Source organism: Malaclemys terrapin, chromosome 2 (assembly GCF_027887155.1).
Source record: "Malaclemys terrapin pileata isolate rMalTer1 chromosome 2, rMalTer1.hap1, whole genome shotgun sequence".
Classification (NCBI taxonomy): domain Eukaryota; kingdom Metazoa; phylum Chordata; order Testudines; family Emydidae; genus Malaclemys; species Malaclemys terrapin.
Genome location: NC_071506.1, coordinates 22,409,492 through 22,697,849, shown reverse-complemented (window position 1 = coordinate 22,697,849; position 288,358 = coordinate 22,409,492). Strand labels below are relative to the sequence as shown.

The window sequence follows — 288,358 nt, the reverse complement described above, 5'->3', positions numbered from 1 at the left end:
TAGGAGGTGCTTCACCCCCTCCCACATTCCCATCCTGCACTGGCAGGAAACTCCCCACCCCAGGGCCTCCCTCTCCAGCAGTGGTGGGTTCCCTCCCATGTCCTCTGTAGCCCATGTCCTCCAGTGTCCTTGCTGATTCCTGGTGGTCACCTTCATGGGCTACCCCAGGGCTTCACCAACCATGGTGAGTGCACTGCAGCAGCTCAGGGTCTCTCCCTGATCCAGAGTAGCTGGTACTATATGGCTGAGAGACTAGGGAATGGGTGCTGCTCCTGAAGTATGGGGAGATTGAAGAACTAGAAGACTAGTAACCCCATTGATTCCAACCCCATTGATTCCCATGAGACCTGGATTCTCCCTCCTCCCGAACTCTCTGTGATCCGGCAGCTGGGGATCCAGAGGGCCAGCACTGAACTGGTGTACATCTCACACAGGCAGGGCGGTGCCAACGTCCCTCAAATGGGTGATCTGTGCAACACTGCCATCATCACTCACGCCTTCCGCCTTCTGACATGCCCGGATGCCACAGCGAGGAACATCGCAGAGTGTTCTTCAGGATACCATCAAGCAGCAAAGCAAAAGGACCCCCTCCAACCAAGATGTCACCCCCTACCTGAGTAGCTTGCTGGAAGGCGAATTTGGAAGAAGGGGGGAGACTTTGCATCGCTCTGGACTTGTGCCCACAATGCTATACGACTACTGGAGAAGTATATCAGCTGCTACTGGACATGGTGCGAGGAACGCCAGGAGATGGGAGTCCTGGTGCCACAGGTGAAGAACACGGAGCACACCATCATCACTCCAAGAGCCAGAAACAAGCTGGAGAGGACCCTGAAGCAGAGGCGGCTCTAGGCACCAGCAAAGCACGTACGTGCTTGGGGCAGCCCATTTGCAGGGGCAGCAGGAATCCAGCATGAGAGCTGAGAACCAACAGGTGACCCTGGGAGCTGTAGTTCCTTGGTTAGCTCCCTGCCTATAGAGCCAGCCCTGGAGCAGGGAAAGAACTACATTTCCCAGCATTCCCTTGGCCACTACCAACAGGAAAGAGGGGGAGGGAGTGAGGTAGCTGAGACCTCATGCTGCAGTGAATGGAGAGCTGCACTATGAGTAGGGATACCATATTTTAACATTCAAAAAATAGGACACTCCACAGGAAGGGAGGGTAGCCCCACCCTGCCCCCATCCACTCCCTCCAACTGCCCCCCACAGAAACCCCAACCCATCCAACCCCGCCTGCTCCCTGTCCCCTGATCATCCCCTCCCAGGACCCCTGCCCCTAACTGCCCCCCAGGACCCCACCCCCTATCTAAGCCTCCCTTCTCCTTGTCCCCAGCTGCCCCTTCCTGAGACCTCCCCCCCGCAACTTCCTCCCAGGACCCCACCCCCTACCTGTCCCCTGACAAACTCCCGGGACTCCTATGCCTATCCAACCGCTGCCTGTCCCCTGCCTGCCCCACCCCAACCCCTGACCCATCTAACTCCCACTTCTCCCTGCCCCTGACTGCCCCCCCCCCCGAACCTCCGCCCCATCCAACCCTCCTGCCCCCTTACCGTGCCACTCAGACCAGCGTGTCTGGCTCCACGCAGCACCAGACACACTGCTGCATACATGCTGCTGTGCTCCCCCCGCAGAGCCACAGCCCTCTCTCCCCCCCCCACCCCAGCACCTGCCTTCCAGATTTGAACACCTCAAAATTCAGGAGTGCTCAAGCTCAGTTTGGGCAGCTGTTACTTCATTTCTCCCAAATCAAATATACTGATCCACTGTAACTTGCTGTAGAAAAAGTAGGATAAAATTGAGCAAGAAATGCTTCCCAGTGGTTATTAGAACTGGAATTGCTATTTTCAACAGCCATTGCCTTTTTTGTTTGTTTGTTTGTTTGTTTGTTTAAAAGGAAGACAGTGATATTGCATTGGCAAATTCCCCATAGAAAGAAAGAATGGAACAAAAGAATAATAAAGACACCTCAACTTTTCTTCATTTATGTAGGACAGTCTTATAATATGCATCCAGATATCCTCCAATCACACAAGCTGAAAATTGTTCCACTTTACTGCAGTTCTGTAACCATATGGGAACCAATCCTGTCTGTGTTCTGTGCACATCTAAAATTCCTGCTGAATGACCTGCCGTGGGAGCGAGTTACCAGTGACCCAGGGCTGCGGCGGAAGGAGGGTGCAGGTTGGGGGGGAGAGAGCCCAGGGCTGGGGCAGGGGGGGATGGGTGGGGGGGGAAGAGCCCAGGGCTGGGGCAGCAGGGGGGTCCAGCGAGGAGCCCAGGGCTGGGACAGGGGGCAGCCAAAAATTTTTTTTGCTTGGGGCGGCAAAAAACCCAAAGCAGGCCCTGCCCAGAAGGATGCCATCCACTGCCAATACGTGGAAAACCTGAAACGGAACCCACCAGGGCAAGGCCGTTGAGATTATGTGCAAGTGGGACACCAGCAATCACTTCCTTCCCAGGGGCAGCTTCACCCGATTTGCTGACTGGAGGTTCATCCACCAGGTTTGACTCAACTGCGTCCTGCTGAACGGAGCCATCCGCCACAGGAATCAGGACAAGCGATGCAGGAAGTGCGGCTATTGGTGCACAACTGCTTGGAAAATCATACTCAAAGAACAGTTATTAATGTTCACAGTCAAGTTAAAAGGGCAAATGGAGTGAGGTCCCACCGGGATCTGTCCTGAGTCCAGTGCTATTCAATATCTGCATAAATTATTTGGATAGTGGCATAGAGAATACGCTTATCAAGTTTGCAAACAATACCACGCTGGGAGGGGTTGCAAGCACTTCCGGGGACAGGATTAGAATTCAAAATTGGACAAACTGAAGAAATGGCCTGAAATAAATAGGATGAAATTAAGTCAGGACAAATGCAAAGTACTACACTTAGGAAGGAACAATCAGTTGCACATATACAAAATGGAAAATGACTGCCTAGGAAGGAGTACTGCAGAAAAGAGTTATAGTGGATCTCAAATTAAATATGAGTCAACAGTGTAACACTGTTGCAAAAAAGTGAATATCATTCTGGGATGTATTAGCAGGAGTGTTGTAAGCAAGACACGAGAATTTTTCCACTCTACTCAGCACTGATAAAGCTCAGCTGGAATACTGTTTCCAATTATGGGCAAGGAAAAATGTGGACAAATTAGAAAAAGTCTAGAGGAGAACAACAACAATGATTAAAGGTCTAGAAAACATGACCTATGAGAAACGATTGAAAAAACTGGGTTTGTTTAGTCTGGGAAAAAAGAAGATTGAGGGGGGACATGATAACAGTCTTCAAGAATGTAAAAGGTTGTCATAAAGAGGAGGGTGATAAATTGTTCTCCTTAACCATTGAGGACAGGACAAAAAGTAATGGGCTTAAATTGCAGCAAGGGAGATTTAGGTTAGACTCTTCCTAACTTTAATGGTAGTTAAGCATTGGATCAAATTACCCATGGAGGTTGTGGAATTTCCATCACTGGTGGTTTTTAAGAACGGGTTAGACAAACCCACCCAGGGATAGTCTAGAAAATACTTAGTCCTGTCTCAGTGCCAGGGACTGCAATAAATGCCCTATCAAAGTGCCTTCCAGGCCTGCATTTCTATAATTCTGTGACTCTTCTCACTATATAATTACATACAAAAAACTGTGTAAGTAATTTCTTGTGTTTTTGTAAAAACAGATATTCCATCCTATGGAACCATATTGGGTCACTAGCAGGCCTGGAACCTTCAGATCTACTGCAGAGACCTCTACCACTGCAGCTAACTGGTAGGAGAAGGCCATTGTCCTCTAGGTGGACCAGTGACGATAAGACACACTCTACCAGTGCTTTTCACAGATGTTTGCTGACAGCAAAGGAATATTGAGACTCATGAATAAGGCTAAGATTTTATCACAATTATTTTTAGTAAAAGTCGCGAACAGGTCATGGGCAATAATTCAGGGAGCCGCTGACCAGTCTGCTACTTTTCTAAAAATAACTGGGGGGCAGAGCTAGGTAGGCGGGGGGAATGGAGTCCCATGGCACAGGGCACAACCCCGGCTCCAGCAGCCGCAGAGGGGAGGGCGCAGTGACAGGAAGCGCAAAACCACCATTCTGGAGCTGGCTGCAGCTGCGGGAAGGGATGTGCGGCCCCGACTGCAGCCCCCACCAAGCCCCGGCTGCAGCGGGAGGGGAGGCACACAGCCCCCAGTGCAGCCATGAGGGACATGGGTGTGGGGCCCCAGCTGCAGCCGCTGGCAAAAGCCATGGGGCTGGGGTAGACGGCCCCATCTGTAGCCTCCGCTGAGCCTGGGATGCTGCAGGGCTGGGGCACGTGGCCCCTGCTGCAGCCTGGGATGCTAGAGCTTCTCAACAAAAAGTTGTAAGAATTTTTTAACATAGGCAAAACAATTTATCTTTCTCTGAACTCAGCCTCCAACATGGCTAAACTGTTTTTGCTGAATCTTTCCAAGGCAGACCCTACAGCACGGAAGATTTCAGACCAAACCGTTTAAGTTTAGCAAAGTTATAAGCACAGGTCCTTATAACAGAAAGTGTTTGGCAACTTTAACTATAGACATTGCTACCAGCTCCACCTATAATATATTCAGCTTAGTTTACAGTGCACAAAGCACTTAGCAGAGATCCTAAGAGTTTTCACTGTTTGCATTGATGTTCGCCATGAAAATTGCGATGATTCATCTATGAATAAAAACCATCTAGCCCAAGCAATTCTGGCATTACACATAAAACTTCCCTTTCCTCCCACATGTTAACATGACGATTCTTGGGTAACTAGACCTGAGAAGCTAAATTCACTGTATAAATAATTCAGTATCAAAACCACTGGTGGGAAATCTGGAAAGTCACCATCTGACCTACCATATGTGGTTACTATGGAAATAGCTCTCTCCTTTAACTTAATGTACTCGGGAGTGGGAACAGTTTCCTTATGATTCACATGAATCTCTGGCATGTGCTTCACTGCTAAGTGCCAGAGAAAATCTGCATTAGTTGCAGTGATACAATAATATCCTTGACTGGATTACAGAGTTGGGAATTGGCATGACTCAGATCTGAATTAAACAGAGTGAGTTTAGAATATCTGTCAGTAAAAACAAATCAGACGGTTACTTGGCACCCAGTACTAGCAACTGGTCATGTTAAATGCTCATAACTTTAGTCCCAGAACAGTCATAATGCTACATTCACATTAAATAAATACAGCTTCAGTTCCAGCCCAGACAAGATTCACTTTGACCTACTTGTGAGACATGTTTCTGTTTAGAATTTTCTTTTTAAACAAAGTATGGCTAGTGGGTTGAGTGTGATCAAAAAGAATAAACCCCAGCCTTCGGAATCAAGAAATCCTGAATTCTAATCCTGTCTCTGCTAATGACTCACTGTATGGCCTGCCTCCTGCAAATCACTTCACCTGTCGATCTTATTTACTACATCCATAAAATAGGGATGATAATACTCACCTGCCTGCATCACAATGATTTGAAGAAGAAAAGGGCTGATAGGAGGTCAGATATAATGGTGATAGAAATAGTATAAGAATCAGGATAGAACAAAATGTTCACTACTATTATTAGTCTGAGAGGTTTTTCTGAAGTCTACACTTTAGGAAATGTGTTAGATTTTTTTCCACAGATTAACCTAAGTAGCGAAATATATTTTTTTAAAAAGTTTGCACTATCTTTATGGTAACAAATCACAGGTCTGACTCAGCAAAAAGCATTATCTCATAGCTGTGCAGAAACTGTAAGTACTTTTCAGTGTATCAAACCATAAAAAAAGGTTATTTATACATTGACAATAATAATCAGCTTACATCCCAAAGGACAAACCACAGACTAATTCTGTAGCTTCCATAGGCACAATTGTCCTGAAGTTGATTGAGAACCAAATGAGTCAATAGGAATTATGCAGAAAGAGCAGTTGCAGATTGCACCTCATATTTATAAGTATTCATTTCACCCACCACAAAAATGCTGCCACCTCAGTGATGAAATGCAGCAGTTGTTTAGCAGTACATATTACCAGTGGTAGTAGCAAAGGGCAGCTACAATATTTTATGGTATTTATTAGGTTTTATAATTTTTTACAGAACAACTACAAGTTATTAACATTGGAGAGTTATCGTTTTAATTCTATAATTAAATGCAGAGTTAACATTTACAACCCTAGTGATTTTTTTTTTCAATTTACATATGCCAGTGTTGGCTCTGGCCTTTTAAAGAACATGACAAATTCTAGACATGCCCTGCGTGATGGAAAGCTTAAACTACACTGTAATGTTTAGCCATTAGGTGGCACTGTCTGAAGAACACGGATGCACATCTTTGCTGAGTGCTGGAGACAATCTACATTCTTTCTTACAATAAAGTTGTTGTTGTGCCTAGCATCCATTTTGCCTCTGTCTCTGTGTGACTGACCTGATGTGGTGTCAGAAGAAAAAAACACAGAAATTGCAGAATTTCATCAAAATGGCAAAGTTTCATGCCTCAGAGAGCTTCAGTTTGGCAGACCATCAAACTGGCTTAATTGGAAAGAGCGGTTTGCACATTTTCATATTGCAACTAAATAAGGTTGCCAGACATCCAGTTTTCGACTGGAACACCCGTTAAAAGTTCGGTTTCAAACCTTATAGAAGAAGTTTGCAATCACTTGTATGTATATGATCTATTAATCATTTACAACTCTTTTCTTCTTTTCTTTTATTCATAAACCTTTCGTTTTTAGTTACTAAAGGATTGGCATCAGCATGATTATTGGGTGAGATCTGAGTTATATATTGACCTAGCTAGTTGGCTGGTTCCTATAACAGATTAAATTGGTTTTCAGTAACCACTCATCATAAAGTCTAGTGTCTGGGTGGTGAGCCAAGGGCTGGGATGCCTAAGGAACCTGCATTTTTGCCTTCTTGTTAACCAGTGTGGTGAGACAGAAGTTCACTTTTGTTACTGGCTTGGTATAAACTACTGATAGAATAACCAGTTTGGGTGAGTCTGCCCTATTTCTCAGTAGTCTATCCTGAATTTGGTAGCCTCGGCTGTGACCCACTGAGGCACGGTGACATGACAAAACCCTTAATGAAGTTCTTAGCTGTATCAGTGAGTCTGGACTCAAATGTATTTTTTGCTTATACCAAATTAAATTTTTGGAACAGATAATAAGCAAAGATGGAATTAGTCAAAGCCCTGAGAAAATAAAAGCAATTAGAGAAGTGAATGCAGCAACAAATGTACCGGAACTGAGACTCATACTGGGGATGGTAAATTGTCTTGGCCAATATTTGCAAGACCTTTTTACTGTGACAAAACCACTGAATGAACTATGAAGTTCAATACATCCCGGCTATGGGGGCCAGATCAGGAGATTGCCTTCAAAAGGATAAAAGAAATCATTTCAACTACTCCAGATTCAAAGTTTTACGATGTGAACAAACTCACAATGGTCAGGCTAACGCAAGTAGCTATGGCCTTGGTGGTGTACTGTTGCAGCTACATGGACGTGAGTAGAAGCCAATTGCATTCTGCTCTTATACACTTACAGAAGCAGAAGATGGCATGTGCAGATTGAAAAGGAATGCCTGGCAAGCGTATGGACATATGAGAACTTCTATAGATATCTGTGTGGGTTGGGTTTTTTTAAACTGAGAATTGACCATAAACATCTTGTAACCCGTATCAAATGAAAAGACCTGGATCAAGCTGCGCCAAGATGCTGATGTCTTTTCACTAGGTTCATGCTATTTAATCCAATATCCGAATATGTTCCTGGTAAAAATCGTGTAATAGCAGACACACTGTCACGGAGCCCAGCATGGCAGTGAAACACCTGTGGGCCAGAAGAATATGTAAAGGTTACAAGGATGCTGTGGAAGCTTACAGACTAGTGTCAGGTAGGAGACGATACCTGCTACAAAAAGCAAACTTGGCAGATAAGCAACTTCAAGAACTTGTTAGTTATATTCGGCCCTGATGGCCCAAGTATCTAAAGAATAATATGGCTGTGGCAAGAGACCACTTTGATATACACAGATATTTAAGTGAGTCAAGTGGACCAGCGATTAATGTACTTTGATTAAATACTTTGATAGGAGAAATTTTAGATCTTATAAGGACTAACTAAATACCGAGAATGTGCCAATCAGTTGGTATGGTGGCCTGGAATCAGCAAAGACATGAAGAATAAAGTATCCTCATGTAAACATTGCAGAACTAACAGACCAGCACAATACAAAGAGCCTCTAATAACCACCTCTACCAGACAGACCCTAGAAAAAGCTAGCAGCTGACTTCAGAGAATTCAGAGGACATCATAACCCAGTGACAGTGGATTATTTTTCTAGATATATTGAAAATAGTATATTTGAACAATATAAAATGTTGCAGTGTTATCAAGAAATTAAAGAACTCATTTACCCATATTGGTGTTCCAGAACTATTGACAGACAATGAGCCACAATTGACCGCAGTTGAATTGAAGTAATTCCAAACAAATATATGATTTTGAACACATCACTAGCAGTCCATGTTACTCACAAGCAAATAGAGAGGCAAGTAGAAAGATCCATTCCTTGCTTTTCTGAGCTACGTATCAACACTGATAACAGCAACTGGATATAGTCTAGGGGTACGTCTATACTTACCCCCAGGTCCGGCGGTAAGCAATCGATCTTCTGGGATCGATCCCAGAAATGCTCGCCGTCGACGCCGGTACTGCTGCTCCGCAAGAGGAGTACGCGGAGTCGACGGGGGAGCCTGCCTGCCGCGTGTGGACCCGCGGTAAGTTCGAACTAAGATAGTTCGACTTCAGCTACATGAATAACGTAGCTGAAGTTGCGTATCTTAGTTCGAAGTGGGGGGTTAGTGTGGACCAGCCCTAGCTCTAGCGCAACTCCTGATGGGAAGACAACTCAGAACTACTATTCTGACTTGGGTTCTTTTCCTGTCTCCAGAGTGCCCGGGCATAAAGAGAGTAGCCAAATCAGATAAAAAGGCAAATAGAACTTACACACACTTTTACAACAGACATCACTCAGTTAGAGAATTGCCTGATCTGGAATCTGGTGACCATGTTTGCGTCAAACTGGATGGAGAAAACATATGAAGCTCCAGCTGTTGTAAAGAAAAAGAATGCATCACCCAGATCGTACATTGAGACAGTGGAGTTGAAAAGAAACTGTCAACATGTTCAGTTCATTCCAAAGAATGAACAATCAATGGAGCAAACTCTACAAATAGCAGCTGCAGAACCAGAAGAAGAAGGTTCATCTATTCCAAATGTCCCAGAGACAGCCGTTGCAAATAAAAGACAGGCTAGTCACCAATTTGTTACTTGTTCTGGCTGTGTAGTTAATAAAACAGTATGCTTTAGGGATGAGTAACAGATGGGCACATGTTGAGATTTAAAGTTACTTTGAAAATATATATATAATCTTTAAATTGTTAAAATGTAGAAGAAGAAAGATTAAAAGGGGGAGATGTGGTGCAAAGCTTAAACTGAATGATAACATTTGGTCACTAGGTGGCACTGTGTGAAAAATACTGCAGCACATCCTTGCCCAGCACTGGAGACAATCCAAGTTCTTTTTTTCATAATAAAGTTGCTGTTGTGGTTAGTGTCCCTTTTGCCTCTGTCTCTGTGTGACTAACCTGACACCCAGAGCCTTAAAAACTACCAAGGAAAGAGGTGAACGTCCTTTTACTTTAGTTATTTACATTTGAACGGGGCAGGGAGAGGAAAAGCCCTACAGAAGGGCTGTGACCTCCAAGAGGTTAATGACCGGGTGTCACAAACACTTTTGTTGCTAAAAGGGAGAGGGGTCCCAGCTGCATTGGAGAGAGAATATGGTGAGTCTCACTGTGGAAGAGGTTAAACTGCACCATAATTATACTGTATATAAAACCCTACTGTAAATTGGTAGGACCAGGGCAGTCAGGAAGTGGACGGAGGGAGCCTTTTTCCACAACTTGACAAATTAGGCATCAAATATCAGTTTGCCTGGTGGGCTTGGAGAATGGATTTGCTTATGGCAGGAGAGATCTCCAGCTCAATTCCTGAGGGAGCCCCTTGTAAGAGGTATGAAAAATATGGGATTGCTCACTCGCTTTTTTTTTTTTTTTTTTTGCCATGTTCATGGATCCATTGCTTATTTTGTGTGTGAACATTTCTATGAACTGACTTTCACTCATGAACAAAACAAGCCACCAAAGTAATCAGAAAATGTGTTTCATTTCACAATGAAATTCATTTCAGGATAGAAATGGAAATACCATGTGATGGCAAGTAGCCAATCGTAATACACTACAACATCACTCTCTCAGCCTTGTCCATTTCACGAGCTGTCTTTGCCACACTTGTTTTTAAGCTATAGAAAGAGTTTTTGTTTTGGACACAAAGAGCTTGCAAATTGGCTCTGCATCTTAGTTGATGGTGCTCAAAACGGCAGATAATTTACATGGCAAAGATGATACATTAGATCATCTGATACAGAAGAGAAGTCATTCGGGCTCATCTTCTGGGGCATTTTAGCTCCTAATTCCCATTTAAATCAATGGGAGTTAGACACACACATCCCTTTATGGATCTGGGCCTAGTTGCCTTCAAAGCAAGCTGATGCTGCCCTAAAAAGAACAATCTTTTGTATCGTTGTGCTAGTTATTGTCATCAAAGGCCTCTCTTGCCTCCTGGGCTGAGCTGTTCTGCAGCTCTGCTCTACTCTATTGTTTGAAGTAAGAGCAGCTATGTGACGGTCTTGCTATTAGAGCTCTATTTATTTTGTTTGAAGCTAGGATGAGTTTCAGTTGCTGAGGAGAATTTTATGGGGTTTGAATGAACTCTGTGAAAAATTCAGCAGTGAAAATTGGGCAAATCTTAGAAATTTCCTTTGAACCCCAAAGTAAAACCCAGGGGGTATGAATCAAGGTAAACTGAGACAACAAATCCCCTTCATACTGAAAGAGCTACAGGGAGAATTCAGTTTAACATTTACAAACAATAAACTGAGCATCCGCATAAGGGCCAATGTAAAAGCTCTCTGAAGTCACTGGTGTGACTCTGGATTTATAGCAGTTTGAGAGCAGAATTTGGCCCATTATGTGCAGTATGGTCAACATTTTACATGATACTTTCTCTTGAGCTGACCTGCAAACTGCACATTTTTTTAAACCTATTAAATTTACCACATCCAGTTCCACCTACAATCCCTTTAATGCTCTTTGTAAGCCCCTAGTACCTCAGGCATTAGGCTATTCACTCTAGCAATTCCTGACTTGTGTTCCCTCCTTGCTATCCTGCTTTTTCTCAGGCACACAGCAATAATACAGATTTTAATACCATCAATGTTGTACATAAAACAGGATGCAAAAGCCAAATTTCTCCCGCATTAACATCCATGGAACCCCAGTGAATTTAATAAGTAACTTCGGGCAAATAATTCAACTGTCAAAGTAACAACATATCATCTGATACAGAAGAGAAGTTAGGCCATTATGTCTGGTCACACTGATGTCCATTAATACTGTAACAGGGTGGCTGGGGGGGGTCTGGGTCTAGCTGGCCATGGCTACTAAAGAAGGTATACCTGTGTGAGAGAAACTGATTCCCTATAAAGGGCAGCAGTGGCTGCAGTGAGTGGGGAATGCTCAGGGGGAGGGATAGCTCAGTGTTTTGAGCATTGGTCTGCTAAACCCAGGGTTGTAAATTCAATCCTTGAGGGGGCCATTGAGGGAACTGGGGTAAAAATCTGTCTGGGGATTGGTCCTGCTTTGAGCAGGGGGTGGACTAGATGATCTCCTGAGGTCTCTTCCCAGGGCTGGCTCTAGGCATCAGCAAAACAAGCAAGGGGAACATTTCTAGGGGTGGCATTCTGGCGCCAGCCATCATAGACACCGACTCTGTGGCATGGAAAAAAAGTGCCCCCGCTGCCCCAGCTCGCCTCCGCCTGCTCCCCTGAGTGCGCCACCGCCGCTCCGCTTCTCCCCCCGCCCTCCCAGGCTTGCCAGGCACAAAACAGCTGTTTCGCGCAGCAAGGCTGGGAGGGAGGAGAAGCCAAGTGGCGGGACGCTTGGGGGAGGCGGAGGTAAGCTGGAGTGGGGAGCAGTTCCTCTACTCCCCCCGTTACTTCCTGCGCCCCCCCGGTTACTTCCTGCGCCCCCCACCTTAGCTCACCTCCGCTCCGCCTGCTCCCCTGAACACGCCGCTGCTCCGCTTCTCCCCCATCCCTCACCTGAGAAGGAGGGGGAGAAGTGGAGCGGTGGCGTGCCTGGGCAGCAGGTGGAGTGGAGGTGAGCTAGGGTGGGAGGTCACGGGGCGGGCCGCAGGAAGCAATGCGGGGAGGGAAATGCGGCACCCCCGGGGAGGAGGCAGGGCTGGGGATTTGGGGAAGGGGTTCGGAAGGGGTGGAGTTGGGGCGGGGCTGGGGGGGGGCATGAAAAAAAAGGGGGGTGGCCAAAAATTTTTTGCTTAGGGCAGCAAAAATCCTAGAGCCGGCCCTGTCTCTTCCAACAATGATATTCTAGGAAACAAGATCCTGAGAAGCAGTAGCTGACTGGAAGAAGCAGGGAGCAAGACTGGCTTTTGCACAGACTTTAAACTGCACCCCAGCTTTGGAAGAGAGGGTTGGGAAGCCCTCCCTAAGGGGAGAGAGACACTGAACTGGGAATGGGTTTAGGGGACCAGTATATACTTGAGGACTGAATAACTTGGACCCAGGTGGGAAATGGTTTGATCCTCTCTTTGGATATGGCTACTCTTGGCGCTGGGGTGTGATTCCCAGCTCGTGTAGATATATTCACACTAGATCTCATTGAACTAGCATGCTAAAAATAGTAGTGTAGCCGCAGCACCAGAGGCAGTGGCGTGAACTAGCCGCCCTGAATACAAACATGCCTGGACCCCATGAGTACCTACTCGGGGTGGCAAGCCCATGCTGCTACTCATTGCTGCCCATGCTACCACTGTGCTACTGTTTTTAGCATGTTAGCTCAATCAGCGCTAATGTGAGTATGTCCACTTGAGCTGGGAATCACACCCCCAGCCCGAGTGCAGACATAGCCTATGAGATCACTGGACTACTAGTCAAGAGACGTGGGTGTTGTTCCCAACTCTGCCTCTGACCTGCTTTGGAAACTTAGGCAAAAAAGATGTAAAGTGACATGCCTGTTTCTCCTCCCATCCTTTGTCTGACTTGTCTATTGAGACTGCAATCTCTTCAGGGCAAGAACTGTCTTTTATTATATGTTTGTTTGGGCCTAGCAAAATGGGGCCTCAATCTTGATCATTACTTTTAATTACTTAATAATAATAATCAACCTCCGTGCCTCAGTTTACCCATCTCCAAAATGGGAATAATACCACTTTGGGGTTGTTGTGAGGCTTCAATAACTAATGCTTGGGGTCTTTGATGAAAAGATGCTATAGAAGAAGAGCGTATTTTTTTCCTGAATTCAGAATTTTTCCCTTTAAGCCAAATAGAGTCATAGTGGAGATTAAAAACCGCACTGTGAGTTCCCTGCAGAGCGTGCTCCCAACCTTAGATCTGCATTAGAAAGAGCATGAGAGATTTACGCCAGATTACCTACTGCTGCAGCACTGTGTTAAACGAACTGTGTTTTGCAAACTCAGGCAAACAGAGTTTTACAATATCAGCTAAATCAGGCTCAGCAAAACGCACAGGCAGGCTACTTATGAAGGAAAAGTTCCATAATATGAACTGGGGGAGGGTTGGAGGTCCCCTGCTAATGGTGGAGGGAGGAAGGGGAAGCACTGAGGGTGGCATGGGGAGGTACTGAGACTTGGCAGGGGCTGGGAAGGAGAGTCCTGGGGGTTCCTACCTGCCCCCAGGCCCTTTGGTTCTCACTTTCTGCTCCCCAGACTATCCCAGGTGGTGTAGCTGCCACTCTAGCCCCTCTGGGTCCCACTCTTGCCTCTGCTCATCCCCTGGGTGTGCACAAATTTATGTGGGGGCAGAGCCCCCCACTGTATTTCCACCCCCTTATCTCCAGTTCCACCGCCCCTGCGAAGAGCAGGGCTACATTGTACTTTGTCCCATCTCAGCATCTTGATTTCCTTTTCTAAACACTCAAAACAAAACACCATTGTGTTTCTGCCATTGAGCATCTGAACCCCCCACCACTCATTGATATAATAAATAATAAAATACAAATAATAATAATAATTAATACCATCTAACAATCAAGGACTTGGAGGACAGGGCAGAACTACATTGCCCCAGCAGGAGCTCTGAAAGGCAATATGTCTCAGAAAGGCACAATGAGCTAAATTCACAAGAGTAGGTGATTTTGCCTAATGGGATTCATGACCCCCAGGCTCACGGTTAGGTGCCTAAAAAAGGGATTCACAAATACCAGCATGCTGAGTGGGGAGTTGCCCTAAGTTAGCCAATAGAAAATGTTGAGGAAAGGGTGTGACCTAAGACCTACCCTTCAATGGGACTTCTGAATCCCCCATGCCATGGGCTCAGGGGTATTCAGAAGTGCATGTCTCTCAGGCACCCCGCTGAAGCTGTCCCACTACATATAACTGTAAGCAGAGTCAGGATGAGCTCTACCCTGACATCTGGTGGTGAATTATGGCGAGTGTGGAAAAGAACTCCAGGGGCTGATCTTGTTTGCATAGGCACACCCACTCGCCTGGCAGGAAACAACAGCAACTCAAAGTGGTTACTTTGGCTGGTGTGGGATCCCCAGTTTCTCTGTTATTGGGGCAGGAAGAATAAAGTTTTGTTACCCTGATTCTGTGAATCAAGGCCAGTGGAACTGGTGTATGACAGAAGGACTGAGTGAGTCATTCACCATTACCTAAGTAGCATTTGCTTGTCAAGGGGCATGGGTTACAAAACCCAGTGAATTGAGAGAGGATAGGGACAGGTATTGGTGTTTTAACCCCCCCCCCCCCCGTCCCCAAGGGGGTTAAAACACCAATTGCACTACCTCCTCTCTCCACTGTTGAATGTCAGAGCTAACTTTGATTCCCTTAGGAGTCTAGTTACAGACTGCTGAGCTGAGTTCACTTTGGGCCGATAGTGCACCAGCACTGGGGCTCCCCTACTACTAGCTGAAATCACTAAGAGCTGAAATCACAAAAGAGCTCAAGCTATTTAAGAGCTGAGATCACTGAGGCTGCTAAGCTAACTTAGCTTAGCAGGGGGTGAGCAGAGCGGAGTGGCTGGAGGAGCAGCTAGCAGAGCCTTGTGGGAGCGGCCCAAGGGACGGCTGGAGCGGAGCGGCTCACAGGTCGGTGAGCGGAGCGGCTGGAGGAGCAGCTAGCAGAGCCTTGTGGGAGCGGCCCAAGGGACGGCTGGAGCGGAGCGGAGCGGAGCGGAGCAGCTGCCAGAGCAGTTTGTGGGACTGCGGGTGGAGTGGAGCAGTTCGTGGTGAAGGCTGCAGTGGAACCCCACGGAGAAGCAGCCGGTTGGCCTCGGATCACGTAAGGTGCCCCTTAACACCCTGCTCACCCCCCCCCTTTGAACTCTGGGGCTGCACTGATCATGGACAGAGACTTTGGGGGGTTGTCGGACTTTTGGGACTTTTGTGATTCTTGGGTTGCTGGACCCAAGAGACTTTGGGATTGGTGGACTTTTGGGACTTTGGTGATTCTTGGGTCGCTGCTTTCAAGAACCAACGGGAGAGGACACGGCCCAATTTGCTGGGGTGGGTCTTCGCTCATGGTTTGGTCTAAAAACTCTAGTTGTGGTGTTTTTCCATTTAATGCTGATGTTGTTTACCTCATGTTATTAAACACTTTCTGTTACACTCAGACTCCGTGCTTGCGAGAGGGGAAGTATTGCCTCTTAGAGGTGCCCTGGGGGTGGTATGTAATTGTCCCAGGTCACTGGGTGGGGGCTCGAGCCGGTTTTGCATTGCATTATTGAAACGGAACCCCTAGATACAGAACCCGGCCCTTGTTGCTGCCAACTTAGATGGGCAGAAGGGTTACATAACTATTCAAATACTCATAGGGCAAGAGTGTCTCAATGGTTTGGGCATTCACGTTGGCAACAGAAAACCTATGTTCTAGTCCCCATGCACTAATGAATAGTTTGTTACATAGCGGAACAGCTTTTCAACAGAAGAAGCCAGTGGTTAGGGTGCTTACCTAGAAGGTTGGTCACCTAGCTTCAAGTCCCTGCTCCTCAGTGTGACGGCTGAGCATATGTCTACATTTTGACTAGGAGCTGTAAATTCCAACATGAGGAGATATCCATTAACTAGTGTGCTAAAAATAGCAGTATAGCCATGGGAGGGGCTAGCTGCCCTGAATACAGTCCTGTCTCTGTAAGATCTGAGGCCTTTTTCTGCCATAAGCAGTAGGAACTACAGTAGGATAGCAGCAGCTTTAAGGAAGAACCAGAATCACATCCTCACATTCCATCTAAATTGCATCAAAACAATGTAACATCGCGCTGTTAAGAAGACGCTCCTGTCCTAATAGTACCTACCATCACCAGATAAAGAAACAGCTTTTAAGATCTTTATTGTTTTGCCTTTATGGTCTCTACTTCTCCATTGTTTATCTGTGTGGTTTCTGTCTGATTCTTTGATTGTTTCTGTCTGTTGCATAACTAATTTTGCAAGATTTAAATCCACTAAAGTGGGGGGGTATGATTGGTTAAAGAATTGTTTCGTAATAGGCTAGGATTGGTTAAAATACTGTGTTGTAGTACTGTAGTTTAAAATTATTGGTTAAGGCATAGCTAAATAGGACCCAAGTTTTAACGACATAAACTGGGGTCCAAAAGGAAGCTCTTTGGAACCTAACTCCAGGACACAGTCCAAGATCAGGGCTGTCAGACCTCAACACCCTGTCAACCATACCGTGCAGAAACTGGAGCTCCAGACGATCTAATCTTGACTGGTGATCAAGAAAAGTTCATCTGCTTTATTGGGAATGGTGAGCATTGTATGCTTAGCGTGTGTATTCTATTTTGGTAACTGTTAATAAATGTAAGTTAAGGATATTACTGTGTAAGGCTCTTTCATTGCCAAAAGACCCCGCAAACCCACAGAAGATTACACCCTGAGTCCTAGGAACTGGGTAAGGATGGGTACTTAAATTAACTAGGTTACACCCTGAGCCCTAGGAAGTGGGAAAGGGTGGGGGTGCCAAAATTAACTGGATTATACCTTTTAACCCATGGAACGGTAAAGATGGGGTGTCCTAGAGTGTGCGGGTAACCTCTGAGATGCTAGGCACATAGTTGGGCAGCTAGCCACTTGCGGCTACACTCCCATTTTGAGGGCACTAGCTCAGAGCTAGCGTGGGTATGTCTCCTCAAGCTGGAATTTATACCTCCAGCTCAAAGTGTAGATGTGCCCTTGGGTGACTATATGCACACCCAGCCACTGAAATTTAGGCACCTCCGGGGCTTCAACAGTGGAAACTTAGGTGCCTAGAGACCTTAGGCAGCAGCTGAATAGTGGCTTTGTGAATGCCAGTGGCACCAAAATGTTGGACTTAAGCACCTAAAGTGGCAGTTAGGCAGCTAAGACCCCCTTGTGAATCTAGGCCCGTGACCTCCCGTTGCTCCCAAACATGCCACCCATCTACTGTTATTTCCATTAATTGGTGAATAACAACCACAGGAGCACAAGTGAGGCTGCCCTGAAATTGTGACTGCATAGAGAGAGCTGGGGTATGAGAAGGGAGCTGTTTGCATGCAGGGGCCAGCAGCTACCTGATGCTGAAATGAGAAGCTATGCAAATGCAGGAGATGCCTGATAATATCTTCCTAATCCAGACAAATATATTATTAAATTGCTGTTCTGGCTTATTCAGCCACTACAGTTATATATGTATTGTCTTTGGATTTGTTGCTTTTAAACTTTATTATAAGGCATCTAACCACGTATAGAAAGAAAAACAGAAGACAATCCAGCAAACTGCATCATTATTACATTACTTAGTCAATGGGAGTATTTCCACTAACTAATGGGGATTGGATCAGGCCCCAAGTCTCTTCTGCTTTTCTAGGAGTATGCATATTGTATTCTTGGCTGTACCTGTCTGAGGGCCGCAGGCCTCCTGGAACTCTGTATAGACTTCATGCCTTGTGTGTCCTCAAATATTGCTGTTGTAGTGCTTAGGCTGTACGCATTGCATTTTCTGTGGTAGGCAGTCTGTCTCGGAGCATTGTAGGTTGGAGGGCTTGGTCTACCAAACTGGCAGACCTCTTGTAATTCAATAATAAGCCGCTCTGTCACTGCCTTACCTCAGAATCAAAGACTGTTACACTGACCCTCCTTACATCCTCCAACTTTCATATGAGAGCAGTTGTCCTTTTAATGATGAAAATAATGGATGATCCCTAAATGGGCAGAGAATCTCAATCTGTTCACATCTGATTAATATTATCTGACCTGTTCCAATCTGAGCTACAGTGAAGAGATATGCTCCATATATAGAGCTATCCTTTTTAACGTAATAGCACATAGAGGTCTCTAGCCTGCTTCAGATGTTTGTAATGTAAATGACAGTCCTGGGTGTTTTTGATCTACCTTTTATGGTCATCTTGTCATTATATGAAATCATTCTTGGGAAAGAATTTTGTAGTTTTATCAGATATTTTCTGGAAACTGAACTTTCTATGCCCTTTCTGGTATCCACATGTTTTGAAAGGTTGCTTGCTTTTTTGTATAATTGGTCTGTAGAAGAAGCTTGAGATTTGTGATCCACTCTAACCCCCAGATCCTTTTCAGCAGTACTACCACTGGGCTAGTTATTTGCCATTTTGTATTTGTGCATTTGATTTTTCCTTCCTAAAAGCAGTACTTTGCACTTGTCTTTATTTAAATTCATCTTCTCGATTTCAGACCAATTCTCCAATTTGGCAAGGTCCTTTTGAATTCTACTCCTGTCTTCCAAAGTCCTTACAACTACTGTTCGTTTGGTGTCATCGCTAATTAGAAAAGTATACTCTCCAGTCGATTATCCAAGTCATGAATGAAAATATTGACTAGTCCTGGACTGAGGACTGACCCCTGTGAGACCCCACTAGATATGTCCTCCCAGTTTGTCACTGATAGCCATTTGTGAACCATTGACAAATTCTCTTTGAGGATGATTTCTCAAACAGTTGTGAACCCACCTTATAGTAATTTATTTAGACCATATTTCCCTAGTTTGCTTATGAGAATGTAATGTGTCAAGAACCTTACTAAAATAAAAATATATCAGGTCTAATGCTTCTAACCTATCCACTAGGCCTGTAACCTGTCAAAAAAAGGAAATTAGGTTGATTTGGCATGATTTGTTCTTGACAAATCCATGCTGGCTATTCTTTATAACTCTATTATCCTCCAGGTGCTTACAAGTTGATTGTTTAATCATTTATTCCAGTATCTTTCCGGGTATGGAAGTTAGGCCGACTGGTCTACAATTCCCTGGGGACTCTTTGTTCCCCTTGTTAAAGATAGGTACTATGTTTGCCCCCTCCAGTCCTCTGGGATCTCACCCATCCTCCAAGAATTCTCAAAGAGAATTGCTAATGGTTCCAAGATTTCTTCAGCTAGTTCCTTAAGTTACCCTAGGATGAATTTCATCAGGCCCTGTCCATTTGAATACATTTAACTTACCTAAATATTCTTTAACCTGTTCTTTCCCTATTTTGGCTTGCATTCCTTCCCCCTTGTTAATATTGATTTTGTTGAATATCTGGTCACTATTAACATTTGTAGTGAAGATTGAAGCAAAATAGGCACTAAACACCTCTGCCTTCTTGATATCATCAGCTCTCCTTCCCCACTAGGCAGAGGACCTACACTTTCCTTCCTTCCTTTCCAATATTGAGTTGCAAGCTCATTTGTGGGTGCCATCCAATAAATAATCATAATAATTTTCAGAATTGTACACAGTTATCAAGATTTGGGCATGCAGTAACTAACTCCACATCTAAATTACACATACACCATATGCAATTATGAAAATCTGGCACTAGGGTACAGAATTGAGCATCTTTATTAAGGGTTCACGGTTTTGGTACTGTAAATGTTCTCTCAAGATTATAGTGACAGAGAAATGTCAACTTTGATAACTATTTCACTGCTGATAATTTTAGAAGAGGGTTGCAATGGGTGAGTGGATTTCCTGCTAGCTGATCTTGCTGATGGGTCAAACACTGGCAGGGCCAACACCGTGGTACTTTATGTGGGAGCAGTGATCCAATCAGGCCACAATTCATAAGTCAGGGGCTGTTCGAGAAAACCTACTGCCCAAGACATAAGTTCAATGTCCAGTCCACCTGCTACCTCCTAGAATGGAGTGAGTGGCATTGCAACCTGGTGCACAGGATTGCAGCACTCCTCAGGTTTGTCTCAACCACCCCTGCTGCCTTAGACAAAATCTACCACTCTAGGCAATTGCTTAATTTGCCTGTAGCTAGAGTAGCCCCTGCCCAAAGTCCCACTCCAATCTCCTCTTGATACAACCCAGGTACCCTTAATGGGTAGTGAATAAGAGGGGCTCCCTAGAATTGAGGTGGCTGGCAGTCTGGGTACCTACTTAAGCCAAAAACAAGGAGTCCAGTGGCACCTTAAAGACTAACAGATTTATTTGGACATAAGCTTTTGTGGGTAAAAAACCACTTCTTCGGATGCATGGAGTGAAAATTACAGATGCAGGCATTATAATGACACATGAAGAGAAGGGAGTTACCTCACAAGTGGAGAACCACACTGGCAGAGTTGGGCCAGCAATGAGTACGTTTGAAAATCCCACCCTAGCAGTCTAGAGGAACATATAGTCCAAAAGAGAGTTTACAATCTAATCTAGAGTTTATTATAAGTGTTAGGAAAAGATTCTCAAACTAAAGATTCTCAAAACTGTGGCACAACCATAATAGTGACTACCATATGTTTACAGCTGAAAATGGTGCTAGTTGTGCGGATAGACGCAAAGTGAAATCCCACAGTGCAGTCCTTCTGCTAGAAACATGTTTTATACTGATATATGTTTAAGATACACATGAAAGCAAATGAAAGATCCTCTTCAAAATCGTATTTCAATAAGGAGATCCAAAGTTAACCAGAAGGCTCAGAAGGAAACACACAGATATGATTCTTTACTATATCAAGAAATTTAACAGATGGGAAATTAAAATCACTACAAAGAGAGTAACATCAGTGAATCTCAAGAGAAGGTTATACTGAAGGTTTGAACAACAACTAAGGGCTGGTCTACACTGGGGGTGGGGGGATCGATCCAAGATACTCAACTTCAGCTACACGAATAGAGTAGCTGAAGTCGAAGTATCTTGGATCGAATTACCTGGGGTCCAGATGGCGCGGGATCGATGGCCGCGGCTACCCCGTCGACTGCGCTACCGCCGCTCACTCTGGTGGAGTTCCGGAGTCGACAATGAGCGCGTTCGAGGATCGATATATCGCTTCTTAACGAGACGTGATATATCGATCCCGGATAAATCGATTGCTATCCGCTGATACGGCGGGTAGTGAAGACGTACCCTAAGAGGAAGAATCTCATGAAAGATACTGGAGCCAGAATTTTCCCAGATCTTAGACAGTAAACAGGCAGCACTCATGCAAAAAGCAAATTCATCAGAATCTGCAAAACATCTAAAGTAGTAGAGATACATCATACACAAAGACTTTTAAAACAAAAAAGGACAAAGGCTTCATAGCCCAATGAAATAAGTGAAATCACTGACTTAACAGGCTCTGGATCAAGCCCAGGCCAAAACTATATATGGTAGGAAACAATCCTGCATTGGTAGGAAGATGGCCCTATTAGATGACATATTAGGTCTTTTCCATCTGTAGCTTGTAGAGATTATAATGAAGAAGGAAATTATCTGCTAGGAGAAAATTAATGTATTAGTAAGTACATCAGTATGAATGGAAAATTATAGGGCATTTATCAGCCAGAGACAAAAAATGGATAGAGGAGGAATATTTAAGGAATGTTACATTTTTATGAAGCAAATCCCAAGTTTCTCTGAAGATTGGAGAGTTTCAAGGAAACAGAGACAGCAGAAAAAAGATCGTCCAGTGACTTAGCAAGAACTGTTGATTATTTCAGATTTATGCTGGAGCAGCCAAATCATTCCTAAAGAAGTGTGTTAGTTTGGGCCATCCAAATATAGTAATACCGAGTATATTCAAACAAGAAAGTTGCTGTCTTTCAAAATCTTCTGCAGGTGTTACAACAGAAATGGACAAGTAGCCAGGGAACTAGTTCAAGTTGCATTTGCCAATAGGTTCTAGTTTATTAGTTTGGCTTTTGCCAATAATACTTCAGGACACTTTACCATATTTAGTGACTATCCTGGGCCCAATAGTAGGTTTACAAAAAATTCCTTGGCAGGCTGACCTCAATGGGATTTCTCACCCGCACAATGTGCAATGTTTGCAGGATTGGGACTTCAGCTTTTAGGCTCCCTGGGGAAGGAACCATATCTTTGTACATTACTTGCACAATTCATATATTCCAAGGCCAGAAGGGACTACTGTGATCATCTAATCTGACCACCTGAATAACACAGACCATAGAACTTCCCCCAAAATAATTCCTAGAGCAGATCTTTTAGACAAAACAGCCAATCTTGATATAAAAATTGTCAACAATGGAGAATCCACCATGACCCTTGGTAAATTGTGCCAGTGGCAAAATTGTGCTTCTATCCTGATTAGGGCCTTTTGAGCCTACTGTAATAAGTGACAGATTAAAAAGAAAGAAAGAAAGAAAGAAAGAAAGAAAGAAAGAAAGAAAGAAAGAAAGAAAGAAAGAAAGAAAGAAAGAAAGGTGTGGAACTAAGAGGGGGACCCTCCAGAACTAAAACATTGATCTCTTTAATTTGACAGGCTGTTCACTCCCATTATAGAGGTCCTACTGAATCCAAGATGTCTGCCAAGAGTGCTGCCACACCAAACAAGAACCTTTCTCACTTTCTCCTGGTAGCCAAGGGAATCACCAGTGCCATCAAAGAAGACAACCAGAGCAAGCTGAGGAAGAGCTGGAAACAAAAGACGGAAAGTACTGAACCCAGCTGGCTCATTCTCTCCAATTCCAGATGTAAACCATAGCTGGCAGGGCCCTGCAAGCTGAGAGGCAAATAGGAGGCACGGAGGAGAGAACCACCAGTTTGGACACAGTGAGGAGGGGAATTGCGATCAGTGTCGGTCCACCTACCCACTAGGGGGCGGTGGGGAGCTACGACGTCACTGGCCGGCCTGGGTCATGCCTCTGCCACTGGGGAATTAGCGGCGGGAAGGATACCAGCCAGTGTCTGTAGCGCGCTCCTCAGGCAGGGGAGCGCCGGCAAAGGTCAATAGCACGTCACTCAGGCAGGGGAGCGCCGGCAAAGGTCAATAGTGCGCCCCTCAGGCAGGGGAGCGCTGGCAAAGGTCAATAGTGCGCCTCTCAGGCAGGGGAGCGCCGGCAAAAGTCAGTAGCGTGCCCCTCAGGCAGGGGAGTGCCAGCAAACGTCAATAGCGTGCCCCCCAGGCAGGGGAGCGCTGGCAAAGGTCCCGGCATGGGTTGGCCGGGTAGGGGAACGCAGGCCCACCCTACACCACTGCATTCCAGCCCAGGACCCTGACAGTGGCAGAACGAGGGTTCCGCCACTGGGTCAGCAGGGTCCTCCCACTACATAGACTCACCACTGTGCAGCTCTGTCCCTGGGCTACTTCCTACCCGATTGCTCATCCGAATCCCTCTGGTTCCGCCAGTGCATCGGGTATTCCGCTGTTGGCAGCTCCAGCTCCCGCTCGGGCTCAGGCTTCTCCAGCTCTTCCCGGTACTCGGCTGCTGGCAGCTCCAGCTCCCCCTCCGGCTCTTCCAGTCCCTCTGGGTACTCGGCAGCGGGCAGTCCTGGCAGCCCCAGTCCTTCCTCCAGGTGAGGTTCCCACTGGTCCAGGACCTCCCCTGGCGTGGCAGCAGGGTCTGAAGGGAGCAGCCCGCGGTCTGCGTCTGCCTCCCTCCCTGGTGCTGCCCTGACTGAGCTAAGGGGCCCCGCCCTTTATACTTCCTGTTCCACCCTTCCCCTTCCGGGGGGGTGGAGCAAGCTTGGCCTGGCCCCGCCCACTCCGGCTGAGAGAGCGGCCCTTTACTCTCAGGTTCGGAGGGCAGCCACCCTGGCTCCCTACAGGAATAATCAAATGCTTTAATCCTGAAGGAGAAAAGAAAGAGGGTCTGGAAAAAGATTGAGAAGAAATAATGTCAGAGTTGTGGGCCTGCCAGAGGGTACTGTATTGAGTCTACCCAGAATGAGGACCAGTTCCTCAGTTATGCCATGATCTTGCACCCTAAGTCAATGGAAGTTTTTCCATTTGAATGCTAGCAGGATCCAGCCCCTTACGATAGCTCCACTGCGGTCAATGATTTCAATGCAGAGGTCAAGGAGCTTGTGAATTTCCCTTGGACCAACTGTAAGCATGTTTTCCTTGCCCCAAAAGTTTCCTGACAAACAAAGTGTTCTTGGGAATCCAAGAGTTTTCTTGTGCTGAGTGGTGGCAAATTCCCCCACTATTGGGCTCGTCTCCCTGGGCGATGGATATCAGTAGGGTTTGTGTGTTGTTTTGTTTTTCAGAAAATACTCAGGGCCAGATCTTCAGCTGGTGTAAATCAGCATTGCTCTATTGACTTCAGTTCTCTCAGGAGGATTCGCAAGAACACTTAATTTTTTTTTTTATCAACTTAAGCCTTTAGGACAAAAATATTCTTAAAATTAGCCAGGGAAAAATCCTGATTCCCTCCAGCTCTGTATACCTTTGTTCTGTCCTTGATTTCAGCCCTGGAAATCCAAGAAACATCAATCAGAACTACTTGAAAGTCCAGAGAAACAATAAAATACAACAAAACATTCCATGTTACATCCAGCACCACTCAGGACTGAATTAAATAGGAAAGTGGAATTTTTACAAAACCCTGAGGAAGCTTTAAATTTTGTAGCATGTGAGTAAAGCAGAGAACAACCTGTCTCCTGCTGCAGAGACACACAAGCAACTATAAACAGCTACAGAAAATCTGAGAATTATGATCCACTGTTTAAATTAAATTTGTTGGAAGGCATTTTTTGCAACTCCCAAAATGCTCCCTGTATTATTTTATTATATCACCTAAATAAGATTTGAAATGTATACTGGGAACCATGTATCTAAGCTTCCATATTGTTTGTAACCCAGAAAGGGGGTTTATAAATGGCAAATACCTGGAGGGGAAATATTTTAGTTGGGTCATTATACTTTAATATAAAAGCTAATATTGGTTCTGATTTCTTTTAGCCTTGGTAGTTTAGGCCTCGATCCTGTTATTCAATCCAGGCATGTCCCATTAGAATCAGTGGGGTTCCACACAGCCCAGGGGCCTGCTTATACAAATCAGATTATACAACTGAGGCCTTTATAGGTCAAGGTCTCAATCCTTGCCAACACTTATGCACATACTTAACTTTAAGCATGGAAGTAGTTCTACTGAAATCAATAGGCCTACTCACATTCTTATGGTTAATAAGCAATATGTACAAGTGTTTGCAGAATTGGGGTCTAAATTCCCAAAACAAAAACATCATCAAGATGGAGTTAAGATTACTAAGGCCTTGGCTACACTTACAGCTGTACAGCGCTGTGGTGTGGCCACATTTGCAACATTTGCAGCTGTGTTGGGAGTGGTGCATTATGGGCAGCTATCCCAGCATGCATGTGGCTGCAATGTGCTTTTCAAAACGGGGGGGGGGGTGGATTGTGACAGGGAGTGTTGGGGGAGAGAGAGTGCTTTTTGGAGCATGTCAGCTCTCTATTTTGCAAGTTCCGAACTCCCGGCCCCCTGCTCATTCATTTACTCCTCAAAGCAAGCTGCAAACTGTTTGCTTTTCTCTGTGGTACGAGCTTTGAAATCGGCACTTCCGCATTCCTGCAGCTGGTCACAACAATGGAGAGGATTGGCCACTTGACAAGGTGATTAGTACAGCGCTGCAAGCGTTTACACTCACACCCGTGAGTCGTAGCCACTCGGCTGCAGCTGTTTTTCCTCTCGGAGATGTGGAGTACCTGCAGCAGTATACCCAGGGAGATACAGCGCTGTAAGTGCACTGCCAGTGTGGACGGGGAGTGAGTTACAGCGCTGGGGGAGGCTTTACAGCACTGTAACTTGCAAGTGTAGCCAAGGTCTTATATGTAATTTAAGGGGAAAATAGATTCAAAGAACGCTGAAGAGAAAAATTAAGCCAATACTGCCACCCCAGGAAATATTACGCTCCTGTAAATCTTTTTTTTTTTTTAAATCCAGCAGTGGAATTAATAGAAATGCGGAGTTAAGGTCAATTATTATTATTAAACATTTATAATACAGTAGCACCTAGAAGCCAACCACATTAGTTTCCCCATCTGTAAAATGGGACTAATGATGCTGACCTCCTTTGTAAAGTGCTTTGAGAATTACTGATGAAAAGCACTTATAAGAACTAGATATTATAATTGTGCTGGGTGCTGGTACTAACATATAGTAATGACAGTCCACGACCCAAAGAGACATCCAAATGCTCTTCACTCCACAGCCTTTGCATCATCCAGTATTAATGTAATGTTAGGACTCCTTTAAACATTGATGTTTTTACTTATGTTATAAAAGGTCTCAGAATAAATTGATCAGATGAAATTTACTAAAGATGTTGATTAGGTGGTTTCTATTTGATAGCTTAAAATTAATGTCAGTAGTGCTTAATTTATAAGGTTAATCTATATGACTGTGCATTACATCACAGTTTATATATGCATTCCATTGTTGCCAACTCTTGTGCTTTCATTGTGAGTCTCATGGTATTGGTGTTGTTACTTCAATGGAGCTCGATCAATTTACACCAGCCGAGGATCTGGCCCATCATCCATAAGGATGCTCTGTGTCAGGGGATACCTAGAAGGGTTCACTGAGGCAAGCATTAGGTTCCATAGCTAGTTGTTGTGAATTAAATCCAGATGGTGTGTTGGTCCTTATTATCTTGATTGTGCCAGGCAACCAAACAGAATATATTTTGTAAAACATCAAAGCCACCTTACCTTTGCTATAAATAAACTTAAAAATACATTCATGGGATGTAGGGGGACTCAGCCATCCAAAAAAATCAGAGAATTGCTAGATTGGATCAGACCCAAGGTCTATCTAGTCCAGGTCCTGTCTCTGACAATGGCCGGTACCAGATGCTTCAGAGGAAGGAGTAAGAACCCCACACTAGGCAGATGTGGGATAATCTGCCTCCCATATCAGGCCTCCTCCTGATCTCTAATAATTAGACATGTTAGAGATTACTTTAAGATCTGAAGCATAAAATTTAATATGAACATATAGTGTGAGTCTGACAAATGAATGTCCCTTTAACACATCACTACCCTCTCTCTCCCTTACATCCAACTCACAGTTGGCTGTCCATAGTTAATGAAGACCTGGAATTCAGAGGTGTATTCACGGAGATTCATCTCTGACCCTTGCGGGAGGCGTCCAGCAATGTCTCTGCTGCTGCCACTGCACCTGGCTCACAGCTACTGCTGTTTCTCTGCCATTGCTGCCTCTCTGTTGCTGTTGCTTCTCTGCTGCCAGTCACGGCTGACATTGCTTTTCTGCCGCTGATCTCGGCTGCTGCCCCTAGCCAGCACTGCTTGCTGCTCTTGGGACATCACAGTCTGAGGTTCCACCACTTGACCCAGCAGGTAGTGGGGAACCTCACAGCCATTGCAGTCTCTGCATTGTCTGTCACTCTCTCCACACAATATCTAAGGTATAGCGTCTAGATCTGTTCAGCAGTTATGCCAGTTCTAAGAATCACCAACCAGAAACATGGACTGTCAAGTGAGTCTAATCAGCTCTGCTATTCAACACTGGAGACAGGCAGGTCAAATGGTATCTAGGACTCTATGGACAGCATCCACACCACCAGCTAGGAATACCTATCCCCACCCATTCTCATCTTCACTGGGATTTAGCATCCCTGCCTCCTGCTTAGCAAGTGAAGTTCAGTTTGGGTGGCCCCCCCTCCATCAGGGCATGCTAGGCACAGTTCTGCTGCCCTTTACTCATACAATAAGGATAACAACATTTCATTACCCCTGACCATTGACTACTAGAGTGATTTGTAACCCAAAACCAGACAAAACTGATCATTCTGGCAAAACAACTCCATCTGCTGTGCACATAGGCAGGACGGGCGCGTCTATGCAAACACAATATGCTCCTGAAGTCTTTCCTCCAGCTCATCACTAGATGTCCAGGGAGATCTCGTTCAGACCCTGCTTACAGCTAGAATTAAAGAGATGTAGGTAGGCTCAAAATATCATATCACTCCTCTTTGACCTCCAAAGGAAGAGGCACTTGAATCCTAGTTTATAGAAGTGCTGTATTCCATTGTATCCAAGCTAGGGTCCTGATCCTGAAAAGACTTATTTCCATGCTTAACTTTATAATTTGTGTGCTAGCTCCATTGAAGTCAATAGCAGTTTTCTATTGGCTTCAAAGGAGCCAGAATTTCACCCTGTGAGTAGTCCCATTGAAGTAAACCAATTGAAGGCAATGGGACTACTCAAAACATCTAAAGCTAAGCACATGAGTAAATCTTTGCAGGATGAGGCCCTTGGAAAGTTCCTAAGGGAAGATAGATGTTGTTCTTGCAAGCTGTTTTAACTCCAAAAAGTTAATTTTAGAAATTTACAATTTACAATTTTAACAGTGCAAATTCAAAATTCTTCCAGGACATTGCAGTCATATGTCTTCCAGAAAGAATATTTCAATAATCCTGGGTGGTGAGTATAACACAGTAATAGACCAACATCTTAACAAGGAACATAATTGTTCAGACTTTTCTACAGTTCATAGTTCTTATTGCAGGATATGTTTCCTCTCTCATCTCTTCACTGGTGATTCCTGCTTGGTGTGAACCACATTCCAGTAGTCTTATATGGTAGATTCTAAATATCTCTTTTGATAGAGTAGAAATTCTACTTAATAGAGACTTCAATGGCCAATTTCAGGACTGAAAACGTTAATTCAGTAAATTCAGACATTAAATTTTGTGAAACATTCAAGGTTACAGTCAGGACAAGTGTATAAAATATTTTTCTCGGAGGACCGGGGGAGAAGGAAAGAGTCTGGGATTATTAGATTCCTTAACCAAAAAAATAGATTAGAGAATGAACATAAAGAAGACCCAGAGAATTACACTTTTATCAATGCCAATATAAATACAATGAATATCTAGCCAATCAAATTGAATATATGCTTGGTAGTGGAACAAGCCAGTAATAACATCTCATCACTAATTCAGCAAGATGGGAGTGTTACTCTTGAACTGAAATCTATAAATAAACAGTTTTAAGATATTTAATCAAACCTAATATTCCAGGGATAGAATTTTCATGCCTAATTCCCTTGAGAGTTTTGGAAAATTACACCCTTGATCTATTTATTAATGTGAGGAAGGATTTCAAGAAAAGGGATTCTTCAGTAATAAAAACTGTCACAAAAATATAGTGTGTAACTATTTTTGTACTTCTCTTGGTTACTTGCATAACTGCAATGCTAGCTATTTTATTTAGATGTATATCTGGGGGCTCAAAATATAATCAAAAGAGGAGGGATGAATTTGTAGTTGCTTGAATATCATGAACAATGCCAATTTGTAGAGCTTTGAGAGCACAAAAAAACATAGTAAGAATTTTCCAATCAAGGAAAATGCAGATACACTCATACCTCCAAAGTAAGTCAGTAGTGGTCAATTCACTCCAAACTTGGAACCAAATAGCCCTTTTGATCCCACCTTGCATGCCAGTTAATAGTCCACAAATGTATTTCCATTGTGATGTCTACATGGTTAGCAAAATTCCTCTTTATAATAGAAAGGCTATTACATTCTTACCACTTCTCTGATACTCCAACAGAAAAATTGAACTTATTTATTTTTATTAACCTGGTTAGAGTGCACCAAAGCCACATCATTAGCAACAAGTGAGCTCACAGTCTCCAGGGTAATTGTTTGTTAATTTTGTTTACTAGGGGGAGGGACGGAGAAGATTTATTCTGCACTACTTCATTTCCAGGAAGTCAGAAACATTTCAATCCACACGTATACAAACTGTGGATAGCTAGAATTATTCATGTCATGATAAAAGTTTGCCAAACAGAATATAAGATGCTAAACGTAGCAAGATCCAAAACACATTAAAGGCAATGAATCCACCTCTTTATCACTCACCTTGTAACGAGTAAACACCATTGTATGGCAAGTCAATGAATCATACATATATGGACTGTCCATAGGCTAAATAATCTAATCAAAACAATGCAAAAACAGCATTTATTAACAATTTACTGATCCAAACCTACTTTCATCACAACGGGATCAGAACCTCCACCAGGATCAGATAGGATGTCTTTAAAGCAACCAGCAGAGGTAGTTGTCTATTCTACCTCCATTAATAAGCCCTGCAGCAGCATCTAAATATAGTTCAACCTGCTATTAGAACATCAGGAATTAGAATAATACATATATAATAAAGCCCCAGAAAATGCATCAGGGCTCAAAACTGCTGAATGGGAACATCATATTCTAGAAACCCACATTTCTTGAATGCTTCTTCCTTTTAACCCAAAGCCACGAAGAGAATAGGGAGATTGAAACTGGAATAAGCTACATGCTTTCTCTTAGACAAAAAGACTACAAATACAATTTACTTCATAACTCCAGCAGCCAAAGGTAGTAAGATGCAATGTGAGCCATTGCATAAGAAAATGGACTGAGTCAGGAGACCTGGATTCCATTCTCAGCTCTGCCAGTGACCATGGACAAGTCACTTAAACTCTCTGCCTCTATTGCATGAACCTTCCTCCATGCCTCCCAATAGGGCAGAATTTATGCCCATAATTCCAGCCCTTGTGCCCAAGTGCTTTAGACCAGTGGTTCTGACCCAAGGGTACATGTAACCTTGGGGGTACACAGAGGTCTTCAACTCATCTAGAAAAACAACAAGGAGTCTGGTGGCACCTTAAAGACTAACAGATTTATTTGGGCATAAGCTTTTGTGGGTAAAAAAACTCACTTCTTCAGATGCACCGGACTCCTTGTTGTTTTTGTGGATACAGACTAACATGGCTACCCCCTAATACGTAACTCATCTAGATACTTCCCTGGTTTTACAACAGGTTACATAAAAAGCAATAGCAAAGTCAGTACAAACTATAATTTCATACAGACAATGACTTGTTTCTAGTGTGCTGTGAACTGTACACTGAAATGTAGGTACAATATTTATATTACAAATGATCTATTTTATAATTCTGTGGTTAAAATGAGAAAGTAAACAATTGTTCAGTAAATGACACTTTTGTATTTTGATGTCTGATTTTGTAAGCAAGTAATTTTTAAGTGAGGTGACACTTGCGGGTTCACAAGACAAATCAGACTCCTGAAAGGGGTGGTGGCGGGGCAACGACTCACCAGCATGGTGCCTCCTGCTGGTTGTCCAGGGAATTAGTTCTTTTCCAGCTCCGGAGCACCCTCTGCCAGCTGATGTCTCGCCTGCTGCTGGCCCCCGTGTCCGTCCAAGACCCTGGTGCCCTTTGCCCAGGGGTTCTGCCCACCACAGTACCCCCTCTCTCTGGGTCTCCCCTCTCAGGGGAACCCCCAACCCCCTATCCCCACTTTGTCTCAGTGGCTACTGCCAGTCTCCATCTAGCCCCCGCTCACTGGGGCAAACGGCAGTCTATAAACCACTCATCATCGGCAAGGGGGGTTGGACCAGCTGCCTCTGCCTTTTCCTGGGCTGCCCCTCTGCAGCCGTAGTACCCTTTTGTGGGCCCTTACCTTGACCTGCAGCCTGGGGCTTTGCTAGGCTGGAGCTCCCCATCTCCCTCTGTCCTTCCCCAGCACTGCTGCACCCTAGGTACCCTCCTCAGCTTCCCAGGCAGCCAGGTCCAACTCTCGCTATGGAGCTAGAGAAGTGTGTCTGTCTCTGGCCCTCAGTCCTCTTATAGGACCAGCTGTGGCCTGATTAGGGCACGGCCCCACCTATGGCTGCTTCCCCCAATCAGCCTAGCATTTCTCTGCCACTACAGCCCTCTCCCAGGGCTGTTTTAAGCCCTTCAGGGCAGAAGCGGGGTGACTACCCCGCTACAGGGGTACAGCAGTCTGGAAAGGGTGAGAGCCACTGCTTTAGCCAAAGGAGGTGCCACAGGAAGGCTCCAATGGCAGGAGAACCTGGGGAATTAGTAGGGTATGTTAAGAGAAACTGTAATGTCCAAAAGAATCAAAGAGGTGCCACAGGAAGGCTCCAATGGCAGGAGAACCTGGGGAATTAGTAGGGTATGTTAAGAGAAACTGTAATGTCCAAAAGAAAAATTGTAAGAAATAAGCAAGCCAGAATTTAATCCACTCTTTTCACTGAAGTCACACAAGGGGTGGATTTGTCCCAACTGGGGTGAACTATCATTAAATGACACATTGTATATTTAAAAAGTAGAGTTCGGAGAACCAAGAATATTACTTGTTGAAACAAGGACTAAGCAGAAGGGAAATACTTATTACTAGTTTCTCCTGCCATGGAGAATGGGGTGATTCTTTTCTCTCAGTTTCAAATTAAATTATTGAATTATTAAAGTTCAAGACACTTTGGCTGCAGCCATGACTAGGGCAACCAGACAGCAAGTGTGAAAAATTGGGACGGGGGTGGGGAGTAATAGGAGCCAATATAAGAAAAAGACCCAAAAATCGTGACTGTCCCTATAAAATCGGAACATCTGGTCACCCTAGCCATGACTGATATTTTTCCGCTATACCAGTGAGAACAATTTGCTGTATATCTATTCTCTAAGTAAATTATTGTGGAAAAAATAAAAGCAAAGCTAGCATATGTTAGTCATCCTGCCCCTTATAACACTTTTTTGTTTTTAGCAACCGACAAAACAGCTGTTCTGGCATCAGTGATAAAAATCCTACAAGCTTGAAATATGTCAGGAACCCAGCCTTTCCCTGAATTTGGACCTAGTGATGGTTTGGAGTGATATCTTTAGGTGGGAAAGAGTTTTTACATTTAAACGTGACACAAGCCAATTGGCTCAGGAAAAGAAGAATTAAATGATGCTTTTGCCCATTTCACGGTTTTTAGAGCGCTCAGAGAATTGTACTTCCTCCTTTTTCCCTCTCCCTAAGTGAAGTATCTCCAGTTACATATTAGAGCACAGCCTTCTCATGTAATCGCAATCCTGTCTGCAGTAAGGCTCATTTCAGAGGAAAGTTCCCCTGTTCCTGAAAACAAGAGCCAATCCTCTGCTGAGTTTAAAACCATTTGCTTTGCAACTCAGGCTGTTCTTTGCTGGTATGTTCTCTTTGTATTTACAACCTGGGTTTGAGATTAGGAGTAAGTGCAAAGTGACATATACAGTGGGTTAAAAATTCAGCAGTATCCCTCCTGGTATTTTTGTAGACACACAGATTTTAAGGTGAGCAGGGCCTATTGAGATCTGACCTCCTGCATAACACAGGCCATAAAATTTTACCCAGTAATTCCTGCATCAAAACCAATAACCTGTGGCTGAACTTGTTGGTTGACATAGTTTTCTTCCGAGCCTTGGACCAGAAGAGATCACTGGAGCACAATTGCTAAGGAACAGAAAGCAGTGCATTTTTCATGTTGACTACTTGTACAAGAAAGTAAATGAAAGCGAGGTGAAGAGCATGGGAGCATGACTAGAACATAAAGGGACACATTTTAAAAGAACAGCACTTAAGCTGTGATCCATGAAATGCACACACACATTAAGTACGCAAACCTTGCATTTGCAAATTCAGTATCTGTTGGTGCAATAACTGTCTGGACATTTTATGCACAGGTGATTCATACAGCAGAATGTGCAGCTTTAGCAGTAGTAAAGAGGGCAGTGATTTGAGTCCACACATTTTTAATCAAGAACTTACACTAAGGAGCCATATTCTGCTCATGCATCCACAGTGAAATGTGCAGGTCTTTGGGAGAGCAAAATAGGGTTACATTAGACAGGGTAGAATTTAGCCAAGTATTATCTCAGCTGTCTCATGTTAATCTTTCAGCAACTTGCTGGAGCTCAATCTTGGAAAATGTTAAGTACTCCCTAGCCCTGAGCCTACAGAGCTATTAAGCATTCGCTTAACTTTAAGAACATGATTAATTCCAGTGTTTTCAAGTTAAGCACATGCTTAAGTGCTTTGTTGAATATGGGCCGGAGTGCTCAGCACCTTGCCGGATGAGCTCCTAGTGATTAATAGCAGTCAGGTATGTAGCACTATCCAACCAAATCAACCTTGTATACCCTAAATCATATGTTCAACTCAGTCAATTTAAAAATCCATAGATCAAATGTTGCCCGCCGATATGTAGATGAAGCGAGCAATGTGTGTTGTGCACGTTTCAGAGAGCAGAGGTTCATTTCAAGGTTTAGGATAACACACCCGTCAACTTTGCAGAAAGAAGTCCAGGATGGTTTATAGCCTCCACAAGGAGGGCCTGGAAAGATGATGTCAGGTGGTGATTCAGCCACTGGGAGAGGTGGGACATGCCCCATTCTGAAAGATGAGAAAATATAAGCAGAATAAAACAAACGCCCCACGCCCCAATTCCAAGAACTATTTACAGCTGTCAGTCACTTATCCATATGATGCAAGATCCATGATGGGCAGCAGCTCTCAGACTGTGAAGTGAATATTCCACAAGAGGGCTCCAAAACAGCAGCAGCAGGAGCACCTTAGGGAGGCCCCTCTGAAGGCTTCCTTGAACAGCTCAGCAGCCCCAGCAGAGAAGAGACACTTTCAACGGTGTGCTTCCCTGCTGAGGAAATATTCATCTACAGGGAGTGCTATTGTCCCTCCAAACATTTGGACTTAGAACTATCCCTGGAGTGTTCTTCTTCCTCATACACTCCTTTGGACCTATGACAGTCACGGTGTGCCCAGAATCACACCTGACAGAAATCAATGATAACCAATTTCATTGAGTGTGATGGTTCTGTATTTTTATGTCAAAATCCTGAGAGGTGCTTATCTGACCCTGTATAAATAACTTCCCATGCAGGAGAGAAGATAAAGAACATTCTCAGGGTGGTAAATCATTAAACTCATGGCTAAATGTGTCAGTTTCAAGGACACTTCATCCCTGAGGTTAGACGGTGTTTTAAGAGAAGAATCTGAGCCATCCAGACTGGTTGGGTGGAGAGGCGTGTGATGCCCTACACAAAAGTTAATCTGAGATCAGACTTGAAAACCAGCTGATCAGAGAAGTCTATACCTTTGGCAGGGCCAGTACAAGGATGTTTCGTGCCCTAGGTGAAATTTCCACCTTGCGCCCTCCCTCCTCCCCGAGCCCTGCAGAAGCTCCCCGCCCCCCCTCCGCCCTGAGGCTCCCCCCCCCCGCGGCAGCTCCCCATCCCCCCTCCGCCCTGAGGCACCCCCCCCCCATGGCAGTTCCCCACCTTCCCGGCCCGGGGAGCCATGCGGCAGCTCCCCACCCCAGCTCACCTCTGCTCCACCCCCTCCCCGAGCCCTGCGGCAGCTCCCCACCCCCCACTCCCCACCCCTCCACCCTGAGGCACCTCCCCCATGACAGCTCCCCACCCTCCTCCGCCCTGAGGCGCCTCCCCCCATGGCAGCTCCCTGCCCCCGCCCAGGGAGCCGTGCGGCAGCTCCCCACCCCAGCTCACCTCTGCTCTGCCTCCTCCCCAAGCACGCTGTCGCTGCTCCACTTCTCCCGCCTCTCAGGCTTGCATCACCAATCAGCTGTTTGGCGCCGCAAGCCTGGGAGGGAGAAAAGCAGAGCGGGGAGGAGGCGCAGCAGAGGTGAGCTGGGGCGGGGAGTTCCCCTGCATGCCACCCCCCCCTTACTTGCTGCAGGTGGCCTTCCCCGTGCCCTCCTGCCCCAGCTCCCTCCGCCTAAATGCTGGCGGCGACCGGGGCAGCCAAAGATCCGGCCGCCGCGGTCGCCGCCAAAGAAAATGCTGCCCCCCAAATCCTAGCACCCTAGGCGACCACCTAGGTTGCCTAATAGGTTGCACCAGCCCTGACCTTTGGTTAACACAGGACAGTGTCACAAAACCACAGGGCGGGAGCGGAGAGAGCAAGAGGTACTCCCAATGCTGAGGTGGAATGCTGACCAAGTAGAATGCCAGGACAGCAATTTCCAGATATTCCAGACCGGTAGGTATCATTAATGTTTGTAACCATAAGATTTTATTTCTAACAAACTGGACTCTTGCTGAGCTCCTGCTTTCAGGTAAATTTATTCTCTTGTAACGGTTGGGGTATTTTTACATTTCTCTCTATTTTCTCATATACAGGGCTTTATTTCAAATAATCTTTATTTAAAATGTATCTGATTTGCTAGTTCTATTGCAGTAGTGCATAGATGCCCTGACTGAATTGGGATCCCATTGTATGGGCAATGTACAGACACATCATAAAAGAATTTACAATCCAAACAGACAAAAGGCAGTACACAGGAAGTGTTCTTATCTCCATTTTACAGGTAGGGAAATGAGGCACAGAGATGGAGTGACTTGCCCAGCATCACATAGGAAGTCTGTGACAGAGCCAGATCTCCAGAGTCTTAGTCCACTGTTTTAACTAATATAGTCATGAGCACAACCACTCTCTCCAGTGCCAATTCTGAGCAGCTGCCTGCAGGCTCAGTTGTATGATCCTCTGCTGAGCAGCACAGAGTGAGCTACATGCAGTGCCTATCAGGCTACACAATGCATGAGGCTTAGAAGTAACATAGATCATGGGTGTTGGGGATACTTGTCATGGAGTAAGGGGAAGGGGGCTCTTCTTGGCAAAAGGGGGAAGCAGCCAACTGCATCTTCTTCAGCTTCATCAGCTAGATCTCCCACTCACCCTCCAAAATACCTTTAAATGAAGGGGATCAACATATTTAGGAGAGCTAGTGCATGAAACACTGAATGGCCAGGTATCATCCCAGTGAGCTGAGACGCGCAAATTAAAAGAGTCAATGGCACATGCTAAATGCTGCCAGAGGCAGCAACAACTCAAGTTCTGAGGTTTGTTTTCAGTTCTTTCCCCAAACTCTGATCCATATGTTGACACATTTTTCCAGCCTCTGCAATGTGATTCATGAGGCATGTTGCCTGACAACGCGCAAAGTGTGCCCATATGAGGTCTCAAAAATGCATTTGAGAATGCTAGCATAACTTTGCAGTAAGGCGGGCTCTACCCCCATAGGCAGAATGAGGCCAACATCCTTATCCTATGTGTTTCTGTCCATCTCCTTGTGAGCATGTGGGGCCATCCCTATGCTCAGGAGGAAAGTGGAGGCAAGTTAGAAAGCCAGCACATAGGGCATTCCATATCTTCTGCTTCCCATGGAGCTGTGATCTACATGGGTTCTAACCATAGTACTATGTAGGGGGGTTCAAGTGTCCTCGGGGAAGGAAAAGGGCAGTTGGATTCCCAAATATACAGTCCAATCAAACTCCCTTCCACCTGGGGTCACAGGTCAGAGACTGCAATAGGATGGAAGATTCCATCCCTGGAGTTCCACAGTATACCTAGGGGTGAGGAGGACTTGCCCTCCAGATCTTCTTTAACATTCTTAGCCAGCACCACGTATTCTGCTGATGGCTGAAAACTACTTACAGTTGTCCTTTGATATCTTCTGGTCTGTGCTGTGCACTGAGATCCCACTTAGATTTCCAGGTCCAAGATATAAAGATCAACGCGATATAAACAGCATCATTTACCCAGAAACATAATTGCAACCTCTCAATTGATTTTATGACAAATAAGATATACAATAAAACTGAAGCAGGCTATTAATGAGAATCATTACCAGTAAAAACTTGTGTAACTCTGCAAATAAAGATGAGTGATCGTTATGAGTATATGAACTGATGTGCAAATACTATATGATGTTTATTTCAGGTGCTTTTCCTAATGTTTGAAGTTTTGGATACATATATTTTAACCTAAATATTACAGCATTTAACCACACAATTATTTCATCTCAAGTGTCATCATTTATCCTTTTATGTTATGTATTAATACTTTATGTTCTTGCCAGACCACAACAGGTTTGACATGTAAGTAAAGGAGAAAATGTTAGGCTTGATTGTGCTTAGCTCTGCATAGGATTTGTGGATAGTGTCCTTTCCTTGCACCAAGGACTGAAGCCAGACACAATTTGAAGCTTATGCTCTCAGACTGAAATTTACTTCTATGCAGAGGGCCAGTGTGTAAGTGGGAGAAAGTGACCAAAGCCCACCAGTAAGTCAACAACATGGAGACCTGGGAGAAGGTTCAGAATTGGGGGGAGCATGGGCTGTTATAGCAGGGATAAAGGAGAGACAAGACAGAACTGGGGAGGGGGGAGTCAAATCAGTATCTTAGATGTCTGTATGCTAATGCGAGAAGTATGGGGAATAAGCAGGAAGAACTCAAAATGCTAGTAAATAAACACAACTATGACTTAGTTGGCATCACAGAGACCTGGTGGGATAATATGCATGACTGGAATATTGATATAGAAGGGTGCAGCTTGCTCAGGAAGGACAGGCAGGGGAAAAAGGGAGGAGGTGTTGCCTTATATATTAAAAATGTATACACTTGGACTGAGGTTGAGATGGAAATAGGAGACAGACTTGTTGAAAGTCTCTGGGTAAGGATAAAAGGAGTAAAAAACAAGGGTGATGTCATGGTAGGGGTCTACTACAGACCACCTAACCAGGAAGAAGAGGTGGATGAGGCTTTTTTTAAACAACAAAATCATCCAAAGCACAGGACTTCAGCTACTCAGACATCTGTTCGAAAAATAACACAGTAGGGCACAGATTATTCAACAAGTTCTTGGAACGTATTGGAGACAATTTTTTTATTTCAGAACATGGAGAAAGCTACTAAGGGAGAGGCTGTTCTAGATTTGATTTTGACAAATAGGGAGGAAGTGGTTGAGAATTTGAAAGTGGAAGGCAGCTAGGGTGAAAGTGATCATGAAATGATAGAGTTCAGGATTCTAAGGAATGGTAGGAGGGAGAACAGCAATATAAAGATAATGGATTTCAAGAAGGCGACTTTAGCAAACTCAGGGAGCTGGTGTATAAGATCCCATTGGAAGCAAGTCTAAGGGGAAAAACAATTGAGCCAGCTGGCAGTTTTTCGAACAGACATTATTAAGGGCACAAGAGCAAACTACCCCACAGCATAGGAAAGATAGGAAGTATGGCAAGAGATCACCCTGGCTTAATCAAGAGATCTTCGATGATCTAAACGTTAAAAAAAAAGAGTCCTACAAAAAGTGGAAACTAGGTCAAATTACAAAGGATGAATATAAACAAATAATACAAAAATGTAGGGACAAAATTAGAAAGGCCAAGGCACAAAACAAGATCAAACTAGCTAGAGACATAAAGGGTAACAAGAAAATAGTCTACAAATACATTAAAAGCAAGAGGAAAACCAAGGACAGGGTAGGCCTGTTACTCAATGAGGGGGAAAACAATAACAGAAAATGTGGAAATGGCAGAGGTACTTAATGACTTCTTTGTTTCGGTTTTCATCAAGAAGGTTGGTGGTGATTGGACGTCCAATATAGTGAATACCAGTGAAAATGGGATAGGATCAGAAGAGGCTAAAATAGGAAAAGAACAAGTTAAAAATTACTTAGAAAATTTGATGTCTTCAAGTCACCAGGGCCTGATGAAATGCATCCTAGAATACTCAAGGACCTGACTGAGGAGATATCTGAGCCATTAGTGATTATCTTTGAAAAGTCATGGAAGACGGGAGAGATTCCAGAAGACTGGAAAGGGGCAAATATATAGTGCCCATCTATAAAAACGGGAAATAAGGACAACCCAGGGAATTACAGACCAGTCAGCCTAACTTCAGTAATCAGAAAGATAATGGAGCAAATAATTAAGCAATCAATTTTCAAACATCTAGAAGATAATAAGGTGATAAGTAACAGTCAGCATGGATTTGTCAAAAATAAATTGTGTCAAACCAACCTTTTAGCTTTCTTTGACAGGATAACAAGCCTTGTGGATGGGGGGGAAGCGGTAGACGTGCTATATCTTGACTTTAGTAAAGCTTTTGATACTGTCTCGCATGACCTTCTCATAAACAAACTAGGGAAATGCAACCTAGATGGAGCTACTATAAGATGGGTGCAAAACTGGTTAGAAAACCGTTCCCAGAGAGTAGTTATCAGTGGTTCACAGTCATGCTGGAAGGACATAATGAGTGGGGTCCTACAGGGATCAATTCTGGGTCCGGTTCTATTCAATATCTTCATCAATGATTTAGATAATGGGATAGAGAGCACACTTATAAAATTTGTGGACAATACCAAGCTGGGAGAGGTTGCAAGTGCTTTGGAGGATAGGATTAAAATTCAAAATGATCTGGACAAAATTGAGAAATGGTCTGAAGTAAATAGGATTAAATTCAATCATGATAAATGCAAAGTACTCCATTTAGGAAGGAACAGCTAGTTGCGCACATACAAAATGGTAAATGACTGCCTAGGAAGGAGTACTGCAGAAAGGGATCTGGGGGTCATAGTGGATCACTATGAGTCAACAGTGTAATGTTGTTGCAAAAAACGCGAACATCATTCTGGGATGTATTAGCAGGAGTGTTATAAGCAAGACATGAGAAGTAATTCTTCCGCCCTACTCTGCGCTGATTAGGCCTCAACTGGAGTATTGTATCCAGTTCTGGATGCCACACTTCAGGAAGGATGTGGACAAATTGGAGAGAGTCCAGAGAAGAACAACAAAAATGATTAAAGGTCTAAAAACATGACCTATGAGGGAAGATTGGAAAAATTGGGTTTGTTTAGTCTGGAAAAGAGAGGACTGAGGGGGACATGATAACAGTTTTCAAGTATGTAAAAGGTTGTTACAAGGAGGAGGAAGAAAAATTGTTTTTCTTAACCTCTGAAGATAGGACAAGAAGCAATGGGCTTAAATTGCAGCAAGGGAGGTTAAGGTTAGACATTAGGAAAAACTTCCTAACTGTCAGGGTGGTTAAGCACTGGAATAAATTGCCTAGGGAGGTTGTGGAATCTCCATCATTGGAGATTTTTAAGAGCAGGTTAGACAAACGCCTGTCAGGAATGATCTAGATAATACTTATTCCTGCCGTGAGTGCAGGGGACTGGACTAGATGACCTCTCAAGGTCCCTTCCAATCCTATGATTCTATGATTCTACATGGATTGCTCCTCTGGACAGGTCTGGACAGTGGCCACCTGGGCCAGAAGGAAAGGACCAGCCAAAACGGTAATTCATGTGCAGGTTAACGGGGTGGCCGCGCTGATATTGATAGGCTCCAGGTGTAGCCAGACTATGGTCTGAGAGCAACTAGCTGGGCCAGGAAATAACCTAGATACCATCTATCTACAGTGTGTCCATGGAGATATACACCCGTACCCCACAAGGGAAGTGCAACTCATGATAAGTGACCACTTGAGGACAGTATGGGTCAGGGTTGCTCTTGCTCTTACCTGGTGATTTTGTGTTGAGACCTGGAATGTTTTAGGGAGATTATAAAATCCTCAGGTAATGACTGTGATGGGTTAGACCGCCCCATTCTGGGATGCTACCTGATGTACTGGGGTTTCACTGAGCCCCTCCTGCTCCACCAGCCTGTATTCCTTCTCCCTGTTTTGCTGACTGTAGCGGGGTGGTTACCCGCTCCTGCCCTTCAGGGCTTAAAACAGCCCAAGAGAGGGCTGTGGCTGGGGCAAGAAGTCTGGGCTGTTTGGGGGAAAGTAGGCTCAGCTGAGGCCATGCCCCAATCAGGTCCAGCTGGCCCCAATAAGAGGCAGTGAGCCAGGAGCCCAGTCAAGTCAGTCTCTCTCCGCATTCAGAGAGAGAAGAGCCTGGCTGCAGGGAGCTTAACTAAGGGCCTAGAGTGGAGCAGGGCTGGGGAAAGACAGAGGAGCTGCGGGGGCTCCGGCCTAGGAAAGCCCCAGCCCTGCAGGCCTGGTAAGGTCTATTAGGTACTGGGTTGCAGGGGGCAGCCCCTGGGTAGGCAGAGGCAGCACCCAGAGAAAGGGGCACTGGGGTCCTGGGAGGGACATGGGGCCAGCGGTAAGGTGGATCACCGACCTGCAGAGGGTGCTCCAGATGCTGGAAGAGCTAATTCCCATGGATGACCAGCAGGAGGCGCTGCAGGGGTGAGTCAGCACCGCTACACTGACCTAGGCTCTCCAGCCTCTTGCAGCACACACACACAGGTAGGGCCACACCCAGCTGCAGACACAGACTGAAGTCAGCTCTGTGTGAGAGGATTCACCCAGTGCTCACATGCACGCCACTCGGTTTGGGGAACCTCTCAAACGGGGGGCTAGGGGCAAACTGCTTCTTTTTGCCTTCCCCCTCCCCGCACAGCCCTGCTGCCTATGACAGAGCCACTGTTCATCCTGTCTTCAGATGCAGAATGGCTCACCCGAAACTCTAGTAGTTCACAGTATTTGGACCATTCAGTTGCAGTCATTCAGCTGCTATCTATGGCTGAGAAAAAACAAATGAGTTCAGCAAAATGGTAGTTGGCAATGGCATGGGGGGGCCTATGATATTAAATGGACATTTTAGTTCCCAGGGCAGAGAGTCTGGAGTGGGGTGGGGAGGGTTCAGATGTTTGCTTTTTGTATCTGATTTGTCTAGGGTGACCAGATGTCCCAATTTTATAGGGACAGTCCTGATTTTTGGGTCTTTTTCTTATATAGGCTCCTATTACCCTCCACCCTGTCCCGATTTTTCACATTTGCTGTCTGTTCACCCTAGATTTGTCCCCGTTGTGACTGTTATTTTTGGTTATTGTTCTGGAATTTTATTTAATCAGAAAGAGAGACAGTTTCAGCTGCTGGCACATGGGCTACATAAGTGGCTGACCTGGCTTAGGTGCCTAACTCCAGGAGAGGGTCCACAGCTGAGGATCCCAACTGGAGGGACGTGCCTAGTCTGACCCATCAGGTCAGTCATTTAGGAACCTAAGCCCCACTTCTCTCCATGCCCTCTCCCCACCCCTTTCCTTGGCATTTCACACCTGGGTACCTTAGGCCACTCCCTGCTCAGCTGGATGGCTTCTGAAAATCCTGGTCTTAGGCTCTTAACTATCTCCATGCACTCTGCAGGGAACTGAGGTGGCACAGAGCCACCTAACTCGGGGCTGAAAATTCCACTAGGCAGTGGCCACCTAGGGGTTAGCGTTTCTCCACCCAGCCAAGCAACACCTAAATCCCTTTAAAGATATGACTCTTAGGAGCCTAAATCCTGTTGACTGTCACTGAGACTTAGGTTCCTAAGTGCCTAAGTCACTTTTGCAAACAGAATGTAGGCTCCTACATCACCTAGGTGCATTTGAAAATGTGATGTTTTGTGGTGTCTGCTGGCAGGTTTCCAAACAAAAAAAAGTGCTGACGTCTGTCAATAAAAAAAAAAGGTAAATTAACAATCCCTTTAAAGATATTAAATGTCCAAAAAACAGAACCATTTGCCCAAAGTGGGAATTAAACTCCCCATTATCTGGTGTATTAATCCCTACAGCTAGTGCCATAGCATAATTGCGCTAGCATTTCAGCACACAATCTGAGTACCAATCCCAAGAGACCAACAGTCTGTGCTTGCTTTCTGTTTATTATTCAACAGGAATGCATGGTGCCTTTGCAGACAAGTAAAAATATAGGTCCCTGCTCCAAGGCACTCACAGCCTTAGGGCCCAATCCTGCAAGACCAAAGCGTGAGACATTCTCATTGGCGTCTTCTGAAATCAATGGGAGTTCTGTGTGCAGAGAGATTGCAGGATTGGGCCATGATTAAAAATATCACAAGGGAGGACAAAGATAAATGGGAGAAGGTGAGCAGGGGAAGAGCCCGTGTTGGAATCAAGGTTCTGTTCTGCATATGTAGATGCAACCTCCTTCCTTTATCCCCACAATACTGGCACCAAGCCCTTGCATCACTGGAGTACTGAGCTTTTAGTGACTCCTTCTTTAATGTCTGCCTGTGTTTCCCAGTCAGCTTCTGAGAGACTTCCTATCAAGGAGCCCTAGTTTCTATCTATTCCTCTCACAGTGAATTCCTGATTCACTCTGCCTCCTTGGGCAAGTCACTTACATTCTCCCACCTCAGTTTCTCCATCTGTAAAATAGGGATAATGATACTTACCCACCTTCCCAAGGCACTTGGAGAGCTATGGCACTTTGTCATACAGGCATGCTACTCAAATAGAATGGGGAAGGGCAAGTTTGTCTACTAGCCCCCACATACGAGGGATGGGAGTCCCATTAAAATATTTTTTGGATGCTGCATCAGGATTAGGTTTCCACGGGAGTGAAGCCAGAAGAAGTTCTATACAGGCTGTACAGCCAGACCCACTAAAACACAGTGTTCTTCTTTGTGCATTACTGAGTATGCAGTGAACTCATTTATTTAAGGCAACAAGCTCAGATATTTAATTACAGTGATGCTATTCACAATGCCACAGTGAAGCATCTGTTAGTATTTTCAGAATAATGTCTATTTCTGTTCTACAAGAAAATGGTCTGGGCTGACTTTAGGGTGACCACCTTTTCAAAGGGCGAAAGTGGGACACATGCAGTGGGACACACACCTGCTCCCTCTGTGGCTCTGCCCCCCTGCTCCTTCTCTTCCCCCTGAGGCCCCACCCCCTGCTCCTTCTCTTCCCCCTGAGGTTCTGCCCCTGCCCAAGCTAGGAGTCAGAGCCAGACCATGGTAAGAGCTGCCCAGGCTGCTGTGGGGAGCCCCGGACCCTCCACCTGCCCTGGGCGGGGGACTGGGGTGCCCAAGAGCAGCCCCTGGCCCATGTCCCCACCGCCCAGGATAGCTGGAGGTGATGGTTTCCTTCCCACCCTCTGACCCTGAAGTGTTCACTTCCATCTTGGAATATCTATTTGGTGTATATATAAACCTAAATTGCACAATATGGCCGACAAGTTAACAAGAATTGCTATTGTCAACCATGACAAATGTGAGCCAAAGAAATGCTGTCAGGAGTGCAAAAAGAGCTATCCTGTGGAAAACTATGCTTAGAAGTCCCACCACAGAGCAAAATACAGTAGAACCTCAGAGTTACAAACACCAGAGTTACAAACTGACTGGTCAACCACACCTCATTTGGAACCTGAAGTACACATCAGGTAGCAGCAGAGACAAAAAAAATGCAAAGACAGTACAGTACTGAGTTAAATATAAATGACTAAGAATATAAAGAGAAAGTTTTAAAAAAAGTTTGACAAGGTAAGGAAACTTTCTGTACTTGTTTAAATTAAGATGATTAAAAGCAACATTTTTCTTCTGCATAGTAAATTTTCAAAGCTATATTAAGTCAATGCTCAGTTGTAAACTTTGGAAAGAACAACCATAATGTTTTGTTCAGAGTTCCAAACATTTCAGAGTTATGAACAACCTCTAGTCTCAAGGTGTTCGTAACTCTGAGGTTCTACTGTAGCATGGATTTCTGAAACACTCGGTATTGGTTGCAGTATTGCATTAAGCATCTACAAGCCCCAGTCAGGGCTCAAGAGCAGATTGTGCTGGGTGTGTATATATATATATATATATATATTAAAAGATCCAGACGTATGACATACATCCCCCCAAAATACATAAAACACCTGAACAAGTAGCATGGAAAGTGTCAAGTAAAATGATGACATTTTCACAAAACTGTGAGCACATGGAAATGGATTTGTAATTCACAAATTCACAAAGGTCTTCAACCTTAACTATATAATTTGCTATCAAGTCAACATTATAACACAGAAATTCCAAGGAGACATAAAACAAACTTGACAGCTACCAATTAGCACAACCATTAACTGCACAGTTCAAGAAAATAGGTCTTCAGCATAATGATCCTCAACATTACTGTGCCAATAAATAACTCCCTCTCTAAATTAGTTGGGTCACCCACACCAATCCTCTATGCTGCTGTTTGAAGTTTCCTGGCTGTTTCCCAATTCTAAAGAATGTCTCTTCTGGCAATCACATTGGTTTAATTTTTTTTAAATTAAAAAAAAAATCTCATGAGTTTACTAGCGTCCAAGAGGCTCTCAAGCTCACCAGTCACAAACTGAAAAGGAAGTCCTGCTTTGCTAGTGGGTGCTGTGTTGAGGCCAGATCCTGCCCTGTTGAGGTTAAGGGGAGCTTTGGCATGGGCTCCACTGGGCCGCTGGCCATTACAATGCTGTTCTACCCTGAGCATTGACTTGTAAAAACTGGCATCGGGGGGCTCCACATTCATTTTGTCACAAGGACGGCTGGATTAAATGTGCCCAGTTTCCATGTAAAATCACTTCTGTGGGGCGGCTACCATAGGCAGGGAGATAATCAGCAGCAGGCTCCATTTAAGCTCCAACCAAGGCCTGCCAAGGAGGAGAGAACACCCTGTGTGGACAGAGCAATGGGGAATCACACAGGGGGAGGGCAAGAGGAAGGGAGAATTTTATAGTGAGGGGAAAAGGAACAGTGTCAAAGGGAGGGAATGAGGACAAATCAGGGAAAGACTAAAAGAGCTTGAGAGTGATGGGGGCAGAGAGAATGTACATCACAAAGATGCCAGTAGAGAGAACAGACCATCTGACCACTCCCAATCACACCAGGTGAAAATAACTGGTCCCTGAGCTTCTCACCTAGAAAGTAGTGGTGTGCTATGGGCTGTTAGGGGAAGGTTATCCCACAGGGTAGCACCATGGGGCTATTGACAGCTACCATACATTTGGATAAGAATCCGTGGACTCATTTCCAGGGGTGCCACCTACCTGCAGCTGCCATTGGCTTTAAAAGGAGCTGTAGGTGCGTAGCACCCCTGAAAATTAGGCTACCGAATTTTAAGATTCTTATTTAAACTCTAAACATTTGGGGTGCTCTCTTGACTAGGTTCATATGTATTTTTGCAACAGTGTGAACATGCATCATGCACTGAAGCAAGGCCAATGCAATATCTGGTTAAGAGATGTAAGATGAATGCTTAGTTTTGTAGAAAAGAAACTCTTTAATGGGAACAGCCAGATTCTGTAGCATTTTTGAGACCATGCAGGGCAAGCTATTCCTATTTTTTTCTTAAAGCCTATCAAAAATTACAGTAATCAGAATGAGCACACAGCTGTCCAGCAGCTCCCAAGCCCGCCCGCCCCTCGGGTTCATTTGGGAAACAGCCCCTAAAAAACATTTACAAAATGCTGGCAACTATGTATCAACTCCTTCCCAAAAGGCCTAATGGTCTTTTATTATCCAAATAGCTCAGATGGTTTGGAAAATGCACATCTGTCCAGAACAGCAGAGTGGGGAACAGGGAAAGAGGAAGACACAGAGCTTCTGATACTTGCCTTGTAAATGACATTAAAAAGCAGAGAGGAAAGAAAGAGCTTTAGCTTTTCTGGTTTCCTCTCTTGCCCTTGGTTCCTGAAGCCCAAATGGACCTGGGAGGGTCAAGGTTCTTATAAAGCAATTGAACCCACATCAAATTAACCAGCACGCTCTGAAGGAGCAGCCCTATGGGACACCGTCTCCCTGAATCCCACCAGTGACCCCTGCGTCAGGCTTTGAATTAAAACAGCCATGACATCCATTTGCGGCACAAATTAACCTGGTGGTGTCCCTTTAAATGGTGATTTTAAAAAAAATCTGATATCAGAGCTGTTTCTTGCAAAGGTTAATCACTAAGAGTACGTGTTATGGCTGCCCATAATTATTCTTACTCTTTCCACCTCCGGCCAGCGGGAAAATAGCAGCATGCTTTCCTTTGCCTTTTCTGCTCTGGCAGCAAAGAACATTGAAGGTGTTACTCTTCACTATTTGCTAATTCTGCCAGTTGAACAAGGCAAGACACTGGCCTAGAGAAAATTGGCAGGAGAAGATGCTTTTGAGGTGAACAGAGGATTCCTAGTCTTAGGGACTACTCTTAGTTCCTTTGTACTCAGGGATTTAAGAAACAACCAGGGGTGTGATATTTGGAGGCAAACCCAGCATTTCCATTCACAAACAGCAACCAAATCCTGCTAGTCAGGATGAAATTTATTTTAGATTAAAAGAACAAAACAAGAAAGAACAAAAGTAAGGTGTTCATAAGAGAGCACCAGGTCTGCACGTCTCCTCTGGAAACACAAAATGGCAGAGCCCACTGCAGCAGGGGGTGGTCTTCCAGTTTTTAGAGTCCAATACAGAGAAACATATCAACATAAGCTGAATCCATCAAAGTGACCTTCTGCAACAAAAGAAAGAGTTTTTGAGATACTGAAGATAAATGTTGCATACAACCCAATGGGCTTTAATGTAAAATTCAGGGATTGTTCTGTTAGGAAGAATTGACTATTCAAACTGGAAAACTCCATGAAATGAATGTGAAAGTTGAAGCCAGGACAGTCAAGCCTAGATCCTCAAAAGTATTTAGGCTCCTAATTTCCATTAATTTCAGTGGAAGTTAGGAGCTTAAATACCTTTGAGGATGTGGGCCTCAGAAATAAAGTTGCTTCTCTCTCTGCCCACAAACTTGGGTTGTGTTTCTCCCCTGATATATAGCTATGATAAAAGTCTTTGATTAAATGGTCACATTATTTCTAGGTGGGGGCCAACAGTACACACCACTGAACTAATATTTATTTTTGCATGCACTAATCAGAATAAAGTAGAGAAATGATTCATGCACTAATTGTCTCTCTTTTGTTGTGTTTGATGATGGCCTTCATTAAAAGTTCGAGCTTAGCGCCCCAGCCATAGAACAGGTATGGTAGCACTGCAAACTTCCCCACGTCACTCTGCTGCTGGAGGACAGCTCCTCTCTACCTCCGGGGTAGTAGCTTTGCAAGAGAAACACCCGTCTAATGGGATCTGGACTGAGTCACCCAACTCGTGTCACATAGACAACCAAACAGCTGTTACACTGTGTCTGACTGGGACTGGATTTGAATGTATAGCCTAGATAGACGGCTCTTTAGCCCATTAACAATTCCAGATTCATCCAGCCATACCACATATTACACACAAGCTGTATACTACTAGATTATACAGGTAAATTGGCCTTAGGAAATTCCCTGTCAGGTTGTACTACTGTGACCTTAACATTGCCATTTTATTACTTTTGAGCGTTTACATTCATAACACTACTAACATAAGGTTAGCATTTTAATTATGTGCCTGGAGTGATATCCTGCCCAACTGAAGTCAATGGGAGTTTTGCCACTGATTTCACTGGGGACAGGATTTCACTGACACGGTGTGTGACACTGCAATCAGGACAGCATACCCAAGCTAGCTTTTATTGAGCTCGCTCACTAAAAGTAGCGGCAAAGCCACATCAGCAAAGGCAGTGGCATGGGCTAGCAGTCCAAGTACAAACCATCAAGCAATTATCTTTGTCATCAGATCACTTCTTGGCTTCATCATCTTTGCTCTCATTCCTCTCAGATTCTTTGCCGCGGTCAGTTCGTGGTCTGCTGATCCTACAGAGTGCTTGATTTTTGAAAAAAATCTCAAAAGTTTAGATGGGGTGCGGAAGCTCCCTGAACACTTCTATCCTGGAAGAACCACTTAACTGCTCTAATCTTGTTCTTTTTTTACTTTGACTATGCTGAGGTGAGGGTAAGTGAGAATCCTGCCCACCTCTTGCATTTCTGCCTTGCCTTTTTTTCTCTAGTCTGAACTTTACAATAAGCTTATCTCAAATTTGGGGGCCACACAGTCATACATTGACAATATTATGTGATCATATATTGAAAGATCCCAGGCAGTCCATTTTTCAGTAGGATTTCCTGGGACCTCCCTGTCAGACTTGCCATAAACGTTAATAGCAACAGCCGGGCAAATTTCATTAACACCAAGCTGATGATTTGTACCCGTTCTATGTTACCTTTAGAGTGCTAGGAATTTAGCCACTAACATTAAGCAGAGCTGCTACCAGACACTATGCAGTTCTTCAGATTAGAATCATTAGTTTGGGAAAGGGAAAGGGAAGGAGGGGCAGATAGCCTTTTCCAGAATGCTCTCCTTAGGTAGCTGGCCATTTAAATCTGGGAGCAACAGCTCCAGCCCTAATGAGACCAGTTGGTAACTAGCTCCCTCACTTTCTCTTTCAGCCAGTAAGTGTTTTTGTTCTTGCTAGATTTTTTTTTTTTCTGTATTTCCTGTTCTCTCATTTTTAAACTGAGGTACAAATTCTGTAAGCATAAAGGGGAGTCAATTTTATTAACTTGCTATGCTGCCAATTACATTTTAAAGTTGAAATCTAACAAACTCGATCTTCCAGTGTGATAAATTTTGGAACAGAGTTTAATTAGGATAGCACCATTTTTATTGAGTCCAAGGAGCATTAGCTATTTCTATTTGACCATAAAATATCCTGAGATGATTATAGGCAAAGCCTCATATTGGTATATTTGTATCTCTCTTTTATTGTCTTCTGTTAAAGTACTATATTTCTGCCAAAATCTGGCTCCTTTTTTATATCTCGGCTCTCTTTGCTGGAACATCTTCCCACTAGTATAATAAATGGAAGGGAGCAGAATGAAGGATGCCCAATCTCTGACTTTCCCAACTTTGGTGATCTTGATAGAGACATGTTATTAATGTAATATCTTTCAGTGACTGCTTTCCCTTTTAGTGAGCCTTTCATTAGATGATCTCAATATGTTCTACACATAGTAAAACTCACAACAGCCTTGTGAGGCAAAAAATATACAAAAATCAATTCAGCCACCTCTGAAATACACACACTCATTTCTATGGTGCAATGTAGTTTTTGTTTAACATTGCACAGGAAGATTATACAACGGTCTAGAACAGAAAGTAGAGAGTATGGTATCAGATGGAAACTGCTGGGGGAATGCAGGTAGGCAGAAAGAAATAATGTGATAGAATTTGCTTAGAACATCAGAGTAAACCACCCTACTTTTATGGAAAGCACTATTGGCTCTTTAAGGACCACAGCTAGTTTTTACATCTCATCTAAAAGACAGCACCCTTCCCACAATACTGGGGAAATGAGTCAGTTCTGGCTCAGAGGACCATCTCCTGAATCATCACTACCACTTCCAACAGGATCTCGGTGTTCTAGGAAGACTCCCTTCTAAACAGCAAGCTATGCTACTAAAAAAAGATTCATCTTGTGGTTAAGGGACCAGCCTAGGAGAGAGAAGATCAAGGTTTGATACTTAGCTCTGCTGTGTGACCATGGGCACATCATTTAAATTCTATCTGCCTCCATTCCTTACTGTAAAATGTGGATAGTAATACTTCCTTTGTCTTGTCTGTTTAGATAGCACCTGCCCTGGAGAGCCTGCAATTTCCTACTATGTGTATGAACAGTGCCCAGCACGATGGGCTGATCTTAGTGATGGCTATTGTGATACAAATAATATTACCTCTGCTTAGCTAGTGATATTTGACAGGCTCACAGATCAAGATGGACTGGCTGCATTAGGAAGCTTTGCATTCCAATCATGTTATTGCTAAAATCTGTTGTCTTTATAGTAGTTTTACCATTAACTTCAATAAGAGCAGGAACAGGCACTCACGACCCAGAAGAGACAGATGAGACAATCCACCCCACTACCCTATTTTAAATTTTACAGTACTCACAAATATTACTGCAGACTGATAGAAGCTTTTTGTTAGCGGCAGTTTGCCAGTCCTTCTCTGATGCCTCCTGCTAGGTAGGCTAATCTCTGGAACTCTGAGGGATGCAGCCCAAATCCTTAGCAACATTAAATTTCATTCAGTTAAGTTCATTGGAGGAAAGTTTCTGCTGTCTGTTACCCTGCCTTAGGTTTCATGCTATTCTACAACAAGGCCATGCATGCAGCCTTAGGTGTGCAAGACTGATGTAAAGAGATTCAAATTCAGAAACTGCAGCTAGGCTAGAACTGCACAATTATCAATCAGGCAATAACACCGTTTCTTCAAAGGCAAGTTATTAAATATACATAGGAGGGAAAAGGTTGGGGAAGATCACTTTGATTTAGTGTGGCTAGCTAGAGAACTGTGGTATCAACAGATGGGAAAACCCTCACTAAAGCCAGCCACACAGTTCATGTGTATAAGAAGTAATAAAAGTATCTGAAAGTGGACAGCTAAAAATAACAGTAACAGCAAGTGGGGAACAGCAAGTGTGTCACTAGAGAGAAAAGTGCACCGGGATGAGTATCTTTATTTAGCTGAGTAACTCTGCTAGGAACCCAAAGGTCCCTACCTGCTTTGCATTAAGTAGAATGGATCTGCAGCCTTCTGCATTTCTGAGGCAACGTGCAATGGTCTATCTTAAAATGGTCTCCACTTAGGTTGCCTGTGGTCTCTAGACCTCCCCAAACGCCATCTCCATGTGCTCCAAGACAGCACCAATATAGCTCTGTGGGTTTGGACTCTATCTCCTGCTACTAAGCCACTTCTGTAATAACCACAAAAATGGAACACACCTTTGTAAAGAGTGTCTCTGAATCAGTTCAGGAGGAATAGCATGTGTAACATACTGGATGAGAGCATCTTTCCCACTAGTGGCTGATCCGCACACAAGATTAAAAACCTGCTACTGCTACCAGCTGAAGGAGTTTCTCCTTTGTATGTAATGTATTTGCAGTGTGCTTGTTAGAATATTTGATATTGTCCTCTGGGGCAGGCCCATTGAGAGAAGGGAAATGTTAGCACTGTCAGCTAAAAGAGCTTTCCTTTATCTCAAGTGCACTGAAGGCCCAGCATTGTAGGCCTCAGCTCTCTGTGTGTGATTTATATAAGACTAATGCTTGTTTGCCACACATTAATTTGTAATTATAAATGAAGCAAGTTCAAGGAAAATGCTATTAGAGAATGTTTTGTTTCCAGAACTGTTCAAAAATAACCAAAGGGATGGTAATATGCTTTCACCATACTGCAGTCAGATCTAGTTATAGCCCCATCAAATTATCCAGCCACATTTAATAATTCTTCCCACTTATATAATGCCATTTGTCCAAGGATCTCAAAGTGCTTCATAAGCATTAATTAAGCTTCACATTATCTTTGATAGAACTAATATATATGTTTTACTGATGGGTAAACTGAGGTACAGACCTCACTGAGGTAAATACCTACCCATGGCTAACCAGTGAGTCAGTAGCAGTGGTGAATAGAACTCAGAACCCTAACTCCTCCTACCCTATTCCAGCCACTAGACCACAATGCTTCACTAAAGGATTTGCACTGCATATCTAACATATAGTAGTGGAAACCATTCTTAAGGTATGTGTCCATTTTCTCCTCTATTGGGACTTACTGGCATCCCACGAATTTCTCAGATAATGTTAGGGGAGATGGTCCCCTTGTTTATGTTTCTGTTATATAAGGAGGTGGTTTTGGAATCAGCGAAGTTTCTTGTGGTATCCAAATAGTTGTATATTTTAGTGGGGACAAAGCACTAAATCGATGGTACACCCACATCTCGAATACTGCGTACAGATATGGTCTCATCTAAAAAAAGATATACTGGCACTAGAAAAGGTTCAGAAAAGGGCAACTAAAATGATTAGGGGTTTGGAACGGGTCCCATATGAGGAGAGATTAAAGAGACTATGACTCTTCAGCTTGGAAAAGTTGAGACTAAGGGGGGATATGATAGAGGTATATAAAATCATGAGTGATGTGGAGAAAGTGGATAAGGAAAAGTTATTTACTTATTCCCATAATACAAGAACTAGGGGTCACCAAATGAAAATAATAGGTAGCAGGTTTAAAACAAATACAAGGAAGTTCTTCTTCACGTAGCGCACAGTCAACTTGTGGAACTCCTTACCTGAGGAAGTTGTGAAGGCTAGGACTATAACAGCGTTTAAAAGAGAACTGGATAAATTCATGGTGGTTAAGTCCATTAATGGCTATTAGCCAAGATGGGTAAGGAATGGTGTCCCTAGCCTCTGTTTGTCAGAGGATGGAGATGGATGGCAGGAGAGAGATCAATTGATCATTGCCTGTTGGTCCACTCCCTCTGGGGCACCTGGCATTGGCCACTGTCGGTAGACAGGATACTGGGCTAGATGGACCTTTGGTCTGACCCGGTACAGCCGTTCTTATGTTCTAGCAGTCAGTGAAATTATTTCTTTACTGAAGCAAACGTCCATAAATGCACAGCGCCACAGCTCATATTTTTCCTCTCCCAAACAACTTTTCCAAGCTCCTTCTAGTGCTCTCATGCATATATTGCATCTACTGAGACCATGTCTACACTACAAACTTTGGTTGGCGCAAATTACATTGGCATAAAATTGCCACAGTTAGTATATTGCTTGTGCAATTGCTTGGCTCCTTGTGATAGCAGTGCACATACTCACCAGGAGTGCATGTATCGATACAGAGAGCAGTGCACCATGGCTAGGTATCCCAGTGTGCAACCAACCACCATCCAGCACACTGTCTTTTGGGAAGTTTTGGTAATGCATGATGGGGCCAAAATGAGTCACGCAGGGGTGATTAGGAGCAATGGGTCACATCCCTTTGTGCAACTGTCTCCATCCCATCTCTAACCCATAATTTCAAATCTTTTCTCAATTTCCAGCAAACCCACACAGGCCTTGTCACTGTCCACTATCTCTGACAGAACCATAGAGCCTGCACAGCTCTGCACTGTTGTCATAAGCATTGCAAGCACATGATGCACCATCCTCCAGTATTTGCAGAGCCACAAGAAGGGCCAAATCAGTGGGGAACATGATGATTTCTTGGAGGACAAATTGCTGTGGGACATAGCGAGAACCATTTCAAGGTTGTTGGTGGAGTTCACAGAGCAGATGCAGATGGTGGAGCACCCTTCTGGGCCTGAGAAATGAGCACTGATTCATGGGATCACATTGTAATGCAGGCTTGGGATGGCAAGCTGTGGCTGCAGAGCTTTCAGATGGGAGAGGTCACATTCCTGGATCCGTGTGCTGAGCTCACCCCAGCCCTCCAGAGCAGGGACACCAAAAGCTGCACTGGCAGAGGAGAAGCAAGTACTGATCGTGCTGTGGACACTTGCAATGTCAGATTGCTACCGGCAGTGGGAAATCATTTTGGAATTGGAAAAACCGCTGTGGGGGCTGTTATCTTGGAAACGTTCAGGGCTATTAATCGTCTCCTGCTACACAGGACTGTGACTCTCAGAAATGTGCAGGACATAGTGGAAGCATTTGCAGCAATGGGGTTCCCAAACTGCAGTGTAACAATAGGTGGCACACATATCCCTATTTTGGCACCAGATCACCTTATCAAAGCGGACATCAACAGAAAGGGCTACTTCTCTATGGTTATGCAAGTGTTGGTGGATCACTGGGGATGCATCAATGCGGGCTGGTCAGGGAAGGTGCATGACGCTCGTATTTTGAAAAACACTGGACTGTTCAGAAAGTTACAAGCAGGGACTTTCTTTCCTGACCAGCGGACTACGAGTGGTGATGTTGCAATGTCAATCGTGATCCTGGGGGATCCAGGGACCCTTTGCTCATGAAGCCATACACCAGTCACCTCAGCAGTACCAAGAAAAGGTTCAATTACCAGCTCAGCAGGGGCAGAATGACAGTTCAATGTGCTTTTGGTAGATTGAAGAGGTGTTGGCATTGTCTGCTCACAAGATTGGATCTCAGTGAGAAAATATCCCAATGGTTATAGTTACCTTCTGTGTCCTGCACAATATCTGTGAAGCAAAGGGGGGAAACTTGCTGCCATAGTGGAGGGAGGACGTGGAGTGGCTGTCTGCTGAGTTTAAACAGCCAGACACAAGGGCTGTTAGAGGAGCTCCGGGAGGCTGTGAAAGAGCACTTTAGCAGTGAGCCACAGTAATGCATTGGGTAGTACTGGGTGTTACCTGGCCCTGTTGTTTTGGGGCCTGTTAGGAATTGTGTGGTGCTCAATGTATGTGCACAAATATAACACTGTCAAAGCACTTATTAATTTTGTGGTGCTTGCTGTACATTTATGATTATTACACTATTTGTCACTGATCCTATGAGTTGTTGCACTGTACTGTAACAAGTAATTGGTTGCTTTCAGAACTGCTAGGCACTCTGCAGCATATGTTGTGAACTAATAAAGATGAATTATGTTCCAAATAATATCATTTTATTCTGTAACAAAATCAACGAAAAGAAAAATCCATGCAATTGTAAAGCAAATGCATTAAAAACTTAATACATTAATAGAATAGAACTTATGAAGGGGGAAGAACATTCATGTCCATTTTAGCTACACATACACTGACCTGTGAAATGCCCAGTTGGTGTATGTGAAGCTGTGGTTGTCTGTAATGTCTCCCCAGGTGGCAGTGCCATCCCTAGGGGGTGCGGGGCCCGGAACATAGGTGCCAAGTTTCTATCTGCCAGGGGTGCTCCCAGGCCCCACCCCGCCTCTTCCCCACCCAGTTCTGCCTCCAGCACACTGCGCCCTCGCGCCTCTCCCCTCCCCCACAGCACCTCCAGATGCCGCAAAACAGCTGATTGGCGGTAGGTGCTGGGAGGGAGGGAAGAAGGGAGGGGGAGGCGCTGATTGGAGGGACCCACCGATGGGCAGGAGGCACTGGGAGGAGGGGGAAGGGGAGGTTAGTAGGGGGGCTCATCCCCACCTCCTCATGAAGCACGGGGCCCCTCAAAGTGCAGGGCCTGGGGCAGTCTCCCCGAATGGCTGTACCCTAGGGACGGCTCTGCCAGGTGGAGTAGTAAGGGTGGGGCAGTAGCCTCTTGTGCCACATGGAATATTTAAGACAGGGTTTAGGGAGATACTGCAAGGGAGTTCTTGATAGACTGCTGAGGGGGGTGAGCCTGGGAGTGCTGAACCTGTAGTCACCAGAGTCTGTAGCATCTGTGTTTGCTGCCGGAGACAGGGCCGGCTCCAGGCACCAGCTTCTCAAGCAGGTGCTTGGGGCGGCCGCTCTGGAGAGGGGCGGCATGTCCAGGTATTCGGCGGCAATTCGGCAGACGGTCCCTCACTCCGCCTGGGAGTGAAGGACCTCCCGCCGAATTGCCGCCGCAGATCACGATTGTCTTTTATTATCCAAATAGCTCAGATGGTTCGGAAAATGCACATCTGTCCAGAACAGCAGAGAGGGGAACAGGGAAAGAGGAAGACACAGAGCTTCTGACACTTGCCTTGTAAATGACATTAAAAAGCAGAGAGGAAAGAAAGAGCTTTAGCTTTTCTGGTTTCCGCTCTTGCCCTTGGTTCCTGAAGCCCAAATGGACCTGGGAAGGTCAAGATTCTTATAAAGCAATTGAACCCACATCAAATTAACCAGCACACTCTGAAGGAGCAGCCCTATTGGACACCGTCTCCCTGAATCCTCCTGGGAGCAGCGGCCCCACGTTATGCTCCTTTCACTGCTGCAGTTCCCAGGAGAACCCTGCGGTTCTGCGGATACCAATTTATATCCGCGGATATCTGCATCCATGGATCTAGATTTGTACCCACACAGGACTCTACCCATGAGTCCTGCTTCCTTCCCCGGAGCCCCCTTCCTCTCCTCCCATTGCCCCAAATCCCCAAGCTCCCTTTGCTCACCCCAGGCAGCGGCATTCAGGCTGGCTAGTCCAGGCATGTACCTGAGCAGCTGCTGGCCAAGGAAGGACAAAACTCCTTCCCCACGGCCCCTCTGGCAGGCAGCTGGGCTGACAGCCCAGTCTCGCTTCCTTGCTCTAGGTGCCACCTAGTTGGGATCAGCAGGATTTCTAGCTGCTGGTGCCTTTCCCAGGCACGTCTCTGCAGCTGCACTCTCTACTTCTGTGTGGCAGAAATCTGGGAGGAGGGGGATGTGCCCCTTTGTGTCCCCCACACAAACACACATGTCGCCTATGCATGGTGTGATGCAGCACTGGCTTACAGGTTCTCACAGAACATGTCATCCTGAGTCCTCTTCTTTCTCTTCCTAATGTGGCTCAGGTGTTCCGTCGGCGTGGAGGGAGAGACGCTGAAGGCTGCAATAGTACCATTGATGGTACCATTGTCAGTACAGTCACAAAGGAAAGCATAACTTAAGATTCAGAACTCCTGTCCCTTGCGCCACTAAAGTTTTAAACAAGACCTGCCTTTTGACACTTCTGCTTTGGAATGCTTGTGCTCGTCCCCACTCACAGCGCCAGCCATGGTGAGTATGGGCCACCGGGGTGAGGGAAATGAGGATGGAATTGCTCAGTTGCATGAAACTATGAGTATAGAGCACTGGATACCGGCACTGTTTTCCACAGGCGGTGGTGATTTTAGCTGATACCTCACTTCTGAGGGTAACAAAGGCAGAGAGAGCACAGCTGCTGCTGGCATCCAGAAGCCTCACGGGCCTGTATGCTGCTAGCCTGTGTACGGAAATTGTGCCTGCCAAAGTTATTGCTGACTGGCATAGGAAATGTCCTACAGTGGTGGAAGAAATAAGGCAGCCATCCCTAGAAACCTTTGGCAGAGGACTGTAGAATACCTTCCTGGAAGTTTCACCAAAATCTATCAAGAGGATTCAAGGGACATCCCTCTGTACATAGACAAACTGCTCCAAATGCCCCCCCTTACCTAACTTCACAGGGCAAAGGAAAGCAGATAACAACTCTGCCTTGCTTTGTTGTACCACTACTTCTTCTAGTGCAAGTAAATTAATGAAAAGTCCATCACTGTGTGCTGTTAAGTTGGGGGTGCTATCACTGTAATGGGAAATAAATTTACACGCTTACCTGATGATCCTTCCCCTGCATCGGGCTTATGTGTGCTCAACTGCTGCGACGGATTGGAGTGTGGTGGGGTTTCAAACAGGTCTTGCTGCATAGTTGGACCCCCTAGCTGCTAGTGCCTTTCCCAGGCATGTCTCTGCAGCTGCACTCTCTACTTCAGTGTGGCAGAAATCTGGGGGGATTGCTACATAGTTGGACCCCCTGATCACATGTCCTCCATCCTCCTCCACCTTGTGCTCACTGTTCATGCCAGGAATCTCTGGCTTGGGCTCCTCAGAGGTATCGACAGCGGTCTAATGGATGGTGGTGGGTCTCCGCCAAGTATAGCATGCAGCTCTTTATAAAAGCAGAAGGTCTGTGGCTCGGCACCAGGTCGACTGTTGGCCTCCCTGGCCTTCTGGTATGCCTGCCACAGCTGCTTGGCTTTCACCCAGCACTGCTGCTGGTCTGTGTCATACCCCTTCTCCCACATCCCCCATGCAATCTGCCCATAGATGTCAACGTTTCTATGTCTGGTCCGTAGCTGTATTTGCACAGCCTCTTCTCCCCACAGGCCCAGGAGATCCAATATCTCCTGTCTACACCAAGCTGGAGCACTTCTGGAGCATGTAGCCAACATGGTCAGCTAGGTCAGTGCACACAACGAGAGAGAAAGGCTAGGTGTGCTCACCAAACTGGGCAAACAGGAAAAGGCATTTCAAAAATTCATGGGGCTTTAAAAGGGAGGGGAGGTCCGCTGGTCTATGTGACCTTTGGGCAGTGGAGTTCACAATTGTGAACAGAGAGGCCAGTGGCAGGCATTGTGGGACAGCTGCTGGAGGACTGTTAGGGTTGACATCGGTCAGTGTCTACACTCGCACTGCGTCAACCTCAGTACATTGACCATGGCTCAATGCCACTCAAGGAGGTCAATGTAAAAGGGCGCTTACGTTGGTGGGAGACAAATTTAACTGTAGAAACGTGCACAACTAGTTTGATGCAAGGCGGCTTATGTTAACCTAACTTTGTAGTGTAGACCAGGCCTAACTCTAACTCTATTTACTTAACATTAGATGCTACACAAATGTTGGCAGCATGATGTTAAATTTAATTTGTGTCTTAGTTATGTAAATTCGCCCAGCAGTCAAGGCAACAAATACATGTTTTTGTGCATCAAATTATATATACACACTGTATCATGTTTTTCCCCAAACACTCTGGGAGTTCGGGAAAATCAACATTTTGCAAGTAGCACTTGAGCCAAGCTTAACTGTGTGGGAAAATGTCACCATAAAGTTGTCACTGAATAAGTTGACATTTAAGGTGATTCCTGTGACAAAACATTTTGTTCTGAAAAAGCTGCATTTTTTCCAGGGTTTATCAGGATCTGACAAATATTCCTCCTCAGTTTTAGTGATACATCAACTATGAGAGAACTTGATTTTTAAAACTAATACTAGCACAAGGGATATTACTAACAAAGCCTTCCCACCAGAATAAAATCATGGAGTTACTGCAGCCTGTAGGGAAGATATACGCACTGTGGATTCAGGTTGGGTCTCATCATCATTGTCTACTTCTTCTAGCTTTAGTCCCATCTATATGGGGTCAGTTCTTTGAGTCCTTCCCCATTCCAGTCTATCTTGAAGCACTTCCTCAGAAACTCTACAGCTATTCAAATCCTTTTGTACAACATATATACATCTAGATTTGCATCTTCCAACACTTCTCTTACCCTCCACTTCTAAATTCCTATATATTCTTCCAATCTTCCAAACCATCTAAGCCTGGAGCCTCTCAGCTTTTCTATAACTGGAATCACCTTTCACACTTCCCCTAACACTTCATTCCTAACAGGGTCCATCTTTGTAACTCCAGACATCCAAGGTTGGGTCTCTCACCGAACATGTGAAATGTACTATAGTTGAGGAATACTGAGGAATAAAGATTCCAATTATTTTAATGAGCACCATAATATTTCTCCTATTTAAAAAGGGGGGAACTTCGTATAGAAGCTCTTTTCTGAGGATGAAGGGAGGTTTCTATTATCACATCTAAAACAGAGAAAACTGGAAGGAATTCCACTTCAACTTTAGGCCCTGATCCTACAAATACAGTGTAGTGCTTAGAACAGTGAGTAGTCCCACTGAGATCAATGGCAGCTCACTGAGATGAAGGATGGACTTGTGGCTAAGGCACTACGAAGTGACTCAGGAGATCTAGCATTAATACCCAGCTCCATCACATTTTTCATTTGTGATCTTGGAAAAATCAAATGGCCCCAGTCTTGCAATGGCATTTGCATGCACAGACCCCTGCTTGGTGCTCCAATTAAATCAGGGTAGCTCCAGTCAGGGACAGGAATTCACCAATGCAATGTCATTGCAGGATCAGAGCCATAATCTCTCTGCTTCAGTTCCCTATCTGTAAAATGGGATAACCATATTTGCCTGCTACACAGGGATGTTGTGAATAAAGTGAGGCAAAGTTTTTTTGATAAATAGTTTATTCACCAAAAACCAGTTTCGGGTTGACAAAAACTATTTGGTGAATATTTTTAGAAGAACAAAGTGTGAGGGGGGAATCCTGAAAAAGTCAAAAGATTTTGTTGAATATATTTGAAATGTTTAGCCTTTTCATTTCATTTCAAAATGTTTTTTTTAATTTAGCTGGATTTATTATTAAAGGGATAAAAAATACCCAAAAACAAATTGAAAAAAAAAAGGCCAAAAAATCATTTCTGATTGAACAAAGCATTTTGTTTCACCCAAAATACACTTTTTCAGTTTTCCATATTGGTGAGAAAAACAAAATTTCTGTTTCGGGTTGAGCTGAAATTATTTTCTTTCCTCTGTTGGGGTTTTTTGTTTGTTTTTTGTATAGCCACCAAACTGAAAAATCAATTATTCTCTCAGCTCTAGGTGTGAGGCTTATTCCGTTAATGTTGGAAAACACTTTGAGATCCTTGCATGGAAGGCACTATAAAAGCACTGATTATTATATTTTTTTTCATTTAGTATACACCAGCCAGGGATCAGTAAACTAATTACATCCACTTATTGAAAAGAGAGTATATTGGTAACACTAAAGCTGCTCAGGATAAACATTCTTATATCTTCCTGCTGTTAACCTGCATTGACATAAGTGTTTAATATAACATTTGACCTATCTCTCTTGAATTTTTCTAGATTACAATTGGGCCATTTGCACTTCAATAGTTCAGGAGCTGAGCTTTATTTTCAGGGGGGTCGGAACATAACTAAGCAGTAAAAATTTCCTTGAGGCTGAAACTTGGCATAAAAAGGCTGAGCCGAGCAGCATTTTTAATGCCAATTTTGGAGAGAGAAAATGATTCCATTGTTTTTGTAATTTTTGTTTTTTGAGTCTTAATACTTGAGGTTGTGTCTCCAAAATGGCTTCCATTAAACAGGGCCAGCTCTAGGTTTTTTGCCGCCCCAAGCAAAAAAAATGTTGGCTGCCCCCCACCCCAGCCCTGGGTTCTCAACCCCCCCCCCCCCCCCCACCAGTGCCCTCCCCCACCCGCACCTCCTGCTGCCCCAGCCCTGGGCTCTCTCCCCCCCACACACACACACCCTGCCACCCCAGCGCTGGGCTCTTCCCCCCCCCCGCCGCACCCACTGCCGCCCCAGCCCTGCAAGTACATACTATGTAAGTACCTTTCTGTATGCAAGTAGTCTCAGGGAATTAAAGTTACTCATATGAGTATGTATTTGCAGTGTCGGAGCCTGGTTTGTAACTTACAGTCTGATTCAAAGTCCATTGAAATCAGTGAAAAGACTCCTATTGATTTCAGTCTTTAGTGACAGCCAATGGATAGCATTTGATGTGATGGCAGTTAGATAGCCCATGTGAAATTAATTTGGTCATTTCAGTCCAGCTGTCCACAAAACATCACCACAATTTTCACCCTCACCGGCAATCTGAGCTGAGCGGCTGCAGATTGAATGGGCTTGAAAACTGGGCCACTCGCCCCCTAGTGGTGGTCTCTCTGGCAAGGGTTGAAACATAGTGATGGAGTAGCATGGGGAAAATGTGCGTTGCCACTGCCCACACAGTATCTGTTTCTGTGGATAAAAAGAGGATTTGGGGTCTCCAGGGCTGACAAACAGGAACAAAAGTCCCCCCCAAAAATGCAAAGAATTTTGAAAAATAGTTTGTACTACAAATAATGTAAAAATCCAAGCAGTGAGGACTTTTCCATTAAAGCAAAAGAGAAATGTATGTGCTGTGGGTGAAATTCACCCCTGTGCAGAGGTTCAGCATAAGGCTTTAGTCCTTCTTCACAGAAGTGGATTTCCCCCCATCTGTAGCTAAGTTCCTATTACTATAGAGACTGTTCTTTTATTCTTCATCCCGACACAGCCTTGCCTGCCGGAGCCTTCAGTGAGGTCATAAGTCTCAGTTGATCACATCACATATGTTGCCATGGAAATGATTTTAAAGTCACAAATTGTGTGCATTATGATTTCACAGCAGATGGGCTGTGAGGGAGGAAGTCCTCATTTCATTTTTTTTTTTAATTGCTTTGGTAACTAGCAAGCACGATAAGAAAAATTATGACAATCTCATCAAAGATTAATGGATTCATCTCTCTCTGATCTGCTGAAAGTCCAAGAGGAGGAATACTGAGCAGAGGCTGCTTCCATGAGCCCACTCAGCACTTTGGTCCTCTGACTGGCTGGAAAATCCTTTAATCTGCCTGACTTCAGGAAACCAAGAGCAGTGGTGTGGAATTCAAACTTCCCTGCATCTCAAAGAACCCTTCAGTTAGCTGGTCTATGAAAAGGCCTAGCAGGAGGTGGTAGACGGTAGGAGTGCAGAAAGCATGTGGCTTTGTTAAAAGACACCGCACAGTGAAAGAGGGAGATTTGGACTCCTGAATTAGGAAGCCTACTTGGAGATCTATCAGAGGTACTTATATGGCTCCCATTACCGTAATGTCCGAGCCCCTCACAATCTTTTAAATGTATTTATCCTCACAACATGCCTGTGTGGTAGGGAAGTGCTATTATCCCCATTTTACAGCTGGGAACAGAGGCACAGAGAGACTGCCATACAGGAAACTGGCGGTGGAGCAGAGAATTGAACCCAGATCTCCAGGCTAGTGCCCTATACACTAGATCCCTTAGCCCCAATAGAAGAGATGTCTCTAAGCTAGACATTTGGGTGCTGATTCTCAGAACTGCTGAGCATCCACAGCTCCCGGGGACCTCACCTGGTGTTGTCGGTGCTCTGCATCTCCTTTGATTTCCAGAAGGTTTGCAGCTGGGAGGCGGGAGAAGAGTCACCAGAGAATATGCTCTTCCATAGCAGAACAGCTCAGCAATCTCAAGGCAGAATTCTGAAGCTAAATATCTCTCTTCTGTGCCTGCAGCATTCAGCATTTCAGTGGCCTCAGGTTGAGTCCGATGTATTTTCCTGATAGCAGAGTGAAATGCTGCATGTTCTACTTTGTTCAATGACTAGCTCTTGATCGCTATAGGAAGAAACCAGATGGTTCCCACGATAAGTGATCAGCACTCCTGGAGTTTGTGAAACAGAAAAAGGCAGATGCCAGTGTGCCTTTTGCCAGGACCCATCTTAAGCACAGGCAATACAAGCAAATACTTGGAGGGGTTGCACTTTGGGGATTCTCTCACTCTAGACTCAGCAACTAATCTTCCCAGTCAGCCATAGGACCAGAGGGGGAACACATCTTGCCTCTAGATCTTCTCCATCAGCATAGGGCCCTGAAAATCATAAGGTCAGTCCTACCCAAAATTTGATCCAATTAGACTGCTGTGCTTTTCTGTACATTTATTTTAATATCTAATTTTTCAGATAATGCATCAGATCAGCCTCTCTCTGCTCTTCCTGTGCTTGTGATTTATACAACTGAATGAGTAAGAAAACATATTTAACAGATCACAAACCAAAATGCCCTGGTATGTAGGAGACTTTCATTGGGTCATTTCTTTGAAGAAGAAGAAAGAAAAAAAAAAGTGTGAGGTTGCGGTTTGTTTTTTTGGTTTTTTGGGAGGGCGGATTGGACAAACTGATCACTGATATAGAGCCTTGTTTCTCCACCATTTGTTTGCACCATGTGTCCTGACCTTCAGCCAAACACCACTTCCTGCCATTAGCACAGAGATCAAGATCTCTGCAAAAGAAAACAGTACCAGCTTTTGTGTTTAAACAATGTATTACAGGTACCTTAGTTTCCACTGACATAGTACAAGGCCCAATCCACCCCTTAAGTTGTAATAAAATCACCATTCAATTCAATGGAAGATCCATAAATGAATCCATAGCAGAACTAGGGGGCAAAGGGGACAATGATCATAGCGAAATTACCTATTAGGGACCTAACCTAACTCCCACTGAAGTCAATTGAAAGACTCCCATTGATTTCAATAGGAGCTGGATCTGATCCTACAGTATCAATTCCACTGTCTTGCAAATCTCCTAGTGTCAAGTAACTTTGGTCCAAAATATCAGGTCTCTTTAATGGACATTGGAAGGTTTTACAACTCTCAATATTAAAGCTGGGCAAATAACAAAAACAAAAAAAAAACCCCTTTTAAATCTTTTAAAGGGAAAAATATCACAAAATTCAATAAGAATATTAATCCTATAATATTTTACCATCTATACCTAATCAAAACACATTTTTTTCAATTTTTAAAAAATAAATGGAAACAGGTTTTTATTAGATTTCACTGCGGTGTTGGCAACCCAAACATTACAGCATGTGAAAATCTGAAAGCAAAACTCACTAGAAACAAAAGTCAGACTACCTAGTATATTTTCCTTACCCAAGCAGATCAAATTGCAGCATGCAAAGAGCATGAACAGTGAAACATACATTGGAACTGTACTCTTATAAACAAAGGGATAATGAATAGTGATAAGCTTTATTTTGTCTTCAATCTATAAAATGTTTATCAACCCCTTTGATCCCAAATACAAAAAGATGTATACATGTGATCTAAGCCAAAAGGCTGAGAAGAAGACAACATCTTTTAGCCCCAAAGACTGAAGTCCCAGTCCTGAAAGGCGCTATCCATGGGCAGACCACTTTAGGCTATCCTCTGCACTGTCTAGAGGCAGGGGGAAGCCTCTCCCAGCTGGATATGAGGCTTTTCAGCCGCCTTTATGCTGCTCAGGCCCTTTTACTCAACATAAAGGGGTTGGAGAGAGGGTGAGGATCTCGCCCTTAGTGTCACTATGCATGAAATTCATAACATAAGGCATAAGTGGGACTTAAGTAGTGCCTAGGTCTTTTGCAGCAGCTCTACATGCATCCGAAGAAGTGGGCTGTAGTCCACGAAAGCTTATGCTCTAATAAATTTGTTAGTCTCTAAGGTGCCACAAGGACTCCTGTTCTTTCTGCCTAGGAGATCATTTAAACCTGTGTGTGAACCTCCTGCTATGATCAACAGGAGTTCCTCTACTTATTATAGTCTTTATATGGTCTTAAAGACTGACCTTTCTTCAAAAGAAATATAAACAGCATGTGGATCGCTGCCTCAGTGAGGGCAGCAAAACTTAAGTCATATGCTGACTTTTTTTGTATTTTAAGCTATGGTCAGGATTCCCCTACCATGGTTATGCAAAATATAGTCATGTGTGGAGTTGAACTGAAGCATTTCTGTGCAAACCACGTGTCTCCTTCAATACAGAACAGACTTCCTAGTCATTTCTCTACTAGACCTACCCTGTTTCCCCGAAAATAAGACAGTGTCTTATATTAATTTTTGCTCCCAAAGATGCGCTAGGTCTTATTTTCAGGGGATGTCTTATTTTTCAGAAACGAAAAATGCCTTATTATCGGTGGATGCCTTATTATCGGGGAGGTCTTATTATCGGGGGGATGCCTTATATTACAACGAGAGGCAAAACTGTAAGTAGGCCTTATTTTCGGAGGATGTCTTATTTTCGGGGAAACAGGGTAATTCTGATCGGTGTTCTATGAAGAATAAATAATCACTGAATGAAACTGAAAGGTCCAAAGATGGTCTACAATACGTGACACCAAAGAATGGAATATACCCTCATCATATCCAATTCCTGGCCATAAGCAAAAAAATCCAAATAATTCAGCAAGTAGGATGGTGTCACTTTACAGGAGGGCTGGCAGTTTTAGGTGTGGAGCTCAAATCATCATATTAACTAGACATGCTGATCATAAGAAAATAAGAGGGCATAATATTTAAAACAAGAGGGATCTCTCCTCTCACTGTCCTGGGAAGCAGTGCATGTGTGTTTTGTGCTATGTAATCAACGTGGCTTGTGTTTTGTTATCCATTGAGAACCAGGTCCCACACAATAGAATGTTGCAACTTACCCTTTCACACAATATATAGGCAATTCCCACTCTGTTTCGTTGTCATCAATCCATTAAACACAGTTTTAAAGTTGTATTAATTATAACTGATTATTATCTACTGAAAGTTAAGAAGAGTATTCATATATCTATCATAAATACATATATATATTAATGGATACATATGGAGGAGTTAGGCCACTGATTGGGTTTATAAACCAAAGTCATGAATCAACATGATATCCAAAGGCAAAATAGAGCTTGTGGGGATGAGTGAATTAATTGAAATGTGCAAAATCGTGTGACCAGACTGACAATGACAGAAGTTGTGCATTTGCTGAGTATTAGCAATACCCATTATTCCAGCAGGAGATTGAAATAAATTTCTTGAGAGCAGTTTGCTCCCAATTTGTTCATTTCAAATGTCAGGAAACAAATAATTTTTGCATAAGACCAAATTCTCCAATTTTTGATCGAAGTATGGCTCATTTATGTGATAGAAGATCACTAACCTTTTTTGATACAATACATATTTTTTGAGAACAAACAAATCCCAACAGATAGTTTACTGCAGAAGTCACGGTTGGCACAAGTTATACCGTCTTTGCTATATGACTTTAAGGACCCAAGGGTAGAATCAGCCCTTTAAATGTCTAGGATACATTTTAGGCTTGATTTTAATTTACATCTATGTCTATTTACACTTTGTAAAGGCGACTTAAAAAGGATACAAATGACATTTATGCCCATCCACAGATTCTTTTGCACTGCCAGAGCCATTTAAAGGGGCTGTAATGTAAATGAAAATCAGAACATTTCGAAAGTAGATGGATTTTTTACCTTCTTTTTGTTCATCTGCTCCTTTTTGAAACACAAACACACAGCTGCACCAAAACATTGTGGCTTTTGTTTCTTTTCATTTTACAAATCATGGACATGAAGGCAGTCATCAGAGATGGTTTAAAAAAAATTTGTTTGAAAGTTCATTCCTTTTTCAGAAATCTAAAAATTCAGAGCTGGCTCTGTAGCTAGTCAACCTGGCCCTCCCTAGGACCATCCCACCCCCAATTTGCAAATATTGAGTTGAATTTTTTTTTAATAAATCAAAAAATTGTCAATAAGAACGTTTCACCAAAAATAAATCAAAATTTGGAAACTTTCAGTTGGAATCTTTTGTGCCTTCAATATAAGTGGAGAGTGTGTATGTCTATCCATCCCTATTACCTAAATCTAGAGCACGAAAAGGTAAGCACAAACCTCAGTTGGAACCATAGAAGAGAAAGGCAGAAATCAATTTTGGTATCAAATCACTCACAGATATTAAGCTTAATCAGGCAGTCAAAAACACACCTACTCAGTTGAGAGTGCCCCTGTAAAGAAGTCTTTTGACATTGCTTTGACAAATTTACCTTCTTAGATGATTATTCACAGTTACAATAACGTGGTGCTTTTCTTCAAACATTCGAATACAAGCATCTTGCAATCCCCCGTTCTAGACAGAAAAAAAAAAAAGTTCAACAAACAAGGTTGTACAGTTGGTTTCAAAGGTACAAGCTGGGCTCTAATTATGCACCCCACAATACTATTAAGGTGAAGCCAATTTGAAAACTTCAGGGGTGGTTCTAAAACCAAGTATAGATTCCAGGTTTTTGGAGAGTTCTATATACACAATTAAAATATTAATTTAGAATAGATAACATGCCCCTGCCATTCAGATGATAACATGCTTCTCACAAGTCATATTAGCCTGTGGTTGCTATAAATGGCTGGTATTTTGAACTCAGATGCAATCAGTAAATATGAATTTTAAATGAATTTAAGTAAATCGAAAATAGTGTGCAACCTATCTCACTACATCCTTGTAGTTTAAAGCCAAAAAGACATTAAATCTTAATTTTAAATGGTGAAAGGATCCCTCTGTTTATAGTAGATGAATGGGAATTTCGGGCATTAACCGAGAAACAGTATTTTCCAGGAAATAATAAACAAGAGTGATCTGAAATATTAAAAAAAAAATACAAAGGGTTAAAAAAGCTACATTAGAAGTAGAGCATGAAAAAAAAAACCCTCCTACCTCCCCAGGTAGCCTGACCTGATTCTAAAAGAGCTAGTTATTATAAGGAAGACAGTTTCATCAATGCCCTTACAATGTAAACAATGATTGGAACTTTGTTTTCAGCTGGTACACAAGATGCAGATAGTCACAGCCCGAAAAGGCCAGGACTGTCATTCCTGCCTCATCCCAGATCTGTTTTGTTTCACTAACAGACAAAATTCAGGCAGATCTGAACACTGTGTGAATGATGAGCACAGGCTGTTTAGCATGCTGCCTCCTTTCTGCAATGCTGCCGCCCCTTTCCTTATTCTCACCGGCTTCTCTGGCTGCTACACGTGGTCGGGATCAACAGTTTGCCGAGCTCATCAGTGACACCTTGAACTTTTAGAGAAGATGGGTCTCGCATGGGGATTTTCGGACACTGTCGGTTTCACCGGGTCCCCCACCTTCAAACCTCACTAGAGGAGAGCGCCCCGAAGGCGGCTGGGTAAAACATGGATCCTGCCAATTCTTTGTACCCAAGACCTCAAATTGTACCATCATAATAGAGACCGAATCGAGCCGCTCCTGCTGCTCCCCAAAACACCCGGCCCCGATGCACTCCTCCAACAGTGCTGTTAAACGCTGGATCGTGCCAATTTTGGCTTTGACCCCCAATTTATAATGCCTAAAGAAAGAGCAAAACACCACCCGCCATGCATCCTGGAACAAGAGGGCGGTAATAGCAGGTCAATTCCGCCCCCGAGACTGAATCCTTACCGTTTTTGGCCCCAAGCTGCAAAATGCCAGTCTGCCTGAACTACGTGTAGACGGGAAAATGGGTGTGATGTATGCAGCCAAATATCAGCTGGATCCAGCAAGATACAGGTGTCAAATTAGTGTTTGCATCTCTCTGTTAGGAGGATGGGCTGGGACCAGGGGGGTACTCGGGGGAGACAGGTAGAATCATGGCTTATTCTGTGTTCTGATAGTAGCGTTTGTGGGTCTGTGGCCAAAAAACCATGCCAGATCTGAGGTGCGGTTCATCCTCGGCTGGATAGTCAAGGTACAGCAGGAACCGCTATTGCTTGCTTGCTCTTTGGGCGGTCGCATTTGGGGGGACTAGGACCAAACACTGACAGTGCCCGGTCCTAGGCCCACATCTGCCTATTTATGCCGCTGGCGCTGTGGGATGCATTGGGATCCAGGTGGGTTTTTTGTTTTTTGTTTTTTTTTTTTTTTGTGTAAGAGGAGCGTCTACACTTGTTCTTTAGCGTTACCATTTGGAGGGTGTGGGGCCAAAAGTGAGTAGGATCCAGGTGCCAGAATCGGAGTTGGGGCGGGGGCAGTTGCGTGGGAATGTGTTGGAGGGGCTGGGATATTTTCGAGGGAGGGGGGGAGACAGTGGTAGTGGTTAGGCGTGTTTTCTATTTCGGTGGGAGAATTTGGGGTCTTGGGAACAACGTTAGCAGGATCGAGGTAGATGCAGGTTTTGGCATATCCAATGATCTCTCTCCTGGCCCTGCCAACTCCTAGTTAAATAATAATAGAAAAAAACTGAAGGTAGCGATAGACGTTTAAGTTACCCAAAAGAGAGAGAACCCCTCCCCCACCACACACATGTGGATAGATCGCAGAGGGGGAGCAATTTTTTTTTTATAATCAGACTCTTAAAGGCGCCTGGGTCAATTCAGTTTCTAACTTTCTCCCAAATAAAGGGACCCCGGTGGAAGAGCCGCTGGTGGTATCGTATGCAAATACGCATGCTGACGTCAGAGATCATGTGGGTTTTGGCGTAGATCCCCACTGATCGAAGGATTTTTTTTTTAAATATTTTATTTTTTTGCTAGTGTTTGTGCTGTTGGGGGGGGAGGGGGGTTTGCCCAGGCTCCCCAGCCGGCTCCCACGTTCCCCAGCGTGGCGAAAGGCAGAGCCCTTCCACTGGGGGAAAGTTCGTGCCGCCGCCTCCTAAAGCCCTGGGCGCAGGTAAGAAACTCCCTCCCCCCTTTCCCTTCCTTTGCACTCACTCCTTTGCAAAACCCCCGACCCGCCAGGGGAAGCGCCGAGGGCTCCCTCGAACCCCTGAACCTCGCTGACCACATGCACTTGCGAGCGCTCCTGCCCCTCGCCAGAGCAGGCGATCGCCAGCCACTCAGACCCAACTTTTCCTCCCCGGCTAGCGCCTTTCGAAACGGGCTCGTGAATGGAACTTCAGCTGGGGAAGGGGGCTGGGGGGGGAGGAGGGAAATTGCAGAAGGGAGAGAAGAAGCTGGAGGCGGGGGGAAATCGGATTTTGTTTAAACGCATCCGCCCCCTCCCCCATGCAAGTTTGGGTGAATGGGGCAGAGAAGAGGAGGAGGAGGAGGAGGAAGGAAAAAAAACATGTCTACGTTTCGCTGTGTCTGTCGACATCAGCAACACAAAATATGGCGTCCGCTTTCGACAGGGCGTTACGTAGAGGCGAGCAGGGCGATTTTTTTATTGCCTTCTTTTAAAAGCTCCCTCTGGTTTAAAGCCAAATAAATCCGCGGAGCTGGGTGCCCAACTGGGGGGGGGGGGGCAGGTCCCCTGGCTCCCGCTGGAACGCGTGGCATTTGCACCGCTCGCCGCCCCACTCCTCTGAGTTGGCAGAGATGGGGGGTGTTATTCTTTCCCTGTGACGATTTGTCCTTAATGTGGTGGCAGGCACCATGACGCGCTGGGGTGCAGCCCCTTTAACAGCTCCTGGTAACTGCAGATAAGAGGTGAGAGAGAGAGGCAGCAGCTGAGATATTGTGTTACAATCATGAGCTCGAGTGTGTTTCTACACCCGGCCCTGAGGTGGGTAGAGGTTGACACCCCCACCCCACCCCACCCCACTACCCCCAAATAAAACTTGCCACGACACTGATCATTCTCCAAACGGAGTTGCTCTCTCTTCTTAGTGCATCCATCTTTCCTCCTTTTAAAAAAAAAAAGTCTCTCTCAGTGGCTGGTGCTTTAAACCATCCCATCAGAGGTTAATCCTCGGTGGTGGTGGTGGTGGTGGTTTCAGTTTTTTGGTTGCAACTTGCTTTTCAAAGACAACGTTAGTAATCCGAGATCTTAGTTAAACTTGTTTCTTGGCTTCTTCTGTCCACTTTTGGGAAGAGTATTCCAGATTCCTGGCAAAGTTTTTGATTTTTCTAAAGCATCACATCGGTGATTTTTGTTCTTTTCTGTCTTGGCTGAGACTAGGAGAAAAGAGACGGATTCCCCCCCGTTGATAGGAATAAAACTTGGTTCTCAGGAAGTGAAGTTGTGATTTGCTGAGGAGTTCCACCTGATTGATTGACTTCAAAGACATGTGGGGGTCTCTGCCCTCAACTGTTTCCTGATTGCCTTTTGTTTGCTTTTACTGTGGGAATCCAGCCTTCTGCAAAGCCAGCTTTTTAAAGGGACATTGTACATTTTTCCCCACCTGGGGCTTCTCTGGTAACTTTTTTGAATGAAAGTTCCTGATCTTGTCAATGCAGATGTTGTTTGCAAACGTTTGGAGTTGTAGAGGAAAGAAGGAGGCCTGCCAAAACAGAAAACCAAACAAAACAAAACTTCTGTGTTAAAATTTTAAGTATAAAGGGGTGGGGTGGGGGAGCTAAGCAGGAGGTATTCAATCAAAAGGTAACTACATTTAAAAGATCTCTGTGTTTCATCATCTCATTACATTTATGTCCAAAATAGCACAAAGCATCAAATGACTACCAAGAAGAATATACATCTTGTAAAATGGCATATTTAACATCACCAGGGTGTTATGAAGCCCTCACAAGTACTTGGGCACCAGTGAAATACTACTTTTCTTTTTTTATATAATCTAAGAATACAAGCAAACATAGTGTGATTCCTTCCCCCTGCTGTCATTTGACTGTGCAGCTATCAGGGCCCAGTTGAGGAAGATACTTTAGCAAGTGCTTAACTTCAAGAACATGAAGCCTCAACTAAATACTTTCCTGAATCAGGGCTTAACACATTAAAAATGACAACTACCTGAACTCCCTTTTTAAAAAGAAATATTCTGGTTGTGTAAGCACTCTCTGATCTATGTTTCATTTTTCAGTTTACGTATAAGTAGTTTGCCTCTGCCCTGTTAATGCTCTGCCTTTATTTGTTACTCTCAGTGCTATGGGTTAGCCTCAGGTATGAGGCACTAACAGTAAAACCACTTAAATTCCTAACTTTAACTATGTATTAATTTCCCCATCAAAGAAAGCAAATATACTTCACAGTATGATAGTTGAAAATTTAAATGCTAAGAAGCCTTTTAAAGTTTTAACACTAGCCTTTATTCTCATTCTACACCCTTTAACCTATTCATTCTTTCCCAAACCTCTACCATATATGGGTGGAAGATTTCACTTGTCATCCCCTCTCTCTGTACCCCTTATGGTCCCAATCTAGGAAAGCACTTAAGCACATGCTTAAATTTGAGCATGTTTATAGTCCAATTGACATCAATATGACTACTCGTGCCTAAAATTAAAACTAAGTTCCAACTTGCTCCTCCACATAAAGAGCAGAAACTCTCAGGTTTTATCCAGTAGCTCATTCTTGGATAAATAATTCCTCTCAAGTTCCAAAAGTCCTCTTCTCCAAGTTACGATAAATATATGATTTCTAATGAGCGTATATCAAATTAATATGTTGGCCCTAGAACTAGATGTTAGTACCATCACGTCAGTTTGTTCTTTTTGCTGGTGAAACTTTATATGAAAAGACTGCTCTTGAGCGTAATAAAGGTATCTTTTTTTTTTTTTTTTTTTTTTTTTTTTTTTCTGAATCCCCAAAGTATCTGATTGCTGTTGACCAGGCCTGGGTCTGCTTGTCCCTGTGCAGAATGTTGATTTTAATGCCAGAAATGACATCACAGTATTTGCATGTATCATGACTTCACTTTTTACTCCCCCTGTTCTTGGATTGTCTCGCAGAGTATCTTAGCTGCAGCACAGTTAATGTTTTGGGTCTGTTTGTGGTGTGGTTTGTTTTTTGTTTTTATCTGGCCCAAATTACTGTTCAGCATGTCCACTGAGTTTGAGGAATAAAAACGGCTACTGACAGTAAATAAAATATGTTGGGTATAATTTACAGCAGTATTGAGCAGGATCGCTGTAAAACCAGATCCCTTCAGAATAAAGGGGATGTCTTGTAGATAATAGGAAAATTAAGTTTAACTTTTCAATGAAAACAGTGATCTATAGATTTTTGGCTTTAAAAAGGAATTTCTTCCATGCTTCAACATTACTTGACTAATGGTGTTATGCCCTAATTTGTGAACCTGTCTGGTGGTAGCATATGTACACTTTTTAAAATAAGTAATAAAACAAAACACAAGAATAACACATAAGGTTTGAATTTAAACCCACCAAAGTAACTCACTGCGTGGTGTGCAGGTATGTTTATGGGTGTCACATCAGCTGTAATTCATATTTATTTTGTTGGTTTATTTTATAAACCATATAAAAATATATCATTCTGAAATTTATTACACATTTGCTTGTTACACAGCGCATATTTGTTTTGGTGCTAAAATACACTTAAGCTGCAAAGACCCTCTTGACTCCCAGATCTGCACTGAAAATATTCTTCATGTGCAACAGCTTTTATGGATATAGTATTCTATTTCCACAGGTCTTAATATGTAGCAAAGCCTGGCTGAAATGAAGAGGGTGTTTGCACCATTCAAGAGAGAGCAGTCTCAACACTACTAACCTCAGTCATTCAAAAATCATCAATCCAGCCCCAAAACATCATGACATTGACTTAAAAATCATGAGATTTTTAAGAACAATATATTTTTGGTTCTTTATACATACCTTGTCATTTTTGAGCCTCTACGGTTCATGTTTTCAAGCTATTCTCTACAGCCACGAGGATTAGAAACTTTCTTTATGTGGAAGCTGAGATTTACGTCTCAGGATTTTATCACTAGTCTCAGTATATGACAATACTTGATTCCGGGCCTGGCCTACACTAAAAGTTAGGTCAGTCCAGCTACATCACTCATGGGTGTGAAAAATCCACACCCCTGAGCAATGAAGTTAAGCCAATCTAACTCCTGGGTAGACAGCGCTAGATTGATGGAAAAATTCTTCTGTCAACCCAGCTACTGCTTTTTGGTGAGATAGATTACTTATACTGATGGAAGAACACTGAAATGCTGCCTCAGTTGTGTGTGCTGCTGTAGCATTTCAAGCATAGACAAGCCATGAGTGCTGTAGTATTGCAGAGAAAGACCCTGTGTAGTATGATTTCATACATTCAGTGTTGGAGAGGCCAGGTAAAGTAGGCACAAGACTACAGCCCAAATTTGTGGAGGCAAGGGGGGAACAATTTTGTTTTGCTTTATTGCCAATGCAGATTTGCACACAAACTGAAAGCACTTCACTCACTTGAGTGAGTGGCTTTGCAGCCTGGCACGCGAGGCCATGGTGCTACTCTCTAAAGTGAATAAAGTTGTTTCAGTTCTTGTGCAAAGCTATACCAGTGGAGGAGTAGGCACAGTCCTCGTGCACAGCTGAGTTTCAGTTGACCAATCCAAACAGAGCCAAGGATAGAAGAGGCATTGGATAAATAACCCACTTCTTTCTCCAGCAAGGTAGGGGCCTAGAAGTGCACGTTTGCCTAGGGCCCAGTAATGGATTAATCTGGCCTTGGGAGAAGACCCTAGATGGGATTGTATATATGTATTCTTGTCAGTGGATTGAGTGAGAAATGCAAAAGCTAAACTGAATGACGTTTGTCACCTTTACAGCCAACAACAGGACACTAATATCATAAGAATAAACTTGACAGAATTCAATTTCTGTTTTATTAATCTTTTTGACTGATAATGTCAATGTTTATTTGTAAGCATTTTTTCTATTTTTATCTATTTAAATTTTCATGGTTGCACAAAATTATGAGTTTTAAGTATTTTTTTTGCTGATTTAAATTTTCACAGTTGCAGGAAATTTGGGGCATGTCAGACAATAATTTATTTAATGAAGTAGCTGTTAAGATTCAAAAAGTTAAAGCTGTATAACCATTAAAACACAAAGTGTCAACTTCGCGCCAAAACATACTAGAGCTTGAATTACGGATAAGTACTTCGTAAGTTCTCAGGCAGCAGTTTTCATAATTCACCCATCTATAAATTTCTATTATTGATGGAAATATTTTTTCATCAACGTGTGTGTACAGTCAAATCGAATCAACATTTACCATAAAAATACTTACCGATTAAAAATTCGAATCTTTCCAACCCTACATAAGAAGTACCTTTGAGGACATGCATTCTAATAGACGAATATATGCATTACAATGTTAAACACACTGCAACCAATGGAGAAAGGATCTTGATATTCACTCATGTGAGGCCACATCTCTGCTTTATGAAATTAAGGTGTTGAGCCAGGATAGACCTATGCTACTGCTGCCATTCAGCCATCCAGGAGCCAGTGGGGATTTTCATGTTTGGCAATGGGAATACGGTGGCAAGGAATGTTGAGGAGGGGACTGGAAGCAAATTGTGAGGCAGCAGATCTATGTATTGTGTACAGTTAAAAACAGCGCACTGGGTGAAATTCAGTTGAGGGCCTGCTGAAAGATCTATGCCTCACATACATCCTGGGGTAAGAGCGTGGATGGTAAATAGAGAACCTCCTTCACACAAATGTGTTTCACCCTGTTAAAAGTACAAGGCTATGGAACCAGAGTTCTGATGACTACATACCCCATGAGAATTCCTTGATTGAATTCTAGCCCCATAATTGGGATGAATGTGTGTTTATTTTCCAGACCTTTGTTTAGAAAGACCTTGGTTAATATTCCACATGTATTTTTGGCTCTCTTGCTCCCCTCTCTCCATAGTGGAATGTTCCACCAGAGGAAAATGGAACAACCAGGCCACCCAGTCAGGCTTCTCTGATGGTGTGAAAGCTGCACGAGCTGATACTCTTATTAAAAAGAGAGCATCGGAACACTGGAGAGCCCTGTGTGTTGAGCAGCTGCCGGGAAGGTACTGTTTGTAAGCCAAATAGCATGGTTGCTGGTGTGCGTGTGATAGGAGCGGTTTGGGCAAGAGAACAGTTGAAATGAAACCGGTGCTCTGCCAAATTGCTCATGATCCCACAGTTGTGAGAATGCAACTGTGCTCTCTCAAGAGTGGGTATTCAAAGGAGAGACTGAGTACAGTTTGATATAGGATCCTGTTGTTCATAGATATGGAAGAAAAGACATCCGAAGGCCAGGTCTACAGTAGGAGCACTTTGCCAGTATAGACATACTGGTGCGCTACACTGTGGGGCACTGCTGACACCAGCAAAACTGCACTCTTGCTGGCATAGCGTATTCCAGCCCCGTCAGTGAAATAAGCTACATCTGCAAAAGAGCAGTTTTGCTGGTGCAACTGCATTTGCATTAGGGGCTTTTGCTGGCACAGCTACGTCAGTCACAAATCACACCTCATCATACCCCTGACCAACATGACTATGCCAGCAAAAATTTGTAGTGAAGACCTAGCCTAAGACATTCCAGTGCAGAGCTGTTTGCTACAGCTGTTGCTGAGACATTTCTTGGTCTCTTCAGATCAAGACTGGGTGCCTTTCTGGAAGTTATGGTTTAGCCAAACACAAGTTGTTGTGCTCAATATAGAGTGGGTGAAATTTAATGGCTTCTGATATACAGGAGAGCAGATTCAGCAATTCTCAAACTGTGGGTCGGAACCTCAAAGTGTGTCGCGATCCCATTTTACTGAGGTCGCCAGGGCTGGCTTAGAGTTGTTGGGCTGAAGCTCGAGCCCCACTGCTTGGGGCAGAAGTCCAAGGGCTTCAACCCTAGGTGGCAGGGCTAGGTTACAGGCCCCCGGCCTGGGGCTAAAGCCCTTGGGCTTTGGCTTTGCTCAGGCTTTAGTCCCCCCTTTCTGGTGTCATGTAGTAATTTTTATTGTCAGAAGGGGGTCATGGTGCTATGAAGTTTGAGAGCCCCTGGATTAGATGATCTACTGGTCCCATCTAGCCTTAAACTCTATGAATCTAAGAATTTCCCAGTGGTTTGTCCAGGCTAGTTTTAAATTTCTCAGGGCTCTGCTTGGGTGGCTGTTCCACACCCTAATATATCTTTCTTGCTGCCAGGAAATTTTTCTGATATTTGGGCTCAGTTTTCCTTTCTTAATTTGGACCCATTAGTCCTAGTTTTCCTCCCTTTGCCATCCTAAATAATTTCTCAGTTTATTATTTGCACCCTCCAGTTAATTGTAGATTTCAGATCCTCTTTTAGTTGTCTGTTGTTTTAACCAACTATTTGTTAGTAAATGCTGAAACTGTTTTTACTCATTTGGGCTTTGAACAGTAAAACAGATTCTGAGAGCTTTTCTGACCTGCCTAAGCGAATGATCAGAAATAAGGACGCTTAAGGTTACTTTACACTGCTTTTTAGGAGTTAGTTAACCTACTGTCTAGACTGGTGTAGGGAAGATGAAAGAAATAGCTTTTGGTACATCTCTTATGACAGAAGTTGTCATGTGAAAAATGTGATTCCTGCCTTTTTAAACAGAATCTTTGTATTTAACACACACACATAAAAGAAAAGAGCTAGCAGTTAACTCTGTAGACAGCATGGAAGGGTTTGATACAAGGCTGAAGAAAAAAGCCCATGGACCTTTTGACCTAGGTGTTCTTTTCCCCTGCTCTCCGAGCTTTCTGGAATTTTTTCCCCCCTCCTCATCTCTAAACTTATATCTCATGCTTGTTAGTTTCAGTTACATAATGTTACACTTCAGTAAGATGTTAGAAGCTGGAGATTCTTGCACCTTTAAGGAAGGGGAATATATATATATATATTTTTTTTAAAAGCCAAAGAGTAGAAAGTTTCATCTCACTTTTGAGGTAACATGTGTTCTGTATTTCAAAGACTCCATGGTTAGAAGCTGTAAGGACTAATCCTGCAAGGTTTTGAACACCTTCAGCTTCCATTGAGCATCTCTCAGGTACAAGCCCTGGCTCACTGAAGGCAGGCGATTATCTCTCACTAAACAAAGTCTGAATAGTTCACCTGCAATGTTGTTTGACATGATATTTTTTCACCACCAAAGCAGAACTGTGTTGTTGAATTCCTCCTGCCACTAGCTGTAAGTTACTGCAGAGAATTTTTCTCATCTCTTGTCTCTACAGATATGCTGAGAATGCATCTATGGTGCAAATTTTATTGCTAATGTTCTTCCACATGTTGATATGGCTTCCCTGAAACTTACGAAATATCAAGTTATCATAGAGAGAAGGGATTCTGATCTTGGTTAAAGTAAACACGCTGCGTTTCTCCAAAAAAAATCTCAATTCACTCTTTTGGAGCAGAGTGACACTAGGTCAAATCTAATTTGTTTCCTGTAATTCAGAAGAAAGGATGTTGTTTTAAATAGTTGGCTCCCTTCCATTGAAAGCTTTTGATAGTAGCAGACTGCTATAAAGGATACACCCCCTTGCTGATTGTCATCACCTTCAGTCTTCGTGCTGTGGATGTCTTGCAGCAGGCTGACTAACAGCCACCCATGTCCTGGGTCAAATGTAGTCATTGATGCTGTACTGCTTGGTTCATGCTCTTACTGATGATGGGCCTAGGCCACACTAACCATTAGGATCCATTCTAGTATGCTACGTTTATGATGCTGCTATCTCCTAGCTCAGATCTAAAACAAAATAGGAAGGGATCACGATCTAGTGATCAAAGCACAGATTGGGAGTGGAATCTGGGTTTGGTTCCTGATCGCACATTCTTGCTGTGTAGCGCTGGGCAAGTATCCTAGGAACTGATTTCAGAAGTGCTGAGCACCGGAAACTCTAAGTGACAGTAAGGGGGGTGAAAGGAATGAACACCTTGGAAGATGAGGCCTTGGGCTTCTCTTTGTCTTCCCTTTTTATAAAATAGGGATGATCATACTTATCTCACTGGGGTGTTGTGAGGTTCATTCACTGTAACCTTACTTGGACATCTTCGGATGGAAGGTACTAGATATTGTCTACAGTGGGGAGCAGAGACATCTGTCACTTTGGAATAATCTGGATTCCCATGTAGATAATTCTCCTCAGTTTGCAAGAGGAGGCTAATGCCATTTGGGGAAGGACAGGATTGTGTTGTGACTCAGCACTGTCTAGATGTCATTATCCCCTAGCTCCATCTGATTTTGTTCTTGCAGATCCTCTGTGCGTAAACCTGGGATGTCAGCCTCATTTATGAACTGTTTGTCCTCTGTAAAGTTCATTGAGAAAGCAATCTTGAACGTCTACAGTATTCACGCCCTGGAACAGTACAGCCAGTCTGTTAGAGAAGAGACGTCCCATTGTCCCCACCCATTCCCTTGTTTTAAAGGATTCAATTGTTTTCTTCTTTTAGGAGTACAGGTGATCAAATGTTTTGGAAAAAAGCATACACTTTTCATACCAATAAACAGGTTTGAGGGAATCCTCCATCTAGTGGCACTATCCACCAGAGAAGCCTGAGAAAGTTTTTATCTTAAAACAATATTTTCCTGCCCACTCTGTCTAGCACAGCCTGGCTTACTGGAGGAACAGATTGTGAAATTTTTCTTAAAGGGGATTGTTTGGGATGGAGGTGAAGAAGGAGCAAATAAAGGAAGCTGTTTTCATAAGATGCCAAATTGGGAACAAAATATCTATGCAGACTTAAAAATTGCAAGTGCTCTTTACATTATCAAACTCAATATTTATTGGTAGCTCCACCTCCTTTACCTGCGGAGTCTGCAATTTCTTGCATTTGTCTTTGAAAACATGATCCCAGTTGCAGTTACCAGCAAAGGTGCATTATGGGATTGGCAGGCCATTGTGATCGCATTGTTTGGTGCAAGACAAGTGCAGATTCCAAACCCCCGATCTTAGAAGGTTAGGAAAATCCATCTACTCTTTAAACTCTTTTGCTTTCGAGCATACAGGTATTTGAAACTCCCTCAAATCCCCTTGTGTTCTGTTACTGTAGTAGGTCCTAGCCGGGGCTCGACCCTTCCGGACAGGAGGGGAGCCACACCGACTCACTACTGTGGGAACAAGCAGTCAGTTAGTCCCGAAACTCCGGCTCTTTAGTGCAGAGTCGGAGCAACCACAGTTAAAGCTCAGACCCTTGACTGCAGGGGCTGAGCGAGCAAATAGATCAGAGCCCAGGCCCTGGATCAGGGCGGGGCAAACACAGTTAGCTCAGGCCCTTGGTTGCAGGGGCTGAGCGAGCAGACAGTCAGAGCCCGGGCCCTGGATCAGGGCGGGGCAAACACAGTTAGCTCAGGCCCTTGGTTGCAGGGGCTGAGCGAGCAGACAGTTCAGAGCCCAGGCCCTGGATCAGGGCGGGGCAAACACAGTTAGCTCAGGCCCTTGTTTGCAGGGAGCTGAGCGAGTGAATAGTTCAAAGCCCAGGCCCTGGATCAGGGCGGGGCAAACACAGTTAGGCTCAGGCCCTTGTTTGCAGGGAGCTGAGCGAGTGAATAGTTCAAAGCCCAGGCCCTGGATCAGGGCGGGGCAAACACAGTTAGGCTCAGGCCCTTGTTGCAGGGGCTGAGCAAGCAAATAGTTCAAAGCCCAGGCCCTGGATCAGGGCGGGGCAAACACAGTTAGGCTCAGGCCCTTGTTGCAGGGGCTGAGCGAGCAAATAGTTCAAATAAGGTACGCCTAGGCTTCTGTAGCCGAGCGTTGGGTGAGGGGGAAGCCTGCCACCCGTGCGGAGGGTGGCAGGGGGGAACGCAGGCCCACCCACTCCACTGCGTTCCAGCCCGGGGCCCTAACAGCGGTTGCTGCCGCTGCTGGTCAGTGGGGTATCCAGACCGCAACACACTGACATAGGCTCACACTCAGTTGCAGCCGGACCGGGGTCGGCTACCCCCGGGCTACTTCCGTGATCCCCCTCAAAGCCTACCTCGTTCGTTGCGCCGGGATCGGGCCAGTCCACCTGCATGGGCTCCTCTCTGCCCGGGCTCGGCGGCAAGTCTGGTAGCTCTGCCGGGAAGTCCGGCCAATGGTCCTCAGGCGGCTCCTCTGGATAGCAGCAGGGGCGAAGGGGTTCGGGTCCAGTCTCACCCTCAGGGTTAGTGGGGTGCGGTTCCCAGGGATTCTCCCAGTAGCGGGCGTGAACGGGCTCCGGCGGCTCCTCCTCGTAGCGGGCCCGGGGTAGCTCAGGCCAGCTAGGGTCCAGGCCTCGGTCTTCGACGGTCTCCTGGCCGGGAGCTCCCGGCCGCACGTCTGCTCCCTCCGGTGGCTGGCCACCGACTGAGCTCTGGCGGCCGGCCTTTATACTTCCTGTCCCGCCCCTTGACTTCCGGGGGGCGGGGACAGGCGGTGGTGGTCCCACCCACTCTGGTGCCTGCACGTGGGCTCCCTCTTCCGGACAGGAGGGGAGCCACACCGACTCACTACAGTTACCCATTTGAGACCTTCGCCTTTCTCAAAAGTTATTTCATTTCAGAAACTTTTCATGCTTGCCATGTTGTAGAGATTTGCCTCTCGGGAGAGACTGACTGAAGCCTTGTGGTTGTCGACTAACTTGGAGAGTAGAATCTGCTCTTCAGGATGGTTGTCATCCCGCTCATTGGTGATAGTCCTTCTTTAGCTCCATTTTGATTGAGAGCACCCTTAATCCAGATGATCCAGCCAGATGTGAGAGTATTCATGGTATCTCCAAGTACGCAGAGAAGGAATGTCACAAGCTATCTTGTGCTAAACCGTACAAAAGATCTTCGCTCCATCCCGTCTCTTCTCAAATACCAGAAGATCACAGCACTGTCTTGTGCGTATAAATTAATCTCATGAAATCTGAACTTTTTCTTCTTCACTCTTGCATTTTTACAAGTGCACTGTCTCGTTATCGCTAAAGCTCTATGGGCAGGCAGCTAAATTTCCTCTTCTGGCATTGGAAGGATCAGAGGGTTGAGACTTGCCTGTAGGTCTTAGTTTCTTGACAGGCCTTTCTAGTATCCTTTCCATTTTCCCCCACTGCCACTGTTTTCTAGTGCTCTGTGTCATGGCAATGAGTTTGCTAGAGGGAGCTGCTCATGGGTGACGTGACATTGGTCTCCCTCCTCAGACTGAACACATTGCTCCATAGAGTCTCTTTTAGTCTGGGAAGGGAGGGACCAAGCTTAGCTCCCATTTCTGAAAATATGACCAATATTTGGGTGCCTAAACGGGAGCTGAGCTCTTTTGAAAATCTGGCCCTGATTGTGAGTATAGAATTCTTTTGTAAATTCTGGCTTTACTGACCACATTGTTGGGAAAACACCTGGCTCTCTCCAAAAGTGGTAGGGGTGTTTGCCACAGTGGCAGACTGTATAATGGGGTTGCCTGTGATGGTAGGGGCCCTCGAGCAGGGCTCAGCAGCCCTAAGGCTCATTTTTGGTTTTCGGCATATGTTCCTAAAAGCTAGGGTTGCCAATTTTGGTTGGATGTAGTCCTGGAGATTATCACATGATATAATCTTTAATTAAAGATTAATCTTTTTAATTCTTGGGGGCTCCAGGCCAAACCTGGAGGGGTGGCAACCCTACTAGAAGCCCATGCTTCAGGGTTACAGCCATCCACCTGCAGGGGTTAGGAAGAAATCCCCCCCCCCCCCCCCCCCAGGCACGCACACACACACAGTGCATTCTGGTTGCATCCGAAGAAGTGAGGTTTTTACTCACGAAAGCTTATGCCCAAATAAATCTGTTAGTCTTTAAGGTGCCACCAGACTCTTTAGTGCATTCTGGGTTTAGTTTGGTTTGTTTCTCCTTCCTTTGAAGCATCATGGCCACAGCTGGTGAAGGGACATTGGACAGGGTGAGCCAGGGCTCTGAGGTGGCACTGAGCCCTCCCTCTCTCTGATGCTTGCCTGGCTGGTTCTTGCTCACATACTCAGGGTCTAACTCATTGCCATATGTGGGGTCAGGAAGGAGTCTTTCCTCCAGGCTAGCTTAGCTGTGCCATTGGGGGCGGGGGTCACCTTCCTCAGCAGTGTGTGTGGATGCAGGTCACTTGCCAAAATTATCTGGCTATATCTCACTTAATCATTTCCCTGCCGTTGCAGGGGCCTCAGGCACAGGTGCACCTCGGTCCCTCCTATTCTCTCTGTGGCTCATAATAGTCTAGCCTCTTGTGGGCTGTCATACATTGGTCTACTTTCCATTGTTGGGTTTAATATGTGGGAGGTGTTAGTGGCTTGTGTGATACAGGAGGTCAGAATGGATGATCTGATGGTCCCTTCTGGCCTTGAACTCTGTGACACATCCGATTACAGTTTGGGTGACTAGCATTCTGCCTAAATTCACACTGCAGTTCCAGGCGGATATTTCACTTACTGTCCTAAACTTTTGCTGTGAGCTACTGAGTAGTTTTTACTTTCCATTTCAGAGATGAGTAAAGGTCTTTGTGAGGCAAAGGGTAAAAGAGCTTTGTGATCCTTTGGGGAGAAAAGGTGGTGTATAAGTGTAAGTCTATTTTTCAGTGAAGCTCTAGGTTTATGTGAGATAAATGCAGATCACAAATAAGATGACAAGTGGTATGTTTGTCTCAGGATTAGGGAGTTCGGGACTTCCTATATCTGCAGCTCTGTTATTGGAGTCCTGAATAAATTGTTCTCCTTCAAGTATGATGTGAAATGCTCGGTATGTCCAGGTTAAAGCCTTTTGCATGGTTCCCAAAGCCAAAATTGCTGTCTGACCGTGATGGACACGATAGGATACTGTCTTGAACCGGGTCTTCACTTTACTTTATGTACCTTTTAAAGCCTCTATTTATATGTACGCTCTAATCTGCTGCATCCCAATAGTCTCTCATCCCTTGGACAGGTTACATTTCTAAGCTAGGAGCATTCCGGTTGTAAAATCACATTTGACGGGTGCAAAACTAACGTCCCATCCAAGAACTGGACTTTGTTTCCTGACAACAAGGAATTAAAAAAAAAAAAAAAAAACCCCTATATATTTACCATTATTTGTGCCCACTTGTTCAAGCAAAGTCGAGTCCTAGAAGGCCAAATAAAATGGAAGTAATATCAGGGCTCCTCTCTATTGGAGTTCTGCAATTGGAATTCCAACAGCATTACCCAGATCCCCTCCAAAAATTGATGGATTCTGTACTGTTTTATTAAGTGGAATGTAATAGTTGCTTCTTCACTGAAAAGGTATATAATGTGACTAGTGTGTAGCCGCACCGCTGCTGTCTGGACTAAAAACCTTTGTGTCATAGGTACTATACTGCAAACAGATTCTCCTGTAAGCACAAGTGGTAGGAAGAATGTGATTTTTGGAGTAGGAAGATGAGGTGGGTTTTAGCCCTACTTTCTCCAAGGGTTTCATAGGAACCAGTAACAAATGTAAAGTGGTCATGGATGTTTTAGAATATCAATTTGTTAAAATACCTATATCCGATGCGTCCTTTACGCTCACAGATTGCCTGGTATCGGCAGTGCCTTGTGCTAGGTAAGATTTGGTCCCTCTGGTTCACATCTTTGTATCATGCTTTTTCTCAGTAATGAGGCGGTTTTGGAAATCAGTCTGGTTTTGTTAACACCATTGGAGATATGAATTCCACTTCTTTCCTCTCCTCTCCCTTCCCCCCTCGCCCCTCCTTTTTGGATCTCTAGATGGAGGCAGTTACCTCATGCTGTAATGTTATGCTGGCATCCCACTTGTTTCATGCAGCTAGGCACTGCAATAGCTTCCTTCTGGAAAACCTCCCCCACACTAGCTTTCTGGCATAGATCAGTTGGGAGACCATTCTTCTGCTTGAATCGGTTACAGCTGGCCTGCACAACAGAGCAAAGGGACTGTGCATTGACATGGTTCATTATTACTCTTTTTCAAAGTACAGACTACTCCTTCTGAAACATCACTTGCCTTTCAGTCTCACCAGTTGGGTCTCTTTTTGGTGGCAACTTGGTACATTTTTGGCTTGCCCGAGTGTCACTGGCGGTTTACTGTGTTTTAAAATCTGTAAGCAAAACAATACACGTACAAAGTACTGAAAAATCAGCAGTGTGCATGGTTAATAACCCACCCTTCCGGTCACTTACAAACCCCCTACCCCTAAATTCATATCTGCGAATCTCATTATGTTTGTTTATTTTAAAATAAAGCAGTTATATTAATACAGGAGGCCAGTTAAAATGCATCTGAAGTCAGTTAGGTCAGTGGTTCTCAACCAGGGTACACGTACCTCTGGGGGTACACAGAGGTCTTCCAGGGGGGTACATCGACTCATCTAGATATTTGCCTTGTTTTACAACAGGCTACATAAAAAGTACCAGCGAAGTCAGTACAATCTAAAATTCCATACAGACAATGACTTGTTTATATTGGTCTATGTACTATACACGGAAATGTAAGTACAATATAAAAAAATCGATTGTAATAGAAATAATGTAAAATGATAAAGTAAGCAATTTGTCAGTAACAGTGTGCTGTGACACTTTTTTGTATTTTTATGTCTGATTTTGTAAGCAAGTAGCTTTTAAGTGAGGTGAAGCTTGGGGGTAGGCAAGACAAATCAGACTCCTGAAAGGGGTACAATAGTCTGGAAAGGTTGAGAGCCATTGAGTTAGGTGACATTTTTGTTATTAAACTTCTCTGGCTGTTCTGTACCTCTAAACATCTCTTTTCAAAGATGTAAATATTGTTTTTTATTATTTTTTAAAAACCCACGTACATCTGGGGTTGACAATTTTTTTGTATGCAACGTTTCAGCCTAATGTGATTTAAACCGTTTTAAGGTATTAAAGTCTTTAAATGAAGGGTTATCATCAATTTAGGAGATTCCACACTTAAAATAAGAAAAATGTTACTTCCCATAGGTTTTAAAGGGAAGCTCTTGTGAATTTGTGGCTAATTATGCACTTTATTATTTGGTCTAAGTGATAAATAATTATTTGAGAACAAAAATTACTAGAAATTTACAATAATACATTCCTATTTTAAAGGGCTTTATACATCGAGGATTTAAAAAACCAAAACCAAAACACCTCTCTTCTGTACTGAAACTTGACAGGTAGCTTCTCATTGATGTGGAGGGAAGATGACTATTTTTGTTTAATACTAGAAAACAGCTAATTTTATAGCAGTGCTCATTCAGAGGAGCCCAAACTCTTACCTGAAAATGCTGTTTAGGGTATAATTATTTTTGGTGGGGGAGGGAAGAAAATATTCTTGCTCTGCCTTTTCAACATGCACATGCGGGTTCCTTAGTCCAAATCTTAATTAGTTTTGTTTGCAAAACACTGGGCCAAATGCTGCACTCGGTTGTACCAGAGAAACTCACTTTTGCACTGGTATAACAGAGACCAGAAGTTGGTCAATAGTTTTGCAAAGACAACTCTCTTTTTTACATTCTTCCCAATTAATCTAGAGCTCCTGAAAGGTTCTGAATTGATAGCCCTCCAAAGTGCTCTGTGTAGCTTCAGAACAGGTACAGCTCATGCAGCAACAATGAAAGCTTCCCCACGCTGCCCTGCGAACAACCTGGAAGGAACTTCTCCTAAGGGCAAGAATGCAGGTCAGTTTCATTGCCAATTCAGTTCTTGGCCTGTCTTTTGAGATGGCCCATTTTCACACCAGTTGTAGTTATTGGTATTAATGATGAACACCAGTGGTGCCAGGTCTGGAGCAAGCCCGATAGGGCAGCCCGCGTCCTTCCCTCCCCACTGAAGCACTGGCTGCCCCCATTCTTTCTCTCCCCCTGCTCCCTCCCCCTTCGTCCCCCCTCTTCCCTGCTAGCCGGGGCACGTCTGCTGTGCAGGGAGTCCCCCTCCACCATGACTCCGGCCGCGCAGGAGGTTTTTGTTTTTTTTCCCTGCTTTGCCACTCCAGCCGCGCCGCCGGTTGTTGTTTTTTTTTCTTGATTTCTGTTATTAAAACAAACCTGCAAATACACCTTTTGGCAGTCTGCTGTTAGTATATGGGGCCTGATTCCTCATTCCTTATTTGAGTAAAACATCCATTCAGAGAAAGGAGAGTTTTGCCCAAATAGGAAATGCTGAATCATAACCATCGTCCCGGTGGGTCTAATAGCTTCAGGTACTGAGCACCCTCAAATCCCTTGGACTTCAATGGAAATGAAGAGTGCTTAGTACTTTCCAGGGCCACTGCAAATGCACATGAATGTATAAACAAGGGAATATCAAGTAGGAGTAGGGCGGTGAGTATTACCTCTGCATACAGCACCAGGGAGACCAATCCTGTAATACTATGTCCAGTGCTAGTGTCCATTTTTTAAAAAGGATATTGGAAAAACTTGGAGAGGGTTGCAAGAATGATCCGTGGTCTGAAACAATCTAGTGGACAAAGATATAATAGGATCCAATGACTGGAAGCTGAAGTCAGAACATTTCAGACCAGAAATCAAGGCAAATTTTTACAAGTGAGGGCAACCAACAAGTAGATACCACCATGGGAATGGATTACAGATGTAGTAAAGCTTTTATCTCTTGGGGTTTTAAACCAAGAATGGATAACTTTAGAAGAGATGCTCTAATTCATTGATTCTCAACTTTTTCCATACCATGGCTCCCGTATAGCATCAGAAAAATCTTTCAGAACCCCCTTCCCATCTAGCCCTAAAGACGGAAGATGGTTGCAAGCCCTGAAACCTGTTTGAGACCTCACCAAGGGTTGCAACTCAGGCTGAGAACCCACACTCTAGTGCAACCACAAATTAGTGGGCTAAATGCTGGGTGAAATTCTATAGCTTGTACCCAGCAAATAAGTCTGACTAGGTAATCATAGTGGTCTCTTCTGGCATCAAACTCTACAACACTACAGCTAGTCAGATTTTTGTCTGGGGTAGTTGGGAAATGGTTGGGGGATGGGAGCTGAACACTCACCATGAAAGGTCCTTACTTTAAGGGTTAGATGAGGAAATAACTGCAGAAAAAGATATTTCAGTTGGCTCCTTTCTGCAGAGAGCGTCAAATTCAAAACCGGTGTAAACTGATGCAACTACTCTGGTCAGTTAGGGTTACCATACGTCCGGATTTTCCCGGACATGTCCGGCTTTTTGGGCTTCAAATCCCCGTCCGGGGGGAAATCCCAAAAAGGCGGACATGTCCGGGAAAATCGGGACATGCTGGGCCGGCGGTGCTGAGCCGGGGACCCGGGGGTGCTCGGCCGGGGGCCGGCCCGGGGCCAGCATCCCAGGGCCCGAGCCGACCCAGGCTGGAGACGCCGCGGGGGCCAGACTGGGCCGCGCCTCCTCCCCCCCCCCCTTACCTGCTTCAGGCTTCCCGCGAATCAAATGTTCGCGGGAAGCAGGGGAGCAGGGCCGGCTCCAGGCACCAGCTTCTCAAGCAGGTGCTTGGGGCGGCCGCTTGGGAGAGGGGCGGCAGGTCCAGGTATTCGGCAGCAATTCGGCGGACGGTCCCTCACTCCGGCTCGGAGCGAAGGACCTCCCGCCGAATTGCCGCCGCAGATTGCGATCGCGGCCGCGGCTTTTTTTTTTGGGGGGGGGGGGGGGTTTGGCTGCTTGGGGCGGCCAAAACCCTGGAGCCGGCCCTGCAGGGGAGGGGGCAGAGTTGGGGCGGGGACTTTGGGGAAGGGGTGGAGTGGGGGCGTGGGTGGTGCTGGGGGCGGGGGCGGGGCCCTGTGGAGTGTCCTCTTTTTGGACACTCAAAATATGGTAACCCTATAGTGAGTGGAACGACACCTGCCTACAGTCAGTCTGAATTTGGCTCATCCGTTGCAGCTCAGAACAAGTAAATAGCTAATGCTCCTAGAAGGCTCCGTCTAGGAGAGCTTTGCACAACTGAGAACTGTGGGATCTTACCATGTGTCTTGAGTAAATTGCACTTGTCATATTGCTTTGATAAGTAAGGAACAGCATTGATCTGCTCGGATGGGGTAACTGAGGAAGGACTCCTGCCATTCTTGCACTGTACTGAATGGGCAAGCATTTCTACTCTTGCTTCCCCTCGCTCCAGCCATAGCTGTCTCATCAACTATTAATGACCTGCTCATTAATGCTATAGAGGGCTAGGACCAAACTTGCAAGTTTTCTGGGCTCTTTCGCATAGTGAGCAAGTTATAAATATTTCAGGAAAGGGCAAGAGCAACAGCAGATAACATGCCTTCAAGTTTCATTTGGTATTATTATTAAAGAGCTCATGAATATGAACAAGGCAGTTTCTTTCTTCTCTCTTTCTGAAGTTGCACTGCACATCTCGCTGGAGGGTCAAACAGCCTGCCTACAATTGACAATTTTGAAGCACCAGCGAGTCAACGGGTCCCAAGCTGTATGTTTGTCATACGCTCCAAGCTAAGTTCTGTAACAAAGCAGATGCATAACCAAAGGAATGCAACCTACATACTTGTCCCCATCTTCCCACAAAGTTGCAGCTAATTTGTAAATGGTCTGCCGTTGCTGTAGGGTTTGCCTCTGATATCAATGTGAGTTTTAGACGTTAAACCAATTAAGCCTCACAACAACCTTATTAAGTTGAAAGTATTATTATCTCCCTTTTATGGGGAGATGGGGAAATTGAGGCACAAAGGTTAAACGGTTTGTCCAAGGCTGAGTTGCAGTAAGTCAGCCAGGGCTGCATGTGGTTTTTCTAAATTTTGCTCAGGCTTTCGATTAAATAGCATTCACCACTTCCTCTCGCCGGATTGATGCCTCCGGCTCCATGCTCTCTTTTCTGTCGTCCTGTTTTTATGAGTGGCTCTGGTGAGACATACAGATTGACACAGTAATCTCTCCATCTGCAGTTAATATCACCCTGCCATCATGATCTTTTATTAAGTTTGGTCACAGGGAAAACCTTTTGGTAAACAGTCTGACCACATGAACATACCTTTTCTATAATTACTCTTTATAATTCTCAAGTTCCATGTATTTTGCTGTTATATATTCGTTCTTGTCTCGTCTAGTCTGCCTCTCAATCTGTGTGCTCGGTTCCTTATATTCTCTCCTTTGTTTTCCTGTCTCCAAGCCATTTTTTTCCCACTCTGCATCCTTTTTCCACCAGCTCAAACACCTTCTCAGTTAACCATCGTGCAGTCCAACACTGACTTTCCTGAATGTGTTCTTTGGCAGTTTCAAGCATAATGGTTTTCAGTTTATTCCAGGTTTTGTTGGGGGTTGCTATCTTTTCACCTGTGCCAATGCTTTACATGCATTTTGGACAGAAGTTATATAAGTGCTATTGGGGACTTATTATAGGACGGTATTAGGGGTAGATAACATACCTGCAGAATTGTTAAACGCTGGAGAACCAAATGAAAGGAATTTTTCTGCCCTTACCGAAGAAGGGAGACATATAACGGTGTAGTAAATATCGTGCCATCTCCCAGATTATGCACACAAGCAAAATCCCTGTTCTTCATAATTCAGGATCACATGAAGCAAAGAATAGAAGCAGAACTACCACCACAGTAACCTGGTCTCAGAGAGGGCTGAGCCACATATGACCAAATCGCAAATATCCACTGAAAAATGCAGAGAGTACGATTGCCTATTGATCATGTGCTTCATTGACGACGACAAAAGCATTTGATATTGTCTGACACAACTGTCTTTGAAGGACACTGGCAGACATGGGGATTTCATACCAGCTCACTGAGCTCATTGCAAGTCTCTACCAACCACAGACCACAGTGCAAACAGCAGTAGGCCACAGAGAGTGGATTTCCATACGACCGGGTTTAAGACAAGGGTTTATTTTGCCCCTAAGCCTCTTTGCCATGTACACAGAATTTATTATGAGAAAAGTCTTGGACAGTTTTGAGGAAGTGGAAGGACTTGGATTTCCACTGGTGGATACCGCTTAACCAAGCTCAGACCTGCTGATGACACGATGCTCTTTGCTACAACCACCAATGCAGCACAACAAATGTTGGAGTCTGCAAAAACAGTTAACAAGGAATATGGACTATTCCTGAATGCGACAAATAAAATGCATACACATTAACACAACTAGCAAAAACAGGATGTAAGCAAACATCACAATGTAGTGGACAAGCTGCACAGGCAGTACATGGGTTTTTAATTTTCTGGGGTCATATGTTCAACCTAAGAGGCTAGGGATGATCTGCTTCGCTATAGCCTCCCTTAAGAAAGTATGGGGAAACTGTGGCATTTCAACATGTACGAAGGTGCAACTGGTGAAAAGCCTAATTTTTTCCATAGCAATTTATGGATGTGAATCATAAGACGTTAATGCGGGAGACAAGAAAAAAATTGAAGCCTTTGAAATGTGGTGCTGGCAAAGACTCTTGTGCATCTCCTGGATGGAAAAAAAGATTGTTAGAAGTATTACTGGATAGAAGCAAACACTGATGTCCAATGCAAATTTATGTACTTTGGCCACATTAGGCATAGAAATAGAAATCCCCTTGAGAAAGTTTATTATGGAAAGAATGATGGAGGGTCCTCCTCCTAGGAGATGACCAGTGAAAAGATGGATGGATGGTGTGTGACAGATCACTGGAAGGTTAGTTGCTGGGGCTTAAAGTTAGCGATGGATCGTGAAGGTTTCCAAAACTTCTGCTATGCTGTCACCAATATTCATACATGAGTAAATGGATTTACTGACTTCTGATTAAAATACTCTCTCTTTCATACTAAGCGTACATGTGTACCATGTCCAACAGCCCTCCAGCTACTGCACTTGGTATACGAATGAATTCTCTTGCTGGGATTCAGAGCTTTATGCCCCATGCTGACAGGTCATTCCTTTCTCTCCTCCCTTCTCTCACTACGTCTATCGTAGTAGGGTCTAAAAGAGATGCAACAAAAGGGTGAAAGGTTCTCAGCTGGAGTATTGTGTCCAGTTCTGGGCACCACATTTCAGGAAAGATGTGGAGAAATTGGAGAAAGTCCAGAGAAGAGCGTCAAAAATGATTAAAGGTCTAGAAAACATGACCTATGAGGGAAGATTGAAACAATTTCGGTTTGTTTAGTCTGGAAAAGAGAAGACTGAGGGGGGACATAACGGGTTGTTACAAGGAGGAGGGAGAAATATTATTGTTCTTAACCTCTGAGGATAGGACAAGAAGCAATGGGCTTAAATTACAGCAAGGGAGGTTTAGGTTGGACAATGGGGAAAACTTCCTGATTGTCGGGGTGGTTAAGCACTGGAATAAATTGCCTAGGGAGGTTGTGGAATCTCCATAATTGGAGATTTTTAAGAGCAGGTTAGACAAACACCTGTCAGGGATGGTCTAGATAATACTTAGTCCTGCCATGAGTCCAGGGGACTGAACTAAATGACCTCTCAAGGTCCGTTCCAGTCCTATGGTCCTATGAAGGCTGAAAAGACCTTCAGTCCCAGAGCTCCAAGTAGTCAGTCTGTTTCATGTTCCTTACAGTTTGACAATCATGTGATTTGTCATTAGTTTGATCATCATTGGAGTTTGCCCCTTCCCTGTGAAATGGGCAGGTAAGGGGTGTCCCTTAACCAGAGAACAACTAAAGATTGGCATGGATCTTGGCCATTCCCTCTCCCAACATAATAGTCCCATGCTGCCTTCTGTAGGCATTTATGTTGTTTGAAGGTTCATTGACTCCTGACTGGATATATTGGCTCAAGGAGCACACGTGCCTCAGTGAATAGCTGCTCCCCACCTCCAGCCCTCATTTTCAGAGTCCAAACTCTATGGATCTGTATCACCATAGCATGTAAGCATCTCACAACGTTTGATGGTTCCACCCTTAGGACACTCGTGTGAGGCAGGGAAATGTTATCCCTATTTTAGGAAAGGAGAAATTGAGGCGCAGAGCGATTAAGGCCCAGATCCTCAAAGGCATTTCGGCAACTAACTCTCATTGATTTCAATGGGAATTAGGCACCTAAATCACTTTGAGGATCTAGACCTAAGAGACTTTCCCATGCCATGCAGGAAGTCTGTGGCACAGGCAGGGAATGAATACACATCTCCTGAGTCTCAGTCCAGTGCCTTACCCACAAGCCAGTTCTCCCTCTTAGGCAGAGGAGCTTCCATTGAAAGAGAATGCCATGGATTTGCATAACCCTTCCCTGAGCTGTCTTCCAATTGTTTTGGCTTGTCTCCACTCTAAAAGCAGGAGGGACAATATTTTCCTCAGTCCGGAATTTGAAAATTAAGCTGTGCTCTTCCTGCCTGTTGCATCATCACCAGCAATGAACAGTCGGCAGTTGGGATTCAGTGGGCAATTTAGGTAGTGATGCGCCAAGGAAATTAGCATCCAGCTCTTTCCTACAGCTGGCTGCACGGGAGGGGGAAAAAGTTAAGGAAAAAAAGGGGGGAGGGAATTAGGGGGTCATTAAAGTAAGCAGATAACATGTCTTCCAGGGAGCAGGCATCTCAAGTAAGAATGAGCTCATTTTACCATAATCCCTTTGAGTATAGCTACACTTGAAAAAACAAGGTTATTCTGTATAAAGTGTATACGCCTCCTTTTCTGTGCAAATGCCTTCACCAGTGTAATAAGAGCTCTGTATTTTAAGCATGCAGAGTATATCACAAGTGGCCTGTCTTTAATGTTCTTCTTGCTGCTGGACTTGCTAATGGCACTGAAGTGGAGGACTCAGGCAACACAGAGACACATCAAAATGCTCTCTGCTTTTTGTCTCCTTTTTTACAGTGGTTTTTATCCAATTTCATGTCAAATTTCAAAGGATATTTGGTTTCCTTACTAGACTCATTAGTTCATTTTGTTTGAAGCTGGAGAGCAAAGTTGAAGTGGACTCAGGGTAGCCCATCCCTCAGTAAAGCAGGTGTCTAAGGGTTTATCTGCACTACAGAATTTTCTCCTGGTAGGACACTGTGGAGAGTTGAGTTAGCTAACGCTCTGGTGACCATGACATTTCAGTTAGTGTAGGACAAGAATAGGTCATGGTCGGTATCCTGTCAGCTACTCATGGCTAAATCTTTGTCCCAGTAAGATTTAGCAATGACCAGCTGACATGATGCTGAACATTTTTGTCCTTGTTCAACACTGCCTGCAAAGCCACGGTCAGCTTCATGTGAACTAAACTGACACTTCACAGTCATGTCCTAATTCAATAACATTTTGTCCTGAAGATAAGGCCTTAGGCTCTTGGGAATCGACTGATCTGGGAGCTGGGTCCAGAAGTCTGCGTTACCACCAAGCACTCTGAATATATTAAAGTGATTTACTGAAAAACTAGAGAACAAGTAGATGACTGGGCCATACAAGGATGCATATTGATCTTACTCTTAATCTACACTGGGGGGAGGGGGTGTTGAAGTAAGATACGCAACTTCAGCTACGGGAATACCGTAGCTGAACTCGACATGCCTTATTCCAATTTACCTCCCATCCTCACAGCACGGGATCGATGGCCGCAGCTCCCCCGTCGACTCTGCTACCGCCGCTCACTCCGGTGGAGTTCTGGAGTCGACGGGGAGCGCGTTTGGTGATCGATATATCGCGTCTTAATGAGACGCGATATATCGATCCCCAATAAATCGATCACTACCCGCCAATACGGCGGGTAGTCTGGACGTACCCTCAGAATGCCTCTAAAGTGGCAAAAATTGGATGCTTAATTCTTCATCTGTGCAACTACTCCAGAAGCCACAATAATAGAAGCTGTAGTGTAGCCAGAGCTGAAGCACTGTTTTACCGCTATGTCATCTAAGCTTGCTCTGAACAGGTGTAGACAGCATAGTGATAAATAATACATGAGCTTGTTTTGCACTACCCTTGCACCTCTCCTACCATTAGTGAAGAACAGTGGGTGCACCATGAGAGGTCTCTTGCTCCTTCAATGAATTTTAGTTCGAGTTTTAGATGCGGGCTGATGCAGGCACTCTGTGGGAAGCAAGATAGGAAGCCTGTATGAGTTAGAATATTTCAGTAAAGGTCCTAATTCTGGGTTTGATCCTGCTCCCACTGAAGCCAATAGCAAAAAGTACCATTGACTTCAGTGGGAGCAGGTTTGGTGGTGATGAAGATCTCCAGTAGGTAAGAATGTGACTGAGCCTACAGATTACCAAGAAAAAGTGGGAAATCCTCTGTAGAAAAGCAAAATTTGGTTCTCCTCCAACTATTGGTGACATAACTTGAACTAAAAGAAGAGCTGCTCCCAGCTAAAGTGATTGAAGATGCACCTTCTGTTTCCCACCAAACTGAGGGATACATTTCCAAGGAAGAACCTACATCAGTTGGGAAATATCCTCACAGGCCTGAACAGAATCCTAACTTCAACAGATTTACATGCATGACATTCTGAGCTGCTCTTACGATTGTTTCATCTCATTTTCTATTCTCCTTTGTTGCTATTACATTTTTGAAGTGTCTCGTCAAGATAAAAATGGTTGCCCGAATTTTCAAATGTAGGTGCCTAAAGTTGGGTAACTAAATCTGTCTTTAGGCACCTGAATGAGTGGCTTGAGCCCTTCTCGTTCAACGGGAGTTGTGGGTGCTCAGCACCTTTGTTAAAACAAGCCATTCATGTAGGTACCTAGATATGAATTTGGCTGCCTGACTTCAGGCAATCAAGTTTTAAAATTTCAGCTCATATTTTCATGTATTACTACAACTGCTGTTACTCATAATATATACACACACACACGCATACATATTGTCAGTCACCCTAGTATCCGGACAATTTGATATGATTTAGGGGCAAGTAACATTAACCAAGCACAATAAGAAGAGCAAATAAAAACTCACAGCAACACAATTTTAAAGAACAGAGCCTCAGTAACTGAGTCAGTGGGCTGTATGCCAGGGACTCCAGAAGCTGCAGTTAGTGAAAATCTTGGACAAAGCTCTCTTGCAGTGCATTCTAAATGTGGTCACCTGGGAATAGACCCTTCAATTTCAGTCATTCTTTGATTTGTATTAATCTCTGATCATTCACCATGGATGCTGTTTATTTCTTGCATTTCACTCCGATTGAGTGATGAAAAGTAGGCTCATTGCTTCCACTCTTGTCTAGTTGTGTTCGTTCTCTGGTGTTTAAGCACAAGCAAACTGTGGTTGTGCCAAAATGCCTGACACTATAGGGGAATATTTATGTGCCTTATAGCTTCTGTCGAGGGGCTGAATCCTTTCCCAAAATGTGTTAATTCAGGGTTTGTTTATTCATGAAAACTCTTCTACTAGGTTTTTGTAAAACTTTTTTATATTAGCATCCTCATCTTGGTGCTTCTGTTACAGCACTTGACATGCTCTTAGTGGGGTGTAATGTGAGGCTTTTGGGGGGCATGTAGAGAAAGGTTGAATTTTGTGAGAATATTCTGAAATAGTAGGTTGTAATTCAGACTGTAAAGCTAGACTAGATTTCTCCATTTCTTCTGAAAAAGCCTTAGTTTTATGTACAGTTAAAAATATTTTCAGACCCTTGTCAACAAGCAGAGGACAGTCATGAAAACTGCATATTAATGATGTGGCACCTCTTCTCTTGTGTCATTTTTTGATGTTCCCTAAGCATTCTGGAACAGGGCACTGCTGGCTACTGTTCTAGCTATGCATGATTTAATATTGTATAATGTTGCAAGATCCAAAAATAAAAAGTGAGAAAAATTGCAGACAGAGGAGGCAAAATGGAATTTTACCTCTCAGATCAACACAGTGGCTTCCCTCCCCCACCAATGCTGTTCTTCATAGAATATCAGGGTTGGAAGGGACCTCAGGAGGTCAAAGCAGGACCAATCCCCAGACAGATTTTTACCCCAGTTCCCCCCTCAAGGATTGAACTCACAACCCTGGGTTTAGCAGGCCAATGCCCAAACCACTGAGCTATCCCTTCCCCTCCTCTTAATATATGGAGCTATACCTATCTTACAGAACTTGAAGGGACCCTGAAAGGTCATTGAGTCCAGCACCCTGCCTTCACTACTGATTTTGCCCCCAATCGGCCCTGAAGGATATTGACATCTCCACCAAACTGTCATCTTCTACTCTGCTCTCCCAGCCCTGGATTTTAATCCTCTGTCTCCTTCCCTTTCTCACGTCTTTATGTTGCTATTAGAAGTCTCACAGATCAAATAAACAATTTAAGTTGTTCTTCTTCCCCCTCTGTCATTTTTAAAGTTCTCTGCTTCTTTCACTGGAACGTACAACCCAAGGTCATTCCATACACCCTCAATGAGCCACAGAAAAGGCATCTATCTATCTAGGTCAGTGGTTTTCAACCTTTTCTCATTTGTGGACCCCTAAACATTTTCAAATGGAGGTGCGGACCCCTTTGGAAAGTTTAGACATTGCCTGCAGATCCCCAGGGGTCTGCAGACCACAGGTTGAAAACCACTGATCTGTGGTATTTATATGGTCCCAATCCTATATTAGCTGCACACCTCTCAGTCGTTAATGTATTTATGTTCACAACACCTGTGAGGCAGCAAAGTGCTATTTGTTACAGCCCTCTGTACATGTTACATATGGGCAACTGAGGCACAGGCTTAGTTACTTGCCCAGGGTCACCCAAGAAGTATGTGGCAGAACAGGAAATTGAAACCTTATCTCCCACAACCCAGTTTAGCCTCCTAGCCACTGGACCATCCTTCCTGTCTGGTGAGCACATGCCCTCTTTCCTAATCTGTCTTCTCAACCCTGGGACCCTCATGCAGTCCCAAAATGCACTGGGTTCCAGAAAGTTCCCAGAGCTCAGTGGAGCTAATGTTTCAATGCCACAAATGGGAATATGCAGAGGCCATCTTGGACTAGGATGTTTTTCATCAACCAGCATGGCAGTAAGTTTTGTTTACAACATTGCTTAACCCCTTTGGTAAAACTAGTGCATTCATTCAGGCCATTGCAATTGCAAAATTAAATATTGACTCCACTAAAAACCTGTTTAGATGTAATTATTTAAAAGAAAATGGAAGTCTCCTTACATTGAAGAATGACCTCAAACCCTAAACATATATGCTATAGTTATATTTATTATATATAGCTAAAGTATAAAATATTTTTGCTTTGTTGTTTTTTGGTTGGTTTTTTTTCCTCTCACAGACTAATTCAGAATGAGGAAGAGTCCAAAACTCACTCTACCAAGTTTGGGTATAAGGGTTTTCTCACACAGCAAAAAACTGGCATTTCCCCCTCACGCTCCGCTCTGAGTCCCTGCCACCATGAGAATTTGGCTAGAGCAGGGTCTCTTCCACATGCAGAAGCATCATGGATGATCCAGGCCGGATTTAGGGTCTGATATCCAGCAGTTGCATAAACTCTAAACCAATACTGTTTACAGCAGTGAAGAGCTGGATCCCTGGCTTTCCATGGCGTAAGCATTCGTGTTTGGCTTGCTCTGGCTTGTCACAGGATATCAGACCTGAACACGGCAATGTTCAGTTTATCATCTCCCCGCACACCATGTTGGAATTCTGACATTATTTCAGAAGCCACGAACTTAAGCTGCTGTAGCACTAGTAGCCAATGCCTGGACTCCAGCATTCAAAATCAAATGCTTCATTTTATTTTTTTTTTTCATTTTTTTTCCCAAGAAAAATACAAAACAAAGTACAACAAACAAAACCATGAACAAGAGATGTAAATGAATACACATTCTTATTACTGATATCAAGACAGAGGAATGCAAACATACAAGTCTGTGGCTTTACACTTTTGTCCCCAGGGTTGTGTTGTTTTGTTTTTAATTTTGGCCAGGGAAAGAGCCAATGCATGATAGTGTACTCAGGGGATCTTGTTACAAATGTCATCCAAACAATATATTGTTATAGCAATGCGATGTCATGTACTGGATGTGCTACATCATTAATGTATCCAGATGACTCCAAATGTAAGTGTATTCTTCCTACACCATTTTGTCACCAATATAGTTACCGTATTTCCTCCATCAGAATTGTACAACCAGGGGTCACCAATGAAATTAAAAGGCAGCAAGCTTAAAACAAACATAAGGAAGTACTTCTTCACACAACGCAAAGTCAACCTGTGGAACTCATTGCCAGGGGATGTTGTGAAGGCCAAAAGTATAAGTGGGTTAAAAAAAATTAGATAAGTTCATGGAGGATAGGGCTACTAATGGCCAAGATGGTCAGGGATGCAACCCCATGCTTTGGGTGTCCCTGAACCTCTGACTGCTAGATGCTGGGACAGGATGACAGGGAACAGATCACTCGATAATTACCCTTGTTCTGTTCACTCTGAAGTGTCTGGCACCAGCCACTGTTGGAAGACAGGTTTCAGAGTAGCAGCCGTGTTAGTCTGTATCCGCAAAAAGAACAGGAGTACTTGTGGCACCTTAGAGACTAACAAATTTATTAGAGCATAATAAATTAGAGCTTATGCTCTAATAAATTTGTTAGTCTCTAAGGTGCCACAAGTACTCCTGTTCTTTTTGTTGGAAGACAGAATACTGGGCTAGATGGCCAGTGTGGCCATTCTTATGTTAACCATTATGAATAAGCAAGAGTTGGTAATAAGCAGGTGCTACAGGTGCAAAAATCACATTTGGAAGACTTGCAAAGGGATTTCAGACCTGAAACAGGACAGCCGTTAGCATGTGCTTAAGAACCATTGAAGTCCATAAGATATAAGCACATGTTTAACTTTAGGCATGTGCTTAAGTACTGCACGGATTAAGGATGTTTTCCTGTATTGGGGCCTTAACAGCTCTCCCTAAACCAATGCTTTCAGGGCCAGCGATCTCTTTCCAAGCACTACAGAGATCAGAAAGAAGAGCAAATGACCCAGGATTCTTATGTCCTGAAGAGAGAAGCGTGACTTAAAGTGAGGAATAATCAGCAGGGGTTCATGTAAATATTTTCATGAAATATTATGTAACTCACCCATGCTTCTATTGCTAGCCTGGTCTACGCTACGGGGTTAGGTCGAATTTAGCTACGTTAGGTTGATTTAAAAATGAATGCGTCCACACAACCAACCCCGTTCCATCGACCTAAAGGGCTCTTAAAATCGACTTCGGTACTCCTTCCCAGAGAGGGGAGTAGTGCTAAAATCAACCTTGCTGGGTCAAATTTGGGGTAGTGCGGATGCAAATCGATGGTATTGGCCTCCAGGAGCTATCCCAGAGTGCTCCATTGTGACCACTCTGGACAGCACTTTGAACTCAGATGCACTAGCCAGGTACACAGGAAAAGCCCCAGGAACTTTTGAATTTCATTTCCTGTTTGGTCAGCATGGCAAACTCAGCAGCACAGGTGACCATGCAGTCCCCCCAGAATCGTAGAGCATAGAATATTTCTACGCTCCTCCTATCATCTCCGTCCCTGAGGTTATTGCAGATTAGAAGGCAAGGGGGGGAGGGAGGGGAACACCTGCGATGGCATGTTTTCCGGGCTCATGCAGTCCTCCTGCACTGATAGGGCACAGCTTAATGCATGGAGGCATTCAGTGGCAGAGGCGAAAGAATTAAGTGAGTGTGAAGAGTGGAGGCAGGACGTGATGCTGAGGCTAATGGGGGAGCAAACTGACATGATGAAGCATCTGTTGGGGAGCAAATGGACATGATGAAGTGTCTGCTGGAGCTGCAGGAAAGCCAACAAGAGCATAGACCCCCGCTGCATCCACTGTATAACCGCCTACCCTCCTCCCCAAGTTCCATAGCCTCCTCACCAAGACACCCAAAAACGTGGGGGGGGAGGGGCGTGGGCGATGACTCACTGGCACGGTGCCCCCTGCTGGTCGTCCTGGGAATTAGCTCTTCCAGCCCGGATCACCCTCTGCAGGCCAGTGTCTCACCTGCCGCTGGCCCCCGTGTCCCTCCCGGATCCCGGTGCCCCTCTATGTCAGGGTTCTGCCCCCAGCAGTAACCCACAATCTGGGTCCCCCCCCCCCCCCCCCGCCAGGGGAACCGCCAACCCTCTATCCCCATCTCACCTCAGTGGCTACTGCCAGTCCCCATCTAGCCCCCATTCCCTGGGGCGGACTGCAGTCTGTAAACCACTCCTCATCTGCAAGGGGGGTTAGAACCTGCTGCCTTTGCCTGTCTCTGGGCTGCCCATCTGCAGCCTCAGTACCTTTTTGTAGGCCTTTAACTAGTTTGATTTTTAGTGTGGCTACAATAAGCAATGTGGCCTTGTACTTCCCTCTTCCCCCACCCCACCCGGGCTACCTTGTCCATTCTCTCTTCTTCTTTTTTTTTTTTTTTTAATAAAGAAAGAATGCATGGTTTCAAGACAATAGTTACTTTATTTTGAAGGGGGGAGAGTGGTTGGCTTACAGGGAATTAAAATCAACAAAGGGGGCGAGTTTGCATCAAGGAGAAACACACAACTGTCACACCAAAGCCTGGCCAGTCATGAAACTGGTTTTCAAAGCCTCTCTGATGTGCAGCACGTCTTGCTGTGCTCTTCTAATCACCCTGGTGTCTGGCTGCTCAAAATCGGACACCAGGCGATTTGCCTCAATCTCCCACCCCGCCATAAACATCTCCCCCTTACTCTCACAGATATTATAGCACACACAGCAAGCAGCAATAACAATGGGAATGTTGGTTGCACTGAGGTCTGACCAACAGTGCCAACAAGTTTTTAAATGTCCAAAGGCACATTCTATGACCATTCTGCACTTGCTCAGCCGATAGTTGAACTGCTCCTTACTACTGTCCAGGCTTCATGAATGGATCCCCGAGCTCGTCGCTGGGGAGCAGGAAAGCAGAGCTGCAGGGGGAAGTGATGGAGCCATACACCATGCCCTGAAGGTTGCTAGGAGCCGGGCAGGGAAGACGTTCCCAGAACCCCCAGCCAAGCTACATGTCCGATGAGGACGGTTACCAGTCCTACTGCAACGTCTGCTGCCAGCAGCACCCAGGAGGATCAGTACGGATCCCCCGAGCTTGTTGCTGGGGAGCAGGAGAGCAGAGTTGCAGCGGAAGCGGTGGATGACGACGGTTAGCAGTCCTACTGCACCGTCTGCTGCGAAGGCAAGGAGCTGCTGCTGTGTAGCAATGCCAGCTGCTGCAGGTGCTTCTGTGTCAAATGCTTGGAGGTCTGGGTAGGGCAAGGTACCTTGGCCAAGGCAAAAGAGCAAGAGCCCTGGCGCTGTTACATGTGTCAACCACAGAAGTGCTATGGGGTGTTACAGGGCCGACCGGACTGGAATGTACGGCTGCAAGACTTCTTCACCAGCGACAAAGCACAGGAATATGATGCACCTAAAATCTAAAAAGGCCCGCACATTTCCCAGAGTCACTACCCTTGATAACAAAACGTCAATGATTGCATTGACTACTTGGATCACAGGAGCCCCCACAGTAGACTTGTCCACAACAGGAGCGGTGATGGTGAGCTGAGCGGGCTCCATGTTTGCCATGGTATGGCGTCTGCACGGGTAACCCAGGAAAAAAGGCGTGAAACAATTGTCTGCTGTTGCTTTCACATAGGGAGGGGCGACTGACGACATGTACCCAAAACCACCTGCGACAATGTTTTGCCCCATCAGGCATCGGGAGCTTAACCCAGTATTCCAATGGGCGGCGGAGACTGCGGGAACTGTGGGATAGCTATCCACAGTGCACTGCTCCGTAAGTCGATGTTCGCCACGGTAGTGAGGATGCACTCTGCTGACTTAATGTGCTTAGTGTGGACATACACAATCGACTGTATGAAATCAATTTCTAAAAATTTACTTCAATAAAATCGACCTAATATTGTAGTGTAGACATACCCTAAGACAAGACTTTTCAGCTCAGCTGCCTCTACATTCTCTCATTTTTCAGAGATTTCCATCCATCTGCAGTTCTTTTAAACAATAGCATTTTACTGGTTTTAGCTAGGCCCTGAAGTTAACACTACTGTGAGGCAGTGATATTTAGGGTGTAGAGGTTCACACATTTTTGCCATTTTTAGGGAGTGTAGTCTTGTGAGTAGGCTGTGGAGGAACAGAGGTTTGGGACTCCTGGGTCCTAATCCCAGCTACACCACTCACTTGCTACGTGTCCTGGGGACAAGTAACCTAATATCTCAGGGTATGTCAGTGCTAGAAATGCCACAGTGACACAGCTGAAGCACTGCAATGTAGACTCTGACTACAGCAACAGAAGGGGTTTTTCCATTGCTGTAGTAAATCCGCCTTTCTGAAAGCAGTTAGGGTTGCCACCTGTCTGGTTTTCACCCAGGCAGTCCAGGTTTTGACTTGTGTGTCCAGATGCCATTTGACAAGCCCTGATGTGTATTTTTTTTTTTATTGGGGGGAGAGGTGGAGCAGAGGTGGAGTCTTGAGGGAAAGAGGCAGAGAAGGGGGCACAGCCTTGGGTGTCCAGTTACCAGCCATTAGAAAAGTGGCAACCCTAGAGCCAGTACTTAGTCGATGGAAGAATTATTTCATTGACCTAACGGTGTCTACACCAGGGCCTAGGTTGACTTAACTGTGTCGCACAGGACATTAAACTTTTCACAACCCTGGCTGATGTAGTTAAGCCAACTTGACTTTATAGTGTTGACCAGGCCTCAGTGCCTCCATATGTGTCTACCTCAGAGGGTTTTCATGGAGATTGATTAATATTTGTGAAGCACTTTGAGATCAGAAATGTGCAAAGTGGTGTTATTCTTGATAGCTGAAGTTGTAACCTAGAGTGTTTTCTGAGAGGCCAGGTGAACAGCGTTTGGCAACAGTTGTTTAAATTGTAAAAGCTATTTTGGAAATGGAGGGATTATTCGTATTTAATTTCTTAAGCATCTGTCAACATGTCGTTGAGGTGCTTTAACGTGAATTAAAACCAAATAAATATACAACCTATCTACAGCTGCTAGATCCAGGACCTTTGCATCATGGAGGGTCAAGCTGGTAGCTTGCCAGGAGCTGCAGGGCTGGGATGGTTATTTTGCCAGATGCTGTATGGCTGCACTGATAATTTGCCAGATGCTGTGACGGGTTGGATCACAGAAACCCCCTTGGGAGCTGCCACCAGATGTGCAAAGACTACCCCTGCTCCTGTTTTCCCTGCCAGCTCAGGACTCCAGCACCCTGTCTTGCTGAGCCAGACACTCCTGTCTGGCTCCAGACACAGACCCAGGGTCTGAATCACTTGTCCCAAAGCTGCAAGTTTACCTGAAAACAGCTCGCAGTAGTGTGCTTGTCTTTAGCACTCAGATGCCCAACTCCCAATGGGGTCTAAACCCAGATAAATCCGTTTTACCCTGCATAAAGCTTATGCAGGGCAAACTCATAAATTGTTCGCCCTCTATAACACTGATAGAGAGATATGCACAGTTGTTTGCTCCCCCAGGTATTAATACATACTCTGAGTGAATTACTAAATAGAAAGTGATTTTATTAAATACAGACAGTAGGATTTAAGTGGTTCAAAGTAGTAACAGACAGAACAAAGTAAGTCACAAGCAAAATAAAATAAAATGCGCAAATCTATGCCTAATCAAACTGAATACAGATAATCTCACCCTCAGAGATGCTTCAGTAAGTTTTTCTCAGACTGGACACCTTCCAGGCCTGGGCACAATTCTTTCCCCTGGTGCAGCTCTTGTTGCAGCTCAGGTGATAGCTAGGGGATTCTTCATGATGGCTCCTCCCCCTCTCTCTTCTCTTCCCCCCTTTATATATCTTTTGCATAAGGTGGGAACTCTTTGTCTCTCTGGGTTTCCACCCCCCCTCACTGGAAAAGCACCAGGTTAAAGATGGATTCCAGTTCAGGTGACATGATCACATGTCACTGCAAGACTTCATTACTCACTTGCCAGCACACACATATACAGGAAGACTCACAGGTAAATACAGCCATCTGCAGACAATGGGAGTCATCAAGATTCCAAACCATCATTAATGGTCCACACTTTACACAATTACAATAGGCCCTCAGAGTTACATTTTATATTTCTAGTTTTAGATACAAGAGTGGTACATTTATACAAATCAGATGATCATACTCAGTAGATTATAAGCTTTGTAATGATACCTTACAAGAGACCTTTTGCATGAAGCATATCCCAGTTACGTTACATTCACTTATTACCGTATTTTCTCTAAAACCAGCTCAGTTACATTATATTGACTTATTATCAAGTTTTTATAAAACCATATAGACTGCACAACGTCACACCCTCCTCCTGAACTTACTGCCAGAGACTTGGACACTGACCATGGCGGAGGCAGTATACCTAAAATTCATTTTTGGGCTCCCCTATGGGGCAGACACTCCTGTGTCCCCCAAAAGGGAAAGAGACCCTGACCCAGCTGTAGGCTCACAGCTTCCAGCTATGAGGGACCTTTCACTGGCCAGCAAAATCCCCCCCCCTTTCACTCAGGTTGGGTTTGCTTCCAGCTAGAGTCCTTGGGGTTTGTTCCCACCGCAGCAGTCACCAGGACCCCAACTTCCAGCTCCAGGATACATGTCTCTGTGCACCTCTTCCACTCCATTACAGCCAGGTCATGCTTCTGGGTCTTAATTGCTTTGTCTCTTAAGTCCAGGCTGGTGGGCAGCCTTTTCTTTTTCCAGGTCAGGCTTTCCCCAGGCAAATTGTACATCAATTTCCATTTATCTTCCCTTGAGACCATCACTTGATGAGCTGGGATACCACAGAGAACACCCTCCTGCCAGAACAGGCACCCCTCCACTCCTGTCTTGCTAAATTAGACATCCCAGTCAGCTTCAGCACAGACAGAGGTTGGGCTACACCCATCTGCAGTTCACTGAAACTGAGATGCACTCAGCTCAGGGGCTTCTTAGTTAACAGAGACATTCCCAGTGCCCATTGTTCAGTCTTTCTGGGCAATTTGCAACTTGTGTAGTTTTAGCTTCTTTTGATCTTCATTCTTACTTATTTTGCTTCCTTTTCTGTCCCTACTTCCCTTTCCCGAAATAAGCAAACAGAAAATAACAAACCAGTAACCACTTTGTCTGTTTTCCAGCCACCACACTTAAAACTCACTTAAAATCACTACCAGTATCTCAAAGCAATCAGCTGTGCACAGATCCTGCTCGACTACGCCACTGTGACGGGTTGGATCACAGAAACCCCCTTGGGAGCTGCCACCAGATGTGCAAAGACTACCCCTGCTCCTGTTTTCCCTGCCAGCTCAGGACTCCAGCACCCTGTCTTGCTGAGCCAGACACTCCCGTTTGGCTCCAGACACAGACCCAGGGTCTGAATCACTTGTCCCAAAGCTGCAAGTTTACCTGAAAACAGCTCGCAGTAGTGTGCTTGTCTTTAGCACTCAGATGCCCAACTCCCAATGGGGTCTAAACCCAGATAAATCCGTTTTACCCTGCATAAAGCTTATGCAGGGCAAACTCATAAATTGTTCGCCCTCTATAACACTGATAGAGAGATATGCACAGTTGTTTGCTCCCCCAGGTATTAATACATACTCTGAGTGAATTACTAAATAGAAAGTGATTTTATTAAATACAGACAGTAGGATTTAAGTGGTTCAAAGTAGTAACAGACAGAACAAAGTAAGTCACAAGCAAAATAAAATAAAATGCGCAAATCTATGCCTAATCAAACTGAATACAGATAATCTCACCCTCAGAGATGCTTCAGTAAGTTTTTCTCAGACTGGACACCTTCCAGGCCTGGGCACAATTCTTTCCCCTGGTGTAGCTCTTGTTGCAGCTCAGGTGATAGCTAGGGGATTCTTCATGATGGCTCCTCCCCCTCTCTCTTCTCTTCCCCCCTTTATATATCTTTTGCATAAGGTGGGAACTCTTTGTCTCTCTGGGTTTCCACCCCCCCTCACTGGAAAAGCACCAGGTTAAAGATGGATTCCAGTTCAGGTGACATGATCACATGTCACTGCAAGACTTCATTACTCACTTGCCAGCACACACATATACAGGAAGACTCACAGGTAAATACAGCCATCTGCAGACAATGGGAGTCATCAAGATTCCAAACCATCATTAATGGTCCACACTTTACACAATTACAATAGGCCCTCAGAGTTACATTTTATATTTCTAGTTTTAGATACAAGAGTGGTACATTTATACAAATCAGATGATCATACTCAGTAGATTATAAGCTTTGTAATGATACCTTACAAGAGACCTTTTGCATGAAGCATATCCCAGTTACGTTACATTCACTTATTACCGTATTTTCTCTAAAACCAGCTCAGTTACATTATATTGACTTATTATCAAGTTTTTATAAAACCATATAGACTGCACAACGTCACAACAACCTATCTACAGCTGCTAGATCCAGGACCTTTGCATCATGGAGGGTCAAGCTGGTAGCTTGCCAGGAGCTGCAGGGCTGGGATGGTTATTTTGCCAGATGCTGTATGGCTGCACTGATAATTTGCCAGATGCCAGAAGGCTGTATCTAATTTGCACCTATATTTACATACATACTCTTATTAAAAATAAATGAACACCACCACGTCTGCCTGGGTAGATTAACAGAAAAGGCTGCTGCTTTTTTGCATTCACCAACAATAAAATCCTACCTTGACTTCACCCTACAATAAGAGCTTGAATCTGATGACACGGTGAGCTCTCAGGCTAGAGGCTCGAAACGTTAAAATGTAATTGTAGGTTCTGCAGCAAACAGTTGTGAAAAGTCTGAGGGCCAAACTTCGCCTTCATATCCCTGCATCACAGTGACCCCAGTGGGAGCTTCAAGCTTCTGACTAGTGGTAGAATTTGGTCCCCTGGATCTGCATATCTGGGCATTTTTGCACTCGTGATTTACCAGTGTCATTGCAAACTGTTCATGTTTTGAAGGCCTTTGTAACACCTCCCTAATAAGCATAATGGGGTAAGCCTTTGAGAACTGCAAAAATGTTGTATGGACAGTCTCCTCCACTAATAATAGCCCCTGGCACTGTTCATTATCCAAGCGCTACAGACATAGCTCCTTATGCTTCAGGTTTTCCATAGGGACAGGAGTGGAGTGCCTGAGGCCTGGTCTACACTGGGGGGGCGGTTGATCTAAGTTACGCAACTTCAGCTACGCGAATAACGTAGCTGAAGTCGACGTACTTAGATAGATTTACCATGGTGTCTTCACCACGGTGAGTCGACTGTTGCAGTCCCCCGTCGGCTCCGCCTGCGCCTCTCGTGGCAGTGGAGTACAGGAGTCAACAGGAGAGCGCTTGGGGATCGATCACTGTCCACCAATCCGGTGGGTAGTGTAGACATACCCTTAGATCTACTTACCACGGGTGTCTTCATTACGGTAAGTCGATGGCTGACGCTCCCCCGTCGACTCCACCTGCACCTCTCGCTCCGGTGGAGTAGCAGAGTTGATGGGAGAGCGCTCGGCGGTCGATTTATCGCGTCTAGACTAGACACGATAAATTGATACCCTCTCCCCCCCGCTGGATCGATCGCTGCCCGTCGATCCAGCGGGTAATGTAGACAAGCCCTGAGTGCAGCCCCATTGACTTCAATGTGCTGGACCTCTGCACTCGTGTGGAGTCCCATTGAACAGCTGGCAGGATTGGGGCCTTTCTTTGCACTGATGGCATAGCACCTTCCATCAGAGAATCTCAGAGCACTATCAAGCAAATCCTTGCAACACCCGTGTGTGGTAGGTAAGTCCCCAGGTTACAGGTGAGCGAACTGAGGTTCAAAGTGCAACTTGTCTAGGACCACAGATGGGAGCCATTGACAGAACTGGGACCAGAAAGCTGGAGATCCTGGTTCCTAGGCTTCTGCTTAGACCACCTATGCATTCACATGTCTGGTGGTCTACTATGCCAGTGTATGAAAGGATAACTCTGAATTATAAATAACCCCCAATCTGAATTAAACGTAATCTTCCACCGGTTCACAGTTTCCATGTGGACAGCGGGGAATGTCGGTATTACTGTACTATTCTCCAGTTAATGGGGAATATGTCATAGAACGTCACCAAAGAGACACACCAGATAGCAAAGTTATGACTGATATTTAATAAACACATGAAGGGCATGCCTAAGGGAGAGCTGTAACAACCCAGAAAGGATTTATAGGGTTGCTGAGCTTCATTTAAGGATGTTGCCCAATGGCAGGGCTCTGTATAAAATATTTCAAGCCTCCATCTTCCCCCTCCAAAATATTCTGTGCTTCGCTAGGCACATTCCCTGATGCCTTCTAAGTAAACTTGGCTCCATTCATTTCTATATCCAGGAGGAGGGAGTCAGTTCAATTTTAGTGTGTCATGTGTTAACTAATTTGTACAACAGTCCTATTAAGTAGTATAAACTGCTGTGTCTTGAACTTCCTATGAGAACAATGGCCAGATCCTATGCATTGAAGTCAGCGGTAAGTGTATGTGTATAATATATACAATCACAGAGGAGAACCTAGGCATTTAAATATGGAGATTCCGTCAGTCCTTCCAAAAGCTCGTGTGATCCTGGAGATAGGTGACGTGGTAGGAAGGAGAGCCTTGTGGCTGAGGCACAGGACTCAGATTCAGTTCTCAGCTCTGCAACAGACTTCCTCTGTGTCCCTGGGTAAGTCACTTAATCTCTCTGTGCCTCATCTATGAAATGGGGGTAATAATATTTTCCTACCTCACAGTGTAAAACTCATTAACATTTGTGAGGTGCTGTGCTGCTCAAAACACAGGTGACGGTTGCAGTATAAATAAAGGGGATGGGTGCCTGCTGGTCCCTCCGGCCACAGAGAGGAAGGAAGGCACAGAGGGGGGACAAGGCAGAGCTCACCTTTCCTAGATTAGCTCCTGGTGAAGCTTTTCCAGCCCAGATGGACCTGATCAAAGAAAGAAGCCAGAATGTGGAACATATTTATTTTGAAAATACGGTCTATTTCTGTATAAGCATCTTTCTAGGTAGATGGGTTTTCATTCAGCCAGCCAGTTAAGAAGGGTACTTTTGCTGATGCTTTGGGCCCATACTAGAATAATGACTATTTTAATTTGAACCCAAGAATCATGTTTTAAACACCACATTTTCCACAAGACCGTCATACAACATATCTTGCATGAGTAGAGAGAGCTAGAAAAGGAATTAAATGAGCAGCACAGTGTTTTCGAAAGGTTTCCTTTAAAATTACTAATGACTGTATAATTTTAAAATTCACTGCTAATGCCTTAAATTTACTAAACACTGTAAGCCAGCTTTTAATCCGCAGACATTGTAACAGTGTGCATATTTTAAGGATCTTCATATCCTTTTACTGTCTGAGAGATACCTGGAGACTTGGTAAAGAGAACTCTGGCCTAGTTTTTTCAGCATAGCTAGCAATTCATTTTCCTTTCTCTGTTTAATGTGATTCTATCCAATCTTGTTTTTCAAGGGACTTTCACTAAAGATCACAAAGCTTCGAGCAATCAGTTAACACACAGCATAAGACAGAAGTCAAAATATAGTACACCAGCAATCCTGCAATTAGTACAATGAAAACTCGATTTAAAACCTTCAATAAAGCATATAAGAGAGGCCATTCCAGAATTTGTAAAATGGCACAATAACTGGATCCCCAAGCCCATTATTAAGGAGGCATAGGCCCTGATTCAGGAAGACACTTAGGCACATGCTGTAGCAAGTGTCCTGACTTGGAGCTATAATTGGTTATAGTTTTCTGATTTACCGCTGGAAAATATGGAGGCGGGAAGGAGACTGAGATCCATGTGTATTGTAGGAGAGGAGTGTATTCTACTTCACCTAACAGCAACAAAGAGTCCCGTGGCACCTTATAGACTAACAGATGTATTGGAGCATACGCTTTCGTGGGTGAATACCCACTTCGTCAGACACATTTGTTAGTCTATAAGGTGCCACAGGATTCTTTGTTGCTGTTTACAGATCCAGACTAACACGGCTACCCCTCTGATACTTGATACTTCACCTAGCCAGTCAGAAATATCAAGGTAAACTTAAGCAAATTGTTACCTCATATATAGGGCTTGTTGGAGGAGAACTAAGAAGAAGAAATTACAAACTGTTTTGGATGGAGAATGAATGACTAATCTGTGGATTGTGAAGGAGATTCTCTGAGTGAGAGGAGATCTAGAGCTCTGCCTGCATGAAGGAAATTAGCTGTACCTAAATTGCTGTAGTTACACCAGTACAAGCCTCTCATGTGGACAATGCACCAGCCCAAAGCAGGGCTTACATCAGTGCAGCTGACTTCTACATGCTACCAGACTGTGTCATTAGGGCAAGCCTGGCTTTGAACCAGTACAATGCACTTACACTAGGGGGTTTGTAGGATGTAGCTACACTGGTGCAAATTTCTTTAATGTAGACAGGGCCTAAAATGGCAAAATCTTACCTTATCCTTCATCAAAGGGGTAGCCGTGTTAGTCTGGATCTGTAAAAGCAGCAAAGATTCCTGTGCCACAGGACTCTTTGCTGCTTTTACCTTATCCTTGTCATTTCTGTAGTACACAGTCATTAAACTAGTGGGTCCTGAGGGCTTAGGATTTTTTTGTGTTTTGGAACAGTTTTTTGGAAACTATTATTCACCTTCCTATTCTGGGCCCTCTGTTGGGGAAAAGGAAAAAACTGTAGCTCCTTGACATGGATTAGAGCCAGGATGACCCTCTGGGTCTGACTCTGCCAGTTTGAGCCCTGCAGTCAGGAAAGAGCTCAGCAGCATTAGGCAGTTTGCTCATGACCTTTGACCTTCAGGCATGTGCACACGCTGCTTCTGCTTGTGTGCTTATTCCCCTGTGAAGCGAGAGCCTTGCCAAAGTGCTAAACCAGCTTTCAGCAGAAGCGCACTTGTTAATCAGGCTCCTGGGCAGCATTTAGATCTTCCGGATGCTGCAACACCAACAAAATATGCAAGAGCATCTATCAGAATTAAAGGGACTGCATCCTGAAAAGCACTTGAGAGCCAGTTCATTAGCTCTTTGTTTTCATTGCGAGTTAATTAGTCTTCCCTGCCTCTTATAAATTCCTTTCAGCTGTCAGCTTGAGTTTCCCGTGCATTTTCTGAATTGCCACAGCTCCAAACTGTCCTTTCAGAGGTAGCGCCCCTTACAGCACATCTTCCCCACTTCTCTTCCTCGCATCCACAGGAGGTGGATGTGTCACATGAAGATCTTTGCAGCAGATCACTCCCAGAACAGAATCCAGCCTTTGTCTGCTGATATCTTATTATTTATTTTATTTATTTAATTACAATAGCATCTTGAAGACCCAGTCAGGGACCAGGGAGTCATTGTGTTGGCTGCTATACAAGCATAAAGAAAAAGACAGTTGCTGCACCAAATAATTTACCATCTTGGTTTCAACAAGGCACAACAAGTGGATGAAACCAACGGGTGCTGGGTGGCAGGGAAGTAGGGTGACCAATTAGAAAGTATGAAAAATTGGGATGGGGGTCGGAGGTAATAGATGCCTATATAAGAAAAGGTCCCTAATATTGGGACTATCCCTATAAAATTGGGTCATCTGATCACCCTTCAGGGAAGTGGAAGAAGGGGATAATAGTGACACAAGTGTATTTTTCACCATAAGCAGTCTCTGCTTATCATCTTCCTAGCCATTGTTAGCTGTCATTTGAAGGCCTCACAACAGAGGTGTAAAGGAGCGTTTCTTCAAAACAGAAGTAATGTGTTAAGAGTTTCTGGATAAAAGAATCAATCCAGACATGTAGTAAGTGTTTAACATTGTAATGAAAACCAAAAACCCTGCCTTTGATGAGGAATTACCCAGCAAGACTAAACTTTAGCTCAGGTGAATGTCAGACTTAAGTTCTAATGAACAGTGGGGAGGAGGGCGTTAACTAAAAAAAAAAAAAAAAAAAAAAGCTTTTTTAAAAATAATTAAAAAGTAAAGTGTTTGCAGAATCAGTAGAAACACTGACCCAGATAAAAGTGTGTGAAAATTGGTTTCATGCCCTAGAACTTTTTTCTGCATGCTTTTTAATGCAATGTATCTGATCCTCCAAAAAGAAGGTAACATATAGGATCTCAGCAGCTTTGAGGAGTCACATTGGAATGATAACAAGAGTTGGAGAAGGCGTGTGCACATGTACTTTTTGCACACATTAAATACACTAAAAAAGGAGAGATTAATGCCATTATCTTTCAAAATATGGGTGTACGTTGTATGCCATCTATTCTGAGAGATTTTAAATTGTGAAATGCCATCATCCTGAACAACTCTCCACAATGGAACATGGTTTTTAGGGAGAACAATAAAACCTGGTCTTTCACCCCCACTGTATTATAGTTCCATCCTGCTCCAGTTGAAATCAGTATCAAATGTATGTTTTAAATGGCAGCTGAATTCATTATGTCCTGGATTATTAGTCAGATGGGAAGCTGCAAACCAGCTATATCTGCTGCTGCAAACGTGACCCAACGTTTCTAGAGCACATGATTCTTCAAACTAATCTATCAAATAAAATTCATCTCCAAGCAAATTTATTTCGGCCTCTTTTACAGTAAGCACCTGATCCTGAATTCTTTGTGCTCCCCAAACTCCCATTAAAGTTCAGGGAGTGGGATGGAGTTTGATGTGAAATCACAAATAATTGTTACTATTGCTGTAATTGTGATAAAACCGAAGTGAAGGAGGCTGCAAAGGGAAAGTTCGTTCTATTTCTTTACATTCCCAGCTTTTAAAAACATTTAATATATAGATGGAAGGGAAAGAAGGACGCAAGATACTATAACTTAAAAGCCAGTCAATCAGTGCAGTACCTACCTCTGTAGCAGGCTGTGAGCTGGACATCTCCATGGTAGACCACAGAGCAGCCGCTCCCAGTAGCCTCTGCAGATTCAAGGCGAGGGTAGGATCAGAAGTGGATGCTCTAGTAGGAGACCTACTAGAGCTGTGAGATGATGTATAACCCCCATCCATCCCTGCCTAGTAAAGTCACCACTGTGGAGACCTTCCAGAGCCATGGACATTTGGCTGGATGTGCCCCCACACATCATCTTAACTATTTATATGTTTTATTCAGTCTGAAAAGTATTCCCCTTTGGCCTTTGTTTTGTGTCCAAGTAAATAATGACTTGAAAGGTAATGATAGCTCTTCACTCCTATGTACAAAATGTGAGGTTAGGGAGCTATCTAAGGCCTTGTCTACACTACCGTGCAGGTCGATCTAAGATGCGCAACTTCAGCTACATGAATAGCATAACTGAAGTCGACCTACTTAGATCTACTTACCATGGTGTCTTCACTGCAGTAAGTCGACAGCTGACGTTCTCTTGTTGAATCTGCTTACGCTTCTCATTCTGGTGGAGTAGCAGAGTCGACGGGAGAGCGCTCAGCGGTCGATTTATCGTGTCTATACTAGACACGATAAATTGAACCCCGCTGGAGCAATCGCTGCCCGTCGATCCAGCGGGCAGTGTAGACAAACCCTAAAAGTCCTCACGGTGGCCAGACTTATTTGTTAGTTGTTTCAGTGTTTGGGTTTTCTTTCATGATTTCACCCCTAGCTGAAAGCATATATAATAACATAGGCTGGTTTGATGGTTTCTGATAATGGGAGCACATGAAGCTAATTGCCGAGAGACTGTGAGTGACCATAAACCAGCATATAGTGGACTCCTGGCATCCTCTCCCACAATCTTTAATACCTCCCTGATGATTACTTTTAGCTGAAAATAGGTCACCTGGCCTGCTCTTATGGGCTGCTGTCCAGATTGCTCCTTGTTTAACATCATAATTGTAAATACATATATGCACTTATTGAAAATAAGAGGCCAGACAATGCCGAATGGCAGCCGCTCCAAATGAAACCCGAGTACAATTATCTGAAAAGGGAGTGAAGTGATTTCTTGTTTTATTGTTACATCCTGTGCTCATATTATTTCCTTTGCTGCTTTTGCACTGGCTGCTGCTGTGTTTGGCAGGAAATTGCAACTCTGATGCCTCCAGCTCAGTCAAAACCAGAAATAGTCCACACAGCCTGATAAGAGAAACCACATTTTTAATAACAAAATTTGGATGTACGCAGCCTGCTCAGTATTTTCTTTTCAGTTTTCTTTTTTTGGGTTTCAAATTAGGGAGAAAGGGAAGAAGGGGAACGCTTTTCTGTATGTAAGCAGAAAGAAGCATGGGCCAATGGTTGGGAAGCTGTCGGGACTTGGAAGATCTAATTTTAATTCCTTGCTCGGCCACAGACTTCCTGTGTGGCCTTGGGCAAGGCTCTTAGTCTCTCTGTGCCTCAATTTCCTCATCTGTTAAACAGATAATAGCACTGCCCTATCTGAAAAGGGTGTTGTGAGGATAAATACATTCAAGATTGTGAGGCGCTCAGATACTATAGTGATGGGAAATGTATAAGTCTTTACAATAGGTAGAAGTGTTGCTATCTGCAGCCAACACAAACTAGTCACAGAATTTACTGTTGATCATACATATTATGGTGTGACACCTATTCATTCTAATAAAAGTGAACTGATTCTAATTTAACCTATCTTCTTTCTAATTTGCCAAGCTCACTTTAACCAATAATTAGTTCAGGGCTTGATCTTTCAGGATTTGGATCAATCTATTTCTGTATTTTATTGCCTTAAGTTCTCTTTGAAATGTAGCCATGTTAGGTTTTACTCTCTGCCCTCCCTGTCACAAGCTGAATGATCTGTGGGGATTGGAAAGGGTGTGTGGTAACTGAGCTAAGCCTCCTATGCATTATGGCTGGTAATATCAATCCTACCTATTCCTTTGTGTATTTCTACCAAGCATATCACTGTGGCTCCCAGTCCTGCTCTAACATTGTTTAATACAGTGTTCAGAATTGAGTTGTAATTTAATTAGTTGGGGGGGAACATTCATAGCATGGTGGCTTGTTTGTTTTTTAAATCACTGTATGTGTGCTGGAGACAAAAACAGTCTTGCAACACTGCTACTGTAGCAACAACTATGATGGGAAACAGTTATCAATCATGGTTCTGGCAAAACAGTGTCTGAAACGGCTTTCCAATACATATATTACTAGCACAGGTTAAGTTACAGTGTAGCAAGCCCTCATTGTGTTGCATAGTGTGTAACTTTTTAAAGGGCGTCCATCTCGACTGTGTAGGAAGAGGTGATGTAAATATTTTGGATTATTCCTCTTTACATCTATTTCAAGCCAGATAAGTTAACGATGAACTTCCTATTGGTTGGCCAGAACCCATCAGAACAAACACCACTCTTTGGCTGAATTTTCTTATGTATTCAAACAGTCTCCTATTGTCTCTAAAATACTGACTGCCAATTTAAAATAGCAGGCAAAAGTGATATTTCTCAGCCATTCTGAATACACAGCACTTCTATTTGATGAAGAAATAAAGAAGCAAGAAGAAAAAATAAGGTAACGTGATTGTTTCATAGGTAACACATACAGCTAGAAGGTGTGATGAGAGAACTGCTGAAAAACATCTTTGAGCAAGGCTTTTCACTAGAAAAATTCTGACAAGATTTAAAGATGGGGATACTGAGGAATGGAGAGACTATGTGAACTGTCTAAATAAGTGTGTGAAGGAATAGCTCTCCAGGTGTGTACCTTTTTATTTTTTAACCCCCAGAAAGGCTTGGCTGCTATTGATTTTACATGGAAGGCACTCAGATACTACCGCGATGGGCAGCAATATAAAACCCTCACACAGATGCCCTAGACCATGATTTGTCTCTCTTTTGTGGGTCTTCAGATCACATGCACCATTGTGAAGTGTAGAAGCACTATGTGGTGAACTAATTTCTAGTGCCAGATGTTCAGGTAGCTGCTGTTCACCAGGTTTAGGTATATGGAGCATTACATCCTAGTGTTGCCCCCACTAAAATCTCCTTGGAAACATTCCAATGAGCAGCTAATTTTCAGGTTTTTTTTTTTCCTCTTTATATATAGCACTTTTCTCCCTGGCCTCCTCACCTGCTTCCAAGTATTTGGAAGTAACTGGCAGAATCTAGGAAATTTTTAAATAAAATGTTAGTCTGTTTTTTGTCTTGCTGTAATTTAAGACAGATTTGAATTCGGAAGGTAGGCCCAGATTGAAAAAGTTATTTAGGCTTCTAATTCCACTGAAATCAATAGAAGTTAGGAATGTAAATAGCTTTATGGATCTGGGCCAAAGAGAACTCTGAAATACAACCCATATTGTCATCCATCTTCAGTGTGGAGGTGGACAATACTTTGTCACTAGTATAACTTACCTTGGATGCTGGCTAATATAGCAGTGGCTGTCTGTGCAACATTATTAAGGAGTTACAGTCATTGACTTTGAGCTCATTGTGTGATTTTCCTAACACACCGGCATTTGAGGAAGTACAGTGTCTCAAAAAGCTCTCTGGTGTCCAGGGGAAGTGTGTACTTTACACCACCTCTTGGATGTGGTGTGCGTCCCCTTTTCCTCTAGATATGCCTGGCCAGGTCTACAAAATGATGCAAATGGGATGGGTGAGATGGGATCTGTCCTCTCCTGGGGTGTTAGTAAAGAACAGGTCCAGGGACAGAACACAGCATAGCCCTTGATGTTTCTAAGTTGTGGTTTTGTTTCTGTTTACTGTGGCATGCACCTCACAGTTCAAATGGATTTGATACATTTTCTTCTTGAGCTTCACCCCCTTAAATTAAAAGTGCTTCTGTCAAGGTTTCCAGGCCCCAGACTCCTCAGCATTAGAGTGTAATGTTTTTAAGGTGTATCAAATCCTTAGTCCTTCTCCTATTCTCTGTTTAAATAAATACTTGATGTTAATAGTCAAAAACCAACCACCACTTCAGATGAGCCGGGGGGGGGGGGGGGGGGGGGATTGTTAGATTCCCACGAGGGGCTATGCAGCAGCTATTAGCTAACAAAACAAGATTTCCCCAGTGCTGTGCTGACCTTGATCCGCAATGTCTGTGCACAAACCAAGATTTTAGACACAAGGTGCATGTAAGGTGAAACTGTTAAATGCAAACATTCATTTGAAAACCATGTACTTTTATTTTCTAGGTTATTCTTTGTTCAAAAGCCTTTTATTGAATTGTGTGTTTCTCTGGGGTCAGTGTAAAATGCCGGGGTCCCTTTAAGGAAATCATGGATTCCAACAACAGCTGCTATTAAATGAAAATAGCCATATCTATTTCAGCTCCGTTCAAAACACAAGAGAAAGCCAGTTAAATGGGATAAGGACAAGTCAGTGGGGATGGAAGGGCAGGGATTATTGTTTCCAAGAGGGTCTGACACATTGCATGTTTTGCAACATTGTAGGTGTTTGTAAAAGACTCCAAAATGTATCCTTTAACTTCGTTACTTTATATTTCACATTGATGTTTTTAATAAAAAATGTGTTCCCTGGCTTTATGGGTTTGTCTGGGAAACAAAGGGGAAGTGGATTCATTAATCCTCACAATATGCCTATTAGGTATGTAAGCATTATTTATCCACATCATAGAGATAGGTACAGGACTTGCCCAGGCTAACACAGAAAGTCTGTAGCAGAGCCAGAGATAGCACCCAGATCTTCTGATTCCAGTCTTGTGCTCAAACCATAAAGCCATACTTCTCTTATATGTGCTTTTTGTTATTGTAGCAATGTATCTTTAGTAAATTACACAAGGTTACTGACTAAAAAGGGTACTTGTATGAGATTTGCTAAATAATAGCTGATGAAGGAATGATTCTCTTGCAGCAAAGCTTGCCTAGTGCTTAAAGAAAAGAAGCTTAGAAACCCAAAATCTTATATGTTAAAACTGATGTCTGTCCTGCAAAACCAGGATCTACCAGGATGAACTTAATTTTCAGCATGTTGATACAGATTTCCAGAAAGTTTATAGCTTCTAATTATATCATAATAACAGCATATAATCTACAGAATGCAAACCATACATTTCCTATGCAGCTGTGAATATTGAATTCAATATCAAATAAATAATTCAAGTAAATAGGGCTGTAATTTTTATTATGGTAATTTTTAGGGAAATCCATGTATTAGGGTGAAAAATATCAGAACCCTTAGGGCTGTGGGTTAAATACTCAAAAGGTACGAGTCTTGGATTCTCATTTAAAGGGGTCACTTCAAGAATTGTGCCCATAATGCCCTTTTTGATGCTCTGCCTACCTGAGTGTTTCTTGTGTTTGAGTATTTTATGGGAGATAGTTGTAACATGGACCAGAGGGAGATCTTGGCTACCTTTGTGACAGGTTTGCAATTATCAGCACAGTTCACATTGGGTTGCAAGCTTAGTGCCAGCTGTGTCTTGCCCCCTCCACCATTCCCCCCTCCCCCCCGCGCGCACACACACACACACACACACACACACACATACACACACACACGATTCACTGGCATGGTTCAGAACTCCCATTCCCAAGAGCCCCACCATTCCAAGTAAGGGCTTGGTTAATTTTTAGTGCTTATGCTCCTGACAGAGCTAAAGTCCGAGAGATATTGTGATCCTGCAGCGAGAAAGCTCTATATAGGCAGTAAAATACACCAGCATTGGTGGGTAGAGAATCTGAGTTGAAACTTGGAAGGCCTGGGAAGGGTCACAAGTTCAGGCTAAAGCTTTGCCTCAAAATATTTGTCACCACAGCCTGGATGTAGTAAGTTTATCGCACTTCCTCTGATGTCTGTTCTTTCCTTTAGACAGACCTCTTCCACCCAGACAGGGAAAGGGCAGGGCAGTGCAAATGCTCTGATGAGAACATTTTCTTTGATGAGAGAAGCTGACTGCATAACATGTAGACAGAAGGATAATAACCAAATTGAGTAAGTCTCTCTTGCTCAAATGTGGAATATGTTGATTAGCTGGACAGAGAGCTTTCTTAACTATGAATCAGGACATTTATACTCCATGATCAAACAAGTATAGTAGAGCGCAGCGTCTTTTTAAAAAAGAGAGACGACTCATTTATTATGACTTGCCATTCCTCTTTTCAATAATAAGACTGAAATGTAGGCTTATTTTAGCTCAGGAGGGAAGCAGCACTTTATGATACTTATTTTTATATCTCTGTCGATAGGGGGAAAGTAACACGTACCAACTGCCTTCCCCACTCCCACTAGTGTTTTGCATTGTAGACAGCCTGGGGAATGCCGGAGCCAGAAGGTTTGTGTCTACTGTCCAAAGTACTGTGTTTAATAGGAAGCGCCAGAGAGTCCGAAGGCTGTTCTCTGCCAGCAGATGTTTTGCATTATCTGCTGCACACTGGTGCTTTCTGTGAACTTCACTAGGGCTTAAACGACCATGTTGGCATCTTCTGGGAAAATCTTTGCTTTAAGAGCAAGCGTAGCTAAAGAACGCAAACAGTTCAAGGACTCCCACTTCCATCATATACATTTCTTATACAAAACTGATAATTTTCTTAGATTCAGTGAATCTCAAAGGAATTTGTTTTTACCTGGCTATTAAAAGGTATAGTTATTTTCCCTCTCTTCCCCCCCCCCCCAAATCATCCCACAGAAACATCTGCTGTAGATCTGTGTTCCAGATCACCAAAGATCTCGACATCTTGGGGATCTGTTTCCTTCAGCTTGAACAATGAAATTCTCAGTGCCGTTATATTTGGGCTGCAAAAAAATGCATGGGAATGTTTGTGTTTATATAAACAGTTTCTAATAGGGTTTTTTTAGATCCTTAAACTATTTGTAATGGTGTAAGATTGTTGTCAAAACTTTTTTTTATAGCAATCTAAATGTTGCACTCAATTTGAGACCCCATTGAGGGAGGTAGGATGGACCATACAGTCTGGGATACAGAATGGGGCGTCATAGATTCCAGGCCAATAGGGACCACTGTGATCATCTAGGTTGACGTCCCATATAACACAGGCCAAAGAACTTCCCCAAAATAACGTGATGTGATGTGAGTTCTGTCAGTAACTTGGTGAGTTAATTTGGGCAAGGCTCAGAACCTTTCTGGTGCCTCAGTTTCCTCATCTGAAAAATGGGAATGATGATTACCTACCTTTCGTAAATATTCTGAGATGTCTGTATGAAATGCACTATTATACGTGGTTATTTATTACCTGCTGTAATTTCAGTAGTGCCAACCCCAACCGTTCAAAAATCAGGTCAGGTCCCCAAAAATCCTGAGATTGGCTTAAAAAACATGAGTTTTTTTATATATATATTAAATTTGGGACCTTTTTATTTGCCTTCTGGTTTCTTATCCTTTAGGTTGACCCTCAGGTTATGGTTTCAGTTTTTTCTCCACACCAGTGAGGAGCAGAAACGTATGTTTAGAGCTGAGAATATCACATAATCAGTGTAGGAGCAGGGGCTTTATGAAAAGCATCTAACATTGTAAGACTCTCCATAAAATCCTAAGCAGTAGCAACACTGTAAATTTTTATAATCCTTCCTTTAAAAACAGAGTGGAGATGGGGCTATCTCTGTTGCGGTCACAGTTCTCGTCACCTTCCAGGAAAATAGCTGTCTCCAGCGCTCGGCTCAGGAATGCCAACTGTTACTGTGATAGATTTGCCTGTAACTTACGACTACTCTGTGTGTTTGTTTGTAAGGGGGTTTACTGTATGAGAAGAAGGGGTTAATTCAAGACGAGGCTGGCTGCACATAGGCAGGAAAGAGTACAATGTCCTCAAATAGCCACTCATCTACCAGCGCTCTCAGGATGCTGCAAGAGCCATTGACTTTGAAGCTCCACCTCTGACACCCTGCTGAGCTCACCAGACTGGTTTTGGGCAGCAGGGCAAAAGGGGCCTGGGAAATTGAGAGCAAAGTGCTTTGGTTGGATTTAAAAGCCAGACCCTCAAGAACATGGTGAGGGAGAGTCAAGGGGAACAGACTGAGACCCAGGCTCCCTGAGGGTAGAAGTCTGGGGTAAGATAGGCCTGCCTAGGCTTCTAGGTAAGGTAGACATGCATGCAGACCCTTTGTTTTAAAAATCCTTTTCTCTTATGCTGTGCTTTGCTTCTACTTGTTTTAAGAAAGCTGTTTTGGGTCTTTGTAATCCAGTGGCCGCAGCTCCCGAAGGGAAGAACTACAGGTACTGAACCCAGCTGGCTTGAGCAAGATTGATACACAGGGGACTGTGACTGGCTGGGACCCAGTCTAAGGGAGAGAATTGCGGGATTCTGTCTGAAGGAAAGTAAAGGCATGAGGCCTGCCAGCTGAGGAGGTGCATTCAGAGAGACCAAAAGAGGAGTAAGAGGTGTAGCTATCCCTGTAACTATGACTGCAACTAAGGGTATGTCTACATTGCAATTAAAAACCCAGGGCTGGCCTGTGCCAGCTGACTCAGGCTCACAGACTCAAGCTGCAGGGCTGTTTAATAACAGTGTAGATGCTCCAGCTGCAGCTCAGGCTTTAGGACCCAGAAAGGTGTGGGCAGGCGGGGGGGGGGAGGAGGAAGGGGTGGCGGGAGAGGGCAAGCCCATGCCCAAGCCCAAGCCCAAATCAGCTGGCCCAGGCCTGGAATGGTCTAATTTCAGTGTACACACACTTGTATCACTTTTTAAAATTACAGTTCAGGGGAATTAGAGCTTCTTTGTGTTTTGAGGCTGAGCAAAGTAGGTGCCCTTTTCTTTTAATTATGTATAAATGTGTAACTTTTTCTACTCAAACTTCTTGAAAATGGTTTCCGTTGTATCTCACACCCCAATCTCACAGTTATTGGAATTGCTGTGATGTTCTTTCCAGAAATCAAGTTGTATCTTCTTTTGGGAAGAGCCAGAAAACATCTTCCTCACTTGCTGGAAAGGAGCAAAAGACTTATGGCTCCTCTCTTCCTATCCAATTACAGATTTTCCAACTTCCCATTCAGATGAATGACAAGACAGTCTGAAGTTTCTGTCCAAATCCTTCAGATTGAGTTAAAATTGCAGGTGGTTCTCTCTTTACTGACTGAAATGACAAATTTGCTTCAATCCCTTCTCTTAAACCATTCACTTAATCATGACATTTGCTGCCTATGTTCTTCTTGCTCTTACCACTCCCATGATTATTCATTACATCCTACTGCATTCCAAACCCAGCTTACTGTACAGGCTCAAGGGTTGTCTGTCTGTCTATCTCCCAGATACACACACCCCTTCTGAGTCACGCTGAGCTTTTATCATCATGGCTATTGCTACAGCTGCTGAAAACAGGACTTGCCCTCCCTACCCTATCTTCATTCTGGTAAGAAACGGAGATAGGTAAAGCAAACTGTAACATTTGGGGCACATCAGATGAGTCCTTCTGATGGGGAAAATGGTAGCAGGACTTCTGTCAGCAGGTGCCACTACTCTCTCCAGAATTCCACCACACCCTGGATGTGTGACCTTTTTGTCAAGGTGCCATCTCCCCATGGGCTAGCAGAGCAGATTGTGTTTTGGAGGAATGTGTCTATTGCTGGTGGACCTTTTGGGATTAGTTTCGGAATACACAATTAGCAGCAATGTTTTAGGATTCCAGAATGTATGATAGGTTTCCACTGTCTGCTGAGCTTAAGCAATAAGAAATTTTGTTCCAGACATCTCCCAGGTAAATAATGCTACCTCCATAGGAACTGAACTCCAAGCCTTCTGGTCTAGCACTCTGTAATGGTTAGCCAGAAAAAACTATTGTCACTCACCCTGCTCTGATTTTTGTTTTACTTGCTGGTCAGAGAACTGGGGCGGGTGTTTGCTTTTTCTCCCTTCCCTCTGATTAGTTAGGTTTTTATTCCCTCCCACCCCCTGTATGTGTCTGAAGTTCTGCCTGTCTTCAGTGCGGTTAAAAATACTAAAAATCCCATGATATAAGGGATACGTTACTGGTGAGTAGCATTTTCTCTTTTGTTTAAAATGAGAAATCTGGGTTTGGTCAAGCAGAAGGAAGGAGATGGAAGATTAAAAATGAAAGTTAAAGTGCTTTTATTTAAGAGATTTTGTACAGTGAGAAAATCCACTGTTGTGTGATTTTTGACATATCCTGTAAATCACAAAATAAGGTCCATATTGTGTTACTGAATAGGCTGAATAATAACCTGGCTGGAGATATAGACCACATGGATGTGTTTAACTGAGAAAAGGGACAACAAAATGGAGCTGTGGCACTATGCAAAACTCATTTATTGCTTCATTTGCTGTGCCACAGACAGATAAAATTTTGATTTTCATGTCATTGGAGATCTAAGTTCAGAATTCTTCTTTAGTGGAAAATCTGCATATTCTGAAGGGAAAAGGGAAAAAACGAATCTATCAGGATTCTGATGACATTTGTACCTAAGATGCCAATTGTAGCATCAAAATAGGCAACTGGTCTAGTTGTTCCTACTGCTCCCCAAAAAACAGCCCCAATGTGTCCCAGAGCAACAGCACCATTAAACCACAGGTCTGACACCTAAATCCTGCTGGATCTAGCCAAGTGTAGAGGACTGGGACAATGAAAAGTGCAAATACCAAGAGGGAAATTGGGGCCAAAAACTCAAGGATCCAGGGGTCGGATCCAGGCATTCACATGCTGTTTCTCCAGGATGGACTGGGATCCAGCTTTATTTTGGTGTAAGGGGAGTGCCTACACTTGCTCTCCGTTTAGGCAATACAATTTTGAAGGTGGAGAGCAAAATACTGGCTGGATCTAGGCGCCAGACCCAGGGTTTAGTGTGGCATTGTTCTGGGATACGTATGTGCTTGGTGGGGGGAGGGGCGAGTTTGCAGCAGTAAAAATAATTAGTTTGCTCTCTATTTTTATGTTATAATTTGTGGTCTTGGGCACTAACATGGGCAAGATCCAGGTAAACCTATTTTTTATCCACACCCGACAGTGATGCCTGTTATTACTTCCAAATGAGCAGGACTTCAAGTTGAAATACAATCCCATTTTATTTTGCCTCAATGGAAATAATCCCTTTGCAAGGATGGGTCACAGAGAGAGCAGAATGAGACCGCAAACTGAAACCATTTAGGGAAGAAAGTAGTAAGGACTATATTTTGCTAATGAGAGAGAGAGAGACCGATTCCAGCTGTGCTGAGAAAAGAAATGGTCACTAAAATAGCTAGTAGTCATTTAGGAATTGAAAAATGTAGGTATAGAGTAGCAATTCTGCAACAGAAAATCCTGTGTTTCAGTCATTTGTGAAATGTTAAAGTAAGCATAAAGAGGCAAATATTTTGGAAGAGAAGCTATTTTTTAAAGTGCAGTTATTGTTAGAAAAGTGACTCTGAGTTATTAGGGGATTTTTTATTCTCCTTGATAACTTCCATAGCACATATTCTCCAGTTGAATAAAAAATGTTTTTCTCTAAACTACTAGTGTTTCCAATGCCCTCTGAGCTCTGAGAACCTGCCTGTGTTCTTTCAGTCAGTAGCTAAGACTCTGCAGTCAGAACAGAGGCCATTCTGCTTCTGATGCATGAGCCGGACCAGAATCCAGCTCCTTTGCCCGCAGCCGTGTTGACCGTGCGGTGCCAGCAAGAGTAGAGCTTGTTTGTGTCAGTAAATTCAGCAGATATGACAGGGACAGTCACAGGGGATAAATGTATTAGGAAGATGCCATCTTTACCTAGTGTCTCTTTCGGAACATAACCATGGGTTAGAGGGCCACTTTAAAGTTGTTTGTTCACCTAGCTTGAAAAGTAACGTTAATTTGTTCTGAAAAGTCATTCGTACATTTGAACATTGGTTCTGAGGTGTTTTGTTGTTGTTGTTTGTTTGTTTGTTTTTCTCTTTAAGGAGATTTATAAAGCTCATATCCTGGAATTGCACCTTTCCTGTACAATAACAAACCACTTCTCCAAAGGTGCACTCCATGGCAGTTCTTCCCTCCCCAGCTGTCCCTTTAGACACACTTCTACTAAGCTGTCAGTATTGAAACTGGCAAGAATCCTGCTCTTCAGCATTTCTGGGGCCCCTCTTACGAATTCTAGTGTAACGCTAGCTTCAATAAGTGGAATAAACTGGCGCTGGTGCAGCTGGAAGATGGGGAGACTCTCTCGGACTTGCCTGCTCACTCTTCAAAGCTCGTCTGGTAGCTCAAGTTGAACAATGTCCGTCTTCTAAGTCAGACCAAAGTGAAGGGATGATTTTGAATGAGGAGGGCAGCCTGTATGTGCCACTAGTATATCACAGCAGTGTTGAGAGAGTGAAGAGTAAAACTGAGATAACAGACCACTTGGAAGCCACCCAGGTAATTGGTGTGCATTATTCTCATGAGGCTATAAAATTATTTGCGGTGTGATGTGGTCACTGTAAGCATAGTAAGAGCAGACTGTAAAATTCCCAGCTACCTGTCTCCTAATATACTGGCGCATTAAATCCTGTTGGACAGAAGTGTGAATGAAGAGAGTGATGCACTGGGGAATGCAAAATGTTTGTGGCAGAGTTCCGCTGACTGACTGAGGGAAATGATACTGCTCGAGAGGTGGGGGAGAGACTGGAGCTGGAAGATTTTGGTTTCTGCACCTTTGCTATCTGCATTTCCTTTCAGTAGTTTCCGGTAGTTACCAGTGCCTAAGGGCCAGATGGTTAGTTATTCAGAGATACATTTTAAGTGTAATTGTCATGTTCAACCTGGTGGGATTTTGAGGAGTCCAGGGGAAGGAAAATCCTTTAATATCCCTTCACCATTTTTTCTCTCTTTCAGTTCCCATGCCTCTCCTCATGGCTCCAGCATTTCTGCCGCCCCAAGCAAAAAAAAAAAAAAAAAATCTGCGATCGCCGGCGGCAATTGGGGAAAAAAAAAAAAAGCCGTGATTGGCGGCGGCAGTTCAGCAGCAGGTCCTTCACTCCTAGAGGGAGTGAGGGACCTGCTGCCCCCGAATTGCCACAGGTGCCGCCCCTCTCCCTTGGCCGCCCCAAGCACCTGCTTGTTAAGCTGGTGCCTGGAGCCGGCCCTGTCCTCATGACAAGCTTTCCCTAAGCCAAGGAGAGCTAGGTATTGCCTGTCTTTTTTCCCTTCCTTTCCTCCCTCAAGAGCTGTCAATATTGCCCCAGAGGTCACCCAGACAAGCTGCTTAAGAAAGATCTGAGGATCCATCCAGGAACTGAGCACAAAGCCATCACAGTGTTCCAGCATCTTGCCTGGTACAGGACTCAACAACCAAACTTGGGTCCTGTGTATTGAAGTGTGGACCTGGGGCAAAACTCAGAGTAAATCCTGTGTAAGGGAATGTGAATTACACATTGCTAAGTGGGTATGAATCTAACAATCTCGCTTAAGACTCACCTCTGAATTTGTTCCCAGATGTTTTCTGCATGTTCAGATAAATCAGATATTCACCCTGATTATAACAATGAGAAAATCCTCTTTCCGAGTTACCCAACCGCTGATGTTGTGCCCGAGAGGCCTAATCGCAGATACACCAGTGTAAATCAGGAGTCCATTGAAGTCCATGTATTGACTTTAGCCAACTTTTTTTGTGATATTCGGTTGACTTCATAGCGTGTGGTTTGTTTTAAATGCATGTTGGCCCTTCTAGTATCGGATTCAGGATGTAGTGATTTTGTGTATGATAGGGTTACCATACGTCCGGATTTTCCCGGACATGTCCGGCTTTTGGGGGCTCAAATCCCCGTCCGGGGGGAAATCCCCAAAAGCCGGGCATGTCCGGGAAAATCGGGAGGGCTCGGTGGTGCTCGGCCGGGCCGGCGGTGCGGGGCCGGGGGCATGGTGCCGGGCCGGGAACCAGGGTCACAGTGCCGGGCCGGGCGCGGGGCCGGAGGGAGAGCCGGGGGCGCGGTGCCGGGCCGGGAGCCAGTCAGCCGGGCCCGCGGGGAGCCGGGCCGGCGGGGAGCCAGTCAGCCGGGCCCGCGGGGAGCCGAGCCCGCGAGGAGCCGCACCGGCGGGGAGCCGATCAGCCGAGCCCGCGGGGAGCCACGCCGGCGGGGAGCCGGTCAGCCGGGGAGCCGGTCAGCCGGGCCGGCGGGGAGCCGGTCAGCCGGGCCGGCGGGGAGCCGGGCCCGCGGGGAGCCGATCAGCCGGGCCGGCGGGGAGCCGGGCCCGCAGGGAGCCCGGTCAGCCGGGGAGCCGGGCCCGTGGGGAGCCGGGGAGCTGGGGGGTGCGCCGGGCCGCCGGGGGCCGGCAGTGCTGGGCGGGCCGGGGGTGGTCGGCCGGGGGCCGGGGCCGGCACCCCAGAGCCCGAGCCGACCCAGGCTGGAGCCGCCGGGGGGCCAGCCTGGGCCGCGCCTCCTCCCCCCCCACATCCCCCTTACCTGCTTCAGGCTTCCCGCGAATTAAATGTTCGCGGGAAGCAGGGGAGGGGGCGGAGACTTTGGGGAGGGGGCGGGGTTGGGTGGGGGTGTGGGCGGGGCTGGGGGCGGGGCCGGGGGCCGTGGAGTGTCCTCCATTTGGAGGCACAGAATATGGTAACCCTAGTGTATGACACAAAATTCCTGATTATCTGTGGGTCATATAAAGGAGATGTTTTTTGCGGCTGACTGTTCACTAACTGAAAAGGTTTGGGGTGGTTTTGTATTCAGTCCTGAGTTTGCTAACCGTTTGTAACCATGTTAAAGACAAACAAAGCAAAGGAGAAACTTCACTGAGTGAGCACAATAATGACTGTGCAAAATGTGGCTGTGTGACAGCGATTTGCTGGGCTTTCCTCTCCTCTTTTATGTGAACTGAAAGATTCAACTCCAGCTGTGGAGTTTCTTGAAGGCTAAGATGTTCATTTGCACTTTCACCAGAAAGCCCACCTCTCTAAACATCATCAATTAATAGGCAGATATTCCCTGTGCTATATCAAACCATAATATAATAAAAAATAATATATGGAGATATACCTATCTCATAGAACTGGAAGGAACCCTGAAAGGTCATTGAGTCCAGTCCCCTGCCTTCACTAGCAGGACCAAGTACTGATTTTGCCCTAGATTCCCTAAGTGGCCCCCTCAAGGATTGAGCTCACAATCCTGGGTTTAGCAAGCCAATGCTCAAACCACTGAGCTATCCCTCCTGCCCCCCTTTGCCTGAGTAGTACTGGGGGGAGACTGTGTATTGAATTTCTTTAAAAAACGGAACACACCAATAGTACATAGGGGGGAGTGAGGGGAATCCTGTCTCCAGAGGGTCTGAGCTTAAATAAAGCTACCCTTTTTTGACCGCAGAACTTGAGGCCAGAGATCATAGTGACCAGAGATGGAAGGCACCTATTGGATCACACAGTTCTCGCCATGGCAGGATGAAGAGGAGACTTATTCCTTATTGCTATGAAATTACATTCGATCTCATACATGTCGGGGTCAGAGTTTCCAAAGCATTCACCATTGGCCTAGCTCTTCTCCCTTGACCGTTGTAAGGTTGGAATGCCTAACATAGTGAATGCTAATGGGAAGGGGGTAGGTTTAGCGGATAAAATAAAAAAAGAACAAGTTAAAAATCACTTAGAAAAGTTAGATGCCTGCAAGTCACCCGGGCCTGATGAAATGCATCCTAGAATACTCAAGGAGCTAATAGAGGAGGTATCTGAGCCTCTAGCTATTATCTTTGGAAAGTCATGGGAGACGGGAGAGATTCCAGAAGACTGGAAAAGGGCAAATATAGTGCCCATCTATAAAAAGGGAACTAAAAACAACCCAGGTAACTACAGACCAGTTAGTTTAACTTCTGTGCCAGGGAAGATAATGGAGCAAGTAATTAAGGAAATCGTCTGCCAACACTTGGAAGGTGGTAAGGTGATAGGGAATAGCCAGCATGGATTTGTGAAGAACAAATCATGTCAAACCAATCTGATAGCTTTCTTTGATAGGATAACGAGCCTTGTGGATAAGGGTGAAGCGGTGGATGTGGTATACCTAGACTTTAGTAAGGCATTTGATACGGTCTCGCATGATATTCTTATCGATAAACTAGGCAAATACAAATTAGATGGGGCTACTATAAGGTGGGTGCATAACTGGCTGGATAATCGTACTCAGAGAGTTGTTATTAATGGTTCCCAATCCTGCTGGAAAGGCGTAACGAGTGGGGTACCGCAGGGGTCTGTTTTGGGACCGGCTCTGTTCAATATCTTCATCAACGACTTAGATATTGGCATAGAAAGTACGCTTATTAAGTTTGCGGATGATACCAAACTGGGAGGGATTGCAACTACTTTGGAGGACAGGGTCATAATTCAAAATGATCTGGACAAATTGGAGAAATGGTCTGAGTTAAACAGGATGAAGTTTAACAAAGACAAATGCAAAGTGCTCCACTTAGGAAGGAAAAATCAATTTCACACATACAGAATGGGAAAAGACTGTCTAGGAAGGAGTACGGCAGAAAGGGATCTAGGGGTTATAGTGGACCACAAGCTAAATATGAGTCAACAGTGTGATGCTGTTGCAAACAAAGCAAACATGATTCTGGGATGCATTAACAGGTGTGTTGTGAGCAAGACACGAGAAGTCATTCTTCCGCTCTACTCTGCTCTGGTTAGGCCTCAGCTGGAGTATTGTGTCCAGTTCTGGGCGCCGCATTTTAAAAAAGATGTGGAGAAACTGGAAAGGGTCCAAAGAAGAGCAACAAGAATGATTAAAGGTCTTGAGAACATGACCTATGAAGGAAGGCTGAAAGAATTGGGTTTGTTTAGTTTGGAAAAGAGAAGACTGAGAGGGGACATGATAGCAGTTTTCAGGTATATAAAAGGGTGTCATAAGGAGGAGGGAGAGAACTTGTTCACCTTAGCCTCTAAGGATAGAACCAGAAACAATGGGTTTAAACTGCAGCAAGGGAGGTCGAGATTGGACATTAGGAAAAAGTTCCTAACTGTCAGGGTGGTTAAACACTGGAACAAATTGCCTAGGGAGGTTGTGGAATCTCCGTCTCTGGAGATATTTAAGGGTAGGTTAGATAAATGTCTACTAGGGATGGTCTAGGCAGTATTTGGTCCTGCCATGCGGGCAGGGGACTGGACTCGATGACCTCTCGAGGTCCCTTCCAGTCCTAGAATCTATGAATCTATGAATCTATGAATCTATAAGGCTGAAATCCACTATTCTGTTCTTTCTAGGTTTTGATACGGCACCCATCTCATTAGTATCTCAGGATCCTACCCAGTAGATCAGGGCCTGACAATTCCTTACAGTGCTTAAAAGAAAAGGAACCCAAAAAAAATCATTTTTTAAAAAAGTTTTTAACTGTTGAGGGGGGGAAGAGGCAGTTTTCATTGAGCAGGATGCCAGAAATTGCATCAATCCAAGAACTGCTTGTGGTTGTCATAGTCACAGCCTACAACACCCAAACAAAGCAGCAAGGAACCAAAGCTGGCATCTGAAAGCTGTTATATTAATCACATTCTTCTGGTTAATTACTAATTTATGTATTTATTTTCCATTTTTTAAAGAAGGCATGAAACCCCACAGCTTGGTATGGGTTTTTAAATAAAGCCTAAGTTTTCATCCTCCCCCAAAATTGAACATTATCATGGGACTGGAATTTCTGATTCAGTTAAGATTCCCTTCAGCAAGTTCTACTGGTATGACACATAGATCAAATCCTGACCAGTGAAGTCAGTGGTAACACTTCCATTGACTTTAATGGGGCCAGGATTTCCATGGAAGGTGATTCAAAGGTGATTGCCCAGTGGGCAGTCTTTCAAAGCTCATTGCACACATGATGATATCCGTGTGATAAATTGCACAGGGCTGTGATAAATAGATTTATTACAGGCCTATGTCTGTATTGCTTGCTTCCGAACCCATCTCCCAAGACTTATTCTAACATCCCAAGCCCCGGAGCAGCTTCAAACTCCACCATTTTTTTTCAATAAAACAACCTAAGCGAGAAAAGTTTTATCCTTTTACCCACAAATAAGGAATTTATGCCCCAAAATTTATCTGCACAATGCTCAGGATAAGTGAGATTCTGTCCTGAGCCAGGGACTGATTTTCCTCTCTATAAAATACCATAGCTGTAAAATCTGGTACCTGGGGATCCTGCAAAGCTAAAAATATGAGCTTTATGCAATTGGAAAGGTAAGGCTCAAATTCCTACCTTTCCAATGGAGCCCAATGCCTGGCAGGGGCTGAGATATCAAATTTAAAAGTGGTGACTTTTTTATGTATTAAAAAAAAAAAAAAAAGCTCTTCCAGGCTAGTTTTGAAAGGGTTTTGCACTTACCAGATTTAATTTTTTTCTCCCTCTGAGACCTGCACAGTTGGATTTACAGCAGTGGTTCTCAGACTGTGGGCTGTGACCCCAAATAGGGTTGCGCCATCAGCAGATGGGGTCACGGCAATCCCTAATGTGTGGAGGATTCCATTTTGCTCCACACAGCACGACCTCTCATGTATGGTGCATGCGAGGTCACCATGCATGGAGGACACCATTTTGCGCTATGAAGAGGCATCCCCTGCACAGCATGACCTCACCTGCACCATATGTACGAGATCATGCTGTGTGGAAGATGCTATTATGTAGGGCAAAATGGAGTCCTCCATGCATGTGACCTCGCACATGCAGTGCGGGTGAGGTCACACTGTGCAGAAGACGCCATTTTGCTCTACAGAATGGTGTCTTCCATGCTGCCTGGGTTCTGGGAGGCAATAATTCATTAAAATGGGGTCATGCCGACACAAAGTTTGGGAACCCCTGGATTATGGTAACTTCAGGCACCTGCTACAAGAAATAATCCTAATATTTTTTTTAGACTTTACTAAAATAGATTTTCTGTGACATATGGCACATAAATGGTACAACATACATGGTTATGTGGTGTGAGCTAAAGGTTTCATGAGCATTCGTTTAGAATAATCTGCATAGTTTATTCATGCCTTCATCACTTGTGAGTAAAGCAGCCATTCCAAACTTATGCCAGTAAAACCTCTATACCATCCCATTCCATTCGATGCACACTCCAAAAGCATTTTCTTCCCATGTTGGGGACAGACACTGAGTGCAACAGGCATTAGCCATAACAAAGAGGTCAGAGTCCAGAACCAAAGCGACCACAGATGATCACTGTGCTCAGGGACTATTGATTCAGCAACTGCTGTATTCTTATCAACTCTGTTGTTACTGTAAGACCTTCCAGGGGGCTCTCATTAAATAATAGCTAGTGGTTGATTAATATGCTGTGAGTCAGCAGCACAGTATTTTAGCTTTCTCTAGTTGCTATGGTAACATTATTTTAACAAATAGCTTTTTAATATTTAATGAAAACTATGCTTCTGGCAAGCTAGAGTAAGAACTACTACAATTACTACTACAAAGGGTTAGCAATGAAGAATATTTCAGAGCCACATTTTTTCCCCCGGAACTGTCAGCTCCCTAAAAATCACTGTAATTCATTAGTTGTAAGGAAATGTAAGCCTGTTCCCAAGACACAATGCTAATGTAATGCAAATCCGCAGTTACACTATGCAATTGAAGGTTGTCTCTTCTTTGGTGTATAATGTCAACTCACTACATAAGGACATATCAATATGATAGCATTTATTAAACATTTCTTTGTAGCTGGAATTCCTCTTTTTACCTGTACCTGCCTGATGAGCTCATTCTGATTTTGTTTGCTTCATGTTCCTTATGTGTCAGGTTGTATGCTTTTTTTCCCCCATCCGCTTTTACAGGAGGCAGTTGCTGTATCCAGATCAGACTCTGGAGTGAATCTTTTTTTAAGGTGAGCACCTGTGCTCCCTAATAAACCAAATATTCCACAGGGAGACAATAACAGAGAACCAAGTCCAAAAAATAATTAAAAGCCCTTTTTATGAATTACATTATTTTATATTTTTTATCATCTACATCAGGGATCAGCAACGTTTGGCACGCGGCCTATCAGGGAAATCCGCTGGCGGGCCAGGACGGTTTGTTTACTTGCAGCATCTGTAAGTTCAGCTGATCGTGGCTCCCACTGGCCGCAGTTTGCCATTCCAGGCCAATGGGGGCTGCGGGAAGCAGCGCAGGCTGAGGGATGTGCTGGCCGCCACTTCCCGCAGCCCCCATTGGCCTGGAATGGCAAACCGCGGCCAGTCGGAGCTGCGATCGGCCAATCCTGCGGACACTGCAGGTAAACAAACGGTCCTGGCCTGCCAGCGGATTTCCCTGATGGGCTACGTGCCAAAGGTTGCCGATCCCTGATCTACATAGTATCAAAAGTTGCTGGGCTTTTTATATAAGAAAGCTGCTCTGGAGAACTTTGTGTGTGTGTGTGTGTGTGTGTGTGTGTCACATAATATAATAAGCAAACATAACATGAGTAATTCTATATAATGTGAGTTTCATAGATAACATATTTATATTACATAATTTTATATCAAGCATATAACGTTATTTGGATGTCAATTAATTTTCTTTGTAAGGTGCTTTGACATCTTCAGAAGATTCCATTCTATTCTAGATATCTTAAGTAGTTCTCTGGTCCCCAGCACTGTTGTATCTGAGCATCTCAGTTTTATACATTTATCCTCGCCGTAAACCCCACGAGGTAGGGAAGTGCTGTTATCTGCATTTATCATTGGGGAACTGAGGCACAGAGAGAGAAACTGGCTGTAACGGAGCTGGGAATTGAGCCAAGTCTCAGGCTAGTGCCCTAACTGGCTATCAGAAAGTTTAGACTTGAAATTAGATGAAGGTTTCTAACCATCAGAGGAGTGAAGTTCTGGAACAGCCTTCCAAGGGGAGCAGTGGGGGCAAAAGATATATCTGGCTTCAAGACTAAGCTTGATAAGTTTATGGAGGGGATGATAGCCTAATTTTGGCAATTAATTTGTCTTTGACTTCTAGCGGTAAATATGCCCAATGGCTTGTTAGATGGGGTGGGATCTGAGTTACTACAGAGAATTCTTTCCTGGGTGCTGGCTGGTGAGTCTTGCCCACATGCTCAGGATTTAGCTGATCACCATATTTGGGGTCGGGAAGGAATTTTCCTCCAGGGCAGATTGGCAGAAGCCCTGGGGGGGTTTCGCCTTCCTCTGCAGCATGGGGCACGGGTCACTTGCTGGAAGAGTCACTGCACCTTGAAGTCTTTAAACCATGATTTGAGGACTTCAATGGCTCAGACACAGGTTTAATACAGGAGTGGGTGGGTGAGATTCTGTGGCCTGGATTGTGCAGGAGGTCAGACTAGATGATCATAATGGTCCCTTCTGACCTTAAAGTCTATGAATCTATGAAACCCTGGACCATTCTCCTCATTCTATATAGGTTTTTATACTCCCCTTGTCATCTTAGTATGTGAGCAACGTCCAAAGCAACTTGATTAACATCTGTCACATTCATAGATAAGTGTTATAGAAATGAAATAGCCCAGTGAGAGGCAAACATTATTAAACCCAGTGAGTTTCCATATGAGCAAAGCAAAGACGTTCAGACCTGCTGAAGACCTTCTAGAAAGTCAGTGACAGAACCAAGGCAAGAACTTAGGAATTCTGCATTTCCTGCTCTAGTCGTTAGACCACTGTCCTTCCCATTTATGCTAACTAATTATAAGATCATGTAAAATAATCAATGAGGGAAGAAAAATAGACTCTCATATTCTCTCTTATTTTATTTTTCTTTCCCCATTGATTATTTTAAGTGATCTTTTACTATGGACGAATTCTTCCATCGACCTAGCAATGTGTACATCGGGTTAGGAAGGTCTAACTATGTCGCTCAGGGTGTAGTCAGTATTTTTCACACACCTGAATGACGTAGCTGGATCAGCCTAACTTTTTAGTGTACACCTAGCCTAAGTTACTGGGGAAGTCTGCTCTAGAACAAAGGGTGTAGTACTGTCAAGAGAAACTGAGGCCTGGTCTACACTAAAAAGTAGTCAACCCAACTACGTCACTCAGGGAAGTGAAAAATCCACACCCCGAGCAACGTGGTTAAGGTGACCCAACCCCCTGTGTAGATGGAAGAATTCTTCTGTTGACTTAACTACTGCCTCTCGGGGAGATGGATTAACTACAGCCTCAGGAGAACCGCTCCCGGTGCTGTAGTGAGTGTCTGTGCTGAAGTACTACAGTGGTGCAGTTGTGCTGTGGTAGCTGTTGAAGTATAGGCAAGCCTAAGTACCCAAGATCAGAGTTCAGGATTCCGTTTCCCTGTAGCAGATGATGGTACCATGAGCACCCAACAGCAGGGCGCAGAATGCAGCTTGAAGCGTTGTTGTAGGTATTTGTGGTGATTGCTTACACTTTCCTCTCAAGCTTCTGACACAATCCACCGTTGGAGACAGGATAGAGCGCTAGGTGGAACATTATTGGTCGTTTTTGATTGGCAATGCCTGTGTTTCTACATCAGTTTCTCTTGGCTATTCAAGAATAGCTCATTCAGTGAGAATACTTAATGCATAATCTTCAGCAGCACTGGGAAAAGAGACCCACCCCAGAGAGCTGCTTCAATAACACCAGCAGCATGACAATGAAATGTTCCACAGGTAACCTTTGCTAGCACTATCCTCCCAGTGACTGCTCCTTCTGGGCATCAGCTAACATGAGTGTGGAAATCAGTCAGGGTTGGTTTTCTAGAGAATGGACTGCTTATGACTATGACTCCAGCCGTGCATTAGGGAAACGGAGTTCTGTCACACGCCCCTGTTGTGCGGCTCACGTGATTTGCATCATAATTAGTCCCAGGTGATGCAGCTATGAAACTCTGCATTGGTTAATTTGTATTTAGCACTGATTTTGCTTTTAAGCAAATCAGGCTAGTATTTTATAAATACACTGTGCACACACTAGGGTACAATAATAGTCTGAGATTTCTCAGTTTTTACTGTCAACATTAGTCATCACTCAGTCAGATCTAAACAAATCTGGCATGTTTTCATTTCTACACTGCCCAAAGTATAATCCTCCCACTGAAAAGTCTAAAACCAGTCTGCAACTCCATTCAGCACAGTCTGAATCCCAGTCAGCACTGCCATGTGTGAATTTAACCTAGTACCTTTTCACAGTACCACATTGCAGGTTTAAGAGGTTTATGTGTGTAGGAGGGAAGAGAAAATGCAGTGTTGAGAACCACTACAGTAAAAGTCATAAGATCCAGTATTACACGGAATTGTGCTGCATTTTTGCTGGCATTTTTCAAAATGTAATTGTGGGTGAGAAGAAGCATATATATATATATATTGCTGAAGGAGGAAGTGGATTTTTGGTTTTGTGCTAAACCATTTAATGGGTTTCTACTGTTAGTGCAACCTTTTTTTCCGGCAGTTTCTCTGGTGTGCCAAAGAGGCCGAAACATGAGACTGAGTCACCATGAATAAGCTTTCCCCTTCAGTACCAGTGGAGTGCCTCATATGGTGATGATAACACTCTTTCCATTCCACTAGTATCTCTGGAGGATTTTAAACAGAACCTACTAAAGTTAGAGTATTTTAAATCAGCATCCAAGAGTTTTAAAAGAGCTGGAGCTCACTGGACGGTTAATGTTGATTCTTCAATAAGTCTTGGAGCACTGGGGAAGTTCCAGAAGATTGGAAGAAAGCTAATGTGCCATTTTTTAAAAAAGGGTAAATTGGATAACCTGGGTAATTATAGGCTTGTCAAGCCTGCCATCGATCCCGGGCAAGATAATGGAGCATCTAAGACAGGACTCTATTAATAAAGAATTAAAGGAAGGTAATGTAATTAATGGCATGGATTTAAAACTAGCTAACTAATAGGTCTCAAAATGTAGTTGTAAAAGGGGAATCATCATCAAGCAGGTTTTCCATGGGGTCCCTCATTAATAGCCTTACGCTATTTAACATCCTCACTAATGACCTGGAAGAAAACATAAAATCCTCACTGATAAAGTTTGCAAATGACACAGAAATTGGGGGAGTGGCAAATAATGACGAGGACGAGGTAAATAATGATGCACTGATTTAGAGCGATCTGGATCGCTTGGTAAACGGTGCAAGCAAACAATATATGTTTGAGGGCATGTCCCCCCCTCTGGTTCTAGGCGGAGGCATGGCCAGGTGGCTCTGTGTGCTGCCTCATCCGCAGGTGCCACCCCTGCAGCTCCCATTGGCCGCAGTTCTCAGCCAATGGGAGCTGCAGGGGCGGCACTTGGGGCAAGGGCAGTGTGCAGAGCCGGAGGAGGGACATGCCGCTGCTTCTGGGAGCCACACGGAGCTGCGGCACATGCACGCGGAGCAGCCCCCGACACCATTTCCCAGCTGGAGAACAGGAGTGGGGCAAGCCCCAGACCCCACTCCCTGGCAGGAGCTCGAGGGCTGGATTAAATAGACTGGCAGGCCGGACGTGCCATAGTTTGCTCATCCCTGAACTAGATGATCACAATGGTGCCTTCTGGCCTTAGAATCTCTGAATCTGTGAAAGGGGGACAGCCTGTTTCCTATGTCTTGCAGTAATATGCATACGGTATTTGATCTTGCACCTGTTGAATTCAATGGAAAAATTCTAATTGACTTCCATGAGACAGGATCAGGCCCTTAGTGCTTGCTAGGTATGAAAAAACCATGCAAGTAGACAAATAGAGTGAATGCTCAGGTGGATGTATGCATGCAAAAAAAAAGTCATAACTGTGCATTCCCTTCATAAAGGCCTCAGCCCATATTGTAAAAGTAAAGAATCTCTGTAGCATTCTATAGCAATGGTCTGAAACACATGGCTGCTTACTGTGATGATTCTGCAGTGTTTTGGTCCACTGCTCTAGCATACTGGCATTTACTTTATTTAGAAAGGATTCAAAGCTATTTACTCCTCTTGTCTGTGCTGAAGTGTAAACTTCATGTATATGGTGAGAATCTGGAAGTATCTCTTTCAAGACCTTTCTGGTTGGGTAATTGTGACTAACCAAGGATTGCTTGCACTGGAATTGCACTGATGTACCTCCATAGGCTTCATTGGAGCTAGACCTGATTGACACAGTGAGATCAGCACTAGGCCGTGACTGGTGAGAGAGGTATAAAGCTGTCAAACTCTGCGATATTTAGCACTGTGGTGAGTTTTCCCAGGAGCTGTAATTTTGGATCTTAAAAAGCTCAATGGATTTTTTTCTTTTAAATGCTTACTTTAACACCCGACTGGATGCAGTGGCGCACACCTATTTGGGAGGCTGAGACTGGCAGGTCGCTTGAGCTCAGGGGTTCTGGCCTGCAGTGCGCTATACCGATCGGGTGTCCAGCACCACTGACAGCCTGGCCAGTGGGTAGTTTGAAGGACTGGCTAGAACAGGGGTGGCCAAACTATGGCCCATGGGCCTCATCCGGCCCTCAGGACCCTCCTGCCCGGCCCCCAAGCTCCTGGCCTGGGAGGCTACCCTGGCCCCTCCCCTGCTGTGCCCCCTACCCCCGCAGCCTCAGCTCGCTCGCTCCACCACTGGCACAATGCTCTGGGTGGCCGGGGCTGCAGAGCCCAGCCTGACCCAGTCTCTGTGCTGCGTGGTGGCGGTGGCAGCGTGGCCCAGCTCCAGCTGGGTGGCGCGGCTGTAGCCCGCCAGCGACTGGCACTCCAGGCAGCGTGGTAAGGGGGAACGGAGCGGGGCGGGGTTGGATAGAGGGCAGGGGAGTTCAGGGTGGTGGTCAGGGTGTGGGGGTGTGGATAGGGGTCGGGGGGGAGAATAGGGGGTTGAATGGGGGCAGGGGTCCCAGGGCGGCAGTCAGGAAGGAGCGGGGGTTGGATGGGGCAGCAGGGGGCAGTCGGGACAGGGAGAAGGGGTGGTTGGATGGGGCAGGGGGAGCTGTCAGGAATGAGAGGAGGGTGTGTGTGTGCGTGTGTGTGTTTTAGAGTCACTCCTAGTGGAGACATGGCAGCACAGTTTGAGAGATTACTTTAGTGAACATGTCCCACCAGAATGGAGAACAGATTCTGACACATCCTCAGGCCTTGGGCTGGCAACACAGAGAATGTGCTGAGCCCCCAAGAAGGCCTCCTACCCCTACTGTGCTAATGGCACAGCCATGCAGCTGAAGGAGTGGTAGACATAAGGGAGGAGAGAAAATGGAGTCAAATGGGAGCATTGCTGAACAGCTGTTGTTTTAGTAGCTACGGTATAGCCACCTATTTGGATTCCTTTCCTGTGCTAACTACAGCTAGTTTTAAAGGAGAGGACATCTCCAACGAGCTTTAAATGGCAGAGCGAATAGCAAATCTGTGATGACAATGGGCATATCAGGGATTTAAGATAGCTGCAGCATAAATAAACATTGAAATCTTGCCTATAAGGGGAGAGGATTTCTACATTCATTCATGAGTGGAGAGCACAGTATTACCTGTTGTGTTTGAAGGCAATGCAGCAATAGGTAGCGCTCAACCGGGGTAGCGAACCAGTTTAAAAATTCCAATGGCTTGATTCTCCTCACTGCACGGGCCCTTAAGGCGTCAGCTCTGTACCTTACAAGCACACCCCTCTTCCTTCTATTCCAGCAGGGTTTTCTTTGCCAGAGTTAGCTCGTGGGGCCTAGAGGCAATTGAGTTCCACAAGCAAGGTTCACTGCACTGCTTATCTGACAGGAGTGGCAGGGAGTTTCCTGCAAACTTGACTAGAGGCAGACTCCCTCTCTCTGTGCACAGTCTCTGTCAGTATTTATCAGCCACTCTTCAAGTCACCAGTTCAGGCCATGGCCTAGTTTGTGGATTACATTCTGCTTCATTACATATTGCTGCAGTAGCAGAATATGCTGCTGCACTCCTGGTCCTTTGAACTGCCCTTTCATGTTGCCTGTTCAGGATATTGTCACAGCCTAGATTCAGTGTTCATAACACTCCCAAATAAAAAGAATAAAAACTCAAATAGATTTAGCTGGTAAATTAGATCGTTAAAATGGAATCCCAAAGGGACCATCTTCAGCACCTCCCTTTTGTAACACAGCTTTTCTCTGCAGCTGATACAGAATTGTTTAGATCAAGCCGCTGAATATTTTTTTACAATATATAGAAACCATTTTATTACTTTATCTTTTAAAACACATTTTAATGCGGCATGAGGCAGTTTAAGATACTGTACCCCTTGCTTCTAAAAGACTTAAAGGAAACACTTCTATTATATCTTACTGTGTATTAATATGCGGGGCGGGGGGGGGGGGGGGGGTTTGCACAGTGCCCAATTGTGGTAACCTCTTCTCTCCTTCCAACTGAAATAAACGCCTGAGGCCTAAAAATACAGTTATGGTCCTGACATCAACATAACGGACTTTGGGCTGTGCTTTATGGCATGATGTTTAAGGGAAACGCGATGTGCAGTGGGCTATATTTTCATATCTCTTGTACTGGGATTTACACGTGCAATGTCTTGAGCACTGAGCTGATGCTGAATCAGCCATGCTCTCTCCTTTCAAAGCCCTCAGTGAAACAGGCACCTTCTATGAAGCTTTCAAACATCATTCTCTCTGTAAGTGATGATTTTAAAGTAAATCATTTTGACTCTTATCCAGTGCATTATGTTTATACTATATTGTCTGAGTCAGGCTCAGGGTCTGATCTTGTGAACACAACTGACTGTAACACTCATTACCATAAGCATTTGCAGGATCAGACCCTTTGACTGTAAGGTCTTGGGGTAGAGGCTGTGCCCTCTTCTCTACAGCCTGATTGCACTCAGTGAGCTCATGCATGCAGTTCTTTTACATGTAAAGGTCTAGAAAACAGGACCTATGAGGAAAGATTGAAAAAACTGGCTTTGTTTAGTCTGGAGAAGAGAAGACTGAGCCGGGGACATGATAACAGTTTTCAATACTTAAAAGGTTGCTTCAAGGAGGAGGAGGAAAATTGTTTTCATTAATCTCTGCGGATAGGACCAGAAGCAATGGGCTTAAATTGCAGCAAGGGAAGTTTAGGTTGGACATTAGGAAAAACTTCCTAACTGTCAGCGTAGTTAAGCACTGGAACAAATTGCCTGGGAAAGTTGTGGAATGTCTGTCATTGGAGGTTTTTAAGAACAGGTTAGACAAACACCTGCCAGGAATGCTTTAGTTATTACTCAGTCCTGCTTTGAGTGCAGGAGATTGGACTAAATGATCTATTGAGGTCTCTTCCAGTCCTACACTTCTATGATCCCCTACCCTACCTGACTTCTACCAAGATTTGTATTGGCGACATCTTCTAAATCCCTTTTGGTCTGTGGTGCTCGTAAGGAAATACTTTTTAAATTTAATTCCATAGATGGCTATCTCAGTAACTTTTATCAGAGTCCTTTTCCTTCCTTACTGCTCAGTCAGCAGATTTCCCTAGTTAAGAGGAGAAGGCTTACCACACCTTCACACCTGACAGAGCATCCTACTCCATAAAGGAAATGAAAGCACTAGATGACCTAAGTCAGTGATCCCATAACTGGGGGCATGCCCAAGGGGGATGTGGAGGAACATCCAAGGGGGCACAGCAGGACCCAAGCCAGCCCCCACGGGGCGGGGGGGGGGTGAAGGGAGCACCACCCAGCCCCATTCTGTCCCAGCTCTGCTCAAGCCCCTCCCCAGCCACAGTCCCTTCCTGTCCCCGGCTCAGCCTCTGTCCCCAGCTGTGGCTCCGGCCTTGGCTCCGGCCCTGAGCCAGCCCCGACTCCACTCCTGGCCGGGAGGTGGCGCGTACACATTCCATTACAGGTAAGGGTGGGCGCGACAGGAAAAGTTTGGGCACCTCTGACCTAGACTGTCTGTCTCACAGGAAGCCAGTGAAGCAGACTGGCAGGATTTTAGTTGTTGGGATAACAGGATCATGGAATTAGTTTTTACAACACCTTTCTTTTACTTTCCTGTTATTGCAAAGAAAGGTTTGCCAGTTTCTCTAAGCCCTTAACTTTAAGGGCAAGTATGGTACCATATACTAGTTTGCGCAGTTCTTCTCACCCCTCACTGAACTTCACCTTTCCCCTCATTTGCAAAGCCCCCAATTAACCACCCCCCTGGCGAGCACCCTCAACACCCCACACGGTGGCTGCTCTTTCCCTTAACTCCTCTGGCAAGTATCCCATTCTCCTTCTAGCTACCAACCCTTCCTTCTGCTCAATACAAGCACCTCATTCTAACATCCCTGTTCCTCACATACACTTCCTCTGTGGTGCCAAACTCTCCCGCAAGCACCAGGTCCTCAGGCCCTAAAATGAATCTGGTTTCCAGGTGACATCCACCTGGAAATTAGTGGTGTTCAAAGGGTTAAGTAACTAGCTTTTTTCTTAAGATGACATTTATGCTTTTTCAGCAAAGGAGCCATTCATGCTGTTAATGAGACTAATTCAGGTTTAAAAATTTTAAAATTTTAATAAAATTTTTAAATTTTATTAAAGCTAATGTTAAAATTATATAATACACAGGTTGAGAAAAGAGTGTCTGTACATTTGGGTGTATATAGTGCTTGGATTATCCACAAATACAAAGTTTGTTTTTAAAAGTCATATGGTATATACAGTATATGATCAGCAATAACCCAGATTTAGGTGAATAAATTTAATATAGTTTAGATATTAGCATCCAAGTATTCGGGTACATCACTTATGAAAAGTTGTACAGAGAGTTGGTTGAGGAAAGCAAAATTTATCAATGAGTGAAGATTGTCCCTCAGTAATTGAGAATGAGGGTAGGTTGCTCATTTAGAAAATACAGTCCATCAGGGAAGTATTTCAGTTACTTCCCTTACTGTGCTTCTCTTTGGCACTCCAGCTCATCCCTCCTGGTATTGCCGATGTCTGGTGATGTGTCCCTCGACCATCTGATGGTGTCTGACATTATGAGTTGCTGCATCAGCCGAGCATAGCGCTGACCAATTCTGCATTCCCGCAATGCTTGCTCGTTACTGGGGTCCCATGCACCCAGGGCTCCGACGATCAGCATGTGTGTCTGAACCTGGCAACCCCTAGCTCTCAAGGTGTCGGCCAGAGGAGTGTATTTCTCCACCTTTTGAGCTTGGGCATTGAGGAAGGCCAGGGTCCTGTTCTTGAAGGGCACTGTGACATCCACCATGATGACCTTCTTCCAGTCTTCATTGGTGGTGATGATGTCCGGTCGCAGTTGGCTGTCAGTTCTGGGGATGGTGGAGTTCACAGAAACCTTCCCTATGGGTGGCGGGACTGCGCTGACCAGGCGATCTTGGATGGCATTGTGTCCCAGCTGCCAGGCTTTATTTTTCTGAGGCGCTGAGCACGCAGGGCTCCCAGAACTTCTTCTGGAGTTTTGGGTGCTGAACTTTTCTGAACATCAGACCCAGGCTGTGTTTCTATGGCCAACCCATAAAGTGTGCACATGAAGTTTTGCTCTGTAACTGTATGGGGAATTTGATGCTTGTGAAGGTTAGGGACCAATACCATGGCTAGAGTCACCTACATGTGCTGTAAAAAGCAACAGAGGGTCCTGTGGCACCTTTAAGACTAACAGAAGTATTGGGAGCATAAGCTTTCGTGGGTAAGAACCTCACTTTTTCATGCAAGATTTGCATCTGAAGAAGTGAGGTTCTTACCATGAAAGCTTATGCTCCCAATACTTCTGTTAGTCTTAAAGGTACCACAGGAACCTCTGTTGCTTTTTACAGATTCAGACTAACACGGCTACCCCTCTGATACTTGACTACATGTGTTGCTGCACTGTGCATGCTTTCCCATGCAGATTTACCAGTACGCTATGATACTGAGTAGGGTTACCATATTTTGTGCCTCCGAATGGAGGACACTCCACGGGGCCCCGCCCACGCCCCACGCCCCAACTCCGCCCCCTCCCCAAAGTCTCCGCCCCCTCCCCTGCTTCCCACGAACATTTAATTTGCGGGAAGCCTGAAACAGGTAAGGGTGGGTGTGGGGGGAGGAGGCGCGGCCCAGGCTAGGTCGGCTCGGGCCCTGGGGTGCCGGCCCCGGCCAACCACCCCCGGCCCGCCCAGCACTGCCGGCCCCCGGCGACCCGGCGCACCCCCCGGCGGCCCGGCCCCGCGGGCCCGGCCCCCCGGCCCAGCGTACCCCGCGACCCCGGTCCGGCTCCCGGCTCGGCTCCCAGCCCCCCGGCCCAGCGCACCCCGCGACCCCGGACCGGCTCCTGGCCCCGCGGCCCAGCGCACCCCCCGGCGGCCCGGCTCCCAGCGCACCCCCCGGCGGCCCAGCTCCCAGCCCCGCGGGCCCGGACCGGCTTCTGGCCCCGCGGCCCAGCGCACCCCCCGGCGGCCCGGACTGGCTCCCAGCCCCGCGGACCCGGCCCCCGGCTCCCCGCCCGGCCCCACGCCCAGCCCGGCCCGGCACCGCGCGCCCGGCCCGGCACCATGCCCCCGGCCCCGTGACCCCGGCCCGGCCCCGCACCGGCACCGGCCCCGGCCAAAGAGGCCCCGCCGAGCCCTCCCTCCCTCCCGATTTTCCCGGACATGCCCGGCTTTTGGGGATTTCCCCCCGGACGGGGATTTGAGCCCCCAAAAGCCGGACATGTCCGGGAAAATCCGGACGTATGGTAACCCTAATACTGAGTGTTTCTTGAGCATAGACTTGATGCCAAATTATGTTGTGATGTTTTGATGGAATTGGAAGGCAGTGCTACTGTAACACCAACAACCCCGGTCGTCAGCGGGAGGATTGAACCAAGGACCCCTGGAGCTTAGTGCATGAGCCTCTACACTACAGCATGAGCCAAAAGCCAGCTGGCTCTTAGCTGAGGCTGTAGACCAGACTTATTTTCTCTCTCTCTCTAAGTGATCTCAGTGCCACTAGTTGGGACAGAACACCACACCCAGAAGGTGTGTGGGTTACACTACCTTAAGCAGAATAGCAGTTAACTAAAGTGAGTGCTGTTTTATAGACTATCCAAGGAGTGGATTCCAGTGTAGCAGAGGACAGAAGACTCCCTGACAATATCAGCTATTCTTTGATTTTTTCAGGGTGAAAGTATCTTCAGCACTCTTCTTACTCATCACATTAAAAGGGGTGAGCAAAATTGCCTAGTTGGCAAGTGTGGATGGGGTGGCTATGAGAATGCAGTTAGCCACACCTGTTTTCCTCACTCAGCTTAAACATGCCAGGGACAGCTATGACAGATGTCAATTGCCACCAACCAACCAATTATAAAGTGTCTCCAGGATATTGCTCAAATTTAAATTTTAAAGTGTTGTAAATGGTTCACAGAGAGTTCAGAGGAGGATGTGGTGACTCAAGAGAACAACAGTACTTAGCACATACATGTTTTTTACCTTCAAAGTAGTTTATAATTAATAATTCTCACCTCCTCCTGGCGAGGAAGGTCAGTATTAAGATTGTAAATTGTTTGGGGGCAGGGACTGCCATTTACCATTTAATTGTACAGTGCTGAGCACCATAGGGCCCTGATCTGGTCAGGCTTCTAGGGATTACTGCAATATAAATGCTAAATAATAATTATTCCCATTTTTCATCTACAGAAGCTGAGATACAGAGGTTAAAGGACTTGTCCAAAGACCCAGAATCAGGATTTTCCCAGTAATATGCTAACCACTAGAACATGGCTCTCTCTTTCTAGTCTATGAAGAGTTTTCTATCTCTTGAGGAGCTCTGTTTCGCTGTTCAATGTTCCATAAGTATACATAGTGATTTTAAACTGGCTGAAAACTCTGTTTGGTATGTGACCCATTTAGTGAGGCATTCTTGATCTAATTTGTAACTTAATGCAAAAGAAAATGCAAGGTTTTCTTGGCTTGTTCCATTAATAGGGTATATATGAACCAAAGTACCTGGCATGTCATTAAACTTATCGTGATTCAATACTGACATATATACCAATAAGCATCAGAGACACTGGGACCTTTCCTGCAAAGTGTGGGGTATGCTCACCCCATCATACGCAGTCACCCAGTTTTGTGAGATCCCTTTGTAACTCTTTGCAGTCTGCTTTGGACTTAACTGTCCTGAGTAATTTTGTATCGTCTGCAAACTTTGCCACCTCACTGTTTACCCCTTTTTCCAGATCGTTTATGAATATGTTGAGCAGCACTGGTCTCAGTGCAAATCCTCTGGGGACCCGGCTATATACCTCTCTCCACTGTGAAAACTGAAAATTTATTCCTACCCTTTGTTTCCTTTCATTTAACCAGTTATTGATCCATGAAAGGACCTTCCCTCTTTTCTGATGACTCCTTGCTTTGCTCAAGAGCCTTTGGTGAGAGACATTGTCAAAGACTTTCTGAAAGTCCAAGTACATGATAGATATCCAGTGGATCACTCTTGGCCACATGTTTGTTGGTCCCCTCAAAGAATTCTAACAGATTGGTGAGGTAGTTTTCTATTTACAACAGCCATGTTGACTCTTCCCCAACAAATCATGTTCATCTGTGTGTCTGATGAATTCTGTTTTTTTTACTATAGTTTCAACCAATTTGCCTGTTACTGAAGTTACAGTCTCCCTTGGAAGCCTATTCTAGTGCTTAACTATCCTTATAGTTAGAATATTTTTTGTACTATCTAATCAAATCTCCCTTGTTGCAGATTAAGCCCATTACTTTTTGTCCTACCTTCAGTGGACATGAAGAACAATTGATTACCATCCTCTTTTATAACAGCCCTTAACGTATTTGAAGACTGTTATCAGGTCCCCCTTCAGTCTTCTTTTATCAAGACTATACATACCCAGGTTTTTTTAACTTTTCCTCATAGGTCAGATTTTCTAAAATTTATATCATTTTTGTTGCTGTCCTCTGGACTCTCTCCAATTTGTCCAGCTCTTTCCTAAAGTGTGGTGCTAAGAGTTAGACACCGTACTCCAATTGAGGCCTCACCAGTGCCAAGTACAGCAGGACTTCCTGTGTCTTACATACGATACACCCCAGAATGATATTAGACTTTTCTGCAATTACATCTTGTTGTTGACTCTTATTCAATTTGTGATCCATTCTAACCCCCAGATCCTTTTCAGTGGTATTACTGCCTTGCCAATTAGTCCCCATTTTGTAATTGTACATTTGATTTTTTCCTTCCTAAGTGAAATACTTTGCATTTTTCTTTATTGAATTTCATCCTTTGAAGTCACACCAGTTTTCCAGTTTGTTAAGGTCGTTTTGAATTCTAATCCTGTCCTTCAAAGTGCTTGTAACTCTTCCTAGCTTGGTGTCATTTGCAAATTTTAGAAGCATGCTTTCTACTCCATTATCCAAGTCAACCCAGGACTGATTCCTGTGGGACTCCTTAGATATGCCCTCTCACTTTGACAGTGAACCTTTGATTATTATTCATTGAGTATGGTCTTTTAACCAGTTGTGCACCTACCATATAGTAATTTCATCTAGACAGTATTTCCCTAGTTGCTTATGAGATTGTCATGAGAGATTGTGGCAGAAGCCTTACTAAAATCAAAATATTTCATGCCTACTCCTTCCTCACTATCCACTAGGTCAGTAACCCTGTCAGAGAAGGAAATTTGGTTGGTTTAGCATGATTTGCTCGTAATAAATCCATACTGGCTATTCCTTATAAACCTATTATCCTCCAGGTGCTTACAAGCTGATTGCTTATTAATTTGTTCCAGTACATTTCCAGGTATTGAAGTAAGGTTAAGTGGCCTATAATTCCCCAGGTCCTCTTTGTTCCTCTTTTTAAAGATAGGTTCTATGTTTGCCCTTATCCAGGCTCCTGGGACGTCACCTGTCCTCTGTGAGTGCTCAAAGATAATCGCTAAGGATTCCAAGACAGCTTTTGCTAGTTCCTGGGTGAATTTCATCAGGCCCTGCAGACTTGAATAACTAAATATTCTTTAGCTTATTTCCCTATTTTGTCTTGCATTTCTTCCCCCTTGTTGATAATATTGTGTTAAGCATCTGATCACAATTAACCTTTTTAGTGAAGACTGAAACAAAATAGGCATTAAACTCAACCTTCTTGATGTTGTCCATTATTAGCTCTCCTCTTCTGCTTAAAGGACCTACCCTTTCCTTCATTTCCTATTCTCCTAATGTATTTATAGAATCTCTTCCTACTGTCTTGTCTCCCTTACTAGATCTAAGTCATTTTCTGCCTTAGCCTTTCTAATTTTGTCCCTTCATGTTTGTGCTAAGGTTTTGTACTCATCCTTATGAATCTGTCCATATGTCCAATTTCTGTAGGAATTGTTCTGAATTTCAGGTAATTAAAGAGCTCCCGATGGAGCCATATTGGCCTATCACTATTCTTTGTAACTTTTCTTCACATCACGATAGTTCGCTGTTGTGCCTTTAATGTTGTCTATTTGAGAGACTGCCTGCACTCCTGAACTCCTTTTTCCCTTAGATTTTCATCCCATAGGACCTTACCTACCAATTCTCTGGGTTTGTTAAAATCTGCTTTTTTAAAGTCTGTTGTCCTTATTCTGCTGTTCTTCTTCTTTCCTTTCCTTGGAATCGTGAAATCTGTCATTTCATAATCACTGTCACCCAAATTGCCTTCAGTCTTCAGATTGGCAACCAATTACTTCCTGTTAGAATTAAGTCTAAAATGGCTGTCCCCTTGGTTCCTTCCTCCACCTTCTTAAACAAAAAGTGGTCCCCAATACATTCCAAGAACTTACTGGACATTTTGTGTTTTCCAACAGATGTCTGGGCAGTTAAAATGTTATTACCAGGTCTTGTATTCTGGATAATTCTGTTATATGTTCTAGAAATGCCTCATGCATTCCCTCTTCCTGATTTGGAGATCTATAGTAGACAGTGCCATGACATCACACCTTTTCTCCCCCTTTTATCCTCACCCAGAGACTGATTTGCCCTTCTGCCTCCTTCTGGACCTCAGAACAAGTGTATATATTCCTAATGTATAATTCAAGACCTCCTCCCTTTTTTCACTGCCTGTTCTTCCTGAACAAACAGTCAGGAGATTTATTCCAGCAAGTCTGTGATGTCAATTGAGTCATAATTTAGTTTAGGTACTAATTCTTCCATTTCTTCCTGTTTGTTTCCCATACTCCTTGAATTTGTGTATCGACACGTAAGATGTGGAGCAGATTTCTGCCCCCCCCCCCCCCCCCCGTCCCACTGTAATCCTTGTTGCTCCTATGATGCTGTTGTAATTTTCCATTTCCCTGTCTTCCCCAACATTCAGCCCTCTGTTAAGGTCATCCTTTTTTATACCTACCTATGAGCTTGTGTCTCTGCCCCCTTTGAACCTAGTTTAAAGCCCTACTCACTAGTCTCGTCTCTTTCTTGGTCAGGTGGACCCCATCTCTTCCCAGCATTCCTCCTTCCTGGAACAGCATCCCATAGTTGAGGAAGTCAAAGCCCTCCCTTTGACACTAGCTGCACAGCCATGCATTCATCTCCAGGATGCTCATGTCTCTACTTAGGCCTTTCCCTCAACTAGGAGGATGGATGAGAACGCAAACTGCATCCTGACTCCTTCACCCTCACTCTCAGAGCCCTGTAGTCATTGCCAATCTGGTCAGGGTCAGATTACCTGGCACTATAGTTCATGCTCATGTGGATGAGCAGCATGGAGTAAGGGTCAGAGGAATGGATCAGCATGGGCAACCTTTCTGCAATATCTCGGAGGTGGGCTGCAGGCAGTCAGCACACCACATCATGTCTGGTCAGCAGATGGATGCCTCCTTTCTCCTCAGAAGGGAGTCCCCGACCACCACCACCCTACCTCTCCTCCTAGGTGTGGTGGCCATGAGTCTCCATGAGGGACTATAAGGTTACACCTGAGAAATCTTCATTTTACTCACGTACATTTAACATCCAAAACATTGACCTTAATGCCATTATTGCAGCAAATTCATGAACTTCGATTTCCTTGACACTTTCAGACCTCTTCATGCCCTAAATTCACCTTTCCTGAAGCAAAATAAATCCCATGCACCAATCCTCAGTGTTGATACCTACAAAATATATTATGGAGGTGCCAGTCCATAGTTAAGGTTGAGTTCCAATTTGAACTCCCAAGTTTCTAGTCTTGTCAGCTCAGAGTTCATGAATGGAGAGCCATTCTGGTTAGGACTGCTCCTGGATAATACAATATCACATCTTCCAAGGGTGTTGTATTGGATTTAACTTCCTTTTAAGGAAGGCAAATATTGAGGCCTAAGCATTTCCTTTAAAGAGAACCTTTTCGAAAATTGCATTAATGGACCTTTTTGAAGATAATCCATCTTAGGAAGAAGGTAGGCTTTTCCAAAAACAGGTTTCCAAGCCTTTAGAACGTCTTTCCAGTCCATGTTTTAAAAATTAAGTCCCGCTTCTACCCAACCTTCTTCAAGTTCAGCTGGACAGTCATCAGGGTCAAATGGTCAGTTTACTGACAACTATGATAGGGTCTAACCTTTTTACATGGTCCTCATTTAATTTAAATGGAATGTCGAGGGAATTCAAAACAAAAGCGTTATGGGGTTCATTAATTTTCCCCTTTTGTGTGTGCTTTGTTTGGAGGGAGTCTGGGGAGTCTCTTCGTGTGTGTATATAAATGCAAATTATTAGAAAAATTAGTGCACAGAACATGTTTTGTGCTGGCTACCATGTTGGCTGAAGCACCAGAGACTGAGCTGGAGACCTCACAAACTAAAAACATGTGTCTATACCTTGATCTAAAGAACCAGTTTCACAAGCTGAAGCAGACCCATATCTTCTGTGGATCAGGCACAGAGGGATGCAGTATAATACACATTCCCCAGTAGATTATGTCTCCATCAGCGGGGCATGAAGATATTCACCTAATCGACCTTTTGCATGTCTCTACCACTTTCACCATGAGGAAGAGTGATGGAGCTATCAAAGAACTGCATGACACTTTTACCATGAAAGGTTGCTGAAACTTGTCTGGTTCCAGGTTTCATGACAAACCCAGAACCTGGGCTGGTTTCTGAAGGTTCAGAAGGCAGATCATAGGCAGATTTACAGCCTTGAGAACATGCCATTGGAATCTGTAACTTGTAATGGCTTCAGACTGAAACTGGTCAGAGTTTGGGAGTTTGCTGTGAACACCTGCAGTTAGAAACAAGGGGAGATTGGCCGGACCATTGCAAACAGGAGGTGCCAGATGCTGTGGGGAATTCAGTTAGAGCTGAGATTGCTTAGCTCCTCACAGGTTCAGAGATCAGAGTTTTTCAGAACTCTGCAGGTGCTCAACCTCCTCTCTAGGCCAGCGCTGCTTTAACAACCCTCTCCAAGTAGAACTACTTCTCCCACCCCAGGGAGGTGCTTGGAAGAGAGGATGGGAGCTCCATTGTGATTGGTGGGAAGGGAGAGAGAAAGCACTCGCGTGTGGTTGAATTGATGAGCAAAGGGGAAAGCATCAGGAGGATGGGGAGGAAGCAAGTTATTCCTTTATTTCCCTGCTCCCATTTTCCTCTGGGTCCTAGTGACTTCATAATTCTGTTCATTTTCCCCTTTCTTCCAAGCTGATGGGATGTGACTCAGCAGGTGCCCTTTCATGACCCATCTGAGGATCACACTTCACAAACTGAGACACACCTCTCTAGAATCCATGCAACAATATATACACAGGAACCAATCTAACGGCTCCTCCATGGTAATCTCTTTATTAAAAACTGGAAAGAATTATGCAACATAATCAAAGCTCTGGTGTAGAAAGGGCTGACAGAAAATGTCCTGCTCACCTAATGCCCCTTTTAAAAGCATCTGTAGTAGGTGTAAATGGAATAGATTTTTCTTTTCATTCCTTTTTTTTTTTTTCATCATTTCTCTGCTCCTTCTTCATAAGAACTTCAGTGCTGCATTAAAGAGATTAGAGGTGCATTTCATCTCTACTTTTTTCCCCATTTTACTTCTTCCCAGCAAGCCTCAGTGGGGGGGGGGGGGGGGAGGCTATTTGATTTATAGCTTGGTTTCCTGCCAGGAGAGATTGACCTGCTGCTATGTGACTTCAGACAATGTTCCTTTTGAGCCGGTGAAGGTTGGAACCAGGGCTGTGTTAAAAGGTGTTCCTCCCCTGGAGCAAGCCGAACCCCAAAGAAATTGTGATCACATGCAGTGTTGTTTTATATCTTCACATCAATTCATTTTTTGTGGACTCGGGGAGGGAAAACACATTTTCTTTTATTAAATAGCCTTTTGATTTCTCACACTGGATCTCTCATTCACTCACTTTTCTCTCCCCTTTTTCTTCCCAGTATGTTTTCACATAGGCCTCAGGCTGTACTTCTTTTCCTCCTTCTCCTCTAAAATGCTAAGCTTGGATCACATTCAACATTTCTTTCAGTGGGTTAAATAATTTGTGCTGCTCCTCCAGGTTTAATACAAGAGTCTGTCCCTTGTAGCTTATGGTTCTAGCATCTCTAGGACCAGAGACACAAGGTAAGCAACATTCTTCAAGATGGATGTTGATACATGTACTGGGAATGGCCTTTTTCAGAGCAAATACTTACAGATACATTCAGAATGTAATGTATTTATCCCAGGAGCCACCTTATTATTTAGTTTCAAAACATTAAAATATCTCTTTAGACTGCTTAGAAAAAGGGACTTTTCTAGTTCTTGCTATTGGCTATCAACAGTAAATTGCTCCAACTTCAAACACACTTGATACTGACAACGAGATGGCCATCACTTTCTAAAAGGTGAACTAAACTACATTAAACACTTTGGGCTAGATCCTCTGATTGTATAAACTGGTCTAACACCATTATCAACAAAGCCTTGATTTCAGGTCTGTCTCTACATCTGTACTCTGTTAATGATTCGGGATGCTGAACTTCAAAAGAGAATGGGCCATTTCCTCAACAGGTGTAAAATCTGCCTAATTCCATTGTTCTTCCTTCTCCCGCCCCTTCATGCAACAGTTGATGACTGCTGAGTTCAAAAGCAGTGCTAGGAGGGTAGCCCCTGGTTCTCTTTGAGTGTAATGGTGTGCACCAATGTTACAAGAGAGCAAGAGGTTCTGAGCTCAATCGCTGGCAGTTGAAAAACTTTCTAAGTTCACATTAAATACAGGCAGAGATTTGGATATCATCCAAATACTAGAGATAGGCACAAACTTGAATGATTTTCCACACACACAAAACAGAAGAGTGGTTTGTATTTTGGTCTCATTTTATCTGAAACTCCAAAGTTTGGAATGGATAAATGATTCCGCTTTGAGGCTGATTCTAACAGAAACCATTTAGATCTAGAACATGTCTCTGCATAGTCTCCTTTTGTTTTCATGTTGTGTTTCACTAGATTGGCTTTATTTTATGTCTTTGTCTATTGTTGTATACACTAGGTAACTTACTGGGAAATGTCTGTTGTACCTCTTCAAAACTGCTCTACTTTTTCTTTCTCCTTCTCATGTGAAGGGTGGGAACTTTTACTTAGGATTGAAATATTTCAACAGAGAAACAGAAGCACAAGCTGCTTCTTCTGCTCCTGATGCATGGGGAAAGGGATGTAAAGGGCCACTGATCTGTACCATTCCCAGCCTCACCCACTCACCTGCAACAATACCTTTTTGTGTCAGACCTCTGCTATTTCATGTCTTGTCTTGAGGCCACTGAAGATGCCAAGTGAACAGATGCATTTTGCTGTATCGGGCCCTGGAGTTTTCTAACCCAGTACCGCTCGTCCTCTTCATAGGCTATGTAAAAGAGTCCCTGTAGGTATTTTCTCCTAGATGGGGAGACCCTGGCCACGCCCAGTTATCTACACTGGGTGGCTTACACACAGACCCCTGTATCTTAGCTCTTGCCAGGGGGACCCCTCCCTGTGCAGGCCTTCTTAAGTCTCTTCTGATGGGTAATCAATGGGGTTGCCAACCCTCCAAGGTTGTCCTCGAGTCTCCAGGAATTAAAGATTAATCTTTAATTAAAGATTATGTTATGTGATAAAATCTCCAGGAATACATCCAACCAAAACTGGTAACCCTAGGAATCAAAAGGAAAATTAAATGTTGCAGCGCACCTGAGAATAACTTCTAACCAGAGCCTCCTCAAAAGGAAAAAAGGCCAAAAGTATGTCCTTATTGCAGAGCCATCTGCGTAGCAGTTTTCAAAGAGGCCTTCTGTCTGGGCTGCTGGGAGTTTGCCTGTAAGGCCAGGATGAAGATGAGAGTGCCCCCTACAGCTTCCTGCTCAGGGTGGTCTCTCCCCTCAGCTGACTGCAGTTTCCTCCTTTTTAAGGGCCTTCTCCCTCCCAAACATGATTGTCAGGGCGGGGCTAGCCCTGCACACAGGACTTCTCTTGCACCTTCCTCTTCAGTGTGGGGTCTATACACCGTGTCACAAGCTGCCTCAACAAATGTACCTCTAAAGGTTTCCAGCCATCTTCATTCAAAAGCAGGACCTCTACCGGTGGTCTGTCCAGGGGACAAGTGTCCTTAACACAAACACCCCCATGGCTGGAACTAACTGGCACCTTCCCAGTGGCCTTAGCAAATCGATCCAGAATAGAATCGGCAATAAAACGGAACTCTTAGCCGAAGAGCTGGTGTGATGGTAGCTCCCCTTCCCTTCATATCAGGGTTCTAGCACGTTGGCAAAGCAGCAATGAGAGGACTACGGTGCCGCAAACTGTGCTGCACTTGTTCAATAGATGATTAAAAGACTTGAGACTCGCAGGCAGGCCGTCTCTTTAAGTGAGATACCATGAGGCAGGAAAAATATCTGCTAGGTTTCTATTTGCTGGTGCCTACTAAGTGGGGTGAAGGAATAGTAGGAGGCACAGAAAGCTGCTTAGCATGGGGTGATGGGGTCCCCAGCTGCAACCTGAGCTGCCTCTCACACTATGGTGCTAGTGTTAAGCTTACAAGCCTCTGACAGGCACTGCACTTACACAGCCATCCACAGGCAGGGACACACCCAACTGAGTTACATGAAAGACCTCCCAGCCACTCCCGAACCATCAATAGAGAGGCTCCAGCCAGTTCCCCCAGCTGTGCACCCCAGAACTGTCCTGTCTTGCACTACTCAGAAGCCTGGCCAGTGTAACTTCATTACTTAGTTCGCCACTTCTTCATAAGAAAGTGGACATACACCGGCCTTTGTAATCTGAGCTAAGATTTCCCACTGGTAAAACATATATATACACTATAAAGTTAGAATTTAGACTGCATTCATTATATATATAAAATATCAAACAGATTTATAAATACAGAAAGCTAGATTTTAAGTGATTATAAATACCAGACATAGAGCTCAAAGTTGGTTACCTAAGAAATAAAATAGAAACTCAGTCTAAATTCTAACTTTAACAGACTAAGCAAGATTTGAATCAAGCAATGTCTCACCCTAACAGATGGTACAAGCAGGTTACAGTTCCTCAATACACAGACTGGACACCCTTCCAGCCTGGGATCACTCTTCCCCAGTTCAAAGTCTTGTTCTTCCAGGTGTTGAGATGGGGGGTTTGGGGGGAAAGAGGCCAAGTGATGATGTCATTGTCTCTCTTTTATACATTCTTCCAGCTGCTTGAAAAATCCTTGCCGTGACATGGGAGTCAGACAGTCCCCATTGGTCAAGCAGTCTCCATTGCGTATGTACCTCCTCTAAGGAGCCTCTGGGATAGTGGATTGTTTTCTTGATGGGCCATTAACACTGTCTGGGTACTTACTTTGAGGTACAGTGTCACACATGGTGCTAAAGGAGATTTGAAGAATAAAGGAAATAAAGGAAAATGCTGTTTGAATTTTTCAGAGAGAGTCCCAACCAATGAAAGCACCAGTAAAGGGCATATGAGGGGACTAGTTAAGGGGGAGAGACCCAAAATCTATAGTGTGATCCATCTCCTGAAATTCAAAACTGAAATTTCATTTAAAAAAAATGCACCCTGGCTATCAGGAAGCTGGTCTCAATAAAATGGACACACAAGCAGATCAGTACAATGCCAGGAATGGCGACAATAGAAAAGAATGATGATGTCATCAAAAGACAGACCACTACTTTGGCACAAAGTGCATCTCAGCTGGGATTTGGGAAAGGGGAAGTGATCCCAGCAAGCAGATCACTGCCACTGCAGTAAGAATCTTAAGAATAAAGTAACTTTTATACAACACAGATAATTATAGCAGTAGATTTCTTTTTCTTGGACTTCCAGAGAATACTAAAGAGAATGGGCCCTACTTATATCCTGCAGTAAATGGATCCCTGATGCTTTGGCTCTAGAAGTATAATCCTGCCTGATCTAATTCTCTGGATATTACAAAATAGTCTTGAGACTAGGGGTGCTGGTCATGCTGCTGCACCCCCTGGCTTGAAGTATTTTCCGTTGTTTACAGTTGGGTTCAATGGCTCTCAGCACCCCATATTTACAAATTATTCCATCACCCATGCTTGAGACACCCGCCCCCCCAACAAGAATAACTCTAGATTGTTCCATTAAATAGGCATAATCAGCACAGAATTTTGCCAGTGATAAGAAGGAAGCAGGATATTGTTTAGAAGGGACAGAAAATCCCTGGATTTGCCCTGCTTTAACTAGGATCAGATTTGGATCCAAAATAGTTACACAAAACTTTTGGACTAGGTTGCAAGGCTAGTTTTAAGCATACGATCTATAGGCATGTGCCTAGGATCCCAGCCGCTGGAGAGGTGTGATAGTGCTAAAACCGAGGCTTTCATTTAAATGAAAAAATTGTTTCTAGCCTTTATGGTCGCAAAGAAAAGCTTGAAAATGTGACCCATGTTTAATTGCTGTGGGGCTGTCTTCAGACTGCTTCCAGCAGAACTCCAGGAGCAACTTCCAGCATCCTTCACTACAGCCAGGGAGGAAGCTGTCAGGCCTCCACCTGCCTCCATGCAGTCCAGGCCCCTTCTCTGGATGCAAGGAGCCTGTCACTTCCGTGATTCTGGGAGCAATCCCCTGCTGCTATTCAGGGGATGAAAGTAGCCTAGGCTCCCATCACTGCCTGAGGAGAGGGCACTAACACCAGTCCACCCGCTCTACTGGAGTGGTGGCCTGGGGGCCCATATGGGACAGTGCCTATGACCCCAGATTGCCTTAATCCAGACCTGTGTGGGTAAGTAGAATGATTTTAGGCAGCATTGCTAAAGTGATTTATTAATGTCATCTGCCTTTTCTGTTTCGGAAACAATATATTGAATATACTGTAGTGTAAAAATTAAATATCTGGGGTAGGGGGTGTCCTATAAAAACAAAACAAAACACCACCACCTGTGAATGCATTTAAAAGCACTACAGAGGAGCTGGTTACCAGTTGGAGATAAGATCCATTCAAAAGTGAGGTGTAAAATTGTTGCCTTTCTCTGATGTCTTCAGTTTCCTGAAGTAACCTGGTTCTTAGATTAGAGTAACCAAGCCGGAGCTTTTTAGCTCTCTTCTCCCCCCTCCCCCCCTCCCCACACCAAAATGTATTTTAGCACTAGCTGGTTACAAAATCAGCAGTTCTTGGAACTTCAGAGTGATTTGTGAATCTTTTCCTCTTGTGAGGGTTTTGTGTATTTTACTGCCAAATGTACTGCTGAATGTTAACATGTCTGTTGTCGTTTAAAGACTGATTGTTTGTTTATTTGGGGCCTTTTTTGCAGAGTCAAGGAAGGGAGGAGTGAAAGTGTGTGTTAGCTGAACTGAGTGAGAAACCAGGATATAGTCTGGTCTAGGGTTGCCAGGTGTCCAGTTTTTGACTGGAAAGTCCAGTCAAAAAGGGGACCTGGCAGTGTCCGGTCAGATGTACCGACTGGACACCAAAAATCCAGAACCATGGGGGGTGGGAGGGAGGAACCACGTCATCAACCCGCACCAGCTCCTGTTCAGCTGGGGCCACCTCCTACCTGCATCTCGTGGGCAGGCAGCAGGCTCCGCATCAGGCTGCAGTTCCCGTCCCAGCCCTGGAGCAGAGGAAGCAACGAGGAAGGAGGAAGGGGGAAAGCAGCAAGCAATGGAGGGAAAGGAGCAAGAAGGGGAGTGGGGCCTTAGGGGAAAGAGGCAGAAGGGGCGGGGCCTTAGGGGAAGAGGTGGAACCAGGGGGCAGGACCTCAGGGGGAAAAGGCGGGGCGGGGGGGGCCAGTTTTCAGAAATTAGAAATTTGGCAACGCTAGTTTGGTCTCCTTGCTGTCCTCCTTCTTTAGACCTGTCTGTAGCACTCCTCATGTTTGTCACACTTTGTGATCCTCCAGCACAGCATTGTGGATTATTAACTTCTTGTTCTGACTGAGAAAACATGTATTTTAGCACTCTGCAAAATTCAGCTTTTTGTATTCCGAGGGGCCTCTGGAAGAATTTTTTTTTTTTTTTTGCAGGGGGTGGGGAGCGAATGATTCATACCCTTAATTACACCTTCAATTTGTGGGTTATTTTGAAATTAAGATCCCCAGAGAAATTCACATGAAACTGCAAAGTTCTGTACAGTGTTTGGATTCAAACAGAATTTTGACTGGCTTCTGACTGAAAACATCTTTCTGTTCCATTTGGCTTAAAAGGCAGTCCAGGCTGCCCAAAGTACAGCTCCTTACTGAAATACTTATATGTGCAATTTTTATAACACCTTCCATCTGAGGTTTTCAAAGTGCCTCATTGACAAACGAGCCTCACCACACCCCTGCAAATTAGGGACATGCTGTTGAGCACACTTCACAGATGTAGAAACCAAGGAAAAGAAAGATATTAACACTTTCTTTCAATTTCCCCTAACCCCACCCCTGCAAAATTTAGCTATAAGAGACTCCATCATGATAGCAAGCACAGAACAGCATTGGGGTTTAGAGCAGGAAGAAAGAAGTTGAGGGAGGAATAAGAACCATAAAACGTAAAAGGAAAACTGAAGTATGACATTGAAGTGATGTTAAAAACCTAGGCCTAGATCCTGCTTCCCTTCCACTGATTTAGATAGGTGCAGAATTGTGAAGCTTTGAGTTTATTTACACTTTTGTACTTCCATTAGCTGTATTTTATTTTGCACTTGCTGTATTTCATTCATCCTAATATAATCCTTTTGGAGAGGGGCTAATACATTTTGCCTTTTGGATGAATAGACTAGTTACAAGAAGTATTTAAAATAATTTCTTCAAATATTTGATAAAGGAATAAACCTGTTAAATGCCTAGACTTGTCATGCATCAAAAAAGGCATAATCAAGTAACAAGTGGACCTACTAAGTGGGAACTGAGAATTATTTCTCTAAGAGGATGTTTTCTGTATACCAAGCAAGTGTTTTCTTTGTAAAACAAGAGATCTCACTGAAATGTCCATATGTAATTCCCCATTTCTGCTTTTGTGACCCATTGCTCAAGATACATTATAGCAATCTTATTCATCTGGACATACTTCTTCCCTGCAGCTGCATGGGCTGAAAACAGGCAGTAGGACCTGACAGCAGTAGACAGCAGCTCTTATTGTGAGGACCAGCCAGGGCAAAGGTGGGACAAGGCTGGATTCACTGCAGGACAGTCTGACCCAATCTCTCTACTTCAAGGCCACAGATACTCCCTTCTGCCTGACTACAGTGCCCTCATCAAAACCCTGGAAATTACCAGATGCCCAGACTACATCTCCTTGGTAACTGGCTGGATCACTGGTGGTTAATTTAAAAAAGAACGTAATTACACAGGTAATGAGCTTACTATGCAATTTTCAGGGGTTGTCGGTTCCTAAAACTCTTGTCCAGGGTCTTATCACCTCTCTCTGGCCTCCCTGACATCCATATTGCCTTCTCCACACCAGTCTATACAAAGCAATGCTGCTAAGGACCACATTCCTTGCCTGTGGATCTGATCTGATCTTGTGACATGCAGTACACCCCTCTGAATTCCTCTCTTGGAATTCCTCTCTTGGCTTACCCCGGTATTTCATTTCAGCTTGTTCAAGCTTCCTGTCCTCCTCTTCAACACCCCTCCTCCCCCATACACACACACACACTCTTATCTGATTTTTGTCTCTTACCATGTCATCCCGAGCCCCCTACTCCACCAGTGATGTCAGCCTCAGTACCCCATATGTCTGCTTTTCACAACCACCTCTTCACTTTATTCCATGCTGTCACCTCAGCATGGACCAGTTTTCCTGAGCTTCAGTACAAAGCCACTGCCCTCTTCTCATTCAAATCCTTCTTGAAGACCCTCTATTTCTGCAGTGCTTGCAAGAGACTAAAGGCCAGATTTTCAGGGGTGATGAGTATCTTTTACTCTCATTGACTTCAACTGGAATCCTGGGGGCTCAGCACCTCTGAAGGATTTCTGGTCCACTGAATTTGATGGAAATCCATTCATTGGTTTCATGGCCACTGGACTAAGTCTAAGTTACTTCAAATACTAATTTGATTTATCTGTAGTCCATCATCCTGTGTGTGTGGCAGAATAGTTACATAATTTGATTACTGTTCCCTGTGTGCAACTACTAACTGACGGGGTTTAGCAAAAAAAAACTTCTCCAAAGAGTAGGTTATTACAGATTTATTCACTACTTCTTGCACCTTCCTTTAAGAATCTGGTATCTATCTGAGACAGGACATCAGAAACCACTGGCAGTTCTAAGGATGAATGTGCCATGCAAGTGCAAAGCGTAAAGCAAGTGATCTAGTTTGATCACACATCTATAAAGCTGCTTGAGGGCAAGAAGAATCCTGGAATTCAATGAGCAATATATTCGAGTCTCTAGTATAAGCTACTGTAAGAACATAAGAACGTCCATACTGGGTCAGACCAATGGTATCCCAGTATCCTGTCTTCCAACAGTGGCCAATGCCAGGTGCTTCAGAGGGAATGAACAAAACAGGCAGTCATCGAATGATCCATCCACTATTGTCCACTCCCAGCTTCTGGCAAACAGAGATTAGGGTCACTCAAAACGTGGTGTTGCATACCTGCCCATCATAACTAATAGCAGTTCATGGACCTTTACTCCATTAATGTATCTAGTTCTTTTATGAACCCTGTTATATTTTTGGCCTTCACAACATATCCTGGCAAAAAGTTCCACAGGTTGACTGTGCGTTGTGTGAAGAAATACTTCCTTTTGTTTGTTCTAAACCTGCTGCCTATTAATTTCATGGGTGACCCCTAGTTCTTGTATTATGTGAAGGAGTAAATAACATTTCCTTGTTCACTTTCTCCACACCAGTCATGATTTTATAGACCTCCATCCTATCCCATCTTAGTCGTCTCTTTTCCAAGCTGAAAAGTCCCAGTCTTTTTAATCTCGCCTCATAAGGAAGCTGTTACATACCCCTAATAATTTTTGTTGCCCTTTTCTGAACCTTTTCCAATTCCAATATATCTTTTTTGAGATACGGTGACAGATTTGCACACAGTATCCAAGGTGTGGGTGTACAATGGATTTATATAGAGGTATTATGATATTTTCTGACTCTGACAAAGTGGGACTGTTCTTAATGTTTCCTCTGAATACTGTGTGGGTGCCTCAGTTTCCCCTATGTATTTCTTAAGTCTCTAGGTGGTGGGGAAAGGCCAGTGCGCATAAATCACTAACACTCTGTCTCCCTGGCAACAAATGGCCAGGGCCCCTTCCCCCCCTGCAAGGTAATAGCTAAAGAGATCAGGTGACCTCCTGGCCCAGGAAAGAGACAAAGCCTGGAGAAGGAGGGACCAGAGGGGGTTTTCAGAGTTGGAGCTACCTGGGGACTAGGAGTGAGGGCAGACGTGGGTGTCTGGCTCTCTGAACCCCATAATGGACCCAGCCGAGGGGTCCCGTTCGCCGCTATACCTACAAGCTCTGTTTTAGACCGTGTTCCTGTCATCTAATAAACCTCTGTTTTACTGGCTGGCTGAGAGTCACATCTGACTGCGAAGTGGGGGGTGCAGATCCCTTTGGCTTCCCCAGGACCCTGCCGGGGCGGACTCACTGTGGGAAGCGCATGGAGGGGCATATGCTGAATGCTCCCAGGAGAGACCCAGGAGGTGAAGCCGTGTGAGCTTCTTGCCCTGAAGACGGTCTGCTCCGAGGGAGAGGAGGCTCCCCAAAGTCCTGACGGGCTTTGTGGGGAGCAGTTCCAGAGCATCGCCCGGGGACTCCGTGACACTGATTTGTTATCTATCCTTTTCCTAATGGTTCCCAACATTATGATAGCGTTTTTGACTGCTGCTGCACATTGAGCAAATTTTTTTTTTTCAGAGAACTATCCACAATGACTCCAACATCTCTTTCTTGAGTGGTAACAGCTAATTTAGACCCCATCGTTTTGTATTTACAGCGGGGATCAGGATTATGTTTTCCAATGTGCTTTACTTTGCATGGATCAACATTGAATTTCATCTGTCATTTTGTTGCCCAGTTTTGTATGAGTCCTTCGTAACTCTTTGCATTCTGCTGTGGATTTAACTATATTAAGTAATTTTGTATCATCTTCAAATTTTGCTACCTCATTGTTTTACCCATTTTTTCCAGATAATTTATTGATGTCTTGAGCAGCACTGGTCCCAGTACAGATCCCTGGGGGACACCATTATTTATCTCTCTCCATTCTGAAAACTGACCATTTTTTCCTACTCTCTCTTTCCTATCTTTTAACCAGTTACTGATCCATGAGAGGACCTTCCCTCTTTTCTGATGACTCCTTACTTTGCTTAAGAGCCTTTGGTTAGGGACCTTGTCAAAGGCTTTCTGTAAGTCCAAGTACACTCTATCCACTGGACCACCCTTGTCCACATGTTTGTTGACCCCCACAAAGAATTCTAATAGATTGGGCCAGGCACAATTTCCCTTTACAAAAGCCATGTTGACTCTTCCCCAACAAATTGTTTTATATGTTTCCAAACCAGCTAATGTTGCAAAGAGGCCCACTGATAGGGTTGCCAGGTGTCCGGTTTTTGACCAGAACACCCAGTCGAAAAGGGACCCCAGCGGCTCCGGTCAGCATTGCTGACTGGGCCATTTAAAGCCCAGTTGGCGGGGCTGGCAGGCTCCCTACCTGGCTCCACATAGCTCCCGGAAGGGCTGGCATGTCCCCCACTCTGGCTCCTAGGCACTGGGGTGGTCAGAAAGACTGCAGGCGCTGCCCCCACCCCGAGCGCCAGCTCCGCAGCTCCCATTGGCCAGGAACCGTGACCAATGGGAGCTGCAGGGTCAGTGCCTGCAGATGGAGGCAGTACACAGAGCTGCCTGGCCGCGCCCCCAACTAGGAGCCAGAGGGACATGTCACTGCTTCCGGGAGATGCCTCAGGTAAGTGCTGCCTGGAGCCTGAACCCCCTCCCATGCCCGAATTCCTGCCCCAGCCCTGAGCCCCCCCCCACACGCAAACTCCCTCCCAGAGCCACCACCCCAACCCCCTGCCCCAGCCCTGATCCCCCTCCTGTACCCCAAACCTCTTATCCTAGCCCCACCCCAACCAGAGCCCTCACCCTCCCCCCCACACTCCAACCCCAGACCAGAGCCACCTCCCACACTCTGAACCCCTCATTTCTGGTCCCACCCCAGAGCCCACATCCCCAGCCCAGAGCCTGTACCCCCTCCCACATCCTAATCCCCTGCCTCAGCCGTGAGCCCCCTCCTGCACCCAAACTCCCTCCCGAGGCCACACCCCCTCCTGCACTCTGAACCCCTCATCCCCAGCCCAGAGCCCCCTACAGCACCCCAAACCTCTCATCCCTGGCCCCACCCAAGAGCTGGCACCTCCAGCCAGAGCCCTCAGCCCCCCAACCCCCTGCCCCAGTCTGGAGCTCCCTCCTGCACCCTGAACCCCTCATTTCTGGCCACACCCCAGAGCCCACACCCATAGCCCAGAGCCTGTACCCCTTCCCACACTCCCACCCCCTGCTTCAGCCCAGAGCCTCCTCCCATGCTCCGAACCCCTGGGCCCCACCCCCCAGCCCAAAGCCTCCTCCTGCACCTCAAACCCCTCATCGCTGGCCCCACCCCAGAGCTCTCACTCCCAGCCAGAGCCTGCACCCCCTCCCGCTACCCAATCCCTTGCCCCAGCCCAGTGAAAATTAGTAAATGAGGGTGGAGGAGAGCAAGCAACAGAGGGAGGGGTGATGGAGTGAGTGGGGACTGGGCCGAAGGGAAGGGGCAGGAGGCGGGGCAAGTATGTTCAGTTTTGTGCAATTAGAAAGTTGGCAACCTTACCCACTGAGATAGAACACCATAATCTGTCTGAGACCCATCACTCCTTGCTGTAATTCAGATTAGAATTAGCAGTAATTAATGCTACAAACAACAGTTTGCTTGCTTCCTTGTGTCTTGCCTGCCTGACCATTTAAAATGGGAAGAAAGGATTGTAAATTTGAGAGAGAGGTTTATTTTTTTCCACCAGATTATGCACAATCAATTTTGGGTGGCAATCGGAAAGAATTGCCTTGTGCACCCAAATTCTAGCATCTACAAAGGCCTTTTGTGACCTTACCAAATCTTTGTTGTAGCAAACCATTACTGTGCCTAGAGGGCAATGGATTTACACGGTGTCAAATCTGAGTGATGAAATATGCTTAGTAGAGGAAGGGGAAGCTCATTCTATCATGTGATCTGAAATGGCAAAGTGTGTTTGTTTGCCATTGTGCCTAATAGATGCCTGATTTGCAAGTAGTAATGTTTAATAAACTGTAAAAGTTCACCTGAAATATCAGGCATTATATGGTTGGCCCGCTCTTTTCCCTAGGAATGGGCACTGTTTGAAAGGTTTTCTAAGGGGGATGTGTGTTTGCAAACTATGCTTCTATTCTCACCCACTTTGCAAGTGAGGGGTGCATTGTCCTAAAGGAAACAAAAAGAAGAACAGGAGTACTTGTGGCACCTTAGAGACTAACAAATTTATTAGAGCATAAGCTTTCGTGGACTACAGCCCACTTCTTCGGATGCAAAGAAGTGGGCTGTAGTCCACGAAAGCTTATGCTCTAATAAATTTGTTAGTCTCTAAGGTGCCACAAGTACTCCTGTTCTTCTTTTTGCGGATACAGACTAACACGGCTGTTACTCTGAAACCTAAAGGAAACAAGTGTCTGAGTGTAAGTTTAATTTCCTGTATTTGAGACTCGTCTCAACTCTTGAAGTAGGAACTTCATTGGCTATCATTTCATAGAGTGCATTTTTGAAAAACTTGACTATATCCACAGGCCAAATTCAGTGTAATTATAATGATGGTTTTTATTTATGAAGTTGCTACCGTGGAAGCTAGGGACAATGAGTCTTGATCCAGTTCACTGAAAGCAGCATGCTGTTCAGTTTCTTATTATTCTAAATAAATGTGTTGCTTGTGAGAGGTGCTGGGAGACTTTGTACCCTACTGTTATTAAACATTGGGTGTTGTGAGAATAAATACACAAAAAAGATTGTGAGGTGTCCACATTCTACAGTGGTGTAGATCATATAAGTTCCACAGATAGCTAAGTACCTAAGCTATAAGTCTGTATGTGTAGAGGGGACACAGAAAGGTATACTTTCAAATTGCTGCAAGGGATTTTAGCTTTTAATTTTAACATTAATGGAAATCACCTGGCAACACTTCAAAAAAAAAAAAAAAAAAGTCCCCTAGTTGTGGTGTTGCATTTTGATGGACATCTACAGAATACTTTTGAAAATAATTTTTCCTTTAAACAAGTTACAGTAAAATAAATTTTAATTAAAAAATGTGACAAGATTAGATTGGATCCCAGTTATACAAGGATATCTTTGTACAAAAGCCTCTCATTAAAACTAAATCCTCTAATCACCATGGGATTAAAAAAATAGAGAAACAAGAAAACCTAACCATTGTAAAACACTCCTCATTCAAGTACTGTATTCCTTGTATCATTTTGGCTACACTTAAAAAAGCAAATCATCATCACCACCACCACCCCAAAGTAATCAGTCACAATGGGACCATATAGATTTGGCCAGCTGATCTCCATCAAAAGCTTCTCTATCTTATAAAGATACTTTTGCACAAGATCTTTGTCTTACCTTGAGGTGTGTTGCTTATAAAAACTAGGGGAAGGAAGTTTTATGTTAATATCATCCAGCGCTGACTCTGACTGCAGGGGAACTAATCAAATTTTAGGAAGGAGCTGTACCAAACAAACTGTTTTCCCCAGTGATGGGAAAAATGAAGGCTGGAGTGCAAGGCTGAGATTTTCAAAATGAGTGCCTGAGGTTCATCTCCTAAGTCCATATTTAGGTCCTGACTCAGCCAGATACTTAAGGATGTGACTAGTACCAAAGACTTCAGTGGGACTGACTATTTTGTGCTTAAACTAGATGTGATTAAGAACCTGGCTGAATCATGGCCTTAGTTACGAAAATAAGAGGCCTGGTTTTCTTGGGTGCTAAGCACACAGCAGCTACCCTTGGCTTAATTTGAGAGGTACTGGATGCTCAGAACCTATGAAAGCCAAGCTGTTTATTTAGGTGTCTAAATATGGACTCGGAACTCCTATTTTTTTAACGTTTTTGAGAGCATAGTTATTGTGCAAATACTTCTGCTGTGTTTCCCCTGTAGTGCGTCCTGCACCCTTCCTTATAGTATTAAGGCACAGAAACCTCAGGAGTTCACTTTTAGTAGAGGGATTTTAAATCTGGTTTCCTTTCATTCCAGATTGAAACCGGTGGTTTACAAATGGGAACTACTGACCTGTCATGAGATGCTAAAAAAAGACTCTGGGCTAACTGAAGTTCACATTTCAGAAACCTTGCCAATTTAAATGAGTACAAGTGATAGGTGGCATCAGTGGCAACACAGACTTAAAGGATGAAAATAAGGGAAATGGGGTAAACAGCAGTATATTGGGAGTAAGGTTGAAACCACCATGTGGGAGGAAGATTTTAAGCTATCCCATTCTCAGATTACCCTCTCCTGATCTGTGAGAAAAGACTCAGAGAAATAGGGATCCTCCTTCAGCAATGTAAAGATGAAGTACATACAGAAGCCCCTGGGAGAAAGGAAATAAAGTAGTTAAATAGTGACCCAACTACATAATAAATCATTTAAATCATGCAGCCCAGCCATATGTTTTGATAGTGCATCTTGATGGGTTGCTACCCATGCAGCAGAAACTTCTTAAGCATTTGATGGCACTTTATTTTATATATATAGTATAAAAAACATTTATTTTGCTTTCCACCTCTGCTAGATTTTCCTATGCAACAGTAATATTAGAAACCCTAAGCTTTCAAAAAATCATGAAATTGACTTAAAAATCATGATTTTATATATATATATATATATATATATATATATATAATCTCGCTACCCCAATATAACGCGACCCGATATAACACGAATTCGGATATAACGCAGTAAAGTAGTGCTCTGTGGTGGGTTGGGGGGCTGCGCACTCCAGCGGATCAAAGCAAGTTCAATATAATGCGGTTTCACCTATAATGCAGTAAGATTTTTTGGCTCCCTAGGACAGCGTTATATGAGGGTAGAGGTGTACATATATATGTATATATATATATATATACACACGCACGCACACACACACACACACACACACACACACCCAATATGGTTCTTTCTATTTGCCTTCTGGTGCTAAGGCTTTAAGAACTTCAAATATCTCAAAATTACAACTGCTGGCAACACTGAACAGGTGTCCAATATGTAAAGGCAGCACAATGGGTGTGTCATTGACAGCAGGGATCAAACCCAGAATCTCTGGATCTGAAAGCATGAACAGCTATGCCTGAGCGAAAAGACCCATCTCTCTTAGTCAAGGCTGATTCTGCAGGCTTATCGACCTCTCTGTGTGACCCAGTCAGTAGAGCGGGAAAGAGCACCACATTGAATAAGCATGAGTTACCAATGTACATCATTCATTTTTAAAAGTCTTTTTGTTTGTATTGTTCCATTCTATAAGTATTTACTAAGAACTTTCCTAACTGATCAATAAGCTATTCAAACAAAGTCTATGGGGGGGCTGAAGGGGGTATTCGTCATTCAAACGAATGCAGGTTTTTTCGTTCCCTTCTGTTTTTTTTTTCCAAATTAAAAAGTTTTCAGTGCTTGTGAAAGGTGCCAGATTGCTGATGCTGGAAACTGAAGCCCCAAAATTCACAGGGCAGGTACAGCAGGGAAAGCTTTTCCACAGCAAACCACCAGTGTGCCTCAACCTTCATTGCAGGAATTACATTTAGAATTGAGTCTCCACAGATATTTAATCCCTGACATTTCTGCTGAGACTTAAATCAGGCATTGAATGCCCCCAACTATGCAGGTTTACAGGAGGGAGAAGTTGGTGGGAGTGGGGGGGAGCTTTTAGCACAATGATAAGTTTTCTCCTCTGTGAAATCCTCTGGGCACTGCCTGGCTTCCTGTATCATTCGTGACATGTGCCATATGTTGTGTTTGTCAAGCCAGAGAACAGTGCTTTATGGGATATTTTTCAACCAACTAAAGATCTTTTAAAAAGGCAGTTAAAACTTGTTTGTGTGCTGAATGCCCCATGCGGTAGGAATGTCCAGCAGGTACATCTGGGCTTAACTCTGTTTTCTTTAACTTTGCAACTCAACTTCAAAAGTATTCATGAGTGCCTGTAAATTGATGTTGTTGCATGGAAAAGGTGATTTTTTTTCTGGTTAGGTGGAAAGATTGTACAATTCTCAGTGTAGACAGATGTATTTGTGGAGAAGACTGGTGCTAGAAACACAAAAGGGTAAACACTTTGTCCTGTTGCTTAAAAACTGTAAACATATGAAGAGAAGAAATCAAATGATGAAGGACCTGGCTAGATCCTAGACTGTCCAGTTTTCCTTGTGGTCTGGGGACACTTAACCTGGTAGAGTTCTTACCTTATGGTTGAAGTGGATAAAAGTACTTCAGCGTGAGAATGTATTCCGTGTAGGTGGAGAAAAGCTGTCATGGAAGAGGTCACCGGAAGGAGAAAGGAAACTCAGGAGGTGCCATTTAGATGTTTGATCTTAACAAATGGAGTTGATTTCTAAAAGTTGCTAGAATGAAGAGTGGTCCTTTAACCCACCCCCACCCCAGGATAACTCACTCTTTTGTAAAGGCATCAACTGTGCTTCAAAAGAGAAGAAACTAAATACTCAAATAATAATTTTCTCCATGTAAAATGTGGATGCAGCTGGGATTTATGCAGTGTAGTGGAGGGTCCTATCTAGAAATACATTTTCTATTCTGTATCTATAAATCATGTGCCTCCCATCTTATGGCCACAGTTGAAGCCAATATGGAGAAAGTTGAATCCAGTGATGGGAATTCAACCAGCTGAATAGGCAGGGAATTAGAGTGGCTAGGGTAATTGTTTTGTAATTTTATACTTTTCCTATTAAGAAAACTCAGTCAACTTTTTAAAAACCCTTTTTTAGAAATCCAGAGGTTGGGGGGGGGGGGGTTTACACACACAAAACAAAAACAAACAAACAAAAACCACAACTTTACTAGCAACATTTTTTTTACACAGTGCATAATTAACCCATAGAACTTACTGCCATTGGAAATAATTGAGGCCAAGGATTTGAAGAGAGGTTAGACATTTCTGTGACTATTGAGAACACTTACTATTATAAATAAGTAGGATATTTTAAAATACAGTTTTAGAAAATTATAAACCTTCATGCCATGCTTGCAGAAACAGTCTGTTCCAGTGGATAGAGCACTGGACAAGAAGTCTGGAAACATGGATTCCATCCCCAGCTCTGCCACTGATCTGCTGTTTGACTTTGGACAAGTCACTTCACCTCCTGGTGGCCAATCTTCCGCCCACCCCTTGTCTGTTTAGCCTGTAAGCTCTTCTAGACAGAGACAGTCTCTTACTATGTTTGTCCAGATGGAGGCCCTCATCATGGGTGGAACCACCATGCATTACTGTACTGCAAATAATGATGTTTCAGGGTGTAAACCAGGGGTAGGCAACCTATGGCATGTGTGCCGAAGGTGGCACACAAGCTGATTTTCAGTGGCACTCACACTGCCCAGGTCCTGGCCACCGGTCCAGGGGGCTCTGCATTTTAATTTAATTTTAAGAAGCTTAATTTAAATATTTTAAAAACCTTATTTACTTTACATACACAATAGTTTAGTTATATATTATAGACTTATAGAAAGAGACCTTCTAAAAACATTAAAATGTATTACTGGCACGCGAAACCTTGAATTAGAGTGAATAAATGAAGACTCGGCACACCACTTCTGAAAGGTTGCCGACCTCTGGTGTAAACTAATCACCAAGTGACAAGGGTTAGAGGAGAAACTTCCCTTTTAGACAGATTATTCCATGATGATTCAAAATACAAAGTCAGGGCCAACATTTTTTGACCTGAGATTCTAAGAGGCAGGCTCCTAAAACTGCTTAAATATAAGCAGCTTGATAAGGTGCTAAGAACCTGAATCTCCCGTTGATTTTACTGGGACTAGTGAGTGTCTTTTGCACTTATATTTAGGACCCTAAACATGGATTTAAGCGCCTAACTTTAAGCGATCAACTGTAAATATTCTGGCTGATGATCCTAGCTGGGAATTTTTAAAAAAAAGTCATGGCACACAGTATTTTAGTTTAATATTAAACTTAACTTTAGGAAAGGACTGTCCGTTTGTGTATGTACAATAGCTAGTGTAGCCCTGATTCTGTCTGAGGCCTTGGACTCTCAGCAATGCAAATGACAAAGTTTATTTTTCATTATGGAAGTCTTAAAATAGCTGTCATCTATAGTTTAAAAGTATGCAATGAGAACAAAGTATCTGTATAAATTATATAACACTTAATAGTATGTCTTGGTTTGATAAGGCATCTCCCAGTATACATGATTTTGTACCATTTATAAGCCCAGATCAATATCACACTGGTCATATACAAGCCAAATTTGTTTAAAGACAAAGGGGAAGATTTTCAATGGCACAGAGGGGAGTTAGTCACACAGCTCCTATTGGCTTTAATAATAAATACCAACCACTCTTCATCAGTAGATCTCAAAGTGCATCACAGTCTATAATGCATTTATTCTCATAGCGTCCCTACTAGATAGGGGAGTGCTATTATCTCCATTTTACAGATGGGGAACTAAAATTCAAAGACGCTAAGTAACTTGCCCAAGGTCACACAGGAATTCTGTGGCAGAACAGGGAACTCATCCCAGGTTTCCAAAGTCCTAGGCTATTGCTATTACCACTGGGTCACCCTTCCTCTACAGTCAATACCCCTTGATGCCTTTGAAAATTTCCCACCCTCCCAACCCCCACATGGAGTCTTGTTCAGTAGTTAATTGGCAGGCTAGAGTGATGAAGACCAGTGACTAGTGATTTGGAGTGCCTCCTTTAAAGGTATCTTAAGAGGGCCTGATTTACAGAAAGTGCTGAACACCAGCTGTCGGAAAGTCAGGCCCTTTGTAGTGTCCCAGGTCAGGTGCCGAAAAAACAACACGCCCAGAATCACTAGTCGCTTTTGGAATCTTGACCATATGATTTTTATAAGAAAGAAAAACTACAAATCACTTCTTTCCTTTAGTCAGAATTCTAGGTGTCAACAAACAGCCATAATCATGAACACCTGGATGGTTTAAAATTGTGTTCTGTTTATGGCAATATAATTTCTTTTTCAAGTTTCATTTTGTCACTACTAAAATACATGAAGCAAAAATAATAGAATAATTCAAATGATACAGAAGTTTATCTTTAACATTAACCTAATAAATTAACATTTCCACACAAGTATTATAAATCTTATTCAGAACCATTTCCACATATCTCACCTTCTAATTCCACTTTCTTCTAATTCCATTTTATTCAACCTACAAAGAATCAAAAGGGTCTCAAGCCTCTAGCCAGCTCCAACATGAATAGAAGTGTAGAAGATCTAGTCAGTATCCCCCTGCACATTGTCCAAATGTAAACCATGTTCCGACTTCCAAGTATGAGATCTTCCCCAAAATTTTCCCTTCTTCTACTATTTTCTTCTGTAAATCATGTAAGTTATAACCAGATGCTATATATGAACCTTTTTTATGGGTCTCATTTGCCCTGGTCCACTTGTGCTTATTCCCTTGTACATGATTAAAATGTTCTAAGCATGTAATTACAGTAGAATGTAATGGCATTTTCGCTATCCTAGTTGATATGCTTTTTTATATTACTGTAACAGCTGCACGCTAAAAACAGTTATGGGGGGAGGAAACACTCTCCCGTGCATGTTCCTTTTCATACCCTGAAATGTAACTCTCATCCAACATCCTTGGATTTGTAAGGGAATAATATTATCTCAACATTATGAACATGCATTTAGCTTTTCTGAATGGGGACAGGATAATAACTCTAATATACTGCACACCTTTACCCTCTCCCCCTCCCATGGTCTTTGTGTGGTGAAAAATGGGGGGGAGTTGTATGATGATTGACCATGTAATGTTAATTAAAATCTGCACTGGCCTAAACTCCTCGAGTATGACTTTTGCATTGCCATGCCTCCTGGAATCAAGTGTTTCAAAGTCAAGCACACACATCCACACTTTGAATCTTGTAGAAGATGTGCAGGCACAAGTCTAAAAGGTATGGGGAGAGGAAGCCATCAATGAAGCAAGTCAGAAATTAACTAGCCAGTTCTGGTATAGAGTAGTTGCAGCATTGCAGAGTGCTTGGCTTTAGAGCACTGATAGTGGTAAGAAATTCTGCTGATAAGAGGAAATAAATGCAACTGATTTTCTACTTTATAAAGTGCTCATGCAGTTTGTGAGTTGGTAGAAACAATAACTGAATGGCATCTAAGAGGAATGAATGTAGACTGTAATTGTTTTTCAATCAGATTGATTTGTTGCACTATAAACTGGGATAATATCCTGAAACCTGAAGGCATAAAGACTTGGCTGCTCTCTGTCAGAGGTGTCCCTAACGTGTGTTCCCCAGCTGCTTCATCTGTAACTCACTGCAAGGAACGGGTTCCAAAGAAAAGAACTGGAGAACAGTGTGAGGCAGTTCAGAACTCAGTGAAATTAGACATCCGATCTGGGGCATTGTTTCTTGTAGCTTTTTTATTGTTACAGTTTTGAGTCATAGGGCGCAATTTACTCCTTGAGTTGTGGTGATTGTTTGTTGTGTTCAGGAAATTTATTATCGAGAACATACTTTTTATGGAGATTAGGCTACTGAGCAATTAAACCAAGAGATTAGCAAAAAAAAAAAAAAAAAAACAACCCTCACTGTTCAGAGTGGCGACACCACTCCCACCCTTTCTGTATCTTGGAAGTGAACCCCCATTTTTTTTTTTGTTTGAATTTATATTTTCCTTTGATTATTATTGTTCTTTTCCCTGCCACAAATTCCTGGACGAAGGCGGGTGCTGGCGTCCCTCTGTGCTGATGTATGGCAGAGCAGACAACTGAGTAAGACATATCAGTTAGATTCTATTATAGGGTGACCAGACGTCCCGATATTTAGGCGTTTGTCCCAATATTTTGCGGTACTCCATTTTTGGGGGGTTTTTTCTTTTTTTTTTTGGCTCCACCGGCGACCCCCCTTCCCCCCCATGTGTCCCGATATTTTCTTCCTCTCATCTGGTCACCCTACTCTGTTAGAATGATAAGCTATACAAGTGATGCCAAAGTGTGTCGGGGGGGGGAGAGGGGTGTCTTTTTTTTTTTTTTTTTTTTTTTTAAGAAAAGAGACAGACCTCTTGGGTATCAATCTGCAGTAGGTACGATTCACCTAGGACAGGTTTTCAAACAGCTTGGGGTTTCATCCCTTACCCATTTATCATATCTGGCCAATTTTGATACGGTAGCAGGATGCTGTATAGCGTGGTCCCATTTCTGCTGTCTCTCTCCTTTCTCTGCTGCTTCCTCTGGGGAGCCAGCTTAGAGGGAGCACTGTTCCTCAAGCAGATAATTGTGGGGAGGGAGCCCCAAAGTAGAAATTAGGAGGTGCAACTGGGCAGTGGTTAGGGCCACAAGTGTTGAAAGAGAGGGATGTGAGGGTATGAAGAGGGGCTAATGCCCACTTCTCAAGAGGCTCAGTGTTCAGCAGGTAAAGAATTTTGATTCTTGGTCTGATCAATCCTAGGCTAGAACAACTCCTGAAGCCAGGTCTACACTAGAAGCTTTTGACAGTACAGAAATGTCAGATAGGGGAGTGGATTTTTTTTTTTTTTTTTTTTTTACATTTCTATACCCGCAAAAGCCCTATTGTAGATATAGTTATACTGGCTTGAAAGTGATTTTGCCAGTGGAACTTATTTACCTCAGGGAACTGGCATAAGCTATGTCAGTAAAAGCACTTTTTTGCCAGTATAAGCTGCATCTACACTGGAAGGATTTGCTGGTATAGTTACACTGGTATAGCTATACTGGCAAACCTTTTCTAATGTAGACCTGGCCTAAGCATTGGTTCATTTCTCTCAGCCTGTCGTGCTGTATGGTTCTTAAGAACCCATCAGTGGCCCCACTCTTGCCCTCTATTCAGTGCCTAAGGCCCCAGCTAGGAAGTCTGGGGCTTTTTCTCACATGGATGCACAAAATCAGTTGCCACTCTGTCCTCGAGTCTGGCTCTGTAGATTCATTTTCCTATTTAAAAAGTCATTGTAAGGGGGAAGTTGAGTTATTCTGACCCAGAGCTAAACAGTAACAAAGCCGTTCACTGTGGCCACTCATGCAAATGCTATAATGGATTTTTGAGGAGATATATTTAAAGGAGCAGGTCACTTTTGACCTGTACACTACCAGCTCAAATCAGTTGTCAATAGCAGGGCAAATGACAGGTGCTTGTTACCACACACACACACACACACACACACACACACACACACACACACACACACACACACACACACACACACACACACACACACACACACACACACACACACACAGAGTCTGGCTTGGACCAAGCTCAGGCATACAGCTGTGTGTTTAGAGACAAGTGATCTCATTTTTAACCTTGTTGTCGTTAGCTTTTTGTGTCTTCGCTCATGAAATACCAGGATTTTGTGTTCTAGCGTGGCAGGACAAAAAGGAAATACTGCAGCCTAGGTTGAGGGGGTGGAGGTGCAGGAAGGAGGCAAGGGTTTGGCTGTGCGAAGTCTACATTTCATCCCCATGTTCAGGTGAATCATGTATGCTTGGCCTGAATGAGTCACTGGTCTAAGGCCTCTCTGCCTGATGTCCTCGCTGAGGCCTAGTTCCATGGCTCCTGTGGTGGAACACCAGTAACAATAGCTCATCTCTGCACCCCCACACTGCCTGAGACTGCTTCTGTCAACAAAAGCAACTGAAAGGAAGGTCAATGGATTCCCAATGGTAATGAAACATAAACAACAAAACAGGCTGGGTTGTGGTGAGGGAGGCTGTGCATGATTAGGGGGGGAAAAAAAAAATCCATTCCTGGCATAACACCATTGGCTTCATACCAGGGATGAATTTGGCCCCTAAAAATCTTAGTATTTTTGAAAAATTAAATGAAGGCTGTGAGATGAGGTTTAACTTTGTTGTTTTCTACGTAGATTTGTTTGTTGCTATGGAACAAAGCTAGGCTGTAGCTGAGTGAGTTTGGGGTTTGTTTGATTTTAAATCATTACTAGTTACAGAAACAGCCATCTGTAGGTACAATGGGGTGACTCATGCCAGCACAGTGGTTCTCAACCGGGGGTCCAGGGCCCCCTGAGGGGCCATGAGCAGGTTTCAGGGGGGCCACCAGGCCAGGCCAGCATTAGACTTGCTGGAGCCCAGGATAGAAATCCGATGCCCCACCGCATGGGGCTGAAGCCCAGGGCCCTGGTCCCCGCCACCCGGGGTTGAAGCCAGAGCCTGAGCAATGTAGCTTCATGGAACCCCTATGACATGGGGCCTCAGGCAGTCACCCTGCTTGCTACCCCCTAATGCCAGCCCTGGCTTCTATTTGCAGAAAGCCAGTTGTTGTGGCACAGGTAAGCCATGGAGATTTTATAGCATGGTGAGGGGCCTCCGAAAGAAAAAGGTTGAGAACCCCTGTGCTAGCAAGTTGGTATTCTTCCTTAGCCATTGATCTAGTTAACTTTTAAGCACAAGAGAGTCTGAGGCTCCCATTTCAGAGGAGCAGAGGCAGAATCATTTAACAACTCTGTCAAAAGACCCAACGAAGCTAAAAGACATCTTTTGTGGGCTTTGATGTCCTGACAAGATGCTTCCTTTTGAAAGCTCTGAGACACTTCTGTTATTTTCTCTGACATTCCCAGTGAAAAGCTATTAAATTAGATGTGGCAGCCCCTCCAAATTCATATAGCGTGTGATTCTTTGAGATTTGGCATATGTGGTCCTCATTTGGTATGAGAACTGACTGGTAGCTTCAGGGCCGGAGGGGGCTTCTTAACAACTTTATATTAATTTATCCCAAATGAGACGTGAGCCAGGGTATTGGAGGGGCAGGCACCATGGACATCTGAATTCAAACGTCTCTGCACTTTGGCAGACATCCCATCGAGGAGGTCAAGTGCTGGAGAGATGTTTTCCTCACCCTGACAGCAAAAGGCAATGTATGCATCAGCTGGTTTGAGACGCATCTCCAGGGGCTCTAGAGACTTGTGCCCTATTTTTCCTCCTCTTGCAGGCAGGCCATCTCACGTAAAGGTCAAGGGGTCAAAGTGGTTTTCTGTGCCATCACAGAGATCTCATTGATGTCTGGGACTGGAGAGAACTTCTATGGATCTTTTCCTGCAAATAAACATGGATGATCAAAATAAAGTTAACTTTTTACAAATCTCTAAAGGGAAGCATCTGATTTGTCTTTAATTTGCACATAGAGTCATCATTTTTGAGCAGAAAAACTAATTCTTAAAAAGAAATTTACGAACCGTAGGTTAAAAGGGAAAAAAAGTCGTTCTGCGTAAGAGCTGTTCGAGACCATGCCCAAGTGGAGCCTTGTACAAGCCTTAATCACAATCTTAACTGGAACAATGTCTTGCTTTCTTCTACATCTATTTATCCATCTGTCCATGTAGCTATTTATAATGTACCCATCATTGTGGTATCTCAGCTCCTCCACTCTATCCGAGCATCCTCACATGCACACACTCAATAAGTCTTGTTTTGGCTTTGATGCCTCTTAGATTCTCTTTCTTTTGCTGATTTTACCATATGGTTCTTTTAGAGAAAATAAAACAAAAATAAAATAAAACAAAACATGTTCTTAAGGAGGCACTGTTGCCTAGTGGATAGAGCACTAGACTTTGGAATTGGGAGAGCTGGGTTCCACTCCTGTCTTTGCCACTGGCGTGTTCAGGGACCTTGAGAAAGTCACTTCATCTTTCTGTGCCTCAGTTTTGCCATCTGTAAAATGGGGATAATGTAGGGATAATGCACTTTGAGCTCTGTGGCTGAAGAACTAGGTGGTATTATTAGTTCAAAGTGGTGAAGCGAAAAGTGAAAAAGGGAGATGACTAAAAACCAAAGTGGTCTCTTTCTCTTTCTCTTTTTTTTAAATCTTTATTTTAGAACAAGAATAGTGGAAGCCTAGAAATAATTATAAAAAGTTTCTGCAGTTGTATTTCATTGTGTGATGTCCGGATTTTGCCATAGTATGGAAACTGAAACATATAAGAGGAATTATTTCAGGGAAATTTTATGGCCTGTTATGCAACAGATCAGACTAGATCAAATTGGTCCCTTCTGGCTTTATAATCTATTAATAAACTGACTGTGATCACTGCAGTATAAAAATGAGTTTCTTCTATGAGCAAATTTGAATTTGTTCTTTTTGATGGAATAATCTGTCACATATGAAGGGAGGATGAGGATAGATGGCCTTGCGTCCCCAATCACTTTTCTATCAATCTCCCAGCATCACCAGTGGTAGCAAAAGATTTCACCACTGCAGCGTCTAACCCAGCTCTGAGCAGATTTAGGCACAATGGTGGTGAAAATGGATGAGCCCTTTTTACTTCCACAAAACAACTGTTGCTACCAATGATGCTCAATGGAGACAGGGGCCTGCAGTAAAAATGGTATGTGACCATGTAATTAAAGTCTGTATCATAATGCAACCTGAATTCGGCCCCCTTGTGTGAACTCTTCAAATAAAAAGAGAACTCTTATCTGAGTCAATCCAGATGTGTACAGTACCCCAATGTATCGCATCAGACTCTGCAAGGCTTAGGGATATGGACAGCATTATCCTTTCTGATGTACGATATTCGTGCTCTCAGGTCAGAGGAGCATGGAACATAATAGCCCTGGTTCAACAAAGCATTTCAGCATATGCTTAACCTGAAGCACGTGAAACAGTCCCATCCCTATTAATTGAAGCACCTAAAGATGTGCTTAATTCCCATTGAACCCCAATGGGACTTAAACATGTGCGTAACATTAAGCACATCCGTCAGTGCTTTGCTGAACTGGGGCCAATATGCATTAGCATACTTCCCCAGCATGCCAAAGCATCATCTCTGTTAGTATGTAGAACAGAGCTGTCCATACTAATAGAAGATGATGAGAGGAAGCTGACTGTGACCAAGACAGCATGGATCTATGCTGAGACATCTATTATGTAACAAACAGCATCTTCAGCTGTATTCTCCTCCACACTTCTGCTGTATCATTTTAACAATTCACATTTAGTGAGAGCCTTTTGTGCCCAGGTGCTCCACACTGTGAAATATAGGGAATTGCTTCACCCACCACTGAAATGCAGGCCCTTTTTGGGCTGGAATGCCTTAGCTGTTTAATAGTGCACAGTAACCCTGGACAGGAGAACACTGTATCCAGTTAAAACTGCTATGGAATGTTATATCATTATTTAATTTAGATTCCTCCAATGTCTTTGCTAGGCTCTGGACTCCTCCCAGCATTTAAAAACAGGCAATTAGAAAATTTAAAATATTTCCATACAGCACCTTGATCCATAAATTCTCCAATTAGTAGTCCCCCTACAAAAATAAAGGCCCTCTACCTACTCATTCCATAAGTCCCCTTCCATATACAGCTCCTCCATCTAGGAACCCTGGCTGCCTCTTAGTAAAGATTAGTTCTGCAGCATGCACAGAAGTTTACAAAATCCAGGCTCTGACAGATCAATGAAGGAAGCAAATTGGAGTTAAGGACCCATCAAAGAAAACATTCTGTCAGTAGGAGGCTTCAGTTCAAGTGCTTGTCTTTGCTGATCACTGGAAAGGGGTCATTCAACTGGGTCCCAAACCATTCAGTGTTTTATAGCTTGAAACCAGCACCTTGAGCTCCACCCAGAACTTTACATGGAAGCAGTTCTCTGGTGTTATGTGGCTCTGCCTGATGCACCACACACCAAATGGGCAGTCACATTCTGCACTAGCTTGAACTCTTGAGTTGTCCCAAAGTGAACCAACCCCAGGTTTGATTGTGAATTAGAGAAATGCATCTGCACCTGAGAGAGATGCACTTTCAGGACTTGAGCCATTGGAAATGTGAACAGCATTTACAAGATTTTTAAAGCCTATTTCTGAAGTAGCATCACCTGAGTTTGAACCAGAGTGTTAAATCCATTGGTATTGAAGCCAATGGATGCAGTTATTTTGGGTTTATACCTGTGTAATCAAGAATTTTGATCTTTTTTGAGTTTGACCTGGTTTCCAGCAGTGCTAAGCATCCATAGCTCCATCTAACTTCAACAGGAACATCAGGTTTTCAGCACCTCTGAAAAATCTGCCATTATTACCTAGAAACTGATATTTTCAGAAGGTCTCTATGTCCCTTTAACTCTTCCATTTACTTACAAGTGAAATTTACACTGACATCAATATGTTGTTTTAGGTTGTTGTGACACTTAAATTCCATCCCCTTTATCGGCACAGAGAGTTCATAATACAGCTTGTGTCATTTTGTTCTTGTTTGCTATTCTACTGATTGGTGTTGATGTCATGTTCTTTAAAAAATAAAACATTAATTTTAAAAAAATCCATGCAGAACATCAGGCCTTCAAATTCCTAGAATATGTGAATCCAATTCCTGAAATAGTTAAATAGAGCTAAGAAAATCCTTCAAAAAAATCAATATATAACTTATAGTTTGATCATAACACCAGCAGGAACAAAGTACAGTAAGGGTGGGTGGATGTGTGTGTGAGAGAGAGCGAAATGGGCCTTCTAGAAATTTCCCTCTGTCATTTCTATCGATTTTTAGTGAAAAGTGTTCTTTAAGGAAACTTTATTTATATAGCTGTAACTTGTAGCATCTTCACAAAGAGCTGCTGCAGCAATTTGCTGTCTATTTTAACCTATTCTAAATCAAGATGTAGCGTTTTGAAATTGAGTGGCTGTGTATAATAAATATTTGCTTTGCCCTAACTCTCCTTCTTTCCATTCTGCATGTACCAACACAAGTGAGACCACCATATATCTTTGTTTAGAAATCACCCTGGATTAGTAACCACACTCATTCAGTAGCCATGTATTTACTATGCAAACCACCATGGGAAGTAATTAAGTTTTATATAAAACACACTCAGTTTTAAAATTGTAGACTTAAAAATAATGGTAATAGAAGCTTTAGCTTCTAAAGAAAGATCCATATATAAATACTGTGTATCTTCTCCCTTGTCCAACTAAATTTGTTGGCTCTGTAATGAGTCTTAAACATTATGTCTGATCATCTTGACTTCTGTTCCAGTGCCATTTTCTACCTTTAATGAATTTTTCATTCTGAGATGCTCATTTCTTTTGTTGGCCTGATCCTGCCCTGGAATTAATTGGGAAAAGAATATTAGATGTTCTCATGCCTTGTAACACATGAAGCAAACCAGTGTTTTTTCACATCCATCTGTCTAGTACAAGGGTGGGCAAACTTTTTGGCCTGAGGGCCGCATCGGGTTTCCGAAATTGTATGGAGGGCTGGTTAGCGGAGGCTGTGCCTCCCCAAACAGCCAGGTGTGGCCCAGCCCCACCCCCTATCCAACCCGTCCTGCTTCTGATACCCTGACGGCCCCCTGGGATTCCTGTCCCATCCAACACCCTGCCCCCCCCCCCCCGTTCCCTGTCTCCTGACAGCCCCTGGAACCCCCACCCTTGACTGCCCCCTACCACCCCATCCAACCCCTGCTCTCATTCCTGACTGCCCCCATCCAACCACCCCTTCTCCCTGTCCCCGATCGCCCCCGAAACCCCTGCCCCTGACTGCCCCCCCGCCGCCCCATCTAACCCCCTCTCCTTCCTGACTGCCCCCTGGGGACCCCTGCCCCCATTCAACTCCCCATTCCCTGCCCTCTGATCACTGACCCCCTAGCCACACCACCGCTCCCTGACCACCACCCCAAACTCCCCTGCCCTCTATCCAACCCCCCTTGCTCCCTGCCCCCTTACCACGCTGCCTGAAGCGCTGGTGACTGGTGGCGCTACAGCTGGGCCGACTGGCTGGAGTCAGCCACGCCACCGTGCAGCACAGAGCACCGGGTCAGACCGGGCTCTGCAGCTGTGCTGCCCAAGGAGCTTGCAGCCCCGCTGCCCAGAGCATTGTGCCAGCGGCGGAGCGAGCTGAGGCTGCAGCAGGGGAGGGTCCAGGGGCTAGCCTCCCAGGCCAGGAGCTCAGGGGCCGGGCAGGAGTGTCCCGCGGGCCGGATGTGGCCCACGGGCCATCGTTTGCCCACCTCTGGTCTAGTGTAAGGAAAAGAGGGTGCTCAGCATTATCCAGAATTGACTCCTAGAAGCACGTGTTTTGGGGGCTGACTTTTTTTTTTGAAATGCATTATAAATAAGAATCTAATTGTGTGTGTGTGTGTGTGTATGTGTGTGTTTTGTTTTGCAGGTGTAATGCAGCCCAGTATGTTTGGGGGTTGGAGCTGACGATCACAGATGGCACTTAAACTCTTTTGGAAACATACCAGCCCATAATATTCAAGGAAAATCAGAGCCATTAAAGAGGGCTTCTTGGGGTTTGTTCCCCCAAAAGAGTCACCGTCTGAAACAGTTGCACACCATAGTAGGTGCTATGGCTAGCAAAAGAAAGTCAACAACTCCATGTATGCTGCGAACACCTGAACTAATGGAGCAAGCTGTTCCTGAGGATGGAGAAGCCTTAAAAGAAAGAGGTGCTGGCACTCCCCAGCAGGATTCTAAAGATGGCTGGGCTGCTGATACAGAAAGCTCTGTAAAAGAATGTGAAGTGGTGGATGGGAAAGCCCCAGTTGAGAATCAATCCAAGAAACCCCAAGGTGGTTATGAATGTAAATACTGTCCTTTTTCAACACAAAACCTAAATGAATTTACGGAGCATGTTGATACACAGCACCCAAACGTAATCCTCAACCCTCTCTATGTGTGTGCTGAATGTAACTTTACAACCAAAAAATATGATTCCTTATCTGATCACAACACAAAATATCACCTGGGAGAGAATAATTTTAAGCTGAAGTTAATCAAACGCAATAATCAGACTGTGTTAGAGCAGTCCATTGAGACAACGAATAATGTTGTCACTGTCACAAACAGTGGATTAGAAAATGCAGAGTATGATGAAGCCCTTCATGGTGAGATCAATGTAAGTAAAACCCCAATCATGAAACAGGGAAAGCCTAAAGTGGAGACCAAGAAGGGTCCCAAAAAGACAGAAGAGGGAGGTATGGAAAACCACGTGGATGGGACCCTCCCCCATGTCATTACAGAAACCACTGAATCTATTGCTTGTATCAATGGATCTGACCTTCTTCATGATGTATTGGCTCATGTTATGCCCTCTGTACAGCTGCCACCAAATATCAACCTTGTCCCCAAGGTCCCAGTCCCTCTGAACAGTACCAAATACAACTGTGCACTGGACACTAATGCAACCATGATCAACTCATTTAATAAATTTCCTTACCCAACACAAGCAGAGCTGTCATGGTTGACAGCAGCATCAAAACACCCAGAGGAGCAAATCCGAATCTGGTTTGCTACTCAGCGTTTGAAGCATGGAATCAGTTGGTCTCCAGAAGAGGTAGAAGAGGCAAGAAAGAAGATGTTTAATGGAACCATCCAGTCAGTACCCCAAACCATCACTGTCCTGCCAGCTCATCTGACATCTGCAAAAATGCCACAGCCAATTATCCAAACAGCTTTGCCTTGCCAGATACTCGGCCAGACTGGCCTGGTTTTGACTCAAGTATCAAATGGATCAACAGTTTCTTGCTCACCGATTACACTTGCTGTTGCTGCTAATCACGGACAGAAACGGACAATACAGACCTTGTCGGGTGCCCCAGAAGTCAAGCGTCCACATGTAGTTCATGTGCCTGAGATCTCACCCAAGCTGAATGCTGCGCCATTGACACCAACAAATGACCGAAAAAAGACCAAGGAACAGATAGCAGAACTAAAGGCTAGTTTTATCACAAGCCAATTTCCTGACGATGCAGAAGTCTACAGGCTAATAGAAGTAACCGGTCTCTCCAGAAGCGAGATCAAGAAGTGGTTCAGTGATCACAGATACAGAAGTCAAAGGGGCATTGTTCACATCACTAGTGAATCTATAGCAAAAGATCAGTTAGCCATTGCAGCTGCCCGGCACGGGCGTACATACCACACATACGCAGATTTCACACCCCAGAGGTTCAAAGAGAAAACACAAGAGCAGCTTAGGATTCTCGAAGAAAGTTTTCTTAGAAGCTCTTTTCCAACCCAAGGAGAATTGGACAGGCTTAGGGTGGAAACCAAGCTGAGTAGAAGAGAGGTTGATTCCTGGTTCTCTGAGAGGAGAAAGCTAAGGGATAGCATGGAACAAGCTGTCTTGGACTCTATGGGATCCAACAAAAAAAATAAGGATCAGGGACTCCATAATGGTACAATAAGCCAGACTGAGCTGCTGAATAGCTCCCAGCTACCCAGTTCTTTGTCCGGATCCGAATCCTCCACAGCATTTAACAAAAAAAACCAAGAGCAGATTCACTTGCTGAAGAGCACATTTGCAAGAACCCAGTGGCCATCACCCCAGGAGTATGACCAGTTAGCAGCTCAAACTGGGCTCACTAGAACTGAAATAGTCCGCTGGTTCAAAGAGAATAGATCCTCCCTAAGAACTGGGACATTAAAATGGATTGACCGATACCAGCAACAGTATCTTGTGGAGGGTCATAATGAGCAAAACCAGAAAAAGGGATTAAAACAAAATGAGAGTCCAAAGAACAGTAACCAGGTGTCTCGGCAGCATTACCAGGAGCACAAAAAGCTGAACGAAGAGAACGTGGGCAAACTAGTCATGAGATCAACAGAAGACGATGATCCACCAAAAGACTCTTTATTAGGGAATCAAACTGAGGACAGATTGGAATGCAACAGCCAAGACGGCCACGGTAGTGAGGAAAATGAGGACGCTGGAGATGTGAACTGGGTGGAGGTGACAGTAGGGGATGATGATGCTGTCTCGGACTGTACAGACAGCTGGAGTCAAACTGCACCTGAAGGCCAAGCTGAGTTAGCAGATTTTGATTCTGAAAGTGTATCTGGAGACAATTCCCATATTTAGACAGGTAACACTACCACTGCCCTGTTAGTCTGACCTAGCCTCAGTCCTGACAAGTGTCAATAGCCCCTTTTTAATTTAAATCCTAGGAGTGCTTTCCTGATGCATGCTGTGTGTCTACTGGATTCCTGAGCACAAGGGAGGCTGTCCTGTCTTCTGTAGATTAACTAAATGTTTAATATGGGAGGGATTGGGAACATTTTCTTTGTTTGTTGTGTTTTTGGTGTTTGTCATGTACTGGATAAGAGAGGATGCTCGGAATAACTCATTAAGCTGAAACACTGTCCCTTTAATTGACCTCACATAACCTCTTTAGAGCCTGATATACAGCATGCTGATGAAGCCATACAAAGAAAAAGTAGGTAACCATAGTTACAAATGTCCATGTTGCTCACATAATGATGATCTCCAGTGAATAGAGGCCATGACTATTTTTGCAACAGGTCAGCATGGATCTTGGCTCAGCAGCAGTCTGCCCTGATCAGAGAAGAGGTCGAGATGATGCCTAGGCCCAGTTCAAAAACATTCTTTTGTTACTTGCAACAGCACGTAACAAAATGTTGAGCCAAGTGGGAACAGAAATGGCTTGTGCAAATGAGCTCTCTTCCTCCTGCAGATGAGGGGACCTTTCTAATGTTAAACACGCAGGGATATGGGGCACTGTATTCTAGAAGCCCAGGAATTACTCCAGTCCGAGGCTTGTATGTGGGTTAGCAGCTTTTCTTCACAAGAGCCTCACTGTAAAAGTGAACTGCAGGGGCTTTGCTAAGAAGATTTCTAACTCTAAGATCTCTCAAAGTGTAAAAGGGAGTGTGGTTTGAAGACTTGGAACCAGTTTCTAATCTCAGTTATACAAATGTAAATCTGGAATAACTCCATTGACTTCGTTGGACTTCAGTGACTTCTTGAGTTCATTGAAGTTACTCCAGATTTACCCTAGTGTAACTGAGATCAGAATCTGTTAATGGAGAGTCCCTTAAACTATCCTCTCCTTAGTCCATTAGATAAATAAAGTAGCATGTATGTGTTAGAAATTTATTGTTAAATAATACCTGTTTTGAAATTAACAATTTTCCATTGACCTACAATAAATGCAAAACACGTGCAATTTCTAGCAAACCCAGAAAATTCAAAGCTGTGACTGACACTTAACACTGTCTATACTAGAAAATTGTACTGTTCAGTTGAATGAACCACTGTAAGCGACCCATCCTGGCTTAGTGCAAAATCTTCAGCATGTCTACATGAAGCATATTTCCAAAAGTCCCCAGCACATCACCCCTTGGTGATAATCTGAAGATATAACAGTCATCCATTTTAAGAAAAATACAGATTTTTTAAACTATCATTTTGTAAAATTAAATGGCACCAGTATGGGCAAAAAATATGTGTAACTAAAAAGGTCAGCGAGATTGCATGCAATGCACCATATTAAAAAAAAATCGTGCATTAAATTTCCAGAAGCTGCAGTAGCTTAAAGCAAGAAAATGATCCTGAGAACAGGAGATGATGCATATTGCATAGAGTGGTCACTGACAGGGCTACAGGTGCATTGTGGGACTGTGCTGGAATAACTAATTGCAACAGTGCAGATGCAGTTATCTGTACTTTTAGTCCACGCTACCACTGCAGCAATATAGGATTCATTGATGCTTAGACTTGTTCTGAAAAAGAGTATTTGCAGTGGTGCTGGTAACACTGGTACACCATTGCAACAACTTTTGCATGCAGAGATATTCTTACTGTGATGTGTTCAGAGACTTTTTTAAAATATAAAACATATTTTAACATTTGTTAAATTTCAACTAGTTTGTCTTTTTGACAAGGAATTTTCATATAAAGGCTAGTAAAATAAAAGTACATTTTAAGGAAGAGTGATTCTATCATATACAGGTTTGGGTTAATAGGACTTTCACCTATTAGATTATTCAAGTAATGAAGACTTTACCCTCTGTTAATATATTCATTTCTTAGCACATTGGCCCTAGTGTTGGATAAAAGCCTGAAGCCTTTATCTATTTCGTTTTCCTTCATACAAATCTATCACTTAAGTACTCAAAATGTGAGCCCATGCCCTCTAGTGGCAGAATGTGAGGTTCTTCTGACATGCTTGGCACTATTTACTGGTATGTTTGCCTAAAAGTAGTGCGCTGCTTGTACTCTTCTGGCTCTGGCAACCCCTGAAATATCACTGCAAGCTCCTGGAGGCACACACAGAGACACAGTGGAATATTCACCTCATCTGCCAAAAACATTATGAATGATTTCAAATTGGGAGGAAAAGAAAATAATTGTTCATTTTTTCCTCGAGACAGATGGTTCTAATTTTCTTCATTTTTTTTAAATCTTTGACCCCTCTTCATAGCAGGTTTTGTACAACTTATTGTATTAAAAATTAAACCTAAATTTTGATCCTAACCCACCTAATGCTGGACCAGATTCTTTTCTCAGTTTAAAGCAGTATAAGTAACTCAATTAAAGTCACTGGAAGTACCCTGGATTTTCCCTACTCAAAATATGCCTCTCCAACAGCCCACAACAGCACTATACATCAGTTTAAGACAGAAAGTGATGATTAATACTGTACCTTGTGAAAGCGGAGGAGGATTCTTGCTAAGCAGAATATTATTATCCAAACTGGAATTTGACTAAAGGATTGACGGTGAGGGGAATTAATAATAATTCCCTGTACCCTTAAAGAGCTTACAGTTTAAGGGCTAAGAATTCACTCCTGCCAGGTGCTGAGTGCCTCCTGCACGGTGCACTGAAGACAATGATTTTGAAGGTGCTCTGCCCCAAATGAGACCCTAAATCCTACTCACAATGATGTCAATGGGCCTGATTCTGATATGATTTGCACCACTTTTATATTGGTGTATTCCATTTACCACAGTGGAATTATTCCCCGTTTACAATTTGTGCCAGTCAGACAAGCGGAATTTGGTCCTAAATACAACACAAATATGGGCAGGCATGAGAGTGGGAACAGATAATGCCAGCAAGGTTAGTAATTACTGCTGGTTTTCTTCACATCACTGTCTCCCACTGGGGCGGTCCCAAGACCAGTTTCTCTCTGAAGCAGGGCTTTTTACTTTCAAAGACCACCAGTACAAAGATGGGGGGGTTTCCCTTTTCTGACAGTTTCATGAGCTTCCTGTTTAGAGCTGTTACCATCGCCTATGACAGGGATTGGCAACCTTTGGCACACAGCTCGCCAGGGTAAGCACCCTGGCGGGCCGGACCGGTTTGTTTACCTGCCGCGTCTGCAGGTTCGGCCAATCGCGGCTCCCACTGGCATTCCAGGCCAATGGGGGCGGCGGGAAGCGGCGGCCAGCACATCCCTTGGCCTGTGCCGCTTCCAGCAGCTCCCATTGGCCTGGAGCGGCGAACCGCGGCCAGTGGGAGCCGCGATCGGCTGAACCTGCGGACACAGCAGGTAAACAAACCGGCCCAGCCTGCCAGGGTGCTTACCCTGGTGAGCCATGTGCCAAAGGTTGCCGATCCCTGGCCTATGAGAATCTTATTCCTCAGCTGTTGAAACATGTACATGTGCCTTTTTGTTCTCAGCAGTCCATATCTCCACCACAGTCTTCTCCACTATCTCACTGCAGGGGTGGGGCAGGGTGTTCCTTCCTTGCAAGTGAGTCAGGCACAGAGTGGAGCTTCGCAGAGATTTACCAAAGGCAACCCGGGAAGTGCTTACAAAGAAGTTTCCGACTCATTGTTTGCCAAATGTACACATCACTTTGTGCATTCAGCCCCTGTACTGCACGGTGCCTGCTGGTGCCCTCAACTTCCTATGTGACTCAACCTGTCACATAGCCTGGCCCGGCCCTAGATGGGTGGTTGGTTTGGTAAAAGGATAGTTGCAATATTGGGGTTTCCCTCCCTTTTCATTCAAGTTCTCAATTCTTTAGGGATTTAGGGCTCTATCCTAAAAGGCATCTGCCACTGGTACCATTGATGTCATTGCGGGTTGGAATAAGGACTGCAGGGGTGGACCCCAAGTGCTTGATCCTGTTCCCAATAAAGTCAGTACAAGTTTTGCCACTGACCTCAGCAGGAGCTGCATGAACCCAAAATGGTCTAGAATGGCCTGTGGGTTTGATCCTGAGATGCTGAGCACTTACAACTCCCACTGAACTCAATGGGGCTTTTGGGGCTCAGTTCCTCTCAGGAGCAAGGTGTAAATCCCTAAATAGATGAAATAACTCAGCCTGATACAACAATTGCAAATTCCAGTTGATTTCAATGGGAGTTTTGCTGAGCAAAGACAACAGGGCCTGGGAATTTTTTTACCGCCTGTGTGTGTGCACCATTTCATACTAACAGACCGGTTTGCCCTGCATCCTGAATGATGAATGGTGCTCTGAGAAAATAAGACTAATTGGCAATATTAACAAAAGGTCTGGAATGAATGACTCACACAACGTTTTTAAACATGCTTTCGCACAATGGTGTTTGATGGGTTTTGAAAACTATACAGGATCTGCCTATCTGTCACTACTGGACTCCACTTCAGAGTAAACTGATATTCGCACTTTCACTCAGACTCAACACTTCACTAATTTTCATATTTCAAAACAAATCTCTACTGTAATAACCTCATTGTAAATTGGTCCAGTACATCCCCATCTGAAATGACACGAGAACTCGGGGGTGTCTTTTAGTTGGTTGAGAGGTTTGTTAAATCCCTGCTTCAAGAAGGGAGGGATAGCTCAGTGGTTTGAGCATTGGCCTGCTAAACCCGGGGTTGTGAGTTGAATCCTTGAGGGGGCCACTTAGAGATCTGGGGCAAAATCAGTACTTGATCCTGCTAGTGAAGGCAGGGGGCTGGACTCAATGACCTTTCAGGGTCCCTTCCAATTCTAGGAGATAGGTATAGCTCCATATTAAAGAAGAGTCCTTTATTCATGAGGCATTGGGGCCAATAAACCACAGGAAAGCTAGCAACTATGTGATATAGAGGGGCCTGATTCTTCATTACTTTGCACCTTGTGTAATCATTGACGTCTGTTCAGAACAATAGCATATTATACCCACTTCTCAGAAGTGTCAGTGACTACACAAGGACAAGGCAGTGAAGAATCAGACCCTCATAAATCATTACAGATTCAGTGAAGAATGAGGCCTATTTTATGTTAGCATTAGAAATCTGTATGAGGAAGTATTAATTAAATGCTCTGTAAATTGTAAAACTCTGGCACACTTGGGAAGGCTCAAGGTATGGTTAATGTAAAATATAATAGCACTATAAATGTGAAGAGGAACATTGACAGTGTGAATGTGTGCTCATCATTTATTTAAAAAATAAAACATTTCTCATTTTTGATTTTTGTAGGGATGCCAATCAGTTGTGCTGTCGTGATAATCAAGGGGGAAAACTCTCTCTGAAAACAGGATAACCATCTATTTTCCTACTTGGGACAAGATAACCAATGAGTTGCAACTCTGAGTCGAACCATGCTTGCAGAGGCACAGTGAGAAATATCGTGGAGCATTGATACGGAATTGTTCATAGTGCCAAAGTCCTACTACCGCATTAAAGAAGAAAGGATCCTTGTACATAGGTTTCTCCCTAGCTTCCCTTCCTCTCACCCTCTTCCTCTACTGGAACTGATTTGTACAAAGTGGGAATTTTGTTACCTTTTTAATTGGTGCAAGTTACTTTTTCGGATCATCCCGTTGCAAGGTTTGAGGGTTTTTTGTTTTTAGAATTAGTAACCACTATATCTGCTTCAGTTTTAAAATATTAAAATTTTGGAATCTTTTCAATGTGGTGCATCAGTAGCTGATCCTGGATTTTCACCCCAATGATGGTTTACATTTCAGCCCGCCGAATGCATCAAGAGGTTTGTGGTGTTGTTGCTTGTTCAGCTTTCTTTAAAAAACAAACAAACAAAAAAACTACCTGCTGTTGGCTAAATTATTTAACTCTGCACATTTCTGTGCAATGGAGGGGCAAATCTCCTTTCCAACTGCTGTATCTCGCCCTTGCCCAACCATCAAATACCAGCTAGAGCCACAGACCTCTGAAGACCTTAATAGCATGCCTCTGTCTTATTTGAGCACCTTTTTTTCTCTTTTTTACATGCATTACAACCCCAAAAAGGAGTGACAATGGGGAAATGAAGATTCTTCATAAATGAACTTGTTCATATTTCTTTAGTCGGTACAAAGATGGACTATATTTTTTGTCTGCCCTTCAGCTTTAGATGTTGTAGTGCACAACATACATTTCCTTTAACCCTTGCCACTAAATTGTTAGATCAGTTCTAGATCCCGGAGTGCACTTTTTTCAAATAACCCTAACCTTTTTATTTTAGAGTGAGCCAGCACGCATGAGAGATATCTGGTTAAAATGTTGCAATCTGACTAGCTGTCTTTTGGAGACTTACCCATATTTCAGTACACTGCACAAATATAATTCTAGGGAATTTGAATAAAATCAACTTTTCTAACTTGTTGCTCATTTGTTGTAACTCAATAAAACAAAGACTGAACATTTTTTGTAACCTTTTCTTCCTCTTTTTTTTTTTTTATTTAAAATCTCTGCGCTGTGGATGGGAGCTAAATATCTTATTGGTCGTGACTAGTCATCGCTAAGTGTGGCTTTTCCTAGCCACCTGGATAGCACTGGAGTGGCTGAGGTTTAAAATAGAGCCACTTCAAACTAGCTTTCTTATAACAAGGTTGTTTAGTTCACTGTTGAAAGGGATAGATGGTTTGGGAATTAACTTCCATTGTCCCTCTGTTTACTTAAGGCTAGTTTGTGCAATCCTTACTCTCCTTTTGGTGAGCACTTGCTCACATGAGTAATCCCATTGAGCTGAATGGGTCTAATTGCATGTGTAAATTCACTAATGTGAGAGTAAAAATTCCAGTCCAGTCTTTATATAGCATCTTTGCTTAGAGCCTGCTCCCCTTGCAGTCAATGGGAAAATTTAAATTTACTCCAATGGGGATTTATGGGCCCATAGATACTACAGCAGTGGAATGCTAGCAGGGCCAGTGCAAGGAAGTCTCGCGCCCTAGGTGAAACTTCCACCTTGTGTCGCCCGTCCCCCCCCCAGCCCTGTGGCAGCACCCTGCGGCAGCTCCCCACCCCCCCCTGCCCTGAGGTGCTCTCCCCCCACCAGCTCCCCCCCCCCGGGGAACTGTGTGGCAGCTCCCCACCCCAGCTCACCTCTGTTCCACCTCCTCCCAGGCTTGCGGCACCAAACAGCTGATTGGCGCCGCAAGCCTGGGAGGTGGGAGAAGTGGAGCGGCGACGGCGTGCTCGGGGAGGGGGCGTAGCAGAGGTCAGCTGGGGTGGGGAGCCCTGCGGCAGCTCCCTCCCTGCCCTGAGGCACCCCCGCGGCAGCTCCCCACCCCCCCCAGCCCAGGGAGCCATGTGGCACCTCCCCACCCCAGCTCACCTCTGCTCTGCTTCCTCCCGGAGCATGCCGCCCCCGCTCTAATTCTCCTCCCAGGCTTGCAGTGCCAAACAGCTGATTGGCGCTGCAAGCCTGGGAGGCGAGAGAAGTGGAGCGGCGACCGCATGCTCGGGGAGGAACACTGTAAAAAAAAATTGGGGGCACCGCTTTTTGGTGTCCCCAAATCTTGGCGCCCTAAGCAGCCGCCTAGTTCGCCTTAATGGTAGCACCAGCCCTGAATGCTAGAGATGAATTTCAGAGAGCTCTCTTTTACAGGTTAGAAATTATAACCAAAATTAGTTGCCACTGCTTACGGCTTTGTTTATTTGAGGGGATGATTGATACTTTTAATTGCCATTTTGCACTGCTTGATAATAACTACTTGGGAGCTTAAAATTGATATTTGATTTCTTCTGTTGTATTTGCAGACAAGATTTTCTGGCTCAGTCCTCCTTTCTTTTAACCAGCCATGTTCCCATTGATTTCAGTAGGAATTTTAGGGGCATTTTAGGGAATTTAAGGACCATCTTTTTGTTTGTATCACACCTAGCACATTGGGGTTGGGATCCAGCTCCACACTGGAGCTCCTACATACTATACTCCTGGGGAAATTCTGTGCTACTGCGCAATGCAGAATTTTGCAGAAATTAATGTTGTGCACACAGAATTTCCTTTCCCCCACAGAAATGGTCAGCAGTGCTGCTAGCCACAACTAGGGGCCACTGGACTCTGCAGAACCCATCTTGCGGCTCGTGGGAGAGAGAGGGAGCTAGAGGGTCCCTGGCAGCTGCAGTTCCCAGCATGCCCTGAGGGAAGGAGAGGGCCACGTGCAGGAAACTCTGCAAGCCTGAGACCAAGCATCAGGCTGTTTCTCCCTCTGGATCCCTGGGCTCTGGGGCGGAAGGGAATGAGAGTCTGGGCAAGGGGGGAGCCCCGCAGCTGGGCTCTGGGGGGAGGGATGGGGTACGGGTATCTGGGCTGGGGGCCCCCCGTAGTTGGGCTCTGGGGAGGAGGGGGTTTGAGTATATTGGCTGGGGGGGCCCGCAGGTGTGCTCTGTGAGGGAGGGATTGTGGGTGTCTGGCCCCCTGGATCGACTCTGGCAGGGGGAAGGGAGCAGAGAAACAGGAACTGGGTTGTCATAGGGGTTTCTTTAACTCTGTATGCCTAGGGGAAATTTTGTGTGTCTGTATTGTTACAGACATACTTGCTGACAGGTATTTTGAAATAAATTACCAAAATAATTGAAACTGGTGTGATGACGTAGTGTTATTTTGACAAACAAAATTTGCAGAATTTTAAAAATATTGTGCACAGAATTTTTAATTTTTTGGGATAGAATTTTTAATTTTTTGGTGCAGAATGCCCCCAGGAGTAATACTTCAACAATACAAATAGTAAATACTAATAGCATCCTCAGGTCCTTTAATTTGTTGTTGCATGGTTGGTTGTCAGTGGTGGGTTGCTGGCTCTTTTCCTCTGCAGTTAATCAAAACAGGCATGACGCAGGCAGGTTAAAGTATCTTGTCAAACTCTAAAAGCAACTCTAAAAACTTCACACAATACACGGTCAACCTGTGGAACTCTTTGCCAGAGAATGTTGTGAAGGCCAAGACTAAAACAGGATTCAAAAAAAGAACTAGATAAATTCATGGAGGATAGATCCATCAATGGCTGTTATCCAGGATGGGTTGGGATGGTGTCCCTAGCCCCTTGCCAGAAGCTGTGAATGGGTGACAGGGGATGGATCACTTGATGATTACCTGATCTGTTCATTCCCTCAGAAGTACCTGCCATTGGCCACTGTTGGAAGACAGGATACTGGGCTAGATGGACCTTTGGTCTGACCCAGTATGAATGTTCTTATATTTTTAAGGTTTTAACATAAAAAACTGCTTCTGTTTCCTTTTTAGCTTAAAATGGATTTCTTGCATATCCCAGTTCAGCACAATAAATTTTTACTGCCCACATGGATGGCTGAGCAAGATTACAAAGGAGGTTCTTCAATCAAGCTCTTCAAAAAAAAAATTGTTTAGTTCATAATGAAGCCCTGAATACATTTCTGTCAGATGATAAATACCAGTGTGCAATAGGAATACCAGATGTGCTGTACTAATCTTCAGGGAGTGCTTGGATTTGGGGTGTTGGACTAGGGCCATCTCATTACAGACTAATGGAAAGAGTCCATTAACATCAAGGTCTGTCATTCACTTTAAGTCCAAGTTTGCCTCTGTGGTGTACTCTGATACTTTCTCCATTGTTTATTACTTTAGATGATCATCATCAGCTAGGATGAGTCCTGGGTTATAGAAAGCTTTGTGGGCCAGATCCTCAGCTGGTGTGACCAGATGTAGCTCCATTGATTTCTTTGAAGCTACACTGATTTACACTAACTGAGCTGACCTTAAGGATGGAAAGAATATGAACACCATGGATCCCAAAATTCGCCTGCTTTAATTGTATTAAAAGAACATTATTAAGGCTGTCAAGTCAAGCACTACGAAGTTAGGAGATGCCAGAATTCACATTGCCTGTGCAACCTTAACTCTGCCATCTTGTGCATACACATTATGATCTAGTCTTTAATTACACGATCACGTGCTATTTTTTCCATAGAACCTCATTCAGTCCACAGGTTGGGCGGTGCTTACTGAATGAGCAGCTATTCAATATTTTGTTTTTCCCTGACTATTCAGTGTGTGGCCCAAGACTTTATTTGCTGCAAACTATTCAAACCCTACGACGCAAATGTATTAATTTCCTCATGGGCTTTTCTCTGCCGCTCATCAGTTTAGTATCTGGTGCTTCACAAGTATTAACGAATTTATTTTCACAACACCCTTGTGAGGTGAGGGCATGGTATTATCCCACAGGTGGGGAGCTGAGACACAGAGAGATGAAGGTCAAAAGTTTCTAAGAGTTTTGGGTGCCCAATTTGAGTTGCGTAGAACCTGATTTTTAAGAGTACTTCGCATTATATAGTACTTACATGTTCAAAGCACACCTCCCATTTACATCTGTTGCAGCTATGAGTGCTCAGCAATCTGCAAAGCAGACCCCAGGATCTCGTCAGGCACCCAGAAAATGAGGAACACACAATTAGTGCCCAGCTGTGAAAAGTTTTGGTTTAAGTGACTTGCCCAGGATCACGTAGGCACTCTGTGGCAGAAGCAGGGATAGAATTAAAATCTCCATAGGGGCATTTGACTGCCTTAACCATGTGACCCTCCTTTCTCTTCCTGCAGTCCCCTGCCTGATTCCCTACTCACCTTTCAACCCGACACCAAGTGGCAGGACCTGCTGCCACCAAAGGAGGGAGAGGACTCCCAGTGGGCCAGTCTGTGCTTTCCCTTGGTCCAATGGCCCACCGGGGATATCAGCTGACAGCTCCTTCATGGAGCCATGAGCATCTATCTTGATTCACAATTCACAGACTTCCCCAACACTTGCCCCTTTTCCAGCAAGAGGGAGACCCTGGCACACCTACATAGAGGTGTCAGGTTGCAGCCTCTCTTCTGGCTCCTCCAGAACCTCTTACTGAGGTTCTGTCTGCACTTCTCTCCACACCTCCTGATCCTGGCATACCCTATCTGTAGTCCCACAAATTTGCGAGACCGCCTCATCAATCTTCTGGTGCTGGCCAAGATGGCCATCCATCACTCCAGGAGGAGGAAGCTTGTCAGAAGGGTGTTCTGCAACTGTGGGACCTATTTCTGGTCTCTTGCCTGATCAGGCCTCTGGGCAGAGTTCCTCTGGGCAGTGTCCACTGACTTCCTTGATACCTTTGAGCAGAGAACCCCCAACAGAGCCTAGTGTCCCGTTCCGGACACCTGATTTTTGCCCAGTGACCTTCATTTCTGTCCCTGTTTTTTCATTCATTGTCGCTAGTAATCAATTGTTGCCTAGGATCAATCGTTCCTTCCCCATAATTGAGCAGAAGGCCTTTAGTTTTGGGCAGGCCTAGACCTACCTGTTCCAGTACTTTCACATAGGACTCACCTCTATGAAAGAAGGGTCTTGTGTAATCTGAGGCAAGTTGTGCTACCCATCTCAAAGCACCCTACCATGCTCAGCACCAATCTTTTTCCCATTTGTCCCCTATTCAGGAAATATAATAAACTGCATGCTCCAAGTGTTGCTTGTCTGTTTTTCGCAAGCACCAGTCTGTCCCCTCTCTGTGTGCCTCACTCTGCTTGTTACACCTTGCAACTCCTGGATGTCACACATTCTGGGTTCTTGGCCAGGTGTGAGCTCCATTTGATTATGTCCCTCTGCTGCAGCAGATCTAATGTGCCAGTTCATTTGGCAGCCCAGACCATTTTAATAAGCGTTTAATTTCTGTAATAGTATTTCTCTGGCCCTTCAGCCCTCTGAATCTGATCTGCTTAGGTTGCTGTTGCTCTCCTAAGTGCTCTGAAGTCTGTATAGGCTAGAGTTGCCAGGTGTCCAGTTTTCAACCGAACACCAGGTCGAAAAGGGACCCTCTCCCCAGCCCTCCCCAGCCCAGTGAAAATGAATGAGTGAGGCTGGGGGAGAGCGAGTGACAGAGGGAGGAGGCATGGCATGAGCTGGGCGGGGCCTCAGAGACAGGGCGGGGCAAGGGTGTTCAGTTTTGTTTGGACATAAAGTTGGCAACCTACTCAGTAATGTTGTTTTTAGTTAAAGAGTACTTCCCACATCACAGACAACTCTGGAAATAACTTTGTGTGGCTTATCTTCCTCCAGCCCCTCTGATGGACTTGTGTGGATTCACCACCTTCCTCAAACAAGGAACGCCTGTTCCACTGTCTGACACCTTTAGGGTAACCAGATGTCCCGATTTTATAGGAACAGTCCCGCTATTCAGAGCTTTTTCTATATAGGTGCCTGTTACCCCCCACCCAGGTCCTGATTTTTCACACTTTCTACCTGGTCACCCTAGACACCTTCCCCCACCTCCCCCTTTCACCAGTAAGGTGACATCACCACATCTGCAGGCAGAGGCTGCTAGACACTTACTTGTTACCATCCCTACTACTGCTTTGAGCAACACCTGCCAACCAGGCAAATCCTACAGAGAAGCCTACAGGAGATGCTGGGGAGGGAGCAGGATGGCGGCTGGAGAGGTGCTATGCTGGGCTGTATGGTATTCGGGGAGAGGAGAGCTAGTGTAAGGGATTGGTGGATTTGGAGGATGGGGCACTTGTGGAATTTGAGCAGGGGAGAGAGCATGGGATTGGTGGACTCAAAGAAGTGGGGAAATGTGTGACGCTGATGGATTTGGGGGGGGTAGTATAGTTTGTTCAGGGCATGTGACTTGCAGACCTCTTAACAGTAAGGCATTGTGGGATAGATTCTCCCTGTCCTATTGCAGGGCATCCTCAGGTGGCTTTCCCCAGGACACAGGCTGCCAGCCTGCGGTTCTGCTCCCCTCCAAGCAACAGAGAGGCCTGGAAGGGGAGCTGCCCAATGGAAGCAGACAAGCTCCCAGGGCGAGGGGTGATGATAATGTGGAGCTATTACCATTATCACCAGCGGAGAGAAGGGAGCAGAGCCAGCCCTGAGTCGCTTGTGATCTTTCCACTCCCTCTTCCCACACCCCTGGAAAAAGTGGTATGGCTTGGCTCAGCTCCCTCCGTTCCTCTGATCCCCTTTCCCATCTTAAATCTTTCAGCTCCTGTCTTGGGCAATGCCCCAAGATACAGCAGCAGCTAGGACAGGAGTCCCTGGGCCAAGAAGACAGCAGAGGTGCAGCAACAAGGTAGGGAGGGGCTTAGCTAGCAGGAATTGGGGAAGGAGTGTAAGAGCTGCATTAATTGGGAGGGTGTAGGGGATGCTCTGTGTATGTGGATGCTCATGGGGATGGCAAAAAGCTGCACTAGTTGATTTGAGGCACAGCCTAGGCAGGGACCCCCAATTGGGTGCCAAGTGGCCAAAATGTCGTGTCTGTATTTTGTTGCCTGTTGGGCTCTACTGTAGTGGATGGCTTACAATGGTTTCAAAATATAAAATCTGGTTGTCTCACTATTGTGAATCAAATCAACCAGTTTTCAATCTGTTACTGGCTTTCCCCTGCCCTCCAAATTAACCTGTAATAGAAATCTGGTTGATTTGATTCACAAAAGGAGCAAATCCATTAGAAATAGATTTTATACTTAAAACCATGCTAGGCTGGCAATTATGGTATGACACACAATCCGACACAGGTGTTGCACCTTTTGATGGCTTGTGTCATATACTGAGGTGGAGCCGTATGCTCACATATATTTGCCCACTGAGCCTAAAAGCTTTTGAGGGAGACCCTTGTTAAAATTTTGGCCACAGGTCAAAAAATTTGGGCACCTGGCCCTCAGGGCACCCTCAGAACAGAAACAGAATTTTCAGCAATGTTACCCCAATGAAAAGCATTCATGAAGCAATTGTGTAGTCCCTGCATTTTTTAAGTGTCAAAGACCTTACTGGAGAGACCCTGCAAAAAATTCAAAACACTAAATCTCAAAAACTCTGACCTTTGAAAACTTCATGCGCTGTGTCACATATAAAATTAGTTGACAAGGTGACTGGGTCAGAGACTTTGTATTTCTGTGTGTTCTGTAAAGCACCTAGGCCCGGATCCACAAAGGGTTAGAACAATCACCTGGGATGTGGGAGATCCAGGTTCTTGAATCAGGAATGTGACTCTGGCTTTCCCACATCCAGATTATAACTTCCAGGCTATTCTGGGATGGGGGGGCACTCTCCTCTCATTTTGACCAGGAATTCCATCCTGGACCTGAGAAACCATTTCCTGACTAAAGCTTTGTTGAAACTGGTACGTTCCCGCTAAAAGTTTTGGTTTTGACAAATCAGCATTTTTCAATGAAAAACTGCGGTGTCAAAAATTTCCTGGTCAGCTCTAAACACAAGCTAGCAGGTCTTTACCTCAGGTTAAGAATTCACTGTTTTATCTACAGAAGAAAAGGCCTTCTAGTGGATGTTTGGGTTTCACATGTTTTTATAACATATCTTATGAAAGAGCAATAAAGATTGAGAGGTGTGGGGGAGCAGAAGTCTCTATAGTTAGGTTTTCCTTTACTGCAGATTCATAATTAGTGGATTGCATGGTTCTGCAACATAGTTCTGAAATGCTTGTACTATAACAAAAAACCTAACAAATTCAGAGAAAGAGAATTTATAAGGAGATAAGAGGAGGAAAAAGAAACCCAAAAGATGAGGCAGTGTTTCTGGGGTATTGTTACACAGCTGAACTATATCTAAATTAGATTATTACAAGCACTGGTGGAGGAGGGATGACGTGAGTGACCAATAAATTGCCAGATCTGGTCACAGAATGTACATTGTTTGTGCAGTTGGTGAAAGCAATTTTTTCATAGTTTCACTGTTTGGAGCAGGGAGTTGACCTAATGCTCTAAATTAGCAGTTATACTGTATTATAGTTCTCATTATTTAAACAGATTTTAGCAAGATCACCACATGGCCAGTAAACTGACTGGGAAATGTAACTGGGACATCTGTAAACATCTCCAAAATGGTTCTTCTCTCTCTTTTTAAACTGTAAACACTGCATAATCCCACGTGTGATATACTATATTAATATTTCGCATTTTTCATTTTCACAAACCTGATTTAATCCAGGAGTGTTCCTGTGAGGTAACTCAGTTTACAGGTGGGGAGATTAAGGCAGAGAGCTATATGTAAGTGGGGGTATGGTCAGTGATGAGCTGCCAAAATATTAACAACAGGTTTCCTCCTCCTCACCCCATGAGGGGGTCATGCCCCCCCCCGGACTCCTACCCCATCCAAACCCCCATGTTCCTTGAGCCCCCCCCCCAGTACCTCTGCCCCATCCACCTCCCTTCCCTGTCCCCTGACTGCCCCCTGCCACCCCATCCAACCCCTCCTCGCATTCCTGATGGTCCCCCGGGACCCCTGCCCCATCCAACCACCCCTTCTCTCTGTCCCTGACTGCCCCGACTGCCCCCCACCGTCCCACCCAACCCCTGCTCCTTCCTGACTGCCCCCGGGACCCTTGCTCCCATTCAATCCCCGTTCCCTGCCCTCTGACCACCCCGACCCCATCCACCCTCCCCCACAAGCCCCCGAACTCCCCTGCCCTCTTCCAACACCCCCTCCCTGCTCCCTTACCGCACTGCCTGGAGCCGCTCGGCCGGGTCTGGGTCTGGATCTGCTCGGCCAGGGCCAGGACTGGCGCCACAGGACCCAAGCCGAGCCGGGCTGGAGCCGCTCGACCGGGTCCAGCGCCGTGGGACCCAAACCAGGCCGGGCCGGAGCCGCTCAGTCCCACTATTGTGAGGAACTTTCCTGGTTTATACGCTACCCCAGTGGATTTGACTAGTGAAAGTATCTAAATCCTCGTTCCCACTCCCTTTACCCATAGTCCTAACTGACCTCGAGGACTCCCCTTCCTCCCTCCCGTGAAGCAGAGTCCTTGTAACTCTGAGAAGGCTGGACCCAGGATTCCTGGGGAGCTTGACCCCCAGTCTTGTTGTGGTCACTTAGGACAGGGGCTAGGGTGTCCCCACTCCGGGGTACTCTCTCCTCCCCGGACACTTCCCTAACCCTCTGATCATTGCATATAGTTCAAAGCAAATACAATTTATTAAACAGCAACCACTAAAAAAAAATGGAAAGAATGGGAAAGGAAACAAGTAACCCTGCTCTGTGGGCATGGGGACACCACAAGCAGCCATCTCTGGAACGTAAGGAAAGTTCATAGTTCCTTACATGTCCCAGGCCCTTGCTTGACTGTGCTGTAGTGACACTGCAGGTCGGACACTGGCTCTGGCAGTGGCCACATGTCCTCAGGCTCTAGCAGGGGCAGCTCTATGTATTTTGCCGCCCCAAGCACGGCAGTCAGGGAGCTGTGATAGACCCAGGCCAGTTGGGTACAGCAGAATAGCAGAAGGCAGATATACTGGCCACTGGATTAACAGTTTTCTGTTCCCTGACCGACCAGAGCAGGGGCTGCTCCAGGCTAATGAGAACACCTGACTCCAAATAACCTGCAAAGAGTCAGGTGAGGCCACTAAGCTAATGTGACCACCTGACTCTAATTAAGGCCCCGCTGATACTATAAAAAGGGCTCACTCCAGTCAGGCAGAGGAGAGCCAGGGGAGAGGAAGTGTGGCTGAAGGACTGGTTAATGAAGACACCCTCAAGATAACCCTCAAGTTATTGGTAAGGGTGAAGCAGGAGAGCTGTGGGGAAGTAGCCCAGGGAAATGTAGCAACTCTGGGAGTGAAAGGTCAGCTGCTACCATTAGGGTCCCTGGGCTGGAACCCGGAGTAGAGGGCGGGCCTGGGTTCCCCCCAACCCACCACTACAGGAACACCTCCTGGGAGGGGAAGTCAGGCCCCTGTCAGGACAGGAGGCTAAACTGTTCTAAAACAAGCCCTAGGGACAACAGAAACTGGGGGAGTTCTCTCACCAACCTCCTTGCTGGCTTATGATGAAAAGGGCTCAGTAGACTGTAACCCTGGCCCTAGAGAGAAGGGCTATGTGGAGGGTCACCGAGAGCCCCTGAGGCTAGCATAAACCGCCTAGAAGTGCAGGACTCGCGGGGACAAGGTCAGAGCTCTGCCACAATGCCTTCCGCAGCAGGCCTGTGGGAGGTCCGCCAGTCCCGCGGCTTCGGCGTACCCGCCACCGAATTGCTGCCAAAGCTGCGGGACCGGCGGACATCCCACAGGCCTGCTGCTGAAGGCTCCCTGACTGCTGCCCCCACAGCGACCAGCAGGCCGCCTCCCGCGGCTTGCCGTCCCAGGCACGTGCTTGGTGCACTGGTGCCTGGAGCCGTCCCTGGACTCTAGGTGGCAGGACCTTTCTTCCCAGCATCGCCTTTCCCTTCCTCACCCCCAATTGGGCTTATGATCTCCTCCAAGTCTGGAGGTTGGCCCTCTTGGCTGGTGGTAACTCCCTGCATTGGGACCTCGCTGCCCAGGGTTCCCCTTCGGTCTCCTCAGTCGTTCACTGTGCTCAGTTCTGGTCTTCTCCAGATACAACTCCACTCTCTCAGCGCTGCTTCTGCTCTGCATGCAGCTCTGCTCCCTGGGCTGCTTCTCTGGACCCTCTGGCTTGGCTGCTCCCAGCTCGGTTCCACTGCTCTCTCCTTAGCTTGGCCCTCTCTGGCTCAGGCAGCTCCAGCTCACACAGAGAACGGGACCCCAGGCTCCTGACTCCCTTATTGGTCTGCCTTCTCCGTCAATCGGCCTGACCTGGAGCATTGGCCTCTCCCCATTTTCCCTTGGGACTGTCAGTCTCAGGATCTTGATTTCTCATCAGCCCTTCCCCTTTCCTTTGGTACTAGGAGAGGGTCAACTCAAAACCCCACTAAGTTTCAGTAAAGGGCCAACAGTCCCTTTACATATATATGATTTTCACAATAAATCTGTGTTAGATTTTGGGACTAAACAGTTTAGGATTTCTTTGTTCTGAATCCTGCACTTCCCCTGAGGCTGAGACCTTTCTTCTGTATTACTATGTAGTACTAATTATTGTCATCATCCCTGTTTTACCTCTTACTTTAGACCAAGTTAAAAGAGAAGGGAAACTTTCCAAGAGGTGAAAGCATGAGGGGCAGAAAATAAGTGTACTGGGCTTATCCACTTCTAAGGCATAGAGCAGTGTCCTGATTTGTATTTCAGACACACGCATCACTTGTTCCCTGGCAGAAGATGAGTTCTCAGATTTACTGCCCTATCCAACCTGAACTATCCCCCTCCAAGCCACTGAGTCTCTTTCAGTCTCACCCTAAAACCTTCTTTCTGGCTCCAATTTATGACTGACTCTCTGAGCATTTTGTGGCCCACCTGGAGCTGCTGAGCACTCTGAGAATCTGGCCCCAAAACTCAGTCATGCTGACGCGTCAATCTGATAATGTTTCTGTTCCTATTACTGCTGAGGGAGAATTTCTTTCCCTTTTAAAACTGAAACTTGCAGAGTGCCTCTGGGTGTTTTATAATGAATTAGTATGTGTAGCGTATGTGATTAAATCCCTCTCAGTATTGAAACCATTATTATCTCCTCAGCTCAAGTGAGACAGAGCTGCTCATCCTTTCTGGTCCTGTCCACACCACTCATATGCTGTCACTAATGTCAAAAAATACTTACTTATAAGTAGGCCTTTTTATTTATATATATAATATGCACACGCGCACACACACAAATATAATACATTCCTTTTCTTTCAAGACCCAATCCTCTAATCCCAACAGGAGCATTTAGTCTAGACTACCGTGCAGCAGGATAGTGCTGATTAATGATTATGCAATTCTCCAGGGAGCTGGAAATAATCAACTTTGCCTCATGCCTCAATATGCTCCCAAGATGTGCATTAAACAATAAAATTGTGTCTTATTGCCTGACTGTTAAACCTCTTCTTCCCTATTGTCTATTAATTGTGACCACACCTACAATTTAATTCAGGTTTATTGACTACTCCTTAACATAGTCTATTGGCTGCAACTTTCTCTTTTCAGGTTCCTCCGGACAATTCTTAACATTTCCTGCATATGAATTGTTTGTAGCTTCGCTCTTTGATCCAGATTCTCTGATTTAGTGAGGGGTCAAATTCTCCCCTTAGATACATGCGCACAAGCCCTATTAAGTCAACACAAGAGTTGAGCATATGTAGCCGAGAGGCAAAATTTTAACCTACAAAGCCATGGAGTCTCACTGCAGTCCATGGGTCTGCAGGGAGTATAAATCAGCAATAACTTTTTCTGTTGCTGTTATCCATCCATACCTGTTTGTACACATGGCCCAGCTGAATGGCCTCAGTTTCCTACAAAGCAACAGAGGGTCCTGTGGCACCTTTAAGACTAACAGAAGTATTGGGAGCTTAAGCTTTCGTGCTGGGAAGAAAGGCCCTGCCACCTAGAGTCCAGGGACGGCTCCAGGCACCACCGTAGTTTTGAACCAATGGGGGACTCCAACCAGGGACCTTTTTGTCTCCCATGCCAACAGCAAGTGCATTACATACTGCTCCAGAGGGACCTCGGCACCCATTCCCAAGGCAATGCCCTCATCATACACTGGTCAGACCTGATCTGCTACCTGCCATGTGTCCTCCACAAGATCAGACAGAAGAGGAACATGGTTATTCTGGATGCCCCATTTTGACCTCACCAGTTCTGGTTTCCCCACCTTCTCTGCATGTCAGCACATCCCCGACTTCCACTGACAACTTTATCAGAACTGCTCAAGCAACATGGCAGCAGAATCAAGCATCCCGACTCACAGAGACTTCACCTCAGAGCTTGGTTTTTGGATGGGCATCTTCACTAGAACAGGACTGTTTGTCGGCAGTACAAGACATCCTCTCAAGTAGCAGGAAAGCGTTGACAAGGTGTTCTGATCAGGCCAAGTGGAACCTTTTAACTTCCTGGGACCAGCAAAGGGGCCTTGCCCCTGAAGACATGGACATTCCCCTTCTATGGGATTACCTTCTGTCCTGAAGACATCAGGGCTCACGCTCAATTCCATCTATTAGTGCTTTCCATCCCCACCCCTGTGGAAGAGCATTATGTGTTTACTCACCCATTGACTACCAGGTTTTGGAAGAGACGTCTTATAATTTATCCACCCGTTCAACCTATCACTCCCCAATGGGACCTCAACCTTGTCCTCTTGACATTAATGATATTGCCCTTCGAAACTCTGGCTTCATGCTCCCCGTCTCTCCTTTCTATGAAGATCACCTTCCTTGTACCTATTCCTTCTGTGAGAAGGGTAGGAGAATTGGAGGCCATGATGGTGGACTCCCCTTTTACCACATTCCATAGGGACAAAGTCTCCCTGCATCTGCACCCCAAGTTTCTACTGAAGGTGCTATCACACTTTCATCTCAACCAACCTATACACTTACCTGCTTTCCTTCTGAAGCCTCATGTCTTAGTGGAGGAGTGGTACATTTACTCCCTCAAAGTCTGTAAGGCCTTGGCCTTCTACCTGCAGAGGACAAGACCATTCAGGAAGTCATCTAGACAGTTTATCACTATAGCTGAATGAATTAAAGGGCAGGCTGTCTCCACACAGAGAATCTGCAAGTGGGTTTCAGATGCATTATGCTCTGCTATCAGTTATTGGGACTGTCCCCACCCCTTAGAGAGAGAGCCCTTTCCACAAGGGTGCATACATCAAGTACAGCCGCCTTGCATGGTGTACTGCTTCCAGACATATTACGGCAGCCACGTGGAGTTCAGTACATACCTTTGCTTCACATTCAAGATTCTGCAACAGATGCCTCATTTCACACAGCTGTCCTCCGTTCAACCATTCCATCCTCTTCCTCGCACCCTCCACCTACTTCTGTACTACTTGATAATCACCCTCAGTGGAATACAGTAGGGACCATCACTCGAAGAAGAAGAAGAGGAGGTTACTTACCTGTAATTGAGGTTCGTCGAGATGTGTGGTCCCTATCCATATTCCAGACCCACCCTCCTTCCCCTCTGCTGTGGATCTGTTCGATTTGTGGTGGTGAAGGAACTGAGGGCACAGTTGGTCCACCCTGCCCTTTATTGCCTTGGACAAAACCATGAGGCAGAGCAAGGGTACGTATGTGGACCAACGGATACTACTACTTTCAAATCCTCTGGCTCCAGATGCATGGCATATCCATATAACCCTCAGTGGAATACAGATAGGGTCCACACATCTCGAAGAATCTCCATTCATTTGATCAGAGCTTTAAACACCAAAAGGGCATAAACTAAACACCTACTTTGATCAAGATGAAATCACTCCATAACCACCCATGGTTTAGTATTCAACAGAGGTAGCTGCTGAATTTAGACATGATGAAAAGCAGTTCACACCTTCCTTTGAAACATCTGCTATTGGCCTGTGTCTGTGACAGGAGACAGGTATGCTGCCTACTATTCCATCTACTGTGGCAACTTCTAGTAAAATTGTATACACAGTCATAGGCTTTTCTCTCACATGGGAGTTTTGCCTGTGTAAATCCAAAATAAGCTAACTTTTTTTTTTTTTTTTTTTTTTGCCTTCGGTACTTGATCTAAGTGCTCTGAGTGACCTTACCTTCTGTTTGCCAGAAGCTTGGAGTGGACAAAAGGGAATAATGGATCACTTGATGACTGCCTGTTCTGTTCATTCCCTCTGAAGCACCTGGCTTTGGCCATTTTCAGAAGTCAGGATACTGGGCTAGATGTACCATCGGTCTGACCCAGTATGACCATTCTTATGCTCTATGAGAACCTGGGCAGTATTTCATCCTTTTCAAATCTCAAAAGCATGAATTTTACAGTATTCAAGGGGAAAGAATTTGATGCATCACGAGCATCTTCATGAAGCTCTGCAATGTAATGGTATTAAGTAGTTGCACAGAGTCGTTTCTGCTGTCACAATGGCAGATTAGAGCACCTCATCACAGAACGGTTTATGACAACACACTGTACAGCTTTATCGCCAAACTACCACCTCTAGGTGGAATTTGCTTTCAAGGGCATTTAAGCATCTAAACTGGCACTGAGCACGTTGTTATGGAGATTTAGGAGGCTATCTTGCTTTACTGCACAGTTCTCAAGAACTGAAACATGATCACACTCTAAAATCCGTTTATTGATGGCGTGTTTGGTGTTTGAATTGTTTTGTTGAGCCTAGAACACAGAAGCAGCATGCAGAAAAGAGGTGGTGGAAACAGAAAAAGAAGGGTGGGGAAGGAAGAGCAACAAAGGTCAAAAATATCAGTGGCCTAGATGGAGGGGCATATTTTCCCAATGAATGATCCTGAAGTTGACACTAAAGTGCTTCATAAATAATAGCAGCTAAACATTTCATTACTATCTAAAGGTCAGGTTCTATCCTTGGCCTGTGTGCAGCCCTTCCACTCACATCAGGGACGTCCTTTTGTGAATAGAGGGGGATGCGGAGTCCTGAATGTATAATCTTGGCTCCTGGACCATAACTGAAAGTGGAATCTGGCCAGTAGTTTTTACGCTATACCTTTACTCATTGTATAATTTGAGACAGTTTTTGACAATTTTTGAATTTTTCCACATCTTCATTTGGATACATTTTAAACTTTGCAAGAGGACACAAGGAGCTACATGATGATGTTGAAGAACTAGTAGAGTTAAACTTAAAGGACAAAATGATCTACAGGGGAACAAATGCATTAGCTTGTTTTGTTTGCATTGGCATTAAATTATACAGTAATTATTCGGTGCCAGTGAGCTGTGATCTAATAGCAGATATAGAGCTGTCTTTCAGACATTGCATTACAGAGTTTCATCCAGCTGGAACACTCCCTATCCATTTAGTTACTCGACCGAAAAATAAAACTATAGTGCCTATTGTTATCTGCCTGGTTTTGGAAGATTAGACTATGATACATAGATTTACTAGACCTTCAAATGCTATTTCACCAGGCCACATATATAGGATTTTCCCCCTGCATGCTATTATCACCTTGCCAAGCAAGGTTGAATAGCATAATTTTTAAGGTTATGATTTAAAGCTAACTTTTCAAATTTCTATTGACTTTCCATCTTGTATTTGTGGATGCAAAATTATACATGAGAATTGGGGGACTTTTGTGGGGAGAGGGAGGAGGGAGTTTGTGCCTCAGTTGATGATCTTGTCTACAGTGGGGATTTGCCCCAATTCCAGCCATTGGCTGCCAGACAACAACTACTCTGGTAAAGGACTCCACAGCTGGGATTCCCAGTCCTGAGAATTCTCTGCTCCCTACATGTGAGTGTCTTAGTTTGGGCCTGCCTAGTGGAATGCAGCTGTCTTGGTGGGTAACGAATAAGGCATCTCTGATATAGCCAATTCAGGCCTTGTAGAATAGAACTAGGATTTTGAATTCTATATACACCTCTACCCCGATATAACACTGTCCTCGGGAGCCAAAAAATCTTACTGTGTTATAGGTGAAACCGTGTTATATCGAACTTGCTTTGATCCGCCGGAGTGCGCAGCCCCGCCCCCCTGGAGCACTGCTTTACTGCGTTATATCCGAATTAGTGTTATATCGGGTCACGTTATATCGGGGTAGAGGTGTATTAGCATCAGCTGTGCATGACCCCCCATGATCAATGTCCTGGTTTTGTAGGGGAGGTGTTGGTGGACCACACTCATTGCCATCTCCTTTGTTTCGTTCCAAGGCACAAAAGCCCCAGTAACAGCCATACAGAACTGGGCCTAGGCAATGTACAATGTAGCAATTTCCATTTCACACCAGCTATTCCTAACTTGCCAAAACAAATTCCATTTGGGCTGAACTGATCCAGGCTAGGTCTCAGCCCAGAGAGGCAGTTTTTTGGGGAAGAGTTTGAGCAAAACCACTTCATTATAGGTTTCAGAGTAGCAGCCGTGTTAGTCTGTATCCGCAAAAAGAACAGGAGTACTTGTGGCACCTTAGAGACTAACAAATTTATTAGAGCATAAGCTTTCGTGGACTACAGCCCACTTCTTCGGATGCATATACGCATATGCATATATGCGTCCGAAGAAGTGGGCTGTAGTCCACGAAAGCTTATGCTCTAATAAATTTGTTAGTCTCTAAGGTGCCACAAGTACTCCTGCACTTCATTATAATTAGCTTATTTCAGAAAGGCCACATTGCCACTGCCCCCAGGTGTGTAGGAGAGGCTGTGAGGAGCTCCTTCCACAATAGGCAGCACCTTCTGCTCACTGGAGACCATGCTCCTACATCTTCCCAACTCCCTGAGAACAAAGGGAGGGAAGAAGATTTAAACCTGCCAGCAGCACTTAACATCAGAGCTTGTGGAGAACAGATATTCCATAGTGTGAAGGATTTTGAGATTTCAAATTTTGTTTTCTTTCCAGTTAGGAACAAAACCCAAACATTTCTAAATCCCCAATAAAGGAGAATTTGGGGAGAGGGGAGTCAGAGGGAGTGAGGATTGTTTGGGATCAATCAAAACATTTTGTGTTGACAAAATCAAAATATTTCAGTTGCAAAAATGTTTTATGAATTTGAAATTTTGTATTTTATATCATCATATGTAATACCACACCAAAAAGCTCAAACTGACGGTAAAAGGAAAAATAAAAATATTTCCATTCCTAAACTGTCCAAAGGGGACATTTCAACATTGTCCGAATTTCTTTCCCTTTTGTCTTTGTTAACTCCAAGACAAGACTTTGGGGAAACTGACAAGATTCCACAGAGCGTTTTGATTTTGACAGAAGTGCCATCTCCAACAGAAAACTTCCATCACAGTTCCTCTGACTAGCTCTGCTCAACATGCCAGAAGGGGATGTGCCTGGGCTGAGGGGGGCCTGGCCATAGTCCTGCAACTCCCCATCTCCAAGAACCAGGCTTTTGTTGGAAGGATAATGCACTAGAGGAGTACACATTGCACCTTTTCCACAGTTATATGCGGGGCTGTCACTGAATATGCTTCTGCTGGGGCTGTGGAGGTATTATACCAGCTCCTATCCGATGCAGGCATAATACATCCAGCCGTTGCACTCATACATTGCACCTCTTTGTCTTTATATCCACCTTGGTGTAGCTATAACTCTAACCAGTTTCAATTCAGTTCCATTTTCTTACACACCCCCAAAGCCTAGTGTGATAGACCCAGACCAGTTGGGAACAGCAGAATAGTAGAAGGGAGATATACTGGCCACTGGATAAGCAGTTTTCTGTTCCCTGAGTGACCAGAGCAGGGGCTGTGCCAGGCTAATAGAACACCTGACTCCAATTAACCTAAGAGTCAGGTGAGGCAGTTAAGCACCTGACTTTAAGTAAGGCCCCTCTGATGCTATAAAAGGGCTCACTCCAGTTGAGCCAGGGGGAACCAGGGAGTGGAAGTATGTGCAAGAAGCTGAGAGTGAGTAGGTGTACTGCTGGAGGATTGGGAAGTACAAGTGTTATCAGACATCAGGAGGAAGGTCTGGTGGTGAGAACAAAGAAGGTGTTGGGAGGAGGCCATGGGGAGTAGCCCAGGGAGTTGTAGGTGTTGTGCAACTCTACCAGGAGGCACTCTAAACAGCTGCAGTCCACAGGGCCCTGGGCTGGAACCCGGAGTAGAGGGCAGGCCTGGGTTCCCCCCAAACCTCCCAACTCCTGATTAAACACAGGAGGAATTGTCCTGGACTGTAGCTTCTACCAGAGGGGAAGGTCTCTGGACTGTTTCCTGATCCACATGGTGAATCTGTGAGGTGAGCAAATCCACCAATAAGCACAGGACCCACCAAGGTAGAGGAGGAACTTTGTCACACTAGGAACAGCCCACTATTGCAGTGTAGCCAGGGATCAAAGTGGGTTGACTTGTTGGTTCTGGAGGCTGTTGCTCTGTAATCCAAGGAGATCAGTTTGTGCATGGAATGGGTGACGAGCTCTTCCATGCTGGGGCTCTATGCACTATTTGAATACTTATAATGATCAGGAATTGGGAGGGAATTCTAACACTTTTGGGGTACCGAGAGGAAGGCTGAGGATGTGCAGAGGAAGCCATGCATTTTCACTGTTCTGTCTTAAAAAAAAAGAGGTGAATTCATCATATGTCTGAGATTGTTGCAGAAGAACAGCCTTGCTTACAAGATGGTGTGTTAATTGCTATCTAATATGCTGGGTCCCTGGAGCAAACAGCAGCTCCAGTACTGCCCCCTGAACCAGTGACATCATGGTGTCATTGGGATTTCAATGGAATGTTGGCTCCATCAGAAGGAGGTGCAGCCACGAGGCTGGAGGGCCAGCAGCAAAACAGCTACGTCCCTTCCTCAGAGACATGGCCAACTTCTTTTAAATCCAGTGTCTACAGACCAGTGGCAACACACTCCTTATTGCTACATACAAACTCCCCAGAGTCCCGCTTCCTTAAAGTGGTGGTGATATAAAAATATACTTTGTTTAGGAACAACAATCACTGCATTATACGTTTACAATACTTCTAAAGTAAATACAGTACACTGTAACAGACAGCTGTGTGTAATTTTCTAAAATGCTAGATTTAAATTATATACTGTATAGCAGTTGCTCTGTTTCATGCAGGTGTTTGAGACCCCCATGTAATAACTGCACAACCCCATTTGAGAACCCCAGCTCACAATAGACTGCACCAGATCACATTGAGAACCTCTCACTTGGACAGCGATTGCTTGCATTGCAGATTCTTGCTGCTTGAGTAATCCTTCTATGTGCCCCTAAGCCCCCAACTGGGAACAATTTTTGTCCCTTCCTATTCCTTTTATATCATGAGTCAGCTTTATCTCCACAGATAAAGGGGATGTAACTTTATCTCCACAGGCACAAGGGGATGTAACTTGTACTCCCCAGTACCTACAGGGATAGCTGTACTGGAAAACGTAGCCTAAGCCAGAGAAGGGCAGCTTTAAAATCTGGTCAGGGCTTCACAGACAGAACCCAACTTGGAAAGGTTGCCTAGGAGAGGTGCTGAAGCAGTGCATCTCTGTTAGGCCAGCCCCACCTACACTGAGGCAGAACAAGGTTTTCAGGTGGTCTGTGACCCAGCTCCAGAGGGAGTTACTGCCACCTGGGAAACACAACATGGGATACTCTGGCAGAAACCGAAGCCAGCACAACCTAGGGTGCAAATCTGTCCCTAGAAACAGACGTGGGGAGCAGCAGCAGTGTTTAGATTTGATTTTTTTTTTTTTTTTTAAATCTAGGACTGAGCTTCAAAGTAAACTAGGATTAGATCTGAGGTTCAGCTTTGACTGCGCTGTAAGGTCAATAGCTCTTTTTACCTGATTTCAGCAGAAACTATTGGACACCACAGTGTCAGCTGTTCGTGCACAATTCTTGCCATCTTGCAGGTGGGTCTCCAGACTCTCATGAGAATGGCTGCTCCTGCAAGATTTCACCCCCAGTTAAACCACTGTTTTTCATGTTAGCACAGCCAGGGCTGAAGGAACTGTGATGCTAACGGCTGCTAGAGGATTTGGGAAGGTTCAGGTTCCTTAATACCACACACTCTTTGCTCTATACACTTCATTCCCATCGGATAGAAAATTCTAATTGTATCTAACTACATTTTGAAGACTGGGGAAGTTGGGACTAGAAGTCAACATTTAAGAAAGGTTAACGGGCATACAAGCATCTGAGAAGAAATAAAAGGCTGAAACATGTCATTTGTTTGTTAGCTAATTCAAACCTACGTCATGGTCTGAAATGAATGAGGAGGCCAACCCAGAAACAATGCTGATTCCGTTTTCTTTTAACTGCTGAAGTCAATAACAGCAATAAGTGCAGACACTGCAGATGGAGTGAACGAAATCAGTTTTGAAAAGCAGAGAATAGTATGATACAGTTACCAACTTTGGGCCTGTAGTGGGGTGCTTGCCCCACTCCTGCAGAACAGGGGTTAAAGCAGCCCTGGAGAGGGCTGCAGCTGGGATAAGCAATGAGAGCAGTTGAGGTGGTCAGCTCAATCAGGGCCCAGCTGGCCCTGATAAGAGGGCTGGGGGCCAGGAGCTGAAGGTCTCTCTAATTGGGGAGAGAGAATGGCCTGGCTGCCTGGGAGCAGAGCAGGGCTGGGGAAAGGCAAGAGGGGCTGGGGAGCTCCAGCCTGGCAACTTCCCAGGCTGAGGCCTGGTTAAGGCCTAAGGAGGTACCGGGGCTGCAGCGGTGCAACCTGGGGATAGATAAAGGCAGCAGGAACAACCCCCTTGCCAGTGACGAGTGGTCATTATAGAGTACAGTTTGCCCCAGAGAAAGGGGGCTAGATGATGACTGGCAGAAGCCACTGAGGCAAGGTGGGGATAGAGGGTTGGGGGTTCCCCTGGGAGGGGAGACCCAGAGGGTGGGGGCACCGCCTGAGGTGAAGGGCACCGGGGTCCAGGAGGGACATGGGGGCCAGAGGCAGGTGAGACACTGGCCAGCAGAGGATGCTCTGAGGCTGGAAAAAAGTGAATTCCCAGATGACCAGCAGGAGGTGCTGCGCCGGTGAATAGCAACCTGCTACAGGGCCTTATACAGCAGAAGAGGGCATCTGCCACCTTATTCCAATTAAAATACAAACACAAAATGGATGAACCCCTTTCGGGATTAAGATGGAGGAGAGGACTGGCATTTCTTATATTTAGGTACAGAAAGTAAATATAGCTATCTCTAAGGCATTAGCGTCCTAGTGAAATATGCACCTTTAAAATCAGTCTATGATCTATCAAAGAACAAAACCATCCACGATACTTTGTCTCTTCTCAAAACCCAGTCAAAGCAACTCATGAAATGTAGATCTTTGTATTCTTTGAAATCACAGATCCACTCCTGGTGGTTAGACAAGATTGCTTGTTCCACTGATAGGTTTACAGTGATAAAGTTTCTAGTTTGAAACTGATGGGCTTTTATATTTTGAAAGGGGACTTTTTTTTAAAAGTTACTTTCTTTTTTAAGCTAATTTTTAAATGGTTTTTAACTTCATAACCATACAATTAAGTTACTTGAAACTGAAGGGAAATAATGTTGCTCTAACACAAGAGCAAATCACCCAGAGCTGTAGTCAACTGAAACTGTGGGTTCTTTGCATCTCTGAAAAGTCAGGCCCTAAGTGTCCAGAAGTTAGTTGTCCAAAATTAGAGCCATGCAGTCAGGTTCCCTTGTTACCACTTTGGCAAACCATGCAAAAATCTTATTAATGAAGAGATGTTGAATAATCGAACTACTGTGAGTATCCTGCCCATTGCGTCTCTACACTACTTTGACTTTACAGTTGTGCTTTTTTTTTTTTCTTCTAACCCTGTTTAGAGGTGTTCATTCTGCAAAAAAATATAGGGATCAGCCACTATTGTATGTTCAGTAAAACTTCCTGAACTACTGAAAAAAATCCTCTTAATGAGTCTATAGTAACAGCGGCTAACATGAGTTTGTTTTTTCAACCAGTAAAAGCAGCACATTTTCATCTTTTTAGAAATATTAATACTTCTGCTTCATATGCAAACAGCTTAATTTAAAAAAAGCGCTGTAGTTTTGAATTGCGAGTTTATGCTATTATCTACATCTAGACTTGGCAGAATTCAATTCTTTTTTATATATAATTTCAGTGGATAATAGATGTTAGCTAAAAATGGGGGGGGGGAAATGATTAATTTAAATTTCCACAGCTGCACAAAAATGACGGGTGTTAAAGCATTACTATCACAGCTGTGGGAAATCATGAGGAGGGAAGTCAGACAATTATTTCATGACAGTAACATTCAGTTTCAAAAAGTTAAAGCTTTATAATCGTTAAACACAAATTGGCAATATCATAGGTCAAAATATGTATCTGTATCCTTAAATGAAAAGTTCTCAAGCAGCATTTTTCTTTGTCCTGTAAATTTCAATTATCTATGGAAATCATTTTTCATGGAGGACAGTGGGCATGGTGAAGGTTAAATTGACATTTACCTATTAAAAACCTAATTCTTCCAAGCCTAGTTACATCTATGACAATGAGAAAAGGTTGATCATCATCATATCAGATAAACAAAACTATTTATTTTGGTATGACAGTAGTGAGTAAAGGGCCTCAACTGAGATTAGGGCTCTAATATTTTGTGCACTGTATAAACACATAATAAGGGACACAAGACTGAGTTGGAGAAAAACTGTATTATCTCCATTTTACAGATGGGGCATGGAGGCACAGCGAGATTAAGTTATTTGCGGAAGGTCACACAGGAAGTCTTTCATAGAAGCTGGAAATTAATACAGATCTCTGGAGATCCCTTAGGCTAATCTCCTTCATTTTCTTCTCCCCTCATCCCATAACAAAATGAAGTAAATTCTCAATGGTATTACCATATAGCAAACTTCTTGTCAGCCTGCAATGCAGAGAGAGAGCTCAGCTGGAAGGTAAAAATATCACCATGAGAGCTACAAATTTGCATTACTATAATGATTAGGCAATATGAAGCATGACCAGGCCAGTTCCTCAGTAGATCATTCACAGTGAGAATACCATTTATAGATTACACTGCGAGCAGAGACATAGCCAAGGATTATTACGGAAGAGCCCTGGACGATGAGGCGCTTGACTAAAAAGAAGAAAGTGACAGAGTAGTGGAAGATGAATATAGTCTAACTAGCAGCATTATGAACAGAGGGGTGGGAGGAGAAAGAACATGAGGGCCACAGAGAAGGGTGTCACTGGACCTGCTCAAAAAATGGGATTAAGTTTTTCCCAAAACTTCCATCCTGTTCGTCAAGGTTTTCCCAATCATCATCTCTAACAGATCAGAAACCATCTTATTTAGCAATAGGAAATGAGGGCAAAGGACAGGTAGTAAAAAAAGATATAGAGCAAAATAAATCTGGAATAAATGACAGCTTGGACGTTAAGGGGGAAAAGGCAGAGTGGCCCATCCAATAGGGCACAGGAATGGCTCTTCCCCTGATCTGTGCTTCTGTTTCCCCGCTTGCCTGTTTTATAGTAGGAGACTGTCTCTGGCCCAACGAGCGCACAATGTGTTTGCACAGCACCTTGCACAACATGGCTGTGATCTCAACTGAGGCCTTGGTGCTAACTCAAATAAGGAGCAAGAGGAGTCTGCCAGACTAGTCACTCATTGGCAAGAGGGTGGCAGTTGGGGCACAGTTTTAAACAATGAATTTGGACACCCAAAAGAGGATATAGAAGAGACAGACACTTACCTGGAGAGATGATGCAAGGACATGAAGTAGGCTTGGGAATTATCAATATAAGGGTCAGAGCTAAATCGACAGGCTTCACTAAAGTCACCCAAGGAGAAGGCTTGAGTGATAAGAGGGGCTTCCAGGGTATGTTCTTGGGGAAATTCCAGGAGGAGGAGGAGGAGGAGGAAGGACTGAGAAGGGTAAAAAGAGAACCACAAAATGACACAAGCACAAGGAGAGGGATGCAACAGACTGTCAAAGACAGTGGGGACAGGCACTATAGAAAACTCTAACAGACAGGCAGAATGAAGACAAAGAAGAGGACACTAGGCAGCTGGTGACTTTGGTAAGAGTAGTTCCAGTGACGAGGACAAGATCCAGAAAGTGGATCATTCTCATGAGGATTTTGATTGAGAAGAGATGGCATGAAACAGGGTGGTGGTTAGAGGCTCTTGAGAGATCAATCAAGCTTGTGGAAAGTTTGAGTGATTTAGCAAAAACAGACAACTGCAGAGATTAAAACTTTAATTTAAACTTTGCCAACAAAAAAATTAGTTACAAAAAGGGAAATTCTCTGTACAAAAGAATGAGTGCCTCCTTATAACAAGAGAATCTGCTATTGTCAGTGTAGATTCAAGTACACACAGGTACAGCTGTAGGTCATCAAATGGGAAATACAGAGTATTCAAAGTGAATTTAAGATTAGTTCGGGGTTCCAAATTTGCAAGACTAGTCATCTTGGTCTTTGAAAAGTGTTTAAATCAAGAATCTCATGTCAAAAGCTTCTCTTTTCCTTGCAAACACATTTGACTTGTAGAGTCATAGAAGGCATTGTTCATGCAGTGTGCACTCGAAAGTGAAATTCACCTCTGTGCATAGGGCCAACCCCAATATTTAAGCCTTTGTGCTATCCCACAGCACAGAGATGAATTTCAACCAGCATACATCTAAATCATAACTTATGTGACAATCACTTAAACTGTCACTGTGCTTAACACTTGTCTTCATTTTAGAAGCAGAATTTAACTGCTTTGAAGACAGTGACATACACATGACTAATTGGAGACCAGCTGCAACATGACTACTGTACGCATGATGGCTCCTGGACTGTCACAAGTCAACATTACTTATAGTAATAGGTACAGTAGCATTTACACCAGTGGAGACTTTCCACTTACCATCATTAAAATATAAATAAGACAAGGCAAGAGCATCTTTAAAACTTGATTACTGACACTAGAAGGGCTAAGTGAGTTCTGAACCTCTATATACCTGCACAGCCATGAACATGTAACATGATCACTAGTTCCCTGCATTCATCCATGAGCCAGAAGACCATCACAACTATGGTGTGTGAAAAGAAAATGCGTCCTTTTGAAGCCAGTCACAGATAAAAGGAGCAAATCCAATTTGCTTATTTTCTCCCAGGCTCAGGGTGAGTGGCAGTATTTAGAAACCTACAAGTTTACCGCCAGAAGAAAAACACTATAATAATATTTAGCACTTTCATGGCACTTCCCATTTTCACAGCACTATATAAAACTAACTGAGCCTGTGTGATAAGTACCAGTCCCATTTTACAGATGGGAAAATGGAGATGTGGAGGCTAAGTAACTTGCTCAAGGCCACATGGTGAATCAGTGGAAAGAGCCAGGATTAGAACTTCCTGGCTCCTAGCTGTGTACTCAGCTCACTAGAACCCACTGCCTCATGATTATATTCGGAGAACACTGTAGAGGTGTCTCAATCATCCCCCACCCCCACCCCACAATAAGAGAAATTGAGTAATTGCAAAAAGAGGAACTGATTAACAGCTTTATATAGCTTCTTGTTTGAGAACGAGAAAGGCCTTAGAAAAGCAATCAATTCTATTGCATCTTGTAACCTGGACTAAGTTTATTTCTAGTTCTGATTATTTAATTTCTTAAAGCTTTTAAAGAGAATGCAGTAGTCTCATCTTATTAATACGAACATAACTCTGCACTCAGTACCCTTCAGATGAATACCCAAAACATTTTCTACTTGTAAGTAAGATTTGTTCTATTTAAATTTGCAACTAAAATATGAACCCGGAAGCCAACCTTTTTCAGATTTCAGGATAGTAAGCGAGAGTTGTAACCTTGGTTTAAACACACCAAACCATGTACATTACACTGAGGGTTCAGAGAGATTTAGATATCCATGAATATTGGCAATAGCTTTCTTTTCAATTTCTTATAGCCATCTGTTGTCCTTATCCTTTCCCCTCTCTTGCTGCAGTGCCTAGGGGTAGCATCTCTTCATCAACGTTGCATGGCAAAAGAAAATAAAACTTTCTTGAAATACAGTTTGATAACTGAAAGGAAGCTTCTAAAACTTTTAGTCTTGCTTTATCAATGCAGAGCAGTTACTGCCACCTAAGAAGTAAAGTTATTGAAGACTAGAATCCAAGCATAAATATTAATGAATCAGTCTTTTCGATGTACAGATGAAGACATTCCTTTGAGCCATCCTTTAGCCAAAGACTGGATTCTTAACTCTTCATGTGTCAGAGGAAAAGAAACACAGACAAAACCCATCAGCATCTTCCATCAGAGAGGAGAGAGGTGGAATAGATACACTGTGACAGATGGACAATACTAAGGTGGCTTTTTTAATGGCAGTATTGAACTGAGCACTACTTTCTAACCTGGGGTAAAATCTACATTTTTCTTCAAGAGTTCTTAATTTTGTCTTGGGCCAGAAAAATTATTTGGGTCAACTCCAAAAGCACTAAAGAGAACTCAGTTCTTAAGCACACTCTGCACCAGGAAGGGTTATTCCTATGTGCAGCAACTGTTTGCCAAAAGCAGCAGTTTTTCACTAGTCACCTAACCGAAAACCTTGGCCCCAGTTGTGTCTTCCACCACCCTGTTGATCTTCTGCAGCCCTTCGCACACTAGCGGGTGGAACACCAAATCCTGATACCCCTCCTCTCCTGTTTGGCAGCCAGCGGTATCTGCAACACACATGAGGGGTGGGGGGGGAGAGAGGGAGCAGAAGAGGGGAGAAGAAGACCAAGAGCTGAATATAGTACAGTTGTTCTTTAAGCATTATGGGCTTGAGTCAAAGCTCACTTTAGTTGCTAAAAATTATAAAAACCTGGCTTTATATTTATACAGGGAACCATCACATAATTTGCTTTACAAATATTAAGTCTCAACACCCTATGAAATAGGTATTTCTAGTCCACCTAAAAAACCTCACAAGCTTATATGGCCTTATACCATGATTGAGAGACAAGAAGTGTAGAGAAAATTCTCTTAGATACCTATATGGCCCCCTTTACCACAGTATCTGAGCACCTCCCAATCTTTCAGTGGATTTTTCCTCAACATCCTTGTGAGGTAGGGATTCCTATTTTATAGGTGGGGAATTAAGGCAGAAAGTAAGTGATTTTGCCCAAGGTAGATCAGGAAATCAAACCCAGGTCTCCCAAATCTCAAGCTGGCACTTTAACCACTAGACCATTCTTCTTTTCTGGCAGAGAAACTCTTGAATAAATTCAAATATCCTACAGGTCTAGAAGTCAAATTCAGCTCTGGAGTAAATGGCTGAATCTGGCCATTGAAATCTGAGCCACAGAAAACAGACAAGTCCCAATTCTACAATACTATTTTTGCAAACAGAACATTATGAAGTTAAAGAACTTTGATGACAGAAGTCTCTTATTATCACCATGTCCTATTTGCAGAACGTTCCTACAGTGTACATGATACAAAAACAGAATTGGTGCCTCTTTAGAAGTAGTTTGTAGTGCTTCGGTTTATGTCAGACTACTGTACTATTCCTACTGGTCTGACCCAGTATGGCTATTCTTAATATATTGAGAAAAATTAAATGCATGTAACTGGAACCAAAAGACAGGGAATTATATACAAATCAACAACACTGATGGTAGTTTCAGGACAGTTATTACTTGGAAAGACATTTTAAGCAACATTTTGTCTTCTAATCTTTATGGAAAAATTGGGCTTAGCAGGAGGGCCTGAAACAGCAAAGACAGTTGAAGTTTAAGGCTGAGCGCCCCACCATGCTGTTGGAAGTTGTACAGTGTTACATGAATGTAATTCAATCCTGTATCTCATTTTATAATTGGCAATTCAGGTTTTAAAGAGGGGTCAACTTAAAGTCATCAGCAAGAGCGTGGCAGGAGAAAAGCATGCGCTGCCCAGAGGCTGAGGAATTAAGACCAGGGATTCTGGAACAGTGATCCTGGACTTTTATCTGACTAGCATTTTCAAAGTTAAAACCATTAACAGATCGTTGAATCCCAGAATTAGTTATTTTACTCACATGCCTGACATACAGAATGCAGATTACCAATACCAATTTGCAGTTTATACCCAACAATACCAAATGTGATCTAGAACTGGTCTCTAATGTAGCTTCTGTAGGTTTACTTGCCTTTTAACTAGAGGAATGGTGCAGGAAAATGGATAAAATGTAATTAACAGGAGAGAGAAAAACCCAATTAGAAAGTAAAATAAAGACAATTCTATAATCAAGATAGATAGATACTGCCTTTGTACTACTTCCAGGGATGTCTCTTTATTGCCATCACTACACTCACCACATTTCCTTGGCCTAGAAAAGAACATAAGCCAATCACTGACTCACAGTGTTAGGAAGACATTTCCCATATGGGCTTTTTATTCCACAATTACGTACTACCAGGTTTCTTGCACCTTCCTCTGATGCATCTGATGCCATCCACTATCAGAGATAAATCAGTCTGATCTGATATGTTAATTTCTATGTGAGAAGGTATGGCAGTTGTCCAAGTCATTGGCTGATTAGCCTAGGGAAGCATTCTTAGGCCCCCAATCCCAGTAAATATATTTAAAAGGGAATATGCAAGTCCTTTTACTTCCAATTAATTGCAGTATCCCTAGAAGATTATGCCAAAGAAATGACCTGTTTAAAAAACAAAACTTACAGAAACTGGGGTGTGGTTAGGAAATTCCTTCCTCCCAAGTCCATTGGATATTTAAACATTAAGAAGAAGTATAGGTGTCCAACCAGATTTCCTATCAGCTCATTGATGATGCTGCAAGGCAAGGAGAGAACTTGTTGATTTCGTGAAACCTTTCAGCTACTTTGTGTACCCCCTAAAGGTGTCACAGGCATTAAAGCCTCATCTTCCCCTTACACCCCAATAACATTTTCCAGCTTATTGCGGGCTACCCCTTCGGTCAACTGCACAATCAGCATCAACACTTCAGCAAGTCATTTCAAAACCCTCCTTCCAGGCCTTCTCCAGCCAGTCGTGAATGATACAATCCCGTTAACACTCACACTGGCAAACAGACTTTATAGCTATCAACGGCTAGAACAGTGGTCCACATCTCCTGAAAAATTATTGCTATTTCCACTGGACAACCTGCCTTCTGCTGTATGAAACTTTTCTTAGGCCCCGATTCAGCAGCTGGCCTTGGGAGTATTTTCTTCCATGTGTAGAAACAGTAAGTACCTAGCAAGTAGCTTCCTGAAGTGACGGATGAGTCAAACATGAGGTAGAACCAGAATCTTACCACAGAAAATCCTGACTCCCTATCAACTTCTCTAATTAGTAGACCACATAACATTATTATTTGTATTACAGGGCCACCAAAAGATTAGGGCACCATTGTACAAGAGACTGCAAGAACATAGATAATCCCTGCCCCAAAGAGTTTACAGTCTAAACCAAGGGTTTTCAAACTGGGGGTTGGGACCCCTCAGGAAGTCGTGAGGTTCCTGGGGGGGGGGGGTTGGGGGGGAGGTCGCAAGCTGTCAGCCTCCACCTCAAACCCCACTTTGCCTCCAGCATTTATAGTGGTGTTAGATATATTAAAAAGTGTTTTTAATTTATAGGGGGGAGTTTCACTCAGAGGCTTGCTGTGTGAAGGGGGTCACCAGTACAAAAGTTTGAGAAACACTGGTCTAAACAGAAAAAAGAACAACAAAACAGAAGCAGACTGCAGCGTACTCAAAGGGATGGTAGGAAAGTGTCATGTTGGTTTGGAGTGAGGGCGGTGGGAGAGAAGGGTTGTTACTGTTTCTCCATTTTCTCCCCTCATCATTAAATGCACAGGGGGCAGGCTTAGGGGAAAAGGCAGCAGGAGAAGAGTTAACAGGAGGAAGGGAGTAGGACGTAACTACTCCATCAGAGGCATTACTTAAGCCTGGGCTTTTAGGAAGAGCAATAGCTGCAAATCCTAATGGTTGAAATTTTCCTTTTCAAGAATATCTGTACATTGAAGGTTTCAGAGTAGCAGCCATGTTAGTCTGTATCCGCAAAAAGAACAGGAGTACTTGTGGCACCTTAGAGACTAACAAATTTATTAGAGCATAAGCTTTCGTGGACTACAGCCCGAAGAAGTGGGCTGTAGTCCACGAAAGCTTATGCTCTAATAAATTTGTTAGTCTCTAAGGTGCCACAAGTACTCCTGTTCTTTTTGTACATTGAAGCACTAAGTTAAGAGACCGCATTCCTATTTTCCCATGTTTTCGACAAGATTTCAGTGTCACATTTATTTTCCAGTTTAAAGTCCTCATATTAGACTAGCAATATGATTATTGTATTGGCTTGAAGCCCCCTTATTTTGATGTTATTGCTTCCAAAAATCCTCTTAGTGGGCAAGATATACAATTCTACGTGATCAAAGAAAACATTTATAGCTCATGTAAACAAGCATAATGAATACTTACGATCCTCCAATGATGTAGTTGAATCCCAGAATAACCCAAGGTAGATAACAAGCCTAGCAAAAAATAAACAAAAACAGAGAAATCATAAACACCGAAGGAGAGTACAAGGCTGCACAAATTCCTTTGCATCTTCATTAGTGTAATCACTGCAGCTTTTAAACATAGTTACTAGACAAATTCTGGTAAGTTAACAACCAACACATTTTAAATTAAGTCTAAGCATTTTATAATGTTTTACATTTATATAAAAACTAGGGCTGTCAAGTGATTAAAAAAGTTAACCGTGCAATTAATCGTACTGTTAAACAATAATAGAATACCATTTATTTAAATATTTTGGCTGTTTTCCACATTTTCAGATATATTCATTTCAATTATAATAAAGTGAGCATTGTACACTTTGTATTTTGTATTACAAATATTTGCACTGTAAAAAACAATAGTATTTTTCTATTAACCTAATACAAGTACTGCAGTGCAATCTTTAAGAAAGTTGAACTTACAAATGTAGAATTATGTACAAAAAATAACTGCATACAAAAACAAAACAATGTAAAACTTTAGAGCCTACAAGTCCGCTGAGTCCTATTTCTTGTTCAGCCAATCACGCATACAAACAAGTTTGTTTACATTTGCAGGAGATAATGCTGCCTGCTTCTTGTTCACAATGTTACCTGAAAGTGAGAACAGTTGTTCGCATGGCACTGTTGTAGCCGGCATCACAAGATATTTACATGCCAGATGCGCTAAAGATGCATATGTCCCTTCATGCTTCAACCATCATCCCAGAGGACATGCGTCTATACTGATGACGGGTTCCACTCAATAGAGATCCAAAATAGTGCAGATCGACGCATGTTCATTTTTATCATCTGAGTCAGATGCCACAAGCAGAAGGTTGATTTTCTTTTTTGGTGGTTCGGGTTCTGTAGTTTCAGCATTGGAGCGTTGCTCTTTTAAGACTTCTGTAAGCATGCTCCACACCTCATCCCTCTCAGACTTTGGAAGGGACTTCAGATTCTTAAATCTTGGGTCGAGTACAATAGCTATCTTTAGAAATCTCACATTGGTATTTTTCTTTGCATTTTGTCAAATCTGCAGTGAAAGTGTTCTTAAAATGAACAGGTGCTGAGTCATCATCCGAGACTGCTATAACATGAAATATATGGCAGAATGCGGGTAAAACAGAACAGGGGACATACAATTCTCCCCCCAAGGAGTTCAATCACAAATTTAATTAATGCATTTTTTTTAAAATGAGCGTCATCAGCATGGAAGCATATCCTCTGGAATGAAGAGGCTGAAGCATGAAGGGGCATACGAATGTTTAGCGTATCTGGCACATAGATACCTTGCAATGCCGGCTATGAAAGTCCCATGTGAACACCCGTTCTCACTTTCTGGTGACATTATAGATAAGAAAAGGGCAGCATTATCTCCTGTAAATGTAAACAAACTTTTTTTGTCTTAGCGATTGGTTAAACGAGAAGTAGGACTGAATGGACTTGTAGGCTCTAAAGTTTTACATTGCTTTGTTTTTGATGCAGTTACGTAACAACAACAAAAATCTACATTTGTAAGTTGCACTTTCACAATAAAGAGATTGCACTATGGTACTTGTATGAAGTGAATTGAAAAATACTGCTTCTTTTGTTTATCATTTTTACAGTGCAAATATTTGTAATAACTAATATAAATTGAGCACTGTACACTTTGTACTCTGTGTTGTAATAGAAATCAATGTATTTGAAAATATAGAAAAACATCCAAAATATTTAATAAATTTCAATTGGTATTCTATTGTTTAACAGTGAGATTAAAACTACAATTTAACTCAAAAAAAATTAATCGCAATTATCAGGTGAGTTAACTGTGATTAATCGACAGCTCTAATAAAAGCTATCAGTGTTTAAACAAATGTCTCCTTCATACTCAGTCCTCCACTGCAGGTTTAAGTCTGAAGGGAAGTCCTAATAATACAAAACCTGTGGTATCCCAGTCGTTCCCAGAGTAATGGAAAACCATCAGAAAAAAGAAAAAAGCTAAGATGGAACTTCACTGCAGGCTCAAACAAAAAGAATCTGGGTTGTAGAAGAGGAAATTATTCAAAACACAAACATTTTACTGAGCAGTAGTGAAAACTCTGACGGATGAAGGAAATTGTTTATTGCAGAAAGGTGGCTTTTATTCAAGTTAATGCTGGCCAGAAAGTCTTTATTTTGGTGTCAGTTTTTCAGACAAGTTGATTTCTATTTTGGGGGAACCTAGAGCAGTTTTACACTGCAACAGCTAACACCATATGAGACACAGCAGGGACTGTGGGTCAGGAGCTCTAGGAAGGCAGCAAAACCTCCCTCTGGAGAGAGGATCTACCATTTGTTGACAGCTTGTGGCTGACCCAGAAGTGACTGACTCCAGAAGGAACTTCATCTAGCCTCTGCCAATGGTAGCATGAAACTCTTTTAGACTTTAGGGGGAAACCCCCAAAGAGAACTGTGCCAACAACCTGTATGCTGTACCTTAAATCTTGTCCCAAACCAAAATGATACAATCATATCTCTGTTCAGCTGGGCCCAGACATAAAGCACTGACATTATCAGGGGAATCATCAGCAACTGCAATACAAAGAAACAAAGCAAAAATTATTCCATCCACCTAAAACCTCTGAGGAACACAAACAGAGGGCTAGCTTTAGAATTGCTTTGTTAGAATGATTCATCAGCATAGATCCTCTAATGACAACACTGCAGGCCTTTTCTGCACGTAAAGGCCCATGACCTAACAAGTTCAAGGGTAGTGGTGAGCTAGTGAACCAATGAGTCATTCTGTTTTACAGTGGGAAACTGGTCTCACTAGCTTGCTGGGGCTGTAACCCCATTGGTAATGTACTTCAACTTATGTGTCTGCCAGAAATATTACAGACTTCCCATTTCTTAGAAAAAAGAACAGGAGTACTTGTGGCACCTTAGAGACTAACACATTTATTTGAGCATAAGCTTTCGTGGGCTACAGCCTACTTCTTCAGATGCAGGCTATAGCCCACGAAAGCTTATGCTCAAATAAATGTGTTAGTCTCTAAGGTGCCACAAGTACTCCTGTTCTTTTTGCGGATACAGACTAACACGGCTGCTACTCTGAAACCTGTCATTTCTTAGAAGACTTTACAAATCTGATGCACATTTGTTTCAGGATTCATTTCAGATTTCAGATGCACAATCAGGATTTATCTCCGGGGATAGTACGGTGAATTGTCTCAGGGATTATCAGCAAGGTTTTATGCAAGCCACTAGAAATGCCATAGCAGGGGAGGAAGTGGGGAAGGAGAGGTACAGAATATATGTGAGAAGTAGTCAAAGACAGGAAGAGAAGAGAGAACAGCAGAAACACACAAGACTAAAAACAAACATACCTCAGAAACAACATATCTGTGACTCAAAAGATAAGAAGTCCCGAAGGCCCCACCACCCAAAAAGTCACTTTAAGCCAACTGACCTGATCCAAGACTCTCTTATTAAGAACTATATTAATCATTTCTGTGATATTCTCCCACTTTACATTTCTGAAATGAACCCTGGGTGGTGTTTGTCATAGAAACATGCACCACTTCATATACCCTTAAATTTTGCTTTTGAGATGATCAAAGCATTTGTAATGTGAATTCACCTAAAATGGGATTCCTTCTGAGGAGTCTCACTATTGAACTCTAACCCAAGAACTGTTTTTTAGCTCAAAGGGTAAAAAAGTAAATGGCCGTAACGTTACTCCATCACCAGGGGTAATAAAGTCCATGGATGAAATACTGGCTCTTTTGGGGTCAATGGCAAAACTCCCATTGACTTCAATAGAGCCAAAATTTCACACCTTCATTCCTTAGTTGTGCGACTGAGTTCCACAATGCACCCATGCTTGCTGGGCCACAATGCGTTTATTATCTCTAGTTTACAGCAAAAAGATTAACAGCGTTTATTGCTCTAAGATAGCCCCAGCAAGAGAAATCAGTGATTTTCCAAAATACTAATGTGTAACTTATGATTGATAGATACACTTTAGTGACATTAAAAAAATACTCTGCCTAGAAATAAACGTAATATTATAAAGCTTCCTTGGAAAATTGTATCATGCTTACCTGCATGTCCATCACCAAGCCAGTTATCTTTCATTGGACTATTAAGGAAAATACAATAAAAATAAGTGATAGACCAGGGTGACTTTTAAACTGAGTTAGCTTTTCATTTTACTTTTAAAAGTAAACTTAGTGCTCCTGAAAAGTGACAGATCGACAGCACTGGCAAATGAACTCCTCTAAGCATCCACAGAACAGATTCATTCCAAGTTTTCCCACATTGCCCTGCCAATGGGACTCAATTATGACATGAAGTGACCCCACCTAGACCTGAGAGACCACGCTCACTTTTCATGCCCATTCAACCCTTTGCTTTGTGCCTAGCTTAAGCAGGCTGGAGCTGGCCGTCCCTTTCAAAAAGCATGTTTAAAAGGACCCCAGAACTTAGTTATACACTTCTCCTTCAGTTTGTTTAAAGTTATCAAGAAAAAATGCTGTATTATTTATAACCTCAAGGAAACAAACAGCAAGCAGATTACCTAAACATTTAATATTGCTAATAAGAAAGTAAAAGAAAACAAACAGTGGCTCGAAATTTACTGATGAAGTCTTTCAATGCTACTATGACGACTAGAAAACTGAAGTACCTGCTTGCTGTTTTAACAGAGAATAGTGCCATTCCTCAGTAATTGTTTGTAGTATCAAAATGTAGTTATAGTCAAAAAAGGAAAGAAATATGACACTGTGGGCCTGTGGGTTTTTCTACAGACTTCTGTATCAAGTTTGCTCTATTTGCAAATTAAGAGAAATATTTCTAACTGCAAACTCTACCTGGTGCTCTGTGATCAGAATCTTACATCAGCACCTACCCAAGATTCTACAGTCAGAATTCAGCTGTTTTGTTGGTAGTGTAGCAGAATCCAGCTCATCTTCCAGTTGCTCTGTGGGGCTAACAGGAGTAAAGATTCTCTCTATACAGTGAAGTCAGCAGATAGAAGAAAAACAGGGAACACGTCCATTGATTAGGAAAGTGGCATTTCTACATAGTAAGCCTCCCGACCATAACCACAGTTTGTGATAAAGTCACATCTTCTGTTCCTTTTCTAGGTACAGTGCTGTCATAAGTGACCATACAGGGATAAAGGATTGCAGGAAAAGAGACTAATAGGAAAGGAGATGAATTCAATTTTACAAAAACAATGTGAGGTAGAGTGAAGAAGTAGTGCCAGGGAGGTCATTCAAATATACCAGTGCAACTTCTAAAGCAGCAGTTCGCAACCAGGAGTCTGAGGCCCTCTGGGGGCCCACGAGCACATTTCTAGGAGTCCATCAAAATAAACCAGAAACCAGGACTCGCATTAGACTCGCTGGGGCGCAGGGCAGAAAACTGAAGCCCAAGCAACATAATTTTGCGGGGCCCCTGTGGCATGGGGCACTGGGCAATTGCCCTGCTTGCCACCCCCTAAGGCTGACCTTGGCTTTTAATCTATTGAATAATCTTATAATGTCTATGGAAAACTATTATATTTAAGTGCTTTTTAGCCAATAAAAACTGGTTTATGAAACTGCCTTATATTAGGCATAAACACAAGAAGCAAAATGTGCCAAGAACTTGATGAACAGAAGGATACAACGATGCAAATCCAGTTAAACAAAAGCATGAACATATAATCCGCTGGCCTTCCATCAAAAGCACCTATAAACGAATAAAGCAGTTAGCAAAACAGTTGTCGAGATTTTAGATCACACTATATCCCAAGAATTACCTCAGTTCTTGGTCAGTGGAAACAACACATGGTGCCAAATGCAATCCTCTTGTGTTTGAGTGTACTAGAATTGCAACGTTTGAGAAAGCGGCATTTTCAACATGTGATCATTTAAAAGAACCTGATCGTTTTGTGAGCAAATCCCCAAATAATTTTTTAAAATCCATCATTATTCCTTTTGGACTTGTTTGTACACAAATTGTAAGTTTACACTCTTGCTAAAAAAGTAAAACATTCCTCCTCCCTCCCTAAATTGAAAGCTGACTGAGCTGGTACAACTGGATAGTGCTATCTTGCCCTGATGCTTCAAAGAACAGGCACACTGGAAAATGAGGGTAGATTGCATCAGTTATAGAACTGGCAGGGTTTGTTTGGTTTTTTGATACCACAGACTGTAAAAAAGCCAGTTATTTTTCACTGCAAATGAGCTTCCCTGCTCCATTCCCCGACATACAAGTAGGAAGGGACACAAACAGAGACAGGATTAGATGTTGAGGCATATATGGATATAACAGCACACAGTATGTATCAAAGGACATAACATGGCAAGTGAACATGCAAGTTTTCTGCCCTATCTTCCTTTGGCTTTCTTGCTTTCAAGAAGCTTAAAAATTAGAGCCTGGCAGTTATCCAAATCATAGGGCTTTTGTGGCTTAATCTACTTAAAAACAACAAACTATAAAAAACCTTAAAGAAACCATAAAACAGAGTCCTATAATATAAACTCAAACAAATCTACAAGTTGAAAGACTTAAGATACTCAGGGTACATCTATCCTACCCGCCAGATCGGCGGGTAGTGTTCGATCCCCGAATCGCCGCCTGTACTCCACCTCGGCAGGAGGAGTAAGTGGAGTCAACAGGGGAGCCGCAGCGTTCGATTCACCGTCGTGAGGACGGCCAGGTAAGTTGAACTTAGTTCGAACTCCTACAAAAATCACTGCTAAATTACATTTTTGGAACATGCATATTTAATTTTATCATGGTAGTACTAACCTGTCTTCCTACAAGTGGGATGTAGCTTATTAATAAAAATGTAAAATTTCATTTGCCATTCAGTACTATAAGTGCAATATAAAATATCTAGATTTCCCACTGAGACCTCATTGTCCATGGATGAGCTACAAGAGCACATACAACCAAGAACTGCAAGCCTTTAGTGAAGGGCTGATAGGGGAAGGGATAGCTCAGTGGTTTGAGCATTGGCTCACTTAATCCAGGATTGTGAGTTCAATCCTTGAGGGGGCCATTTAGGGATCTGGGGCAAAAATTGGTCCTGCTAGTGAAGGCAGGGGACTGGACTCCATGACCTTTGAGGGGGGAGGGATAGCTCAGTAGTTTGAGCATTGGCCTGCTAAACCCAGGGTTGTGAGTTCACTCCTTGAGGGGGCCACTTGGGGATCTGGGGCAAAATCAGTACTTGGTCCTGCTAGTGAAGGCAGGGGGCTGGACTAGATGACCTTTCAAGGTCCCTTCTAGTTCTAGGAGATGGGATCTCTCCATTAATTTATTTTTTATTTATTTATAATACATGTATTTTAGACAATGTTATCACAGATATCATTTTGAATATTTTGCTTTTTGGGGTTTGTTTGTTTTAAAAAACAAATACATAAGCATTTCTTTCTTTATTTAGTTCAGCCTGGTACCAAGCCAAGCATTTTATTTTTTTACCTTTTAAGATGTAGTATAAATGAGGTACTTGCATACAACCACTTGGCAAAGAAGATTTTTACTATACACACCTTCTGCATACCAATGCTACTGCTTTGTTCTGATAGATGCTCTAAAGATCTGATCATTTCCAATTACTTTATAAACATTAAGACTCACAACACACTGCTCTTTACAAATGGGCAAACTGAAAGAGACAAAGAGGTTAAATGACTTGCCCAACATGGACTATCTCCCTCAGTGGTTTGGACTATGTCTTCTGGTTCCTTTATGTTAAGTGACCCTGTAACCACGCAAAAGAGTGGTAGAGTCCCCTCCTACTGCCCCAAATCCAACAACTAAAAGTCCCAATCCTTAGTCATGAGTGGTCCCACAGAATGGCTGCGGGACTGGGTCTTAAGTGACTAGAGACCCAAAAGTCACTTCTAGAAAACATAGGGAAGTGTAGTGAATTGATTTTTCAAAAATTCCATGTTCTATTGATTAAGTGAACATAAAGGCATGCGCATTGCTATCTTTCTCTTTCAGAGCGTTGCCTGAGTCAGAGTCACTGATCATTCCCACAAGTTATTCTGAATGGAATTGTATATATGTAAAGATGCTAACTCATGTTAAATCCTACAGCATGCACATACTGCAATTATTAACATACCTGTTTCTAGTCGTGATGAATACTGATACAAAAAATATAAGTTCACCAAATAGAGAAATCCAGTTCCTGGGCCCACTGGGAAGTAGAACGTTGCAGTTAATGGCCTCCAGATCTGTCCAGACCAAAAAAGTGAGTACAGTTATATAAATTAAAGATGAATGAATAATCATGATGTTCTATTTTTAGATTAAGGAGCAAATTTAAGATTCCCGTATATCAAATTTTTATTCAGTGATATCACTTCAAAAGCCCTTGTATCTTACGTCTTACCTGCTATGATCAATTAAGCAAGTAAAGTTTTATGAGTAGTTTCCAGATACAGCATAGTTGGCCTTCAAAAGGGATTCAGAGAACAAGACAAGTCCTCACAACTGTTCAACACTATTTTAAAGGCATCCAGCCAGAATCCTTTCTACTTAGTCCAATGGAAGGCAACATTGAGCAAGAAACTCATAAAATAACCTTCTGAGTGTAATTTCATTCAGCTAACATCACCCACTATTTTTAGCTTTATGAAAGTCCCTGTCTATTGACATCATAAACAGTCTAGAAATAATCTTGCCACTTCTGAGTTGACGTGAGACACTCCAATCTGCAATATTTTAGAATGATGTGTTCAGATCCCAGATTCCGTAAATCAGCAGGGATTTAATTAGCATTATAGATACAGGACTCTTACTTCACAGTAACCACTTTGGGACTGATACTTGGAACAAGGACAAGCTGCAGAGGGAATTGTGTTCAGCCCTTCTCTGTTAGGCACACCATGAGCACGATGATATAGCATCCACATCCTTTAAGGCTCTTTCTCCTCTTTCCCCGTTTTTTGGGGGAAAGGGAGAGGACACTTCCTATCATATACACACACAATGAGCACTGAAGCAATTGTTTCCCAATACAAGAGATCATTCAGTGTGGAACCTAAGCAGCCAGAACACTGACCCCAGCAAGTGCCTCCTTGACCTGGGCCCCCTCCCCTACAAGTGGAGATGCAGCCCACCAGTGGGGCAAACCCAAGTGCCGGCTCCCACTGCTTGGCTTGCCCACACCTTTACTACAAAGATGAGCTCCCCCGAGTAGATGGCCTGGGTACCAGGACAGGGCACCTGGTCCTAGTGCCCTCTGGTACCAGAGAATGGAGACTTAGAGAGCAGGGCTGGGATTCAAACCCGTGTCTGCCGGACCAAGCCTACAAGGACCCTTCAAGCGGGAACAGACTACACATCCCAGCAGGCACAGCAGCAACCTACTGCACCTCCCAGCATGCAAAGCGCTCCCCAGAGTGGCCCGCCTACAACTCCCGGCAAGCGGAGCGCAGCCCCCTGGCGAGCTACCTAATAGCTCCGGCGGCGCTCTGCATGCTGGGACTTGGAGTCCACGCCCTACCTGGAAGCGGTTGATGAAGGCGTCGGGCCATAGGAAGAGATAGGCGGGGTTGATGAGGCCTAGCTTGCCGATAAGCGGCACCGCGATGGAGCTGGCGAACCAGTAGCGGGTGATTAAAGGGATGCTCCGGAACCAGTCCCCCAGATCCGACATCTCTCCGAGCGCCGCCGCCGGAACCTCGCTACACACCGCGCTACCGCGAGGTCGGGGAATCCAGATCGCGCCTGGGCCGGCCTCCGCCTCCGCCTCCTGATGGAGCTGCCGCAGCCGCCGGGCAGCAGGGCGTGGGGTGCAGGCGCCGCCGAATCGACTCGTAGCCAGATGTGGCTCGCGCGAATTCGGCTACCGACAGCTACTTCCGGTTCCTGTTCCCACCCCCTCGCCGTCGCAGCTGTCACGCAATCGGAAGCACCGGAAGTCCCGCCTCTTAAGGGGACAGTACAACCCGCCACTGTGTGCTACTTATTTGCCTCTTTCCTGCTGGCCGCAGCAGGATCACGTGACATTCAGCCCCGTCATCCATTAGTCCCCCAGACCGCCCCCCGCAGTGCACAGAGTAGCTCATTAGCGATGTATTGCTCAGCAAGCCTAGTTCCCCTGTCCCCAGTGATGCAAAGGCTTTCTTGTTTGCATCACACTAGAACAGGGGTCGGCAACCTTTCAGAAGTGGGGTGCCGAGTCTTCACGTATTCACTTTAACTTAAGGTTTCGCATGCCGGTAATACATGTTAACGCTTTTTAGAAGGTCTCTCGCTAGAAGTCTATATTATATAACTAAACTACTGTTGTATGTAAAGTAAACAAGGTTTTCAAAATGTTTAAGAAGCTTAATTTAAAATTAAATTAAAATGCTGATCTTACGCTGCCGGCCCACTCAGCCCGCTGCCGGCCTGGGGTCCCGTTCACCTAGTTCGGCAGCAGGCTGAGCGGGGCCTGCGGGACCCTGGCTGGCAAAGGGCCGGCAGCTGGGACCCCAGACCAGGGCTTCAGGTGGGAATGTGAGGCGGGAGGGTTGCAGGAACTCCTGTTTGGTGCTCAGGGTGGGGGTGGGGATGTGGGGGGGGGTGCAAGAGTCAGGGTGGGAGGAGTGCAGGAGTCAGAATGGGGGCTGTAGGTGTGTGGGGGGGTGCAGGGGTCAGGGCAGAAGGCTGGGTGTGTGGAGGGGGTGCAGGGGTCAGGGCAAAAGGGTGTGGGGGGGTGCAGGGGTCAGGGCAGAGGGCTGGGTGTGTGGGGGGGTTCAGGGGTCAGGGCAGAAGGCTGGGTGTGGGGGGGAGGTGCAGGAGTCGGCAGAGGGCTGGGTGTGTGGGGGAGTACAGGGGTCAGGGCAGAGGGCTGTGTGGGGGGGGTTCAGGGGTCAGGGCAGAAGGCTGGGTGTGTGGAGGGGGTGCAGGGGTCAGGGCAGAAGGGTGTGGGGGGGTGCAGGGGTCAGGGCAGAGGGCTGGGTGTGGGGGGTTCAGGGGTCAGGGCAGAGGGCTGGGTGTGTGGGGGGGTTCAGGGGTCAGGGCAGAAGGCTGGGTGTGGGGGGGAGGTGCAGGGGTCGGCAGAGGGCTGGGTGTGTGGGGGAGTACAGGGGTCAGGGCAGAGGGCTGTGTGGGGGGGGTGCAGGGGTCAGGGCAGAGGGCTGCGTGTGTGGGGGGGTGCAGGGGTCAGGACAGAGGGCTGGGTGTGTGTGGGGGTTCATGGGTCAGGGCAGAAGGCTGGGTGTGTGTGAGGGGGGTCAGGGCAGAGGGCTGGGTGTGTGGGGGGGTTCAGGGGTCAGGGCAGAAGGCTGTGTGTGTGTGTGAGGGGGTTCAGGGGTCATGGCAGAGGGCTGGGTGTGTGGGGGGGGTCAGGGATCAGGGCAGAGGGCTGGGTGTGTGCAGGGGGGGTCAGGGCAGAGGGCTGGGGTGCTGGGCTGGAGGGGATATGCCCCGTTCCCACCCCTTTCCCCAGGGCCCCATCCCCACCTCTTCTCTGTCTCCTCCCAGGAACAGCAAGCATGCTGCGGCTCCTCTCCCCCTCCCCCTCACAAGGGTGATCAGCTGATCGGCGGCAGGGAGAGGGAGGGGCAGGAAAGCATCACGCTGAGGGAAGAAGCTGGGGAGAGGGGAGCTTGGCTGCCGGCATGACCAAGCTTCTGCCTCCTGCCCCTGCAGGAGAAAGCGGTGGGCGGGGGGGCTGAGTGGGACCAGGACCCCAGCAGGCAGCAGCGTGCCATCAAAAATCAGCTTGCGTGCCGTCTTTGGCACACGTGCCGCAGGTTGCCAACCCCTGCACTAGAAGCAGGTCTAGAAGAATATGGACTATATCAGAGAGATATTCCATATATGGGGGACAACGTGGATTTTCTTTGCCATTGACAATAGTGGGAACAAGACACTCCTGGGTTTACAATGGCGCCAGGCCCAGGCTCCAAAGAGGTCCTGGCCTGGCCTGCTCTCAGGGCAGGAGGCGAGGCGGGATGGGGGGCTGGGAGCACCCCCACAACTCCAATCCACACCCATGGCCCCCAGCCCTGACTCCTGCACCCCCACACATATACCCAGTCCCCCCACACCCCATGCCCTGACTCCTGCACCCCCCACATTCCCACTTGCACCCCGCACACCAAACAGGAGCTGCCCCAGGTAAGCATTCCACACCCCAACCTCCAGCCCTGAGCCTCCTCCTGCATCTTAACTCCTGGCCAGACCCTGCACCCCAACCTCCAGCCTGCTCCTGCACCCTAACTTCCTCCCAGACCCTGCATCCCCAACCCTGAGCCCCCTCCCTCACCCTAACTCCTGGCCAGACACTGCACCCCAACATTTTTTTTTTTTTTTATAAAGCGCTCTTATCCAAAGCGCTTTACAATAGTTAGGTAACGGTACAAACAATATTTGGAAAGATCATTAAGTGATCCGCCAAGACCCTCAGCGATTTTCAAGTGCTCTCTGGAAAAATAAGTTCCACTACAAAAACAATCAAGGTACCTCACTTTATTTTCATGTACTTGCTATTACTTATAGGAGGAGGATGAAGAAAAAAAGAATGAAAAACGGAGGTGGGGGGAGGAGATAAGAGAGAATGTTCTTTTTCTTGGCTGAGTCCCAAGGAGGGCCCCCAAAAATGAAGCTGAGCACAGGGCCCCACTAACTCTAAATCCGCCACCAGGGTCGCCCAGAGGATTCAGGGGGCCTGGGGCAAAGGCGCCACCCGCTGCGGCACTTGTACTCACCCGGCGGCGCTCCGGGTCTTCGGTGGCACTGCAGCGGCGAGTCCTTCACTCGCTCCGGGCCCCACTCCATCCAGCCCAGAGCAAGGGCACCGTACACAAACTGGCAGTTGCCAGATGCATACTGGCCTGCCCAGCCCTGTGCTGCCAGTGTGCCTTTTCCCCTCAGGGGTGGGCTCATGAAGCCCACAGCCTCCGACTTCCTATGTCCAGCATCCCCTGGAACTGGTATGCCCAGCAGCCCCCCCCCACAGACCCTCCACCACAAATGCACAGCGGCCTGCACACCACCACCCTTGTCCAGCCCCCCCCCAAACCCACACCACTACTGCCCAGTGCACTTCCCCACAGCCCACCACCACAACTACACAGCACCCCACTCAGACCCCCTACTGCCCAGCATCCCAACACACAGACCTCCCTCACCGCCCCCCAAAAGACCCGCTACTGGCCAGCAGCCCCCTACACACACACCTCCAGAGACCCACTCCCTCACGCCTTGCCCTCTGGTCACACTCACTGGCCCTGCTGGAAGGTGACGGCGTTTGCCAGGCTGAGCCGGCAGCGTTGCCGGGGTCGGTCCAGTGACAGGGCAGGGAATCACTCCGTCCTCTCAGGAGTGACGCGATTAGCCAGGCCAGAGTCTGCCCCCACCCTGGCCAGACTCTCTCAGGACCCACTTGCCTGGAGATAGGGTGACCATATGTCTCCGCTTGGCCAGGACAGTTCCCTTTTTAAGCTCTGCCCCGGCCATCCTGACTTTTTTTTTGACAAAAACGGGCATTTATCCCGTTTGCTCTTGCCAACTGATGAGTTGGCAAGAGCAAATGAACAAATGCCCAATTTACCAAAAGAGTCCGATGCGCCCCCCCCTAGCAGGGCGTGGAGGAACATGCGTGTGTGGGGTGGCGACGTGAGGTGTCAGGCAGCAGGGCTGGTAAAAAAATGTTGAGAACCACTATGATAGAGGTCTATAAAACCATGAATGTTGTGGCTAAAGTGAAGAGTGAAGTGTCATTTACCCTTTCCCACAATACAGTAAAGGTGCGGGGGGGGACCCACCTGATGAAATTAACATGCAGAACTCCTTGCCATGGTATGTTGTGAGGGCGAAAAATATAACTGGCTTCCACAGAGAATGAGATAAGTTAATAGAGACTAGGTCCATCAAGAGTTATTAGTGAAGTTGGTCAGTGATGCAATCTCATGCTTAAGGCAAGCCCTAAATCTCTGACCACACAGAGACCAGGAGTGGAAGATGAGGGTGGATCACGCCAAATTGTCCTGTTCTGTACACTCCACTGGGCTACATGGACCATTGGTCTGACCCTCTATGGCCTTCTTACAGGAAATCATGGGGATGAAAGAGTTAATTGCTCTGCTGCCTAAGATCATCTAGAATAACCAGATAGGCCAGTATGAATACTCTTTTTGTACAATTAAATATTAACACAGAAAACATGGGTAATTAGTTATTCTAATTCCTTCGTTTGGGAATGAACTCATGCATGAAAAAAATGAAACTTGAAAATATATCTGAATTTTATTTTCTACATTATGCAAGCCTTGCCTTAGCAAATCACTAATACTAAAAACATATAAAACCAAACAGCTAGGAGAATACAAAGTAGCCCCCGGCTGGAAAAACACCTCACTAACACATTGAGCTCTAAATATATAGTAAACAGTATTTTTCAAAGCTCTGTTCTTCTTTTTACAATGTAAGCTTTAGCCATCAAGAGAAGTTCAAGTAGCAAAGTCCAACCACAATTCTGCTTTTTTCACAACAATAGGTTGAAGTGAAGCCTCAGAAAACTGGGTAGAAACTCATAAATGTTCCTCTCCATAGAACTCTTTAGTAAAAGGCAAAAGATTTATACAATCTGAAGAGAAACCAGAGTATGCAGGGTATGCTGTAGAGGCGCTGCCGGGGCAAAATGCAAGCTTCTCTCTTTCCCCAGCAGAAGTTGGTCCACAATACAAGCTATTACCTTGTCTCTCTGATATTCTGGATTCCTGGGACTGGACCCCTCTACAACTATAGGGCCAGGGCCGACTCCAGGCACCAGCGAAGGAAGCAGGTGCTTGGGGCGGCCAATGGAAAGGGGCGGCACGTCCGGATCTTCGGCGGCGAGTCCCTCAGTCCCTCTCTTCCTCTTTGAGCTGACGCCAAAGTGCCGCCGAAGAGGAAGAGAGGGAGCGAAGGATCCATGCCGTCAAATTGCCACAGAAGAATAAAGTGGCGCGATTGAGCAGCCGCCGAAGTGCCAACGATCAGCTTTATCTTTTTTTTTTTTTTTTCGCTTCACCACTTGGGGCAGCAAAAAAGCTTGAGCCGGCCCTGTATAGGGCATGCAAGAAACTGAAGTGTTATTGAAATCAGGTTACAACTTTGTTGGGCCCCTCCTTTTCTGAGATGGGCTGCAACACGTGATGCAGCCTCCCGCCCGTCGGGGAGAGAGGGCCCAACAGAGGCCTCAATGGAGACCGGGCGGCACTTCGGCAAGGGCACCTGGTGGGGCTGGCTGCGGAGCTCTTAGCGCTGAAGTGCCGGGGCTTCCCAGGGGAGAGGCCTGCCCGGAGGGCGGAGCTGTGTGAACATGTGTGTGAGCAGAGCATTGTGGGAGCTGGAGCAGGCTGCCGGGCAGGGCCCGAAATTGGCATCCGCGGCTTGGTGTGTAGAAGGGTGGGGCCCCGGGGCCATGTCAGGGCACCTTGCGGCAGTGGGGGCTGGTGGTCGGGCCCCACCATGGGTTGAGAGTGTGGGGCGAGCGAGAGCAGGCGGCGGTTGGGCACAAGGAGCTCATACTTACTTGGCATGAACAGGTCCGGCTCTAACTTTTTTGCCGCCCTAGGCAAAAAAGAAGAGTGCCGCCCCCCCGTAACACCACTCCCCCCTCAGCGCTGTGCCACCAACCTCCCCCCCCCCCCCGAGTGCGCACCAGGCCGCTTAAACCCCCAACCCCCCCCCCAAGCACCAGGCCACCCAAACCCCCGCTCCCCCCCAGCGCCGGACCGGGCCGCCAAAGCACCGCCCCTGCCCCAGCACCACACTGCCGAAACAATTACAAAAAAACCCCAAAACCCTCAAGCACCGCCCAGCCGAAAAAAAAGAACACCGCCAGCGCCCCCCGCCACCCCAACTTTGGCCGTCCCTTCTAAGGTGCCACCCAAGCACGTGCTTGGTGGCTGGTGCCTGGAGCCAGCCCTGGGCATGAGAGATACTATTGTCACGAAGGTGGTTTTCCCAGGGTGAAGCTCATTCATTGCACTGCAGGTGTGCTGACCCCTGCAATTTCCCCAAATGTGGGAAACTCAACTGCATAATTTGTGATAGTGGGGGACTGCATTTGTGTTTTCCCCCGGCACTCAGTGAAAGAAAGAAAGGAAAACTTCAGTGAGTGCTGTTTATAAAGTGCTCTATGTTTTACTCACTTCCTTATTCTGCAGGTTGCTCTAGAAAGGCTTGCCCCCCCCCTCCCCATGCCCTGTCTTAGCTCAAGGGGAGCTGCCTCTTTCCTTGCTTGCCGCTTTTTGTCCATCTCTCCTTCTTGGGCTTGAGGACGGCCTGTCAAAAACACCTGTCTCACCTGGTCCCCTCGTCCAACATGCAGGCTCGCCCCCTGGGGCCGCTGTGGCTTTTGCTGTCTGTTCTTTCTCTTGGTGGCAATCCTGTCTGTACTACGGAGACTAGGCTGGCACAACCCCATCGTGCTTACCTCCCTGAATGCTCTTAGCTACGCTGCGGGGTAGGTTGGCGTAGCTGTGTCACCCAGGAATGGGTTTCCCTATTACACACCCCTGAAGGATGGAGTTATTTTGACTTAATTGTTCAGCATGCAGGGCCGGCTTTAGGCCAATTCAACCAATTCCCCTGAATCGGGCCCCGCCCCTAAGAGGGCCCCATGCCCAAGCCCCGGTACGGCGTACCGGCAAGAGCCAGTGTGCTGTACCCGGGTGGCCCGGCTTCCCCAGGGAGCCCCAGGCCCTTTAAATTGCCACCAGAGCCCCACTGCTGGAGCCCTGGGGTAGGGCTGCGGGGCTCTGGGGGCTATTTAAAAAGTCCGGGGCTCCCGTTGCTTCTACCGCCCCGGCCCTTTAAATAGCCGTTGGAGCCCCGCCGCTTCCCCAGGGCTCCTGCGGCTATTGAAAGGGCTGGGGCTGTGGAAGCAGGGGATCCCCGGGCCCTTTAAATAGCCCCCGAACCTCGGGCTGCTGCTACCCCGGTGGGGGAGGGAGGAGGAGGAGGGGGCACTTACCATACAGGGTGGGCTGTACCCACACCCTCTGCCCGCATCCCCTGCCCTGCCCGCAGCCAGCTCCTGTCTCCAGCCAGCTCCTGCCACACCCCCTGCCCTGCACCCCCGTCTTGCCTGCAGCAGCCCCTCACCCCCTACCCTGCTGCTGCCCGCAGCCAGCCCCTCACCCCCTGCCCACAGCCAGCCCCTGCCACACCCCCGGCCCTGTCTCCAGCCAACCCCTGCCGGACCCCCCTGCGGCCCTGCCCAAAGCCAGCCAGCCCCACAGACACCCCTTCCCGCACCAGCTCTGCACCCCCTGCCCTGCCTGTAGCCAACCCCGCACCCCCTGCCCTGTCTCCAGCCAACCCCTGCCGCACCCCCCTGCCTGAAGCCAGCCAGTCCCGCACTCCTCTGTCTCCAGCCCTGCCAACCCCTGTGGCCCTGCCTGAAGCCAGCCAGCCCACCCCACACTCCCCTGTCTCCAGCCAGACTCGCACCCCTTGCCCTGCCTGCAGCCAGACCCTACCTCCAGTCAGCCCTGCCCTGCCTCCAGCCAGCCCCATGTCCAGTGGTGCCCTGCAGTTCCCAGGGCATAACCCTGCACACCTACTTCAATGAGGGGGGCAGGGAGCAGCTGGGACCCACACATGTGCACACCTAGGGTGACCAGACAGCAAGTGTGAAAAATCGGGAAAGGGGGTGGGGGTAATAGGATCCTATATAAGAAAAAAAACCCAAAATCGGGACTGTCCCTATAAAATCGGGACATCTGGTCACCCTAGCACACCCCCAGGGATTGTGAAACAGAGCTCATTTCTAGTTCAGGCCCATCTTTTTAAAAAAGAACTTTAGGTAGGGTTAACATACATCCGTATTTTCCCGGACATGTCAGACTTTTTGGTTCTTAAATTGCCATCCGGGAGGAAATACGGACGTCTGGTAACCCTATTGGTATAAAAAATACATACTGTGGCACATCCCTTAAATCAGAACTTTTTATAGGGAACTGGTTGCTAAGTAATGAAAGGCTTTTTTTACATTTTTTTTTTTTTTAAGTCATCCCTGCCGGGGCCCCGCCGAAAATGTTCAAATTGGGCCCCGCATTTCCTAAAGCCGGCCCTGTCAGCATGCACCAACCTTCAGGCCTGGTCTGCCCGGGGAACATAAGTCGGCACAGCTTCATCAGTCCAGGCCGCTGATGGAAGAATTCTTCCGTCGACCTAGCTCCCGCCTTTTGGGAAGGTGGATGGCCTACACCAACAAAAAAAAAAACCCTCTCCAGGACCCTTCTCCGGGAACAGTGCCCTTCCGTTTGGGGAGACTATGCTGGTTAAAAAAAAGAGAAATAGTTTCACTGCCTTTCTCTGTAACAAGGTTGGCTTTGTATTGCTTCCCTTGTGTCTCCTTATAGCAGTTGTGTTCTGAAATCTTTAGGATTTTACTTCATTTATGATGAAATCTTGCTGTAACTTTATTCTAATTTTACATGAGTAAGTAGACATGAGCTTTTTTGTGTGTTATTGAAGGATTGTTTAAAAAGCTGAGATTCCACTTTCTCCTGCCTTTCAGTTAAATTTCCTCTAAAAGCCCACGTAAAACCTCCACTTCCCTCATAACTATCTCAAATATAAAGTCCTCAAGCATACATAAGATACTGACAGTTTCACTCAATACCAATCCAGTACCTTGCTCTTTCCGGTCTAATCACTGCACACACATGCTATACCCTCCCTACCCTGAGCTAAATCCCGACTATTGTGCTCAGTACAGGAAAACGAGAATTGAGAGGTAAACTGTGCAGGAGTGTAAGGATCCTGATTCTGGTGGGACCCAACTGAGAGGGCCAATTCGGGACAAATTGCTTAAAGCAGGGCAGTTATCTTACCCACAAATCACGCTGTCGGTGCGGTTGACAGTGATCTCTCCCAGACGCGGGTTGATGGCCTTCACTAGACGGTCCCGGACGGCGTTGTGGCGCAGCTGCCAGGCTCTGGCGTGGGGCTTGCAGCAACATAGGACGTGGGGCAGGGTTTCGTTGACGTACCCGCACTTCCTGCAGCGCTTGTCCCGGTTCCCGTGGCGGATGGCACGGTTGAGCGGGACGCAATTCAGCCGGGCGCGGTGAATGAACCGCCAGTCGGCGAACCAGGTGAAGCTGCCTGTCGGGAGGAAGTGGTTGCTGGAGTCCCACTTGCTGGTTACTTCGAAGACTTTACCCTGGTCTGGCTTTTTCTTCAGGGCGTCCACGTAGAGCGCGTGGACGGCGGCCTTCAGGGATCTCTCCAGCACACCTCTGGCTCCGGGGGTGACGATGATGTTGTCCTCCGTTCCGATCCGCAGTATCAGGACTCCCAGCTCCTGCCGTTCCTCGTTCCATTCCCAGCGGCAGCCCAGGCGCTTTCCCAGCCGGCGCGTGGCATTGCGGGCGCGGGTCCACAGCGAGGCGAATTCGCCCCTGACCCAGGCAAAGTCGCCATCCAGGGAGCCGCTCAAGAAGGTGGCCACATCTCGGTCGGAGGGAGGTCTGCCGATTCGTTTCTCGGTGGCGGGGTGTAGGGCGGTCGTTGCAACGTTCTTCACTTTGGCGTCCGGGCACGTCAGGAGGCGGAAGGCGTGCGTGAGGACCACGATGTCACAGAGATCTCCCATACGGGGGACGCCGGCACCACCGTGCCTGTGCTTGATGTATACGAGTTCGTTGATGGCTCTCTGGGGCAGGGACAGCCAGTTTTTGACCAGCTTCCGTATGGCGTTGTCCGCCTTGTTGAGGGGTACCTTTGCCACGGCGGATCTCCTCAGGACGAAGGCGATGCGGGGGATCAGGAAGGTGTTGAGGGCGCTGATCTTCTGCCACGGCGCCAGCAGGGATGTGTCGATTTTGGCGGCGTCCTGCAGGATCTCCCTGATGGTGTCCTCGGGGGTCTGCCGGACGTGGAAGCCTGTCGGCGTGCCGAGGTGCTGGTACGCCTGCCCCTCCGCCAGGGGAACGACGGACTCGCCCTGGATGAGGAACTCCGTCATCAGTACCGAGTCCCTCTTGCTCCCGTCAACATGGAGGGACGCACACTTCTTGGCATTGAAGCGGAGTCCCGTCCAGTCCGCGGCTCTCCCGATGGTGTCGAGCATGCCCTGGAGCCTCTCGGAGTCGTCCGCGATCAGGACCAGGTCATCCGCGTAGGCCAAGACGCTCACCCTCTCGCCGTGCAGGTCGAAGCCGTCGGCGCCGTCGGAGATCGCCCGCAGGAGCGGCTCCATGGTGAGGTTGAAGACGATGGGGCTGAGGGGGCAACCCTACTTCACGCCGCTGTGGATCGGTATCTCTGCGGTCTCCCCTTCTACCGAGCGGATGGTGGTGCTGCAGCCCTCATATAGCTCCCGGATCAGGTGGAGAAAGGTCTCTGGCATCCCAAACTCCTGTAGGGTGTCGAAGATGTGATGGTGGGGGATGGACCCAAAGGCGTTGGCCAGGTCGAGCCACGCTATCGAGCACTGCTTCCGCGTTCTCCTGGTCGCCTGGATGATGGTCTGGAGCAGGAAGTTGTGCTCGTAGCACCCCTCCGACGGCATGAAGCCCTTCTGGGCGGGGCTGATGGCTCCCCCGGTCGTCGCCCATTCCGTGATCCTGGCTGCCAGGCAGCTGGCGTACAGTTTGTACATGGTGGAGCAGAGGGAGATGGGTCTCCAGTTGCTGGGGTCATTCCACTCGCCCTTCTTGTGAATCAAGACGGTCATGGCCTTCTTCCAGGAGGTGGGGGATCGGCCGAATCGCTTGCACAAGTTAAAGATGTTGGAGAGCAGGAGGCAGCCGGGGTCCCGCTTCTTGAGGAGGCTGTAGGGGATGCTGTCTTTTCCGGGTGCAGTGTTCTTGGTTCTGGAGAGCTTGGCCGTCACCTCTTTAGGGGTGAAGTCGGCCTCCAGACCATCCGCATCGGGAATGCGGGGCAGGGGGCGGAGGCACTCCGGGCGCTGCGCGTCGTTCCTGGGCACGCCGCCGAACACTCCGAGGAAGTAGTTGTAGAGGCGTTCGGGCGGGATCGTGCAGTACGACGGGGGCCCGTCGAGGATCTCTCTTACGGCCTTGAGGCGGTTCGTACGGTACAGCTTCTGGATCCTTGACGCCGCTGCCGGGTCGAAACGGCGGCCGGTGTTCCTCCTTCCAGTTCCCCTGGTGTTGTTGTCAGGGTGTGGGGCGGGCCGTCTGGGGGCAGGCCGGGTGGTCTCCTGGTTCGGTGTCCTCCTGAAGGCAATCTCCGCGGACAGCTCGCGGGTGAGCCTGTCGACGAGCGAGTCGAATTCCGCGAAGGAAGCTGCCGCTTGGAGCTCCTCGATCCAGGCGGCCTGCCAAGGCGTGGCTGGCCTAGTCTTTGGCCGCTGGTCCTCGGGCTCCTCGGTCGGCGTGGGCAGCGAGTTTGTCGTGTGGTCGATGGGTTGTCTCACTTGTGGGTCGGGGGACTCCTCGGTTGGGTCCCGGGGCGTAGTCGCTGGTGGGGTAGGATCGCCACTGGTTGTTGGCGAAATCTGGACCGGGTCAAGGGGGGCGGGGGTGATGGCAGGTCTTCCGTGTGCGGCTGCTGTCTGAGGGGTTGTCGCGGAAGCGTGCGACCTTCTGGCAGCAGGGATTGGCCTGGTGGCCTCTGGGGCCGTGCCGGTCCGCCGGACGATGGGGGTCCGGTGCTGCGGCCCGGTTGTGGCGTTGACTCCTCTGGCAGCAGTAGTTTGTGGAGCGAGCTGGGGGGTGGACCCCATTCCCTCGGCAGGCGGGGTTCGTGGTGCAGGTTGAGGAGTCGCGTTCGCTCTTCCTGCAGTTGGCGCCTGTAGGGTGGCCTGTGGGCCGGTGTCGGTTCCGCGGTGGGCAGGATTTCAGGCGGCCACGCGTGGCGAGGCGCTGACCCTTCTTGGGATGGGGTTGCGCTGGTTGGGCGTCGGGAGGGCACTGAGACGCCTCAGCTCAGAGAGCTTACGGGCTACCTGGGTGGATGTGAAAGGTGTCCAGCTGGCAGGGGCTCGGTTGACGTTGCCCGCTGTGGGAGGTGCCGTCTCGACGGTGGAGCCCTGGTCCAGCGGCTGGGGGGTTGGAGTGGGTTTTAAGGTGGCGGTTGGCGGGGGTGCCCCGTTTCCTCGCGGCGCAGGAGCAGCGGGCCGGGGCACAGGAGGGCGAGAGGCCGGAACCAGAGTTGTCACTGAACGGGCTCTCTTCCAGCTGGCCTGGTGTGCCTTGCATCTCTTCTGAGATTCGAAGGGCAGGTTGCAGAGGGCGCAGCTGAAGGTGGTGGATTTGCCATGGCACCTCTTCAAGTGCCTGGTGACTCCTCCAAGGAGTTGGAAACGTCGGGGCGGCAAGCAGATGGGGCAGGTGAGCGCACCAGCGGCAAGGGGGTATGTGAGGTAGATGGTGTCTTCGTCAGCCCCCTGCGGAGCGGGGTTCTCAGTGGTAGTAGAGGTTTCTCCAGTAAGGGTGTCCCGCTGGGGGTCGGGCGGGGACTGCTGGGGACCAGGGGGTGTGACTGGTGCCCGCCGGGGGACAGGGGAGCCGTCTCGCAATGGCTGGAGCTGCTGGGGAGCAGGGGGCATGTCCGGGAATCGCAGGAGAACCGGGGAGGCATCTCGTGGTGGCTGGGGCGTATGGCAGAGTTCCCTTGACAGCCGGGGGACATGGGGGGGAGTGTTCAGAAGTTGCGGCTGCTGTGGGGCGGTGCGGGGGTCTCTCGTTGGCTGGAGCAGCAGGAGTGTGGAGGGGGTCCCCAGCGGTTGGGGCGGTAGGGGAGTGGTTGGGGGGTCCCCCGGTGGCTGGAGCAGCTGGTGGACAGCGGGGGAGTCACTCGGCAGCTGGAGTGCCAGGTGATGGGGGGGCAGGTCTCCCAGGTTCCGCGGCAGTTGTTGTACTTAAAGTACTGCACAGGATCTTTTCAGGGGGAATAAGACAAAACGCCACATTTATTAGTAATACATGTATTCACTAACACTGTATTATATGCATATAATATATTACACTTACACACACACACACACACACACACACACAAACACACTCCGTCTTGTTGTTACCAATTAGTTGCTCCCCTTAACTTCACTGGCCAGGTGAGTTAGATGGGGGAGGGGGTGGAGCCGGGCTTCTGCCGATCCGGATCGATGCTCCCATGTTGACAAGATGAGACCCGGGGTCCTCTGCAAGACACCTCACTTTTATAGCAGCTTTCCTCTTATGCAAATCTATACCAGATTTAAACTTTGTGTCTGTGTCCATTGGTCCTTTGTGCTGCTTTCTTTTGAGTGTTGTCCCAATGCTGCAAAGAGGGTGTTTCCAAAAGAAGGTGCTTGCTTATAACCCCCGAGGCCGTGGGTATGTCTGCTTGTCTTTAATGAGCCCACTTGACACGTTTTATTGTCCTTGGGTCTGGCTCCCAGCCCCTCTCCAACAGTTGAGGCTGTCTGGAGGTGCTGCCTTCCATGCCTTGCTCATCCACACCTCATTTATTCAACAGGGCAATTGATTAAGAGTGGGGGGGGAGAGCTCTTGTTCTACTGCTAGCAAAAATAAATTTTTCTTCTATCTTATTCTATCCTTAGGGGCTATAATATTATACCAAGGGCAATGCAAAGTTTCTAAATGAGGCTTTGATACAAAGTCCCATGAAAACAGAGGTCACACGTGGGTAGACCCACCACAAGGTTATATGAAGAGGCACAGTGTAAAGTCATATGAAAATTATCAGAGATTTATCTACACAGTCGGCGGGCAGCGGGTCGGGGTCCTGTCTGCTGGGGTGCATCAGTGGGCTCCTCGGGCACTGTGAGCGGTGGCGGCTGGAGCACAGGGTGGGAGGCCCCCTGTAGCTCAGACAGCGGCGGCCGGGGCGGGTGGTGGGGATCCTCTGGCTGCATAGGCGGCAGCAGCGCGGAGCAGGAGATCCCCCGTGGCCAAGGCAGCGGTGACTGGGCCACGTGGTGGGGCTCCCCGTGTTGCCCGAGTAGTTGCAGCTGGGGAGCGGAGCAGGAGTCCCCTGGCGGTCGGACCAGCGGCGGCTGCGGCGTGCCGCGGGGCTCCCCGGGCCGCTCCGGCAGCGGCAGCCGGAGACTGGGGCAGGAGTCCCCCAGCGGTGGCGGCAGAGGCGCGCCGCAGGGCTCCCTGGGCTGCCCAGGCAGCGGCAGCCGGGGAGTGGGGCAGGAGCCCGCGGGCAGAAGCAGCGGAGGCGCGCCGTGGGGCTCCCCGGGCTGCTCAGGCAGCGGCAGCCGGGAAGCGGGGCAAGAGTCCCCCGGCGGCGGCAGAGGCGCGCCGCAAGGCTCCCCAGGCCTTGTAGGCAGCGGTAACCGGGGACCGGGGCAGGAGTCCCCCAGCGGCGGCAGCGGAGGTGCGCCGCGGGGCTCCCCAGGCTGCTCCGACAGTGGCAGCCGGGGAGCGGGGCAGGAGTTCCCGGGCGGCTCCGGTCGCGGCGGCTGTGGCACGCTGCGGGGCTCCCCGGGCCGTGTAGGCAGCGGCAACCGGGGCACGGAGCAGGGAACCCCCGCCGGCGGCTCGGGCAGCAGCGGTCGGGGCACGCGGTGGGGCTCCCCGGGCTGCCCAGGCAGTGGTGGCCAGGTCGTGGGGCAGGAGTCCCCCACCGGTGGCTGGGGTAGGAGCAGCTGGAGCACGTGGCCCGGCTCCCCAAGGTGAACACCCGGCAGTGGCTGGGGCTCGGGGCAGGGATCCCCCGGCGGCCAGAGCAGCAGCGGCTGGGGCGCGTGGCGGGGGTCCCCAGGCTGCGCCAGCGGGGGCTGCCAGGGTGTGGGGCAGGAGTCCCCCGGTGGCATGGGCAGCCTCTCTGGGGAGGGGGGCAGCCTCTCTGGGGAGGGGGTGCAGCCCCCCAGTGGCATGGGCGGTGGGGGAGCCGTGGGAGAGTCCCAAGGAGGGAGTAGGTGCTGGGGCTCAGTGGGAAGGATACCTGGCCCCAGGGGCAGCAGATGGCCAGCGGGGCTCCTCTCCGGCAGCTGGGGCACGTGGGGACGGACTCCTGGTGGCAGCATCAGCTGGGCGGCAGTAGATGTCTCAGGTAGCAGGGGCGTGGGGAGGCAGTCTCTCTGCGGCTGCGGCTCTTCCCACGGCAGGAGCGAGGTAGAGCAGACTCCCGGTGGCTGCAGCCGCTGGTGGTCGGCTGCAGGTTCTTCCAGCGGCTGGAGCACTGCAGGGCGGCCTCCCGGCGGCTGGAGACCGGGGTGTACGTTCCTCCTCTCGGTGGTGTTCCCGCAGGCTGGTATCTGGATGGAAGAGCTTTCTGCAGCAGCATCTTGGGGGCGATTCTCCTTGTTTTCGCACTTCCCTCTGGATCTGCTGGTTTGCCATGGCTCTAAGACACCGAGAGTCTTCTTTCGGGTAGTGATCTGAGAAGATCTCCGGGGAGAACCAGGCTTAACAGCCGGGAGCCTGTGTCAAGCAACAGGCTGTGCTGGGACAGTGGTCAGAGCTTTAGGTTGCATGTTAGAGGTTGCAGGATGCATCCCAGGGCACCATGAGCTCTTCAGGATAGCTGATACAGTGTATCAGTAGAAATTAAGATTAAACTGATATAGATCTAGGTAGTAGCTTATCATGTAGAATTAATAAAGATTAAACTGATAAGAACAGATACTTCACTTGCACCACAGCTCAGCCCACAGACATGTGGTAAATATGTTAAATCGTCTGAGCCAGCAGAAAAGATCATTTGTCTTCTCCTATGTTGATGATATTCTAATTTTTGGGACCACCAGGAAACAAGTACAAAAACTTACTGAAAATGTTTTGGCATTAATCCAAGAAACAGGGTTTAAGGTAAACTTAGAAAAAGCACAATTGGTGCAACCACAGGTCACTTACTTAGGTATAGTGATTGGGAAGGATGGGAGGCAAGTGAATCAGCGCAAGGTAAAAGCATTACTGGCTATGTCTGCCCCTACAGATGTGCACTCTTTACGAGTTCTGCTGGGTGGGTTCAATTTCCTACGGCCACATATCCATAAATACGCAGAGATCACACTTCCCTTATGGAAGTTATTAAAGAAAAAAGACACAATGGGAATGGGGACCAAAACAAGAGTCCGCCTTAAATACCTTAAAACGAAAGGCTGTCTCAGCCCCGGCTTTACGCTTCCCTGATGAATCAAAACCCTTCGTTATCAGACTAGCTGCAAATAAGTTTGCATTGGCAGCTACTCTCTTACAAAACAATGAAAAAGGCAAACTAGTGCCTGTAGCATACAATTCTAAAAAACTTCAAGGTGCTGAGCTAAATTTTGACCCTTGTGAGCATAAATGTGTTGTTCTATGGTTAACCTCTTTACCATGCCTTGCAATATTTGATTCTCTTTTTCTATTTTTTCCTTTTCCCCGACCTGTTCCTCTAACTTCTTTTCTCTTTGTTTGCCCTCCCTGATTGCCTCCCAGAGAGGGTCTAACTGGCTTTGCACCCCTGTCGCTACCACTTTCCATCTTTCTGCCTCTTTTTCCATATGAGTGAGTTTTTCATGCAGAGAGGCATTCTCCTCCTGGCAGGATGCCAGGCGGGAGTATAAATCCCTGCATGCGTCCCACAAAAGCCAGATTGCTGCTGAATCCCTTTTAGCTGGAGTAGGCTTGTACAGGATTATATACCTTGCCAGCCTATCCTCCAAATCTGAAATAGTACACACATCTCCCAGCCCCCCTTCAGTCCACGGGCTGTGTCCAAACCTCTGTAGTACTTGTTTAAAGGGTGTGGGCTCTTGGACAAAAGACAGCGTTCCCTGTTTTTCTCTAAAGATGTCTTTAGACTGTGTCTTCCTAAACATTTTCCCTAACAAGTGTGCCATAGCCAAGTACAACACAGGAAACCAAGCTGATAAATATCAGAATACTATAACCTCCAATTCCTAAAGGAGTGACTTACAAATAGCAATTTTCCCTTTTTAACTCCTGAAGGAACAACTTAACCCTTTCTGGGCCAGAGGAAGAGACACCAAGTCTCCCTCTGTATTACTCTGTCTGCTACCACTGAGGGTTCATACACCAATTATATAAATCCTTCCCCGGATTAGATCCTTCCCCGGATCAGAGTGAGAAACACTAAGTTCTCCTCTTTAGCTCAGTCTTCCTACGGCTGAGGGTGTATGTACCTCTACACAGGGCCGGCTTTAGCAAGAGCGGGGCCCGATTCCTGGGGGCGGGGCTTGCTGCAAGCCCCGCCCCCAGGACCCGAGCCGAGCCGCGCCGCCGGGGGGGGCCCCCGAGCCGAGCCGCAGGGGGGCTGGGGGGGACCCGAGCCGAGCCGCGGGGGGCCGGGGGGGAGCCGAGCCGTGGGGGGCCCTGAGCCGAGCCGAGCCGCCGGGGGGCCGGGGGGGCCCCGAGCCCAGCCGCGCCGCAGGGGGGCCGGGGGGGACCCGAGCCGAGCCGCGGGGGGCCGGGGGGGACCCGAGCCGAGCTGCGGGGGGCCCCGAGCCGAGCCGAGCCGCCGGGGGGCCGGGGGGGCCCTGAGCCCAGCCGCGCCGCCGGGGGGCCGGGGGGCCCCGAGCCCAGCCGCGCCGCGCTGCCGGAGGGGCCCCGAGCCCAGCCGCACCGCAGGGGGGCCGGGGGGCCCCGAGCCCAGCCGCGCCGCGCCGCAGGGGGCCCCGAGCCGAGCCGCGCCGCCGGGGGGACCCCGAGCCGAGCCGCGCCGCCGGGGGGGCCGGGGGGGCCCCGAGCCGAGCCGCGCCGCCGGGGGGGCCCCGAGCCGAGCCGCGCCGCCGGGGGGGCCCCGAGCCGAGCCGCGCCGCCGGGGGGGCCCCGAGCCGCGGGGACCGGGCCGGAGCCGGGCCACAGGGGCCGTGCTGGGGCCTGCGGGAACGGGCCGCGCCTCCCCGGAGCCCTTCTCCCGCCCCCACCCCAGCTTACCTCATGCTGCCGGCCGGCCCGCCCCTGCTGCTTAGTCTCAGACTTCCCGCGAATCTCTGATTCGCGGGAAGCAGGGGAGGGGGCGGGGCGTGCAGGGCAGGGGAGGAGGGGGAAGTGGGCGGGGTGAACAGCTGCAGCGCGGGGCCCTCTTGGCGCGGGGCCCAATTCAGCCGAATCGGCTGAATCGGCCTAAAGCCGGCCCTGCCTCTACAACACAATTGAAACTTAAACTCCTATATCCTTCAGAGTTTGGTTAATCCTTCCCCGGATCACAGTGAGAAACACTATTTAAACCTAAACTCCTATATCCTTCAGAGTTTGGTTAATTAACTGAAAGTTTACACTCTTTTTCCTATAGTGCCAGGCTTGCTAAAGCTGGCGGTGTGCACACCAGTTTTATAATAACTGTGGATTCTATGCTTGCTCCCCCTTTTGCATTCTCCACCAATAATGTTGTCCCACAAACTTATACAGGATCGTTTTAGGGGTCAAGGCAAAGATGCCACATTTATTATTAATTTGTAACTATTAGCAAATACCTTAATGCTTATACACATACTGTCACACACACACACACACACACACACACACCAAAATGTTCTGCAGCTGCTGGATAGTTACCAGTCTTCCTGGCTCATTGAGCTCTGGTCCAGCGTAGTATGAGTTCGCAGCTTGGGATCGTAGCTCGTGACAGCTAACTGGCCAGGAAAGCTGAGCACGAGGGGGAGCCGGGTCTCTGTCGGGTGCTAACCGATGCTCCTTGATGTTGATAGCAGAACGTTACCCAAAGTCTCTCATTTCACCCTTCCTTTTTTATAGGAGTTTTGGATTCAAAGTCCCTAGGTCTCGCTGTGTCACGCCGCCTCTGGGTTTGACTTGATCACCCCTCAATTGCAGGCGTGACTGTCAGCCTGGGACCTGGCTTTGATCTTCCTTCTGTTGTTTCTTTTTAAGGTGGATGCTTCTTGCTTGAGTTAGGGCTGTTGTCTAGTTCTTCAGCCGTTGGTATTTGAACTTTATCTCATCAGGACAGGCTGGTGCTGGAGGTTGATTCTATCACCCATACATCCCTCATTCACACATCTTAACTAGGCTAATAAAATTACAGCAGGGTTTGCAAAAATGAAGGTTGCAGCAAGCCCTTACAAAATGGAGTAAGCGTTTTAAAATGGGGTTTGAATTACAATATGGCACAGAAGTTACAATGTAGGCAAAATGGCAAGTGTAATGAAAGTTACAATGTAGGCAGCAGAATGAAAGTTACAATGTAGGCAAAATGGCAAGTGTAATGAAAGTTACAATGTAGGCAACAGAAGTTACAATGGATCTGTGGATAACTTAAAAACAATTTCATTCACATTGGTTCTACATTGTCCCCCTTTTGACCCTTCAATCCAGGGGTATTGAATGGGTCACACTTTATGCAATTGTTTTAAGGCTATATATTGGGAAACAATGTGAGCTTGTGGTTTTAGCTTAAAGTACAGCCTTTTTATCCAGCAGCACATACCACACATTATAATTAACATTAAGCTTATCAGAATAAAGAAAACAACAATTGGATGTAACATAATTGTTAAAGTTGAAGACCAGGATGGGGACTATCCCTTTAAAATATTATACCAATGGTGCGTCATGATTTGCTCCGCTTGTGCAGATACTTTTAATATTTTAGATTCCTGATGTAAAATAGCCAAACTGCGTGTTTGAACCTGGGTTCGTGTGGCTTTAGTTAGTTGGCTAATTTGTTTATTTTTTTTTGTATTAGTTTGTACAGACTTGTCCAATTGACTCCCAAAGTGAAGTTAAAGTTTAGAATATTACTGGTATCCAGCGTGTTAGTTTTTTTATTTTTATGAGTTGGGAAGTAATAGGTTAGGGTGGGAGTTTTTAACATAGTGATATTACACATACACTGTTTTACAGGCGGTTCTGAGATGTATTTGTCTTGCCATACAAGCCTCTTTAATTCAATGGCACAGGCACAACTTTTTTTATCAAAATACACTTTTGTGGTACTGTTATTTAGTTTATTTTAGTAACAAGTTGCCAAGCTTTTATGTTGTAAGGAGCAGGGCTCTTTTAATTTTGGTAAGGTGGGACATACCCATTGTTGTGCAGTTTACTTGGAACACAAGCGATGGTTTATGATTTCCCCTTGTTTATTTAAATACATTCCCACCAATCGAGGAGCCCAAAGATGTCTGCCCTGAAGAACTGGGAGGGCTATGAAGGGCCACAGAGTAACTTTATATTTGTGTGGTTGGACCCGTATTACTTGTATAGTGATGTGCCCCATGAGGGTTGATGTATACACGTTTGATTCCAGGGCCTTGTACCATCCAGAAACATAAGGGAGGAAAAGGTTATTTTTATGTTTTGTCAGCAGAGGAGTTAAGACTGTTATATCTTTAGCTCGTACCCAGTTTATTTCCCTTTCTGTCAGCAAAATAGCTAATATTTGTTGTTCAGAACACCACAATGCTAATGCTGTTTTGTTCGTTATGTCCCTCATGGTGGCATATTGAGCCCAGAATGCCTGATTAACGTGTTTCCAAGTATGCCATTGCAAGTTCATTGTGTCTACCCCAGTTTGCACCAATTCAGCAATCTGGTGCTCTTGTCCCTGGGCAATAGTACGATCCAATGTTTCCACCACACTAGCCTTATTTTTCAGTGCTTCTAGATCTACCGAATTTAGAATTCCGGTCCCTGCTCCTATACCTCCTAACAAGGTATCTGTTATCCCTCGTCGCTGACGAGGGAGGGGATGTTCTGGTTGTAAGGATTTGAACCATGCTTCAAAGAGGGGGGGAGCTATAGTGTGCACATTCTGGCCGACTTAGATTTAAATTATTTCTGGTCCAGTTTATTGAAAGGTGTAGGGTTACAATTAATGGCGCCACTTGTGCCTCTATGGGAGGCTGCATTTTAAGCAAATGAGGGCAGGGTATTTTTATGGGTTGTGGACCATTTAAAAACAGTACTGTTGTACTTCCTACTAATTTGGTTTCATTTACCCATACTGTTATTGTCCGGGTCTCTAGGGGTCCTGGTTTAAAGGGTGGGAATGTATGGTATCCAGGGAGGACAGGGTGACAATGATGATTGTGGTCCACTATAGGCTGGGTAGGTGAGCTAACCTCAAATATACAATCATGGTCATAAGGTGTGATGTTTACCCAGACATGTAATGTAAGTAGTTCAAAGGGTCCATGTAACGTATGGTTAGATATTGGTACAATTTGGATCTGGTTTCCAGCGGTAAAATTGAACCACTGGATCCCCCAATGCGCATTGGATGTCCCCAAAGTGAATAATTGTGTCAGAAATCCCCAAAATAGTAACATTTTCACTTCCAGCGGAATTCTCCTGTAAACGCTTGAGCAGTTTGTGAGAGGGAAATAAAATTGTTGATTAGTTTATAATACCAGTATTCCAGTTGGAGGCAATCAGCTGAAGCCCTCTAGATTCCTTATAAGGGATTCGATGCCAGTGATACCTACAAAGGGATGAAGCACATACTATTAAGAAAACAGTTTTATCTGGGATACATGGACCCATTTAAGTTTACCATCTTTCTTAATGCGATATACCAGAGGACTGAGACGGTCAACTATGGAATATGGACCCACCCATTTAGATTTTAAGGTGTGATTTTTCTTACCCAATTTTAAATACATTACTTGATTTTCAACTTTTCACAAAGAGGGTTTATTGGTTCTTTGTTTTTGCATCTTTTTATTTATATGTTTAATAGCCTGATTGATCCTGTACTGCAATGTGGTTTTATCCTTTTGTAATTATTTTAGCCATTGGAAATAATCATTCTGGTTGGCTGTAGGATGATTCTCTGGGTGTACAGTAAAATGTTCAGGATCAATCATTAACTTTATTGGTTGACCAAAAAGAATTTGGTGTGGCTGGATCTTAGTCCTTAGCCTGTCACTACTGCGAATGGCAGCTAAGATCAGAGGTAGTTTTTCAGGCCAGTCCTTACCAGTATGGTTTACTACTTTTCGCAGCGCCTCTTTAATTGTGCGATTCATCCTTTCCACCTGGCCAGAGGACTGGGGTCGGTATGGAATGTGGAATTTTTGGGTGATCCCTAGGGCTTGTAACATTATTGTGAAAATTTGTCCCACAAATGCACCTCCATTATCTGAGTCTATGACCTCAGGGGTTCCATATTTGCACACCACTTCAGTGAAGAGCTTTTTAGCTGCAGTTCTAGCACTGTTATCCCTAGTGGGGAATGCTTCCACCCAACCTGAAAATGAATCTATAATAACGAGCAAATATTGGAATTTTTTTTTACTTCTAGGCAACTTATTAATAAAATTTATTTGTATTCTGTGCCATGGTCCCAACCGTTTTTGGTGCATCATTGGTTGCCAGTGCGGGGGACAGGCTTTGTCCTTTGCACAGCGCACACAATTTTGCAGCCACGATTTTACATCATCCTCCACCCCTTCCCAGTCTGCTACCTGCCTTAGCCTCCTTAAGGTCCCTTTTGTCCCCTCATGCATGAACCACGCTGATTAGCTTCTACCGTTTCGTTTTCTTCGGAGTTCGGCTGCAATAATTATTCACATTGCTAGATGGCAGCAGAGTGCCAGACATGCTTGGACCACAGCTCAAAGAGCCAGGAAGCAACGGCTTTCACCAGGCGGTTCTGGTAACCATGAGGCGCCGCATGAGACGTGTGTAGCGTCGATCGATCCCGCAGGTCCGCAGCACACGCTCGTTGCAGGGGTCCCAGGCGCCCAGGGCTCTGACAATCAGGGCATCCATCTGCACCTCATAGCCCTTCGCTCTCAGGGTGTCAGCCAGGGGGGTGTACTTTTCCAGCTTACGAGCTCGGGCTTTGCAAAATGCCGGAGTCCTGTTCTCAAAGGAGACCGTGACGTCGGTCTTTTTCTGGGCCTCGTCGGTGACGACCACGTCAGGTCGTTGCTGGCTGTCGGTACCGGGGATGGTGCAGTTCACGGAGATCTCCCCCAGGCGTGGCGCGACGGCTTTCACCAGGCGGTTCTGGATGGCGTTGTGGCGCAGCTGCCAGGCTCTGGAGTGGGGTTTGCAGCTGCACAGGACGTGGGGCAGGGTCCCGTTGGGGTAGCCGCACTTCCTGCAACGCTTGTCTCGGTTCCCGTGGCGGACGGCTCCGTTGAGCGGGACGCAGTTGATCCGGGCACAGTGGCTGAACCGCCAGTCGGCGAAACGGGTGAAGCCGCCCCCAGAAAGGAAGTGGTTGCTGGCGTCCCACTTGCTGGTCAACTCAAAGGCTTTCCCCTGGTCTGGTTTACGCTTCAGGGTTTCCACGTACAGATTTTGCCACCTCGCTGTTTACCCCTTTTCCCAGATCATTTATGAATAAGTTGAACGGTACCGGTCCCAGTACAGACCCCTGGGGGACACCTGGGGGTAAGAGGGAAGATCCTCTTCTGACACTGGCAGGCCAGGTGCCAGCTCATGCCAAGGCCCCTAGGCCTTACTGAAAAGTGACAAATGCATGGCTGGAAACTAGTCTTGCTCACCTGTTTGTTAGTGTTGTTAAAACAGGCGTTCGATTTATAAAAATGTGTTTCGTGTTTAGACTTTATGAAAAGCTTGTGAGTGGCTGCATGCATTATTCTCACCTATACTATCTGTAGCCCACGTTATAAGGCGATAGATAAGCGCTGGCACTAAAACTGTAAAGCCCCTTGCCGCCGCCAGTCAGGAGAGAAGCATTGCCAAGTGTGAAATGCTAGTTTACCAGAAGAGGAGTGTAAGGATGCTGGTTCTGGCGCGACCCAACTGACAGGGCCAATTCGAGACAAATTGCTTAAAGCAGGGCAGTTACAGCCCAAGGCTGGGGTTTTCCCACCTCTAAGGCAAACCAAACCAGCCCGACAGGGAGGACTTTGGTTTTACCCCACTGGCTAACCACGGGTCACACGAGCAATTCCCTTCTACACTCCAGTTTCCCAGTTATGGGGACCAGTGCCACTCGTTCTGGGGACAAATGGTTATGAAAACCAATACCCCAGTAAAAGAAAAGAGCTTCTCTTGATCCCAAAGGACCAAGGCCCAGACCCAGCTCAATACACAAATCAGATCTTACCCACAAATCACGCTGTTGCCAATCCTTTAGACTCTAAAAAAAAAAAAAAAAAATCGAAAGGTTTCTTCATAAAAAGGGAAAAGCTCTAGATGAGAGCTAGAATTGGTTAAATGGAATCAATTACAGACAGTAATGGCAAAGTTCTTGGTTCAGGCTCGTTAGCGGTTAGAATAAACCGCAGGTTCAAATCAAGTCTCTGGAGCACATCCCCCGCTGGGATGGGTCATCAGTCCTCTGTGTAGAGCTTCCCTTTGTAGCAAAGTCCCTCCAGAGGTATGAAGCAAGATTGAAGACCAGATGGAGGAGCTGCAGCAGCTTTTTATATTCTCTTGCCATGTGGTCTTTCTTTCTTTGTTCCAAAGACAAGCATTCCATCACCATGGCATGGAAAAACCTCAGAGTTCTGTCCATAGGCAGGTCCCTGCATACCTTGCTGAGACACAAGGCGTGTCTGCCTTCTCCCAGTGGGTCAATGGTATAACTGATGGTCCTTAATGGGCCATCAAGCAGGCTAGGCAGAGCTGACACCAACTTGTCTGGGATGTCACCCGGAAGGAGAGCATACCTTTGAAATACGGACAGTATACAGCCAATATTCATAACTTCAACTACCAAAATGATGCACACATACAGAGAGCATAATCATAACCAGCCAACCATCACCTTGTCTTAGACACCTCATTTGACCCCCTTTATACAAGATTTGGTGCGACCACATCAGGGACCTTGGTTGCAACCATGGTCTTTACGGCCCCAGTTCAAGTCAATAACGTGACAAGGAGTCATCTCCTTTCCAACGAGAGAAGGCCCCGAGACATCAGACAAGCCACTGTGGATCATCCGTGGACAAAAGACTTGGTTGATTGCTCCCCGTCACACGCCCACCAGGAGGCGGAGACCCGCACAAACGCTTGCCCCATCCGCTTGAGCTCGGCGGGGGGGGGGGGCTGGCGGGAAAGAACGGAATAAAAATCCCTGTCGAGAAGAAACTGTTGCCCCTATGCTGCTTGGACTTCAGGGAGATGGCACGCCTTCTAAGCGTAAGCAAGGGATCCCGGCTGTTTGGCTAGGGTTAGTCCTAAGGGACATACGGAGCTTGCGTGTTACAGCAGCTTCTACTACTTTGTGAAACCTCAGACTGTAACTCCTTTGTGTGAGTATGTTTACCTGCTTTAACCTGGTAAATAAGTGTCTTATTTCTTTTCCTAGTTAGTAAAGAGATTCAGCTAGTTTATTGGCCACGCACGTTGTCTTCGGGTTGAGATCTGAGGTGCAATTGACCCGGCTCAGTGACCGGTCCGAGTGACTGGAATATTGTTATGGTTTTTGGTGCAAGGGACCGTCTGTCACAAAGGCAGGCTCACCTGGGTGGCAAGATAGATTCAGGCTGCCCATGGGGGCTGCCTGTGACTCCATGTTAAGGCTGTTCTAGTGCCCGAGGAGTTCACACTTGATACTTGGTTGGTGAAATCGAAATCTGGAACACACAGCCGTGAGGAGCCCCGCTGTCTGCCAGCCCCGGGCGCTTAGAAAGGTAAGTTTCTAGCTTGCCTGGTTCAGAAACCGGAAGGGAAATAAAGAGAACCCACTTTTTTTGGAGAGAGAATCCTCATGATTTTTAAGCCAATCTTGTGATTTTGGGGAGTCTGACTCATGATTTTCCAATGGTGAGGGTGGCAACACTGAGAAGTTACCGATTATCATTTAGCATTTACATTACAGCAGGTTTGGGGTCGGGGGTTGGAGATCAGGATTGGGACCCGTGTGTTCCTGGGTGCAGCACGCCACCTGATGCCTTGCCTTGATCTTACAAACCAAGGTACACGGAACGTAGGCCGGGTGGGGAAGAAGTCTATGTAACTCATGCAGTTGTTGATATACGTGTCAAGATTTGATGTTAAAAAAAAATTGTGAACAGAGTTTGAGCATAGAAGTTTCTGGTTATCAGGGAATAACATACAGATTATCGAGGGTGCCAAGTCTGGTTTAAGATAAGGTGGCATGAGGAACACATAATCTGCAATATCCCCGACTGGGAGTAAAAGGTTGATGGGTCAAAGTACAGACATTGAGATATGAGGGTATGAAGTTCATAAAGTGGCTATGTTTGGGTGTGGAGTACAATGATGATATGATGATGAGGATGGATTGACCCTCATTTGGTGAGATTTAATGTTCAGGGAGTTTATGGTTCCAATTCATGTAATCCAACGGAGAAGGTCACTTGGTCCCTTTCTCGTAGTGGGAGAACGATGTCACTCTGGCTCACGCCTCCTGGTACTGTCGGTGGCCGGTGACGTGCTCGATGTAGATGTCCCTGGACCATCGGATGGCGTCTGAGACCATGAGGCGCCGCATGAGACGTGCGTAGCGTCGACCGATCCCGCAGGTCCGCAGCACACGCTCGTTGCAGGGGTCCCAGGCGCCCAGGGCTCTGACAATCAGGGCATCCATCTGCACCTCATAGCCCTTCGCTCTCAGGGTGTCAGCCAGGGGGGTGTACTTTTCCAGCTTACGAGCTCGGGCTTCGCAAAATGCCGGAGTCCTGTTCTCAAAGGAGTCCGTGACGTCGGTCTTTTTCTGGGCCTCGTCGGTGACGACCACGTCAGGTCGTCGCTGGCTGTCGGTACCGGGGATGGTGCAGTTCACGGAGATCTCCCCCAGGCGTGGCGCGACGGCTTTCACCAGGCGGTTCTGGATGGCGTTGTGGCGCAGCTGCCAGGCTCTGGAGTGGGGTTTGCAGCTGCACAGGACGTGGGGCAGGGTCCCGTTGGGGTAGCCGCACTTCCTGCAACGCTTGTCTCGGTTCCCGTGGCGGACGGCTCCGTTGAGCGGGACGCAGTTGAGCCGGGCACAGTGGCTGAACCGCCAGTCGGCGAAACGGGTGAAGCCGCCCCCAGGAAGGAAGTGGTTGCTGGTCAACTCAAAGGCTTTCCCCTGGTCTGGTTTACGCTTCAGGGTTTCCACGTACAGCAAGCGGATGGCAGCCTATTACCAACCTCCCTCCCCCAAAACAAACAAAGAAACAAAAAACCCACCCCCAAAGAGACCCACAGTCTAGAAAAGCAGACTGTTGAAAAAACTCACAGCAGAAAGAAGGCAGCCAGCTAGCTTCTTAAACAGAGTCAGAAAACACCCCCAAGAAAGCATAACAGCATCTTGTCATTAAAAGAACACCCAAAGCGCTGCTGGAGATTTCAGCTTTTTCAACTACTTGATAAAAATCTACTTTGAAGAAGCTTCTTCACAGTAAAATTCTTTCTGCTTTTCTAACCAGAACATTCTCCCCAAGTGGAGATGCACCGTTCCTGGAGACACTGCAATACCAGGTCAATGCATGGGGTGGACAGAGCAAGCTCCTCTTCCATCCCCCTGTTTCAAAAATCAATTTAATATACAGTCCTCAAATAAAGGACATATCAGATATTAAACTGATAAGAACAGATACTACGCTGGACCAGAGCTCAAAGAGCCGAGAAGCGATGCAGAAGCTCTGCGACGTACGCACACCCCCTGCTCCCACCGCTTTCTACCGCACCGTGACGAGCTCCCAGACACGCAACCACCATAACTAGGTAACTCTAAGTGAGGATCACTTCCCCGAAATGACTCCAGTGGAAGATTTCAAAGCAAGAAAACCCTTAACGCACGATTCTGTTCAAAGACAGACAAGTCTTGCAGCCGCCTTCCTCTCGCTGGTTTCCCTGTACGCTCCTAATTTGCATAAACTCACCCACTGACCCGTGACTGGCAATCTCTCACTGTTAACTCTTTCAGCAAAAAAAAAGGGGGGGCAAAGAAAGCCTTTCTTATACAGAAGCTGTTCCATACCCCCTCCCTCATCATTTTTGTTGCCCTTTTCTGAATCTTTCCAATTCCAATATATCTTTTTTTTTTTTGAGATGGGGCGACCACATCAGCACGCAGTATTCAAGGTGTGGGGGTGCCGGGGATTTCTATAGAGGCGATATGATGTTTTCTGTCTTATTATCTATCCCTTTCTTAATGATTCCCAACACTCCGCTGCACATTGAGTGGATGTTTTCAGAGAACTATCCACAACGACTCCTAGATCTCTTTCTTGGGGGGTAACAGCTAATTTAGATCCCATCGTTTTAGAGGTATAGCTGGGATTATGACAAGTTTCAGAGTAACAGCCGTGTTAGTCTGTATCCGCAAAAAGAAGAACAGGAGTACTTGTGGCACCTTAGAGAGTGTGCATTACTTTGCATTTATCAGCACTGACTTTCCTCTGCCATTTTGTTGCCCCGTCACCCAGTTTCGTGAGATCTCTGTGTAGCTCTTCGCAGTCTGCTTTGGACTTCACTATCTCGAGTAGTTTTGTATCACCTGCAGATTTTGCCACCTCGCTGTTTACCCCTTTTCCCAGATCATTTATGAATAAGTTGAACGGTACCGGTCCCAGTACAGACCCCTGGGGGACACCTGGGGGTAAGAGGGAAGATCCTCTTCTGACACTGGCAGGCCAGGTGCCAGCTCATGCCAAGGCCCCTAGGCCTTACTGAAAAGTGACAAATGCATGGCTGGAAACTAGTCTTGCTCACCTGTTTGTTAGTGTTGTTAAAACAGGCGTTCGATTTATAAAAATGTGTTTCGTGTTTAGACTTTATGAAAAGCTTGTGAGTGGCTGCATGCATTATTCTCACCTATACTATCTGTAGCCCACGTTATAAGGCGATAGATAAGCGCTGGCACTAAAACTGTAAAGCCCCTTGCCGCCGCCAGTCAGGAGAGAAGCATTGCCAAGTGTGAAATGCTAGTTTACCAGAAGAGGAGTGTAAGGATGCTGGTTCTGGCGCGACCCAACTGACAGGGCCAATTCGGGACAAATTGCTTAAAGCAGGGCAGTTACAGCCCAAGGCTGGGGTTTTCCCACCTCTAAGGCAAACCAAACCAGCCCGACAGGGAGGACTTTGGTTTTACCCCACTGGCTAACCACGGGTCACACGAGCAATTCCCTTCTACACTCCAGTTTCCCAGTTATGGGGACCAGTGCCACTCGTTCTGGGGACAAATGGTTATGAAAACCAATACCCCAGTAAAAGAAAAGAGCTTCTCTTGATCCCAAAGGACCAAGGCCCAGACCCAGCTCAATACACAAATCAGATCTTACCCACAAATCACGCTGTTGCCAATCCTTTAGACTCTAAAAAAAAAAAAAAAAAATCGAAAGGTTTCTTCATAAAAAGGGAAAAGCTCTAGATGAGAGCTAGAATTGGTTAAATGGAATCAATTACAGACAGTAATGGCAAAGTTCTTGGTTCAGGCTCGTTAGCGGTTAGAATAAACCGCAGGTTCAAATCAAGTCTCTGGAGCACATCCCCCGCTGGGATGGGTCATCAGTCCTCTGTGTAGAGCTTCCCTTTGTAGCAAAGTCCCTCCAGAGGTATGAAGCAAGATTGAAGACCAGATGGAGGAGCTGCAGCAGCTTTTTATATTCTCTTGCCATGTGGTCTTTCTTTCTTTGTTCCAAAGACAAGCATTCCATCACCATGGCATGGAAAAACCTCAGAGTTCTGTCCATAGGCAGGTCCCTGCATACCTTGCTGAGACACAAGGCGTGTCTGCCTTCTCCCAGTGGGTCAATGGTATATCTGATGGTCCTTAATGGGCCATCAAGCAGGCTAGGCAGAGCTGACACCAACTTGTCTGGGATGTCACCCGGAAGGAGAGCATACCTTTGAAATACGGACAGTATACAGCCAATATTCATAACTTCAACTACCAAAATGATGCACACATACAGAGAGCATAATCATAACCAGCCAACCATCACCTTGTCTTAGACACCTCATTTGACCCCCTTTATACAAGATTTGGTGCGACCACATCAGGGACCTTGGTTGCAACCATGGTCTTTACGGCCCCAGTTCAAGTCAATAACGTGACAAGGAGTCATCTCCTTTCCAACGAGAGAAGGCCCCGAGACATCAGACAAGCCACTGTGGATCATCCGTGGACAAAAGACTTGGTTGATTGCTCCCCGTCACACGCCCACCAGGAGGCGGAGACCCGCACAAACGCTTGCCCCATCCGCTTGAGCTCGGCGGGGGGGGGGGGGGGGGGCTGGCGGGAAAGAACGGAATAAAAATCCCTGTCGAGAAGAAACTGTTGCCCCTATGCTGCTTGGACTTCAGGGAGATGGCACGCCTTCTAAGCGTAAGCAAGGGATCCCGGCTGTTTGGCTAGGGTTAGTCCTAAGGGACATACGGAGCTTGCGTGTTACAGCAGCTTCTACTACTTTGTGAAACCTCAGACTGTAACTCCTTTGTGTGAGTATGTTTACCTGCTTTAACCTGGTAAATAAGTGTCTTATTTCTTTTCCTAGTTAGTAAAGAGATTCAGCTAGTTTATTGGCCACGCACGTTGTCTTCGGGTTGAGATCTGAGGTGCAATTGACCCGGCTCAGTGACCGGTCCGAGTGACTGGAATATTGTTATGGTTTTTGGTGCAAGGGACCGTCTGTCACAAAGGCAGGCTCACCTGGGTGGCAAGATAGATTCAGGCTGCCCATGGGGGCTGCCTGTGACTCCATGTTAAGGCTGTTCTAGTGCCCGAGGAGTTCACACTTGATACTTGGTTGGTGAAATCGAAATCTGGAACACACAGCCGTGAGGAGCCCCGCTGTCTGCCAGCCCCGGGCGCTTAGAAAGGTAAGTTTCTAGCTTGCCTGGTTCAGAAACCGGAAGGGAAATAAAGAGAACCCACTTTTTTTGGAGAGAGAATCCTCATGATTTTTAAGCCAATCTTGTGATTTTGGGGAGTCTGACTCATGATTTTCCAATGGTGAGGGTGGCAACACTGAGAAGTTACCGATTATCATTTAGCATTTACATTACAGCAGGTTTGGGGTCGGGGGTGGGAGATCAGGATTGGGACCCGTGTGTTCCTGGGTGCAGCACGCCACCTGATGCCTTGCCTTGATCTTACAAACCAAGGTACACGGAACGTAGGCCGGGTGGGGAAGAAGTCTATGTAACTCATGCAGTTGTTGATATACGTGTCAAGATTTGATGTTAAAAAAAAATTGTGAACAGAGTTTGAGCATAGAAGTTTCTGGTTATCAGGGAATAACATACAGATTATCGAGGGTGCCAAGTCTGGTTTAAGATAAGGTGGCATGAGGAACACATAATCTGCAATATCCCCGACTGGGAGTAAAAGGTTGATGGGTCAAAGTACAGACATTGAGATATGAGGGTATGAAGTTCATAAAGTGGCTATGTTTGGGTGTGGAGTACAATGATGATATGATGATGAGGATGGATTGACCCTCATTTGGTGAGATTTAATGTTCAGGGAGTTTATGGTTCCAGTTCATGTAATCCAACGGAGAAGGTCACTTGGTCCCTTTCTCGTAGTGGGAGAACGATGTCACTCTGGCTCACGCCTCCTGGTACTGTCGGTGGCCGGTGACGTGCTCGATGTAGATGTCCCTGGACCATCGGATGGCGTCTGAGACCATGAGGCGCCGCATGAGACGTGCGTAGCGTCGACCGATCCCGCAGGTCCGCAGCACACGCTCGTTGCAGGGGTCCCAGGCGCCCAGGGCTCTGACAATCAGGGCATCCATCTGCACCTCATAGCCCTTCGCTCTCAGGGTGTCAGCCAGGGGGGTGTACTTTTCCAGCTTACGAGCTCGGGCTTCGCAAAATGCCGGAGTCCTGTTCTCAAAGGAGCCCGTGACGTCGGTCTTTTTCTGGGCCTCGTCGGTGACGACCACGTCAGGTCGTCGCTGGCTGTCGGTACCGGGGATGGTGCAGTTCACGGAGATCTCCCCCAGGCGTGGCGCGACGGCTTTCACCAGGCGGTTCTGGATGGCGTTGTGGCGCAGCTGCCAGGCTCTGGAGTGGGGTTTGCAGCTGCACAGGACGTGGGGCAGGGTCCCGTTGGGGTAGCCGCACTTCCTGCAACGCTTGTCTCGGTTCCCGTGGCGGACGGCTCCGTTGAGCGGGACGCAGTTGAGCCGGGCACAGTGGCTGAACCGCCAGTCGGCGAAACGGGTGAAGCCGCCCCCAGGAAGGAAGTGGTTGCTGGTCAACTCAAAGACTTTCCCCTGGTCTGGTTTACGCTTCAGGGTTTCCACGTACAGCAAGCGGATGGCAGCCTATTACCAACCTCCCTCCCCCAAAACAAACAAAGAAACAAAAAACCCACCCCCAAAGAGACCCACAGTCTAGAAAAGCAGACTGTTGAAAAAACTCACAGCAGAAAGAAGGCAGCCAGCTAGCTTCTTAAACAGAGTCAGAAAACACCCCCAAGAAAGCATAACAGCATCTTGTCATTAAAAGAACACCCAAAGCGCTGCTGGAGATTTCAGCTTTTTCAACTACTTGATAAAAATCTACTTTGAAGAAGCTTCTTCACAGTAAAATTCTTTCTGCTTTTCTAACCAGAACATTCTCCCCAAGTGGAGATGCACCGTTCCTGGAGACACTGCAATACCAGGTCAATGCATGGGGTGGACAGAGCAAGCTCCTCTTCCATCCCCCTGTTTCAAAAATCAATTTAATATACAGTCCTCAAATAAAGGACATATCAGATATTAAACTGATAAGAACAGATACTACGCTGGACCAGAGCTCAAAGAGCCGAGAAGCGATGCAGAAGCTCTGCGACGTACGCACACCCCCTGCTCCCACCGCTTTCTACCGCACCGTGACGAGCTCCCAGACACGCAACCACCATAACTAGGTAACTCTAAGTGAGGATCACTTCCCCGAAATGACTCCAGTGGAAGATTTCAAAGCAAGAAAACCCTTAACGCACGATTCTGTTCAAAGACAGACAAGTCTTGCAGCCGCCTTCCTCTCGCTGGTTTCCCTGTACGCTCCTAATTTGCATAAACTCACCCACTGACCCGTGACTGGCAATCTCTCACTGTTAACTCTTTCAGCAAAAAAAAAGGGGGGGCAAAGAAAGCCTTTCTTATACAGAAGCTGTTCCATACCCCCTCCCTCATCATTTTTGTTGCCCTTTTCTGAATCTTTCCAATTCCAATATATCTTTTTTTTTTTTGAGATGGGGCGACCACATCAGCACGCAGTATTCAAGGTGTGGGGGTGCCGGGGATTTCTATAGAGGCGATATGATGTTTTCTGTCTTATTATCTATCCCTTTCTTAATGATTCCCAACACTCCGCTGCACATTGAGTGGATGTTTTCAGAGAACTATCCACAACGACTCCTAGATCTCTTTCTTGGGGGGTAACAGCTAATTTAGATCCCATCGTTTTAGAGGTATAGCTGGGATTATGACAAGTTTCAGAGTAACAGCCGTGTTAGTCTGTATCCGCAAAAAGAAGAACAGGAGTACTTGTGGCACCTTAGAGAGTGTGCATTACTTTGCATTTATCAGCACTGACTTTCCTCTGCCATTTTGTTGCCCCGTCACCCAGTTTCGTGAGATCTCTGTGTAGCTCTTCGCAGTCTGCTTTGGACTTCACTATCTCGAGTAGTTTTGTATCACCTGCAGATTTTGCCACCTCGCTGTTTACCCCTTTTCCCAGATCATTTATGAATAAGTTGAACGGTACCGGTCCCAGTACAGACCCCTGGGGGACACCTGGGGGTAAGAGGGAAGATCCTCTTCTGACACTGGCAGGCCAGGTGCCAGCTCATGCCAAGGCCCCTAGGCCTTACTGAAAAGTGACAAATGCATGGCTGGAAACTAGTCTTGCTCACCTGTTTGTTAGTGTTGTTAAAACAGGCGTTCGATTTATAAAAATGTGTTTCGTGTTTAGACTTTATGAAAAGCTTGTGAGTGGCTGCATGCATTATTCTCACCTATACTATCTGTAGCCCACGTTATAAGGCGATAGATAAGCGCTGGCACTAAAACTGTAAAGCCCCTTGCCGCCGCCAGTCAGGAGAGAAGCATTGCCAAGTGTGAAATGCTAGTTTACCAGAAGAGGAGTGTAAGGATGCTGGTTCTGGCGCGACCCAACTGACAGGGCCAATTCGGGACAAATTGCTTAAAGCAGGGCAGTTACAGCCCAAGGCTGGGGTTTTCCCACCTCTAAGGCAAACCAAACCAGCCCGACAGGGAGGACTTTGGTTTTACCCCACTGGCTAACCACGGGTCACACGAGCAATTCCCTTCTACACTCCAGTTTCCCAGTTATGGGGACCAGTGCCACTCGTTCTGGGGACAAATGGTTATGAAAACCAATACCCCAGTAAAAGAAAAGAGCTTCTCTTGATCCCAAAGGACCAAGGCCCAGACCCAGCTCAATACACAAATCAGATCTTACCCACAAATCACGCTGTTGCCAATCCTTTAGACTCTAAAAAAAAAAAAAAAAAATCGAAAGGTTTCTTCATAAAAAGGGAAAAGCTCTAGATGAGAGCTAGAATTGGTTAAATGGAATCAATTACAGACAGTAATGGCAAAGTTCTTGGTTCAGGCTCGTTAGCGGTTAGAATAAACCGCAGGTTCAAATCAAGTCTCTGGAGCACATCCCCCGCTGGGATGGGTCATCAGTCCTCTGTGTAGAGCTTCCCTTTGTAGCAAAGTCCCTCCAGAGGTATGAAGCAAGATTGAAGACCAGATGGAGGAGCTGCAGCAGCTTTTTATATTCTCTTGCCATGTGGTCTTTCTTTCTTTGTTCCAAAGACAAGCATTCCATCACCATGGCATGGAAAAACCTCAGAGTTCTGTCCATAGGCAGGTCCCTGCATACCTTGCTGAGACACAAGGCGTGTCTGCCTTCTCCCAGTGGGTCAATGGTATATCTGATGGTCCTTAATGGGCCATCAAGCAGGCTAGGCAGAGCTGACACCAACTTGTCTGGGATGTCACCCGGAAGGAGAGCATACCTTTGAAATACGGACAGTATACAGCCAATATTCATAACTTCAACTACCAAAATGATGCACACATACAGAGAGCATAATCATAACCAGCCAACCATCACCTTGTCTTAGACACCTCATTTGACCCCCTTTATACAAGATTTGGTGCGACCACATCAGGGACCTTGGTTGCAACCATGGTCTTTACGGCCCCAGTTCAAGTCAATAACGTGACAAGGAGTCATCTCCTTTCCAACGAGAGAAGGCCCCGAGACATCAGACAAGCCACTGTGGATCATCCGTGGACAAAAGACTTGGTTGATTGCTCCCCGTCACACGCCCACCAGGAGGCGGAGACCCGCACAAACGCTTGCCCCATCCGCTTGAGCTCGGCGGGGGGGGGGGGGGGGGGGGCTGGCGGGAAAGAACGGAATAAAAATCCCTGTCGAGAAGAAACTGTTGCCCCTATGCTGCTTGGACTTCAGGGAGATGGCACGCCTTCTAAGCGTAAGCAAGGGATCCCGGCTGTTTGGCTAGGGTTAGTCCTAAGGGACATACGGAGCTTGCGTGTTACAGCAGCTTCTACTACTTTGTGAAACCTCAGACTGTAACTCCTTTGTGTGAGTATGTTTACCTGCTTTAACCTGGTAAATAAGTGTCTTATTTCTTTTCCTAGTTAGTAAAGAGATTCAGCTAGTTTATTGGCCACGCACGTTGTCTTCGGGTTGAGATCTGAGGTGCAATTGACCCGGCTCAGTGACCGGTCCGAGTGACTGGAATATTGTTATGGTTTTTGGTGCAAGGGACCGTCTGTCACAAAGGCAGGCTCACCTGGGTGGCAAGATAGATTCAGGCTGCCCATGGGGGCTGCCTGTGACTCCATGTTAAGGCTGTTCTAGTGCCCGAGGAGTTCACACTTGATACTTGGTTGGTGAAATCGAAATCTGGAACACACAGCCGTGAGGAGCCCCGCTGTCTGCCAGCCCCGGGCGCTTAGAAAGGTAAGTTTCTAGCTTGCCTGGTTCAGAAACCGGAAGGGAAATAAAGAGAACCCACTTTTTTTGGAGAGAGAATCCTCATGATTTTTAAGCCAATCTTGTGATTTTGGGGAGTCTGACTCATGATTTTCCAATGGTGAGGGTGGCAACACTGAGAAGTTACCGATTATCATTTAGCATTTACATTACAGCAGGTTTGGGGTCGGGGGTGGGAGATCAGGATTGGGACCCGTGTGTTCCTGGGTGCAGCACGCCACCTGATGCCTTGCCTTGATCTTACAAACCAAGGTACACGGAACGTAGGCCGGGTGGGGAAGAAGTCTATGTAACTCATGCAGTTGTTGATATACGTGTCAAGATTTGATGTTAAAAAAAAATTGTGAACAGAGTTTGAGCATAGAAGTTTCTGGTTATCAGGGAATAACATACAGATTATCGAGGGTGCCAAGTCTGGTTTAAGATAAGGTGGCATGAGGAACACATAATCTGCAATATCCCCGACTGGGAGTAAAAGGTTGATGGGTCAAAGTACAGACATTGAGATATGAGGGTATGAAGTTCATAAAGTGGCTATGTTTGGGTGTGGAGTACAATGATGATATGATGATGAGGATGGATTGACCCTCATTTGGTGAGATTTAATGTTCAGGGAGTTTATGGTTCCAGTTCATGTAATCCAACGGAGAAGGTCACTTGGTCCCTTTCTCGTAGTGGGAGAACGATGTCACTCTGGCTCACGCCTCCTGGTACTGTCGGTGGCCGGTGACGTGCTCGATGTAGATGTCCCTGGACCATCGGATGGCGTCTGAGACCATGAGGCGCCGCATGAGACGTGCGTAGCGTCGACCGATCCCGCAGGTCCGCAGCACACGCTCGTTGCAGGGGTCCCAGGCGCCCAGGGCTCTGACAATCAGGGCATCCATCTGCACCTCATAGCCCTTCGCTCTCAGGGTGTCAGCCAGGGGGGTGTACTTTTCCAGCTTACGAGCTCGGGCTTCGCAAAATGCCGGAGTCCTGTTCTCAAAGGAGCCCGTGACGTCGGTCTTTTTCTGGGCCTCGTCGGTGACGACCACGTCAGGTCGTCGCTGGCTGTCGGTACCGGGGATGGTGCAGTTCACGGAGATCTCCCCCAGGCGTGGCGCGACGGCTTTCACCAGGCGGTTCTGGATGGCGTTGTGGCGCAGCTGCCAGGCTCTGGAGTGGGGTTTGCAGCTGCACAGGACGTGGGGCAGGGTCCCGTTGGGGTAGCCGCACTTCCTGCAACGCTTGTCTCGGTTCCCGTGGCGGACGGCTCCGTTGAGCGGGACGCAGTTGAGCCGGGCACAGTGGCTGAACCGCCAGTCGGCGAAACGGGTGAAGCCGCCCCCAGGAAGGAAGTGGTTGCTGGTCAACTCAAAGGCTTTCCCCTGGTCTGGTTTACGCTTCAGGGTTTCCACGTACAGCAAGCGGATGGCAGCCTATTACCAACCTCCCTCCCCCAAAACAAACAAAGAAACAAAAAACCCACCCCCAAAGAGACCCACAGTCTAGAAAAGCAGACTGTTGAAAAAACTCACAGCAGAAAGAAGGCAGCCAGCTAGCTTCTTAAACAGAGTCAGAAAACACCCCCAAGAAAGCATAACAGCATCTTGTCATTAAAAGAACACCCAAAGCGCTGCTGGAGATTTCAGCTTTTTCAACTACTTGATAAAAATCTACTTTGAAGAAGCTTCTTCACAGTAAAATTCTTTCTGCTTTTCTAACCAGAACATTCTCCCCAAGTGGAGATGCACCGTTCCTGGAGACACTGCAATACCAGGTCAATGCATGGGGTGGACAGAGCAAGCTCCTCTTCCATCCCCCTGTTTCAAAAATCAATTTAATATACAGTCCTCAAATAAAGGACATATCAGATATTAAACTGATAAGAACAGATACTACGCTGGACCAGAGCTCAAAGAGCCGAGAAGCGATGCAGAAGCTCTGCGACGTACGCACACCCCCTGCTCCCACCGCTTTCTACCGCACCGTGACGAGCTCCCAGACACGCAACCACCATAACTAGGTAACTCTAAGTGAGGATCACTTCCCCGAAATGACTCCAGTGGAAGATTTCAAAGCAAGAAAACCCTTAACGCACGATTCTGTTCAAAGACAGACAAGTCTTGCAGCCGCCTTCCTCTCGCTGGTTTCCCTGTACGCTCCTAATTTGCATAAACTCACCCACTGACCCGTGACTGGCAATCTCTCACTGTTAACTCTTTCAGCAAAAAAAAAGGGGGGGCAAAGAAAGCCTTTCTTATACAGAAGCTGTTCCATACCCCCTCCCTCATCATTTTTGTTGCCCTTTTCTGAATCTTTCCAATTCCAATATATCTTTTTTTTTTTTGAGATGGGGCGACCACATCAGCACGCAGTATTCAAGGTGTGGGGGTGCCGGGGATTTCTATAGAGGCGATATGATGTTTTCTGTCTTATTATCTATCCCTTTCTTAATGATTCCCAACACTCCGCTGCACATTGAGTGGATGTTTTCAGAGAACTATCCACAACGACTCCTAGATCTCTTTCTTGGGGGGTAACAGCTAATTTAGATCCCATCGTTTTAGAGGTATAGCTGGGATTATGACAAGTTTCAGAGTAACAGCCGTGTTAGTCTGTATCCGCAAAAAGAAGAACAGGAGTACTTGTGGCACTGTTGAGTCTGAACTTTTGATGAGCTTAAACTTAACCCAGACTTGATGTCTCTGTCTGAACTTTTAATCAAAGCTCTGACCTGCGAACTACTCATAACACCCCCCTCCCCTTAAGTAGTCATCTCCCCTTTTCTCTTTCTGAATTTACATTTTAACCTGTTTTATCCTGTAGAATCTTGATTGATTATACATGACCATTATGATCTGTTAATCACTTTGTTTACTTCTGTGTATAAATATTGATGCTCACCCCTAATAAACTTGCCACACTTACTCTGAAGCTTTTCAAGCTAAGGATAGTGTGAGCCCGTTGATCAACGAATTGGTGTCTGGTCTCTGACAGATTGTGAGCCCCATACCAACTCCGCACGAACTCGGGTGCTGGAGAGGTGAGTGAGGACTTGCTTTTTACCTAACAATTTGGGGGCTCGTCCGGGATTTCCTTCTGGTGCGGTGCCTCTGTCCAGTGGTCAGACCACTCATATACGAATTGGCAGGCGCCACGGGAGATTTCTCCCAGCCAATTCAATATTGAGGGGTCGTGTACTGGACAGCAGGGTAAACGCCAGTTGGAGGGCTCCTGTCAGACACCATGGGTCAAGGGACTAGCGTGCCTCTTGAGAGTCCGTTGGGGATTGTAAATAAGTTATGGAACGAAGGGAAACTCCCAGTACAGACAGGAATGTCTAGGAGGAAGTTGTACACACTGTGTGTAAGGAATTGGACTGGGTATACCGCGGTATTGGCCGACCCGGAGATGAGGTGGCCTTCGTATGGCTCTTTCGAACAGGCTGCCTTAAGAGGAGTAAGGAGCCAGATCGAAAAAGACCATCCGGGACAGTTATGTTACTGGTTTTGTTGGGACACAGCAGCAGAGCTGTGGAAATCTTTAAAAATTATGGCAGTCAGGTATTCTCCCGAGAGTGAACCCCCCTCCATGTTATTTCGATGAAGGGTGTAAACCACGGCGTGTTTTGACTCGTCAGTTGGTCCCCACTGCACCTGCCCCTATTCCTCCGCAGGGGGACTCTCTCCAGGGCGCAGAGGGGAATCTGTAGGACTCCAGATCGGAATCTCTGCAGAGGGATAAGGGGGAAATGGAAGGGCACACCTCGGGAGGAGTAATTACTAGGCAAAAGATCAAGCAGATGCAGCAGGTTGCATACCCCTCCCCTGGGGACGCCCAGAGGGTCCGGTCACATCCGCAGATACTTACACCAGGGACGAATACACCCCTGCACCACCAGCTCAGCCCGTTCCCCAGGCCTGGATCAACTACTGGCAACAGCAGCAGCTGCAGCAAACTCAGCCTCCTCAATGACGGTACCCCGGGGGCGAAGGCAAACAATGTGATGGTCTTATTTCCTTAATGTCTTTAGCCGGCTCCTTCCTCACTTTCTCCCCTCCCAGCAAAGAGCCTCCTCTAACCCTTTCAGTCCAGGGACTGCCTGTCTCCTTCCTCAATGATACTGGAGCTACTTTCTCTCTTTTAAATCATGCCCCCTCTCCCTGGCTATCCAGGTTAAAACTGCAACTGGGGTGGAGGGCAACCCACAGTCTCTGGGACTCCCTTTGCCTCTAAATGTTATTTATGCTGATAAATGTTTTTCTCACCATTTTCTTTTTTCCCCAGCTTGTCTGATCCCTTTGATGGGCCGGGATTTACTCTGTAAGCTTGAGGCTACTTTAACCTGCACTCCTGAAGGGGTAGGATTATTGATGACAGTGTTAGGAGATTCGGACCCAACTCAGGGTAATTGGGAACCCCCCCCCCTCTCCCCTGACCTCACTGACTTGCCTTTAACCCTCTGGGGAATTTCTGACACTGATGTAGGCCTGCTCCTTTCAGCAGAGCCAGTAAGGATTCAAGTGAAGCCCTCCTTAACCCCCCCGTCAGTCCCTCAATACCCCCTGTCACTGGAAGCCCGGGAGGGCATCCACCCCATTATCGAGGGATTCATTGCACAAAAGCTAGTCCGCCCTCAGCGCACTCCCTGTAACACCCCTATACTGCCTGTCAAAAAGCCTCCTAAAAAGGACGGAGACCCTATTCGTTGGCGCTTTGTACAGGATCTACGGGTTGTTAATCAGTAGGTGGTCCCTCTTCATGCAGTAGTTCCTGATCCAGCTACTCTCATCAGCCAAATCCCCTGGGATGCTGAGTGGTTCACTGTTATTGACTTAAAATCAGCCTTTTTCAGCATTCCTGTGCACCCAGACTCTCAGTATCTCTTTGGTTTCACCTGGGAGGGACAAAGTTATGTCTGGCAACGACTTCCTCAAGGCTACAGAGACAGCCCCATGATTTTCAGCCAATGCCTCCGGCACGACTTGGAAGGCTTCACCAGTCCGCAGGGATCCACGTTAGTCCTATACGTAGATGACATCCTATTAGGTAACCGCGAAGAAGCTGCCCTCCGCATCGATGGTAAGGCACTTTTATTATACCTACACACCAGAGGCCACAAGATAGACCCTAACAAGATTCAGTGGGTCTCACAGAAGGTCCGATATCTGGGCTTCCTGTTAACCCCAGAGGGGAGACAAATGGACCCAGTCCGCATAAAGACTATCCAAAACTGCCCTCTGCCAAACACCAAGAAACAACTTCAACGTTTCTTAGAATTAATTGGCTTCTGTCACCCCTGGTTGCTGTCCTGCGGGGAGTTAAGCAAACCGTTCCACCGACTCACTGCTAACCTTGCTCCTGACCCTTTGCAGTGGTCCCCGGACACAATCCAAGCCTTTCAGTTACTCAAGGACAGTGTGGCCTCCTCCATGTCTCTCCGCCCCCCCCCCCCCAATTACAGCAACCCTTTCACCTTTTTGTCCACGAGAGGGGCGGAATTGCTAGTGGCGTCCTTACCCAGCTGAGCGGGCCCCACCATTTCCCGCTTGCTTTTTACTCTCAGCAGATCGACCCTGTCGCTCAGGGAACCCCATCCTGCACCCGGACTCTGGCAGCAGCTGCCCTGCTGATCACAAAGGCAAAGAGCCTGACCCTGGGTCATTTTACCACGGTTTGGACCTCTCATGCCTTGTCAGCCCTTCTGCGTAGGGGCACAACCCAAGTCTTTTCGGCCCATCGTCAGCAACAGCTAGAGGCCGAACTCTTAAAAGACACTAACCTAATTTTTGAAAGATGTGGGCCCCTTAATCCAGCTACCTTGCTTCCTGACCTGCCAGTCCTCCAGGATCAGCACGACTGTTTGGAAGTAGTTTATAACATCTTACAAATAAGGGACCTGGCTTATGCCGGATGGCTGAGCCTGCCTCACTCGCTCCACATACCCCGTGGCAGTTCACTGGCACCATGATAAGGGGGGTCACTACGGCACACACGCCCTTGTGGACACCATCGCTCGCTTTTGGTATGCTCCAGGCATTCAACCCTACTGCCTGTCAATAGTGAAAGCATGCAGCACATGTCAGCGTAATGGACCTGCTCCGCCTCTTAACAAAATTAAGGGTGGAAGACCTCCGCCTGCTGCTCCATTTCAACATCTTCAAATTGACTTTGCAGATATGCCAAAGGCTTTTGGGAAAAAGCACCTCCTTGTTTTGGTTTGCCCTCTGACTTCCTGGGTCGAAGCTTTTCCTACTGCTAATTGTACTGCTGCCACAGTGGCGAAGATTCTCCTTAGAGACATTGTACCCCGTTTTGGCATCCCTCTCGTGCTTGACTCAGATCGCGGACCTCACTTTACTGGTCATGTCCTTGGCCGTTTAGAACAAGGACTGGGCATTTCACACTCCTTTCATACACCCTACCACCCCCAGTCTGGCGGGAAAGTTGAGCGTATGAATAGGGAGCTTAAGTTTACATTGGCTAAATACTGTCAGGAAACAGGGTTAAAGTGGCCTCAGGTACTTCCCTTGGTCCTGTTTCACCTTCGTACTCGCCCAACCCGTGTATTGGGATTATCCCCCTTTGAACTGCTCTATGGACACCCCCCTTTCAAAGGCGGGGCGCTACCACGTGCTGATGTTTCACTATTGGGAGGGGATCATATGACCGCGTGCCAGTTTCTCTCCCTACAGGCTCGCCTCCGTACCCTTTGGAAAGCCTCGCAGTTTTCCCAGACCGTGCCGCTGGAAGAACAGATCCACCCGTTCCAACCAGGGGACTTCGTCTGGGCCAAAAAGTTCGTTCGTGGCGACACCCTCCAGCCGAGGTTTACTGGACCCCACCAGGTTCTTTTAACAACCCAGACTGCAGTGTTCCTGGAAGGACGCAAATCCTGGATCCACCACTCCCATGTCAAGCCAGCCGTAGTGGACCACAGTGACGGACCAGCAGCTCTTGCCACCACTGAGGACACTGCCTCCGACCAATGGACCAGCTTACCTCTTTCAGACATCAGACTTAAATTGACTCGGCAAAAATGAGAGGACCTTTTATTCTGACAACTGTATGTTTTTTATTATGCCTTTTTAGTTTATTTTCTACTTATGAAGATAATGCTTTTATTAGATATTCCCATGAGGTTAAAACTCGTATTTTAGGAAATAGAAGTAATTGCTGGGTATGTACTCAATTTCCAGTAAATGCAGAACAGGGACTACTAGAATCTTTAACCAATGAAACTGCGACCCTATTTGAGAATCAGGCCGGGGAAATGTCCCAGCTACGCCAGTTAGCTTTGCAAAACCACATGGCTTTAGACATAATGTTAGCAGCCCAGGGAGGAACTTGTGCCCTCATAAATGAAGAATGCTGTGTTTTTGTAAATGACACCTACTCTGACACTTTTCAATGTACCAAACATCTAAGGGAAATGGCTAAGAACTACTCCTCTGGCCAGCCACCTTATAATTGGTGGGGATCCTTATGAAATTGGCTGCCTGGATTTGGGTGGGTTAAAAAAACTCTTGGTGGGTATTGTTGGGGCCATAGTAATCCTTATAATACTGTGTTGCTGTATTCAGTGTGTCCCCTCCCTCATAGACTCATGTGGGTCAGTTTATTCTTTTCCTACTTCAGCCAAGGGCCTTACTCTCTTCGAGTTGGCCCAGGCTGAAATTGCCAAGCGGCCCTTGGCTCCTTAAAATGGGGTGTAGCTTTTGGTAAATAGTTATCCCAAAGCTACAAATGGAGGAATGTTGAGTCTGAACTTTTGATGAGCTTAAACTTAACCCAGACTTGATGTCTCTGTCTGAACTTTTAATCAAAGCTCTGACCTGCGAACTACTCATAACACCCCCCTCCCCTTAAGTAGTCATCTCCCCTTTTCTCTTTCTGAATTTACATTTTAACCTGTTTTATCCTGTAGAATCTTGATTGATTATACATGACCATTATGATCTGTTAATCACTTTGTTTACTTCTGTGTATAAATATTGATGCTCACCCCTAATAAACTTGCCACACTTACTCTGAAGCTTTTCAAGCTAAGGATAGTGTGAGCCCGTTGATCAACGAATTGGTGTCTGGTCTCTGACAGATTGTGAGCCCCATACCAACTCCGCACGAACTCGGGTGCTGGAGAGGTGAGTGAGGACTTGCTTTTTACCTAACAGCACCTTAGAGAGTGTGCATTACTTTGCATTTATCAGCACTGACTTTCCTCTGCCATTTTGTTGCCCCGTCACCCAGTTTCGTGAGATCTCTGTGTAGCTCTTCGCAGTCTGCTTTGGACTTCACTATCTCGAGTAGTTTTGTATCACCTGCAGATTTTGCCACCTCGCTGTTTACCCCTTTTCCCAGATCATTTATGAATAAGTTGAACGGTACCGGTCCCAGTACAGACCCCTGGGGGACACCTGGGGGTAAGAGGGAAGATCCTCTTCTGACACTGGCAGGCCAGGTGCCAGCTCATGCCAAGGCCCCTAGGCCTTACTGAAAAGTGACAAATGCATGGCTGGAAACTAGTCTTGCTCACCTGTTTGTTAGTGTTGTTAAAACAGGCGTTCGATTTATAAAAATGTGTTTCGTGTTTAGACTTTATGAAAAGCTTGTGAGTGGCTGCATGCATTATTCTCACCTATACTATCTGTAGCCTACGTTATAAGGCGATAGATAAGCGCTGGCACTAAAACTGTAAAGCCCCTTGCCGCCGCCAGTCAGGAGAGAAGCATTGCCAAGTGTGAAATGCTAGTTTACCAGAAGAGGAGTGTAAGGATGCTGGTTCTGGCGCGACCCAACTGACAGGGCCAATTCGAGACAAATTGCTTAAAGCAGGGCAGTTACAGCCCAAGGCTGGGGTTTTCCCACCTCTAAGGCAAACCAAACCAGCCCGACAGGGAGGACTTTGGTTTTACCCCACTGGCTAACCACGGGTCACACGAGCAATTCCCTTCTACACTCCAGTTTCCCAGTTATGGGGACCAGTGCCACTCGTTCTGGGGACAAATGGTTATGAAAACCAATACCCCAGTAAAAGAAAAGAGCTTCTCTTGATCCCAAAGGACCAAGGCCCAGACCCAGCTCAATACACAAATCAGATCTTACCCACAAATCACGCTGTTGCCAATCCTTTAGACTCTAAAAAAAAAAAAAAAAAATCGAAAGGTTTCTTCATAAAAAGGGAAAAGCTCTAGATGAGAGCTAGAATTGGTTAAATGGAATCAATTACAGACAGTAATGGCAAAGTTCTTGGTTCAGGCTCGTTAGCGGTTAGAATAAACCGCAGGTTCAAATCAAGTCTCTGGAGCACATCCCCCGCTGGGATGGGTCATCAGTCCTCTGTGTAGAGCTTCCCTTTGTAGCAAAGTCCCTCCAGAGGTATGAAGCAAGATTGAAGACCAGATGGAGGAGCTGCAGCAGCTTTTTATATTCTCTTGCCATGTGGTCTTTCTTTCTTTGTTCCAAAGACAAGCATTCCATCACCATGGCATGGAAAAACCTCAGAGTTCTGTCCATAGGCAGGTCCCTGCATACCTTGCTGAGACACAAGGCGTGTCTGCCTTCTCCCAGTGGGTCAATGGTATATCTGATGGTCCTTAATGGGCCATCAAGCAGGCTAGGCAGAGCTGACACCAACTTGTCTGGGATGTCACCCGGAAGGAGAGCATACCTTTGAAATACGGACAGTATACAGCCAATATTCATAACTTCAACTACCAAAATGATGCACACATACAGAGAGCATAATCATAACCAGCCAACCATCACCTTGTCTTAGACACCTCATTTGACCCCCTTTATACAAGATTTGGTGCGACCACATCAGGGACCTTGGTTGCAACCATGGTCTTTACGGCCCCAGTTCAAGTCAATAACGTGACAAGGAGTCATCTCCTTTCCAACGAGAGAAGGCCCCGAGACATCAGACAAGCCACTGTGGATCATCCGTGGACAAAAGACTTGGTTGATTGCTCCCCGTCACACGCCCACCAGGAGGCGGAGACCCGCACAAACGCTTGCCCCATCCGCTTGAGCTCGGCGGGGGGGGGGGGGGAGCTGGCGGGAAAGAACGGAATAAAAATCCCTGTCGAGAAGAAACTGTTGCCCCTATGCTGCTTGGACTTCAGGGAGATGGCACGCCTTCTAAGCGTAAGCAAGGGATCCCGGCTGTTTGGCTAGGGTTAGTCCTAAGGGACATACGGAGCTTGCGTGTTACAGCAGCTTCTACTACTTTGTGAAACCTCAGACTGTAACTCCTTTGTGTGAGTATGTTTACCTGCTTTAACCTGGTAAATAAGTGTCTTATTTCTTTTCCTAGTTAGTAAAGAGATTCAGCTAGTTTATTGGCCACGCACGTTGTCTTCGGGTTGAGATCTGAGGTGCAATTGACCCGGCTCAGTGACCGGTCCGAGTGACTGGAATATTGTTATGGTTTTTGGTGCAAGGGACCGTCTGTCACAAAGGCAGGCTCACCTGGGTGGCAAGATAGATTCAGGCTGCCCATGGGGGCTGCCTGTGACTCCATGTTAAGGCTGTTCTAGTGCCCGAGGAGTTCACACTTGATACTTGGTTGGTGAAATCGAAATCTGGAACACACAGCCGTGAGGAGCCCCGCTGTCTGCCAGCCCCGGGCGCTTAGAAAGGTAAGTTTCTAGCTTGCCTGGTTCAGAAACCGGAAGGGAAATAAAGAGAACCCACTTTTTTTGGAGAGAGAATCCTCATGATTTTTAAGCCAATCTTGTGATTTTGGGAAGTCTGACTCATGATTTTCCAATGGTGAGGGTGGCAACACTGAGAAGTTACCGATTATCATTTAGCATTTACATTACAGCAGGTTTGGGGTCGGGGGTGGGAGATCAGGATTGGGACCCGTGTGTTCCTGGGTGCAGCACGCCACCTGATGCCTTGCCTTGATCTTACAAACCAAGGTACACGGAACGTAGGCCGGGTGGGGAAGAAGTCTATGTAACTCATGCAGTTGTTGATATACGTGTCAAGATTTGATGTTAAAAAAAAATTGTGAACAGAGTTTGAGCATAGAAGTTTCTGGTTATCAGGGAATAACATACAGATTATCGAGGGTGCCAAGTCTGGTTTAAGATAAGGTGGCATGAGGAACACATAATCTGCAATATCCCCGACTGGGAGTAAAAGGTTGATGGGTCAAAGTACAGACATTGAGATATGAGGGTATGAAGTTCATAAAGTGGCTATGTTTGGGTGTGGAGTACAATGATGATATGATGATGAGGATGGATTGACCCTCATTTGGTGAGATTTAATGTTCAGGGAGTTTATGGTTCCAGTTCATGTAATCCAACGGAGAAGGTCACTTGGTCCCTTTCTCGTAGTGGGAGAACGATGTCACTCTGGCTCACGCCTCCTGGTACTGTCGGTGGCCGGTGACGTGCTCGATGTAGATGTCCCTGGACCATCGGATGGCGTCTGAGACCATGAGGCGCCGCATGAGACGTGCGTAGCGTCGACCGATCCCGCAGGTCCGCAGCACACGCTCGTTGCAGGGGTCCCAGGCGCCCAGGGCTCTGACAATCAGGGCATCCATCTGCACCTCATAGCCCTTCGCTCTCAGGGTGTCAGCCAGGGGGGTGTACTTTTCCAGCTTACGAGCTCGGGCTTCGCAAAATGCCGGAGTCCTGTTCTCAAAGGAGCCCGTGACGTCGGTCTTTTTCTGGGCCTCGTCGGTGACGACCACGTCAGGTCGTCGCTGGCTGTCGGTACCGGGGATGGTGCAGTTCACGGAGATCTCCCCCAGGCGTGGCGCGACGGCTTTCACCAGGCGGTTCTGGATGGCGTTGTGGCGCAGCTGCCAGGCTCTGGAGTGGGGTTTGCAGCTGCACAGGACGTGGGGCAGGGTCCCGTTGGGGTAGCCGCACTTCCTGCAACGCTTGTCTCGGTTCCCGTGGCGGACGGCTCCGTTGAGCGGGACGCAGTTGAGCCGGGCACAGTGGCTGAACCGCCAGTCGGCGAAACGGGTGAAGCCGCCCCCAGGAAGGAAGTGGTTGCTGGTCAACTCAAAGGCTTTCCCCTGGTCTGGTTTACGCTTCAGGGTTTCCACGTACAGCAAGCGGATGGCAGCCTATTACCAACCTCCCTCCCCCAAAACAAACAAAGAAACAAAAAACCCACCCCCAAAGAGACCCACAGTCTAGAAAAGCAGACTGTTGAAAAAACTCACAGCAGAAAGAAGGCAGCCAGCTAGCTTCTTAAACAGAGTCAGAAAACACCCCCAAGAAAGCATAACAGCATCTTGTCATTAAAAGAACACCCAAAGCGCTGCTGGAGATTTCAGCTTTTTCAACTACTTGATAAAAGAAGCTTCTTCACAGTAAAATTCTTTCTGCTTTTCTAACCAGAACATTCTCCCCAAGTGGAGATGCACCGTTCCTGGAGACACTGCAATACCAGGTCAATGCATGGGGTGGACAGAGCAAGCTCCTCTTCCATCCCCCTGTTTCAAAAATCAATTTAATATACAGTCCTCAAATAAAGGACATATCAGATATTAAACTGATAAGAACAGATACTACGCTGGACCAGAGCTCAAAGAGCCGAGAAGCGATGCAGAAGCTCTGCGACGTACGCACACCCCCTGCTCCCACCGCTTTCTACCGCACCGTGACGAGCTCCCAGACACGCAACCACCATAACTAGGTAACTCTAAGTGAGGATCACTTCCCCGAAATGACTCCAGTGGAAGATTTCAAAGCAAGAAAACCCTTAACGCACGATTCTGTTCAAAGACAGACAAGTCTTGCAGCCGCCTTCCTCTCGCTGGTTTCCCTGTACGCTCCTAATTTGCATAAACTCACCCACTGACCCGTGACTGGCAATCTCTCACTGTTAACTCTTTCAGCAAAAAAAAAGGGGGGGCAAAGAAAGCCTTTCTTATACAGAAGCTGTTCCATACCCCCTCCCTCATCATTTTTGTTGCCCTTTTCTGAATCTTTCCAATTCCAATATATCTTTTTTTTTTTTGAGATGGGGCGACCACATCAGCACGCAGTATTCAAGGTGTGGGGGTGCCGGGGATTTCTATAGAGGCGATATGATGTTTTCTGTCTTATTATCTATCCCTTTCTTAATGATTCCCAACACTCCGCTGCACATTGAGTGGATGTTTTCAGAGAACTATCCACAACGACTCCTAGATCTCTTTCTTGGGGGGTAACAGCTAATTTAGATCCCATCGTTTTAGAGGTATAGCTGGGATTATGACAAGTTTCAGAGTAACAGCCGTGTTAGTCTGTATCCGCAAAAAGAAGAACAGGAGTACTTGTGGCACCTTAGAGAGTGTGCATTACTTTGCATTTATCAGCACTGACTTTCCTCTGCCATTTTGTTGCCCCGTCACCCAGTTTCGTGAGATCTCTGTGTAGCTCTTCGCAGTCTGCTTTGGACTTCACTATCTCGAGTAGTTTTGTATCACCTGCAGATTTTGCCACCTCGCTGTTTACCCCTTTTCCCAGATCATTTATGAATAAGTTGAACGGTACCGGTCCCAGTACAGACCCCTGGGGGACACCTGGGGGTAAGAGGGAAGATCCTCTTCTGACACTGGCAGGCCAGGTGCCAGCTCATGCCAAGGCCCCTAGGCCTTACTGAAAAGTGACAAATGCATGGCTGGAAACTAGTCTTGCTCACCTGTTTGTTAGTGTTGTTAAAACAGGCGTTCGATTTATAAAAATGTGTTTCGTGTTTAGACTTTATGAAAAGCTTGTGAGTGGCTGCATGCATTATTCTCACCTATACTATCTGTAGCCCACGTTATAAGGCGATAGATAAGCGCTGGCACTAAAACTGTAAAGCCCCTTGCCGCCGCCAGTCAGGAGAGAAGCATTGCCAAGTGTGAAATGCTAGTTTACCAGAAGAGGAGTGTAAGGATGCTGGTTCTGGCGCGACCCAACTGACAGGGCCAATTCGGGACAAATTGCTTAAAGCAGGGCAGTTACAGCCCAAGGCTGGGGTTTTCCCACCTCTAAGGCAAACCAAACCAGCCCGACAGGGAGGACTTTGGTTTTACCCCACTGGCTAACCACGGGTCACACGAGCAATTCCCTTCTACACTCCAGTTTCCCAGTTATGGGGACCAGTGCCACTCGTTCTGGGGACAAATGGTTATGAAAACCAATACCCCAGTAAAAGAAAAGAGCTTCTCTTGATCCCAAAGGACCAAGGCCCAGACCCAGCTCAATACACAAATCAGATCTTACCCACAAATCACGCTGTTGCCAATCCTTTAGACTCTAAAAAAAAAAAAAAAAAATCGAAAGGTTTCTTCATAAAAAGGGAAAAGCTCTAGATGAGAGCTAGAATTGGTTAAATGGAATCAATTACAGACAGTAATGGCAAAGTTCTTGGTTCAGGCTCGTTAGCGGTTAGAATAAACCGCAGGTTCAAATCAAGTCTCTGGAGCACATCCCCCGCTGGGATGGGTCATCAGTCCTCTGTGTAGAGCTTCCCTTTGTAGCAAAGTCCCTCCAGAGGTATGAAGCAAGATTGAAGACCAGATGGAGGAGCTGCAGCAGCTTTTTATATTCTCTTGCCATGTGGTCTTTCTTTCTTTGTTCCAAAGACAAGCATTCCATCACCATGGCATGGAAAAACCTCAGAGTTCTGTCCATAGGCAGGTCCCTGCATACCTTGCTGAGACACAAGGCGTGTCTGCCTTCTCCCAGTGGGTCAATGGTATATCTGATGGTCCTTAATGGGCCATCAAGCAGGCTAGGCAGAGCTGACACCAACTTGTCTGGGATGTCACCCGGAAGGAGAGCATACCTTTGAAATACGGACAGTATACAGCCAATATTCATAACTTCAACTACCAAAATGATGCACACATACAGAGAGCATAATCATAACCAGCCAACCATCACCTTGTCTTAGACACCTCATTTGACCCCCTTTATACAAGATTTGGTGCGACCACATCAGGGACCTTGGTTGCAACCATGGTCTTTACGGCCCCAGTTCAAGTCAATAACGTGACAAGGAGTCATCTCCTTTCCAACGAGAGAAGGCCCCGAGACATCAGACAAGCCACTGTGGATCATCCGTGGACAAAAGACTTGGTTGATTGCTCCCCGTCACACGCCCACCAGGAGGCGGAGACCCGCACAAACGCTTGCCCCATCCGCTTGAGCTCGGCGGGGGGGGGGGGGGGGGGCTGGCGGGAAAGAACGGAATAAAAATCCCTGTCGAGAAGAAACTGTTGCCCCTATGCTGCTTGGACTTCAGGGAGATGGCACGCCTTCTAAGCGTAAGCAAGGGATCCCGGCTGTTTGGCTAGGGTTAGTCCTAAGGGACATACGGAGCTTGCGTGTTACAGCAGCTTCTACTACTTTGTGAAACCTCAGACTGTAACTCCTTTGTGTGAGTATGTTTACCTGCTTTAACCTGGTAAATAAGTGTCTTATTTCTTTTCCTAGTTAGTAAAGAGATTCAGCTAGTTTATTGGCCACGCACGTTGTCTTCGGGTTGAGATCTGAGGTGCAATTGACCCGGCTCAGTGACCGGTCCGAGTGACTGGAATATTGTTATGGTTTTTGGTGCAAGGGACCGTCTGTCACAAAGGCAGGCTCACCTGGGTGGCAAGATAGATTCAGGCTGCCCATGGGGGCTGCCTGTGACTCCATGTTAAGGCTGTTCTAGTGCCCGAGGAGTTCACACTTGATACTTGGTTGGTGAAATCGAAATCTGGAACACACAGCCGTGAGGAGCCCCGCTGTCTGCCAGCCCCGGGCGCTTAGAAAGGTAAGTTTCTAGCTTGCCTGGTTCAGAAACCGGAAGGGAAATAAAGAGAACCCACTTTTTTTGGAGAGAGAATCCTCATGATTTTTAAGCCAATCTTGTGATTTTGGGGAGTCTGACTCATGATTTTCCAATGGTGAGGGTGGCAACACTGAGAAGTTACCGATTATCATTTAGCATTTACATTACAGCAGGTTTGGGGTCGGGGGTGGGAGATCAGGATTGGGACCCGTGTGTTCCTGGGTGCAGCACGCCACCTGATGCCTTGCCTTGATCTTACAAACCAAGGTACACGGAACGTAGGCCGGGTGGGGAAGAAGTCTATGTAACTCATGCAGTTGTTGATATACGTGTCAAGATTTGATGTTAAAAAAAAATTGTGAACAGAGTTTGAGCATAGAAGTTTCTGGTTATCAGGGAATAACATACAGATTATCGAGGGTGCCAAGTCTGGTTTAAGATAAGGTGGCATGAGGAACACATAATCTGCAATATCCCCGACTGGGAGTAAAAGGTTGATGGGTCAAAGTACAGACATTGAGATATGAGGGTATGAAGTTCATAAAGTGGCTATGTTTGGGTGTGGAGTACAATGATGATATGATGATGAGGATGGATTGACCCTCATTTGGTGAGATTTAATGTTCAGGGAGTTTATGGTTCCAGTTCATGTAATCCAACGGAGAAGGTCACTTGGTCCCTTTCTCGTAGTGGGAGAACGATGTCACTCTGGCTCACGCCTCCTGGTACTGTCGGTGGCCGGTGACGTGCTCGATGTAGATGTCCCTGGACCATCGGATGGCGTCTGAGACCATGAGGCGCCGCATGAGACGTGCGTAGCGTCGACCGATCCCGCAGGTCCGCAGCACACGCTCGTTGCAGGGGTCCCAGGCGCCCAGGGCTCTGACAATCAGGGCATCCATCTGCACCTCATAGCCCTTCGCTCTCAGGGTGTCAGCCAGGGGGGTGTACTTTTCCAGCTTACGAGCTCGGGCTTCGCAAAATGCCGGAGTCCTGTTCTCAAAGGAGCCCGTGACGTCGGTCTTTTTCTGGGCCTCGTCGGTGACGACCACGTCAGGTCGTCGCTGGCTGTCGGTACCGGGGATGGTGCAGTTCACGGAGATCTCCCCCAGGCGTGGCGCGACGGCTTTCACCAGGCGGTTCTGGATGGCGTTGTGGCGCAGCTGCCAGGCTCTGGAGTGGGGTTTGCAGCTGCACAGGACGTGGGGCAGGGTCCCGTTGGGGTAGCCGCACTTCCTGCAACGCTTGTCTCGGTTCCCGTGGCGGACGGCTCCGTTGAGCGGGACGCAGTTGAGCCGGGCACAGTGGCTGAACCGCCAGTCGGCGAAACGGGTGAAGCCGCCCCCAGGAAGGAAGTGGTTGCTGGTCAACTCAAAGGCTTTCCCCTGGTCTGGTTTACGCTTCAGGGTTTCCACGTACAGCAAGCGGATGGCAGCCTATTACCAACCTCCCTCCCCCAAAATAAACAAAGAAACAAAAAACCCACCCCCAAAGAGACCCACAGTCTAGAAAAGCAGACTGTTGAAAAAACTCACAGCAGAAAGAAGGCAGCCAGCTAGCTTCTTAAACAGAGTCAGAAAACACCCCCAAGAAAGCATAACAGCATCTTGTCATTAAAAGAACACCCAAAGCGCTGCTGGAGATTTCAGCTTTTTCAACTACTTGATAAAAATCTACTTTGAAGAAGCTTCTTCACAGTAAAATTCTTTCTGCTTTTCTAACCAGAACATTCTCCCCAAGTGGAGATGCACCGTTCCTGGAGACACTGCAATACCAGGTCAATGCATGGGGTGGACAGAGCAAGCTCCTCTTCCATCCCCCTGTTTCAAAAATCAATTTAATATACAGTCCTCAAATAAAGGACATATCAGATATTAAACTGATAAGAACAGATACTACGCTGGACCAGAGCTCAAAGAGCCGAGAAGCGATGCAGAAGCTCTGCGACGTACGCACACCCCCTGCTCCCACCGCTTTCTACCGCACCGTGACGAGCTCCCAGACACGCAACCACCATAACTAGGTAACTCTAAGTGAGGATCACTTCCCCGAAATGACTCCAGTGGAAGATTTCAAAGCAAGAAAACCCTTAACGCACGATTCTGTTCAAAGACAGACAAGTCTTGCAGCCGCCTTCCTCTCGCTGGTTTCCCTGTACGCTCCTAATTTGCATAAACTCACCCACTGACCCGTGACTGGCAATCTCTCACTGTTAACTCTTTCAGCAAAAAAAAAGGGGGGGCAAAGAAAGCCTTTCTTATACAGAAGCTGTTCCATACCCCCTCCCTCATCATTTTTGTTGCCCTTTTCTGAATCTTTCCAATTCCAATATATCTTTTTTTTTTTTGAGATGGGGCGACCACATCAGCACGCAGTATTCAAGGTGTGGGGGTGCCGGGGATTTCTATAGAGGCGATATGATGTTTTCTGTCTTATTATCTATCTCATAGACTCATAGACTCATAGACTTTAAGGTCAGAAGGGACCATTATGATCATCTGGTCTGACCCCCTGCATGATGCAGGCCGCAAGACCCTTCCCTGGACTCTGCCGTTGAAGTCCCCAATCCTGTGTTTTAGTGACTTCAATCGGCTGAGACCCTCCTGCTAGTGATCCCTGCCCCATGCTGCGGAGGAAGGCGAAAAACCTCCAGAGGCTCAGCCAATCTACCCTGGAGGAAAATTCCTTCCCGACCCCAAATATGGCGATCAGTAATACCCCGAGCATATAGGCAAGAGTCTCTAGCCTGACCCTTGTTGGCCATTATGCTATTCATGTACCATTGCTTGGTCTTCCTTGGCTACTATGTTTTACCATTAAACCATTCCCTCCATAAACTTATCCAACTTAATCTTAAAACCAGACAGGTCCGTCGCCCCCACCGTTTCCCTCGGAAGGCCGTTCCAATATTTCACCCCTCTGACGGTCAGAAACCTTCGTCTAATTTCAAGCCTGAACTTCCCCACGGCCAGTTTATATCCATTCGTTCTCGTGTCCACATTAGTACTAAGCTGGAATAATTCCTCTCCCTCCCTTGTATTAACCCCTCTGATATATTTGAAGATAGCAATCATATCCCCCCTCAGCCTTCGCTTTGTCAGACTAAACAACCCAAGCTCCTCTAGTCTCTTTTCATACGACAGGTTTTCCATTCCTCTGATCATCTTAGTCGCCCTTCTCTGCACCCGTTCCAGTTTGAGTTCATCTTTTTTAAACATGGGAGTTTAAATGCCGGAGTCCTGTTCTGGTTGCTGGCGTCCCACTTGCTGGTCAACTCAAAGGCTTTACCCTGGTCTGGTTTACGCTTCAGGGTTTCCACGTACAGCGAGCGGATGGCGGCCTTCAGAGTCCTCTCTAGCAAGCCCCTGGCTTTCGGGGTGACGATGGTGTTGTCGTCCGACCTAATCTGAGGCACCTGGACTTCCAGCTCCTGGCGCTCCTTGCACCACTGCCAGCGGCAGCCAATCCGCTTCCCCAGGCGACGCGTGGCGTTGCAAGTGCGGGACCACAGTGAAGCAATGTCGCGTCCCTCCCGTCCGAATTCCCCATCCAGGGAGCCGCTCAGGAAGGTGGCGATGTCTTGGTTCG

At 45.6% G+C, this 288,358-nt stretch overlaps 2 protein-coding genes and 7 non-coding genes across 11 annotated transcripts; 2 read left to right on the top strand and 7 right to left on the bottom strand.

Moving 5' to 3' along the window:
* The first annotated feature begins 70,597 nt into the window (after window positions 1–70,597).
* On the top strand, window positions 70,598–192,018 carry ZHX2 (zinc fingers and homeoboxes 2). 3 transcript variants are annotated; one of them, XM_054019216.1, is made up of 4 exons: window positions 70,598–70,968; window positions 76,846–76,993; window positions 182,820–185,517; window positions 190,852–192,018. In XM_054019216.1, the coding sequence occupies exon 3, from the start codon at window positions 183,003–183,005 to the stop codon at window positions 185,511–185,513; it is 2,511 nt and encodes an 836-aa protein (XP_053875191.1). In that variant the 5' UTR covers window positions 70,598–70,968; window positions 76,846–76,993; window positions 182,820–183,002; the 3' UTR covers window positions 185,514–185,517; window positions 190,852–192,018. The 3 variants fall into 3 exon arrangements, with proteins under 3 accessions (XP_053875191.1, XP_053875190.1, XP_053875192.1); XM_054019215.1 differs by lacking the exon at window positions 76,846–76,993; XM_054019217.1 differs by lacking the exons at window positions 70,598–70,968; window positions 76,846–76,993 and adding an exon at window positions 122,463–122,522.
* A 24,988-nt stretch (window positions 192,019–217,006) lies between these two features.
* Window positions 217,007–233,495, bottom strand: DERL1 (derlin 1). The gene is made up of 8 exons (XM_054017872.1): window positions 232,750–233,495; window positions 231,364–231,475; window positions 228,904–228,968; window positions 227,336–227,362; window positions 225,729–225,824; window positions 223,210–223,262; window positions 221,456–221,566; window positions 217,007–219,475 (listed from the first exon to the last, which is right to left on the bottom strand). The coding sequence occupies exons 1-8, from the start codon at window positions 232,900–232,902 to the stop codon at window positions 219,340–219,342; spliced, it is 753 nt and encodes a 250-aa protein (XP_053873847.1). The 5' UTR covers window positions 232,903–233,495; the 3' UTR covers window positions 217,007–219,339.
* A 4,238-nt stretch (window positions 233,496–237,733) lies between these two features.
* Window positions 237,734–237,845, bottom strand: LOC128833264 (U5 spliceosomal RNA). Its single transcript, XR_008444160.1, has one exon. It is a non-coding gene; the product is annotated as a U5 spliceosomal RNA (small nuclear RNA).
* Window positions 237,846–239,146: 1,301 nt separating this feature from the next.
* On the top strand, window positions 239,147–239,307 carry LOC128833219 (U1 spliceosomal RNA). The gene has a single exon (XR_008444138.1). It is a non-coding gene; the product is annotated as a U1 spliceosomal RNA (small nuclear RNA).
* A 21,132-nt stretch (window positions 239,308–260,439) lies between these two features.
* On the bottom strand, window positions 260,440–260,631 carry LOC128833226 (U2 spliceosomal RNA). Its single transcript, XR_008444144.1, has one exon. It is a non-coding gene; the product is annotated as a U2 spliceosomal RNA (small nuclear RNA).
* A 4,948-nt stretch (window positions 260,632–265,579) lies between these two features.
* LOC128833225 (U2 spliceosomal RNA) lies at window positions 265,580–265,771 on the bottom strand. Its single transcript, XR_008444143.1, has one exon. It is a non-coding gene; the product is annotated as a U2 spliceosomal RNA (small nuclear RNA).
* Window positions 265,772–270,721: 4,950 nt separating this feature from the next.
* On the bottom strand, window positions 270,722–270,913 carry LOC128833224 (U2 spliceosomal RNA). Its single transcript, XR_008444142.1, has one exon. It is a non-coding gene; the product is annotated as a U2 spliceosomal RNA (small nuclear RNA).
* Window positions 270,914–281,370: 10,457 nt separating this feature from the next.
* On the bottom strand, window positions 281,371–281,562 carry LOC128833223 (U2 spliceosomal RNA). Its single transcript, XR_008444141.1, has one exon. It is a non-coding gene; the product is annotated as a U2 spliceosomal RNA (small nuclear RNA).
* Window positions 281,563–286,510: 4,948 nt separating this feature from the next.
* Window positions 286,511–286,702, bottom strand: LOC128833221 (U2 spliceosomal RNA). The gene has a single exon (XR_008444139.1). It is a non-coding gene; the product is annotated as a U2 spliceosomal RNA (small nuclear RNA).
* Between the last annotated feature and the right edge of the window lie 1,656 nt (window positions 286,703–288,358).

Excerpts from the sequence above, each read along its gene's own strand:
- ZHX2 (XM_054019215.1), top strand. The coding sequence starts at position 183,003 with ATGGCTAGCAAAAGAAAGTCAACAACTCCATGTATGCTGCGAACACCT.
- DERL1 (XM_054017872.1), bottom strand. The coding sequence starts at position 232,902 with ATGTCGGATCTGGGGGACTGGTTCCGGAGCATCCCTTTAATCACCCGC. Across the intron at positions 227,363-228,903 it reads TTAACTGGATTTGCATCGTT|ATAACTGGCTTGGTGATGGA; the intron begins GTATCCTTCTGT and ends GTCCAATGAAAG. Across the intron at positions 223,263-225,728 it reads GGTTTGGGACAAGATTTAAG|GCTTGTTATCTACCTTGGGT; the intron begins GTACAGCATACA and ends ATTTTTTGCTAG.